General features: G+C 42.6%; 1 protein-coding gene across 1 annotated transcript; it reads right to left on the bottom strand.

Annotated features, from left to right (window-relative positions):
- Positions 1-118,582: 118,582 nt before the first annotated feature.
- On the bottom strand, positions 118,583-243,468 carry LOC126195534 (protein slit-like). Its single transcript, XM_049934195.1, has 7 exons — positions 243,313-243,468; positions 205,863-205,905; positions 199,673-199,884; positions 187,952-188,382; positions 176,382-176,598; positions 153,382-153,708; positions 118,583-119,019 (listed from the first exon to the last, which is right to left on the bottom strand). Exons 1-7 carry the CDS (start codon positions 243,466-243,468, stop codon positions 118,669-118,671), a joined length of 1,737 nt encoding a protein of 578 aa, XP_049790152.1. The 3' UTR covers positions 118,583-118,668.
- Positions 243,469-243,793: the final 325 nt, after the last annotated feature.

Raw genomic sequence — 243,793 nt, forward strand, 5'->3', positions numbered from 1 at the left:
AAAATGTTTCGTATATGGTGCTACAGTCTAAAAATACTACGGCGGAGATCTTTCATCTCTATCTACTGTTGTTGAGGATTCTATGGCAGATAAATAGTTGTGACAAGCAAGATTATGAAGATGACTGCTGCTAGTTACGTTCCCGGTAATTTAGGTTGAGCGGTTAGATTCCTGTCTAGCCGCATACTCGGATATCGCTACATATTCGAAAAAAATGGTGAATTACTTCTGACAAGAAAAAATATGAAGGTCACTGTCGGTTGTTTCACTCACAGCAATTTCATCTCCAGCTATTTCATATTTCGTTTTTTAAACACACAGAAATCACAAAATCATTACCGAGGAAGCACTCTTACAAGTAAGTAATAACGAATATTGCAGAAAATCTTAACTTACACGAAAAACAATGTCTCAGAACGTGTTGCATATATGAAGAGGAAAAAACGTTTTTGCTCCAACCCATGCGCGAACTCGTGTCCTTTTATTTCGCATTCTCGCGCTCTAATCCCTTTTATTTTCCTTATATTTCGTTGTGTTTGGTCTGGGCTGACGTTACAAGACTTCCGTTCAAGTTGATCGTTGATTCCATGACTCAGTTATTTTATTACAGAGGGCACGGAGCCCTCTCACCGAACACTCAGAGCTACCGTGCCGGGTAACCCCTTCGCCCCGCCAAACAACGGGTGGGCAGTGCTAAATTCTTATACTATAGGAGGGAGGAACGTAGGCTGACTTCGTTGCCAAACGCTATTAAGCAACTCATAAATGCATGATAGTTTGGAAGGTTTCCAATATCAGGCTTCACTTGATTGCTTTCCATTGTTACTTTAAAGTTGTAAACACGTTTCGATAAATTACTTACTAAACCACTTGTGGGAAAAAGTAAACAAAGTCACTAGTAACGTCAGTTCACACTCATGTACTATACCTAAGCACAGCCAATGTCTTGATATTTAATTATCTTTAAACTCTTATTTGTATAAAAATAACACGTATTTTGAGAGAATATTGACCGAAAACTTTTTTTATGTAATCATTCACAGTAACAACCTAACCTAACCATAGCTCTAACAATGGAAAATAGTCTATTATGAACTCACTTTCCAACCGGATGCATCCTCTGGTGATTCTTTAGTAACACAATCACTATATCCAATGCTAAAACCGCTAAATATGTTTAAAATAACAAATTATAGCTGTACATAAAACACAGCTCACCGATCGAAAGGGCCACACCGAAATCAAAAAATGGTTCAAATGGCTCTGAGCACTATGGGACTCAACTGCTGTGGTCATAAGTCCCTAGAACTTAGAACTACTTAAACCTAACTAACCTAAGGACAGCACACAACACCCAGCCATCACGAGGCAGAGAAAATCCCTGACCCCGCCGGGAATCGAACCCGGGAACCCGGGCGTGGGAAGCGAGAACGCTACCGCACGACCACGAGATGCGGGCACACCGAAATCCAAAACCTCTCGGTTCTATCGTCATAAAATCGGTGGGAGGACCGTTCGGTAACAGGTCTCAGAAGCTTACTGAATAGGATATTTCGGTAAAGAACCGAAAATGACGTCACTACCGAGACAAACCTACTACACCGATCGGTATGAACGATACAGAATAGGGCCCCTGGCACAGCCTCGGCCTTTGGGGCAGTGGGCGCTTCTGTGTTCTGTGTTCATCCGCATCTCAGTTTGTACTTGGGTCATTTTAACTGCTGCTGCCATGTTGAACAATTTATTATTTCTTTCAAAACGATGATAGTCGAGATCTGTTTAAAAGATTTCGGTTCCTCTGTGTATAGTATTGTTATTACGAGGTTTCTTTCGTTTCTGTAAATATTTTCAGTGTTTAATTCGCGATTGAATATTTAGATACTTCGAAATAATATTGATATGCAAATGATGGGAAGAGTAGCGGTTTGTTCGTCATACCCAATGTCCTGAATCTGCAAACTGTTCTCTTATTCTCTAATTACTTCTCGACTAATCCTTTGTTATGTACTTGCGCAGCCTCCCACGCCCTCGACGCTGCACGATCTTGGGAGACTTCGTAACACGATGTGTCATAACTGCGCAGTGGGTAGAGCGAGCCACGAGCAGCAGGTGTAGCGGAGGCCTGGCTGGCAGGCAGACAGCGCTCTGGCTGGCACGCGCCACGACCCAAGGGTCAGGCTCAACACGCGACGCGCCAGCCTCGTCAGGCGCCACGTAATCGCGGGGTCGGCATTCCTGCCCGCCAGGTGCCAGCCTTCACACACACACACACACACACACACACACAACACGCAGCCTCTGCCGCCGTTGTCCAATTACAGCTCTCCCTCTCCCCCCACCCAGTCTCGGCGCTCGTCAACCCGTGCCTCAGGACGCTGCTGCACCTGCCGCCACACACACACACACACGGCCAGGCCTGCCGCACGCGCGCACAAAAAACCACCGCCGCTCGCAGCCCGCATCCGGACACGAACCTAATTCATCACGGCGACGGCCCATCTACGGAATTACAGCCTCCCTACCGCCTCAGGCCGGTCCGAGTGAAGAAATAATTCCGTGGACATCGCTGCGCCGCGTCAGACATTTCCAGTCAAAAAGAAATGAGCGGAAGCAAAAAAAAAAAAAAGGGGGGGGGGGGTTCAACAGCTATCGGTTAAAAGCGGCGAGCGGCAGAGACGATGCTATCCTGGTCCAATTACGGCGAGGTAATGGCTAGTGGACAGCGCTTTACGCCTTACACACCCTGGTTGCTCGTGGCAGTTAATGCGAGTAAAACAACTTCGGATGATTTGTCGCCAACGTCCTTATACATAATGCAACAGTTAAGGCTACGACATTGACATGTCATATGTAGACTAGTACTGTTACAAGTGATTGCTACAGACATCATTTCTTTTTCAAAGAAAAATGTTACTTGCGAATGTCGTGACATCAAGCTGTTTGTGCTACACACGTTTTGATCGCTTGTAATATTTCTGGCTTAGTCATCCATCATATTAGGCTCCAAGAAGCTGTTCCCAAAGCAGTGGAGATGCAAGAATATATAGATGATGAAATGTGGTGTGAGGTACCTGTTACAGATGTTAGATTCGGTACCTTTCCCGTGCGAAAGACCGCCTGCATAATGCTGCTGCTCTGTGATTGGCTGCTGTGTTCGGAGCAAAGGCGCCAAAACGTTAAAGTATAGTTATTATTATTAGTTAAACTACTCATTGGAATGACTTCACTTTTTAATATAAATATCTCTCAACATCTGACTATCAATCAGTCATTTTAGAATTATTAAAAACAATTTAAATCAAAAGCAAAAGACTGACGAAATTGCAGACGAAACACTTCGGAAGCGTTCGGGTCATGCCTTTTCTGGTATGGCGCGCGAAGTGTTTCGGGCTGTTCGTCACTCTGGATTAGGCAGTCGAGAAGAACAGACATGTTGTCTGTTGTAGGATGTGTTTCCGATTTTTATTTAAGTTCCTGTTCGTTACTCTGGATTAGGCAGTCGAGATGTACAGTCATGTTGTCTGTGGCAGGGTGTGTTTGCCAGTATTTAGTATTAAAAGATTCACTCCGGTAGTCATGAGGACACGTGCCACAAATAGTTTAAAGATACATTTTCGTAAACATTGTGTTTGATCATGTACTTCGCCGTATCAGAAGGTGTTGTATCAAAATCATGTAGTCTTCTCGTGTGGCTATATTAAAATACGCGAGTGGCATCCCAAAGAAGTGATACATTATTTCAGAACACAACGTCGCTAAAAGTCAGTTTCACCCTCAAGATACAGAACCTACGACCTGCGTGTTGTTTTCTGCGCCGGGGACATCAACTTGAATACAGCAGGCGAGTGAACTATAACAGAACCTTCGTATATCACACAGGGCAGTGGAAACAACTAGGCGCCTCAAGTGTACTTCGTGCAGAGAACAAATGTGCTCAGTGACACGTCATCTGCAGTAACTCAGAGGAGGTTAAAGGAGAATGATCGTTATTAACACCAACAATCAATTTATTCTTCCTTTATTGCCGTACGCTAAGAGCGATGAATTCTTAGAACAGGTGATATAAGCGAAATTTTATCCTCTTATTAGTTTCTACATGTACCACGGACAGTCTAATCACCTTTTCGCTGGTACATCAGTGTAAAACTGTTTCGTTTTAAATTGCTAACCCAGAAGCGGAATACGGCGAAAAACCACTACTAGCAATCACAGAAATTCAGTAAATGCTTGCTCTCCTTTCGGGGTAGTCTCTGTCTAAGTAACCAGGATGTCTTCGACAGTTCCTTAATAACATTCGTGACTTATTACTTTTGCTCTAATGCGATTTTAAACGTAACGCATAACAGTACTGCCACCAATTTCCTTCTTGTTCTAAATTCTCCATTATTGAGGCTTACTTTAATTTTAGGAACAAATAAGTTGATCAATAACAGTAATAACAATGACCTGTGTTACTTATTTTGAATCAGATATTAAACCACTTCAGTCGCATGTCTTATTTCAAAAATCAAGTAATAAACCACCTCAGTTGTCAATAATTTTGTTGGTTCAATCATGAGCGGTTCCAGATGATTATAAGCCCACCTTCGGGTGAACAAGAGTGCAATAGGAAAAATGGAGAAACTATAATAAGACATTGCATTCCGCTTAATACTTGTTGGTTATGATAGTGGGGATTCGCTGCCCATCTTTAAATATGAAGTTGATAGGGTCGGGTTAGAATGAAGGATGTCCCACTAAATAACCGACGAAATTGCATAAAGAAGTGAGCAGTCAAAGGACGAAAAAGGAGAAAGAAAATAAGGGAATATCAGGGAACAACTTGAGATAACATACACCATAAGTCGGCGCATACTGGTCACCAGGCGGCGGGAAGAAGGCAAACGCACGTGTATCCGACACGGGTTGTGACGTGGTGGTAGAGGGTAGCTGGGCAACAAAACTACCGATCGTCACACTACAAAGTGAAGTCATGTATAGGGGAACAGCGTCAAAGCTGACTAACCTATCACTAAAAAATAGTGGGTAGAAAACACATACCCGACTAAAAGATGGTTAGATGTAAATCGTCGCCGACCGGAGTGGCCGTGCGCTTCTAGGCGCTACAGTCTGGAGCCGAGCGACCGCTCCGGTCGCAGGTTCGAATCCTGCCTCGGGCATGGATGTGTGTGATGTCCTTAGGTTAGTTAGGTTTAATTAGTTCTAAGTTCTAGGCGACTAATGACCTCAGAAGTTAAGTCGCATAGTGCTCAGAGCCATTTGAACCATTTGTAAATCGTCAAAATGTAAAAAAAAAAAAAAAGTTAAAATTATGTACTTGGACACAAAGAGTGAGAGTGCAAAACCACCTGTTAAAAATGAGAAAGAGATAAAATATGAATTTAAAAAGCCATAAACGAACCAATAGCGGCAAGTTGGATAAAAATAAACTAAATATAGCTGCAAATGAATATTTACAAGGAGAAATTGCACCATAATCACAAAAATCAAAGGTTGCAAAGAAAATAACAGTTCCTTTGAGAGAAAAGTTTGAGAGAAATATTGGTGAGGTTTGACAGCTATTTCAAAACTGTATAATTATTCAACGTTATTTGTTTGTGTAGGATTGTTGAAGAGTTCTTGTTTAAGCTGTGCATAGTTTCTAATGCCTCTCATCAATTAAGGACACGGTCTTTGTGGTGACGATGAAGCACTAATTAGTATTTGTGTCACCAACAGAGTGCAGTTTGACTTTTAAATGACTAGACAAAGTGGACTTATTAGGGTCCTGTTGTTCCTTAAATCCGGTTTTAAGAGTGCGCCCCATTTGCCCGATTAGAGACATTGGCAGTCATAGCAACTTAATTTGATAAACGGCTGAGCCCATATGGCGGTTGTTGGACCTGGTTTCATGGTGCCTATACTGATAGCCAATTCTACTTCATATTTTCTGTTTTTTGTGCTCTCAGTCAACCCTATCTGAAATAGCACCTTTAGAGTGTATTTTATTGTATGAATTATACTAAATGTCTTCATCAGAGGTTGTCAGGGTAATTCCATGGCGAATAACATGAAGTCCTTTACGTTTCATCTGCTGGATAAGGGTGTCCACAGCCGTTAGAACTCCCAATGTACCTAATGTTATAAACTTATTTTTTGTATTCCGTTTGCTAAGTCTACTTAGGCAGCATGGACGCAGTGCAGCCACTGGACGCAATGCAGCCGTCTTTTCGGCAAGTGATTCGATGAACTGTGAATTATACTGTCAGCCGCAGTCTCTTTCCTAAAAATGTGATAGGTAATCTTATTGCTTAGCAAAATGATTTCTAAATCTAAAGGCGGTAACGTAAAATTACTGTGGTGGTCCAACTTAAATTGAATATTAGAACGCATCGTGTTAAGACATTGGCGGAACTGTTAGACTTGTTCTTTAATACCACTGTAGAGAATTAAGCCCATGGCCAGCTCTTCTGTTCGTTTGTTGACGACATTACTGAACTGAAAGTAATTGATGTATAGAAATACATTTAAGAGAGTGAGAAATTCATCAATTACTTGGAAATCTAAATAAGCATGTTGCCTTAAATTGGATTCTATGATCAGAATTACTTTTTTAGTCGCTGTATCTGTACTCATGTTGATAACATCCAACCTAGCTAAGTAAGTGTCATGGGCGATGGTAGTCTGATGAATTCGTCCCTATTTTTCATACAATATTGGAAAATAGTAGTAGCAATGAGCAAGGTGGGTATCACCTCATATTGCGGGCTGCCTACATCAGGGGCAAACCTGTTCTTCACCTTTGAGTGACAGCTTCTTAACCTATTGTTCTGCTAAGAGGATTAAGACCCCTTAATCCATCATTTCTATTGACAGGTTATGAGACCCTGGGAATAATCCTTCCTTTTGATTGACAGGTCTTTAACCTGTTGTCCCCCCTCCTCCCCTCCCCTCCCCTCCCACCACCACCTCTTCCTCCACCCCTCAGAGAAATCCCCTCATGATACAAGCACACTTTTGATATCAATTTGATTTACAAATTAATTAAAGAGATCAATTAGTTAAATCCATCCCCTGGGAAACCTGCAAGCCCTTCCCCTCCCCTCAAAAAAATGGCTCTGAGTACTATGGGACTCAACTGCTGTGGTCATAAGTCCCCTAGAACTTAGAACTACTTAAACCTAACTAACCTAAGGACAGCACACAACACCCAGCCATCACGAGGCAGAGAAAATCCCTGACCCCGCCGGGAATCGAACCCGGGAACCCGGGCGTAGGAAGCGAGAACGCTACCGCACGACCACGAGATGCGGGCTCCCCTCCCCTCCACCTCACGGAAATTTGCGGGAAAAAGACTCAGTTGACTGTCCACTTGGAGGGAAATCGGAAAATCGATTGCAGTGTTTTTCGGAAATGGGTTAAAAAAGTTCTGTTTTCTTAGTTACTTTTTTGTTTCAGAAACGAGTTTAGAGGTAGGATCAAAAAGGAAAATGAGTGCATTATCAGAAGATAAAAATTCTTGTGCTTTTTGAATGCAGTTAGTTTCATATGAAATAACGGACGTATAGCCTATGTTCGCGTATGTGATGACCTTTTTTATTAATGCTACATAAAGTGACTTGATCATTTTTCAAGGAAGTGTGACCTTAGGGTCCCTATGTAGTCCTGATCCCGCCCATTCTGATTTTTGTTCTTTATTTTTTAATTACTCAGTAATGGCCTTATTAAACTTAAGAGTAATATGGTTTTCAGTAGAGGCTTCGCATGTAACTTAGTCTAAATCGACAGCTGTGTAAGCTACAAGCGAGATAGCTGCCGTATGAGCAAATGCTGTGTTGGTGTGTCTCGGATTCACGTGCGGCTGCCACCTTTTCGCCGCATTGTGTCCAGTGTGCGGTATTCATGGTGCAAGTTCGCTTACGGTGTTCCTTGATATTCTCTTAGTTTTTATTCACTTTTTTTCTTCCTTTGATTGCTCACTTCTTTAGGTAATTTTGTTGATTATCTAGCAGTGAATTCCCATTATTATTACAATCAATAAGTATTAGGTGGTATACAGTCTCTTATTATAATTTCTCGATTTCCCTAACGTAGTCATATTCACCTGAAAGAGGGCTTGTTATGTCCCAAAACTAATCATGATGGTACCACTAAAACTAGTGGTTGATAAAAGTGGTTTATTATGTGATTCCACGAGGCTGTGATGCGGATGTCCTGTTTGTTATGACGTTAAGTCAAGCGCCAGCACCGCAGTCGGGAATGAGCAGAGGGCTGTGAAGCCAGTTGTACGCTGACCGACCCCATTCCATGACGACAATGCAACAGCAGCGGCCTTTATGCGAAGAGAACATAAACGCCGCGCCCGACTGGCCGCAGCCCAGTTCTTCAGAAGCTTCAAGACAAAAGACCTGAATAAAAGCGTTAACGGCACTACTTCTCTTGTGTTGTGATTGTTATACTGAAGAACCTTTTTTATTTGTGATGTCGTCCTTTGCTTGCGACACATCTGTGTAATTCTCAAAGTTAATTTTTATCATTCACTTTTTTGTAATGAAACTCATCAATACGATTTGTTTAAATTGTTCTGTACCAATCTGAGAAAGCAGGTTTCCTGGACACCCCATATTCGACGACTAGGTAGGATTCAACACGGTTAACCAAATTTTAATTTTTTTCTAAATTGATGCCCCATCATCTTCCACTACTGTCGTAGCTACAAGATACGGTGTTGTTGCGCAGCACTGTCGGCCCAAGAAATCACTAAAATACCTCACAAGCACAAAATTTATAGGGTGTTTAACACATATCACAGATATCTACTTGTGCGGAAGGCAGATGTCACACGCACTGGGTTGCTCCTAAGAAGGTTTAATTCATCCACAATTACTTATAAAATGGACATGTGATCGATTTTTTTGTAAGGCAATTTTTCGCCGAGAGAGAGTCAGAAAAAATTTTAAAAAACCGGATGATTCATCACGTACTCGTTTAACCTGCGAGACGGCTTCATGGAAATTCCCTGAGATATCCAGTGGGACTTGCTGTAGGAAACCGGCTGTGCATGAAGTAAAAACTTCGTTTTCAAATACCGAGAAAGTATGTACAGTAATCTGTAAGGAAACGTACAGTTTTCTGCAACACACCACCTGCATAGTGATCACGACAGCAAAAATAAAGAAACTGAACTTCAGAAAAGGCGTAAAGATAGTATCCTGTGACTACAATACCAAAGAGTCACCGTTAGAATTCATCAACTCATACAAATACCTGCAGGTAACAATTTGTCGGAATATGAAGTGGAACGATTGTACAGGCTTATCTCTAAATGAAGTAGGTAGCAGATTTCATTGATAGAATTTTATGGTAATTCGATCAGTCTGCAGAGGATACTGTTTACAAAACACTTTTGTAACCCATCCTAGGATTTTACCCAAGTTTATGGGACCCGCACCAAAGAGGAATAACAGGGGATTCTGAAAGTATTCAGAGAATGGCAGAGCGAATGGTCACACGTTTGCTTGATCCATGGGACAGTGTACGGAAATTCTGACGAAACTGAACTGACAGACACCTGAAGATAGACAAAAACCATCCCGCGAAAGCATAACTGCAAAGTTCCAAAAACCAAATCTGGAAATATACTACAGTCCCATAGGTAACGTTCCCGTGGGGATCGCGAAGACATGGTTCGACACATTGCAGTAAGTGTAGAAGTCGTTCTTGATACACTCCGTACATGAAGAGAACAGGAGGAACCCCTAAAATTCGCACAATGGGAAGAACCCTCTTCCATACACTTCACAGCAGTTTGCAAAGCTTGGTTGCAGATTTAGATGTAAATGTAGATGTAGATGCACGTTTAGAAATCCAGGCTAACAGAAAAATGTTGCGATAGTCGTTTTACAAAGTTATTTGTCATTCGTAGTGATAGTTGTGTCACTATTTCTCCAAATGGCGAACGGAGTCTTGTATGTCATACAGGATAGTTCAAATATATATGATACACAGGATTGTTCAAAAAGATTCTTCCAATTTCTGAAGTCAACAGGTTGTACAAGAATGAAGGTACAAAACTCTCCTGTACGTTTCACAAATGTTCTACGGACTTCCCGTGGATATATGACAAATATTCAGATGATAGTCAAATGGTTCAAATGGCTCTGAGCACTATGGGACTTAACAACTGAGGTCATCAGTGCCCTAGAACTTAGAACTACTTAAACCTAACTAACCTAAGGACATCACATACATCCATGCCCGAGGCAGGATTCGAACCTGCGACCGTAGCGGTCACGCGGTTCCTAACTGAAGCGCCTAGAACCGCTCGGCTACACTGGCCAGCGATGATAGTCAAACTTGTCCCGTATCCTTACGAACAATGAAAACGTCCCACACATCAGAGATCATTTGTCTTACCTAAAGATGCTTTTGGGTGTCTTATTGGCGTAAGATGAAGAAACAACGTCAGATTCGAGTAGAAAATGGTTCAATGGCCGTCCGCTTTAGTTTCGGATACGCACCGTATTACAGTTGCGTCCCTGGCGGACAAAATTCCCACCAGCTTAACAATTGGTACAGAGTGGCACGTTGCCACATTAAGTAATGTGTGAGGTGCGGTCTGCGCGACTGGCCGTTGGTACTATGAACAAAGGGTGAGGGAATGCTTTCCGTTCGCGGCATTCGTTCTGGCCAGTCAGTTAAAGAATGATTTGATAATTAAAATACAGTCCTGATCGCAAATTTCTTTTAATTTTTTAAAATTATGATATTAATCAAACAAGAAGAGGCCGTTTCTTTCGAGTGCCCCCCACGTACGGTGTTAAGCTTCAAATGGTTCAAATGGCTCTGAGCACTATGGGACTTAACTTCTGAGGTCATCAGTCCCCTAGAACTTAGAACTACTTAAACCTAACCAACCTAACGACATCACACACATCCATGCCGGAGGCAGAGTACGACCCTGTGACCGTAGCGGTCGCGCGGCTCCAGACTGTAGCACCTAGAACCGCTCGGCCACTCCGGCCGGCCGGTGTTAAGGGAAAAGCAGAAAGCTAAGTAGCAGTTTAATTATTAGACATCATGATTTAATTAAATGTAAACCTTGTACATTATTGAAAATTGCTTTTAATGGCAGAAGATGTTAAGCATCTTAAATAATAAGAGTGAAATGCGGGCCGAGACCTATCTGATGCGATAACATAAAATGCTGTTGTTTCTTTTTTTTCATGAACATCGAGAAAGGTCTGGAGGAAATAAAGATGTAGCCAAATTATATACAAAACTGAAAAGTGTTCAGAACAGCAATAGTGACTATACACACTTTCCAACACGACAAACGGGCTCCTGACGCTAACTGGTCCAACAAGCACCATGTAGGCCACAGTAAACTGATGGAATGAAGCTGACCAAAAAAATAAAAATGACTGGAACAGCTCTCACGTTGCTTTGCGTTGGACATGTTATTTGTTTATTTTTGTGGATTGTGCATACCTTCCCATTGTGAGAGCCCTGACACAGGCAGCGTGAGGCGCACGCTTGAGTCTCAGGACGTGCGCTAGCTGTGTGCTTCACTTATTTTAAGCGTCAACTTCGCTTCGCAATTTTTCTGGATGTAATTGATGTATTGCTATGCAACCAATGGCATTATTTTTGTGATTCTTCATGCTATGGATTGCACACGAAATAGTAGGGGGTGTCCATTTAAAAATGCACAACTTTGTCTTGAAAATAGTATTTGTTTACGTTTTAAAATTTCGCATAGTATTTGGTTTCCGAAGCCCCTGCCGTACGATCATTCTGGTGAAAACCGTTTTTGAATATCTATTGTTGTTCCAGAGATATTTGAGGTGACAGAGTATTTGTGAGTGTAATGTCAGAGCTAAGCGAATTCGCATGTGGGCAAAGTGTCGTTGCTCGTGTGGTGGGTGGTTTCGTAACCAAGGGAGCCAAAATGTTTGGCGTTTTAAGAGACACCGCTTCGAAGGTTTACACCTTAACAGTGAAAGGGGAAGACGTCATTCGTTAAGTCATAGTGCGAACGAATGTGTCTGTTGAGTGATCGTGGAAACTAAGTGTACGTTAGTTGCAAAAGTCACTGCAGAACTGAATGTCTCAATCGCGATCCCTGGCAGCAACGAAACAGCAAGAAGGGAGCTCCATAAGCAAGGAATTGCAGGGCAAGCTGGAATTCCAGAAACACTCATCAGCGATGCAAATGCCCATAGAGTGACGCACGACAAGCGTCCGCACCCTTGGTTTGGGCAGCCATGTCGTGGTATTCTATGAGCCCCATGGTTACTCTGCAAGATCACATTATTGCCAACGATTATATGATCATTTTGGCTGATCGTGTTCATCCGATGGTACAGTGTTTCTTTCCCTGTCGTGATGCTGTTCCAAGACGCCAGAGCCCTTCTTCACAGAGCTCGCACAGTCCAGGACTGGTTTTGCGAGCACGAAGGTAAGTTGTCACACCCCCTTTGGCTTCCATAGTCACCAGAGCTCAGTGTCCTTTGTGGTCTAGCCTGGAGAGAAGTGTGCGCAATCGCTATCGATCTCCTTCATTGTTACGTGAACTCTCCAATATTTTTCAGAAATAATGGTACAGCATTCCCATTAAAACCGCACAGAACGCGTATTTATCCACTCCGAGACGGCGGAAGGCCTTTTTGAACGCCTACGGGTTTCCTATACCATACAGGGCATGATGATGTGTTATGTTTTCATTGTTTACATATCTCTGTCCACCCAATCTATACTGAAATTTTCTATGACACCTGGAGTAGCCACAAGAATGCATTGTTCGTGTTTGGTGTTCTTACAAGATCTAGTATTGTATGCAAGAGGCATGAGATGTTGAGTGATCACTGAAAAGAACACGGAAGCGTTGCGAACTCGTGGGAGACTGAGTTATCAGTACCTGAAACAGTTTGAAACTGGCCTCACTGCTGGTCTCCATTTGGCTGTCTGGGCTAATCGTCAAAATAAAGATCTGCGGGGCAGTCGGATATGATTAAGGTATGATATTAGATAGCATGGGAACATGAGTGCAGACACGCTCGATCACGACTGACTGCCACAAGGGACGATCGCTGTATTGTGCGCCAAGCACGACTTAACCTCTTCACGTCTGGTCCAGCCTTCGGAGAACAAGTAGCGGACTACCTGCCACATTCTGTGCCCTCCTACACTATTGGTCGGAGTGTATCAGCAACCAGTGAAGGAAATTAAAGTCCTATGCGAACTTTACGGGTTGAGAGGATTTGCCATGTCATAGTAGTGATTCCAAAATCGAGTCAAATTTACAAACAGGGCAGTACTAAGCAACCTATCCTTACGTCGGGACACATGTGGACTGAATTCTTGCAGTGATTCGGTTGGGCAGCACAACTGGTCTTTAAAATTCTAGTCGTGACGGAGCTGGACCCATATGCTTTCGACATTAGAATTATATTAATACCTTCAGCTGCTGACGGGCGTAGATATATGTCAACGGGGACAGGTGAAAATGTGTGCCCCGACCGGGACTCGAATCCGGGATCTCCTGTTTACATGGCAGACGCTCTATCCATCTGAGCTACTGAGGGTACATAGGATATTGCGACTTCAGGGACTATCTCGCGCACGCCTCCCGCGAGACCCACATTCTCACCTTGTATGTCCTCACACTACAGTCGTAGTATACCACCCCAACACACTCATTACTCGTGGGAGACATTCTTACCAAGTCCCGTAAGAGTTCGGGGGAAACGTATGCATCCCCACAGAAGAACGTCATGGCTGGTATTGCCAGAACTATATACTTATATGGATATTGTGTCTGTTCTTTCCGAAACCATATGCTTTCCGTCGGTGACACATCTGAGTATATAGCTGGCCATGGCAGTACACCAACAGCCCACACGTGGTTTATAGGCACATGTGACAATGTGGCCAAGCAGTTCCTGTTAAAAAATGTCACACTGGTGTATTGGAGTTCACGCATGATCACACAGGATGTTCTTGACATACTGTTTCGTCGACAGAGTTCCCTCGATCATTAGCGGCCGTGACCTTTAGTCGTATCCGATGGCCCCCGTCATATGACACTGGAAATAACACCACCGTGCTTATCTAAAACACTGGAAGAATGGATCTCATCACAGATAGCCACGAAATTGGCCAACGATGGTCATACAGGTTAGAACAGAACCGCAATTCACTGTCGAGCTCACTCTGAAGTCATTCATCAGCAGCCCATGTTTCCCGGTTACGGCTCCTCTTGAACGCAATTGTTTGTGTTGTCATGCAGATGAGAGACTCTGCTTGAGACGGTAATGCCCTGGGCTGCTTACTGCTAGTCTCCAACCACTGGTGCACGGAGACACAGAATGTTGGAAGGAGGCCACTATTTGTTCCCGGACGGCAGGGACAGGTGTGAAGGAAATAGACTGTGCTTGATGCACTGCACGGAGATCGTCTCTTGGGATGGGCAGACTTGTAAGAAGTCACATTGGCCTCTGACCATATCCTCTGGGTGCTTCACTTTTTTATCACTCAGACATCTTTTGTTAGAAATAAATGTTCACTGACGCTTCTCGGCGACACTAAGCATCTTTTTGTAATGGTTATGCCCCGAGACATGGTTGTGTCTAGGTACTCTGCTACATGCTTAAGCAGTGTGTGTTGCCTGACATGCAGTCATCTCTCCGTGTGAAAGAGTGTGGATTGAGAAAAATTCGGTTCCTGATTCGCTTCTTAAATACCTTTCTCCGTTTCACTTATTCAGTCGTTTTTCTTTTGAAAATCGTTCTAACAGTTTACTGGAAGAGGTAGTATGAAGGACACCTGCTTAGGAGACTTTGCTACTTTAGTGAAATCTCGTCGTCAGAGGACCGATGAATACGAAAAGACGCCTAGCTTTGCTGCGAAACGTCAGCTAACATGTTGTCTATTACGAAACGAGTTCCCGGTGATGAAATCTATCACCCGTTAACTGCAAATGTGTAATATGGATACATCACGTGCAAAAGCGAAATGTCTCAAATACACAGAACTGCCAAAGAAATTGGTACAGGCATGCGTAATCAAATAAAGAGGTATGTAAACAGGAAGAATACAGCGCTGCGGTCGGCAACGCCTATATAAGACAGCAAGTGTCTGCCGCAGTTGTTAGATCAGTTACTGCTGCTACAATGGCAGCTTATCAAGATTTAAGTGGGTGTGAATGTGGTGTTATAGTCGGCGCACTGGCGATGCGACACAGCATCTCCGAGGTAGCGATGAGGTGGGTATTTTCCTGTACGACCATTTCACGACTTCACCGTGAACATCAGAAATCCGGTCAAAATTCAAATGTCCGACATCGTTGCGGCCGGAAAAAGATCCTGCAAGAACGGGACGAACGACGACTGAAGAGAATCGTTCAATATGACAGAAGTGCAACCCTTCCGCAAATTGCAGTACGTTTCAATGCTGGGCTATCAACAAGTGCCAGCGTGCGAATTATTCAACGGAACATCATCGATATGGGCTTTCGGAGCCGGAGGCCCACTCGTGTACCCTTGATGACTGCGCGACACAAAGCCTTACGCCTAGCCTGGGTCGGTCAACACATCTACATCTACATCTATACTCCGCGAGCCACCTTACGGTGTGTGGCGGAGGGTACTTATTGTACCACTATCTGATCCCCCCTTCCCTGTTCCATTCACGAATTGTGCGTGGGAAGAACGACTGCTTGTAAGTCTCCGTATTTGCTCTAAATTCTCGGATCTTTTCGTTGTGATCATTACGCGAGATATATGTGGGCGGTAGTAATATGTTGCCCATCTCTTCCCGGAATGTGCTCTCTCGTAATTTCGATAATAAACCTCTCCGTATTGCGTAACGCCTTTCTTGAAGTGTCCGCCACTGGAGCTTGTTCAGCATCTCCGTAACGCTCTCGCGCTGACTAAATGTCCCCATGACGAATCGCGCTGCTTTTCGCTGGATCATGTCTATCTCTTCTATTAATCCAACCTGGTAAGGGTCCCATACTGATGAGCAATACTCAAGAATCGGACGAACAAGCGTTTTGTAAGCTACTTCTTTCGTCGATGAGTCACATTTTCTTAGAATTCTTCCTATGAATCTCAACCTGGCGCCTGCTTTTCCCACTATTTGTTTTATGTGATCATTCCACTTCAGATCGCTCCGGATAGTAACTCCTAAGTATTTTACGGTCGTTACCGCTTCCAATGATTTACCACCTATGGCATAATCGTACTGGAATGGATTTCTGCCCCTATGTATGCGCATTATATTACATTTATCTACGTTTAGGGAAAGCTGCCAGCTGTCGCACCATTCATTAATCCTCTGCAGGTCTTCCTGGAGTACGTACGAGTCTTCTGATGTTGCTACTTTCTTGTAGACAACCGTGTCATCTGCAAATAGCCTCACGGAGCTACCGATGTTGTCAACTAAGTCATTTATGTATATCGTAAACAATAAAGGTCCTATCACGCTTCCTTGCGGTACTCCCGAAATTACCTCTACATCTGCAGATTTTGAACCGTTAAGAATGACATGTTGTGTTCTTTCTTCTAGGAAATCCTGAATCCAATCACAAACCTGGTCCGATATTCCGTAAGCACGTATTTTTTTCACTAAACGTAAGTGCGGAACCGTATCAAATGCCTTCCTGAAGTCCAGGAATACGGCATCAATCTGCTCGCCAGTGTCTACGGCACTGTGAATTTCTTGGGCAAATAGGGCGAGCTGGGTTTCACATGATCTCTGTTTGCGGAATCCATGTTGGTTATGATGAAGGAGATTTGTATTATCTAAGAACGTCATAATACGAGAACACAAAACATGTTCCATTATTCTACAACAGATTGACGTAAGTGAAATAGGCCTATAATTATTCGCATCTGATTTATGACCCTTCTTGAAAATGGGAACGACCTGTGCTTTCTTCCAGTCGCTAGGTACTTTACGTTCTTCCAGAGATCTACGATAAATTGCTGATAGAAAGGGGGCAAGTTCTTTAGCATAATCACTGTAGAATCTTAAGGGTATCTCGTCTGGTCCGGATGCTTTTCCGCTACTAAGTGATAGCAGTTGTTTTTCAATTCCGATATCGTTTATTTCAATATTTTCCATTTTGGCGTCCGTGCGACGGCTGAAGTCAGGGACCGTGTTACGATTTTCCGCAGTGAAACAGTTTCGGAACACTGAATTCAGTATTTCTGCCTTTCTTCGGTCGTCCTCTGTTTCGGTGCCATCGTGGTCAACGAGTGACTGAATAGGGGATTTAGATCCGCTTACCGATTTTACATATGACCAAAACTTTTTAGGGTTCTTGTTTAGATTGTTTGCCAATGTTTTATGTTCGAATTCGTTGAATGCTTCTCTCATTGCTCTCTTTACGCTCTTTTTCGCTTCGTTCAGCTTTTCCTTATCAGCTATGATTCGACTACTCTTAAACCTATGGTGAAGCTTTCTTTGTTTCCGTAGTACCTTTCGTACATGATTGTTATACCACGGTGGATCTTTCCCCTCGCTTTGGACCTTAGTCGGTACGAACTTATCTAAGGCGTACTGGACGATGTTTCTGAATTTTTTCCATTTTTGTTCCACATCCTCTTCCTCAGAAATGAACGTTTGATGGTGGTCACTCAGATATTCTGCGATTTGTGCCCTATCACTCTTGTTAAGCAAATAGATTTTCCTTCCTTTCTTGGCATTTCTTATTACACTTGTAGTCATTGATGCAACCACTGACTTATGATCACTGATACCCTCTTCTACATTCACGGAGTCGAAAAGTTCCGGTCTATTTGTTGCTATGAGGTCTAAAACGTTAGCTTCACGAGTTGGTTCTCTAACTATCTGCTCGAAGTAATTCTCGGACAAGGCAGTCAGGATAATGTCACAAGAGTCTCTGTCCCTGGCTCCAGTTCTGATTGTGTGACTATCCCATTCTATACCTGGTAGATTGAAGTCTCCCCCTATTACAATAGTATGATCACGAAACTTCTTCACGACGTTCTGCAGGTTCTCTCTGAGGCGCTCAACTACTACGGTTGCTGATGCAGGTGGCCTATAGAAGCATCCGACTATCATATCTGACCCACCTTTGATACTTAACCCAGATTATTTCACATTCGCATTCGCTAATAACTTCACTGGATATTATTGAATTCTTTACTGCTATAAATACTCCTCCACCATTGGCGTTTATCCTATCCTTGCGGTATATATTCCATTCTGTGTCTAGGATTTCGTTACTGTTCACTTCCGGTTTTAACCAACTTTCCGTTCCTAATACTATATGCGCACTATTTCCTTCAATAAGAGATACTAATTCAGGAACCTTGCCCTGGATACTCCTGCAGTTTACCAATATTACGTTAACTTTTCCTGTTTTTGGTCTCTGAGGACGGACGTTCTTTATCAACGATGATAATGTTCTCTCTGGTAAGCCGTCAGGTATTTTATCGTTTCGCCCAAGGGGGGGTCCCTCTAACCTAAAAAACCCCCGTGTGCACGCCACACGTACTCTGCTACCCTAGTACCTGCTTCCGGTGTGTAGTGCACGCCTGACCTGTCTAGGGGGGCCCTACAGTTCTCCACCCAATAACGGAGGTCGATGAATTTGCAACCATTATAGTCGCAGAGTCGTCTGAGCCTCTGGTTTAGACCCTCCACACGGCTCCAAACCAGAGGACCGCGATCGACTCTGGGCACTATGCTGCAGATATTAAGCTCAGCTTGCACTCCGCGTGCGATGCTGGTTGTCTTCACCAAATCAGCCAGCCGCCGGAAGGAACCAAGGATGGCCTCAGAACCCAAGCGGCAGGCGTCATTCGTTCCGACATGTGCTACTATCTGCAGCCGGTCACACCCAGTGCGTTCAATAGCTGCCGGAAGGGCCTCCTCCACATTACGGACGAGACCCCCCGGCAAGCACACCGAGTGCACACTGGCATTCTTCCCCGACCTACCCGCTATTTTCCTGAGGGGCTCCATAACCCGCCTAACGTTGGAGCTCCCTATAACTAATAGGCCCACCCTCTGTGACTGTCGGGACCTTGCCGGAGAATCGGCCACTGGCCCAACAGGCGAGGCATCCTGTGGTGGCTCGGAAACGATGTCATCACCACTAGGAAGCACCCCGTACCTGTTGGAAAGGGGTAAGGCAGCCGCCACGCGGCCAGATCCCACCTTCGCCTTTCGGCCAGGCACGCGCGAGCCCACCACTGTCCGCCATTCACCCTGGAGTGATGGCTGACCGGTAAGATGCTCACTGCCGGAAGACGCAGCGACATCAGGGGTTCCATGTGATTCCAAGGCCACCGAAGTAGGCATAGGTCTCACCACAGTTGCCCCAACGCCACTACGAGCCGACGCCTGCGCCTCGAGCTCGATGAGCCTAACAGACAAAGCCTCCACCTGTCCCCGAAGAGTGGCCAATTCTCCTTGCGTCCGCTCACAACAACCACAGTCCCTACACATGACTATGTTTACCCTACCCTATACGGTGACAAATTCCCAAGATAATCTTCTGATGAGCTACTCTGATAATCAAGAAACACTCACTGAAATACGAGACGCGAAAACTACGCTAGGTTTTCCCAGAAAAACTATTTAAAAGCTAAGCGCAGCAAATAAGTACAAAAACACTGTTATTGAAATAAAAGGTTCTACCTAGTAAGCACTCGAACACGCAAGAAATTACAAAAATAAACTAGTAATTACACAGATAACTGAAAATAAGTCGCTGCTGTTTGTAAAATATGTAAGAAGCAAACGGTGTACTCGCCTTAGTAGTAGCAGGAGCTAGCGATGCGCTCTCGCTGACGGTCTAACTGACACTGACTGAGCTGCTCTAACCAAACATACAAGCCTGCACGATACGAGAGTCGATACAACGGTCGATAGCAATGGCGGTACTGTACACTACACTGTTATTGAAATAAAAGGTTCTACCTAGTAAGCACTCGAACACGCAAGAAATTACAAAAATAAACTAGTAATTACACAGATAACTGAAAATAAGTCGCTGCTGTTTGTAAAATATGTAAGAAGCAAACGGTGTACTCGCCTTAGTAGTAGCAGGAGCTAGCGATGCGCTCTCGCTGACGGTCTAACTGACACTGACTGAGCTGCTCTAACCAAACATACAAGCCTGCACGATACGAGAGTCGATACAACGGTCGATAGCAATGGCGGTACTGTACACTACACTGTTATTGAAATAAAAGGTTCTACCTAGTAAGCACTCGAACACGCAAGAAATTACAAAAATAAACTAGTAATTACACAGATAACTGAAAATAAGTCGCTGCTGTTTGTAAAATATGTAAGAAGCAAACGGTGTACTCGCCTTAGTAGTAGCAGGAGCTAGCGATGCGCTCTCGCTGACGGTCTAACTGACATTGAACTGTTGAAGATGGAACCATGTTGCCTGGTCGGACGAGTCTCGTTTCAAATTGTATCGAGCGGATGGACAACCTCATGACTGCATGGTCCCTGCATGTCAGCAAGGGAATGTTCAAGATGGTGGAGACTCTGTAATGGTGTGGGGCGTGTGCATTTGGAGCGATATGGGACCCCTGATACGTCTAGATACGACTCTGTCAGGTGACACGTTCATGAGCATTCTGTCTGATCACCTGCATCCATTCATATATGAAGATGGTAAATGTTCTTTCGGACATGTCCGACAGAACAGTTACCATCTTCATATAGTTAAGACTAACCGGCCATTGACCATCTTCTTCTGTGCTAGATGTACACACATTGCCCGAACTACTACGGGACTCGGTAAGATTGTTTGCCGCAAGTAATGAGTGTAATGGGCGGGGGCACTACGAATGTAGTGTGTGGACATTAGGTTGGAAATGTGGGTTTCACGGGGACCGTGCAGGGGATAAATCGCTGCAGTCGCACTATCCTCTGTGCCCTCGGTGGCTCAGATGGATAGAGCGTTTGCCATATATGCAGGAGATCCCGGGTTCGAATCCCAGTCGGGGCCCACATTTTCAACTGTCCTCGTTGATGTAGATCAACGCCTGTCGACAGCTTAGGGTCTTAATTTAATAACCATTGCATCCATTCAAGTTCATTGTGCATTCCAACGGACTTAGGCAATTCCAGCAGAACCATGCGACAACCCACACGTCCAGAATTGCTACAGAGCGGCTCCAGTAACACTCTTCTGAATTTAAACGCTTCCGCTGGCCACCTGTTTCCCCAGACATGAATATTATTGAGCATATCTGGGATGTCTTGCAACGTGCTGCTCAGAAGAGAGCTCCGCCCCCTCGTACTATTACGGATTTATGGACAACTCCGCAGGATTCATTGTGTCAGTTCCCTCCAGTACTACTTCAGACATTAGTCGAGTCCATGTCTCGTCGTGTTGCCTCATTTCTGCGTGCTCGCGGGGGCCCTACACGATATGAGGCAAGTGTACCAATGTCTTTTGCTTTTCAGTGTAGATTTGTGCCAGATGCCCACCTGTGTTGGGAAACTTTGGAACACAATTTAGCAAAGAATACTCCTTTCGGTCGTTAAGAAAAAAATGTGGGTAAATATCTTAATGAAGACTGGTGGTATCACCGTGAAATAGCATGTGGGCCAGCGTAGAAAAAATTAAGACAGCAAACGTGTACAAAATAGGCAATGATAGCGTCATTGACAGAATCAATGCAGTCGGGGTATTATTCGGACTGGAAAATACTATGGAACGAAATCGGCCACGCTCTCTTGTAAGGAACCGTCGCAGAGTTTGTTTAAATAGAAAAACCACGGCAATCTTGACTATGGGTATCCGAGACTCGAGAAGAAAAGTCACACTCAACGATTTGAGAATTTCTGAGTAATTTATTTAGATAATTTCTGAGGAATTTATTTACTTTTGAAGGAAACCAACTTCTGAACAATGCAGAATTTTTCGCTGAATCATCTATTGTGCGGCTGATCGAAATTTACTTCTTAACTGACTTTGAACTTAGTTACGGTATTTTCCATTAAAATTATATATTTGTTGTGCCATGGAAGTGACAAATTTCTTTGTAAAATTTTTGAAACCATTATCAGCGATCTTATATTAATATGATAGTTTTAAAAAATTAAAAGAAATTTTCTATCAAGACTGTTTTTTAATGATCAGATCATTCTTTACCTGAATTTTATAAGTGGTAGGTGTGTAACTAATGTCATTTTGTTAATACATATGGTCTCTGTTACTTCACTGTCTCCTACAAGTGGTTTACCTCTATATGCGATATGCTCTATGTACATAGATGATGTGCCGGATAGCATAAGCAGTAATCTGAGGCTGTTTGCTGATGATGCTGTGGTGTACCGGAAGGAGTCATCATTAGTTCACAGTAGGTGGTACAAGATGGGTTATACAAAATTTCTAGCTGCCGTGTTGAATGGCAGCACGTTGTAAGTGTAGAAAAGTGTAAGTTAATGAAGATGAACAGGAAAAAGAACCCCGTAATGTTCGAATTCAGTATCAGTACTTTACTAATTGACGCTGTCATGACGATTAAATATCTAGGCGTAACGTCGCAAAGTGATATTAAATGGAACGAGCACGTTAGGACTGTAGTAGTGAAAGCGAATGGTCAGCATGGGTTTATTGGGAGAATTTTAGGAAAGTATGTTTCATTTTTAAAGGACACAGCATATAGAACACAGTTGTGACCTATTGTTGGGTATTGCTCGAGTGTATGGGATCCGCAACAGGTCGGGTTACAGGAAGACATCGAAGCAATTCAGAGGTGGGTTGCTACACTTATTACCGACAGGTTCGATCAACACGCGGTTATTAAGGAGATGCTTCGCGAGCTGAAACGGAAGTCCCTGGAGGAAAAACGACGTTATTTTCGCGGCATTTGAAGCTGACAGCGAAACGATTATATCGCCGCTAACGTACATTTCAGGTAAGGAGCACGAAAATAAGAGAAATTACGTCTCGTACTGTAGCATATAGACGTTTTTCCCTCGCTCTATTTTCGAGTGGAACGAGAAAGAGAATGAGTAGGAGTGGTAGAAGGTACCTTCCGCCACGCACCATGCTGTGACTTGCGGAGTACGTATGTAGATTTAGATCTCAAAGCTTCAATAAGGAGCCACAGAGCAATAAACGTCAGTGCTGATATGAAGATTTACATTTCCCCCGTGACAGGTACAGGTGGGATCTTTTCATTTTTGTGATAAGTTTCCAATTTATGAGTGTAATATCTGTTTCCTTCCTCCATCAACGAGTAAATGCCTCCCGTCTTCATTTCCGATAAATACCTTCCAGTGCTTGGAAAAATGCACTTACTGAAACGCGGCGACCACCCTGGTGTGGATAATGACTTGGTCTAGAGTAGCATAATACACGCCATTTTGAGATCTTTTTCTAGAATCCCATTCGCTTACTATTATCTTCTTCTTTCTTCTTTTGCTGGTGCCTTGTTCTGCGGTTTCGCAGGGTCGGCATGGCTATGGTCGGATTTGGCAAGGTTAATTTTTGAGGGGTGGCTGTATGACCTTCCTGCCGCCACCCCGTACCCCCTGGGATGGAATTAGTGTACTCCAGATGTCTGCGTCTAGTGTAACCACTGGAACAGTGCGAATGTGTCCAGATGTTGTCCAGATGTTGTCCAGATGTCTGCGAGTCGTGTAACCGAGGCGGAACGTGGGGACCAGCAATGTATTCACCTAACGGAATGTGGAAAACCGCCTAAAAACCACAGCCAGGCTGGCCGGGGTGGTTTCGATTCGGGGCCGGCGCGCCTACCAGAGTCCAAGAAGCAGCGCATTAGCGCTCTCGGCTAACCTGGCGAGTCAGTTCGGGTAATATTATAACTGTGGCTAAGTCATGACTTGAGAGAGACGTAAATGTAATAAATAGTTGGATCTTTTTAACAAAAGCGGGAACAAACTCGGTCAAATTACTAAGTTATGTGTCCATTATGAAAGGTACTGTACTAGCAGCAGCTGGAACTTACAAATAAAAGAAAGAGAACATATACGGTGAACAACTAGACATAACAGATTTTGACAAACAATGGAGTCTGCTGTATAAAGTAAAGCTTCATTTATCTGTCAATAAAACAGACCAGTGTAAAATCTTACGCCGGTTAGCAACGACAAAGTCAAGTTGAAGGACAAACAAACTAGATTGGTGAAATGGACATTCTCCTTTCCAAGAACTGACGTTTTCATACCTTTTTATTCGGAGTTCCTACTGAGTATCTGAATCACGAAAACACATCGACACACACTATATACGTAAATTACGTAAATCAGATCATCGGCTTTACTCTCTACACTCATTAACTCATAAACGAATTATACTTTCATATACACTAAGACTTAACTTGTTGCTTGAGATATATCGAGCCAGTATTGAATTAAAAATAGCTCCTAACACCCGGTTCTGATCAAAGTTTCAGAAAGTTTGTCTTTGTTGTAAGGCAAAGTCCGGAACTGGAAATCCCCTCCAATAATTCAGACCGTAGGACGGAGCTGAGGAAGCCGAGAGTAAAGTAGCTTTCCCCGCATCTCATGTCAACCATCGCTGGCATTCTTCTGAGCTTCTTGCAACAGTTACCTGATTTCTTTCCTTTGGATTCCCGTTTGCAGATATCGAGATGGATGTGGACGAGCTAGCATGGATATCGCAGTGGAATGGATCAGAACGCTGCAAAAGATTGCGTGCACGAAGCATTGCATGGATATAATCACTGACCTAGATGTTTACCTGTCAACGACAATAACAATAAGCCCTACCCGTCAACTCTTGCGTGGACATCTGCTACCACGGACCTGGTCTTCGCCTAGCGCTGAGCTCTGTTTCTTGTGTGCATAGTCTCTTCAGACGTACACGCCGGCTGCGTTCTTTGCTCCGTGTTCGTCTCTACGCGGTGTTCGCGGTGTTCGAACTATCTGCCATCCCGTAAACTTCATCACACGTCGAGTTTCATTCCCTATTCCCGGCTTCAGTTCCCCGGATTTGTAGCTTCCGTCAGCTAGTTTAATAACATTTTGTGCCGACAGCGACGGCACCGTGAACCTGTCACGCCTGAGCAGATGTAGACTTTTCGACTCAGCTTTCTATGTTGAAGCAAGAGTATATGTGGTATGCCCGTCCGGTTGGCCGTGCGGTCTAACGCACGGCTTTCCGGGCAGGACGGAGCGCCTGGTCCCCAGCACGAATCCGCCCGGCGAATTTGTGTCGAGGTCCGGTGAACCGGCCAGTCTGTGGATGGTTTTTAGGCGGTTTTCCATCTGCCTCGGCGAATGCGGGCTGGTTCCCCTTATTCTGCCCCTTACACTATGTCGGCGATTGTTGCACAAACAAGTTCTCCGCGTACGCGTGCACCACCATTACTCTACCACGCAAACATAGGGGTTACACTCGTCTGGTGTGAGACGTTCCCTGGGGGGTCCACCGGGGGATGACCCTTGGTCCGGTGTGGGGCGGCGGAGGGGTGAAGTGGACTGCGGTAGTCGTCGTGGGGTTGTGGACCACTGCGGCTGCAGCGGGGACGGAGCATCTCCGTCGTTTCTAGGTCCCCGGTTAACATACAATACAATACATACAACATATGGTATTATCAATGCCTATATTATAGTGCCGGCCGCCACGCGACAGCAGGTCACACGTTAGACAGCCACGGTCAGCCGTTCTTGGCGCAGGCGCAGTACTGGCGAGCTGTACAGCCCAGGAGCGGCCCATGCACATAGCTGCCTCTGCCGTACCATAGCAACGCCCGCCCTGCGGAACCACGTCAAATACACTCCTGGAAATGGAAAAAAGAACACATTGACACCGGTGTGTCAGACCCACCATACTTGCTCCGGACACTGCGAGAGGGCTGTACAAGCAATGATCACACGCACGGCACAGCGGACACACCAGGAACCGCGGTGTTGGCCGTCGAATGGCGCTAGCTGCGCAGCATTTGTGCACCGCCGCCGTCAGTGTCAGCCAGTTTGCCGTGGCATACGGAGCTCCATCGCAGTCTTTAACACTGGTAGCATGCCGCGACAGCGTGGACGTGAACCGTATGTGCAGTTGACGGACTTTGAGCGAGGGCGTATAGTGGGCATGCGGGAGGCCGGGTGGACGTACCGCCGAATTGCTCAACACGTGGGGCGTGAGGTCTCCACAGTACATCGATGTTGTCGCCAGTGGTCGGCGGAAGGTGCACGTGCCCGTCGACCTGGGACCGGACCGCAGCGACGCACGGATGCACGCCAAGACCGTAGGATCCTACGCAGTGCCGTAGGGGACCGCACCGCCACTTCCCAGCAAATTAGGGACACTGTTGCTCCTGGGGTATCGGCGAGGACCATTCGCAACCGTCTCCATGAAGCTGGGCTACGGTCCCGCACACCGTTAGGCCGTCTTCCGCTCACGCCCCAACATCGTGCAGCCCGCCTCCAGTGGTGTCGCGACAGGCGTGAATGGAGGGACGAATGGAAACGTGTCGTCTTCAGCGATGAGAGTCGCTTCTGCCTTGGTGCCAATGATGGTCGTATGCGTGTTTGGCGCCGTGCAGGTGAGCGCCACAATCAGGACTGCATACGACCGAGGCACACAGGGCCAACACCCGGCATCATGGTGTGGGGAGCGATCTCCTACACTGGCCGTACACCACTGGTGATCGTCGAGGGGACACTGAATAGTGCACGGTACATCCAAACCGTCATCGAACCCATCGTTCTACCATTCCTAGACCGGCAAGGGAACGTGCTGTTCCAACAGGACAATGCACGTCCGCATGTATCCCGTGCCACCCAACGTGCTCTAGAAGGTGTAAGTCAACTACCCTGGCCAGCAAGATCTCCGGATCTGTCCCCCATTGTGCATGTTTGGTACTGGATGAAGCGTCGTCTCACGCGGTCTGCACGTCCAGCACGAACGCTGGTCCAACTGAGGCGCCAGGTGGAAATGGCATGGCAAGCCGTTCCACAGGACTACATCCAGCATCTCTACGATCGTCTCCATGGGAGAATAGCAGCCTGCATTGCTGCGAAAGGTGGATATACACTGTACTAGTGCCGACATTGTGCATGCTCTGTTGCCTGTGTCTATGTGCCTGTGGTTCTGTCAGTGTGATCATGTGATGTATCTGACCCCAGGAATGTGTCAATAAAGTTTCCCCTTCCTGGGACAATGAATTCACGGTGTTCTTATTTCAATTTCCAGGAGTGTAGCTACACGACGGAACAGCGCCAATAACGCAGTGCCATGCCGCAGTAGATTCATCGACAGCGGGCGTATTCCTAAGCTGCCCTGGGCTTGATAAGCATCAGAAGCCCGCCACAGTCGGAGTCTCGCCTTGTACTTCGCTATCGCTGATAGCACGACGCCACAGTATTCAGATCGCCATCAACAGGATTTCATTCCCGCTCTGGAACTGGACTGACCAAGAAATTCTGCTTCACAGCACTCCAGCCTCGATGTCATTCACGGACATAGCCGTCCTAGTGGCTGCTGTAGATCTTTAATAGGCGTATAATATTGTTCCCTTGTTGGGGAGTGAACTTGTTGTCTGCCCACGCCTACTGTTATTTGTGGTTCCCCATTTACGGATACTACACTTTATTATTTCATTCACCCGTAAATTAGGCCAAGTGTTTATTTCCATTTCTGAAACTGTGGAAAGCTGCGCTTTATTATTTCATTCACCCACAAACAAGGCCAAGTGTTTATTTAGATTTCTGAAACTGTGTGAAGCTGCATTTCTAAGCAATAATGATCCTACAAACGTTATTTAGATATAACTCTTGGTCGCAATTTCATTTATGGACTCGTTTCGACGCATCATCATCAGAACACAGCTGTGTTAAAAAGAAGGAAAAGAAATTACAATAGGACATGCCACAGACAATTATATGTACAACGATCAGTCGTTGCATCAGTACTTACAAAGAAATACAAGAAAGAGCCGCACGGTAGTGGTCATATTAAGTACAGAAGACAGCTCACTCATATATGGAGCCTAATGCCGAACTGAACGTGCGTAGAGACCAGTAGTGGTGAGGAAAACAACTACCGTCACCAGAAGACGATCGCAATTGACTCAGTGCATAAACGACCATCTAAGCAAGTAACCGACAGGAGGTCATACACGGAATAACGCTTATGTGCTACTCGATTTTAAACCAAAGAAGAACCGCGCCGGCAGAGCATTTATGAAATTTGTGTAATACACAGAGTAAAAATAAATAATATAATAAAATACGCAAGTTTCACGTGGAATATTAGCTGTCACAATTAGTGAACATAGAGCCATCCGGAATAGACGCGCGGTTTGAGGCACGATGCACGGATTGCGTGGCCCCTCCCGCCGAAGTTCCGAGTCCTCCCTCGGCCATGGGTGTGTGTTTTGTTCTTAACATGTTAGTTTAAGTAGTGTGTAAGTCTAGGGACCGACGACCTCAGCAGTTTGGTCCCTTAGGAATTCACAGACATCTGAACATTTGAGTAAACATAGAGAAGCTATCAGTTAAGATGTACATTGTAAAAACGTGCAAGACGTAAAATACAAAATTAATATTACTAGGGTTCATAAATTATTATAATCTAAGTGCAGAAAGGACGCAGCTTCACACGAATTGCAGTGCAGGTACACAAATAAAACAGTTAATTATAAATGCAATGTAGGCAAAAGCAACATAGGTTATTATTATTATCCACAGATAACAAAGTAAAAGGAAGGATGGGCAAACATCATAAACATATACAGCGTATCATACGTTGTAACATAAAATTACAGAATTGATTGAAAGTAACTTGTTAAAACTGCCATGCATGCTTTAACAAATAGTTACCATGATTCTTTGCTGAACCCGTCTTTCCAGCAGAAAATAGTGTATGCCAGGATCAAGTACAGTCATTATAGTCATGATGATGATGAGGTCCCATACTCCGAGGAGCGTAGGGGACGATGCGGAAGACCCACACCGCTGTACTAGGCAAGGTCCTAGCGGAGGTGGTTTGCCATTGCCTTCCTCCGACCGTAATGGGGATGAATGACGATGATGAAGACGACACAACTATACCCAGTCATCTCGAGGCAGGAAAAATCCCTGACCCCGCCGGGAATCGGACCTGGGACCCCGTGCGCGCGAAGCGAGAACGCTTCCGCAAGACCATGGTGCCACGAAATGATATGCATCCCATTCCGTTCATAAAAACAGCAACTAAAATAAACTTAACCCAGCAGAAATGATTCGGTAGTCGTAAGACTGTCTCAAAGTAAAAGCTAAAAGAAAAATCCGAAGTATCATAGGAACTACAGTGTCTACGCCGATGCACATGCAACGCAACATAAACTATGCCTACCGTCAGTCCGTAAAAGCGTTACACGGCATTATTAATTAACAAACGTAAAACCTTATGTCGTGACAAAATAACACAACGGGTAATGTGGAGTCAAAGTGACGACACAAACGTCAATAAAATATGGGGAAAGAGGGTAGAGGTGGGAAATAAAGCAAGCCATAAGAAAATCTGAAAGTCAGTGTGCGAAACTAATTACAAAGCGTATCCTGATGATATTATGTAAGCACTTCCAAGGGCAATAAAAAGTGACAAGAATAAATTAGAAAAGCATAAGGAAAAAATCAGTATCTGGAATATTAATTTGCAAAAGAATCAAAAGAGATGGACGGTAAAATTTACATTTTAAATACATAGTGAATAAACCAAATTTCAGTTCAAGTAATTAAGAAAATTAACCCGGTAATAAAACCTTGCAACGAGTAGCAACAACTACGCAAGATCACGGTGAAGAGCAAACCAAATGGACTGATGAAACAAACTTTCTTCTTTCCAGTAACTGACGATGTCATAGCTTTTCTTCTGAGGTTCTCTAAAGTAATTGAATCATAAAATACATCGATCAAATCATCTACTTCACTCCGTATATTCATAAACAAATTACGTTTTCATAGACACTGAGATTCCGTTTCTTCTCTGGGGCATATAGTCCAAGAATCAAATTAAAAATGGTTTCCAACCCCTGGTTCCAGAAAGTTAGCCTTCATTGTAAGGCAAATCTCGGAACTAGAAATCCCCTCCTAAATATTTGCAGTGGAGTGTCCCTCTGGCCCGCTACGAGCTCCCTTGGTGTTTGACTGGAAAGTCCCTTATAATGCCATGAGGTTATAATTAGACTTTCCCTATTTAACATGCCATAACACGAAAAGTAACTATCGTACGAGGATGAAACATGGCAGCATTAATGTCAAGGACATGTGGAAGAGAAATAATGCATAATCAGTTCAAGTGAAACACTTTTAATGCACTGCTATGGTACATCACAGCATTTCATACCAGCATCATTGCTGTTACAAAAGGGGCTCAATAAGGCACAGATCAGTGTACATAAGAGTCTGAAAACTCAGGATTGCACTCTGCACAACAGAATGATGCTTGTCCGTAGGTATGCTGACTATCTCTCTTGACATGCTGCGCTTCAGATCAGCACATGTGTGAATGTTCCGCTGGTAAACACTGTCCTTCAGGTAGGCCCACAACCAGAATTCACAGGCAGTAAGATCAGATGATCGTGGTGGCCAAGCATTTGGAAACGATCGGCTGACAATTCGATTGTTTCCAAACGTGTTTCGGAGATGCAGGTGAACTTCACGAGCGATGTGCTGTGTGGCCCCGTCTTAGATGAAATCTGTTGAGTTCAATGAGTCTCTCTCCTGTATGGCCGGTATGACATGCTGGCAAACAGTATCACAGTAACACTGGCCAGTCACAATGCACGTCTTTGGTCCTTGAGTACCAGCCTGTCCAAAAAAGAATAGGCCAATGACGAACGTAGCTGTGAAGCCACATCATTTGGTGACATGTTCACCGTGAGAGGAACTTCATGCACAGTAACTGGTGGTGAATATCCCCACGCTCGGCTATTCTGTGTGTTCACCACCAATAAGAGAAAAATGGGTTTCATCCGTCCATAGGATGGTCCACGGCCAGCCCTGTTCGACTGCAGTCCGGGCGAGAGAGTGGAGAGCGAAATCAACACGTCGTTTTCTGTCCTGTCGTGCAAGCCGCTGTACGATATGCATGTTGTACGGATGCCATTTGAGAATGGTTCAAAGCACCTTCCCTACAGTGGACCACGGGATGTTCAACTGTCTTGACACTGCACACGCACTGCCTGACGATCGGGAATTGAGCGCAGCGTTGTCTCGCATAACAAAAGGATCTCAATAACAAAAGGATCTCATTAGTCATTTATGATGCCACTTCTCCAGCTGATACGAACTTCATCATACTCCGCACAGCAGGTGTAGAAAGAGGACCCTTGCGTAATCCTTTCAGTCAGCGATATTCTCGTAATGTACCTCCAACTTTACTGGTGTTTTTTTTTTTTTTTTTTTTTTTTTTTTTTTTTTTTTTTTTTTTTGTTAATAGAGCTTCACTTGCTCCTTTTGTCCAAGCTCATGTTGATATGTCAACAACTGCACTGGGACTTGTCTGGTGAGCGAGACTATGAATGACGATGACTGTTCACGGCACCTGGTGGCTATAGTTGGAACTGGACGGTGGTGCTGTGATGCATGGAAATCATGCACACCATACTCTAGACATTAATTCTACTAAGTTTGGTACTCGTATGGTAATTGGTTTCCGTGCTATAACGTATTAAATAGGGAAAGTTTAATTATAACCACTCGGGACCACGGCGTTACGAATAGCTCACTGTACATTTAGAGAAATGGGATGAAAAATATTTTAAAACAGCGTTTTAAGCGAAACACTAACAGTTATTTTACTTTTTACGTGGTCCCACAACTTGCTGCGAGGCGAATATGACGATTGCTGGAATGATATGCAAAACATCTCGTGTCGCTACCTGTGCGAACTAAAGAGGGAGAGCGAGGGAATGTACTCGCATAAATACATAAATGAATATGCAGAGGGATGCAGCTGCGGTTCTCACCTTCGCTTTCCACGCAGTCTGAACGGTACTGGAGTTAGGAAACCGGCCCCGGCAGTAACATCGACGCATAACGCGACGTCAGCTCAACTCCCCGGGGCCGCGCGTCTGGGTGCGTATCGTGCCCTGGACGCAGAGGCATGGACAGCAAAGCGCTCGCTTTTCACATGGGATTTCTACCTGCAACGATCGTGGAATCTCTCGAGTTCAGGCAAGCAGTATATGATTTGTGAAGTATCAAGAAATGTTGTTGTTGCTGTTGCTGCTGCTGCTATTGTTGCTCACGTCTTCAGACCGTAAAACTGATTTAATGCAGTCCACTCTGAAACGCCCCCTTAGAAAAATTAATGAATTACTCTGCTGATAAACATGTTATTTGATTTTCAAATAGCTGAGCAAAACTGAACGTACTCAGACATTCACTAAAGTGACACACAATATTTTTAGCGCAACGCAATCTGACTTTCAGTAATCCCTTCAAAAGAATGGTCCTGACTAACAATAACTTATACCTTTCATGAATCACTTACCTCACAAAAATCTTCGTTATTCGAACTACTGCAATACAGCGAGAGCCAATACTGCCAGCTAAATAAAAGATTCAAACTACTGACAGCACTAACTACTGATTGTCATAGTTAGCAAATGAAAGATTTTGATAGAGAACAAACAATGTATTTACCTTAATAGTGTTCAAAACTCATTATATATGTATATACAGGGTGTTACAAAAAGGTACGGCCAAACTTTCAGGAAACATTCCTCACACACAAATAAAGAAAAGATGTTATGTGCACATATGTCCGGAAACGCTTAATTTCCATGTTAGAGCTCATTTTAGTTTCGTCAGTATGTACTGTACTTCCTCGATTCACCGCCAGTTGGCCCAATTGAAGGAAGGTAATGGTGACTTCGGTGCTTGTGTTGACATGCGACTCATTGCTCTACAGTACTAGCAATAAGCACATCAGTACGCAGCATCAATAGGTTAGTGTTCATCACGAACGTGGTTTTGCATTCAGTGCAATGTTTACAAATGTGGAGTTGGCAGATGCCCATTTGATGTATCGATTAACACGGGGCAATAGCCGTGGCGCGGTACGTTTCTATCGAGACAGATTTCCAGAACGAAGGTGTCCCGACAGGAAGACGTTCGAAACAACTGATCGGCGTCTTAGGGAGCACGGAACATTCCAGCCTATGACTCGCGACTGGGGAAGACCTAGAACGACGAGGACACCTGCAATGGACGAGGCAATTCTTCGTGCAGTTGACGATAACCCTAATGTCAGCGTCAGAGAAGTTGCTGCTGTACAAGGTAACGTTGGAGAGTGCTACGGGAGAAGCAGTTTTTTCCGTACCATGTACAGCGTGTGCAGGCACTATCAGCAGCTGATTGGCCTCCACGGGTACACTTCTGAGAATGGTTCATCCAACAATGTGTCAATCCTCATTTCAGTGCAAATGTTCTCTTTACGAATGAGGCTTCATTCCAACGTGATCAAATTGTAAATTTTCACAATCAACATGTGTGGGCGGACGAGAATCCGCACGCAATTGTGCAATCACGTCATCAACACAGATTTTCTGTGAACGTTTGGGCAGGCATTGTTGATGATGCCTTGATTGGACCCCATGTTCTTCCACCTACGCTCAATGGAGCACGTTATCATGATTTCATACGGGGTACTCTACCTGTGCTGCTAGAACATGTACCTTTACAAGTACGACACAACATGTGGTTCATGCACGATGGAGCTCCTGCACATTTCAGTCGAAGTGTTCGTACGCTTCTCAACAACAGATTCGGTGACCGATGGATTGGTAGAGGCGGACCAATTTCATGGCCTCCACGCTCTCCTGACCTCAACCCTCTTGACTTTCATTTGTGGGGGCATTTGAAAGCTCTTGTCTACGCAACTCCGGTACCAAATGTATAGACTCTTCGTGCTCGTATTGTGGACGGCTGTTACACAATACGCCATTCTCCAGGGCTGCATCAGCGCATCAGGGATTCCATGCGACGGAGGGTGGATGCATGTATCCTCGCTAACGGAGGACATTTTGAACATTTCCTGTAACAAAGTGTTTGAAGTCACGCTGGTACGTTCTGTTGCTGTGTGTTTCCATTCCATGATTAATGTGATTTGAAGATATATATATATATATATATATATATATATATATATATATATATATATATATAACTCTACAACAGCAGCCATATATATATATATATATATATATATATATATATACTTACGCAATTATATATATATATATATATATATATATATATATATATATATATATATATATATATATATCAGTTCATGACATCCAGTCTTACAAATTTACTGTCTCTGATGGACACACGTCCAGATCATCCGCTCTCAAAACTCCGCCATCTCACTCCCCACATCCACCACTGCTGGTGGCTCACCTCCAACTGCGCAACGCTACGCGCTGTTAACAGCCAACTGCCCAAGACTACAATAGCAGTATTGCAACAATGCCACCCAGCCACAGACTGCACACAGCACAGCCAGTGATTTTCATACAGAGCGCTACGTGGCGTTACCAATATAAAAACCTAAACAGCCTACTTACAACTCTAGTCTTCTTGTGCAAGCCTCTTCATCTACGCATAACTACAACAGTCTCCATCCGTTTGATCCTGATTACTGTATTCATCCTTTTTTCTCTTTCTGGAATATTACCTCCCCACCCCCACCCCGTCCCCACCGCCAAGCTTCCCTCAGTTATCAGATTTAGGATTCCTTGATGTGTCCTACCAAGGAGAGCTCTTCTCTTAGCTAAGCTGTGCCGTAAATTTCCATCTCCCCAGTTCGATTCAGTTGATCCTCGTTACTTATTCAACCTCCCCTTCCATTCTTCACCATAGTCCAGTAGCACCATATTTCAGTTCCTCATCCTGTCTGGACTGCTTATTGTCCACGTTTCACTTCCGCACAAAGCTGTATTTCAAATAATTACCTCTACGAATGAGTTGGTGGTACTTAAATTTATATTCAGTATTAACAAATTTATTTCTTTCAGAAATTTTTTTCTTACTGTTGCCAGTCTGCACATTATATCCTCTCTACTTTGGAAATGAGAAGCTATTTTGCTGCTAATATAGCAAAATTCATCTATTTCTTTCAAAGTCTCATTTCCTAAATGCTCAGTAGCGCATCATTTAATTCGAAAACTGTCCACAGATTATCGGTTTTAGCTTTAGATAACTAAATATCTCGAAAATGAAGCATAATAGAAAAAAGTGTTGTAGGTGAAAAGTTAATTTTTTTAAAGGGACATGTGTCCTTGCTACAGCTGAAAACATCCCAACCAATCGTCCTGTGTGGGCGAGGTCAGCTTTGTGTTTTCAAAAGGAAACGCCCATTTTATTGCATATTTGGGTTGTACGCCTAAAAAAACGTCCGGTTTATTCATATCATTGTTTCCCGTTTGTCGTGGATGGCATTGCAATCCACTAATATTGTTTGCAATTGAGAACAGACGCATTTGATTCTAAAGTTCATTTACGATGTTCATGCGTTACTTTAGTTGAAGATACAGTTAAAATAATATTATTAGACATTGCAATTTTGTCAACATAGTTCTCTGTTCCCTATGGTTGATTGTGAAGAGTACCCACATCATCGAAATTCCTGATATCGGTGTCCGCCATCTGGCTAATTGATCTCGGTATGGTAGTCCATCCAACCACCTTAACTCTCGCGCTGGCCGCTAAGCGGCTACAACGGGAATACAGACCATAACCATTGTAATAAGGTAAAATATCCTTGAAGTGACTGCTGAACCCGGATACACACATATCGTGCAAACACTCACCACTCGCCTTATCGATCAGTGCACCACCACATGGCAGGTCACCCTGCAGCACCATGGAGTTTAAAAGCACCAACATCGAACGTCTGTGCACCACTTATTTCTGCAGTCTGCTGTGGCGCAGCTGACGTAATGCATGTTGTATCTGTTGCAAAGAATATTGAAATAAATTTAATTTAAGGTGAGACTGCAAGAAAGTTGGACGGTGCTGTTGCGCTTTATGCCGAACTTTAGTAGTGGGACAATGGCGGCATCAGCGCATTTTAGTGCGGGTTCTCCACGTTAGGGGCAGGCATGCAATCACGGGCATCCAGCGGGCATGATCGGCGGCATCCCTTTCCTGCTTGACATCTGAGAAATACCTGTCGAAACACGTGTCCACCTAGACACTGTTGCTGGTGTGATGACGCATAGCCTTTGTACCTGCAGTCCAGCTAGATGTCCACATAGTAGATCACCCTCAGCGAGATGTTTGCATACGAGCTCACACTCGCAGGTGCAGCTAAAAGGTTGTCTGTGTTATACTGACCTCACATGTCTATGTAAATAACAGCCAAGTCTCCCTCTGGATGCGCTATAGAAACCTTTTGCAGTGCTCCCTAGAATAACACACCATGCATACATCCTAGCGATCATAATGAGACAGCCCATCCATTACATATCAGTCCCTTCCCAGAAACCTTATGGTGTTGCAGAAATAGTTAATGGTCGCTTTTGTTGTTGTTGTAGGAGCCTTCGTGATGCCTCAGCTTGTCTGCATGGAAATTCTTGTCCTAAGAGGACCTGTTTACGAAAACAGCCCAGAATAACAACGATTGCATTATTCCTGATGATCCTAATGAGGCATCATGTGTTCCCTTCCTGGAAATCGTGGCGTCCTGCCTTCAAAAAACGTGAAGTTCTCACCACTATGCCTACTCGTGTAAATACCTTTAATCATGAAAGCATCCTTGTTCTTTGGAAAGAGAGCACAGTCTAAGGACAGGCGGCGGAAATCAGAACAATTATGCAAACAGAATTCGAAGCACCATCATACAGAAGAGAAAAATGGCAGGAGTTTTCGTTGTCTTACAGCTACTGGTATGGAGATCTCCTAATGGCACAGTGTCAGACAGCATCCTTGCCAGAGAAAGATGGTCTTCTTCAGCTTCTCTTCGAACACTCGCTTTCTCAGAACTTTCCCTAGATACCTTGCCTCCATCTTGTTCGAACCGGTTTGTAGAGGCTCCTATGCCCCAGCACAAAGCACATCTTGTGAATGAATGGAGTATTCTGTTTGGCTCTTACTGAAAATAGCCGAGAAATTACTGATGCTGCCGGTGTGGGATCACTGTCTGCCACTTCGTTCTGCAGACGAGACTTTCAGCGCAAAACTATTTAGTGCAGATCAATACATTGCACTGACAGTTAAACCCCGCGAGAAGTGGTCTACCGATCGTCAAATACGTCCCATGTACTCACCGTGCCACTGAGCAGCGCCGACAGGGGAAACTGCCGCCATAAGCACGGCACTTGACTGCAGCTGCGGAAGAGCATGTCAGCCAAAGAGAGCCCAACCAGCTGTGGACGACCCCACACCCAAGGAGGACCTGAGTGGAAGGAGTTCGAATACTATCAGTACTCCCAGCACAAACACTCGTCGTACTGAATCTTCTCACATTTCCGCAGAGTATACATCTAACTCACGTGGTCCCAATGTCGACTCAAATCAAACTTGGTATTAGTTCACTATTCACCAGTCTAGCGGGGAACCATGAACCAAATCGTCATAAACTAGAAGCTTTCTCGGACTCTCTGAACTGGTGTACAAACAATAGCCAAGCCCCAGCTCGGAAGGAAAGGCTATTTCTGGCCCCAAACCTGCTTGTTTGCTGCTGTGATTTCTATGGCCATCTCCAGATTCACAAGAATATTGGGAACCAGTGAAACTAAAATTAAATATTAGGATTGTGTCGCAGTCTGACACCGAGCAACGTACTGGAAATGTCTCCTCTTGACGGCCATATTTCTGCAACGAATCTCAATATCTACAGTACACATAATTTTCCATTAAAAAAAAAATCTTTCATTCCCCTTATGGCTATCGGTGTTCTACAGAGTGGTCCATTGGTCGTCACCAGGCCAAATATCTCACGGAATAAGCGTCAAACGAAAAAACTACAAAGAACGAAACTTGTCTAGCTTGAAGGGGGAAACCAGATGGCGCTATGTTTGGCCTCGCTAGATGGCACTACCATAGGTCAAATGGATATCAAAAGCGTTTTTTTAAAATAGGGACCTCCATTTTTATTACATATTCGTGTAGCACGTAAAGAAATATTGTTTTAGTTGGACCACTTCTTTCGCTTTGTGTTAGATGGCGCTGTAATAGTCACAAACATACACTCCTGGAAATGGAAAAAACAACACATTGACACCGGTGTGTCAGACCCACCATACTTGCTCCGGACACTGAGAGAGGGCTGTACAAGCAATGATCACACGCACGGCACAGCGGACACACCAGGAACCGCGGTGTTGGCCGTCGAATGGTGCTAGCTGCGCAGCATTTGTGCACCGCCGCCGTCAGTGTCAGCCAGTTTGCCGTGGCATACGGAGCTCCATCGCAGTCTTTAACACTGGTAGCATGCCGCGACAGCGTGGACGTGAACCGTATGTGCAGTTGACGGACTTTGAGCGAGGGCGTATAGTGGGCATGCGGGAGGCCGGGTGGACGTACCGCCGAATTGCTCAACACGTGGGGCGTGAGGTCTCCACAGTACATCGATGTTGTCGCCAGTGGTCGGCGGAAGGTGCACGTGCCCGTCGACCTGGGACCGGACCGCAGCGACGCACGGATGCACGCCAAGACCGTAGGATCCTACGCAGTGCCGTAGGGGACCACACCGCCACTTCCCAGCAAATTAGGGACACTGTTGCTCCTGGGGTATCGGCGAGGACCATTCGCAACCGTCTCCATGAAGCTGGGCTACGGTCCCGCACACCGTTAGGCCGTCTTCCGCTCACGCCCCAACATCGTGCAGCCCGCCTCCAGTGGTGTCGCGACAGGCGTGAATGGAGGGACGAATGGAGACGTGTCGTCTTCAGCGATGAGAGTCGCTTCTGCCTTGGTGCCAATGATGGTCGTATGCGTGTTTGGCGCCGTGCAGGTGAGCGCCTCAATCAGGACTGCATACGACCGAGGCACACAGGGCCAACACCCGGCATCATGGTGTGGGGAGCGATCTCCTACACTGGCCGTACACCACTGGTGATCGTCGAGGGGACACTGAATAGTGCACGGTACATCCAAACCGTCATCGAACCCATCGTTCTACCATTCCTAGACCGGCAAGGGAACTTGCTGTTCCAACAGGACAATGCACGTCCGCATGTATCCCGTGCCACCCAACGTGCTCTAGAAGGTGTAAGTCAACTACCCTGGCCAGCAAGATCTCCGGATCGGTCCCCCATTGAGCATGTTTGGGACTGGGTGAAGCGTCGTCTCACGCGGTCTGCACGTCCAGCACGAACCCTGGTCCAGCTGAGGCGCCAGGTGGAAATGGCATGGCAAGCCGTTCCACAGGACTACATCCAGCATCTCTACGATCGTCTCCATGGGAGAATAGCAGCCTGCATTGCTGCGAAAGGTGGATATACACTGTACTAGTGCCGACATTGTGCATGCTCTGTTGCCTGTGTCTATGTGCCTGTGGTTCTGTCAGTGTGATCATGTGATGTATCTGACCCCAGGAATGTGTCAATAAAGTTTCCCCTTCCTGGGACAATGAATTCACGGTGTTCTTATTACAATTTCCAGGAGTGTATGGCTCACAATTTTAGACGAACGGTTGGTAACAGGTAGGTTTTTTAAATTAAAATACAGAACGTAGGTAAGTTTGAACATTTTATTTCGGTTGTTCCAATGTGATACATGTACCTTTGTGAACTTATCATTTCTGAAAACGCATGTTGTTACAGAGTGATTACCTGTGAATACCATATTAATGCAATAAATACTCAAAATGATGTCCATCAACCTCAGTGCATTTGGCAATACGTGTAACGACATTCCTCTCAACAGCGAGTAGTTCGCCTTCCGTAATGTTCGCACATGCAATGACAATGCGCTGACGCATGTTGTCAGGCGTTGTCGGTGGATCATGATAGCAAATATCCTTCAACTTTCCCCACGCAAAGAAATCCGGGGGCGTCAGATCCGGTGAACGTGCGGGCAATGGTATGGTGCTTCGACGACCAATCCACCTGTCATGAAATATGCTATTCAATACCGCTTCAACCGCACGCGAGCTATGTGCCGGATATCCATCGTGTTGCAAGTACAACACCATTCTGTCATGCAGTGAAACATCTTGTAGTAACATCGGTAGAACATTACGTAGGAAATCAGCATACATTGTACCATTTAGATTGCCATCGATAAAATGGGGGCCAATTATCCTTCTTCCCATAATGCCGCATCATACATTAACCCGCCAAGTTCGCAGATTTTCCTCTTGTCGCAGCCATCGTGGATTTTCCATTGCCCAGTACTGCATATTATGACGGTTTACTTTACCGCTTTTGGTGAATGACGCTTCGTCGCTAAATAGAACGCGTGCAAAAAATATGTCGTCGTCCCGTATTTTCTCTTGTGCCCAGTGGCAGAACTGTACACGACGTTCAAAGTCGTCGCCATGCAATTCCTGGTGCGTAGAAATATGGTATGGGTGTAATCGTCGTTGATGTAGCATTCTCAACACCGACGTTTTTGAGATTCCCGATTCTCGCGTAATTTGTCTGTTACTGGTGTGCGGATTAGCCGCGACAGCAGCTAAAACACCTACTTGGGCATCATCATTTGTTGCAGGTCGTGGTTGACGTTTCACATGTGGCTGAACACTTCCTGTTTCCTTAAATAACGTAACTATCCGGCGAACGGTCCGGACACTCGGATGATGTCGTCCAGGATACCGAGTAGCATACATAGCACACGTCCGTTGGGCATTTTGATCTCAATAGCTATACATCAACACGATATCGACCTTTTCCGCAATTGGTAAACGGTCCTTTTTAACACGGCTAATGTATCACGAAGCAAATACCGTCCGCACTGGCGGAATGTTACGTGATACCACGTACTTATACGTTTGTGACTATTACAGCGCCATCTATCACAAAGCGAAAGAAGTGGTCCAGCTAAAACATTCATATTTCTTTAGGTTCTATACGAATATGTAATAAAAATGGGGGTTCCTATTTAAAAAAACGCAGTTGATATCCGCTCGACCAATGGCAGCGCCGTCTAGCGGGCCACCCATAGCGCCACCTGATTTCACCCTTCAAGCTAGACAAGTTTCATTCTTCGTAGTTTTTGCGTGTGAAGATTATTTCGTGAGATATCAATGGAGCACCCTGTATACCTCCTTCACGTTAGCACACACAGTAGCGCCAACCAGACACTCATACATATACCACGAAGACTGTTGTACAAAGGCTGGGTTGGTTCCCCTTGGCACAAAGGCGTCACTCTTTCTAGGCTCAAACTTCTTGCTTGCTTGCATTCTTCACCCATCCCCAGACTCTGGGATTTCAAGAAAACATGTATTTTGACATGGTTTTGCCTAATATTACACCATTTACGCGATACTTCTCGATATCACGCTCATAAAAATATAACTTGCGTAGCAGTATCGCTTGCGCCGTATAATTCCGAAGATATAGACTGGGAGTTATTTCTCTAGAAACCCAATACTTTAGCGAGGTGCAGTGTGCTGTAAAGCACTGAGTATCTAGAAACTTATACCACTTGTAAATTTTTTTGCATTAAAACTCGAAAAAAATATAGGAAACGTATTTCCACTCGTGAATACCGATATCAGTGATGTAACAGATTCTAAATCATTCTTATAATTTACAAAGTCAACGTAGGATGTTTGTCACATCCAGGGAAACAGCAAACGTGTCTTCCACCTGTCTTTCAGCTACTAGATGCGCACACGACAATCGATGTTCTCTCAACCAAATAAAGGCGGGAAATGTGCAGAAGCAGTCAATTGGCCAGTTCACATGGGAATGAATAATGGTCCAGCCCAAACACACGTCTGTATTGAATCTTCTCAAATTTCCATGGAGAACACATGCAATCATGAAGGCTGTCCAACACATACTGGGTATTAGTTCGCCATTCAGCCATCTAGAGAGTGACACGGTTAGGTGATCTATATTCCTGTACGCCAACTGGTCTGTCAATTCGCAAGGCTTCTGCTGTTAGCGGGAAACGTGAACCATTTCCAACAAAGGCCACCGACGCTGAGCTCCATGCATCCTTTGATAGAATCGTCCTAGGAAACTGGTTACATATTTAATTTATCACTGTGGAATGGAAATGGAAATCAAGTCCCATGGTTCGTGACAGAGTGAAGGGGTACAATGCGAGAGACCTGCACCGCCATACTAGGAAAGGTCCTAATGGAGGTGGATTGCCGTTGCCTTGCCCCGACCGTAATTGGGATGAATGATGATGATGATGAAGATGGCACAACACCCAGTCATCTCGGGGCAGGTGATAATCCCTGACTCCACCGGGAATTGAACCCGGGACTCCATGCTCAGGAAGGGAGAATGCTTTTGTGAGACCACGAGTGGCGGACTTTTATCACTGTACTTACAATTAAATATTTCAATCGTGATCTCAGTTGGACGACATTTGACAATGAGCGAAGTATCGGAAATACCCCCTACTGATGGCTCTGCCTCTGGAAATAGAAATATCTGTACTATTATTATGAGTTGACGGGGAAGTGGACCGCCAAATTACGCGACCTCACTTCGCCAGATTTTTTTCGTGTTGGGTTATCTGAAAGACAAATAGTATGCAGAATTACCATCTACTTCAAAGGGCATGATGGAACATATCAGAAATGCTTGCACAAACATTCCACCAGGCATGCTTTTAAGTTTTGTACATGCATTCCAACATGACGTAGTAAATGTAAGAAATTAAAGGTCGTTTGTTTCAGTATTTATTGTGAATTACAGTTATGGTGACAGGCAAAGGGATTCACCGAAATCAAGCACCCCAATGATGAGAGGCAAGAGGACTCACCGATATGAAGAATCCTGATGAGAACAGAGAACTATTACATCCACGTTGTTATTCCAGCATTACGCTCGACGTATCTTCTAACCAGTTATTAAAACGGCCGATCTTATTGTACTGTACAATCAAATTTTCAACACTGAATTAAATTTCCAACATAAATATCTACCGTTACAACGTAAGCGTTTACATTTATATCGTAAATTAAGTATAGAATCACATGCGGCGGTTCTTAATTGCAAAAAAACAGGAATACCTGACATTTGTCGATCACAACCGAATCAACCATGAGCGGTGGTTTGAACGTGACCAACCATAGCCCAGACAGATGACCCTTTACTTCCCCTTTACTAATATTAACTTTCCTAATACAACGTTTTTTTTTTTTCAGGATGCGTCGTTTATGAGAGTTTTAGTCGTCTCACAAACACCCTCTTCCCGTATATTACACTTGTTTTGCTTTTGTTGATGTTCATCGTATAACCTCTTTTCAAGGCACTATCCACTCCGTTCAACTGCTCACCCAAGTCCCCTGCTGTCTGTGACGGAATTACAATGCCACCAGAAAACCTCAACGTTTTTGTTTCTTCACGTTGAACTTCCACACCTCTTAAAAGTTTTTTTTGTCTCCTTTCCTGCTTTCTCAGTATCAATATACAGATGAATTTCAGGGAGAGGCTACAACCTTTTATTACTTATTTTTCAACCACTGCTTCGCTTTCATGTCCTTCAGAACTTGTAACTGCTGTCCAGTTTCTGTAGAAGTTGTAAATAACTTTCGTTCCCAATAATTAGCTCTATTCAATGGATTAGAATTTATTTTCTATCGAGATGCGGACAGAGGTAGCCTTCATAGAGGTTGCAAGAAGAGCTGATCAATAGGAGACTAGTACTAAGATTTCATATTTGTAACAGTAACGTAACTAGGGCACTGCTGCTACCAAACTAGGTTGCCCAGTGGTGGGAAATGGTAGATACCAACGACAGAGAACGAACCTACGACTATAAGTAAATCTGTAAGTGATAATTGATTATTTCCATCTTAAGAAGACATTTATATAAACATTGGAAGAACCTTGGTGAAGGTAATGACTGATAGCAATGACCGACAAAAAAGCTGATCGGTAAGACAACGACTGCAAGACGAGGAAGGTTTTCGCTATGGAGATTCCAGCCCTGATAGCAACCCAGTGCAACGCTCAGATATGGCAGCTAGTGCTCCCATCCTCATATCAGTTGGGTAAGCTTATTGCAGATGGGCACACGACATATCATGATTGAAGAATAATAAGAAAATATTATGTAGAACAGCCTTGATTGCGTAAAAAGATTTTTATTCAGAAGTTGTGACACGTCATTACATGACAAAGTTTGTGACATGTTCGTGAGAATATTGTTCGACCCAGAGAAAAAAAAAACAGCCAACACACCGCTATGTGCACCTATTGATGGTCGATATACAAAAATATTTGCACTTAAACCAGTTACAACTGTATTTTGATAGACCTGTAATTAGTCATTACTGTTCGGAGTTCAAATCATTCTCTCTACACTGTGAAGTATTTCAACAAACTAAATGGCATACTATGTTTTCAAATTAATAAACAAAACAGTGCCATAACGACCCTAATCTCTTAAATACAACAACCCTTGCAAAGTCCTATTAAAAATGTTTGGTCGTAAACTATTGTATCTAACTATTTTGCTGGGTGTTCACTGTAGGCGTAAAGAAAAAATCTTGTAGTGAAGAGGTGCTACTGCGTGTGTAGTGCAAGGACTCGACAACTACGGACTTTATATGTGGTGGGTTATGTGCACCAACTACGGGCGCGGAACAATGTCAGTGTTGTCTGAGTTGATGCCAACGTCAGGTTTTCCACTGTTGTTGTATGGTTCATTGTTGTTCTGTTTGTGTTGTTTGAATCTCTAGCAAGCTGTGGGTTGTTCTCTCTCTCTCTCTCTCTCTCTCTCTCTCTATACTGACTGCTTTTATGGTGTTCTATGGTGACGTTTTACGTTCTTTTGTGGAAACGTGATTCCAGAAGTTATACATGTGTGATGGTCGGGCAACTCTTTATAGTTTTTTGGAATTCTTGTTGATATCTATTTCCTGGCCCACATGCGCAATAAAACCAAGGGGTTTTCCCGTTAGCAGCAGTGCCTGTGAAAGTCTTTTATGCCTTATGGACGCTGGTAAAAAATGTTAGTAAATGTATTTACGGTTTTGCCACATAAAATATGAGCAGGAAACTGATGATTTTGTAAGCAGTGATTAAGCGCTGTCTGCACGTCCATTTTATGCCGTTGGTTAGTGCTCTATATAATTTAATTATAAGCACTAGGATAAGAATTTTCTTTGCACCTCAGCAGGATTGCCCCATAATTAAGTTTAAATGTGGTGCACCAGAGTCCTTTGGACTACTACATTTGTTAGTTATCTGGCATAAGGAACCTATGAAAACCTAAGGTCTCTTATGCTGGTGTGCTTTAGAATAAATCTACCTTCAGATGAGCTAAGCTGTCTAAATTGCTCTGTGATGATTGGCGACCAGGGTCCATTAATTGATCTAGATGTTCTAGATGTTAAACAGTGACAGTAATTATCAAAAGTTTAGTGTGGCTTATCACATTATTAAAGTTCAGTCTTTTGATTAATAATAACATCTATGATCAGTTTTGAAATTTCTTTTTTCTTAAAATGAGAATCCATGGATTTTAGAGAGTCTTTAAATGTTTTACGTCTTGAAGGCTATGCAATTTTGTTAATACCTCATAGTCAAATTTTGATCTTTCGTCTAAGGTAGCATTTGGAATCAGTTTTAAAATCATTTATTACACGAGAATTTTTGGGTTTTGGAAAGTATTTAGGGCTATATGTTTTTATTAATATTGCATTTATGTAACTTTGATCACAGCATACCGTCTGAACGTTCTTCACGTCACATTTTTCTATCATTCCGTACTCATCTCAAATAGTGTGGTGACTACCAGATGTAAGAGGTTGTGGCTGGGTCATGGTTCTTAGACCAAAGTGAGTTACAGGTCCACGGTCATTACTGGAGGATATGTGTTGCCCGCTATAGTCTTAAGAACTGATGGCCCATCAGGCTCGACAGAATCTCCACTGCAGCCTGCAGATTAATTGATCCTGTCGTACATAAATATTTCCATAAACGATATTTACTTCAAGCTTGTCAGTCCTCTATCCCCAACCCCTAAAATTTTGGTTCAATGTGATTCCAAAGCCAGTCACTAGACTTAAACGTCGACCAGAAAATATCATTTATTCTTATGTACACTGTCCTCTAGATACAGTACTTTCCCCTACCGTAGTATTTTCAGTCTGGTTAGTACCATTCTGGAATATTTTGTCCTAGAATCATTAAAATCTGGATGGAACAATTTATTTTCCTGTTACCGTTTCTTCTCAGTTATACTCAGTTTTTAACTTTACCACTAACTTGCTTTCACCCTGGACATAACTTCTTTAATAACTCCTTGTTGTCATCTTCTCTGAATTCTCTAATCAATAGTCATCCTCTTGTCCTGTTTCCTCTGTTCATCTATCGTCGATATTTATATCGCTTTTAATATTCACGTCTCTTCAACACAAGGCTGTTCCTCAAAATTCCGTCTAACCACTCTCACACGCGGCGCACTGATTGTACTAACTTGCCTCATACCATTTGAAAATGAACGCGAGATCAAATTGTAAGACTTCTCATTCTCGGCACTACAACGTGCACTAAATACCCACCTCCCAGAGAACGTGATACTGGCAGATGAAGGCATACTTAATGGGCCGTCACACGTTCAATAATGTTGTCAAACTGTCACTATAATGACCGTCGTTGAGCGTGCATTGACGTACTCTCAGTACTAAAACTATTGACGAGCAGCACTGAGGATACCAAAAACACTCTTAGATTATCAGTAAGTACTGACTGTGTGAAGTTGAGAATTGAAGACCTGACAATATTCGACATTCACATGTTAACACAGCTGTTTGAATCAGCCTTATGGCTTTAATTGAGGTGAAAAAAGTCGCGGGATACCACTTAATATCACGCAGGGCCTCCTTTTGCCCGGTGTAGTGTAACAATTCGACATGGCATGGAATCAACAAATCGAAAGTCCCCTGCAGAAATATTAAGCCATTGTGTCTCTATAGCCGTTCATAACTGCGAAAATGTTGAAGCTGCAGGATTTTGCTCACGAACTGACCGCTCGATTATGTCCCATAAGTGTTCGATGGGATTCATGTCACGAGATCTGTGTAGCCAAATAAGTTTTCACATTGTCCAGAATTTTCTTCAAACCAATCGAGAACGATTGTGGCTCGGTGACATGTTTAAAAACATGAAGTCCGTCAATAGCTGCCAATTGCCTCCAGGTAGCCGAAGATAACCATTTCCAGTCAATCATCAGTTCAACTGGGCCAGAGGACTCAGTCCATTCCACCTAAACAGTTTGCACAGTGTTTTGTAGACAACTTGGTCTATTGCTTCGTGGGGTGGGGGCCACGCTTTAATCCTAACATCAGTTTTTACCTACTGAAATCGGGATTCATCTAACCAGGCCACGGTTTTCCAGTTGTCTAGCTTTCAACCCATATGGTTAAGAGCTTACGAGAGGCGCTGCAGGCGACGTCGTGGTCTTAGCGCTCGCGTCAATAGTCTGCTATCATTGTCCATTAACGCCATATTTCGTCACACTCTCCTAAAAGACAGGTTCGTCGTTCGTCCCACATTGATTTCTGCGGTCATTTTACGTAGTGTTGGCTTTCTGTTAGCATTGACAACTCTAAGCAAACGCCGCTGCTCTCGGTCATTAAGTAAAGACCATCCGCCATTGCGTTGTCCGTGGTGACAGGTAGTAGCGAAACAAGAAGCTCGTGGTAAGAGCAAGAGTGGAACAAAATCCAAGTGCACGCCAATCACAACTAAACCACAAAAGCGTGTCTCCACAAGACAACCAGGTACGACAACGACACTAACTTGAACAACCACTACCAGATCTACGGTAACAAAAACGACATAAAGTAACAGTGACCATTTCGTAACCGGGTATCAGCATTTTGGATTATCTAAACGTGTAATACAGTAAAAGAATCATGCTGAATCAGCAATTGCAAAAGCTGGAGATGAGCGATGTGGTCAACGACACCACCCATTTACTTTTTGTCCTGTTATGACTGACCCATACAATGCTACTACTGCGATCAAACCAGAAGGTCTAACGGGCACAAAGTAACAGAGCCGATGCATTATTCCTCAGCTCCACTGTGTGCCGCATATCGGCCATTAGAGAGAGTTCACGCGCATCCTAGCGGCTAGCTGCGAATCAGCAGTCCCCGATTCCAGCGCCATCAAACAGACGGGACGTTTGACATCCGTGGTTTAGTACAGATAAATTTTCCTTCTGAACACTGTGATAGCTGGATTTGGCTTCTTGCTGTATTATTTGCAACGTGTCTTCGAAATTTAAGGTAACTAAATTTTCTGTTTCTTGTGTTAACTCGTACGCTAATTATTTCTGCTCCTGTCCAGGTTTCTTATGACAATAATTCCCGCACCACTCTGTAGTACATCTCTCTTTACGTCTGTTACGAAACCCTACACAAAAAATATAATAAAGTTATTTGGAGGATATTTCAATTTTTCAGACACAGCGTTTTATGGTGAGTAAAATTCTGTATATTTTTAAACGTTACATAACGTGTGGACCGTTAAGCCATACTTCTTTGGTCGTGTACTATCCTCTATCTTGAAACGGAACAAGGTATTCTATCACGGAACAACTGATATTTCAAATGAACTGAGATTCTTTAATGTGTTAACAGTTTTACCTGTCTTGAAAAACTGAATTTTGTGTTCGTTTCAACAGACGGGATAGCTGTGTTCGTTTCAAATAGTCTGAGTTTCAAAACCTATTTAACTTGTAACTGGTTTTTGATAATACTTCTACTTAATTTCATTTCACTTACTGATTATTGATATGCAGTACAGGAATAAAGCCACAGACAGACGACTAATTATAGTACTGAAATGATTTTCTCGATTGTAACGGTTTTAAATTTCAATAGAACATTTATCCCTAGGTACACGATCGTGTTGTACCTTGGAACAGGTTTATCATTTGAAAATCATCAATTTTTTAGAGTAAATTTTGTAAATTCGGAAAATGACTAGGGAATATGAAAATGAGTTCCAGCATTACAAAATGAAATAAAAAAAGTATATTCAGCTTCTGTTACATGGCAAGTTGCAATCCAAAACACTCTCCCCTAGAGTTAAAAGTAGTGACAATAGCGAATGTGAACGGAAGCTTGTTTGAGTTAAAATTTTTATCTAATAAGCAGTGATAAATATACACACATTGTTCATGTGACTTACTGAAAACAAATTTTGTGCATACTAGAACCTCTGAAAATGCTGTGAATCATTATCAAAATGTATAAAAATGGAAACAGAGATATGGGATTGGTATTAAGCACGTCATCGCATCTCTTATCATCTTGTTAACCTGGATGTAAATTCAGTGATTTCAACCCCCCCCCCCTTCCTCACCCACCAATTCAAATAAATAAAATTAGATTGCTTTTAATTAAATTTGCGATCGGCAGTACACACTTAGATACAGTTGATGTGGTGTGAAAACTTAAAAACATGCCTTGCAATTTTTCCTGATAAGTATCTACTGTCATAACGAAATTATTGTGGGTCATATTTCCCGAACGTATTGGAAATATTAACAGGCCACGTTGTATGGTTATTGGCTCCTACTTCCAGTATTTTTCCATTATTTCTTCGATTTTGAGAATGCCTCGGATAATCAGAATCTGAAAATACAGGATGAATCGCTCCAAGTGAGAAATATACTTAAAAGGCTGAACAATTAATGGGTCGATAATGAAGTTTCTGTCGCACTGAATTCATCTGTTGTGGGTTAACCATTTCCTCACGTTCTTTGGTGTTAGGACGAAGGTAACAAGTATTTCGCCCCACTTCAGACTACTATACAATAGCTAGACGTAAAGCTTTAGTTAATACGCCGAAGAAATGAAGTTATGTAATTAATGTTTTCTGCCCGTTGGAATCTGCGTCACACAGAAATGCGGCACACTGCCAGAGAGCCAAACTAAATGCATCCTAATCAAAGTAGTAGAGTGTTCGGTGTATCGCTATGATCACAAGATAAAGTAGCAGACCAAGTAGTGGAAACATGTTGAGACACAATCAGCACCGCGAAAGGCGGTACTGAGTGTTGGAGAAGATTGACGTTCTTGCTGCGGCGCAGTAGGGCAAGTGTGAAGTAGTGAAATATATCGGCAGAGGCAGGGAAAGTGGCGAGGAAGTAACACTGGTATATTTTTTTCTTAAGACGAAAGTTGGAAGTCGTTAAATAAACAGGAGTGCTTAAATAGAAGAAATAAATCTTAAATGATATAGCAACTAAATCATGTATATAACGTGACATCGTTACGGCAATTCTGTAGGAATTGCTAAGATAAAATTATTTGAAAACTATTCCGATGCGATTTCCAGTGTTTAGTTATGAGACCTATAACCTCTAACTCCTGGTTTCCTTCTCGGTTACTCAACATCCACCAGAACTGGGAATGCTAAGGACGAGTACCATTAGAACGTTAGGAGACCTACTATTTCAGTGGCCTCCCTCTTTGCGCGCATTTTTAGCATTATTAACATGCTCCTCATCCACATTGTACGTTTTTGTAGACTTTTTCACATGAGTGTGCGATTACAGTATCGCAAAACCGGTCCAGTTTAACCTTGGAATGAAGGATTATCAGCAGCTAATTCGGTTTCCAGAAGTTTTTTGTAAGATTAAAAAAAATTTTTTTAATAGTTTTAAACAGGACCAACTTCGCTGTGGATTCTCCCATCGTGAAATTATATGTTTCCTGAACCGTTAAATGCAAATTTCTACAACCGAAGTCTTCACCAAATAATCCATAGTCGGTAAAAATGTGTCACAGTGAATATGTAGGGACACCATCAATAACCTTCAACCTCTCAGGTTGATTATTTAGAGATGACAACTAAAACTTTCTGATTGCCCTTGTGCATGATACTTGAGTGTAGTAACAGGCGTGGTGCCCCACCGGCTGGCGCTTCCCCGTGCAGCGAGTGCCGCCTGCGCTTTGCCGCCGTCTGGCCGCGAACCACAAGGCTCGCCCGAGGCACGCATTGTTAGGCGGGCCGGCGTGCAAACCAGGGGCTATCTGCGCGGGCACAGGCGCCGACCTGTGTCAACCGCCGCGCTGGCGATCCGCAGATTGGTTACATAATTCAACGGCCGCAGCCGGGTCCGTGGCCCGCCCCCGCATATCTGAGCAGCCACCAGGCTCCGGGGGCCGACGGGGCCGGCGGACAGGCTCCTTGCCTTGCAGATACCGCCCCCATCCTCCATAATCACTCCAGAATCGCCCAGGGGCAACATTCTCCTGGCCCTGGCCCCCTACATTATCATTCTGATAAGGTAAGTAGCAGAGTCCTCGTACAAGAGACGTCCTGTAACTGTGGCGACAACTCTGATATGCGACACTTTAAATGTAAATGCCCAGAAACGTCAACCAGTTAGAACAGACCTGCTCCTTTGCTTGACAGATGCGGTAGGTAGAACCTGCAGCCCTTTTGATGTCTGGTATTCCTCTGATGAATAAACATTCTCGTGAACTTTGAAGAACCGCGTGCAAGCCGTTATTCACTTCCATTATTAATAACAAACTTTTTCCACCTTTTTATGCGCTGCCAGCAGTAGGTCTGTGGATGGTCAATTTTCTGTCATATTAAAAAGGGACTGAATTAGTCGATGGTAATAACAGACGAAGGAAGAAGACGAGAGGATATTAAACACCGACTAACAACAGCAAGTAAAGCGTTCCTGAAATGGAGAAATTTGTTGTCATCGAGCATATATTTTAATTTTAGGCTTTTCTGAAGATATTTTTACGGAATTGAAACCTTCTGAAATGTGATCCTGGATAAGGATGCTGGATATTAAACAGGTAGCAAGAATAATTAATGAGGATGTACTGAATTTAATCAGGTACAAAAGAAATTCGTTCACAATTTGACTAAAAGCAATAGTCTTTTTTGGCAATGGAGGAAAGTATGGAGGGTTAAAGGTGGGGAGGGAGATCAAAGCTTGAATATATTAAGCAGGTTCAGATGGACGTAAGTTGCAGTACTTATACAGAAATGACTTGTAAATGGTAGACTAGCGTGAAGAGCTTCGTCACACCAGTCTTCAGACATTATCACAATAAAAATAACAGAGCAAGTAATTTCAGCAGAAAACAAAGATTCAGAACGTGTCATACCACATTTATTTTATTAGGGAATTAAGCTATGAATTGATACCAAAAAATCCCTGCCTTAGGTTTATCTGCGTGTCCCAAGACGACAGTGAGATGGATATTACCTAGTAATATTCGCTCTGTACTGGAGTAATTCTCTGCCAGTGTAATTTTTAACGGGAGTCCACTGTCTTAACGAAGACGTCATCTCGTTCGGTGTTCCCAACATAAACATTATGAAGCTTCTATCCACAAAATAAAATAAATAGGAACACACCTCTTATCTGAGCAAGACATCTTCGGCACGAAAGGGATGGCTGGTAGTATATGTGGACATTTGTTCAAGCATCCACCAAGCAAATCTCACCAAGATAGAATATGTTCACTACCCCCACTTCACTAGAATTTAGAGAGTATCTTCGACGGCGATTAACACTCGGTGTGCAGTAAAAGAAGAGCCAGCACTCCATGACGTGTTGTTTATAACTTAGAGTAACCAAGAAAGTTTTGATGAATCGGAAAGTTCTTACAGTAATCTGCAATGTAACGTAATGGCTAATGGTTCTTCTCTCTGTTGCACCTAAGCCTGAATGTTGCTTATTTTTCACCCATCTCTGTGTTATGCACAAGAGGGTTTGCTGGTACAAGGTCGGTGCAGCCTTCCCTGTCCACTGTGACAGCGAGACCGCCGTTATCTGCCTCCCGTACACAAGAGAGACAGAAAAAGGAGAGAGAAAATCACAGCATGCATTGTCCTAAGGATATACATTTTATGGGAAAAATGATACAAGTTTACTGGACATATTTTGGGATGGAAATCAATGATTCAGATATTGTGGGATGGTGGATATCCTTAACAAGAGATAAGAAACGGTTTTCTAATGATAAGGATGGGTTCCATCGCCAATTTGAAATGTCGTAATAACGACATGTATGATGTGCATTACAGTGGATAGGCTATACTTGTGCTACTGATTTCGGTTGTTTCCCAGAAAACTAGGTATTTTTCACGCCAACTGATACAACAGAAACAACACACAGGTCACACTACTGCATTTCACTCTTTAAGGAATTCCAGACATTCCTTAAACTACACCTTACCGACTTAATAACATGAAAATGGGGACTGACGCTGTACGCATAAATGACCTTCAAAGGAAATCGGAAAATGTGCTGGCAATGCACGTAATTTCTAACTACACGCTTGTGTAATGAATTACGAATCGCGGCGGAGTGTGTTCAGAAAGAGAAGGGATTGCGAATGAGGTGGCAAAATAGTTAAGACTTTGCTGTTCTTATAATTGGTGCTGGATTCAATTCTTGTTCAGCCACATCCATTGAAATTTATTTCGTTTTCTTGAATCATTTCATGAGAATGAGAGAATGGCTCATCTGTACGCTGTCACCGCCTGCTCGTCTAAACCGACCGTGGTCTAAATTTTGAACGCAGTTTACCCTACTGCTGTCCATGCTTCGACGTGTAGGCAGCTTCCACATAACGGGTTACCTGCATCGATAATCTCGTGTATCTCACTATGGTCGTCAAGGGACTGCCTTTACAAGTGACTGATTTATAAATTACTGTATTCGTCGCAGCTCCCAAATAAAAATACGTCATTGACAGTTAAGGCTTCATAGAAGGATGTAGACAGCAGTAACGATGGAGTCTCTTGGGCTCATGATAATGCACGATCATCCTTCCTCAAAAAGACGGTGTTAGTGTATCCATTAAATGGCAGCAATTCTAAACTTCCAGATAGACGAAGGGAGGAGTAAATAGGTAGTGCTCAAGCGCAGGGTAATGTTTCTTCCTCATTTCTCTGAAACAGAATGTCATTGTGAAGTTTGACAGGGAGGAGAGCGGTACTGACCTAACTGAAGGTGTGACAGGTGGAAAGGTGTGACAGGTGGAAAGGAATAATGCGTGGATAGATCAGTTGGTAGGGAAATTGCAAGCAAGAGACAAAGGTCTTAGTTTCGAGACCAAGCCAGAGAAATGGTTTTAATCTTCCAGCGAGTTCCAAATCAGCGCACATTCCACTGCAGAGTGGAGGAACATAAGTGGGTTTATTGGAGAAATGTATTAAATTTGCCCGCCGATTTGGCCGTGCGGTTCTAGGCGCTTTAGTCTGGAACCGCGTGACCGCTACGGTCGCAGGTTCGAATCCTGCCTCGGGCATTGGTGTGTGTGATGTCCTTAGGTTGGTTAGCTTTCAGTAGTTCTAAGTTCTAGGGGACTGATGACCACAGATGTTAAGTCCCATAGTGCTCAGAGCCATTTGAACCATTTTTTTATATTAAATTTATAGAAATATTTACAACAGATTCACATTTCGTGTACATTCTTTGACAGAAGACTGTATCCCCTACATAAAGAAGATACAAACACGGCATTTTGACCAAATATCGCAAGATACAATCATCGGACGCGTAGAAGTAGATGAACGAAGTTTTCCATAAAAAGTAATATCCTGGCAATGGCAATGTCTTGCTGACAACAGTTGATCAATAAAAATTCGATTCTACAACTCTGCCAATATTTGACCGTAACGGCACAATATCCGTTCCTACAAGCTAAATATCTAAGGTCGTAGGCATTCCCTCAGCTATTGCAGATTCTCAACAAATTTGTCGGTCTGAGGTGAAAGTTCGTAAGCCAGTGGTCCTGCAGCTTGTGCCACACTGATGGAAATGTAAATAAAAGCCCCTACATTTTGCCAGTGACTTGAAAATTGGGGTATAAATAAATGAGACTGCGTATATGGTCCACATACGAAGCCTGGTTCAGCTTTCAGAGACTCTCGCAGGTGATGATGCCTACGGCATACATACTGTGCAGCGAGGAGAGAATCACCAGGTAGGCGTCTTTCAGGCTGTCAACCACCAGAGCGCTGTTTCTACCGTCAGTTGATGATACTGTTGGATTTAGAACACTCGGCAAGATGGACGCCAGCGCCCTTGCTGGATAACAACATGGTTTGGACGACGTCTGTTCCCACTAGAAAAACTGCTGTGAAAATTCCCCACTCGAACATACAGCATATAATAAAAAGATGTGGCCAATCTGTCAGGAAATGTTCTTCACCCACTAGAGGAAAAAAATTTGCTGTATTGTCAAGAGTTCAGATACGCTGTATTTCCATGTTACAGCTGTGCATCTACAACTCTTCAACTCGCTAATCACAGTGAACGCAGGAGAAGTACTTATCAGCACAGTACGAAACACTTTACTAACTAACATGTTCAAAATACCCCCTACAGCATGGAAGCATGCATCAACCCACCATCGCATTGAATCCTTAATACAATGATGTATCTCTGGAAATTGCGCCTTGTTTTACAGCCTTAAACAACACCTGGCACTAACACTCTGTAGATCTTGTACCAGGGCTCCGTAAGCCAGCCGCTGTGGCCAAGCGGTTCTAGGCGCTTAAGTGGGGAATCGCGCTGCTGCTACGGTCGCAGGTTCGAATCCTGCCTCGGGCATGGGTTTGTGTGTGTGATGTTCTTAGGTTAGCTACGTTTAGGTAGTTCTAAGTTCTAGGGGACTGATGACCTCAGATGTTAAGTCCCATAGTGCTTAGAGCCATTTGAACCAGGCCTCCGTAAATAAGAACTTTCAAATGCCCCACAAATAAAAGCCTAGTGGATTTAGTAACGGAGAGCGTCAAGGCCAAGGACTTGATGAAACACCTATCCATGTGTCACGGTATCTCATTTAGAAGCCTACGGAGATTAATACTGAAATGAGGAGGAGTGCCTTCCGGCACGAAGCACATGTTTTGTCACATTCGTAAAAGACACATGTTCTAGCAGAACGGGAAGAATATGGGAAAACACAATAATTTTCTCCGCAAAGCCAGGGTGGAAGAACATGAGACTCTAACAAAGTCATCAACAGTGCATGCTCAGACTTTGACAAAAAATCTTTGTTGATGACGTGATTGAACAAATTCATAATGATTCTCGACAGACAATACGTGCTTACTGTGAAAGTTTACTTACAATGATCACTCTGAAACGAAGCCTCATACGAGAACTGTACATTTACACGGAGAGAAGTCACACTGCCTAATAAACAATTCACAGAAGTGCACGCGTGCAGGATTATCACCTGCAGAAAGCTCCTGCAAACGCTGTACAGGGTATGGATACAGCAGGTTCTCATGTAACACCCTTCAGACAAACATGTCGTCAGCACTACTCGTTGCAGATAATTCAGGTAATTGTCTTACGCTGATACTAGTGTTGTCGTCAACTATATGAAGACTTTCCATCTCCACTTTTACTATTTATTCGCTTCACAACATTAACCAAGTTATATTTATATTAACGTTCGCACATAAAATACACTGACGAAGAAAAAAGTTAGAAACACCTAAAAGTAACGAATTTAGAGTAATGGAATTTCGGAATACATTTGTCTGGATAACATATTTAAGTGATTAACGTTGCAAGATCAAAGGTTAATGTATGCGCGAGATAAGCGATTGCTAACTGAAATAATTATGCATTAATAACAGGTATAATAGCCCGTATCTTGAATTCTAGCATGCAAACGTGCATGCATTGTGTTGTACAGACGCCGTATGTCGGTTTGTGGAATGGAGTTCCGTGCCTGTTAGACTTCTTCGGTCAATACAGGGACGGTTACTACTGTTTGTGGACTACACTGGAGTTGTCATCCGATGGTCCAAATCGTTCTCAATTGTATACAGATCTTGTGATCGTGTAGGCCATAGCAACATTTCGACACTCTGTAGAGCGAGTTGGGTTGCAACAGCGGTATGTGGACAAGCGTTATCTTGTTGGAATACACTCCTGGAACGGTGTTTCGAATTATCAGACTGACAAACAAATTTGCTGTCAGGGTACATGGGATAACCACAGGAGTGCTCCAGCTGTTATACGAAATCGCACCCCAAACCATAACTCCAGATCTAGGACCAGAGCGTCTAGCACGGAGACAGGTTATTTGCAGGCCTTCAGCTCACGTCTTACTAATTAACACACGGCCATCTCTAGCACCGAGGCAGAATAAGCTTTCATCAGAAAACGCCCTCCAGTGAGCACATCGTTGCAAATGGCATTGGGTTGGGGTCAGTGGAATGCACGCTACAAGGCGTCTGATTCCTAGCTGTCCTTGAAGCAACAGATTTTAAACAGTTCGTTGAGTCACTCTGATGCCAACTGATGGTCAAATTTGCAGCTGCAGATGCAGTACTATGCGCCAGAGCCATACAATGAACACTATGGTCTTCACTCTAGGTAGAGTCGCGTCGCCATCCGGAGCCCAGTCTTCTTGCGACAGTACATTCTTGTGACCATCGCTAATGGTTCAAATGGCTCTCAGCACTATCGGACTTAGCTTCTGAGGTCATCAGTCCCCTATAACTTAGAACTAATTAAACCTAACTAACCTAAGGACATCACACACATATCGATGCCCGAGGCAGGATTCGAACCTGCGACCGTAGCGGTCGCGCAGTTTCAGACTGTAGCGCCTAGAACCGCTCGGCCACCCCGGCCGGCGACCATCGCTGCCTCCAATCATGTCCAGTGGTTACATTCCTGACAAGGCTTTATGAAATATCGCAGCCCTTTTACACAACGTCGTTCATATTCAGGGACATGTTGAAAATGGAGTCTTTGACACCTTAAAGGCATTCTTGACTATCATCAACTCACCACATCTAGTCTCAAAGGTAGTTAATGTTCACGACTGTTACAGCGTGTATCTAAAACAAACCTGATATGCATTCTCATAGTGGCCCTACTGGTGCCACTCTTATGCGGCTGGCGGGTAATTTAATTACACATCGTCTATCAGGTTTAGAAGCACACCTACCAACTTTCTTTTATTTAACACAAGTTCTTCTTGGTGTTGCGCTTTTTTCCATCAGTGTATGCACCTTGCTCATATCAACTGAAGCCACTGAAGTATCTCGAATCTTACACATAGATCAAAAAAATTGTTACAATTTGCTTGTCTCTGAGGGGGAACCCAGCGATACCTGGGAATCTCCGTTCCCTATTTCAGATTACGATTCTACGGCAAAATCTAAATGCGTTTTGTCTGAAGGATTTTCTTCGTTTCGCCATGATTATTGTTGCAATCCGAGGAATAGAAATAGGTATAAAGTCGTAATTCACGACATGCTACTCAAAGGCTCTTGAATATCCAATGGCTTGTGGGACCGCACCTCCATGCTGCGAGTGTAGAACAGACTAGTATTTCATAACTTCTAATTGGAAACCCCATTCGCTACGTTGCATTCCTTCGACATACATCGAACAGGGGACTACTCGATGCAACCGTAGCCGTGACCGTTGCGGTGTAGCCAACTACGACGTTTCATAACAGGCAGTACACTGCGCGTGTCGTGCAGACGTAGAACAGGTAGTGGCTCCAAACATTACAGTACTTGCACAGTGTTTATTGCCTGCACACCTACCTATCGTTTGGAGAACCCTGCTGTTGCCTGGTATACCGAGCGTTTTCCGTAGAAAGGTCGCTCTCTTCGTTCCTTCACAAAGTTGTGAACTTGTTTATGTCTGATGGCAGCGTACAAACTGTCAAAAGGAACTGAAACAAACTCGTTACAGGAGAAATGACATAGCTGTATTAGCAGCAGTGCATCACAACCCATGGATAAGAGACCGGCAATTACACCGCTACTCCGGTATGACTGTAGGTACAGTTGTCACAATACTGCATCGTCCTAAGTGTCATCAAATGGTTCAAATGGCTCTGAGCACTATGGGACTCAACTGCTGTGGTTATCAGTCCCCTAGAACTTAGAACTACTTAAACCTAACTAACCTAAGGACACCACACACATCCATGCCCGAGGCAGGATTCGAACCTGCGACCGTAGCAGTCGCCTAAGTGTCATCCATACCACGTACCACTGTATCAAGAAGTTCATGGCGCCGATTTCCATAACTTGCGACTGTTTTGTGAATGAGCACGTCAACAAATGCGAACGGTCCCCATGTTCTTTGCCATGGTACTATTTTCCAGTGAGTACATTCACAAACCATGGTAGTGTTAACCGGCGGAACATGCATGACTGGAGTGCAGAAAATTCGCATTGGTTATGGCGAGCTGACCATCGACGTCTCTGGTCTGTTAACGTATGGTGTGGCACCTTGGGGAACAAACTCATCTGTTCGTATGTTATCGACGGCACGTGGAATAGACGCAAATATCGAACGTTTTTGAAACACGAAGTGCCAGAACTACTGCAAAATGTTGCGCTGGACGTTCGACAACCCATGTGGTTTCAGCATGACGGTTGCCCAGCGCATTACGTAGGTATTAGACCATGTTCGCACTGGTCAGTGGATCGGCAGAGATGGCACTATTAACTGGCGTGCTAGGTCGCCCTATTTGACGTTGCCAGATTTCTTTCCTAAGTATATTTAAAAGATAAGGTGCACCAGCAAGTGTCAACAGCCCTAGGCCGGGAAGACATGGTCGACCGCATCAGAGTCCGCCTGCTTAGCTGGATGGTAACTTCCTCGCCTCCCATGCAAGCGAGCCCGGGTTCTATTCCCGGCCGGGTTGGCGATTTTCTCCGCTCGGGGCTGGGTGTTGTGTTGTCTTCATCATCAATTCATCCTCATCACCGGTGCACAAGTCACCCAATGTGGCATCGAATGAAATAAGACTTGCACTTGGCGGCCGAACGTTCCGCAATAGGGGCCTCCTGGGCAACGACGCCATACGCTCATTTCCATTTACCCCATCAGAAGCGACTTTGCTGACGTTCCCGCAGATATTCTTCTGTCCTATGTACGATAATTTGGAAAGCGAATCAATAAGTGTACTGAAGTTGGCAGCACTACATTTGAACACTTAACCGTAATAGAAAAACCAGAGTAGCGTTCGCCTCAAGCCACGGCTACAGTGGTGCGTCGAGTAGTCCCCTGTTCAATCTGTCGGAAGAATACAACGTTAGGAATGGGGTTGCCAACTAGATGTTATAAAATACTGACGTGTCCTACCCTCGTAGCATAGAAGTGGGGTCCCATGTGCCATTGAATATTAAAGGGCTATTGACAAGCATGTCGTAAATTTATGTTCCTCCTATTACAGCGCCATCTGTGACGAGACGAAGAAAATGCTTCAGAGAAAACGAATGTATATTTTGCCGTAGAATCGTAATCTGCAATAAAAAACGGGGATTTCCATTGAAGACTTCAAAGCTGCCCCCACCCACCACCCCACCACCCTCGCCCTACTACCACCACTAGCCGCGCAAGGGGTTGGGTGTGCATCGAGTGTAGTATCGTTGGATGTTATCCTCTGAAATAAACAAATTGAATATAAAACTTTTTTGATTAGATGTAGTCTGTTTAATGAACACCCTTATAGAAAGAAACTCAACATAGAATTGTTGATATAAAATTAACTAAGGATTATGTTACATCAAAAACAAAAACAGGAAATAAAACATTGATTCAAATGGCTCTGAGCACTATGGGACTTAACTGCTGTGGTCATCATTCCCATAGAACTTAGAAGTACTTAAACCTAACTAACCTAAGGACATCACACACATCCATGCCCGAGACAGGATTCGAACCTGCGACCGTAGCGGTCGTGCGGTTCCAGGCTGTAGCGCCTAGAACCGCTCGGCCACTCCGGCCGGCAAAACAGGAAATACATCGTGAGTTTAAGCTATAGCTAACCATTTCTTGTCCAGAAACAGTAGTCGTCAATTGTATTTGTCTTTCCTGCCATAAGGTCCTCCACAGTGCATTCGCGCGGCACAGTGGTTTGCGGTAATCCACATTCGCAGAGTTAAATTATCTTTCGGCGCCCTTACGTAGTCTGTTTAGTGCCTTCTAGGTTCAGTTTGCGTCACATCCTGGTGCCAGCTCCTCTTTCGGCTCCATCCAGTGTTGATTTGAGGTCTTCCTCCAAAGGTTTCTTCATAATCTCCGTCAATGTCAGGAGACTTCTCCTTCATTTTAATGCTGTTGAGCCGATTGGAGACCGTACAGGAGGTGACGTTCCGATTCTGTTCATTTAAATTGTTCTTTAAATACAGTTGACTCTCTACAGATGTCCGGAGGGGCTAGGTGCTGGATGTTTTCCACGAATGTGTGCTTCAAACATCTGATGATGATTCTGCTTGTCTCGTCGAAGGCGACATCATCTTGCTTTGCGGGTGCCCATCTATACAATACCGAGCATGCATTCTCACCGGCAGAGTGACAGACGGTAAATGCTGAATTTTTGAAGACCGTGGGCTTGGCTCTCTATTTATAGGTTATTAGCTTGGGAATGATATAATTTCTTACCAGGGTTTTTTTGTTTGGTGTTAAGGCAGTGCTGCTTGTATGTTAGGACCCTATCTGGTGTTGTGCGCATGTATTTTGGGTGGGAGTAATGATCTAATAGTACCCCTTTCCATTCGATTTGTAGTTTTCTGTCGGTCTGCTTGTTGCGAAGGTGGAAGTCACACCCTTTTGTTTTCGTTGGAATTCGCTTCAACTGTTCTTTCGGTAAAGCCCTACTCAGACGCAGCCTTCCTGTAGAGTGTGTTAATTACACAGTCGGACTGATCCTTTTACGCCAGAAGCATCAAAAGCGAAACAACTGAAAAACTTAAGAAACACAAAAGATATCTTCAGGTCCAAAGACAGCCATATCCACATGCAAGGAAGAGCTGTCGCTAAGCTTGTGTCAACAATATTTCTGTGACGACCTATACATAAGGAGAAGCACAGAGATAGTTACCAGAAGAGACCCAGATTTCAAGTCAAGCTGCTTACTGCAGAAAGGTCTCGTCGAAAGTATGGAAGAGCAGCTTTCGTTAAGCCCTACATCCAGGTCCATTTCATTAATACAATGTGAACATTAATATGGCCAACAAACTGCTGGGAATGGAAATGGAGGAAAAAGGTCTTATCAACGTGTGTCCGGAAATGGACAGTGTGCAAGCAACGACGACAAATCTTTGCGGGACACAGTAAAGGGCTGCATCGCATCCATGTCACAACAGGTCTTCAAAAAGACCTCCAACGGATTGCAGCAGTTGTGGTGGTTTTCATGCAGGATACACGTAATCGTACTTTGGCCTACACCATGCAAGCTGCGGACTACACTTGCATACGTATAGTCCGCCACCTCCTTGCGCGCTCTTGTGTCTAAAAGGACTCGTGATCACACAAACGCCAAGAAAAAGGTCTTGAAATGTTGTGTGATATGGCTGATGTCTGTGAGGTACTTGTTTGGGTATATGCGTGCTGCCTCTCGGCCGTATTTATCTATGAGACCCTACACTGACACCATCTTGGCTTACTCCCGACACGAATACAGAACCACTCTGCTGCTTACAGTACGCTGCGTCAATCACACAGCCTCCAACACACAAGGAACACACTGCACATTGTCAGAAGAATTGTCGCTCATCAGCTTCATAAAGCGTGACAACGGCGCATTTCCGGACACATTTTTATAGGAGCTTTTTTCGGACATTTTCAGACAGGAATCCGCCCATGCAAAAAGAAATGAAATTATCGTGTGACATTATTGGCCGGGAGGCGCTATCCGGAAAAGTTCGGCAGCTGAGTGCAAGTCTTATTTCAGTCAACGCTACATCAGGGGACTTGGGTGCCGGTGATAAGGGTGAAAGGATGAAATGAGGATGAGGACAAAACAACACCCAGTCCACGAGCGGAGAAAATCTCCAGCACTGCCGAGAATCGAACCGGGCCCGCTGTTTGGTAGGCAAGCACGTTACCTTTTTAATTTTTTAATTTTCTTTTTTTTCAGATCTCATTTTGTTCCTTTATGTTCGTTGCATCTGCTCGTGGCGTACGTCGTACGACATCCGTTTAAGTTCCTTGTTGATCGATTAACTCAGTTTTTTTATTACAGAGGGCAGCTAACCCTCTGACCGCTCACGCTGAGCTACCGTGCCGGCTCCATTAAGCTAAGCAGTCCGCCCCTGCAGTTTGTCTATTTTATTGATATTCACTCTGTATACCTGAGGCGAACGGAACGGATATGCTAACAGCAGAACTGAACAACTGCACTGTTACCTCTATGTGTAAAGCAAGACACACTGAAACTAAGGCAAAAATTTTCATTTGACACTGAAACGGTACATTTCGTGCCTGGGCATTTCAACAGCGACAGCGGTCTCCGGGCCCAGACGACCACAAGAGGAGATGCGGTGAACCAATGGGCAGAAAGAAATAGTCCAGTTCTCTCACAAGATAATAAATTACCAGCCTCTTTCAAAAATTGCTAGATGGCGCACAGATTCTAAACCAGATCCGATATTTCTGAGCGACCGGATAAAACACCAATGTATCAAGGGCTTATGCCCAAACAATCCGTTCCCAATGTGCTGTAATTGTCCTATCATCTGTGTATATACAGTTATTTGTACCCTCAGGAAGAGTTACTGCTATAGCCAGATCCTATAGCATCCACTTCAAACGCGGGTATAGTTCTCAAAAACCGATTAGCCCAAGTTTCAGAAGTTATTTTATAATGCTGCGGATACTCTTATAGGCATCCCAAGCTCATGCGACAGATTTGCGGAAATCGTTAAAAATGATCACGACTCTCCATCCCCAGAGGTTGCAACACGAACAATATCCAAGGTCTAACAACAACGACAAAGGCTCAAAGGCAAAACGACCTCTCTTTGAGGCCAATCCCCTGAAAGAAACCACTGCAGAGGCGGGTTATCAATTAATCAGCTCAAAATGAGATGCCAAGAGAAAGAATAAGAACTGGACCATATTAATGGAGGAACTCAGTATTACCAAGAGCAGTCACAAAGCATGGAGGTCGCTGAAACGCCTTAACAGTGACCCAACCACTCTAGAACCTATGTCAACGTAACGACAGTACAAATAGCCGCTCAGCTCGTGAAGAATTGTAAGCCAGATCAAATGCTCCCAAGGCACGAAAAGTATGTTAAACAAAAAGGGATCAACGAAACGGCCAATGTACCCTCCTCATTTACCACAGAAGAGCTGAATAATATCATTACCATCTGCTAATGGTCACTGCCAAATATACATTTCAGTACACTTCTATTGCATTGTAATGAAACCAAAACTCATGCTGAAAAATAACCAGTTTTTTGCTTTTTTGGGTCAGCTGTCTTCTGGTTGGTTTGATGCGGCCCACCACGAATTCCTTTCCTGTGCCAACCTCTCCATCTCAGAGTAACGCTTGAGACCTACGTCCTCGATTATTTACTGGATATATTCAAATCTCTGTCTTCCTCTACAGATTTTGCACTCTACGCCTCTCTCTAGTACCATAGTTCCCGAACGTCTTAACAGATGTTGTAGTGTAACGACGTATAGTTTTGTATAAATGATTTTCTTTTGACATATGACCATGTGCAGACTTCGTCACCTACGTCAGTTACAATACACTTCAAAATTATTTAAATTCTTTTTAAATTGTCTCTGAATGGTTTTTGAACGAAACTGTAAAACATCATCATTTGAGTCGTATGCGCAGAATTACGTCACTCAGTCCTATTGGTTTGCGCAAACTTTTTCTCAATTTAGATGTCGTTTTGTTTCTTCTCAGAAATTATATTAATGCAAGTTATCTGATTTAATAAATATTAGAATCACATTGAATAAACTTTCAAGACTCAAACTCGCGATGAACGTTGTCAAAATTAATAATCTTGTCAAATAAATTAGTAATTCATTAACATGTTGTTGTTGTTGTTGTGGTCTTCAGTCCTGAGACTGGTTTGATGCAGCTCTCCATGCTACTCTATCCTGTGCAAGCTTCTTCATCTCCCAGTACCTACTGCAACCTACATCCTTCTGAATCTGCTTAGTGTATTGATCTCTTGGTCTCCCTCTACGATTTTTACCCTCCACGCTGCCCTCCAATGCTAAATTTGTGATCCCTTGATGCCTCAAAACATGTCCTACCAACCGATCCCTTCTTCTAGTCAAGTTGTGCCACAAACTTCTCTTCTCCCCAATCCTATTCAGTACCTCCTCATTAGTTACGTGATCTACCCACCTTATCTTCAGCATTCTTCTGTAGCACCACATTTCGAAAGCTTCTATTCTCTTCTTGTCCAAACATATTCTTCATAAATAAATTCTCGGAACACGTATTTAAACTTTAGTAGCATCCACTAGTTTATCTTCCTACATATAGATGTGAACCTGAGCCTTGACAAGAGAGGACTGAACATTTACAACATGATTAAACTTTCTATGACGTCATTGTGGTAGAAACATTACAAATTCTTATTTTTTCAGTTTTTAGAAGCACGACGCAACAACTCGGTTTCAGGATCTTCTGTTGCTCTTTGGCTGTCGCCCCGCGACGTCTAGTGGCCAGCAATTTTCTCTTTGGTCCCAGCAGTGAAGATGCTGTCTACGTTCGTTGCGCCGCCCTCTCCGTACATGAAACATAAAAAATAAATACAAAACTTTAGACAATTCACAATCATTACAAATATTACAAAATACATAACCAAAACACTAAATTAAACTTATATTCACCTGCAAACTGGGCTGACACTGGTAGATGGGTGACGCTTCAATTTCGCGTCCCAGTACAATGTCCTGTCGTAACATGCCAGGTTTATGGTTACCACCCCTGCATTATGTATTACAGGATCAATACACTTATATTTCCAGCTATAATTAAATTCAATTACTTTTCGATAACAGGAAAAAGGCTTTTAGAAGAATAATAGCAATACCAAACAACAGTAGTTACAATACCCTTTGTACTATAAACAATCAAAATCAGATTTAGGAAATTAATATATGGAAAATATTTAGATGACGAAATAATATATTTCGTTCTCATCATCTTTAAATGGTAGGAATTAAATCTCGTGCCTAATTAACAAGATATAGGTAACTGATCGTTTAGCATTGTTAGAATGCTTATTTCTGCAATTTCAATATTAATGTGATTTTCATGTGTTTATAAAATGTCTTAAACTTCTAGCAAAGTAGGGAATATTATAGAGTATTTGATAATGTTGTTAAATTATTACATATTATAAATTATGTTTTGCATTGTTATAACCAGTAGTATGTTGTAGGAAGTGTATAAATATTCAGCCTCCAGTATTGTTAGGGCAGATGAGTGTTGGACCCACTAGAAGACAGATCTGTGTGTACAGCTGAGATAAATTCTTCGTGCATGATTCAGGTTTGGATTTACAATAGAGCAACTCGTGGGTTGGACATTGTCTAAAACAGCATATTAGAACAGTGCAGTGACGGGTTATTTCGGAGTGTTAAACAGTTTGAGGTAATATCGCAAAAGGCAGAATGATATGTGACTTTATATTGGTACTTCGTTGAGTATTAGTGTTGAACAATGCAATGGACCTCACACATACATTTCTATCAAATTACTGCATCTGGACTATTTAATATCGCCTTGTAGTATGTGCTACCGTTGGTTAGCTGTAGTAATAACGAGGCTTATTATACCGAAGATTGATCCTGAGCTCATAAGGTACATGTTTTGAAGTGAATAAATCTACGTACTTTACTTCAGTTGTGGCCTACATCATTGTAGTGATATCCATTATGGTATCGTGTATTTAGGGAAAAAAGCATATTTTAGCAAGTGTATGCAGTCGTCGAGGACCTCCGAAGGCAAGTTATTCACAGGTATTTAAACCATATTTAACTACTCACTAACCGGTAAGACGTTACATATGGTGCCCCGGGTGAGGAAAACCATGACATTTACTGTCATATTGTGTGTAAAAACATATCGCATACATTGCTCTCTCAAGTAAAGAACTGTTACTGAAATTAACATTTGGAAATATATAGAAGTGCGGATAGTTTTTGGAATTGTTTACTTCAAAATAACAACAAGTTCAAAGTTTGCCAGCGGGAAAGAAGGGACGACGTCGGTTCAGAAGACGCAGCCTTTTGGAAGTTCTACAACCACATACTTTGTAACTTCAGAAATAGCAGGACGTAGTTTGTTTACTACGCGGATGCAGTCAAGTACCGGTACCTGGAAATGGCGGATGTCGTCTGAACGATAAAGAAGGCAGATTGACTGCCTAGAACAGGTATATGCGTAGTGTTACACATTAGGGTTAATTGTTGAGATGTGTTAATACAGAATCATGAATAGCGAAAGGGTAGATGGAATATGTATCATTCAAAGAAATGGAAATACGCCTGTTTTAATGATTTACAGAAATTGATATCTGGAGAACGGAGTGGAGACGATAGTGGTGTAAAATTACCGCATACGGGCGAGACTGCCGTTGTAAAGCCTAGTAATTTTGATATCCATAATATTAAAGTTGAAGAAACTAACGTAAATCCAAATAGTGATGTTGTGACAGAGCAAAAAGGTGTCTCGCAGGAACATTGTGATGTAAGGTTAAGTTTCGAGAACAATGAAATGTTAATGGTGATGGCTAATCTGATCAATAGTAACATTGACAACAAAACAGTGGTCTAGATAGTAATATGAACAGCAGCATGAGTAGTTTGAGAAGCGATTCGTGTACTAAGAATGACATAGGTAGTATAAAGAGGGAAATTGACTGTAAAATCAATGGCAAAATCAGTGGTTTGGCTAGCAACATGAGTGATATGGACAGTAATATGATAATTTCAAAAGTGAAATGTGTGCTACTATTGACAGCAAAATTAGCAAGCTGGAATCAGGTTTTGACCTAAAGTTACAAAAAAGTCAGCAGGACCTTACGAAGGCTTTAAATGCAACCATTGAATATGTTACTAGTAATTTCGAAGCGAAAATAAGTACAGTAGACAACAATTGTATACTAAAATTAATAGTATCGTAGAATACTGTGATGGGAAAGTGGAAGAAGCAGTTGATTCCTGTATTAAGAAAGCTAACAGTAATTGTTCTGATAACAGAAAGGCAGTAGAATCTCAAATTCGAGTTACTGCAGATAATTTTAAAAGAGAGTTGGAAACAGTGTGAAAAAACCTAAAAGGGAAGTGCTTGATCACTATTGACAGTAAAATAGAAAATGAATGACCAAGAGAAAATTTCTTTTGTAAGAGGGTATATGAAATCTGAATCTTACAGTTGGGCAGCTGAGATTTCAGAAAAATGTTCTTTGTGGGAAGAGTTCAAGCAAGCTTTTCGAGACAAATATTGGTCTAAAGATGAGCAACAAATGATATTGGATGACTTCTGGGGTGAAGGCAGATATAATGATAGGAAGGGAACGATTACAGAGTTTTGTGAAAAGTGGATTGGAAAAGTGAAGTATTTGGATCTTAGTAGTGAGTCAGACTGGAAAATAATTTGCCAGGTAAAATAAAAGAATGGCTTATTCCAGCTCCTGGAGATAATATTAGTAAATTCTTGGGTTATGTGGGAAGAATAGAGCAAAGGCTGCAGTGGAAGGAAGTAGGGGTTATGGGAATAGGGATAACCACAATAGAGAACCCCACGCTAACAGGGAGAGAAACTTCAGAGAGGAGAAAGGATACTATAATGATATAAATTCTGGAGAGGGGAGAAATTATAGTAATGACAATGGCCATAGAAGTAATAGGAATTTAAAGAACGTACAGAGAATCGACAGGTATTCCAGAGAAGATAGAGATTATAATAATGATAACGGTTACAGGAGTAGTAGGAATTTCCAAAATGATAGAGGGCAAAATGAGCAAAGAAGAGGTAGCAACTATAGGAGTTTTAGAAAGCAAAATGGGTATAATAACGGTAATGGTTATAGGAATGGTGGAAATTCCTGAAGTGAGGCAGTAACAGATGATCAAGGGAGAGAGAGAAATGACAGCTCAATCGACAGACAACAGGAATAACAGTGGGAGGCACCACAATTTAAAATGACTTCTGCTCCTGTCGGGGTCCGAACTAGGATAAGAGATGCAGCAGGGCCAATATTTAGACAATCAAAACCCTGTGTGAGCAATGAACGTGACTATAGCGCTAGTGAAGATATTAGGGTACCAAAAAAAATGGGTAGATAATGTAGAAATGTTTTCTGAAGAACATGTAAGGTGTCAGGCAAATCCAATACCTTCCATGAAAACCCTGACATGATAAGCAAATCCAGTAGTATGTCACATAGCTCCGAATAAATCGTGACATTAAATTAACCAAAGTAATACGAGTAACAAGTGGGCAAATGGAATACCACAGACTAACACAAGAATGCCTAAATTGCATGTCATACCTTCCCACCGTGAGACAGACGCAGTTCCGAGGGGAGAAACGAGAACAGAAGCCGAGAGCAGAACCGTATTAAGCTAGAAGGCCCTACGGTAAGGCACGGACACCCACGTCACCAGCTAACCGACAGGACCACCCCCAGCTCATGTTAATAGCTAGAGCCCTCCAGAAGAACAGTATAGATCTTACGATAACACTAAAAGGGCCACACCAGCCGCAAGTTTTAGCGTGAGACTTTTTCGCGTCTCTGTTACGTTGCAAACTTTAAAAACACTGCCCCACCACGAAAAGTATAACGTTTCTCATTGGATAGACAGAATTTTTGTAGGCGGAGCTTAAGGTTAACATTGAGACCCTGATTGGTCAGATGAAAACACAGCCAGACAGTTTTTTTTAACCAACTTCGGTAAATCGTAGTAAGGAGAAGCTAGGAAAGAGTTGCTTCCGAGACGGCGAGATGCAGGGAGCTGTGCCGGCCGCAGCCCCCTGACGAACACCGACAAGGTAATGAACGCACGCGATGCCGCATTTTTGAGTGCATAAGGCTTCACTCAGAACTGCAGAAGTCTCATCTGTTACATCCCCTTTTTAAGTAATACTAGTGTCGATCGTCAATTGAAGCTCATGGATTTCACATTTGCTACGTAAGTTAAAATCTGAAACGCGATGATTTTTCTGTTATATAATTATTAAGAAGCCACATCAGCCATTGTAATTTACGACAAGATAGATAAGTAATTATAGATAACTGAGGGTCACATTAGACCATTTTGATAGTTTTCTCTTTTATGAAACTTAAATCTAGGTTATAGATGTGATATGGCATAGGTCATCCTTCGATCCATTGTAGAACTTGGAAACCCACTCAGGGGATATTCGTTCACATTTTTGTTGAACACAGTTGGTTTTTATCAACCTGTATTAAAATATTTCCTTTTATCAATATTGCAATTTATAAACAATGTTTTGTGAGTAGAATAAAATTTCCAATGGTAAACTTAACTGCTTTTTCGACGTTATTTTACCAGCTAACTAAAAATAGGAAAGCCTTGAACCCCTTCCACCAAATTTAGTTAGTATTAAGAATCTTTTACAGGGAGTGCAGTGGAGCTGACACTGAAATCATTAAGTATTTGGTTATATCAGTGCTAGTCTCTCTGAACTCTTCTGAACTCTACATGTCATGTGTGGTCTGGCATCTCCTTACCAGTCAAAGGTCCCAGGTTCAAACTAGTCAATTCCCTAAAAAACACGCTCAGAGCGTCATTGCGCGAAAGTGGTAGGGAGACACGACATAGAACTACAGACACCACGCAGAATGTTAGAAACAGGAACCCACAAATTTAATAGAAACTAACATAGACAGCATGGATAATTCAGGGGTTGATTAGTATGATGATGTAAGTTGTAATAGGTTAGAGTGTGAAAAATCATTAAAGTGTTTGGCCTTATGGTCTGAAAAGTAATACTGGGAACAGTTGGTTAGCTGGGCATTAGAAGGAGATGATAGTGACGACAATGACGGTTTGGATAGTGATACATCAAGTAATAGGGATATTAGTGAAGTAGATGAAATGTCTGAATATGTGTATGATGAGAAAGATAACCTAATAACCAAAGAGTGGATAATGTTTGAAGGAGTGATGAGGAAGATGTGTATTTTGTAGGTGATGTAATCGACGAAGGGGATCATGCAGTATGTCACTTGACTGTAACAGATGATGTTTTTGGTGAACCAGATGATAGTTTTTTGAGGAGAAAATCAATGAGGATTTGTTGTAAGAAGAGGACCCTAAAGATAATAATGATAGTAATTGGCATCCTACAGTTATGGCTAAGTTACAAGGTACACCCATAAAATGCTTGTTGGACAGTGGAAGAGAACTGAATGCAATATTCTTTCTTTCTTTCGCTTACGCCACAGTCCTGCAGCGATCGCAGAGTTGGCGTGGTAAGAACGGATTTGGCAAGTTAGTTTTACGGGTGGCCGGATGCCGTTCCTGCCGCAACCCCACATCCCCAGGGATGGAATCAGTGTACCCCAGCTGTCTGCATCTAGTGTAAATCGTGAAATATTGCAAACGTGTTTCAAACGTCTGCGGTACGTGTAACAGAGGCGGAACGTGGGGACCAGCCTGGTATTCACCTAGCGGGATGTGGAAAACTGCCTAAAAACCACACCCAGGCTGGCTGGCACACTGGCCCTCGTCATTAATCCGCCGGGTGCATTCGATCCGGGGCCAGCGTGCCTACCCGAGTCCAGGAAGCAGCACTCTCGGCTACCATGGCGGGCAACTGAATGCAATATCTCAGGCATTTTTTGAATCAATTAAAGACATTAAGAATGTGGCGGTCATGCATGAATCTGGTATAAGGGTAGTTGGTGCTACTGGTAAAATGACTAAGCCGATTATGCAGGAAATGTTCCTGTCTGTTGAAATTTCTAGTCAATTAAGTGAGTGTAGATTTCTGGTGGAACCAGGTCTCAGCCTGGATATAAGTCTAGGTACAGAATTCTTGTGTAAATGGAATGTGACTATAGATTTTGCTGCCGGTTAATGGGGGTTGGTGAGACAGATATTAATGTAAAGTGTTTTCAGATAGGCCGGGGTTAGTAAAAGACTTTGAATGCAAATTGTCTTTCAACGAATATGAACCTTTCTTTTTCAAACCCTATGCTATCCTATTTGCATAAAAGGAAGCAGTTAGGTGAGAAATTCAGAGTATGTTATGATGGGGAATAATTGAAAGATCTAACAGTAGATGAAACAATGGCTTAGTCTTTGTGAAAGAGAAGAATGGGGATGTGCGAGCGGTTTTAGATGTGAGCTAATTAAATGAGATAGTAGAAAGAGAAAGTTATAGGCTTGCGGACATAGAGGTAGTTCTACAAAAGTTTCATGGTACTAGATATCTGTTTTCATTTGATGTAATGTGTGGGTATTGGAATATTAAATTGGAAAAAGAGTCTAGACCTTGTACAGAATTTTTGCACAAAGGTAAATGTTACCAGTACTGTATTGTGCCATTTGGCTTGAATTCGTCTGTTTGTATTTTTATCAGGGCTCATGATAAGATCTTAGGACAGGGATTAAGTAATAAAGTCACAGTGTATGTGGATGATATATTAATTGGTAATGCAGATTGGTTTGAGCATTGTAAAATCTTCGATAAACTGATGAAAGCAGTGTATAAAGGGGGGATGAAGGTGAAATTAAATAAGTGTGAATTTGTGAAGAAAGAGATAGTATTTGTAGGACATGGGATTGATAAAAATGGGATTAGACCAGAACCAACAAACTTAAGGGCTATAGAAGATTTTTCAGCGCCAAATAATACAAAGGATTTAAAATTGGTGTTTGGATTATTTAGATTTTATATGAGGTATGTGTCAGACCAATCATTTAATCACCCATGTTCAAGCAATTTGTTAAAGAAAAATGTTCCTTGGAACTGGACACAAGTATGTGAGGAAGCATTTAGGAAACTAAAGAGGGAACTAGTGAATAGTAGAGTGTTGTTTCACCCTGATTTCTCTTTGGCGTTCTGCATGAGTACTGATTCAAGTTATAGCGGTTTGGGGGTAGAAATTTTTCAAATAGTCAATACAGAGAAAGGGATCGAGCACAGGACAATAGAGTTTGCAAGTAGGACATTACAATTGCATGAGAAGAACTACCATATTTCTGTGTTTGAGGCCTTGGCCATTATATTTGGGTTTCGGAAATTCAAATGCTACTCGTTAGACCACAAAACGGTGGTGTATGCCGACTACAAAGCTTTGAGATTTTTGCAGCAGTATAGATTAAGACATCAAAGGTTAACCAGGTGGGATTTGTATGTTCACCAGTTAGAATTAGGAATAAAATATATAAAAGGAAAGGATAATGTAGTGGCAGATGCCCTATCAAGAATGCCAACAGGTAAAGAGACAGTAACAATGATGAGAATTCAGAAGGTCGAGTCAAATTGTATTATACTTAAGGGTTGAAAGATGGAAAGGTAGCTACAAATGTCTGTCAATAAAAGAGGAGAGAATAAAATAAAGACCCAAATTTGAGATTAGTAAAGCAATTCTACAATTCTGACAATGAACCGAAGATGAAGGAATATTATACTATTCATAAGGGGGCGTTATTCAGAAGGAAGACTTTAGATAAAGAAGAGTGGAAACTCTGTTTTCCAGAACAGCATGTTGACACTTTAATTGATTTTCTGCACGTAAGCTATGGGCATTATGGAATAAGAAAAATAGTAGCTAAATTGCAGGAAACAGTACATTTCAATAATATGTGTACAAGGGTTCGACAAAGGCTGATCTGTTGTGATAAATGTCAGAGAGTGAAACTGACTACCATACCAGCAAAAGGTTTTAAGCACTCAATGTTAGCAGTAGATCCTCATGGTCTAGCCTGCATTGACCTCCTAGGTCCCCTACCCACTTCAACAAATGATTGTAAGCAGGCATTTGTTGTACTAGATGCAGCTTCAAAATATGTCAAATTGTATCCAATTGAAAGGGCTATTACGAAAACAATAGCGGATAAGTTAGAAAGTGACAACATTCATAAACTAGGTAAATCAAAATCAGACAATGGTACTCCGTTTGTTTCTGAGAGATTAATGCAATTTATAGGGACACATAAGATTAATCATATAAAGATGTCGACTTACTTTCCACAAGGAAATATGAGTGAGAGGGTAGTGAAGGAAATAGACAATGTACAAAGTACTGTAGCAAAAAGCATACAGCATGGGCGAATCATTTACCAGATTTTGGGAAAATAATTATCAATGGGTGTAATAAATCACTAGAGTATACTCCGTGTGAACCAAAGTTCGGTGAACAACTGAATAACATTATAAGGGAAGATGTTGATTTTGCAATTATAATTGTAATGGTTCAGGACGAAAAGATTAAAGAGCCTCGAGACATGATGAAGAAAAGGCAGAGGAAAGAAAGAAAAGACATGACAGGGAAATTAAACTGACCAGTTTTAAAATTAATGACTTGTTTTTAGTAAACATGAAAGAGTAATCTGGTGAAGTAAACACAGAAACAAGGTAATTCTTGCATGTTTATCAATGTCCATTTAAAGCATTGGGAATAGTGCATGACAATGCCTAAGTGCTTGTGTACCCAAGGTAGAATAGATAGTTGGGGGTTGAAGAATATAATAGACTTAAAACTATATGTTACTCCCATACAGCACATTAGGTCAGTCCCAAACCATAGAGAATATTTCAGGAAACTAGGAAACCTGACCTTTGGCGAAAGGGTTACTGAGCAGACTCAGTTAGAGGATAATGGATATGAAGGGGTGCTTCATTCTTTGATGCATACACTATGTGGCGAATTGGTGCCTTCCCTTAGCTGAGTGTTTGTGATACTTCTTTTCTTACGCACTGTTTTAACTTCTATTTCTAGAATTCACGTTTTCTTCTGTCTTAGTATAGTAAATTAAGTAATAAAAAATCAGTGTTATTGTACTATGTCTTTGTGATTGTTGGAGGTTACAACTCCTCTACTATACTGAAATGTATTGAAGTTTATATATGACTGCAACAAGGAGTGTTGGGACTGTGACAAAAGTGACAGTGATTAATATTATGGTAAAGAACCATAACTAGTGAAAAATAGTATATAATTGTTTTATTCGTATATTACAATGTGCTAGGCTGAATTTGTGGCTATTTTAGGTTAAGAATGCACTTTTGGAGCGTGTTATTATCATATTGAATTGTTGTAATTTGCCATTTAATATATCAAAGAATTTGGAGAAGCAGGGGGGTTAGCTCAAGGTTTCTACTGTATTGCAATGATATGGAAACTTCAGTGAGTAAATGGAAAAATATTGGCAGTCACAGAATGTAAAAGCATAAAAAGTATTGACTGTAGGAAGTCGAAGATGATTCTTCTCCTGATTTAAGATGAATATAAAATAAAGTGATTTTGGAAACATATATGTTGGATTGATGACCAAGCAGATGTAGTGTTGCAGTATACTATTGTACAGTGATTAGACGAATAATCGAGTATTAAGGTGAAATGGAATGGTGTAATGATGAGTTGAAGAAGCTATGAGATCTATTATGAAGTTGAATCTACATGAAGTATGATGTTATGAAGATGTTGATTTTAATGAAGTATGAGGTTGAACTATGAGTAAGGAATTTTCGTGAATTATTATGAAGTTTGAGGTTATTGAGGAATTTGATCAAAAAGTAATAAAGCTTATGTTTACAGACCCTGTGTAAGGAAGTATAGTAGGACACAATTAATTGGTCATGCAGAATTGATTGATAGTGAAAAAGAGATAATTTTGAGAAGGCAATTAAGTAATCTTTGGCAAAAGGAAAGCTAAATCTGTTGGTGAGCTTATGGTGAAAATACGAACATGAAATAAGATTTGACTTGAACTGTAAACTAATTGATGAAGCCAGAGTTAAGTAATGGATCAACTTAAGCAGAGTAGGAACCTGATTGAACGAACATCAGCTAAAATTGTTGATAAATAAGTATGTAGTGGCCTTTAACTAGGGATGACAGAATTTGAGGATTTGGTGGGTACAATCGTACTTAAGGAAATTAGTAATAAGTTTGAAGGTGACAGGAATCATTTGTAGATTTATGGTAGCAAGTTTTTGTGAGTGTTAGTTCTGTTTTTTATAGGGGCTTCCACTTTCCTAAAAAGGAGCATGTAATTTTCTTAATGTAATTTTTTATTTTGCAGTGTGAATTATTATTATTATGTATATGTAAGAAATGTCTGTAAATGACTAATGTAGTGATATTCTCGTACTTTAAGATCAAGTATGAAATAAGTTATGAAACAGTGTCTGACTGTATGTATTTATGTTTCCATGGAACACCACATTGAATGAAAGGAGCAGAGGAACTGCAGATAATAGAGGGTGGATAAAGGACCAAATAAATCTAAGGAACTGCAAGAGTTCCCTGTGACTGAGCATCAGTGAACTGAACAGAAGTACAGATGCACACCAAATTGTTGATGTGCTGAAAAATTAATTACTAATTTTATTCAAAAATAGTATGTGTATTCATGTAAAAGTGGAAAGTGTAATTGTTGTGTAATATGTAAACTTAAAAAGCAAATTTGTATAAATAAGGTTTTAGAACTCATGATCAAAGTAGGATTAAGCAGAAAAATATGAAAAAAGTGTATAGAGTTAGTGTCAGTATGATGACCTGCCATTTTTATATCTTTTACGCTAGCAAATCTATCAATTTCGATTTCACATAAATTTATAGATTGGTTAGGGGTGTGTGTAACATTCCAGGCTTACAGTTACCACCCCTGCATTATGTATTACTAGATCAATACTCTTATATCTCCAGCTAGAATTAAATTCAATTACTTTTCGATAATAGGAAAAAGGGTTTTAGAAGAATAATAGTAATACCAAACAACAGTAGTTACAATACCCTTTGTACCATAAACAATCAAAATCAGATTTAGGAAATTAATATATGGAAAATATTTAGATGACGAAATAATATATTTCGTTTTCATCATCTGTAAATGGTAGGAATTAAATCTCGAGTCCAATCAACAAGATATAGATAACTGATCGTTTAGCATTGTTAGACTGTTTATTTCTGCAATTTCAATATTAATGTGATTTTCATGTGTTTATAAAATATCTTAAACTTCTAGCAAAGTAGGGAATATTATAGAGTGTTTGATAATGTTGTTAAACTATTTCATATTATAAATTATGTTTTGCATTATTATAACCAGTAGTACATTGTAGGAAGAGTATAGATACTCGGCCTCGAGTGTTGTTTGGGCACACGAGTGTTGGACTCACTAGAGGTCAGTTGTGTGCATACAGTTGAGATAAGTTCTTGGTACATGATTCAGGTTTGGATTTACAATAAAGCAACTCATGTGTTGGACATTGTCTAAAACAGTATATTAGAACAGTGCAGTGACAGATTATTTCAGAGTGTTAAACAGTTTGATTTAATATCACAAAAGGCAGAATGATATGTGACTTTATATTGGTACTTCGTTGAGTATTAGTGTTGAACAATGCAATGGACCTCACACACGCATTTCTATCAGATTACTACATCTGGACTATTTAATAACGCCAGTTTAGTATGTGCTACCATCAGTTAGTTGTAGTAGTAACAACGAGGCTAATTACACTGAAGACCAATCATGAGCTCGAAAGACATGAGTTTTGAAGTGAATAAATCTACGTACTTACTTTACTTCAGTTGTGGCCTACATCGTTGTAGTGAAATCCATTATGGTATCGTGTATTTATTGAACAAGGGTATTTTAGCTCATATATGCAGTAGCCGAGGGAAACCGAAGGCAAGATATTCACAGGCATTTAAACCATTTGTAACTACTCTCTAACCAGTGGGACGTTACACTGTCTCTTGTCAGTGTTTTCCACATATTACTTTCGTCTTCGATTCTGTCCAGAATCTCCTCTTTCCTTACCTTATCAGCCCACCTAATTTTCAGAATTCGTCTGTAGCATCACGTCTCAAATTCTATGATTCTCTCCTGTTCCGGTTTTCCCACAGTCTATGTTTCCCTAACACACTGTGCTGCATTCCACACGTACATTCTCAGAAATTTCAACCTAATAATAAGGCCTACGTTGATCGTAGACTTCTCTCGGCTAGAATGCCCTTTGCCATTGCTAGTCTGTTTTTTATGTTCTCTTTGCTCTGACAGTTATTTGCTGTTTTGCTGCCTAGATAACATGATTCCTTAACCTCATCTACTTTGTGACCATCAGTCCTGTTATTATGTTTCTCGCTGTTCTCATTTCTGCTAGTTCTATTACTTTCGTCTTTCTTCGATTTACTATCAGTCCATATTCTGTACTCACTAGACTGTTTATTCCATTCAGCAGATCAGTTTCACTCAGGATAGGAAAGTCATTACCGAATCGTATTATTGGTATCCTTTCACATTTGATTTTAATTCCAAACCTGAAACTTTCTTCTATCTCCATCACTGACTGCTTCTTCGATCTGCAGATTAAACAGCAGCGGCGAAAGACTACATACCTTACACTCTTTTTAATCCGAGCACTTTTTTCTCGGTTGTCCACTGTTATTATTTGCTCTTGGTTCTTGTACATAGTGCACATTACCCATCTCTCCCTATATCTTAACCTTATTTTTCTCAAAATTTCGAACATTTGCACCATTTTACGTCCTAGAACGCTTTTTCTAGGTCGATATTTCCTATGAACATGTCTTGATTTTTCTTGTGTCGTACTTCCATTGTCAACTTCAACGTCAGAATTGCTTGCTTGGTGCCTTTACCTTTCTTAAAGCCAAACGAATCGTCAGGTAACAGTTCTCTTTTCCATTCTCTTGTGTCTTATTCTTGTCATCAACTTGGCTGCATGAGCTGTTAAGCTGATTGTGTAATAATTCTCGAGATTTTCAGCTCTTACAGTCTTTGGAATTGTCTGGGTGATATTTTTCCGAAAGTCAGATGGTATGGCACCAGACTGGTATATTCTTCACACCAGCGTGGATAGTTGTTTTATTGCCACTTCCCCCAATGATTTTAGAAATTCTGATGGAATGTAATATATCTCTTCGTCCTTACATAAGTTCTCCAAAGCTCTCTTAAATTCTGATTCTAGTACTGATACTCTGTCTCTTCTGAATGGTCTCCTTTTTTTCTTCTATCAAATCAGACAAACTTCGTTCTCATAGAGGCCTTCAACGTACTCTTTCAACCTATCCACTCTCTCCTCTGCATTTGACAGTGGAATTCTCGTTGTACTCTTAATGTTACCATCCTTGACTTTACTTTCACCGAAGGTTGTTCTGACTTTCCTATATGCTGAGTCAGCCTTTCCGATAATCATTTCTTTCTCAATTTCTTCAAATTTTTCGTGCAGCCGTTTCGTCTTAGCTTCCCTGCACTTCCTATTTGCTTCATTTCTAAGCGACTTGTATTTCTGTATTCCTGAATTTCCCTGAACAGTTTTGTACTTTCTCCTTTCAACGATCAACTGAAGTATTTCTTCTGTTACCCAAGGCTGCTTCACACTTACCTTCTTCGTAGCTACCTTTTCCTTTCCAACTTCTGTGATTGCTCTTTTTATAGATGTCCATTCCTCTTCAACTGTACTGCCTACTGAGCTATTCCTTCTTGCTGTATCTACGGCCTTAGAGAACTTCTGGTGTGTTTAGTCGTTCCATAGCACTTCCGCATCACAATTCTTTGCGTATTGATTCTTCCTGACTAATCTCTCAAACCCCAGCCTACTCTTCATCACTAATACATTGCGATCTGCGGCTATATCTGCTCCTGGGTACGCTTTACAATCCAGTGTCTGATGTGGGAATCTCTGTCTGACCAAGATGTAATCTAGCTGAAATCTTCCCGTATCACCCGGCTTTTTCCAAGAATACCTCCTTCTCTTGTGATTCTTGAACAGAGTATTCGTTATCAGTAGCTGAAATTTATTACAGAACTCAATTAGTCTTCCTCCTCCTTTCTCATCTTCAGCTGGCGACGTCGGCATGTGCGCCGGAAATATCATCGTCGGTGTTGGATTGCTGTCGATTCTGATAAGAAAAACCCTATCACTGATCTGTTCATGGTAGCATACTCTCTGCCCTACATTCCTATTCTTAACGAATGGTACTCCCATTATACCATTTTGTCCTGCTGTTGATATTACCCTATACTCACCTGACCAAAAATCTATGACTTCTTTCTATTCCACTTCACTGGCTCCTACTATATCTAGACTGAGTCTTTGCAGTTCCCTTTTCAGACTTTCTAGTTTCCTTATCACACTGAAGCGTTTGACATTCCACGCCTCGGATAGTATAATGTTATCCTTCCGTTGATTTTTCAATCTTTTTCCCGTGGCCACCTCCCCTTTGGCAGTTCCCTTGCTGAGATCGAATGGGGGCTATTATGGAATCTTTTGCCAATGGCTAGCTCATCATAACACTTTTTCAGTCACGGGCCACATGTCCTGAGGATACACGTTATGTACCATTAGTGCAGTGGTTTCCATTGCCTTCTGCATCCTCATGCCGTTGATCATTGCTGATTCATCCACCGTTAGAGGCAGTTTGCCACTCCAAGAACAAGAGAGTGTCCTGAACCTCTGTCTGCGCTTCTGCCCTCTTTTACAAGGCTGCTGGCAGAATGAGGGTGGCTTCTTACCCCGGAAGTCTTCGGTTGCCACTGCTGATTATGAATCAAAACTTAAGCGATGGCGGATTTCGAATCGGGACTGAGGCCGTTTTGATAATGTCGCTATTCCTAGACCATAGGTTCAATCAGTTTATGCGTTCTTCTTTATATAAATAGAGCAGTGATATTAGTTGCACATCAACAAAAGTTGTGAAGTGCGTCATCATGTCAACATTATCTTCGTTCTATTGTAACAGCAAACCCTGACGACGAAACTATGAATTACAGCTTACTATACATTCTAACTAAAGGTAACCGGAACATTTTATCTAAGAAAGAGTTTCATGTATTGCAGGTACGATCTGTTGCCGTGTGTTTCACATGGTTGATGCGAATATGAAGAAAAATAGAAAATTTTCTCTGACATGTAAATCAAGCGCTTCCAAACACTTGAACATAAAAAATATTTTCGTCTTCTAAGTCTGAGGAATTTTTTCTGAAAGGCTGGCCACACTTGTTTCTTATATTCTGTATTAGCAGTTACCCCCAGGAAATTATGGCTATGTCAAAAATTGTGATTCGTCATTCATGAAATCAGTCGATCCAATATTACGTCTTATTTTATAATCCAATAATCCTTTGCAAAATAGCCCTTCTGACAAATTAATCCCATGACCTTTAACTATTGAAATAGCTATTTACGCGATGGGTAGTTAATTACTGTCTTCATTCACACAGGCGTCCTCATAGTTCAAGAAAATACTACTGATCCTGATTTGAGATTATGCTTGATGTAATGAGAGCCAGCTGAGTAAAAATTGTAAAACTGTCTGTTATATGAGGATGGGAAACAACATGATACTAACCCTCCAGAGTTGGTTGACATCTTCTCCCCATCAGTCTACGCAAGAATCCCAAAATTCTACAAAATTTTTAAAATCATAACACAGTGTTGCCTTTGACTGTTAAGATGGTGGACTAGTCCCTAGCCGTTGAGGGTTGACCTTATGTCAGAAAACGAAATATATCTAATAAAGAAATGTTTCACCAGAAGTGGAATTTCACGAGCTTTGCATATTGGTGGTTCATCCTATCGGCAGGAATCACTGTTTGTCAATGGACACGGCCCTGTTCTCAGTCTGATGGGAAACACTTTCTTCAGTTTTTATAGATGGCATGATGTTGCCAAGCCAGGGAGTAGGTTTCATTGACTGCGGTTATCGTTTATCGCTTCCAGCCACTCGTCATCCTCTCATTCTTCTGTCCTATAATAACGTCATTGAGCCGTGTGACGAGGTCTAACCCAGTACCTTGTAAACTTCTGCACTATTTCTGGGTGTCCAGGGAGGTAGACAAGGATTTCTGGTCAGATGAGTATAGGGTAATATCAACAGTAGCAGAAAATGGTATAACGGGAGCAGGATTCCTTATGAATAGGAAGGTAGGGCAGAGAGTGTGTTACTGTGAGCAATTCAATGACAGAGTTGGCCTTATGAGAATCGACTGCAAACCAACACCGAAATTGATGTTGTTGTTGTTGTTGTGGTCTTCAGTCCTGAGACTGGTTTGATGCAGCTCTCCATGCTACTCTATCCTGTGCAAGCTTCTTCATCTCCCAGTACCTACTGCAACCTACATCCTTCTGAATCTGCTTAGCGTATTCATCTCTTGGTCTCCCCCTACGATTTTTACCCTCCACGATGCCCTCCAATACTAAATTGGTGATCCCTTGATGCCTCAGAACATGTCCTACCAACCGATCCCTTCTTCTGGTCAAGTTGTGCCACAAACTCCTCTTCTCCCCAATCCTATTCAGTACCTCCTCATTAGTTATGTGATCTACCCATCTAATCTTCAGCATTCTTCTGTAGCACCACATTTCGAAAGCTTCTATTCTCTTCTTGTCCAAACTATTTACCGTCCATGTTTCACTTCCATACATGGCTACACTCCATACAAATACTTTCAGAAATGACTTCCTGACACTTAAATCTATACTCGATGTTAACAAATTTCTCTTCTTCAGAAACGCTTTCCTTGCCATTGCCAGTGTACATTTTATATCCTCTCTTCTTCGACCATCATCAGTTATTTTGCTCCCCAAATAGCAAAACTCCTTTACTACTTCAAGTGTCTCATTTCCTAATTTAATACCCTCAACATCACCCGACTTAATTCGACTACATTCCATTATCCTCGTTTTGCTTTTGTTGATGTTCATCTTATATCCTCCCTTCAAGACACCATCCATTCCGTTCAACTGCTCTTCCAAGTCCTTTGCTGTCTCTGACAGAATTACAATGTCATCGGCGAACCTCAAAGTTTTTATTTCTTCTCCATGGATTTTAATACCTACTCCGAATTTTTCTTTTGTTTCCTTTACTGCTTGCTCAATATACAGATTGAATAACATCGGGGAGAGGCTACAACCCTGTCTTACTCCCTTCTCAACTACTGCTTCCCTTTCATGTACCTCGACTCTTATAACTGCCATCTGGTTCTGTTCAAATTGTAAATAGCCTTTCGCTCCCTGTATTTTACCCCTGCCACCTTTAGAATTTGAAAAAGAGTATTCCAGTTAACATTGGCAAAAGCTTTCTCTAAGTCTACAAATGCTAGAAACGTAGGTTTGCCTTTCCTTAATCTTTCTTCTAAGATAAGTCGTAAGGTCAGTATTGCCTCACGTGTTCCAGTATTTCTACGGAATCCAAACTGATCTTCCCCGAGGTCGGCTTCTACTAGTTTTTCCATTCGTCTGTAAAGAATTCGTGTTAGTATTTTGCAGCTGTGGCTTATTAAACTGATTGTTCGGTAATTCTCACATCTGTCAACACCTGCTTTCTTTGGGATTGGAATTATTATATTCTTGAAGTCTGAGGGTATTTCGCCTGTTTCATACATCTTGCTCACCAGATGGTAGAGTTTTGTCAGGACTGGCTCTCCCAAGGCCGTCAGTAGTTCCAATGGAATGTTGTCTACTCCGGGGTCCTTGTTTCGACTCAGGTCTTTCAGTGCTCTGTCAAACTCTTCACGCAGTATCGTATCTCCCATTTCATCTTCATCCTCTTCCATTTCCATAATATTGTCCTCATGTACATCGCCCTTGTATAGACCCTCTATATACTCCTTCCACCTTTCTGCCTTCCCTTCTTTGCTTAGAACTGGATTTCCATCTGAGCTCTTGATATTCATACAAGTGGTTCTCTTCTCTCCAAAGGTCTCTTTAATTTTCCTGTAGGCTGTATCTATCTTACCCCTAGTGAGAGAAGCCTCTACATCCTTACATTTGTCCTGTAGCCATCCCTGCTTAGCCATTTTGCACTTCCTGTCGATCTCATTTTTGAGACGTTTGTATTCCCTTTTGCCTGCTTCATTTACTGCATTTTTATATTTTCTCCTTTCATCAATTAAATTCAATATTTCTTCTGTTACCCAAGGATTTCTACTAGCCCTCGTCTTTTTACCTACTTGATCCTCTGCTGCCTTCACTACTTCATCCCTCAAAGCTACCCATTCTTCTTCTACTGTATTTCTTTCCCCCATTCCTGTCAATTGTTCCCTTATGCTCTCCCTGAAACTCTGTACAACCATTGGTTCTTTCAGTTTATCCAGGTCCCATCTCCTTAAATTCCCACCTTTTTGCAGTTTCTTCAGTTTTAATCTACAGGTCATAACCAATAGATTGTGGTCAGAGTCCACATCTGCCCCTGGAAATGTCTTACAATTTAAAACCTGGTTCCTAAATCTCTGTCTTACCATTATATAATCTATCTGATACCTTTTAGTATCTCCAGGGTTCTTCCATGTATACAACCTTCTATCATGATTCTTAAACCAAGTGTTAGCTATGATTAAGTAGTGCTCTGTGCAAAATTCTACCAGGCGGCTTCCTCTTTCATTTCTTAGCCCCAATCCATATTCACCTACTACGCTTCCTTCTCTCCCTTTTCCTACACTCGAATTCCAGTCACCCATGACTATTAAATTTTCGTCTCCCTTCACTATCTGAATAATTTCTTTTATTTCATCCTACATTTCTTCAATTTCTTCGTCATCTGCAGAGCTAGTTGGCATGTAAACTTGTACTACTGTAGTAGGTGTGGGCTTCGTATCTATCTTGGCCACAATAATGCGTTCACTAAGCTGTTTGTAGTAGCTTACCCGCGTTCCTATTTTCCTATTCATTATTAAACCTACTCCTCCATTACCCCTATTTGACTTTGTGTTTATAACCCTGTGGTCACCTGACCAGAAGTCTTGTTCCTCCTGCCACCGAACTTCACTAATTCCCACTATATCTAACTTTAACCTATCCATTCCCCTTTTCAAATTTTCTAACCTACCTGCCCGATTAAGGGATCTGACATTCCACGCTCCGATCCGTAGAACGCCAGTTTTCTTTCTCCTGATGACGACATCCTCTTGAGAAGTCCCCGCCCGGAGATCCGAATGGGGGACTATTTCACCTCCGGAATATTTTACCCAAGAGTACGCCATCATCATTTAATCATACAGTAAAGCTGCATGCCCTCGGGAAAAATTACGGCCGTAGTTTCCCCTAGCTTTCAGCCGTTCGCAGTACCAGCACAGCAAGGCCGTTTTGGTAATTGTTACAAGGCCAGATCAGTCAATCATCCAGACTGTTGCCCTTGGAACTACTGAAAAGGCTGCTGCCCCTCTTCAGGAACCACACGTTTGTCTGGCCTCTCAACAGATACCCCTCCGTTGTGGTTGTACCTACGGTACGGCTATCTGTATCGCTGAGGCACGCAAGCCTCCCCACCAACGGCAAGGTCCATGGTTCATGGGGGGATGACCGAAATTGATAGTTCAGGTATATATGTCGACGTCGCAAGCTGAAGATGAAGAGAAAGATGAAGTATATGCGAAATTTGAAAGGGTAATACAGTACGTCAAGGGAGACGAAAATCTAATAATTATGGGAGACTTGAATACGGTTGTAGGGGAAGGAGCAGAAGAAAAGGTTAGAGGAGAATATGGGCTTGGGTCAAGGAATGGGAGAGGAGAAAGACTAATTGATTTCTGTAACAAGTTTCAGCTAATCGTAGCGAATACTCTGCTCACGAATCACAAGAGGAGGAGGTATACTTGGAAAAACCCGTGAGATATGGGAAGATATCACTTACGTAGATTACATCATGATCCGACAGAGATTCCGAAATCAGATACTGGACTGTAAGGCATATCCAGGAGCAGATATGGACCCACATCACAATATTGTAGTGATGAAGAGTGGGCTGAAGTTTAATACATTAGTCAGGAAGAATCAATACGCAAAGAAGTGGGATACAGAAATGCTAAGTAATGGCGAGATACGCTTGAAGTTCTCTAAGAAACAGATACAACAGTAAGGAATAGCTGAGTAGAGAGTACAGTTGAAGAGAAATGGACATCTCTAAAAAGGGCCATCACAGAAGTTGGAAAGAGAAACATAGGTACAAAGAAACCATGGGTAACGGAAGAAATACTTCATTTTATCGATAAAAGGAGGATGTACAAAAATGTGTCGGGAAACGCAGGAATACAGAAATACATCTCACTGAGGAATGAAACAAATAGGAATTGCAGGGAAGCTAAGACGAAATGGCAACATGAAAAATGTGAATAAATCTAAAAACTAATCATTATTGGATGGACAGACTCAGCAAACAGGAAAGTCAAAACAACATTCGGTGACATTAAAACCAAGTGTGGTAACATAAAGAGTACAAAGGGAATACAACTGCTAAACTGCAGAGGAGAGAGCGGATAGGTAGAAAGAATGCAGTGAAAGCTTCTATGAGGGGGAAGATTTGTATGATGAGATAAAAGAGGATACAGGAGTCGATTTAGAAGAGATAGTCGAATCAGTATTACAATCAAAGTTTAAAAGAGCTTTGGAAGACTTAAGATCAAATAAGAATGAAAGGATATATAACATTCCCTCAGAATTTCTAAAATCATTGTGGGCAAGTGGCAACAAAAAAATAGCTCTGAGCACTTTGGGACTTAACTGCTGAGGTCATCAGTCCCCTAGAACTTAGAACTACTCAAACTTAACTAACCCAAGGACCTATGCCCGATGCAGGATTCGAACCTGCAGCCGTAGCCGTCGCGCGGTTCCAGACTGTAACGCCTAGAACCCCTTGGCCACAAGTGGCAACAAAACGACTATTCACGTTGATGTGTAAAATGCATTAATCTGGCGACATACTGTCTGACGTTCGGAAAAAACATCATCCACACAATTCCGAAGACTGCATGAGCTAACATGTGCAAGAATTATTGCACAATCAGTTTAACAGCTCATGCATCTAAGTTGCTAACAAGAATGATATACAGAAGAGTGGAAAAGAAAAATGAGGATGTGCTGGATGACAATCAGTTTGGCTTTAGAAAAGGTAAAGCCACGGGGGAGGCAATTCTGTCTTTGTGGTTGATAATGGAAGCAAGACTAAAGAAAAATCAAGACACATCGACCTGGAAAAGCCTTCGACAATGTAAAATGGTGCAAGATGTTCGAAATTCTGAGAAAAATAGGGGTAAGCTATAGGGAGAGACGGATAATATACAGTATGTACAAGAACCAATGACGCACGCAGCAAGGAGGATATCAGAAGTAGACTAACAATGGCAAAATTTGCATTCCTGGCCAAGAAAAGTCTACTAGTATCAAACATAGGCCTTAATACGAGAAAGAAATATCTGAGAACGTTCGTCTGGAGTACAGCCTTGTATGGCAGTGATACATGGACTGTGAGAAAACGTGGAACAAAGGAAAATCGAAGTATTTGAGATGTAGTGCTACAGACGAATGTTGAAAATTAGGTGGACTGATAATTTAAGGAATGAGGAGATTCTCTGCAGAATCAGAGAGGAAAGGAATAGGTGGAAAACACTGATAAGGAGAAGAGAGCAACTGTAGAGGACCAAAAATGTAGAGAAAGACAGAGACCGGAATACTTTCAGCAAACAGCTGAGGACGTAGGTCACAAATGCTACTCTGATGTGAAGAGGTTGGCACAGGTGAGAAATTCGTGGCGGGCTGCATCAAACCAGTCAGAAGACTGATGACCCCCCCCCCCCCTATGCATAGGGATCCGCTGCTACCTGTTTTAATAATGAGCGTTCTTTGACCTTTTTTTTCTTTTTTTTTTTTTTTTTTTTTTTGCAGTCGTTTCGACCGATGGCTCTTGTGCGTGCAGCACCGGATTAGTAATTATTGTCTGCTTGGTGCTCAGTTCTTTGGACATACTTATGTACTTGTTACTCGTTAGTGTGTTTAACTCAAATTCCCTGGCCGAGGATTTGTTCTCAGTTGAGGAGCCCTACAGCAGGTGCATTGCATTGTTTGACACGCTAGATTAACTTTTATATGAAATGTAATGGAGATTAATATTTTTGTTTTAATGCAGTTAAATTTGTCGTTCAGGTTACACAGTTTCTCAGTCACAAGTATAAAGGTTCTTATTGTTTTTCTGAAATATCTTTTTTTTTCAGTCCAGGACAAACTTATGACAGAGATCTTGCAATAGTTTTCAAGCTGTCTTTCGTGGTTATCATGAACTGGAACCACTGTGACCGAAAAGTGGTGATATTTATTTGAGAAAGAGTATTTTTGAAGAAGATCACAGGCATAAAGCCAGAAATATGGGTTCTAGTCCCATTCTGGCAAAAATTTTCACTTTTCGAATTTGAATTAATTTCATTGCCCACATGTGGCCGATTTCAGAATTTATTTCATTGCATCATATAACACCTCTCACCTACTGGAATAATCTGTAAGGCCACGTGCACATACAAAGCAAAGAAACCATTCCAACAGTACTACAAATAAATAAATATATCTTCCAGAAGTTCAGTAATGATACAAGGTCAACAACTGACTATCTTTACCTCCGTATTGTTCCTGCAAGAAACTTACTGTCCAGCTCAGAGCACTGTCTAGCTTAGTCAAGCGAATTTTATTAGTATTATGATGCAATCATTTTCTCAAGTCTCGGAATGTGAAAATAAATGATTAAACCTTTTAAACTGTGGATGACTGCTCATCAGAAAATCGCCATTGTCCGCAAAAATCTTAGCCCAGGCGTAGTAAAACTATTAGGTGGCTAACTATAATACGACTGCGGACATCAGAAAATCACCAATGTTTGGAAAAATCTTATGTGAGACTACGATTGAGGATTCAGCATACATCCGTGTTAGTAACAAGAGCTGAACCCAGTAAGCTACACAGTGGACAGACTGCATTCTATAATATCACGTAAAAAATTAAGAAAAGGTCGCGGGACAGAAACCACTGAACATCTGAATTTAAACAAGGGTAACGCTTTTAAAGATGATACGTGGATGTCCTCTCTCACATAGGTATAATGACAACGGTTTCATCAAACTATTGAATGAAGCTGAAGGTCAAAATAAAATTCTTTTTTATTACTAAGTTCCATGGACTTTATTCCAGACATAGAGGTGGTAATAACAACAGTTATTTAGTGTAAAACGCTAAAAGTGAAATACACAATATACATGATAATACATTGCCACAGATGGGTGCAATTGGAAATGTAATGATACAACTCATTATTTCCATATAAACCTCCAATCACAGTTGAGCTAGTCAACAGCTTAGAGAAAAGATCGTGCAAAGTACACATGAGCACCAGTTCCCTCGTCAGGCTGCACGCAAATGCCGCTCAAGCTTACCATCATTCTAAAACTCAGATGCAGAGAGTGGTTGCACTGGCTGCTGGGAGATACAAGTTGAGGCACAGCATCTATGATCAGCTCTACGATGAAGTCAGATCTTTCCACAGTCCTAAGATAAAAATATCTCTCCTTCCGATGATCCAAAGTGGAGTGCCTATCTCCTCTCCTTCTCCAAATTTTGTTGTTTCTGCCATACCGGATTCTCGTTAGCCAGTCACTGTGGACATTTCAAGTTCTGATCAATGAAAAATTTATGAAAAAAGCAACACTCTCCCATCACCCAAAGAATCAGCTTTGATTAACAAGTAATTTACGTTTCTCTCTTAGAGTGGGGCTAAAAGCATAAACTCTCTCTCATTATGAGGTTGGTTTCATATTTTGGCCAGTGATAGCACCTCCACGTGCACCCTCAAGGGCCTTCATCCGTGCTACAAACATAGTTTTGATAAACCAATACAGGGCTCCCTTAAGAAATTACTGCTGATCTTCTTCGGGCCCAACATATTCTTAATACGAGTGCCTAATATATTCTCATACCCTTTAAGATTTGTATCTTTTTAGGAAGCTTTCTTTAATCCGCTTCTCACAATGGCACTGTACAGGCTGCCGAATGTGGCCTCCCATCCCTCTGCGAACGTGTACACCGTCTGCAACGGCACCTGTCCATTCATTGTGTACCTGTAGGGGGCCACAGCTTTCAGCAAGGAACAGTTTTACGTCTTTCTTGCAATAGCACCCCTGGGGTCCTCATTCTTTCACAGTCGACCAGAGATCCCAGCTTACCCCAAAATATTGCACATATACGTACTGTACAGAAATAACATGAACAAATAGTTTCTGTTACCTCCATAGTCTCACGTGTCCATAACAGTTTGAACTGGTTTCTTGGTTTAATATGAATAGTCAATTAATAATTAGGTTACAGAGAAATTTTGGAGAAACTGTCCTGTAACAACATCAACATAATATTCTATATTACCGAATTACCTGTTCCAGGGTTGCCAGTGGACTCTTTTCATTATTCGTTATGCGTAATACCTATTCTGTTTGTGTATTTAGTTTCCCAGATTTGTTTTGAAAGATATTTTATATGCTTTTATTCCTCTTTTTATTGCTTCCACAATTTCTGCTGACTAAATTTATAATCCACTCCATAGGTGATGTTTCTCTTTCTTTCCTAATTCCTCATTTGCAGTTTTTCTAGTTGCTTTTCTTTCTTCTTCAAAGGTACATGCTAAGGATGTAAAAGACGTCCAGATCTTGCACTCAGAGAAAAAATGCTTTAGGCTTAACATCATAGAAGAGGTAGAGATTTTTAAACACCTGTCCCTGAAGGACGGTCTCAATCTTAACGAACAGTTGCAATTACGGAACAAGAATTTTTTAAAAGATATAGAGCCGCTAATTAAAATTGGTCTGAACGACGATACTCTCCTCAATGTAGACCCTTAAACATCGTTTTCCTTGTTCTTTTTATATTTTCTAGGTACATTTTTGAACTATATTTCTTTTGTAAAATAAGACTCTTACGGTATGTTCTAACATTGATGCACTGGTTCCTGTTGTTACCTGTAATGTTAAACTGTATTCGCAGTGCCTCATTTACTCTTGCCTGTAATTCGATCACTTCCTGCTAGATAGCGCGTATCTGTTTTCGTGTCCAACTCGTGGCTGCCTTGGTCTGTTAGCCGTCTAGTGTGACGGTAGAGGCGATTTGATGCAGTTCTTTCCCCTAAGCGACATCGCGACTGCCATTGCATTTCGATGGGACATTTTATTCCAATTGACAAACATGTTACAGTTTTACGGTTTGATTCTTATTCTTGTGATATTTTCAATTTGACAAGCGCATTTTTTCTCGAACGTTTTTCACCTATGGTGTGATTACATGTAAGTAAACTGTTGTACATTTTATAGAAGTAATCCCCTTAAGTATATTGTATTTTTGAGTCATGTCATATTTTCTAGGTAATCCGATGTAATTTTCATTCTGATGAAGTCCGCCTTAGTGCTGTCGAATTGTTGGTCAATTCCACAACAATTTTATGCAGCCAAGGTAGCTATACATATATTCTGTTATACAGTTGCATCAATAGCAACGCTGCGTGTAAGCTGCACACATCCCGCGCGAACGTATTTTGTGATGTTTCGTAATAATCTTGATTACTACATGTTTACTATTGCTTGCGAACAAGGGAAATGGGACTTTATGAAAGTGTTGTTAGTACATCCAGTGGGAGCTGTGTAACTTCTTTCTTTCCTTAATGGCTTTACGTGCTCTCAGGAGGGCGTACTCTAGAAAATTCCCTTGATTTAGAGGCATGTTTACGAGGTGTCAGCGGGGAGCTCGGCATTCAGCAATCTTCTGCTTATAAATGACCAGCACCAACGGGGGCGACTCCATTTCCTTACATCTCTCTTGAATTTCCGTAGATCACGTACATCCGAACGTAGACTGACTTCCCTGTTTAATAACCACGAATTGCTGACAATATTTTTGATTCTGAGTTACTCTCTGGAGCATATTAAGTGTATTTTTGACCACTTGTGTATAAAATTAGGTTCCTTCCTTGTCAACTGGATAAAACCATAGTCTGCTTTGAGAGGCACTCACTTACTTCCAACGAATATGCCTTTCCTGTTCTCTCATTTCTGCAACTGATTCCCAAAGCGTTGCCTCTAAATCAAGGGAATATTCTAGAGTACGCACTCCTGAGAGCATCTGTTATGATATATGAGAACAACTTCATTATTTAACACAGTGCAACCATACTCCCTATATGTGCTCTTCATTTACATAGAGTACATCTGAAATTACTGATGAGTAGTTCAGTACACGCCTTTGTCCTATAGCGTTGCCTCGTTTGTAATTCCTTTTTCTTAATTTTTGCAGTTACATCTATTTATTTACTGTCTTAGATATTCAGCTTCACCAAATTCTTTCCTGCAAAGCTAACTAATGTATGGTCTCTTTCTCTAATCGTGTTTCTGAACTGCTTCTACAGCCAACAGGAGACCTGTTGTACAATTTTCCGTATTTTCGATGGTGTCTTTCTAGGCCTTCAGAAGTCGTCACTTTTCTCATGAGTCAATTCCAGGTTTTGAATGTTTTCCGGTTTTGGATTTTGTTCTTTCGATTACTGATCACTGGTCTGTCAAATGTTTTCGGAATACAGATTTTCACGAAGCTCAGAAATACTATGTCGTTCCGTTGTAGGCATTTTAGTGATGGGTCCTGTTTTTCGCTGAATTTAGTCACTAGTTTTCTGTGGATTTATCATATTATTTGCTTCAAATATTCATTGCTGTTTCTAATTCCATTTATTCTGCGTTACTTGTGTGTCTTATTACATAGCCTCATTATTTTCTTTCATTTCAATTTCCGACCCTGAATCTCATGCACAGCTACTAAAGAAGGATTGTCATAGTTCGCAGAGTGATAACTGGCATCAAACACGACAAATATAAATTCGTCGCAGTGATATACACACGAATGCGTACAGGGGCGCTCTTATCTCTTAACGGAATTTACTCTAGAATTCATAAAGACAGGTTCTCAATAAAAACATTTAACTTACACTATTAGATAAGAGATTTACTTTTCATATTGTTCTGTCCTACAGAACATTACACTTTTCTTTACACAGTTTAATAATGGAGTATTCCCACTTAATATATGGATCCATGTCTCATATCTCTGTCAAATAGGTCTAAAACTAACTGTAGATCACATGTAGGAAATTGAGTTCGTAATAAATGAGTGATTGCTGAAATTTGTAGGAGGAATTAAGCAAGGAAAGACTCGCAGGAAGAATTCTGGATGTGAAAATATAAAACACATCGTGTACGACGTAGGATCAGCAGTTACGACGAAATGAAAAGGAACTGGCAAGAGACACAACTGAAGGTATGCATCAAATATCTTACGGTTCATGAATAAAAACACAGTAAGATGATTTTCAAATTCTAGAGTCTTAAACAACGGTATACGGTCGTTGTCAAACAGACGCAACGTAGCTGGTAGCACTTCGCTACGCATCATTTAGCAATAATACACTGTTGGGCCAAAGAAACTGAAACTGGTATAGGCATGCGTATTCAAATATAGAGATATATGAACAGGCAGAATACGGCGCCGTGGTCTGCAACACCTATACAGAGTGTTACAAAAAGGTACGGCGAAACTTTCAGGAAACAATCCTCAAACACAAAGAAAGAAATACGCTTACTTTCCATGTTAGAGCTCATTTTATTACTCCTCTTCAAATTACATTAATCATGGAATGGAAACACACAGCAACAGAACGTACCAGCGTGACTTCAAACACTTTGTTACAGGAAATGTTCTAAATTTCCTCCGTTAGCGAGGATACATGCATCCACCCTCCGTCGCATGGATTCCCTGATGCGCTGATGCAGCCCTGGAGAATGGCGTATTGTATCACAGCCGTCCACAATACGAGCACGAAGGGTCTACATGTAGTGCCGGGGTTGCGTAGACAAGAGCTTTCAAATGCCCCCATAAATGAAAGTCAAGAGGGTTCAGGTCAGGAGAGCTTGGAGGCCATGCAATTGGTCCGCCTCTACCAATCCATCAGTCACCGAATCTGTTGTTAAGAAGCGTACGAAGACTTCGACTGAAGTGTGCAGGAGCTCCATCGTGCATGAACCACATGTTGTGTCGTACTTGTAAAGGCACATGTTCTAGCAGCACAGGTAGAGTACCCCGTATGAAATCATGATAACGTGCTCCATTGAGCGTAGGTGGAAGAGCATGGGGCCCAATCAAGACATCACCAACAATGCCTAACCAAACGTTCACAGAAAATATGTGTTGATGACGTGATTGCACAATTGCGTGCGGATTCTCGTCAGCCCATACATGTTGATTGTGAAAATTTACAATTTGATCACGTTGGAATGAAGCCTCATTCGTAAAGAGAACATTTGCACTGAAATGAGGATTGACACATTGTTGGATGAACCATTCGCAGAAGTGTACCCGTGGAGGCCAATCAGCTGCTGATAGTGCCTGCACACGCTGTACATAGTACGGAAACAACTGCTTCTCCCGTAGCACTCTCCATACACTGACGTGGTCAACGTTACCTTGTACAGCAGCAACTTCTCTGACGCTGACATTAGGGTTATCGTCAACTGCACGAAGAATTGCCTCGTCCATTGGAGGTGTCCACGTCGTTCTAGGTCTTCCCCAGTCGCGAGTCATAGGCTGGAATGTTCCGTGCTCCCTAAGAGGCCGATCAATTGTTTCGAACGTCTTCCTGTCGGGACACCTTCGTTCTGGAAATCTGTCTCGATACAAACGTACCGCGCCACGGCTATTGCCCCGTGTTAATCGATACATCAAATGGGCATCTGCCAACTCCGCATTTGTAAACATTGCTGACTGCAAAACCACGTTCGTGATGAACACTAACCTGTTGATGCTACGTACTGATGTGCTTGATGCTAGTACTGTAGAGCAATGAGTCGCATGTCAACATGTCGCATGTAAGTTAACATTACCTTCCTTCAATTGGGCCAACTGGTGGTGAATCAAGGAAGTACAGTACATACTGACGAAACTAAAATGAGCTCTAACATGGAAATTAACCGTTTCCGGACACATGTCCACATAACATATTTTCTTTGTTTGTGTGTGAGGAATGCTTCCTGAAAGTTTGGCCGTACCTTTTTGTAACACCCTGTATAATGTCTGGTGACGCATTTGTTAGATCGGTTACTGCTGATACAATAGCAGGGTATCCAGATTTAATTGAGTTTGGACGTGGTGTTGTAGTCGGCGCACGAGCGATGGGACACGGCATCTCCGACGTAGCGATGAATGGGGACTTTCCTGTACTACCATTTCACAAGGGTATCGTGAGTATCATTAATCCGGTAATACATCAAATCCCCGTCAATGTTGCAGTCGGAAAAACATCCAGAAAAACGACATCAACGACGACTGAAGAGAATCGTTGAACATGACACAAGTCAACCCTTCAGCAAATTGCTGCAGATTTCAATGCTTGGACAACAACAAGTGTTAGCGTGTGAACCATTCAACGAAAAATCATCGACGTGGGCTTTCGGAGCCGAAGCGCCACTCGTCTACCATTGATAACAGCACGACACAAAGCTTTACGCCTCGCCTGGCCCCGTCAAAACAGACTTTGGACTGTTGATGACTAGAAACATGTTGTATGGTCGGACGAGTCTCGTTTCAAATTATATCGAGCGGATGGACGTATCCGGGTATGAAGACAACCTCATGAATACATGCACCCTGAAAGTCAGCAGGGAACTGTTCAAGCTGGTGGAAGCTCTTTATGATGTGGGGCGCATGCAGTGGGAGTGACATGGGACCCCTGATCCTTCTAGATACTAATCTGTCAGGTCGTACTCATACAGATTTATGGACAGCCCTACAGGATGCGTGCCATCACTTCCCTCCAGCACTACTACAGACATTAGTCGAGTCCATGTCACGTCGTGTTGCGGCACTTCTGCGTGGTCGCGGGGGCCCTGCAAGGAATTAGTCAAGTGTAGCATTTCCTTTGCCTCTTTAATGTATTATACCGCTTGACACAGTAGCATCAAATAAGATAAATTAACAAAGTTGCACGTTGTTGTGTCAGTAACTGAAAATTCTGGGAAAGCGGTACTTACTACCCGTATAAGATCCTAAATTTGATCTATCACGAAAGTATGTCATCTATATTTTGAACTAAAACTTTATAATATGGCAGTTTGCACAATATCTTTATGTTGAGATAACAAGATGTTGCTGCCTGTGGTAACCACTCTTTTACTATATATTCTTGGAGATATGAGACAATCGGTTTTCATGAGCCCTCTCTTCTGCCTAGTAAATAATTTTTGGAAATTAATTTTTAACGTAAACCTCCTTCTCCAGCGTTATAAACACTATCTGATCAAAAGTACCCTTACACCCCGTATAATGCGAAATTGACTACTGGATAGAACGAGAGACGGACCTGCCAATAAGATAGGAGTAATGGCAGAATGAGCCTGTCATGAGAGCTCAGTGATTTTGAACATGGACCAGTCATTGGATGTGACCCAAGAAACAAATTCAGCTGGGAGTGTCTCCAGCAGGGTTCAAACCGACATAACGCCGAAGGGTGGGCACCACAGTAATCTGTAGTAGGAAGGATTATGATATTTTTGATCAGATAGCGTAGATTTAGGGATAGCTGACACTGTCGTAAATGGAACCGCTTGCCACTTTACGTGCCTCTGCAACGAGTCGTCAAGCACATTTTCTCTAGTATATACTCCGACAGGAGGAGCCACGCGAAGCATGACAGGACGCCCAATACCGCTTGGCTACCCGGCATGAATTTCGTTTTATCAATGTGGAGCTGGGTTCAGTCTTTCTTACGTCACCCAGTGTCATAGAGAGTAACCTTTCGTTTCCCGTTAGAAACAAAATGATTTTTATAGCGCTATTTTGCGTGTCCATCGGATAGAGCGGTTCCAAATCAATCTATTGCGATATTCGCTTAAGTGGTATATGTTAACAGGGACAGGAAAACAGGAAGAATAAGCAGTAAACCAGCAGCGACTGACAAGGGGACCACGCCTACTCGTCAATCGTCCATATTAATGGTACATTTAGGGTTGACCGGGAAAAAACAGGACAGCAGTGGGAGTACCAGATGGCGAAGCGTTTAGAAAGAAATGGCCAGGTGCAAGTAGGACTCGAGTGCATTCAATCGTAGAATCAATACTCCCGACCATTTTTGCTTGTTACCGTCATTGATACTGGCAAAATATCGGTCCCAGGGATTCCAAGATTTTGTACCGAGTTTTAACTTCAGTAATATAAATGTGACATAAAGCTCGGAGGAGGCAAGCAGTGATTATTATAATAATAATGATTGTTCCTGAGAAAAAGACTGACGGGAAATGGCGGTTTTGGTGTGGATCGGGCGAGGCAAAAGACATTTATGTTACCACAGTCCCCACGCAGCGGTTGGTGCAGCAGAAAGTGTTCAGAATGGTAACCCCTGTGTCGGAAGGAGGTTGATATATGCAACCATTTTTGTAATTTCAGTTTTTGCGTTACTTACATTGCGAATAAACAACATAATGCTCAACAAGAAACTTCCTGGCACATTAAAAGTGTGTGCAACGAGCATCCGAGTAGTCTTCTCGTCTATTTGTAGGGGTTTTCCCCTGTACCGTCTGTAGGGGATCTACATGCTTCAGAAATCATCTTCAGTGACCTCGTCTCATGCTCAGAACACCTCAATGAGCAGGAGGGTCCGCAAATACAGAGCCTAAATAAATAGCGAAATGGGGTTGTACTCCGAGTGGCAGCTGTTGGTAGCATGTTTCGTCGTCAGTAGGGACCAAACCTCGAGTGTGCTTTGATAGGCATCACGAAATTTGTAATAAAGGGCCATATCATTTAGCCACTGTGGCTGTTGAAAAATATGCTCTGTCGAGACGCAATATTACGTCAGGGGAGATAGACTCCGGCAGTCATCGCAACAGTAATGCCAGCATTAGTTGCGTGAGCCGCCAGCACTCACGGTGCGCATCCGAATCAATGGCTAAGCGTCTCAGATGCAACAGGTCATCTTTCAGATAAATCTAGACGCTGACGAGCAGCGAATTTTCCATTCACAGCCACGAACAACTACGAACACTCCATCGTACGTAGGAAATACATTGGACTGCACGCTAGTCCGTGTTCCAGGGCGCCGTTAAGCGACCACATTAATGGGTTGTTGCTGTTGGTAAAGACAGTAATAGTGTTTCGTGTTGGGCAACCATGTCGACAGCAGGTCAGTCAAGAACTCTCTGATGTGAGCTACTGCTGGTAAAATGTGTCCCACGGATACCGATGGTTGCAGGAAGCGTTGTGTCACTTCAACTATCAGGATGGCAATCAGATTGGTCTCGGCAGAAGTCCACGCACGACACTTGAGACAGAGCGCTAGTGCGCTGTTATAGACATGAATTGTGGCTAGAATTGGATACAAAACTGGTGGCAATTTACTCATAACAATAGGCATTCCTGCTGTAAAAACAAATAATTGAATATCTAACAAAAAATAAAGAACATTTATTCCATTTCTTTTGGCAGCATCCAGCAACTGTTGGTTCACTAGTTGGTGGAGCAGCTGGAATTGCAAAAGCACTAACAGACAAAGAGTAAGTGATAAAGAATTGGAAGAACAAAAAAATATAATTTAGCAAAGGAGAAGAAAGGAACTGGCATAAAAAATTTCCCAAATATTATTTACTTCTATCCTAATGCATTAAGTAGTTTTTAAATTGAAAACATTGCTACAAATTGTAATATTAAACACTTTCATGATTTTTTATGATTGATGAATTATCTAATAAACCAATAAATATTGGATGTGGAATAGTTAGTTTGGATAAATTTGATCATGCTGGTACTAGCTGAATAAAAAATCTGTTTGGATTATTTCCTGGTACTATACAAAAGCAAGTATTTATATATTTGGATGAAATGAAAAATTCTGCCACACTCATAGAATTTAAAATTGTAATGAAATAATGTGCAGTCATTTGTGAATATTTCTGCTAATGCTGTTGTCAGATAATTATAAGTTTAATCAAATTTTGAATTTAGTAATTGGGCATTATTGGAAATAAGGTGCAGCCTAAATGCTGCTCCCACAGCTGAAAGATAAATATGAAATACGCTTAAAAAATAAATTTGGAGAAAAAAGAATTCGATTGAAAATACAAGGGTTTTCAGTGAAACATTAAAAAAGAAATAAATTCAAAAACAAAAAAAATTGTCATTAGTTCAACAAACCTCTAAGTGAAGTTTATAATATGTTTGCAGAATCAATAAGCAATTTCAAAATGAATTACATAACATTTTTAAAACATCTAAAACGTTTATTGATTTTAAAGGTAGAAGAATGGTACATGTAACAGATCCTGCAAATGGTTATGATGCAGCTACGAAACAACTCATAGAAATTGAATTAGTCGACCTTGTTAGCAAAGTTGAGTACTCGCATAGTTTAACACAATTCAGTAACTGTGTCACTACAAAGCAAAATTTAAGCAGAGTCATCAATGTAACTATACCACAACAACATATATGATGAAGAAATACAAACAATAAATACAAGTCTTACATTTGTTTTGGTAGATGTAATGGACTAGGAAATATAGTACATCATTGACAAATAATTTAATTTCTTTTATCATTGGAAATGAACAAAATGTACAGATTCAAACATGATTTCAGGCTTAAAAGAATTATCTTCACTGGTAAGAATATACATAAAAGATCTGAAATTTGATGATTTTGATATCACATTAAGTGTTTCTGATAAGCTATACAAAATAAGTATTAGTAATCAATCTGTAATCCTGCACAACAGTGAAATTAAAAGATACAGTTGTACCAGTATATGTACAGTCAATTATGCTAGGTGAAATAATTTAAAATTTAATAAATTATTAATCTCTATAAATAGATAACCTTATTTGACCTCAAAATGCACTTACTGAAAACTGCATTTACTAAAATACATTATCCTCACAGAGTGCCAACTGAAAATTGTAGACAGTGAACTGAAGGTCTTTGCTCAGTGTGCAAGAATAAAGAGACTAAAATTTAAAAAAAAATTAGGTTATGGGATGTAGTCTGAAAACATTCACAACAAAATAATTAATGAATTACATAAACTGATGAGAAAAAATTTAGAAACAGGAATGTAGTTTCATTTGGTATAGCTGACAATTTGGAAGCTGATCTAGAACCAATGGATCCTGGAAACTTGAAATGGACCTCAAAAAAGTTAAGTATGTTAATATTTATTTACTATTATTGGTATATTTCAAATTTTACTTGAGCTATTCCAGTTAAAGATAAAATAGATTAAAGTTTGGCTGATATACTTGAAGGAATATTTAAAGCAAGAACACCAATGTAATGAGAAATTATTGCACAACAAATGTTTTAAATAACTCAGGTAAAAATTTAATATTAACAGTTCCTCGACATTTTCATAAAAAAACTTGTGTTGCAGAAAGATTTAACAGAAAACTCAAAGGAAAGACGTGGAAAAAATTTGACTTACAAGGAAAATACAAATGGATACATATAATTCCCCAATAACACAAAAATTCAACAATAAAGTAGAGCCAATAGAAGTTAATAACAAAAAATATAAACCAACAAAAACTCAAAATAGGAGATAAAATGAGAATCATTAAACTTAAAGAAATACTTAAAAATGGTTACACAAACAACCGCTCAACAAAAATTTTTGAAATCGGGAATGTTATTCATTCTGATGAAGTCACATACAAATGAAGGTATTTAATGAAGAAGAAGTGAAAGGACACCTTTATGAACAAGAACTGCAAAAGACAAAATTTCCTGGTGTCTATCTTGTCAAGACAGTCTTGAGAAACAACAGAAATAAGACATATGATACTGGTAGGGTTTTGATAACTCTAATAATTATTCGATTGATAAAAATTAAATTATTTTATAATTTTTTACATATAAATGAAATTTGTTATTGAAAATTTGAAAGTACTTCGTATATAATACATTCTTAGTTATATTTACTGTTTTATTAAAGAAAACAGAGTATATTTAATATTAAAATAAAAGATAAGGAAAATGCTATCAGCTTAAAAATATTTGATAAATATGAACTTTACTTGATTGCATCAGATGGATTTAGTGAGTTTTGTTTATATGTATAAAGTCTTATGAATGTTATATTAAATTTAATTACAAAAAAGTAATGGTGGAATTCACTTTTTTGATGAAGATTCATTATAACATCAATCATTTCTTCTTGTTTCTAGCCATCCGTAATATTGAAATGATTGTCCCAAAAAATAATGTTCAGTCTTTCTCTCGTTCTCTGACACAAGTTTATTGGCTTGGGATAATAATTAAATCTTAACATTTCTTCAAAATTTGGATGATTACCTCTAGTACTGTTAAATTATTTTTGCAAATTTCTTCTTTGGACTCCAATGAGTTAATAATCACACTTGCAGTTTTCACTGAATAATCTTAAAGGAACCAAATACAGTCTTAATTTCGAGTGGTTGTCCAATGTGCAACATGCAGTAAAATACTTTATGTTTCTCTGTTTTTTTCCTTGGATTATTCCCACAGTATTATCAAATATTCCATTCAAGTTGTGTGTATGATCTTCTCAAATTTTGTTTAAATTTTCTAATAGTGTTATTTGATGTCAGTACATCTCTTTCATATCTTTGAAGATAAAACTTCTTCATAAACCCAATCTCGAAAATCTTCTGCTGATATCATTATAGATTTCATGATCAATGAATATAGACTGGGGTCAATAATAAAATTTGTGTCAGTATACAAGAGTAATGAATCATTACCCTTATAATCCTTACACTTTTTCAAAGATTTTTTTCTAACATTAATTGATATTTTCCTTTCTTGAGTTTGTAAATTCTGGAAGTTAACCATTTCTTTATCATTAAACCAAGGATTATTATTTTCATCAGTAATCATATATGTATGTTTATGAATGTATGTAATTTTGTTTCAGAGTAGTTCTACAATTGACTGATTTTATATAGACTAAATTTCATCAGCCATGTCATTGGATCTGTCAAACAGTTTCTCAAAATAGTAAGACAGACTGTAGAAGTGAATATTGTACACATATTTACTTTTATCTGCTCTGTGTACCCCAAACGAAGTATTAAGCACGTGTTCTATCGACTCATAATCTGTACTTACATATTTTCTGACAGAAAAGTTTTATACTTACAACCAGATGATCTTCATGATTCTTATGCAACACAGCACCTACTTTAAAATAAATTTTCTTGGTGTACTGGCTGTATGTGCAGTAAAAGTAATTTGTTTTTTCTTCCTCTCTACGACATCAGAAGTTATATATTCAGCTGCATTTTTAGTTTTATTTTAATTGTTGTTGTAATTTCTGATATCCTTTATCTTGTAGTTTATATTCACTATATTTTCTAACTTACTGTAAAACGTTTTCTGTTACCCAATCTTGGTATTTAATTTCATTTTTAATTTTATAATTAATGATTATAAGCAGGGTTCACTGATGAAACATCTCATGATAAAAGAGTAACTTGGCAGTTGCCTTCCCAGCACCTGCAAACTCTTAGAGTTCAGCAATATCCTTAGCTTTAAACCATCAATTGTTTTCTTTATCAATTATCACCAATGCTTCTTTGTTATAATAAACAAGTTTGTTGTTATTCTGAAAAATATTTTCAGACTGGATGTGTTTGTTGAATCTATTTACACAGAATCAATTTTATTAAATAGATTTTAACACTTTCCAATGGACAATACTTTAGTTTTTTGACAAAATTAGGTCATATCAACCAGTTTCATTGATAAATGTAGTTCTTTTTCTGTTATATGTTAGGCCTCCCCTGTGAAGGGGTCTGGAAATTTTCTATTGTTTATTTAATTTTCTTCCTGTTTAAGAATACAGTGGTCAGTTTTTCTGTCATCTGATAAATCCCAGTGAGTAATATTTCTCTCTCGAATCTTTTTAATATAAAACTTCAGATCTAATTTTCTATTTCCTTAGCAATGTATCTAAAACTGTTTGATTAGAGACCTTAATTTCTTTTTCATGAAACGAGTATTGCACTGCAAACTACTAAATGAATTAAAAAATACATAGTAGAAGTGCTAATCACTGTAAAAAAATTAAGAATGTAAATACATTGTCTATACAGTATTCAAGGATGCAGCAATGAGGAAGTGGATTGATTAATATATATATATATATATATATATATATATATATATATACACATATATATATTCAGAATAGGGAAAATGGAATTCAGTGTACATGAAGCTAGTGCATAATTCTACCTAACTGTAACAAATTTTTAATCTGTATAAATGGGAGCTTCCATAAATGTATATGTGAAGTAGAGAAAACAAATGATAAATTTTATTCACTCATCACAGGGTGTTACAAAAAGGTATGGCCAAACTTTCAGGAAACATACCTCACACACAAAGAAAGAAAATATGTTATTTGGACATGTGTCCGGAATTGCTTCTAAGAGCTCATTTTATTCCTTCTCTTCAAATCACATTAATCATGGAATGGAAACACACAGCAACAGAATGTACCAGCGTGACTTCAAACACTTTGTTACAGGAAATGTTCAAAATGTCCTCCGTTAGCAAGGATACATGCATCCACCCTCCGTCGCATGGAATCCCTGATGCACTGATGCAGCCCTGGAGAATGGCGTATTGTATCACAGCCGTCCACAATACGAGCACATAGAGTCTCTACATTTGGTACCAGGGTTGCGTAGACATAGTTTGTAAATGCCCCCATAAATGAAATTCAAGAGGGTTGAGGTCAAGAGAGCGTGGAGGCCATGGAATTGGTCTGCCTCTACCAATCCATCGGTCACCGAATCTGTTGTTGAGAAGCGTACAGACACTTTGACTGAAATGTGCAGGAGCTCCATCATGCATGAACCACATGTTATGACGTACCTGTAAAGCCACATGTTCTAGCAGCACAGGTAGAGTATCCCGTATGAAATCATGGTGGTGAAACGAGGAAGTACAGTACATACTGACGAAATTAAATGAGCTCTGTCATGGAAATTAAGTGTTTCCGGACACATGTCCACATAACATATTTTCTTTATTTGTGTTTGAGGAATGTTTCCTGAAAGTTTGGCCACACATTTTTTTAACACCCTGTATACCAGGGATAAGCATTCATATATTAGTAAATGATGTGACAAAGTCATCACAAAAATATGTTCAGTAATAGACACATTCTTTATGTATATGTAAAACTTATTACATCTAAATATTATGACAATCATTTAAAAAGAATTTCAAGTGTAGAGCATTCTATAAAATTGTTATTCATGAAAAATGGTGAGTATAATAATACCACAAAAAATGTATTCGTTTTCAAGAAATTAAAAAATTTTGGTGTTTCTACTAAAACTGTAGGGACAAACTCAAGTAGATGCTAGATTTATCAAAAAGATGTATAGGGTGTCCAGGGATTGGGGATGAATCTTGAAGTGCTATAGAACATACAAAATTTATTTTTGTTACAAGTGCATTTCGTAGCAGAAAATAGATTAAGGAAAGGCAAACCTATATTTCTAGTGTTTGTGGACTTAGAGAAAGCTTTTGAAAATGTTGACAGGAATACTCTCTTTCAAATTCTAAAGGTGGCAGAAGTAACATATTGGGAGCAAAAGGCTATTTACAATTTGTACAGAAACCAGATGGCAGTTGTAAGAGTCGAGGGGCACAAAAGGGAAGCAGTGGTTGGGAAGGGAGTGAGAAAAGGTTTCAGCCTCTCCCCGATGTTATTCAATCTGTATATTGAGCAAGCAGTAAAGGAAACAAAAGAAAAATTCAGAGTAGGTATAAAAACCCATGGAGAAGAAATAAAAACTTTGAGGTTCGCCGATGACATTGAAATTCTGTCAGAGATAGCAAAGGACTTGGAAGAGCAGTTGAACGAATTGTACAGTGGCTTGAAAGGAGGATATAAAATGAACATCAACAAAAGCAAAACGAGGATAATGGAATGTAGCTGGATGATGCTGAGGGAATTAGATTAGGAAATGAGGCACTTAAAGTAGTAAAGGAGTTTTGCTATTTGGGAAGCAAACTAACTGATGATGGTCGAAGTAGAGAGGATATAAAATGTAGACTGACAATGGCAAGGAGAGTGTTTCTGAAGAAGAGAAATTTGTTAACATCGAGTATAGATTTAAGTGTCAGGAAGTCGTTTCTGAAAGTATTTGTATGGGGTGTGGCCATGTATGGAAGTGAAACGTGGACGATAAATAGTTTGGACAAGAAGAGAATAGAAGCTTTCGAAATGTGGTGCTACAGAAGAATGCTGAAGATTAGATGAGTAGATCACATAACTAATGAGGAGGTATTGAATAGAATAGGGGAGAAAGGAGTTTGCGGCACAACTTGACAAGAAGAAGGTCCCGGTTGTTGGGACATATTCTGAGGCATCAAGGGATCACTAATTTAGCATTGGAGTGCAGTGTGGGGGGTAAAAATCGTAGAGGGAGACCAAGAGATGAATACACTAGGCAGATTCAGAAGGATGTAGGTTGCAGTAAGTACTGGGAGATGAAGAAGCTTGCACATGTTAGAGTAGCATGGAGAGCTGCATCAAACTAGTCTCAGGACTGAAGACCACAACAACAACATACAAGTACATTAAGTAATTTCTCCCACTTATGTATGAAAAATTATCGCCTCCATATGACCATACAAGGTCGCATGGCATCAAGCAATGGGTTCATTGAAGCACATCTGTGGGATGCTGTTAATAACCCTTTTAATTTTATCCTTCAATTGGTATGTTTTTTGTGGTTTGTTCTCATACACTTTTGATTTCATAAACCCCCACAAAAAGTCACAAATGTAAGATTGCATGATCTGGCAGGCCATTTCTGGTTTGCTACAAAAACAGGTAATTTTTTTTAGGAAACTTATGTTAATGGAGATAAAGCAATTAGAACTAAAAATTATAGGTATCAACAATTTTGTACAATGCCCACTTAGTAGCTTCCCAGAAACAGTTGATCTGAAAGAATTAAAGAAAGGTTACTTCTCATATTTATTCTTTACATAGGAAAATGAATATAGAATATTATTGAATTAACAGTATGAAACCAAAGAAAGGAAAGTATTTCTCAAATGGCATATCCAAAATGTTAAAGAAAATCATGTGTCCCATATGAGGAATGAGATTAATGAATACTGTAATTCCGATGTAGATATATTAATAAGAGGTTGTTTAGAGCTAAGGAAACAATTCCTGGAGATATTTAATTTTCATCCATTCAGTTATTTAACAATTGCTGGATATTTTACATACATGTACAGATCTAAATTTTTGCCTGATGGTAACACTGTTGTACTGGATAAAGAACAAAAAGAATATAGTAGTAAAAATCCATATCTGGGTTAAATAGTTTAAACAATAATAATATTCAGCATGCTTTTAATGGTGATGACATAGATATAGCTGGAGAAAGTAGATGGTTTTGATAAATAAACCAATATTGTTTATTAATACCATGGCTGTTTTTGGTGTGACTGTTATAAAAAAGAATGGTTTAAAGGTGAGACAATTAACAACAAGAATACAGGAACAATGGGTGATATATATCAAAAACCTTTAATAAGAAGTAGTGTTATACAAAATGCTGGATTTAACTTAGTTTTAACTTAGTGGAAATGTGCTAATATGATTGGCATTGTATAAAAAGCAAGAAATTAAAACACTTACCTGAAGTTGTCCAACAACTGAATCCAAAAGATGCTTTTATGGTGATAGAACAAGACAATAAAATTGAGAGATGAAACAGATGGTGTTAACACAAAAAAAATATTTTGGTTAATGCAGTTTTTATCCATTGTGCAATACACTGCTAATTATTTTCAGCGACATGCTAGGAACATACAGACTGAGATATCATGCTAGGAAATGGTATGAATCTTTAAAATGTAAAGTATTGGCTCCCAGAGGCTTTTATCGTCCTGTTTTGCCAGTATGAATAAAGATCGATAAAAATTAAAACTATTGTTTCCTCTGTGTGTCAAACATGGAAAAAGAAAATATATAAATGTAATCACAATAATTATCAAAGGAGTTCTATGGAACTTGGAAATTCACGAAGTAAGTAAGCTACAGAAGAACGATACAAAATTTTAGATGTTTATGAATTGTGAGATTTTAGAAATAAGAGCAACATGTTTAAAAATTACATAAAAGACTTTATAAAAATAAAATCAGAAACTGGTCCCCAAGAACTTAAAGCCACTGAGAAGAATATCAAAGCAGTTGAAGAAGTAATGGCTATTGACTTAAGTCACAGAAGAAAATCCTCGAAAGCATACTGTTGCTAAGATACGCCCAAATACACTGTGGTGAAAATTTGGACAACGACAAAATATGAGTGAAACTGAGTATGTGACATGTTTGCAACAATGTTATGGGAGACTATTAGATAATCGATCTCAATAATATAGATATAATTTTTTTAATGAGCATATGGCACAGATGAAGTACAATTTCAGGGATTTTATATGGGAAATAATACATTTACATATACTTTTGTAGCAGCAATCACTACATCAAATGCAAGACTCAGAATATCTGACATGTTATATAAGCTAGGAAATGCTGTTGCGTATTTTGGTATGGATAGTGTAGTATATACCGACAATAGTGAAAATACTGTGGGAATATGTTCTATGGTAGGCGAATGGACTGATGAATTAGGGGATAATAAATAGATTAGAAATTGTGCTTTGACTGGACCAAAAAGTTATTATTTTGTGAAAAATGACAAAAGCGCAGAGATGAAAGTAAAGGACTTGATTTTAAACTATAAAAATATTCAAAAGCTGAATGTGGAATCTATGATAAGATTTACTAAAAGACTCCCATTTATCTAATGCACCTAACTGTACAGTCAGAGCAGTAAATTTGGTATATGCCACTGTTGGGAAGTAAGTCTTCCATTGTGTTAGTGTCTTACATTAAAAGACTAGTAATTAAGGTTACGATTTAAACATGGCGTGTATATTACGTTTTCGACTTAGGCGTAGATATCACACTGTAATCCATAAAGAGGACTCTGTACTGATACACATGGTTATCATTCTGTGGGACAATTTTAGGGATGCTGGTAGTAACATGGTAGTTCTGCCCAAAAGTAACCATTACTGCTACAGAAAATAGCGCGATAATATCATGCTCTGGCATACTGATAACATAGGGCATAGGCAGAAAAACAGTCGATTGGCATCCTTCTGTTCCTTCCCAGCATGTGTATTAGTCGAACGTGTGGAGGCTTCCAACACATTAATACTCTCCATTTAATAATTTCATATTATTAACCTTACTTTATATTAAGCACTGAAAGTAACTTTTGTCCGTTTTGAAAATGATGACATTTGCGAATTGCAGCAAGACTCAGCACAACCAGGAGCACCTCCGAAGATGTCCAACGTAGTTTTGGATGATACGTCTGGGATAGAACAGTTCCATGGACCACGGCCATACAACCTGAAAGAATTCTCGGCAGCTGTAACATCCGGACGAGAAAGCTTCATTGTATGAACAGACAAGTAGTTTACTACAGTCATACTCCTGCGCTTTTCTGGAAAATGATATCTGAAGACTGATGGTAAAGGAAGGGTACTCAGTCAACAAGAATACACCTGCAGTAAATCATTCACTCATTGCCAAGGCGTTGACATTGGAAGAAAATAGTTCAAGATCAAGAACAGATAGCACTTCGCTGGGAATCTTTATAGGTTCTTACTTGCCCATCTGAAGCAGATATCCTCACTTATGACGCCATATAACGCCCCCTGACTCTTTCAAAGCGTAGTTTGAACCATACAAAACTATTTCAATTCCAGACATGTCTTCCTCAATTTCGTTACACTGCACCACTTTTAATACATACCTGTCATTCTTGGTTTTCCTGGTTTTCGTAGCAGAATTCCAAGCAACATTTATACATGGTCAAAATCTGTCTGCAAGTCTGAAAATACGACGAAGATAGCTTGTTTTTTTTTCTTTATTCTTTCTGCTGTTGCTTACTGTGGGGTATGATGAATTTCTTCTATCTTACATGTGCCAAATACTAATGCGACGTTTTTGTATTTTTTATGTAGATGGATTGCAATATCACACTGATCGACAGTCATACTATTTATCCATTTGTATTATCTATGGCAATATTGTATTAATCCTCTACTGAACAGTGATAAGCCGTTTACTGCTTAACTGATTTTAATTCCTACACCTTAAGCTGATTTCATTACTTACGAGAGCATCTCATCAATTCCATGTGATTCGTTTTCCTTTTAATGAATCAAACATTGACACACATTACTGTAACATGCATTCTGGCCTTCACCTGATCGTCCCTTATCACACACAGGTTACTTGCTGGAAATGGTGACTCAATGCATCTCTAATACATACATATCATTCAACAGTTCTTTGCTGAAATAGGTTTCCCATCTACTCTTGGAAGGTTAGCAACTTTGATATTTACATACTCTAATATTTCTAATCCTCAGGTGCCCTACACAGACATTTAACATGATCGTTTGTCTTTAAAAATTGTCTGTACGTCCTTCTCATCAACCATGTAACTTTGACACTGCCGTTTAGCCTTGACTTCAGGAAAGGACTATCGTGCTAAGCTATTTAGTTTCACTTCGTCATTGAAAATTTGTGAACTGAATCTATATATACACATCTGCATTCCACATCTTTTCTAATCATGACGTGGCTTTGTGACGTGTCCATTTTAGTTGTGATATTTTTCTGATATTCTATTATCTCTTTTGAGTTTGGAAAAGTGTATTTTGTACTGCATATTTATTTTGATATACACTCCTGGAAATTTAAATAAGAACACCGTGATTCATTGTCCCAGGAAGGGGAAACTTTATTGACACATTCCTGGGGTCAGATACATCACATGATCACACTGACAGAACCACAGGCACATAGACACAGGCAACAGAGCATGCACAATGTTGGCACTAGTACAGTGTATATCCACCTTTCGCAGCAATGCAGGCTGCTATTCTCCCATGGAGACGATCGTAGAGATGCTGGATGTAGTCCTGTGGAACGGCTTGCCATGCCATTTCCACCTGGCGCCTCAGTTGGACCAGCGTTCGTGCTGGACGTGCAGACCGCGTGAGACGACGCTTCATCCAGTCCCAAACATGCTCAATGGGGGACAGATCCGGAGATCTTGCTGGCCAGGGTAGTTGACTTACACCTTCTAGAGCACGTTGGGTGGCACGGGATACATGCGGACGTGCATTGTCCTGTTGGAACAGCAAGTTCCCTTGCCGGTCTAGGAATGGTAGAACGATGGGTTCGATGACGGTTTGGATGTACCGTGCACTATTCAGTGTCCCCTCGACGATCACCAGTGGTGTACGGCCAGTGTAGGAGATCGCTCCCCACACCATGATGCCGGGTGTTGGCCCTGTGTGCCTCGGTCGTATGCAGTCCTGATTGTGTCGCTCACCTGCACGGCGCCAAACAAGCATACGACCATCATTGGCACCAAGGCAGAAGCGACTCTCATCGCTGAAGACGACACGTCTCCATTCGTCCCTCCATTCACGCCTGTCGCGACACCACTGGAGGCGGGCTGCACGATGTTGGGGCGTGAGCGGAAGACGGCCTAACGGTGTGCGGGACCGTAGCCCAGCTTCATGGAGACGGTTGCGAATGGTCCTCGCCGATACCCCAGGAGCAACAGTGTCCCTAATTTGCTGGGAAGTGGCGGTGCGGTCCCCTACGGCACTGCGTCGGATCCTACGGTCTAGGCGTGCATCCGTGCGTCGCTGCGGTCCGGTCCCAGGTCGACGAGCACGTGCACCTTCCGCCGACCACTGGCGACAACATCGATGTACTGTGGAGACCTCACGCCCCACGTGTTGAGCAATTCGGCGGTACGTCCACCCGGCCTCCCGCGTGCCCACTATACGCCCTCGCTCAAAGTCCGTCAACTGCACATACGGTTCACGTCCACGCTGTCGCGGCATGCTACCAGTGTTAAAGACTGCGATGGAGCTCCGTATGCCACGGCAAACTGGCTGACACTGACGGCGGCGGTGCACAAATGCTGCGCAGCTAGCGCCATTCGACGGCCAACACCGCGGTTCCTGGTGTGTCCGCTGTGCCGTGCGTGTGATCATTGCTTGTACAGCCCTCTCGCAGTGTCCGGAGCAAGTATGTTGGGTCTGACACACCGGTGTCAATGTGTTCTTTTTTCCATTTCCAGGAGTGTAGTTTACTCCCACAATAGAGCACTTGAACCAGTCAATACGTACGTAAGTCTGCCAAGTAGCGATTTTGGTCTTCAACATTCTCTCCCATTCCAAAAAGTTTTCTTTTCTTTTCTGTCCTAGCTGTCTGCCTTTTCTAGATCAGTTATGTATCTTGTTTTGCGTTTGACTGTTTTTAGTTTTAGTCTCATGTCTCTGTTGCTCAGCATCGTCTTTTCGTTCTTTCTGTTTTGAATTTTCTGCTTTGTTGTATTTGACTTTCCTAAATCATTCTAGATGTCTTTGAACGAGTTGTTCTGGGTTTTACTTTTCGAAATTTACTACAAAAATTGTTTCTCTACTTTGGGTTTTGTTAGGCTTGATATACGGGAGATAGAGCAATCTTCATTATCGTATTGTATCTATTAGTGACCCACTTTCCACCTACACTGCTTTGAAAGGCAGCGACCGCCACTGGCCATCTGTTTGATGTTTTTCGTTGATAATTGTTCTGATGGTTCTTTCGTCTGTCTTCTGTAGTTTACCTATTGCCGATTTGGTGTTCGAATTAAATAGTGTTTCGTTTGCATACTTGCTTCAACGAGAAACTGTGTTTGAATATGGCGTTCATTCACAAAGGTTTTTCTTCTAGGTTGGCTAGATGTTCCGTTAACCTTGTTCCAATTTATTGGTTCTACTCACTTTTCGGATCCTAATTAGAGTTGCATGTTATGTTTTGACCTTGATATTTACAGTCTTAATTTCGCTGTTACTGTGCAGAGAAAAGGTGGTGGTTCAACCTAGAAGGTTGACATCCCTTCAGTTGTCTCGAACGAAATTTGGAAACCAACTTTTCCTGCTATTTTCTCAAATACTGAAGTTTAGACTCTTTCTGATTATTTGCCATTAGTGTAACATTCTCTGGCAATTGTAGGCAATTAAGTTTATTATTTTAGTTGAACTTTGTGTATTGTACCTATTCCATACATTTCTTAGCTTAATTGTAAATATTCTTGGAAGATTACCTTGTTACTTATGTCCATATATGTATGTGTGTACTTTCTTGTACATAATCATAGATTTTAACCTTCACTGAAGCAATAAAAATGTGAATTGAGAAATAAAATTTTAACACTAGAGTATGCCAGTTGCTCCCATCCTAATCACAGAAAATTCAGTCAAGATATCATTGTGAACTTCTTGTAAATATACCCTCTCTTCCTCATCAGGATTTTCTAAGGGATGTGTAACAAATGATTGATCAAAAAAATATTATGGTGACAGCCATGTTATTACTAACTGGTTTTTATTTAAAACTTTTTCTTGCTTCTAGTAGACTGTCAGGATTAGTACTCCCCCAACTGCACTGCAGAATACGTTTGTATCAGAAAATAATAATGTCCTACATTTTGTTGTATTTATTCTTTTGTACATTTTCTCATTATTTCCTGGTGTATTACAGTTTTATTACCCCACCCCTTCCATAAGATTAAGCGAACATGCACTGCACTTACCAAGGAATTAATTCAGCATCAATAAAGAAATTACCTAATTTAGACCTGAAAGAAAACGTTTTGGCATTTGTAGTGCTCCTCTAAGGCATTTAGGACTGGATACAGCTTGTTTCTTGGCATTTTATTCTGTGGGCACTACTGTTACTAGTTCCATACACGACTACATTTTGCAGTACAATGCAAAGTATGGTACAAAATTCAACACAATATGTCATTAGGTCATGTTAAGATTTATCTCTTATCAGACATATTTTTCAATTACAAACAAATGTTTGTCATAAGGAAATTATACTGTCTTTACAGTTCCAATACAAATAATTTACATTACACTATATCTTAAATGATGCTGCAATTTAATATGAATAGAAACCCTGAAGAGTGATTTCTACATAACAAACATCAGTTGACCCCGAGACAGTGAGTGTTCAATTTCTTCTCAGTGAACAAAGGGACAAGTGGAGATACAAGGGAAGCTTACACATTAAAGCAAATGTGTCTGACTAAGTGTAATACAATTTTTCATGAAATAACTTTATGTTCTCTCATGCATGTAAGTTAATGTTTATATTGGTACAAGAGAGGGCAGCTACAGTAATTCATTTTGGAATTTGTAATTGACAGTCATAATAGTAAGTCTTTTAGATGCCTCCCTTTATCTATCACTGCCACAGAGGTATAGAATCAAAATGAAAGCCAAGGTACAAATTTGAGCTGAATTGGCATGTATAACACAAGAAGTTTTGTGAATTCTTTTATAAGGATTATGAGCAATCTTAACTACATGGAGTATGGAATCAGGAAAAACTATGGATCTGATGTCTTCTTCATACACTACTACTAATATAAACCATGCTGCAAATTTTTAGGCTGGCATGTATATGTCATATTAGCTAACTAATTAGCATATTCTAGTGCTGACCACAGTACAGACGAAATGTTTGACATAAAATTTATAAATGGACTCAAGTATCAGGAAATAATGATGCATATGATCGTCTAGTGTTCCATGAGTCAAAATTTACTTAAAACTGAGTTTTTTTCCTGCACTGGAACTTCCATATGTATAAAAGCAAAGTTCCCATTTTGTTGGAAACTCCAGTTAAACTGTACATTCAGCATCTCACCCTATAGGAGTATTACTATATGACAACCCTTTAACAGCATACAGGTCCATCAAGGATGGTGTGAAGAGCAGTGTTAATTAGTGTTTTAAGAAATTTATTTTAATTACATTATATTCCATTGATTCCCTGTTGCAATGCTACACAGTCATGAAGCTGGTTGCACTAGGATATTACACACACACACACACACACACACATATATATATATATATATATATATATATATATATATATATATATATATATATATATATATATATGTCTATAGGACAATATATATATATATATATATACATACCAGCATCACATTGGTCTGCTTCAAATATAATGTATTTGTACAACACAATAACTGCAAAGCATGTTGGGAGGGGGGGAAAGCAGAAAACAGGGCATATTCCATGGCCTATTTATAAGAGCCATTTACAAGATATGAAAACATCGAGGGCAGAAATGATACTTCCCAAAACACTATCATTTGAGTCAAGCATAATGCACTGTGTCTTCAAAATCTGTTGTGATCAATGCATTCATTTGAGGCTGAAGTTTTCTGGTTTTGGTGTGGACCACATCCAATCCTTTTCAGTTTAAAACTGTAGAGAAAGACATGCTCTGGAAATACAGGTATATTTTGAGACTGAGGAAGAAGACACTTCAAAATAATTTTTGACATCACTCATTTTGGAAAAGATTTTTATTTGTCTTCTGAAGTTTCAAATGACATTTATATACAAAACAAACATATTAACACAGACATGGCTGTGAACATACTGGTTCTGCAAATGTTTGTTGTTTCAATATGCACATCAGTAGGTGGTGTTCATAAAATTAAATACTTCAAACTACTATTTCATTTCAAAGTGTTGTGTGTTTTTAACATTTAAATATAACACCACTAACTTGTTCACTGTTAATTTTAATTGTAACAAGTTCAATAAAGAAAGGTGCCTGGATGTATTAAATTCTTGTATTCCAAGCCAGCCTGGAAAAACTTTTCGATCAAGTCACTTTATTACACTTTCAAGGAACATATAGTTTCAGATTTTCATCCCTAGTAATATTCAATAGTTATAGAAAAAGCTAAATTTAATGGGAATATTTCTGTGTATTGCTTTTCAATTAAGGCAAGGCATGTATAAGAGAGACTGTACAATGCTTGATTTACAAATTTTATATTACACGCCCCAAGAAATTATATTAAAGCGAAGTTGTACAACTACATTTTATATTCTTAGACGTACAGTTACACTGACGAGTGCATAACGTTTCAAAGCTCTCCACTTGTTACACAAGGTCCTAACTGTGATGAATACTCAAACAAAATGACCATGTTAACAAATAAATGTGTAGGTTGCTACCATCAAGATAGGACTGCTACATTAAATGCACTGCATGTGCTATAGATTTCATCATTTATTAGTTTTTCACCTTTATTGGATCTTATGTACCCTCATACTTTACAAAAAATTTTGGTGATCATTTACACAGCAACTAAGTTACCAATCTAAGGACTGATTATATTTTATTAAAACTAAAAGAAATTATGTCCAAATTGTCCAGAAATTGAAATTTACATTTTCTGAACTTAGAATGAAACTCTTACACACAGGTGCTGAGTTGTTACACTGACAATATTAATTAACCATTTGTATTTTGGAACAAATTTTGTGGTAAGATCAGTAAGAAAATACAGTCACCTAAAATGGCAGAAAGATTTGGAAGTAACATTCCATCAACAGCGTGGTCATTAGGTAGAGAAAAAGCTCGTCTAAGACCAGGTAGTGAAGCAAGTCTAAAATGCCCTACTAAAAGACACCATCTCTGCATTATGATTAATCAGTTTAGGTGAATAATGGTAAACCTAAATCTGGGTAGTCCTACAGGGTTTTGATTGTCACTCCTCTGGAAACATATTCTAGTACCTTAACCAGTGTAGTAACCCATTTGAAATTTACTATCTACAGACTCAGGATTTTGTTTAATTTGATGTCAGCAATGCTTCATTTTCCTTAAAATGGAAAGTCAGAGTATGACTGGCCTTAGTGCACACTCTCAGAATAACTGGTTGCTGCAGTTTTGGAACGTTCATACCTTACTTTTTACTAGAAACTGAAAGATATTAGTGCCAATACAGCAATAATAACCATTTTACAGCTATTTATCCAGCAGCTGCCATAGAAAGACAAATATCAAAATATATTAACATGGACATGAGCTAAACGAACTAAAAATGGACAACCAGGACGAAATTACAACCAAAACTCAATATGACTTAATTATTTGTAATAAATAATTGTCCTAGTCCACTTTAAAAATAATCACTCAATCTAGGAGAAAATATAACCAAAAATCATTAAAGCACAGAAAGGACAGTGATCAAACAATATTGAAAAGAAGGAAGGAAATTGTTTTATTTGAAAAACGATGAGAGGCACATATATCCATATGGTGATAAATATGAGGATGTTGTACACAGACTGCTCCATTTCCGACTCAGTAGGTTTTCAAAAACAGTTAAATGAAATGCAAGAAAGAAAACTATGCAGTGCTTCTTGTAAATCTATTAAGAATTTATCACAACCTTTTAATACTAGATAACATCTGTTCCTGGAGCTTTCCATACCCCATGAAGGTTTCCTTTTTGCACTGTCATGTTTACCTCAATAGCTGTTTAACTTGAATATCAGAGAGTTATACATGTATGAAGAAGATGTGAATAGTCGGAATGAAGAAAATATCATTGAAATTACACGTATATATTATTTTTGCACAAAAATGTAGAAAAAATGATAAGTATCGTATCACTGCACCTGATTTTCAGGTGTAATATCATTTGATATACATTATTCTTTTGTATCTCTTTAATGAAGGTATAAAATTACAGCAGATCCTTTAGACATTGTGGCCTGCTAATGGGCCGCTCCTGTTACATGCCTTTAGAGGTGCATGATAACAGCTATTTAAATTTCTATGTGGAAGATATACATTTTATGGACTAGTCTAAAACTCTCCATACTTGCGTATTACACGTACACAACAACATTCATTTTCAAATTCACATACTCACACAAAAGTGCATTGTAGTGACTTTCCATTCATCACAAAATCCTCATCAAACTCTGTAATACAAAATATTTCAAATTCAGGTTTTTGGAAGAATACATCAACATAACTTTTAATTTCGATAAAACATCCTACCTATTTACATATAACCATTTCAGTATAAAGTTCCATAGCAAAAGTTTACTTGCCTCTGATATAATTAGTCGTTTTGTGTACTTTATGCACAATTTCCCTGCTCAGACAGGGTCCATTTACTTATTGGGAAACACTCCAGTTAACGTTCAGTAAACAACACATTTTGCGTTGGAAAGAAAAATACCTCTCGTTGCTCACAAGGAACGCTGCATTTTTTATTTACATGTTATTCTTTAAATTTAATGAAGTTACAACACTCTCACACCTGCTACTGTAAAGCCTTTCCACACACTTTACATGCCACCATGACGCATCTAAATCGTGTATGTTGCCAGAAAGTAACATATCGCTCAGTTACGTCATAAGACATCATATTTTACGGATTTAGTTGGTGGTTCCCAATTAATTCGTCCCTGTACAATAACTAATGCTGATATTCGTCATTTGCAAAGTTTATAGGTCGCTATCTCGCTTTTATTTCTTCCTACTTCAGCAATATTTGGGACACACAATTCACACATGTTACCTAAGTTAGAATATTAAATATCACATCGTATTTATTCTCTTAGAATACTTTACACTGTTTATGTATTTGCATGTAACTTTCAGCAAACATTATTTTATTGGAATCCATTCAACGAGATGTTTCTCAGGGCGCCACTAAGACATTATCGTTTGCTATCAACTTTACAGCAGTTATCCTAAAGATTGAATTTTTAGTGTACTTGCTTACACGAAGAACAGTGTATGTAATAACTTTCTTGCACAGCAAAATGTGTAATGTGGAAGGATAATTAGCACAGCTCGTTCTCAGTGCATACCTTAGTAACAACGAATGTCCATAACAAGCGGTAGCAACTCAGGCATTTTCCAGAAATGAAAACCACGTGAAACGACTTGTACAAAAATACAGATCAAATTCGTAACCTCTTACTTATACGTCAGATCACTTAACAAGAGTCATTAAGTATTACGTGGCTTGTTATTTTGTGTTCTCTTAGCATCTGATCACAGTGAAACAGGTTAAACGTGAAGGATATCCTTGTGCATTATGGACGTAATCATCATTCATATTTGTATGCTCAATAGCTGTCGCAGTCTTCGAAATTTACTGTTACTGAATTGCCTCTGGACGAAGTGCTTGTAATGGTGAATACTTCCACGTAAGGGTGGCACTGTCACAGCTCACCGTACAGCTTAATTCGTCCACACCTCTTATTCAACGTTATTTTTACCCGCATCGTAGATCACTGAACGATTCGGTTCCAGTGTTACACAAAAAGCACGCCAGCGGTTTGCTGCAAATACGAGATCGCGGTGATATCAGATTAGAGGTCAGGTCGACGTTACGTCGCCTGGACGACCGTAGTGTCAGTCGGAGCAGCGACGTCAGTCGGGTGGGAAGCAAGCCTGTCAACTTCGAGGCGATTACTTGCGGAACGAGGAGACGCGGCTCAGCTCGTGCACGACGTCGTAGTGCCCGCCCAGCGGGTGGCACACGTCCCTGTGGAAGTGCCGCCTCGGCGGGGGCGGCGGCAGCTCCCTGCCGGGGGCGGCTGCGGCGGCGGAGGCGGCGGAGGCGGCGGCGGCAGCGGCGGCGGCGGCGCGGTGCGCGGCGGCCACTGCGGCGGCGGGCGCGGGGGCGGGCACGAAGAAGACGCCCGCCCGGGGGCCCGGGGGTGGCGCCCCCGGCTGGCCTGCCCCCGGCCCGAACAGCTCTAGCTACAGCTCCGTCACAGGGATCGGCTTCAGCTGGTGCGCACCGCCCGCCACCGTCGGAGGTTGGTGCAGCCCCCTCACCATGTACTCGTCGTCCGACGAGAAGGTCTTCTGGTACTCGTGCTCCTTGGCCTGGCGCTTCTTCTTGAAGCGGTGCTCCTTGAGCGCGGCGCAGAGGCGGCGCCGGTAGTGGCACGCGAGCCCGACGAGCACGGCGACGAGCGCCAGGCAGCCGCCGCCCACTGCCCCCAGCAGCGCCTGCCTCCGGCTGGCCGGCAGAGCGCAGCCCAGGTCGTCCGCCGTCAGCTGGCGCAGGTGGCGATCCCGCAGGTGCGCGGGCGAGGCGCATGTCACCTGCAAACACCGCAATCATCATGTAAGCTAAGCCCAACTTGCGAGCTGTATGATTTCACATCGAACTGAACGGAGAACTACCATATTGTTCGTCTAAGACCGCAACCTCTTGTATAAAAGGCAGTGTCCTGACTGACTCACTCACTCATCGACTGATCATCGATCAGATCAAACCACTAAGAATAGAAACACGAAATTTTCAAAGGGTGTATGTCTCATACATCTTAGAAGAAAGATTAAGGAAAGGGAAAGCTACGTTTCTAGCATTTGTAGACTTACAGAAAGCTTTTGACAATGTTGATTGGAATACTCTCTTTCAAGTTCTGAAGGTGGCAAGGGTAAAATACAGAGAGCGAAATGCTATCTACAGTTTGTACAGAAAGCAGATGGCAGTTATAAGAGCCGAAGGGTATGAAAGGGAAGCAGTGGTTGGGAGGGGAGTGAAACAGGGTTGTAGCCTATCCCCGATATTATTCAATCTGTATATTGAGCAAGCAGTAAAGGAAACAAAAGAAAAATTCAGAGTAGGTATAAAAACCCATGGAGAAGAAATAAAAACTTTGAGGTTCGCCGATGACATTGTAATTCTGTCAGAGATAGCAAAGGACTTGGAAGAGCAGTTGAACAAATTGTACAGTGTCTTGAAAGGAGGATATAAAATGAACATCAACAAAAGCAAAACGAGGATAATGGAATGTAGTCGAATCAAGTCGTGTGATGCTGAGGGAATTAGATTAGGAAATGAGACACTTAAAGTAGTACAGGAGTTTTGCTATTTGGGGAGCAAAGTAACTGATGATGGTCGGAGTAGAGAGGATATAAAATGTAGACTGGCAATGGCAAGGAAAGCGTTTCTGAAGAAGAAAAATTTGTTAACATCTAGTATAGATTTAAATGTCAGGAAGTAGTTTCTGAATGTATTTGTATGGAGTGTAGCGATGTACGGAAGTGAAACGTGGACGATAAATAGCTTAGACAAGAAGAGAATAGAAGCTTTCGAAATGAGGTGCTACAGAAGTATGCTGAAGATTAGACGGGTAGATCACGTAACTAATGAGGAGGTATTGAATGTAATTGGGGAGAAGAGGAGCTTGTGGCATAACTTGAGTAGAAGAAGGGATCGGTTGGTAGGACATGTTCTGAAACATCGAGGGATCACCAATTTAGCATTGGAGGGCAGCGTGGAGGGTAAAAATCGTTGAGGGAGACCAAGAGATGAATACACTAAGCAGATTCAGAAGAATGTAGGCTGCAGTAGGTACCGGGAGATGAAGAAACTTGCACAGGATAGAGTAGCATGGAGAGCTGCCTCAAACCAGTCTCAGGACTGAAGACCACAACAACAACAACATGTCTCATACTGAAGCCGTTCTTTAAGAAGGAATTTTCCAGCGCCTAGGTGGTGAAAAAGGGGAGGACGGTTTTTTGGAAATATGTCGCTATTAAGGCAGTTTTGAACCTACACCTACAAAAATCCAGTTACGAATGTACTATGTTTCACGTTGTCAATCATTCCCTGTGTTTATTCCTGTCCAACAATGTCTCTGATCCTTAGCAATTGTCGAGCAGTATACGTAGAAGTAATTTCGAGAGTATCGTAACGGATTGTTTAAAATATACAGGGTACAACAAAAAGATGCTAACAAATAAGTTGTAGAGGGTGTCTTGTTGGAAAAATTGGTTCAGGATAGTAACCCACATACAGAAACTTCACCCAGCAACGCAATAGAGAGTCATATTTATGACGGTGAAGCTTGCATCTAGACAAACCCTTCGGTAGCAAATGTGGGTTTATAGGCTTACGCTGCGCTTGGCGTTCGCTACGATGTTGCTATGACAGGCAAGGTCGAATTCTACACCGTATAACGTCCTAAATACTGTCAGTTACATCAAGAGAATACACCCTAGCACAAAGGAATGAAAGAAGAATACAGTTTAAAGTCCCGTCAACAGCGCGGTCATTAGGTACGGGGTACAAGGTCGCATTACGAAAGAACTGGGAAGGAAATAGCCGGTGCTCTTTTTGAAAGGAACGATGCCGGTGTTTGCCTCGGGCGATTAAGGGAAATCACACATGACTGTGGTCCGTCAGCGTAAAAATTCCCTTATTATTGCGTTACCTACCGACGAAGGTAACCGGGCAGTGAGGAAACTGAGGGACTGAAGTAGTAATTATTGAAACGCCCTCCTTTATCCAACCAAGTACACACTGTGACTTCCAGGTCGTGTCACACATGTGGATGGAACTCATTTCAGGGTGAATGAGGAGCTTATAATATTCATAGATGGTTACTTGCCAGAATTTTGAGGTACTCACTGGAGAAACATTGAAGGTTGTGTAGTGACCAAACGGGGGCATATCGAAACAAATGTGTGAACTGACAAGACACTACAGTCTTCTAATACTATACTGAGACCTTACACTTTGCCATGCTCGAAAATAGCGACAAATGACGTTACAGGAACTTAATGATGAATAAAAGTCGAAAACAGACGTGGGCGGTATTTTTTTTTTTTTTTTTTTTTTGCAGGGTTGGGGGGTGGGGGGTTATTACGCCGGACTGTATAGGTCCACATGCCTTCTTTTAGCAGCACATTATACTACGAACATTAATGTGACGTAACGATACCGTGTGCACCCTAAGATGCGAATGTGGCGCGATACTGTTCTCGCATAATAAAATATTTTCTAAATAATCATTTTCACCGATCTCGTCTTTTATTCATCACGACGTTCTGGACATTCGTGTGAGCTACCGAGCACAGTGTGCGCACAAAAGGAGTTTCAGTTGTGAGAATACGTAAATACGAAAAAGTGTCGCAAGCCTAAAGTCAGCTGACGCCTAATGGCCTCAAGTACATTGGCCTTCCTGGTATTGGTTTTTGCTGTTTTATACAGTCCGCAGTCACCGCTGACCGCTTTCAAGAAAACGTGCCGCCTCTCTGCTGCTTTCCTTTCCGTCCTTTTCCTTGTTCCAACGGAAGCGGCGTTCATTCTTTCCTTGAAACGACCGCAATCAGCTTACAAAGGAGAGCACATGAAAATGAATCTCCATTCAGGTGGTAATGCGGGTAATTTAGTCAGCACTCGCAGCCGTGCGCCGGCGCGAGCTGAAGAGTGTCTGTGAATGAGGCGCAGCGCGGCCCGGCGGGCAGTCATTGAAATGCGGCGACGCCTTCGGCCGCCCAGACGCCGCCTGCGTGCGTCGCTTGTCAACGCGGCGCCGCCTCGCCGGTGCTTGACACATCATTTGTACCCCATGGACGAAGCCAAATACTCCAGCAGGACTACGTGGAAGCCCGGTGGGAGCGAAACTTCGAGACACAGTGTGCCGCCCCAGCCCTCCCCCTCTTCCACCTCTCTCAGCATCACTTTTTCGTCCGTGACCTGCAACTACTGCGCTGGAGGTAAGTCGCTACCGCGGTCTGAATAAGCACCGGTAATAACCTATCCGGCAGTGCCAGGTGACCTGCTTGCTCTGGTGCCCGCCGTGACCGCTAGTCGTGGACTCAGAAACAGTTTGGCAGGCGTCCGGACAACAGAAATCCGAGGGAGACGGCTGACCCAGTCATCGAAATATTGTACGTAAAATGGAAACAAAAGCTCGACAGAATACCCGGGATCAGAGCACTGATGATTCAAAAATATTTATATCTGCGCTAATTAATTCAGATTTAGCAATCGTCACCCTCATGAAGATCCTCCCCTTTGTACTCATTATGCCCCTGGCCGGAGACTAGACACAAGAGTTATGTGGTATATGTATACCTTGTGTGTTGCCCATAATCTGGTCTGGAGGGGGGGGGGGGAGGCCTAGCTAAATTAAAGTTCCTGATTCGCTCCTAAATTATCTGTCTCAGCGAAGAGACACTTGTTCTTAATATTTCCTGGTTGGAGATTATTCTACCAATTTACTGGGGTAGGTGGTTCAAAATGGTTCAAATGGCTCTGAGCACTATGGGACGTAACATCTGTGGTCATCAGTCCCCTAGAACTTAGAACTACTTAAACCTAACTAACCTAAGGACATCACACACATCCATGCCCGAGGCAGGATTCGAACCTGCGACCGTAGCAGTCGCGCGGTTCCGGACTGATCGCCTAGAACCGCTAGACCACCGCGGTCGGCGGGGTAGGTGGTATGTAGCAAAACACGCCTTTTAGTTAGGAGAAATCTCGGTGTCTATGAGTCTACGAATATTAAAGAACGCCTAGCGTTTCCGGGAAGCTACAGCGAATATTTTGTCTCTAGCAAAAGTTGTTCCCCATGACGTGTTCTACCACCCCTAGACAATTCGATGCAAAGAGTTTGAAATATCCTGTATAACTGAGAAATTGTGTACTCAGTTTTGGTAGTATTAATATCTTTTTTGAGAACTGAAGCGAAAAGTCTTTCTTTATATGTTAATGTGTGGTGTCTGTTCTTTCGGACACGTCGGAAAAAAACTAACACCACGCGAAATCCGCAGCTGCGATACATAATATGAAAATTGAAGGTGGTAGTTGGAGAAAGGAAAGGAAAGGGCAGAAATTAAGATACGTATCAGCTTCAATGGGACTTCATGCCCAATCACTGACGACGAGTGGAAATGTGTACCGGACCGAGACTCAGACCCGGATCTCTTGTTTACTAGGCTGCTGCGTTAAACATTGCTCCATACAGACACAGTTTTTCCTGCAAAAATACGCGGGCTACCTCAGCACGCTGCCCGGCCGACTCACATGTCAGTAAGAACATTCATATAATAGATTCGCCTACATGTGCAATGAATCCACAACCTTCAGTGCAGATACGCATTTTATGTTCGACCTCCGGCGGGAATCTAAAATTAGCAGACATGGACGGGAGCTGCGGACAGGTGGCGCTAGGTGGGAATGTGAATCGGCCAGAAAGCGTACCGAGATCGTCCGCGCATTTGGGATAAGGGTAGCATTCATCTCACGCTAGGTGAGCAGAACCCTACGTCATAGTGACGTAACACTACGTCATCGTGACGTAAATAACCCATATCGACTACATGAGTGCGTATATCGATCATTGCGGTTGTACCGATAACTTCAAAGCTAAATGTAAATACATGTGTACAAGCGAAGTGACATGAGTTATCTGTTACGCTCATCCCAGTTGAATTAATTATTAAGCTGTAATCCCAACAGTTTGGGATGGTATTATGTGTTTCAGGAACGTAATGAATGTCTGAACGAAGGAACCATAATGAAAGTAAAGTAAAAAAAAAAAAGCTTTTAGTCAATTTTTTTTAAAAATCCGATGAATCTTGCATAAATCTTGTGGGTAGAAACGCGAAATAATTAATTATTAAGCTGCAATACAAAGAATGTGGGATGTAACTGTATGTTTCATGAACATAACGAATATCTGAATGAAGGAATCATAACCATAACGAAAGTTTCTTGTTATTTTTCTAGCCTGAAATGAATGCTACCCCATTAAAAAAAAAAAAAATCCGATGAATCGTGTCTAAATCCTGTGGATAGAAACATGAAATAATTAATTATTAAGCTGCAATCCAAAGAATGTGGGATGTTATTGTGTGTTTCGTGAACATTACGAATATCTGAATGAAGGAATCATAACTATAACGAAAGTGTCTAGGCATTTTTAGTCCGATTAATCGTGCATAAATCATGTGGATAAAAACGTGAAATAGGGAGAAATTAAAGTGTTTCGTATTTTTAGAAAAGCCAGTGAATTGTACATAATTCATGTGGGCAGAAACGTTAAATTGAGAAACTGGAGTTGGAAGTAATTCCGAATGTTGCTGGAAATATTAAACCATCTAGTTCCATTTAATTTTGCCTTCATCTTGTAAATCAACTAAGAACAATGAACAGTGCAAATTCAAGACGCACACAACAGTCGATGTATACAGAATGCACACAACAGTCGATAGGACAGCTCGTGAAACTCATGATGACGCGTGCCTACGTCACGTTGACGTAGGGCTCTCCTCATCTAGCGTGAAATGAATGCTACTCTTGGGATAAACACTGTGTCCCTGTGGCGCAGTGATCAAGACAACTGCCCAGTAAGCAGCGGATCACGGGTTCGAATCCCAGTCCAGCACACACTTTCACTCGTCTCCACTGATTCTGCATGAAGTCCTGATCCAGCTCATGTCATTTTCTTCTTTCCTTTCCTTTCTCCACCTTCAATGTCTTTAATCTTCCATTTTCACAAGTAAAAAGATAGAAACAATCTGTTCCGTAAATCACGGTTATTCAGCACTTTTAAATGGATTTAATATTAAATTTCATCAATGCAATCAGTATGGAGTTTACTATAATGCGAACGAAACAAAGAACAAAGTCGCTAGCATATGGTCAGCGGATAAGTACGAAACTGAAGGGAAGGGCCTGTTTTGTTCAGAAGTACGATGAAATGTTCCTTCGGATATCCTAATGGTTCGGCGACAGCTCGCGATAAACGAGAAATCCGGGTATGAGTCCCGCTCCTGTACTAATTTTCATTATACAGCTGATGGTTGTCCATATTCGCAGCTTCAAATGTATTTCATTTATTTCTTGACGTCCCTTGTCGCCTATTACTTACAAGGGAAATTCCCCATCGCACCCCTTCTCAGATTTATAGGTAAGATGACCCACTGCATAGCACGTCATAAACTGAACACAGATCAAACGTGAAAACAGGATGAAGGTGACTGAACAGTGAAAAAAGCAGAAAAATAGAAACAGTGAACGGCCGAAGTTCAAGATGTGCAACGTGAAGCGAAGATGAGTTGCCGTGTCGTCTTAGTTATGCGGTCACGGTGCTGGACTGCAAAGGGCGAGAAACGTGCTCAGGTCTCCCTTGTACCCCAGATATTTTTTCCAAAAAATTATAAACTGTCCGTCCAGTCATTTACACTTCTGTTCGCTGAATTCAAATTTGTGTCTGTGCTGTGCTGTAACGTCCGTTTGCAACAGCGAGTTGTTATAAAGTACGTACCTCCTATTTGTTCTACACAAGTACCACATGTTACGACTCTTGTGTTTCGTTTTCGAAGTTTTGACTCTTCAGTTCCTTTGTTGTAACACAGTTGACTCCAGTTTATTTGTTGTTTTCATTTCTGTGAGACGTCTACGCCGCGTCTCGCCCGCCCCCACTATTCATCACCTTTACTTGCGACGGTAACACATTCTTAACACATGACTCATATTCTATAAACAGTATATAGTATAGTAGTTACCAAGGCTATAGAAGTGCTGTAACGTCCGTTTGCAACAGCGAGTTATTAGAAAGGGGCCTCCAGAAGTACGTACCTCCTATATGTTCTAGACAAGTACCACATGTTACGACACTTGTGTTTCGTTTTCGAAGTTTTGACTCTTCAGTTCCTTTGTTGTAACATAGTTGACACCAGTTTATTTGTTGTTTTCATTTCTGTGAGACGTCTACGCCGCGTCTCGCCCGCCCCCACTATTCATCACCCTTACTTGCGACGGTAACACATTCTTAACACATGACTCATATTCTATAACCAGTATATAGTATAGTAGTTACCAAGGCTATAGAAGTGCTGTAACGTCCGTTTGCAACAGCGAGTTATTAGAAAGGGGCCTCCAGAAGTACGTACCTCCTATATGTTCTAGACAAGTACCACATGTTACGACACTTGTGTTTCGTTTTCGAAGTTTTGACTCTTCAGTTCCTTTGTTGTAACATAGTTGACACCAGTTTATTTGTTGTTTTCATTTCTGTGAGACGTCTACGCCGCGTCTCGCCCGCCCCCACTATTCATCACCTTTACTTGCGACGGTAACACATTCTTAACACATGACTCATATTCTATAACCAGTATATAGTATAGTAGTTACCAAGGCTATAAAAGTGCTGTAACGTCCGTTTGCAACAGCGAGTTATTAGAAAGGGGCCTCCAGAAGTACGTACCTCCTATTTGTTCTAGACAAGTACCACATGTTACGACACTTGTGTTTCGTTTTCGAAGTTTTGACTCTTCAGTTCCTTTGTTGTAACATAGTTGACACCAGTTTATTTGTTGTTTTCATTTCTGTGAGACGTCTACGCCGCGTCTCGCCCGCCCCCACTATTCATCACCTTTACTTGCGACGGTAACACATTCTTAACACATGACTCATATTCTATAAACAGTATATAGTATAGTAGTTACCAAGGCTATAGAAGTGCTGTAACGTCCGTTTGCAACAGCGAGTTATTAGAAAGGGGCCTCCAGAAGTACGTACCTCCTATATGTTCTAGACAAGTACCACATGTTACGACACTTGTGCTTCGTTTTCGAAGTTTTGACTCTTCAGTTCCTTTGTTGTAACATAGTTGACACCAGTTTATTTGTTGTTTTCATTTCTGTGAGACGTCTACGCCGCGTCTCGCCCGCCCCCACTATTCATCACCCTTACTTGCGACGGTAACACATTCTTAACACATGACTCATATTCTATAACCAGTATATAGTATAGTAGTTACCAAGGCTATAGAAGTGCTGTAACGTCCGTTTGCAACAGCGAGTTATTAGAAAGGGGCCTCCAGAAGTACGTACCTCCTATATCTTCTAGACAAGTACCACATGTTACGACACTTGTGTTTCGTTTTCGAAGTTTTGACTCTTCAGTTCCTTTGTTGTAACATAGTTGACACCAGTTTATTTGTTGTTTTCATTTCTGTGAGACGTCTACGCCGCGTCTCGCCCGCCCCCACTATTCATCACCTTTACTTGCGACGGTAACACATTCTTAACACATGACTCATATTCTATAACCAGTATATAGTATAGTAGTTACCAAGGCTATAGAAGTGCTGTAACGTCCGTTTGCAACAGCGAGTTATTAGAAAGGGGCCTCCAGAAGTACGTACCTCCTATATGTTCTAGACAAGTACCACATGTTACGACACTTGTGTTTCGTTTTCGAAGTTTTGACTCTTCAGTTCCTTTGTTGTAACATAGTTGACACCAGTTTATTTGTTGTTTTCATTTCTGTGAGACGTCTACGCCGCGTCTCCCCCGCCCCCACTATTCATCACCTTTACTTGCGACGGTAACACATTCTTAACACATGACTCATATTCTATAACCAGTATATAGTATAGTAGTTACCAAGGCTATAGAAGTGCTGTAACGTACCTCCTATATGTTCTAGACAAGTACCACATGTTACGACACTTGTGTTTCGTTTTCGAAGTTTTGACCCTTCAGTTCCTTTGTTGTAACATAGTTGACACCAGTTTATTTGTTGTTTTCATTTCTGTGAGACGTCTACGCCGCGTCTCGCCCGCCCTCACTATTCATCACCTTTACTTGCGACGGTAACACATTCTTAACACATGACTCATATTCTATAAACAGTATATAGTATAGTAGTTACCAAGGCTATAGAAGTGCTGTAACGTCCGTTTGCAACAGCGAGTTATTAGAAAGGGGCCTCCAGAAGTACGTACCTCCTATATGTTCTAGACAAGTACCACATGTTACGACACTTGTGTTTCGTTTTCGAAGTTTTGACTCTTCAGTTCCTTTGTTGTAACATAGTTGACACCAGTTTATTTGTTGTTTTCATTTCTGTGAGACGTCTACGCCGCGTCTCGCCCGCCCCCACTATTCATCACCTTTACTTGCGACGGTAACACATTCTTAACACATGACTCATTTTCTATAACCAGTATATAGTATAGTAGTTACCAAGGCTATAGAAGTGCTGTAACGTCCGTTTGCAACAGCGAGTTATTAGAAAGGGGCCTCCAGAAGTACGTACCTCCTATATCTTCTAGACAAGTACCACATGTTACGACACTTGTGTTTCGTTTTCGAAGTTTTGACTCTTCAGTTCCTTTGTTGTAACATAGTTGACACCAGTTTATTTGTTGTTTTCATTTCTGTGAGACGTCTACGCCGCGTCTCGCCCGCCCCCACTATTCATCACCCTTACTTGCGACGGTAACACATTCTTAACACATGACTCATATTCTATAACCAGTATATAGTATAGTAGTTACCAAGGCTATAGAAGTGCTGTAACGTCCGTTTGCAACAGCGAGTTATTAGAAAGGGGCCTCCAGAAGTACGTACCTCCTATTTGTTCTAGACAAGTACCACATGTTACGACACTTGTGTTTCGTTTTCGAAGTTTTGACTCTTCAGTTCCTTTGTTGTAACATAGTTGACACCAGTTTATTTGTTGTTTTCATTTCTGTGAAACGTCTACGCCGCATCTCGCCCGCCCCCGCTATTCATCACCTTCACTTGAGACGGTAATACATTCATAACACATGACTCATATTCTATAACCTGTGTATAGTATAGCAGTTGCCAAGGCTACAGAAGGAGAACAGGTATGTCAATGACCTAACAGAAAGTTCATAATTTTGTGAAAAAAAATGAAGCGCGAGAGAGTTTTAAAAACTGATCTCACGCTTTACTGACCACGCAACCGCGACGCGGAAGTTTTTGCAGTTTGCCCGATTTTGCACAGTTTGAGCATAGACCGTTCACTTTTTCTATATTGCTTCTTTTTTTACAGTTCTTCCCGTTTTCATGTTTGACCTGTGTTCAGATGTTGATGGGATCTCGACTGGGTCATTTTACCACAAGATCTGAGGGGGAATGCGACGGGGAGTTTCCCTTGTTAGAACATTCATGCATGTACGAAGCAACATTACATCGTACTTTCTAACGACACGGGCACTGCCATGTCGTATCGTAGTAAACAGCTTTTGTGTGGGACCTCCATCTTCTAACGTCACAACGATCACCCCATAAGGTTTATATGACGCGTAACCGACACAGAATTCACGGGATCGATAATTAATTCACAACTGAGCAGTTTTCAACATCGTATATGTGATCTGTAAAAGCAAATAATGGAAAGAGACAGTTACGGTTGTCGCCTACGTACTTGGAGTAATGAAAACGCTGTTCAGTAAAAGCGCAGCTGGCGTAGTTACCAAAACATGTGGCATTATTCAATTTTTCTATTTGTGATCTTTTTTACATATCGAAATTGGTTGACATAGTATGGTTCAAATGCCTCTAAGCACTATGGGACTCGACATGTGAGGTCATCAGTCCCCTAAACTTAGAACTACTTAAATCTAACTAACCTAAGGACAGCACACACATCCATGCCCGAGGCAGGATTCGAACCTGCGACCGTAACACCAGCGCGGTTCCGGACTGAGGCGCCTAGAACCGCTCGGCCACAGCGGCCGGCGGTAGACATAGTAGGGTTAATAAAGTAGTCAATAACGAATAACAACAAAGTAGGAAAAGAAACTTCTCAAACGATTTCGATGCGTAAGGAAATACAATTTTAATTCTGGTTGCCATACAATAGCTCTGATACTAACTCCGTTACATATTCTCGCTTTCCTTCAAACAACTACATGGATGGTAACTGTCATGTAAACATTCGAAGCAAATATATTCGCGTCATCAAGATCATGTACAGAATGTTCACGCAACTACATTGTTCCTTCGGAAGATTTGCCGGAGAACAGTCTTGAGTTACGTTTAAAAATATTTGCTTTTCTCGAATTATTTTTAAAGCATACCATACATCCGATAATTTTTCCCGAAAAACTGGTGCTAAAAACTAATAATGAATTATGCTATGAAACATTGCTGCATCCACGCAGTTGTGCAATTTCCGTTGGCTTTCCAATAGCACAGTGAAATTGGGAACTCCAAATGAAGTTCTGTAACGCGTCTCACTGTAAACAAGCATCGCGCATTCGGCTGCCTGTGGTCGCTCGTGATGAATTCGCTGCAGTATTACTTGGAACTGTTTTCATAGAAGGCTTAAAATTCAATTGCTTACTAATACATGTCGTTTGAACATTTTATTCGCCTTCCTTGTTATTATTTATTAATGATTATCTCATTAACCCTCCTGTGCCTACCAGTTATGATACTGAGAAAATATAAATAAAAAAACTGCAGAACCTATTTGAGATTACAACACCGGTTCTCCGTTCCCTAGTCAGATGCCTTAGAGCTACGCCGCATTTACTGAACAGTGCTTACATTACTCCGGATACCTAAGCGGCAGACGCAACAGTTTCCTTCCTGGATGTGCTAGAAAATCCGCGTTTGCGCACCCCATATACGTCGATGAAAAAAGCTGTTTTCAGTTATTTATCGATCCCATTAACTGCGAGCCGTTTATGCGTTATGAATTTTATGCGAAGGTTTTCTCAAAAACGTGAATTTTGACCCAGAATGTCTTACAGTCTCTCATTTTAAGTTGTACAAGTGATCTGTCAAAAATGAGCTGAATCGGCTGGCTGTGTCTAAAGATTTACCCTTGAAAGTGGAATTCATCGCCTACGAAACACAGTATTCCGACTATACATAAATGGAAGTGATGAAAAAAATGAGGGCCAAATGCGCCTATCTAAATATCACAATAAGAGAAGATACAGATTAAGGGAGTCAGTGAGGGTCAAATGTAGCTTTCTAAATAATACGAAAGGAGGGGATCTACAGTTGAAGGAATCCCACAAAGTGGCGGAAGCAGATTCGCGTAAACAGTTTAACAATTCTTAATATGGAAATGAGGAATGCTTGTACAAAGCTGTACGTCTGTATTCGTACAGAACTGTGTGACAATGAAGACTGGACCACGGGAAATTAGGAGAAAGACAAAGCCGAAATATTTTAAATATTCTTTTGGCGATGGACGTTAGGAAATAAGTGGACAGATACACAGTGACATTATCACATATTGGGAAGAGCATGCGTGGGAACACGTCTAAAGAACAGGAATGAATCTTTCACTCTATGGCGGAATATGAGCTGTTTTGATATTTCCTGGATAATTCCTACAGTGTGCAGAAGCGAGCTTTCGCCGACTGAACTATCCCAACACTATTTACGACCCGCCGTCACAGCTTAGCATCTGCCGGTACTTCACTCCTACCTTCCAAAGTTCACAGAAATTCTCCTGCGTACACTGTGGGAGTAGACTCCATGGAGAAAGAGTATTGCGGACCACTCTCTCAATCACAGCCTAGTGGTAATGTTACTTATAATCCGTCTTGATTGCAAATTTTTTTTATTCATATGAGCAGTTTCGGTTCATTCAGAACCATCTTCAGATCTGTTATATCAGTTACAGGAGTAACCCGTCCAAATCCAGCAACTTTCACACAAAAAAAAATTTGCAAAAACAGACGTAATATCTGATGGGATAGCAGCAATCAATGATTGTATAATGTTACTTATAATCCGTCTTGATTGCAAAATTTTTTTTATTCATATGACCGGTTTCGGTTCCTTCATAACGCATGTGACGCAGCATGTGAAAGTCTGTTTTTGCACAGCCTAGTGGATTGTTAACAGAAAGAACCATACGCTTTGAAGAGCGGTTTGTGTTATTCTGTACTTTCCCGGCAGGTCACAACTGTTTCTCGAACGTCAAGTCAGAACCTTACAACTGTCGGGCAATGCTCTTATTGACCGAGCACTCTAGGCATGACTCACGAGCCCCCTCGCCGTCTCCGTCCAAAGCAGTTTTAATTTTCCAGTAAGTTTCGAAATAGCGCACACTACACCGCTGAATGAAAGATTCATTCGAACGCTCGTCCGCCAATGTGAGAAGGAGAGTTACGGTGATAGGAGAGAGGTACTGGTGGATATATACCTGCGAGAGCGAATTCCGGGCAGTGTCTGGATAGCTCAGTGGATACGACCATTAACTAAAAGCTGCAACGTTCCGGGATAGTTTCCAACTCCGGCAAAAAGCCGTAATCTGATGATGATGTTTGGTTTGTGGGGCGCTCAACTGAGCGGTCATCAGCGCCCGTACGAAGTCCCAATTTCACACAGTCCAATTTTATTACACAGTCAAATCTATCCACAATCACAAATGATGTTGATGATGAAATGACGAGGACAACACAAACACCCAGTCCCCGTGCTGAGAAAATCCCCAACCCGGCCGGGAGTCGAACCCGGGACCCCGTGATCGAGAGGTAGCAACGCTAGCCCCCTAGACCACGAGCTGCGGACAAGCCTTAATCTGCAAAGAACTTCCAGTACTAGGGAAGTTAGATACTCAATGTAAGGGTAGGTAGTAGGAACTGTGCAAAATCACTCAGTAACAAGTTAATTGACTTTAGAATGATTATTACAGGAGGAATCAGTCTATGACAGACATGGGATGGGCAAAACCATCAAAAAACCTAAAACGCAAGACATTTCTGTGCCTAATATGTTATAGGAAAACCGATGGCATTCAAAACGCTTTCAGTCGTCTTGGAATACATAAATGCAGGTCCAGTATTATTTTCAAGGAAATCTTGCAATATTCTTCCTCCAAAATAGTGGCAAGTTAATGTAACGATTATAGGAGTGGTTTGCGATCGTGCACCCATGTCTCTGAAGTAGACCGCAAAGCCTCAATAATATTGACATCTTGTAACTGTGGTGGACAGTGGACATTTGACAGTTCATCCTTGTTTATCCTTGAGGTCACAAAACCAATTCTGGACCATGCGAGTTGTGCGAACGGGGACGTTGTCTTACCGGAACAAAGCATCATCACTGGGGACATACATTGTACCATGGCGTGGTCCTGAGCTAAAATGTCAAGTAATCCTAGGTAACAGTCAGACCCTGGAGATTAATCATGGAGCTCATAGAATACAACCACATAGCTGCCCAAATGAGGATCGAACTTGCAGCATATTTCATTCTCGGGACTTAAACTCGGCCAGATGTATGAAACAAGACTGATCTGACTAAATGACTGGCGGTTTGAGGCGCCACGTCACGGATTGCGCGTCCCCTACCGCCGGAGGTTCGAGTCCTCCAAGGGTGTGTGTGTGTGTGTGTGTGTGTGTGTGTGTGTGTGTGTGTGTGTGTTGTTCTTAGTGTGAGCAAGCTGTTTAGGTTTTTATGCTGGTAACGCCACGTAGCGCTCTGTATGAAAATCACTGACCGTGCTGTGTGAAGTCTGTGGATGATTGGCATTGTTGGAATAGACGCTATTGTAGTGTTGGGCAGTGGGATGTGAACAGCGCGTAGCGTTGCGCAGTTGGAGGTTTTCCGCCAGCAATGGAAAATGTGGGGAATGAGATGGCGGAGTTTTCAGAGCGGATGATCTGGACGTGTGTCCATTAGAGAGAGTAAATTTGTAATATATATATATATATATATATATATATATATATATATATATATAATGACATTTGAACACTATTAAGGTAAATACATTGTTTGTTCTCTATCAAAATCTTTCATTTGCTAACTATGCCTGTCAGTATTTAGTGCCTTCAGTAGTTAGAATCTTTTATTTAGCTGGCAGTATTAGCGCTCGCTGTATTGCAGTAGTTCGAGTAACGAAGATTTTTGTGAGGTAAGTGATTCATGAAAGGTATAGGTTATTATTAGTCAGGGCCATTTTTTGTAGGGATTATTGAAAGTCAGATTGCGTTGCGCTAAAAATACTGTGTGTCAGTTTAGTGATGATCAGAATAAGTAAAGAGAGAAATGTCTGAGTACGTTCAGTTTTGCTCAGCTGTTTGAAAATCAAATAACGTAAGGGGTTTATCGGCACAATCATTTATAAATGTTTCTAAGGGGAAGTTTCATTAGCATCAGTTAGTTTAAGTAGTGTGTAAGTCTAGGAACCGTTGACCTCAGCAGTTTGGTCCCTTAGGAATTCACACATATTTGAACATTTTTGCCTCTTGAAACATCAAACAATTCGGCTGCCGTGCTTACTGAAGCATACACCATACGAGCACCAACAACGTGTCCCAAGTTCGAATTCACTCAGCTATGACATAAAGCATTCAAAGGCGCACAGCGCACAGTTTTGTCAACGACTGACACTTGCAATGTACTGAAGACATTGCACAGGTGCTGCTCGTGGTGAAATACAACAACGCAACCTGTAGACTTTGCAAGCATCTGCCGGCCGGGGTGGCCGAGCGGTTCTAAGCGCTACAGACTGGAACCGCGCGACCGCTGCGGTCGCAGGTTCAAATCTTGCCTCGTGCATGGATGTGTGTGATGTCCTTAGGTTAGGTTTAAGTAGTTCTAAGTTCTAGGGGAGTGATGACCTCAGAAGTTAAGTCCCATAGTGCTCAGAGCCATTTTTTTTTCAAGCATCTTTAGTTACGTTCAAACACGTATTTATCGCGTTGTTTCCACGTTTTTGTCCAACCTTTGTACAAAGCAAACTGTTGAGAACATTGGCTGCAGAAAATTTGTAGAGATGGATAGATTATCTTAAGATAAGGAGATGGTGAGCAGCATCAAACCAATCTAATATAATGACGACGGAACACAAATTCGCGACTTGATATTCGCTGCGAAAATGGTCCCCGATTTATAATCTGATAGGTGGTGTCAGTCCCTTTCGTTATGTCTCTCTCTTTCCGCTATTACAGAAATTTTACATGTCTCTTTTTTATTTTTGGTCCCCTGTGTAGGTCTAAACTCAAATAAACATCAGGGCGTTGTTTTCGTTTCACATGAACTCTAATACATTATAATAGCTTATGAGGCAACGATAGTCCACCTGATGTCGAGAGGTTTCTAACCCAAGAGTCACAACTCCTTAGGTGTCTCTTGCACTCGACGAAAAAAAGGAAAGAAAGGGGTTGTGAATTCTCAGGAATATTCGTGACAGGGGAGGCCACAAAGAAACGGCAGCGAAATCCCGCCTTCGCTAGCAAGCAACATTCTATCGGTGCGCTTTACGGGAGACATCCTAAGTTTGGAACGCAGCAAAGTTTGTAACATAAAAAACCAGCAGTTGGTGGTCGAAGAAGAGGGAGGCCACGAGAAGGGAAACCAAGTTGCGTGGCGCAAACTTGGTTCCTATCCGTTCGACGAGCCGCCCCGAATCTTCCCAGCCTGCAAGCTCCCCGAAGCGCGCATGAATGCTGAGCCAAGCCCCCACCCCCCCTCTCTCCAACCCCCGCCCCCACCCCTCTTCTCGCCCTTCTTCAACTCGCGTCTCACCCCACCACGCGGCAAGTAGCGTTTTTCTCACCCTTGCGCGTATCGCTGATCGCGAGGATCTGTTTTGCTAAAGTGAAACCTTAGCCACTGTTCGATACTTTGGCGTCCATAGCAAATGGAATGTTGATCTTAACATGCCTCATCTTGGAATCTCGCTAGGAAATCCTTTTCGCAATTTTCTGCCTGTTTTCTGCTGTTTGTTCTACACAGGACAATTTTTTTCTTATCTTTGCAACTGTTACGAAGAAATCACTGCGTACCCGGAGTAGACAAAAGGAAATAGAGCAGTGTTTCACATGCTACGTTAATTCCTTGCCTATCATGTGCTACAAAAGTCCAGTCAATATTATGTAATACAAGAACAGATAACACAGTGTCTCTTTCAAACTAATACAGTATTGTTCATATTACGGACAAACACGTTATTGCTATAGGGAATCGGATGCACCATGGAACCCAGTTTCAGATATCAATAAGCATCTTTGTACACCATCAATCGCGAAAATTGCCATGTGCTGTGGGAATCGCCAGAATTAATCTAAACTCAGAACATGCATAGAACACTGAACCTGCCACATATATTGACGTTTGCAGAGACATTAGCTAAGCAGTGTCCTCTTTTGTGTATGTAATATGGTCAGTATTATATCATTTAGTTACTTAACACTCGCACTTCCAGTTTCCTAAGACACAACGTATTAAGTTGGCTATTTAAGCGTAGACACCAGGCAGTAGCCAATTTACAGTCCTCTTCTTAAAGTCTGGAATTGTTATAGGTATATTAAAATAGCATTACGGCTCAGACCAACGGTGACGAAGTTGTAAATAATTACTCACGTCTCGCAAGTACAAGAGACGTGGGAAACATCATGAAACTAATTTCTCAAATAGTACCGCAGGGAAGGTTCTCCAATTAAATCTCCATGTACATATATACTCCGCGAACTACCTGTTAGACTTCCTTGAAGATAGAACTCAAGACGTCGCTCTTAACGGAACTAAATTGACAGTTGTAAAGATAATATCCGGAGTACCACAGGGAAGTGTGTTAGGACCGTATACAATATATATATAAATCATCTAGCAGGAAGCGTCGGATGCTCTTCAAGGCTATTTGCAGGTGATGCAATTGTCTATACCAAAGTAGCAACGTCAGAAGATAGTAGGAATGTTCAGAACGACCTTCAGAGAACTGATGAATGGAGCAGGCTCTGGCAGTTAACCCTGAACGTAAATAAATGTAACATATTGCGCATACAAAGGAAAAGAAATCCACTACTGTATAGCTACAGTATTGATGACAAACAGCTAGAGATAGTCTACCGTAAATATCCAGGCGTAACTGTCCAGAGCGACCTTAAGTGGAAAGACCATATAAAACAGATAGTGGGAAAAGCAGACACCAAACTCAGATTCATCGGAAGAATCTTAGGAAATGTAACTCATCCACGAAAGAAGTGGCTTATAAGGAGCTTGTTCGCCCGATTCTGAGTGTTGTTCACCTATCTGGGATCCCTATCAAATAATACTGATAGAGGAGATAGAGAAGATCCAACGAGGAGCTGCGCGTTTCGTCATGGGATCGTTTAGCTGGCGAGAGAGCGTTACGGAGATGCTAAACAAACTCCACTGGATGACCTTACAAGAGAGGCGTTGTGCATCACGGAGAGATTTACTATTGAAATTTCGGGACAGCACTTTTCAGGAGTCGGACAACGTATTACTTTCTCCCACATACATCTCGCATATTGACAACGAGGAGAAAATTCGAGAAATTCTATACTGATAGAAGCTTACCGACAATCACTCTTCCCAAGCGCTATTCGCGAGTGGAACACGGTTGGAGGGATCAGATAGTGGTACCAAAAGTACCCTCCCCCACACACCACTGGGTGGCTTACGGAGTATGATGTAGATGTAGATGAGATCAACACCTCCCCTGTTCCATGAAGAATAATGTGCTGGTTGTGTGGCTGCTGTCGGTAAGACTTCATATGAGCTCATACTTCTCGGCTCCTTCAGCCATCGTCGTTACAGAATACATATGGAGGAGGAGGTGATATGATGCCTGATTATTTTTGCAACGTATGCTTTTTGAATTTTAACTCTGCATGAAGCAGACCTCTTCTCTTCTAGCGGGCCGGCCGCTGTGGCCGAGCGGCTATAGGCGCTTCAGTCCGGAACCGCGCTGCTGCAACGGTAGCAGGTTCGAATCCCGCCGCGGTCATGGATGCGTGTGATGTCCTTATTTTAGTTAGGTTTAAGTAGTTCCACGTCTAGGGGACTGATGACCTCAGATGTTAAGTCCCATAGTGCTTAGAGCCATTTGAACCATTTTCTTCTAGCGCCTGCCACTGGAGTTTGTTGAGCATTTCTGTAATGGTGACTAAACGAAACCGTGACGCAATGTGTTGCTCTTTCAGGGCTCTTCTTTATTTCTTCTACCAATCCAACCTGCGAAGGGGCCAAGGCTTATGAGCAATTCTGAAACATCGGACAACGCCCATTCCGTGAGTTAATTCTTTCATGGATCACATACATTTCTTGAAGATTGTTCAAATGAATCAGCCAGGAGTCTTCTACCACCAGCTTTATGAGATCGTCAGACTTTAGCTCGTTGGGGACAGTTAGTCCAAGGCATTGTGCGTTTGTTATTATTTCCAGTGAGTTATCGCCAAAAGTTTAATCGAACAGTAAACGATCTCTTCGCCTACTTGTGCGTAATACATCACATTTCTTGTGCGTAATACATCACATTTATTCGTGTTTAGGGTCACCCATCTGTATTCGCACCACTCGTCGATGCAGGTTTTCCTGGATTTCGCTACGGTCTTTCTTCTGGCGTTTCAGCCTTTTTGTAGACAAAAATAAATGATGCGAAAACCCCCACTGAGCAACTGACAACATCTACCAGAGCATTTACATACAGTGTCAACAAGAAAGACGCTATAATACCATAAGCAACAACAGCATACACCCGTAAGAACCTTCACATCTGCCGATTTCGTTCCGAAAATATCTGAAGAAACTATTTCAGAGCTAGGCGGAATATAAAGTAAATGTGAGAACGCCCCTCGTTGTCAGAAAGAACAATTCCATCTATGATCGAACTTACACGTCACTTTACGAGGGTCTTATCATGACCTTGCCCACAAAATTATTATAATAAATAAAGAATTAACAAATGTTGTAATACAAACATTTAGTATAATTTGTGCAAGTAGTGCATCATTGCTCGTCAATAGTCGAAGAAAAAAATATTTAAAGAACTCCAAGAGGTATTGCAGAAAGAAATCCTTATTGACTACCAGTTTCGACCAAGCGAACATCATCAGGTAACAATCACCACCTATTTTAACGTTGTTACTGAAGCGTTAGAACTGCACTGAATGACAAAAGTCATGGAATAAAGATATTCATACACACAGACGGTGGCAGTATCACGTACACAACGTACCGTGTGGTCATAATTAAACTTTCCCTATTTAACCCATTATAAGACGAAAACTAATTACCGTACGAGTTCCGAATTTGGTAGCATTAAGGTCCAGAGTATGGGATGCATGATTTCCATGCGTCACAGCGCGACCCTTCAGTTCCAACAATGGCCACTAGGTGCCGTGATCAGTCATCGTAATTCATAGTTTCACACACCTAACATAGTCGAAGGGCACTTGTTGACTAGTCAACATGAGCTTGCACGAAAGGAGCAGGGTATTATTGGTGAAGTTCCGTTATCAAAACGACAGTAATGCTGCAGCTGCTTTACGAGAATATTGCCTGCTGAATGGATTACGGAAGAGTCCTCTTTCTCCACCTAGTGTGAGGAGCATGATGAAGAAGTTAGAATCAACTGAAGAATTGGGCGTGGCTCTGGGAAGAGGCCGACGACCGGTTGCACCACAGAAGATTGATGGAAACACCGTTGCTATGTATGGCAGACAACGCTGCACACAATTCCCGATCGTCAGGTAGGTCGTGTGTTGTGTCACGACAATTGAACATCCAGTGGTCCACTGTATGGAAGGTACTTCAAATCATTCGCAAATGGTATCCGTACAAGATGTATATCATACAGCATCTTGCACCACAGGACGCACAACGATGTGTTGACTTCGTTTTCCACTTTCTCGCAAATATTGAAGTTGACGAGGGCTGACCCTGGACCATCCCATGAACAGACGAAGCTCATTTTTCTCTGTCGGGTGAGGTGAACACGCAAAATTGCCGAGTGTGGGGATCTTCACCTCCACTCACTGTGCATAAAGTTCCTCTGTATGGTGAACAGGCCACCGTATGGTGTGGCTTCACCCCAGCTAGGTTCATCATTGGCCCATTCTTTTTTTAACAAGTTGGCACTCAAGCACCAAAGACGTTCAGTGTGACTGGCCAGCGTTACTGCGATATGCTTCTCCAACATATCAATCCCACCCTACAAGAGAGAAGCACACTGAACTCAACAGTGTTCACGCTAGATGGGGCCCCACCACACATTTCTCGTAAAGTTCACATGCTTCTCCGAAACACATTTGGAAACTATCGGCCGAATGTCCAGAAGGCAATCCTGCGCTTTCAGACTCTTCTGGACACTGATGGGCGCCATACAGAGTCCCTTTTGTAGGATTAATGGTACCAGTACGTAACGGTATGATGTCCGGTAGCAGCACATTAAAAGGGTTTCCATTGAATTGATTCTGCACTATTTCTCTCCACCATGTCCTTGACATTAACGCTACCAAGTTGGTCTTCATACGGTGATTAGTTTTCGTCTTATGATGTGTTAGAAAGGGAAAGTTTAATTATAACCACTTGATATAAAAGGGTGGCTTATGATCTGAGCTGTCATTTGCACTCAGGTGATTCTTGTGAAAAGGTTTCTGACATGATTATGGCTGTACGACGGGAGTTAACAGATTTTCAGCACGGAATGGTTGTAGGGGCTAGACGTATGGGAGATTCCATTTCGGAAATCGTTAGGGAATTCAGTATTCCGAGACCCATAAAGACTGAGAGCAGCGGCGTTTGCGTAAATTTGCCAGTGCTAAGAGACATGAAACACTGAGTGAATGAATGCAGAAATCGCAGAGGGACATACGGCGAACGTATCTGTTAGGACAGTGCGTAGAAATCTGGCGTTAATGCGCTATCGCAGCAGACTACTGACGCGAGTGTCTTTGCTAACAGCACGACATTGCCTCCATAGCCTCCCTTAGGCTTATGGATTGGACCCTAGTTGACTGGAAAACAGTGGCCCGGTCAGATGAGTTCCGATTTCAGTTGGTAAGAGTTGATGATAAGGTTCGAGGGTCGCGCAGACCCGACGCAGCCACGGACCCATGTTGTCAACAAGCCACTGCGTATGCTGGTAGTGGCTCCTTAACTGTAGAGGTTACGTTTACACGGAATGGTCAAGCTGAACCGATCATTGACTGGAAATGGTTATGTTCGGTTACCTGGAGATAATTTGCAGTCATTCGTGGACTTCTTGTTCCCAAACAACGATGGAATTTTTATGATTGATAGTGCGCCCTGTCACCAGACGACAGCTGTTCGCGACTGGTCTGCAGAACATTCTGCATAATTCGAGCAAATGATTTGGCCACCTATCAAACGTTTATGGGACGTAGTCAAGATGTCACACAAAATTCTGCACTGGCAATACCTTCGCAGTTACGGACGGCTATAGAAGTAGCGTGGCTCAGTATTTAGGCAAATGACTTTCAGTAAATTGTCCATGCCACGTCAAACTGATGCAATACGCCGGGCAAAATGAGGTCCGACACAATATTAGGAGGCGTCCCATGACTTTTTTCATCTCAGTATAAATCCCTGGCAGCTTCAGTAACGCAGTTTTTTACGACACATTAAAAACGGTACGACAGAGACTAGTTTGAATAATGTTATGCACTTCTCCTCCAACAGCTGTCATTTATAAGTCGACATCTTCAGCATTACCTAAGTGTCAGACATGTAGACGTCAATATTAAAGAGTAACAAAGTTTTTCCGATGTCCACACGCCATCGCAAATACCCAAGGAATAACAAGAAACACGTCTATCAAGCAAATAAAAACCATCCCCAACTCAGAAGAAGTGGAATACAGCAGTGGTAAGCCTAAAAACGGACGTATACCACAATTTTAGGATAACATGAAGTTTTAAAAGTTGTATTCTAAACGATGCCCTAACATCCCTGTATGTAGATTTAGATCTGTGGCACAGGCTGTTGTGGCCGAGCGGTACTAGGCGCTTTAGTCGGAACCGAGCTGCTGCTACGGTTGCTGGTACGAATCCTGCCTCGGGCATGGATGTGTGTGCTGTCCTTAGGTTAGTTAGGTTTCAGTAGCCCTACGTCTAGGGGACTGATGACCTCAGATGTTAAGTCCCATAGTGCTCAGAGCCATTTGAACCATTTTTTTTAAAAAAAAAAGATCTGTGGCCGATTTCTCTTGGCAGCCACAGGTCACACACAATGTAACAATAGGTGAAGTACATGCGTAATTTAAACAACAAGATTTGTCATATGAAGTATTCCTAACGAACATAAAATCTGTATGTATATATTTCAGGAAAAATAACACGGAAGAAATCCACTAAGACTTCCACAATTGTAGTGAAACATGTTTGAATGTTAAAATAAGGCAATAACTGTGTACTTGCAAGAAGGCGGACCCCCTTTAATTCAAAGTTATTTGTTAAAAGCAAATTCACACAGCTTAAAAATCCAAAATGATAAAACTGCAATCATCCACGAAAATAATAACCTGTATTAAGTGGTAAGATGGACTCAGAACCTGGGACATTAGCTAAATGCGAAGAAGTCCTAAGTAATTTTAGTATATCATTACAAATTAATCAGTTCTGAATTTCAAGAATAATTACTTCCTATCTTTCGACGACATTCCATTGCGTTGCAAGTCAACTACACTACTAGCCATTAAAATTGCTACACCAAGCATAAATGCAGATGATAAACTGGTAGTCATTGGGCAAATATATTATACTTGAACTTACATGTGATTACATTTTCACGCAATTTGGGTGCATAGATCATGAGAAATCAGTACCCAGAACAACCACCTCTGGCCGTAATAACGGCCTTGATAGGCCTGGGCATTGAGTCAAACACAGCCTGGATGGCGTGTACCGGTACAGCTGCCCATGCAGGTTCAACACGATACCACAGCTCATCGAGAGTAGTGACTGGCGTATTGTGACGAGCCAGTTGCTCAGCCACCATTGACCAGACGTTTTCAGTTGGTGAGAGATCTGGAGAATGTGCTGGCCAGGGCAGCAGCCTAACATTTTCTGTATCCAGAATGGCCCGTACAGGACCTGCAACATGGGTTCGTGCATTATCCTGCTGAAATGTAGGATTTCGCCGGATCGAATTAAGGTAGAGCCACGGGCCGTAACACATCGGAAATGTAACATCCACTGTTCAAAGTGCCGTCAATGCGAACAAGAGGTGACCGAGACGAGTAACCAATGGCACCCCATACAATCACGCCGGGTGATACGCCAGCATGGCGATGACGCTTCCAATGTGAGTTCACCACGATGTCGCCAAACACGAATGCGGCCATCATGAAGCTGTAAACAGAACCTGAATTCATCCGAAAAAATGACGTTTTGCCATTCGTGCACTCAGGTTCGTCGTTGAGTACACCATCGTAGGCGCTCCTGTCTGTGATGCAGCGTCAAGGGTAACCGCAGCCATGATGGTCTCCGAGCTGATAGTCCATGCTGCTGCAAACGTCGTCGAACTGTTCGTGCAGATGGTTGTTATCTTGCAAATGTCCCCATCTGTTGACTCAGGGATCGAGATGTGGCTGCACGATCCGTTACAGCCGTGCGGATAAGATGCCTGTAATCTCAACTGCTAGTGATATGAGGCCGTTGGGATCCAGCATACCGGACCGTATTACCCGCCTGAACCCACCGATTCCATATTCTGCTAACAGTCATTGGATCTCGACTAACGCGTGCAGCACTAGCGCGATACGATAAACTGCAATCGCGATAGGCTAGAATCCGACCTTTATCAAAGTCGGAAACGTGATGGTACGCATTTCCGCTCCTTACACGAGGCATCACAACAACGTTTCACCAGGCAACGCCGGTCAACTGCTGTTTGTGTATAAGAAATCGGCTGGAAACTTTCCTCATGTCAGCACGTTGTAGGTGTCGCCACCGGCGCCAACTTTGTGTGAATGCTCTGAAACCTAATCATTTGCATATCGCAGCATCTTCTTCCTGTCGGTTAAATTTCGCCTCTGTAGCACGTCATCTTCGTGGTGTAGCAATTTTAATGGCCATTAGTGTAGAAAGAAAATACTATCGCCACTCGTAGATGAATTTCTCTTGCCTCTCTGCCCTTATAATATTTCGGGAAGTGTTTTGACAGCAGTTCAAACGTAAACTTTTACGGTTACTCGCTCTAGTGAACGTCCACTATCGCAATGTAATCGAAAACGGCGCGAGTAATGAGAACTTCAAGCGATTAAAAGTAACCTTGAATATTTGTGTATCTTACGTATGGAACATCCCAGCTACATCATGTGTGTGCTTCACACGCTACATCAGGGTGGTTGCGACCGGACGTGTTACAGGAATACCACACTTTATGTTTAGGTCTATTTCATCGGCTCCCCAGTGAATGTGCACCCCAATACGTTGCATCAGAGGTTAACTACCTGTCATCTTTTCATAATCGAATAAAGGCGTCACAGAACAAAAACATTCGCGAATGCCTCATCTGTTGTGACATCCACTTCTGGAGTGGGCTGCACTGCGTCTGCGCACATTTAAATCCCCTGTAGCTTTTCTAAGAAGCTGAAATAATTCTCCTGACGCCCTCATAATTCTTCCCCAGTATCAACGTATTTGAGTAGTTTTCCCTCTGTCTAATAGCAAAGCAGATGCTCCCTATTTCTCCTATTTCCGCTTATCACTCGTTTCTTTCTCAGTCAGACACTTACCCTCCTTTCCCTACATCTTAATTAATTGCATTTTAGCACGTCCCGTTTTTCTCCTCTTTCCACTCCTCCTCCCGCATCCATTGCTGCTAGCCCTCATAGCTTGAAAATACCTTCCTGCAGTTGGCATCTATTATTACACTAGTGACCGGATGTAGAATGTGTTAATTTTCTATTTTTCTGCACTATAATAATTATCAAAATTGTACATTATTGTATGTTAACTACAAATTACATCATGCTTATCGTAAATAAATCTAAAGTACGTAGACTGCGTGGTTAGATGTAAGAGCGGGGCTGATGGTTTGAATCTTTGTGTTTTTTTTTTTTTTGTTTTTTTTTTGTACGTACCTATGAGACCAAACAGCTGAAGTCATCGGTCCCTAGGCTTACACACTACTTAATCTAATTTAAACTAACTTACGCTAAGGACACCCAGGGGCGAGGGAGGACTCGAACTTCCGACAGGGGGCAGCCGCGCGAACCGTGGCAAGGCGCCTCAGATCGCGCGGAACTCGAATATTTTCAGGTTAAATAAATCAAGAAATAAAATGAATAAAAAAGATGAACTGTGGAACGAAATTCATAGTGATGAAAGGTTTATCTTATCGATAACTCTTGGAGCTTCTTACGTATAGCTTTTTTAAGGGATTCTCCTTGCAAAGAGTTCTTGGAGCAGGGACATTAACATTCGCTTTATAAATTCAAATTCCTTTTTCTTGCTGCAATCTATTTTATTTGTTTTCATTACACTTTTTGCATTAAGGCATCTTCAGCAAATTTAATCTAGAATAATACACTTCTGTTTTTATCGCATATACTTATAAATTAGAAACCAGTTCATATCACAGTTTTTACGGAAGTACATTACTATTTACAGTTATTCGTTTTTCCAGCAAAAATATGCTTTCCTTTCATCTGGTCATAAGCTACAATTTCCACTGTCAGTTCATTTACACAACATCAGCACCACTCATTTTTTTTTTTTTTTTGTAGTTTTTAAATTTCACAAGGTAACTGCTGTGGAACACGACAATTACTCTGGCACTTTTACTTATGAAAACTGAGAGTAATTTCTGTTGTAACCGTGTTTTCACTTGATGTCTCATTCCTTGCTTGTACAAGTGCCACCAACCTAGTAAATGACATGATGCAAACCTAACGAGTGTTCATAAAATACAACAATACAGAAACAATATAAACTCAGTATCTACAGAACTCAGTACACCTTGTACGAAGCTTCACGTTGACTCTATCGTTACTTCAAAAGCATTCTATGGGAACACAGTATTACTTATGGACAATGGTAATTAATTGATAAAACATAACAACTCATTTTATGAAATAATTCTATCAAATTAAAATCAGACTTAACAAACAGATTCCAGACAAAAAAATGCAAAAAAATGTAGACAGCATACCGGATAACACAGCAAAAACGAAACTGATTCAGAATAATCGCGCAACTCCAGCCCTCCTTTGCCTATCAAAAATCCACAATTCAGGCATCCTGGTGAAACCCATCGTAAATTTCAGAAAACTCACTTAAAACCCAACACTTTAAGCCCGCAAGACATATGTTGAAATTACTGTTTCAAAAAGCAGGAGCTAATAGTCGTTAGGTTTCCATTATGTACTTTGCTAGGTTGGCAACATTTACATATAGAAGTAAGAAAGGAGCCACCAAGACAATACACAGTTAATACAGAATTCACTCACAGTTCTCATGAGGAAAAATTGCATTTAGTGCAAGACGCTACGGTGTTCCACAGCACTTAGCTTACAAAATATGACATCTATGGAACAAAGAAGATCATGGTGTGTAATTTGTTGATCCTTTATAAGTGAAGTGACAGTTCGACATCCAACCTATTAGTAGATGAGGGGGAACGCCTCCTTCTGGTGGAAAAAGCAAAAACAGTAAGTATGACTTTATGTGGGTAAAAATATGAAATGAACTGCTTTATAATCTATTAGTATCACGTACAAAACACTGTATTATTCCGCATTAAATCCACTGAAGATGCCTTAATACAAAGGGTAAGATCCATGTGGAAAAAATGAAATAACTGCAGCAATGAAAAGGCGTTTAAATACCGGGTGATCAAAAAGTCAGTATAAATTTGAAAACAATAAATCACGGAATGATGTAGATAGAGAGGTACAAATTGACACACATGCTAGGTATGACATGGGGTTTTATTAGAACCAAAAAAATACAAAATTTCAAAAAATGTCCGACACATGGCGCTTCATCTGATCAGAATAGCAATAATTAGCATAACAAAGTAAGACAAAACAAAGATGATGTTCTTTACAGGAAATGCTCAACATGACCACCATCATTCCTCAAAAATAGCAGTAGTCGATGAATAATGTTGTCAACAGCACTGTAAAGCATGTTCGGAGTTATGGTGAGGCATTGGCGTCGGATGTTGTCTTTCAGCATCCCTAGAGATGTCGGTCGATCACGATACACTTGCGACTTCAGGTAACCCCAAAGCCAATAATCGCACGGACTGAGGTCTGGGGACCTGGGAGGCTGAGCACACGATCATTACCAACCGACGCGCGCAAGAGATCTTTCACGCGTCTAGCAATATGGGGGTGGAGCGCCATCCTGCATAAACATCGTACATTCCAGGAGGTGTTTATCAGCCAGGCTGGGGATGATGCGATTCTGTAACATATCGGCGTACTTCTCACCCGTCACGGTAGCAGTTACAAAACCAGAATCACGCATTTCCTCGAAGAAAAAAGGCCCGATAACGGTAGATGTGGTTAATCCAACCCACACTGTGACTTTCTCGTCGTGCAATGGAGTTTCCACGACAGTTCTAGGATTTTTGGTAGCCCAAATTCTGCAGTTGTGGGCGTTGACAGACCCTCGGAGCGTGAAATGAACTTCGTCGGTCCACAACACGTTACTCAACCAATCGTCATCTTCCGCCATCTTCCACACCGCATCTGCCCTCCGCTTCACTAAATCGCCAGGTAACAGTTCATGATGCCGATGGATTTTGTACGCATAGCATCGGAGGGTACGCCTCAGTGCCAACCAAACAGTAGTGTATGGAATGCCGGTGCGACGTGCGACTGCACGAGCGCTGACATCCCCGTGCTTAGACGAACACGCTACAGTCTCCATTTCTTCCTGAACTGTCTCAGCAGCATTACGCCTTGTGCTCGTTAGGCCACTACGGGGTCTGTCGTCTAAACAACGCGTGGCTTCGAACTTCGGAATCATTCTCGCCACAGCTGCATTTGTCAACAGACCTTTACCCGTTCGAAACCCCTTCCTATGGCGATAGGATCGTAACGCTGAACTAGCACATTCCCCATTCTGATAATACAGCTTCACTAAAAGCGCCTTTTCAGGTAACGTCAACATGCTGCGACTGCTGGCGCATCTGATTCTCTGTTGCTGCTGCTGCCTGACGGGGATAGATGAGCCCCTGTGGGTCGGTGGAGTCTAAGCCGGAAGGCTATTCCTCCAAACTGACGGAGCGTGTGATGTCGCCTGACTTCATGTTTGATGTCCTGTCAGTCTGCTGGGACGGTGTTCTGGACGTGCTGGCAACTCAGTGGTTGCGAAGCTGGTGGGGCCATCTGGTTGCGTTAAGACGCTGCACCCGGTGGCCCAGGGCTCGAAGGAGCGGATTTTCGGACCGCGCGTTCTTCTCGTAAAAGAGCCGTGCAGCCTGACGAAACCTGTCTCGAACAGTAGGGATGTTGGAGATTCGGTTAAGGTTGTCCGACGGGAAGTCCCGAGGGAGGTGTAATGCGAGACGTAGAATCCGTTTCTCAAGGCGCTGTAGTCGGCCGATGTGGGTCGCTGCAGCATTGCCCCAAACCACAGCGGCGTAGTCGATGAGCGGGCGTATAAGTGTAAGATAGAGCGCAACACCAGTTCTGGCGGGAGCGCAGGTGTCGGATTGAGAAAGGGGTAGAGTTGAGTCATTCTACCCCTGACCTTTTTGACGATGTCGTCGATATGGTATCTCCGTGTGAGCCCTCTATCCAGCGTCACACCCAGGTACTTAGCGGTATTGCCCCAAGGTACGGCGGTTCCCCTGATGGTTGTCTGCGGTAGGTCGGCTGGGATATGCTTCTTGGTGATGAGGAGGGCTTGCGTCTTAGCCCCATTGAAGCAGAGGCGCCACCTCCTGGCCCACTGAGTGTGTCAGCCGCTACCTGCATGCGTCGTTGGAGCAGAGCTACATTCATGCTGCGCGTGTACATCGCCGTATCATCCGCGTAGAGGGCGAGGTGGACCCTGTCCATTCGCGGCATGTCTGCGGTATACAGGATGTACAGTATAGGGCCGAGGACGGAGCCCTGGGGAACTCCAGCCCTGACCCGGCGGCGCGTCAACAGGTCCTCCGTGCGGACATGAAAGCGAGGTAAGATTTTAAGAGACGGACATGCGGCAGGGGCACACCGAGGTCCAGGAGCTTGAAGAGAAGCCCCTCATGCCATACAGAATCGAACGCCCGTGAAACACGCAGGAAGATGGCTCCGAAATATTCCCGCCGTTCGATGGCATCAAGGGCCTCTTCAACGAGTCGAAGCAGTTGGTGTGTTGTTGCGTGTCCAGGGCGAAAACCACATTGTTCGTCCGGTAGGAGACGTTCTTCCCTGATGTGACGCAGGAGGCGGCAGAGATACAGCCTTCCAAAGACTTTGCTGACTGCTGGTAGCAAACTGATGGGCCTGTAGCTACTCGGGAGACGAGGGTCCTTCCCAGGCTTTCGGATGGGGACGACCTCAGCGTGTTTCCACTCCTGAGGATAGCCGCCAGTGCGGAGGATGCTGTTGAAAAGGCGAGCCAGGTGTTCAGCGGCTGTCGGTGGCATCCGTCGCAGCATTTCATTCGTAAGCTGGTCAGGGCCTCCTGCCTTGAGTTTGTTGAGCCGTCGAAGTTGATCGGAGACTTCATCAGCATCCACCTCGTCGATACGTTCGTCACCCGTAGGGGCAGCGAGGAACACCGGGAGACGTTGAGCAACCAGGCGAACATGATCCGGATCCATGGGGTCCATGACAGGCTGGAAATTTTGTTCAAAAACGTCAGCAATGGCGTTTGATTTGTCCACTGGGCTGCTGACGATGTTTCGACCAACTTGTAACGGCGGAATCTTCTGACGCCGGCGCGGAGGAAGAGCTGTGTGGCTTTCCAGGCGGTACCATCGTCAACCCGACGAGTGACCAGGCGGTTGGACCATTCCTGATGGCGGTGGTTCGCAACGGCAACTTTTATGTCCCTCCTCATCCTGTTGAGAGCCCTCTTCGTCGCTGCGTTGCTCGTCAGCTGCCATTCACGAAAGAGGCGGTTTTTGGCAGTTATCGCCTCCATGATATGCGGTGGTAGTTGCCGGGATCGGTCAGATGGGCCAGATCGCGGCCGCGGCGTGGCCCGGAGCACCGCTTGTAGAGTACAGTCGTGGAGGAATCGGGCACAGCCATCAACCCCAACATCGTCTGCGTCGGGTGCGTCACGGAGACCCTCTTCCAACAGCTCCTGATACTGGTTCCAGTTGGTGTGCCTGATTGGGATGCCTCTCTGCGTCACTGGCTGGGCATCGACGTCGATGTCAAATATAACTCAGACGTGGTCCGAAGATAAGGCAGAGCGGGTGCTGGCGGATATAATATAGGACACCCCCTTGGTCACCGCAATGTCGAGCACGTCCGGAGGCCCACCGTTATTGGGAAAGTGGGCGGGTTCGTGAGGTCCGAGGATGACGGCGTTCCACCGCTGTGCCGCTCGGAGAAGTTTGCGTCCGTGGTCGTTGGTGACACGGGAATGCCATTCGGTGTGCTTAGCGTTAAAGTCACCACCAGCAAAGACCTTTCCAGGTAATGCCAGCAAAGCTTCAACGTCCTGTAGGAGTAACTGTCGGCCAGGCGGACGGTAGACAGCAACAAACGTGATGCGCCCATGCGAGGTGTCGACAGCTACAGCAGTGGCCTCCATCGCTTGTAGCTGCGGAAGGGGAACTTGATGGTGCACCAGGGAAGTCCGGACGTAGACTGCAGTGCCACCGCCATGATTTGGTCTGTCGGTCCGGTAACACACGCAGTTGGCAGCCCGGACATGGACACCAGGCTTGAGAAAAGTCTCGGAAACCAGGCAAATGTCGACGGCCTCGTCCTGCAGCAGCTGTCGAAATTCGCCATCTAGGGTGCGGATGCCCTGGGCATTCCACACGCAGACTGTGACGCCTCGTCGACTACAGGCCATGCTGGGAGGCGAGTGGTCCGGTGGAGATTGCCTGAACGGCTGCACTGACAGCGGCAATGAGTTGCCGCGAGAGACCTTTGAGAAGCTCCCAAAGTTCTTGCAAGAGGAGCTTCATTGCGGCCATGCTGGCTGGAATCGGCCGCCTGGGATCGGACAGTTGCAGCTCGTGAGTGTTGAGCCGGGGTCGCCACGACGTCAACCTGTCGTCCCTGTTGGGAGTGGTCGTGTTGGCCCTGGTCTTCACCCTGCTGCTGTGCAGAGCGCCACTCTGATGATCGCGCTGCGGCCCATGGACGGCGGTCCATCTCGGTGTTGGTAGCTGTTGCAACAGTGGTCGGCTTCGGCGCAGGTACGGAGTCCTGCGGTGAGGAGCCAGAGGTAGTAGCAGCAGCAAAACTGACGCCAGGTCGGACTGATGCAGGAGGCTTTATGGAGCAGGTCGGTGACCACGGCTCCGTGGCGCAGCCCGTCGGAAGCTGGAACAGCCGCGGTAGGAGGCCACATGTTCCCCACCACATCCAGCGCATTTGGGCGGTCCATCTGTCCGCTGCCGTGTGCAGTCTCGACTGGGGTGCTCCCCCGCACACTTAACACAGCGTGCCACATGCCCAATCATTTGACAGTTGAAGCATTGCGGTTCGCCCCTCTTCGAGCGCAGCTTTTCCGTAGTGACAGGTGTCACCGTGATCTTCGTGACCTGCCATAGCCCGCGGTTGTGTGGGATATCACAGGTGATCACGAGGACCAGCGGAATCTCCTTTCGGGTGCGGCGAGAGGGTAGGCGGGTTATCGACCGGAGACCAAATCCATAGCCCATATCCTCCAGTTGTCGCCGGACGTGATCCATGTTGTAGTTTCGAGGGAGGCCCCGAAAGACGGAGTGTCTTGTCCGTTGCAGATGGGTAGGTGTAGAACGGCTTCTCGTGTTCCCCGAACGTAGCCGTAACCTTTCTGTAATCTTCTGCTGTTTCTAAGGTGACCTGACAGAGGTTGGCGCCAGCCGGCTTGATAATGGCGTTATCTTGGCCGACAAGGCGAAGTAGCATCCTGTAGAGGCCGTCGTAGTCCTCCTTGTGTTGGACCACAATGGGCGGCGGTTTGGGTTCTCTCTTCTGAGCAGGCATCTCCACACCGTCAGCGAGCTCCTCAAAGGCGGTTTGTCGTCTGAACCGGCGGCGTTGAGGAGAGTTGAGCCCTCCTGGCTGGCCGTTTGACGAGTTGAAACCCTTCGTCATCGACGGCGACGTCGGTCTGTTTCGCCTTTTTGCCCTTAGGAGGGGCGCGGGTGGTTCCTGTGGCAGTAGTCGCGCGCCTTTTCGTTGTCCTGGCGGCGGCGGGAACGTCATTTCTTGCTGTCGACTCGTCGTCCGAACCGGGCAGCGGAACTTGCAGTGCATCCGAGACGTATTCCATTTCCGTATCCATATTCATTGCCACAGTCGTCGTAGTTGGGGGGCCGGATGGGGCCGCCGACAAGGCGGGCTTTGCCGGACGGCGATCCGCCACACCCTTCGCTCCGACATCTCAACACTAACTGCGTGCGTGCGTGTGTGACAACGCCTGATTCTCTCTCTCATTACAGTTCCTTTTATACACGATTGTCATGCGCAGTCACTGACGTTTTGCTGTCCAGCGCCATCAGTCGGACATTTTGTGAACTTTTTTTGTGGTTCTAATAAAACCCCATGTCATTCCAAGCATGTGTGTCAATTTTTACCTCTGTATCTGCATTATTCCGTGGTTTATTAAGTTTTCATATTTATACTGACTTTTTGATCACCCGGTATATCAAACAATACTTAGATACTCACTGTGAATGATGACCATGCAAACGAACTTGTTAGGGACATTAACGTACGACTGTACAAAAGTGGCAGGTAAATGTTTACCTGTGTGTCGCCATGTTTTTTAATTGTTTGTCTACTATGTTACCTGTCTGCATCCTGTGTATTTTTATTCGATTTGCCACCCCTTTGCTTTATGTTTTAACTTTCCCCAATTTTCCGCCGTTATACAATTTAAGTCCCCGTTTTATCGCCTGCTTTTATTGTTTCTTAACTTCTCCTTACATTTTAAAAATGTCTGTAGGCTGCAGTTTAGCGTAATAAGCTGCTGCCAGAACGCCCCCTTCGGTGGAATCGAAATACAATAAAGGAAAAACAATATAAAGGTTTACCTGTGAGGCGTTGCTGGTGGCGAGCACGTCGCGCAGCCAGAGCAGCGAGCAGTGGCAATGCAGCGGGTTGTCGGACAGGTCGAGGCGGCGCAGCTGCGGCCACGCTGCCATGAGCGCCTCGGGCAGCGCGACGAGCGCGTTGTCGCGCAGCACCAGCTCCTGCAGCTTAGGCAGCCCGGCGAGCGCGCCCGCCTCCAGCGCCTGCAGCTTCTTGTTGCTGCTCAGCGTCACCGACTCCAAGTTGAGGTTGGCCGACAGTGCGCCCGCGCACACACGCTCTAGCCGCGGCGCCGCCACCACCTCCAGCCGCCGCAGCTGCGTCAGGCCCTGCGGCATCGACGGGAATATACTGCTTATGCTGACCTATTACGCGTGCAGAAGCTGGTAATTACTTTGGTATGCCGGCCGCGGTGGTCTAGCGGTTCTAGGCGCTCAGTCCGGAGCCGCGCGACTGCCATGGTCGCAGGTTCGAATCCTGCCTCGGGCATGGATGTGTGTGATGTCCTTAGGTTAGTTAGGTTTAAGTAGTTCTAAGTTCTAGGGGACTGATGACCGTAGATGTTAAGTCCCATAGTGCTCAGAGCCATTTGAACCATTTGAACTTTGGTATGAGTGCATTCCAACCATCGTTCAGTCCTTCTCAATTCGGAGAAGCATCAAGAATAACATCTACACTATGCCTGAAGTAGGTATAATTTTTAAACTTCGTCGTTGACTTTTGGACACACTAAAAAGTCTGCAGAGAATCGAAAACTTCTTAAATTAAAGAATATAGTCTTCATTATTTCACTATATGATATATACGTAAATTTGAGACTGAGTTTTAAATTTAGAACAAACATTTTGTCATGAAGCACTTACTAACCCATCAGCCCAAAAAATTTCGTGACTTGATTATCAAAACAAAAAAGATAGAGAAGTTTTAGGATGGTCGATTTATCAATTGAGGTATGTCTCCCCCAACTTCAGTACAATGCACTAAACGTTTACAGAGCCCGGCATATTATGCTGTCAAACCGCTGATCCTTCAAGTCAGTTCTGCGCTTTTTCTATTTGTAGCAGCTTCACAGTGTTCACACCAAGTATTGTCACTCACAACGATTTTTTTTAGAAAAGAACTGTTCGCCTTTCGCATTTAAATCATGTCGCCGAAATTTTCCACGAGTCTTGTTTTTTTTTCGAAAGTCAATGATGCACGACGAGTTTTATCTCTTCTTCGAAAAGTTCCGAAGAACGACTTGAACACTCTAGAGATGTAGCTACGTTGGGGTTTAAGACACAACAGCGCTGACACACTACAGTCGCATGTCCACTTCTTACCACAGCCTGCTCACAATTGATTGATCGAATGCACATCTGTTGTTAACAGTAGCTTCTGCACTTGCGTCCCTTACACGAGAGGAAAAAAATCAGCCTCAAAACTTTTCTGTCGGATGGTGTACAACGAGATAAGTGGTTAACGCTCTAAATTTCCAGATGTCTAGTCTACCAGACAGCGCACTTTCTACCTCGACTAAGACTTGGACACGATGACCTAGCTCCTCACACGAAGTAGAAGAATAGCCTATCCACAGAGACAGCTTCAAAGCTAAAGTTTTGTCACTGGATTTTCTTTGTGCAGACATCTCTAATTCCGTTAAAAAGGGATACCTCAATGGAAGTAAATAGTAACTGTGTCTATATCTCAGTAAAAGTGAGTCATAAGTATTAACGCCACTGAAGAATTTTATCCTTTTACCTTAACCCGCGTGTACGAATATCATTTCTAGAGTCCTTATTTAGCAGTATAAGCTATATGTGTAAAAAGGAGAAGTTTTCCTTGCTATAAAAACTGTATATTCATTCTCTGTTAACCTTATTAGATAATTTAATCAGCGTTCGACAAAATCCACGATTATCCACAATTTGATAAGAATTTGGCCCAAATTCCTAAGACGTAACCATGGGCGAAAAGCCATTTGTAGTGGACAGATTTCTACGTATATTTCTTCCCCTGATGAAATATCATTCACAATAACTCATGAAACGTGCGGTGCGGCATCACTTTGTAAACAGTCATTTCCGTTTATGTGAGTACTGCCTTTAGCTATTTAATATAATTTTCACTGTTCTCACAAGGTGGTGGTGGTGGTGGTGGTGGTGGTGGTGGTGTGGTAGTGGTGGGTGGTAAGTTCCTAAGGGACCAAACTGCTGAGGACATCGGTCCCTAGGCTTACACACGACTTAATCTAACTTAAACTAACTTACGCTAAGTACAACACGTACAAACACGCCGGAGGGAGGACTCGAACCTCCGACGGGGGAAGCCTCGCGAACAGTGACAATGCGCCCCAGACCGCGCTGCTAATCTCAAATCGGTATATTAACGTAATGGTTTGCGGTTTGATGCAAAAAGTAATCTTTATTCATTTTTGTTGATAAATAACTGAAGCGAAACATTGGGTTATTTCTACACGACTTACTAGCCTCTGAATGTCGTGTCATAGGATTTCTTTACTTATTCCAGAAGAACGGCTCGCCTGAGTTAAAATTAATCGAAGATGATAAATCTGAAACACCACGGGCTAAATTTTAAAGTACTCTGTAACAGTGGAAAGTTTTGGTAAAAACTGCAATCACAACTTGGATAACGTACAATAAAACACACAATTATGTGTGGCCCTTGGAATGATGAACGTCGATAAAGTTATGATAACAAAACATGTCGTGCTCCCGCAGATAGTAAACGTGGGACACTGTTTTTTTTCAGTTTTTTATAACACTGAAATCTCGAGTTAATCGCTCATCCTACAGAATCTCCGATTTTAATGGCCTCGTGAAACAGACAGTGCTGATTGTGCGACGCCTATATTAATAAAACAAATATAGCTTTCTAACCCAATAAATCCTTTGTTTGGTTCGACGATAACGCTGAAAGTAATTCCATCAGGGGTGTTGATTCGGTTAAGCCAGCCGTACCAGAATTCAGCGTGTAATAATTGCAGCGTATCTTTTTCAAACTTAATTTGGTAGGCGGGTAATTTGCGAGAGATTGGTTGCAGGTTCCAATAGTTCACATTTCCATCACCCCCTCCTTTCTGTACCCACCCCCTCCCGGCAATGTTCCGAATTACATGGATGTGAAGCCTGCGTTTGTTTGGATACGTCAAGGTGCTTATAAAAAAATCATCGTTGAAATTATCTTCAATTAAGCAAAGTCCAAACGGACTAGAACAAACAATGCATAACGATGACGGGGAGTTCGAAATCGTTGCCACCCGATTAGCTCTCTCTGCACTGACCAGTGGACTGGAATTCCACTCGTATACAAGGACGGTAATCAGCATGTTACCTCCGATGTTCTTCTTATCAAATTAGCTGTAGGACAACACTTACGTGCACTTTACGCTGCTGCTCTTGCATTACGTAATAGTTGTGTCTGTAATAGAGTGCCAAATTCTAAATCGTTCATTTACGTCCTAATGAGACAGAAGTAGGTAATTTCAATGCCGATACTGCGCAAACATGACGTTTTAACCATAGTGGCGGTCAGATCACTCCGACACAAGGAAAGTGGGTGCCCTTTCATGCTGTGCATATGTGAAAATTACTCGTCGGATTGATACTTTTTATTTTTCTTCATATGGGTCTCATGTCTCAACAAACTACATTCACATTTTATTTGACATTGTTAAATCGGAAGACAGGCTATCTGTTGTGTTAAAATATGTGGATAAAAATCCTATGTTAAGATCGTTAAAGCACATTTATTGATTATTAGTTTTAGCTCGTTGACGAGCTATCTTCCGATCTAATACACTGAAAGTACATAAAAGAGGGAACAATAGTATCATAAATTTTACATTTACACTTACATTCTGTGATACATAACAATAAAAATTATTACTTAATTCAGCGTGTATTACGCAATAGGCTTTACACATCGTCATAATGTGTAGAGCTGCATCGCTCTTGCTGCCGGGTACACACTGAAAATTTTTAGTAAATCGTGACAAAAATAAATACATGCCAAGTGCATTTGGCAAGTGGTATAAAGCTACTTCACTGTTCCTGTAGCTAGCGTTTTTATGGATACGGCATATTCTGATCCACACACGATGGTTACAACTACGAATCTCCTTGCGTTTAAACACAAATGTGGAAATGAGATCATTGAAGACGTTTCCAGCTAACGTTATAAATTATTATAGATTTATACTAGTTACCAAATGTACTTAATATGTCTTTATTTTTGTCATGATCTATAAAACTTTTTCAGTGCATTCATGACAATAAGAAACACTGAGCTCAACACATAATGACGATATGTAATGTTTGGTGGCTGATGAACACTGAATTAAGTAATAATTTTTTTGTATGTATCATAGACTGGAAGTTTAAATATACAGGGTGTTTCAAAAATGACCGGTATATTTGAAACGGCAATAAAAACTAAACGAGCAGCGATAGAAATACACCGTTTGTTGCAATATGCTTGGGACAACAGTACATTTTCAGGCAGACAAACTTTCGAAATTACAGTAGTTACAATTTTCAACAACAGATGGCGCTGCGGTCTGGGAAACTCTATAGTACGATATTTCCACATATCCACCATGCGTAGCAATAATATGGCGCAGTCTCTGAATGAAATTACCCGAAACCTTTGACAACGTGTCTGGCGGAATGGCTTCACATGCAGCTGAGATGTACTGCTTCAGCTGTTCAATTGTTTCTGGATTCTGGCGGTACACCTGGTCTTTCAAGTGTCCCCACAGAAAGAAGTCACAGGGGTTCATGTCTGGCGAATAGGGAGGCCAATCCACGCCGCCTCCTGTATGTTTCGGATAGCCCAAAGCAATCACACGATCATCGAAATATTCATTCAGGAAATTAAAGACATCGGCCGTGCGATGTGGCCGGGCACCATCTTGCATAAACCACGAGGTGTTCGCAGTGTCGTCTAAGGCAGTTTGTACCGCCACAAATTCACGAAGAATGTCCAGATAGCGTGATGCAGTAATCGTTTCGGATCTGAAAAATGGGCCAATGATTCCTTTGGAAGAAATGGCGGCCCAGACCAGTACTTTTTGAGGATGCAGGGACGATGGGACTGCAACATGGGGCTTTTCGGTTCCCCATATGCGCCAGTTCTGTTTATTGACGAAGCCGTCCAGGTAAAAATAAGCTTCGTCAGTAAACCAAATGCTGCCCACATGCATATTGCCGTCATCAATCCTGTGCACTATATCGTTAGCGAATGTCTCTCGTGCAGCAATGGTAGCGGCGCTGAGGGGTTGCCGCGTTTGAATTTTGTATGGATAGAGGTGTAAACTCTGGCGCATGAGACGATACGTGGACGTTGGCGTCATTTGGACCGCAGCTGCAACACGGCGAACGGAAACCCGAGGCCGCTGTTGGATCACCTGCTGCACTAGCTGCGCGTTGCCCTCTGTGGTTGCCGTACGCGGTCGCCCTACCTTTCCAGCACGTTCATCCGTCACGTTCCCAGTCCGTTGAAATTTTTCAAACAGATCCTTTATTGTATCGCTTTTCGGTCCTTTGGTTACATTAAACCTCCGTTGAAAACTTCATCTTGTTGCAACAACACTGTGTTCTAGGCGGTGGAATTCCAACACCAGAAAAATCCTCTGTTCTAAGGAATAAACCATGTTGTCTACAGCACACGTGCACGTTGTGAACAGCACACGCTTACAGCAGAAAGACGACCTACAGAAAGGCGCACCCACAGACTGCGTTGTCTTCTATATCTTTCACATCACTTGCAGCGCCATCTGTTGTTGAAAATTGTAACTACTGTAATTTCGAAAGTTTGTGCGCCTGAAAATATACTGTTGTCCCAAGCATATTGCAACAAACGGTGTATTTCTATCGCTGCTCGTTTAGGTTTTATTGCCGTTTCAAATATACCGGTCATTTTTGAAACACCCTGTAAAATGTGTGCTACTACTATTCACCCCTTTTACGAAGATTTCTGTATTTTAGAAGTGAAGATGGCTTGTCAGTGAGTTGAAACTAGTAATAAATATAGGCGTGATAGCAATCTTGACATAAAATTTTAATCCATATATTTTAAAGCGCATTCAGATCTCTTCCATAGCATATTTGTGTGCAAATTTTAACGAAGAAAGTAACGAGTGCACGATGTGTCTCTGCTAAATAAAATAATGTGATGAAACTTGGACCACTCATAGAAAGAACTGCTACACTGTAGTACAGAACGTAACTCTATTACATAATGAGACCAACAGAAAAGGCACTTTTATTCAAAGACAGTAATTACACTGAAGCCGCAACTTTTTATGATGGTACCCTGAACATTACAAAAGGTGGTACATGGTTCTTATAGGGAGTTGACCACCACAAACCGCAATGCATGCTCTACAACGTGATCTCATGCTTGACGCAAAGTTGGTAAGGAGTTCTTATGGTACGGTGTTCCATTCCTGCACCAGCCGCGATTGACAGCTGCTGTACGGTCGTTGGTGGATGAGGACGCGCTGCATCCCACATGTGCTCGATGGGAGTTTAGTCAGGGAAACGGGCAGAGCAGTCCATTCCCTTAACATCCTCACGTTCCAGAAGCTCCTCCACCTGCACAGTTCGATGCGGTCGCACACAGTCATCCATAAGACTAGACAATATGCACCCATAACAGGTGTACGTGGGATGGTGTACAGAGTTACAATAACGTTGACCGGTGAGTGCTCCGAGTGTAAAGATTTGTAGGTCAGTGTGTTCGTGAAACATTATGTCTCCCCACACTATTACACCTGAAATGATCAAGTTCCCTAATGCATTACGTGTTCCCACCTCTCACCATATTTTTTTTTCTCTCGAATAACCCATTTGGAGGGTACGATGAATCAACTTTGGCTACTCTTCATTGTATTAGATTTCTTCAGTTTCCAAATTTCCTTCATCCTTTTAGAGTGTTGTTCCCTTTCTTCTTGAGTCCACTTTCGTCTAGTTATTTTCTTTCTCTCCTGAAATTCTGCCTTTTGAACTGCCTTTCTGAAATGTGTTCTGTTTTCTATTGTGTCTATTGTAACTCCAGCATTTTCAATGTCCTTTTCAGACTCTATGAACCATGCTGGCTTGGATTTGTAGCTATTGAGTAATGTGAATATCCGCTTGGTTAGTATGTTGTTATCCATTCTGAATATATGTCCAAAAAACTGTAGTCTCCTCTTCCTCATTACATCAGTTAGTTTCTCCGTTTTCAGATATACACTCCTGGAAATGGAAAAAAGAACACATTGACACCGGTGTGTCAGACCCACCATACTTGCTCCGGACACTGCGAGAGGGCTGTACAAGCAATGATCACACGCACGGCACAGCGGACACACCAGGAACCGCGGTGTTGGCCGTCGAATGGCGCTAGCTGCGCAGCATTTGTGCACCGCCGCCGTCAGTGTCAGCCAGTTTGCCGTGGCATACGGAGCTCCATCGCAGTCTTTAACACTGGTAGCATGCCGCGACAGCGTGGACGTGAACCGTATGTGCAGTTGACGGACTTTGAGCGAGGGCGTATAGTGGGCATGCGGGAGGCCGGGTGGACGTACCGCCGAATTGCTCAACACGTGGGGCGTGAGGTCTCCACAGTACATCGATGTTGTCGCCAGTGGTCGGCGGAAGGTGCACATGCCCGTCGACCTGGGACCGGACCGCAGCGACGCACGGATGCACGCCAAGACCGTAGGATCCTACGCAGTGCCGTAGGGGACCGCACCGCCACTTCCCAGCAAATTAGGGACACTGTTGCTCCTGGGGTATCGGCGAGGACCATTCGCAACCGTCTCCATGAAGCTGGCCTACGGTCCCGCTCACCGTTAGGCCGTCTTCCGCTCACGCCCCAACATCGTGCAGCCCGCCTCCAGTGGTGTCGCGACAGGCGTGAATGGAGGGACGAATGGAGACGTGTCGTCTTCAGCGATGAGAGTCGCTTCTGCCTTGGTGCCAATGATGGTCGTATGCGTGTTTGGCGCCGTGCAGGTGAGCGCCACAATCAGGACTGCATACGACCGAGGCACACAGGGCCAACACCCGGCATCATGGTGTGGGGAGCGATCTCCTACACTGGCCGTACACCACTGGTGATCGTCGAGGGGACACTGAATAGTGCACCGTACATCCAAACCGTCATCGAACCCATCGTTCTACCATTCCTAGACCGGCAAGGGAACTTGCTGTTCCAACAGGACAATGCACGTCCGCATGTATCCCGTGCCACCCAACGTGCTCTAGAAGGTGTAAGTCAACTACCCTGGCCAGCAAGATCTCCGGATCTGTCCCCCATTGAGCATGTTTGGGACTGGATGAAGCGTCGTCTCACGCGGTCTGCACGTCCAGCACGAACGCTGGTCCAACTGAGGCGCCAGGTGGAAATGGCATGGCAAGCCGTTCCACAGGACTACATCCAGCATCTCTACGATCGTCTCCATGGGAGAATAGCAGCCTGCATTGCTGCGAAAGGTGGATATACACTGTACTAGTGCCGACATTGTGCATGCTCTGTTGCCTGTGTCTATGTGCCTGTGGTTCTGTCAGTGTGATCATGTGATGTATATGACCCCAGGAATGTGTCAATAAAGTTTCCCCTTCCTGGGACAATGAATTCACGGTGTTCTTATTTCAATTTCCAGGAGTGTAGCTCTCTGTTTGGTCTTAACCTGTATTCAGCATTATCGTTTCCTTTAGCTCCCAGTATTTTCCTTAAAATTCTTCTTTCGACCTTCTCTAGTTTCTCAAGATCTCCATTTCTTGTTAGTTTAAGGTTTCTGCCGCATAGAGAGCTTCAGGTCTGGCCACTGTTTGGTAGTGTCTTAATTTCGTGTTCCAGGACAAGGATTTTTTATTATAAACGTTTTTGGTCATATAAACACTCTTTCCATTTTGTGCACTCTAGTTTCTATAGCTATCTTTTCTTTGGCATTGTATGTAATCCACTCTCCTAGGTTTTTAAAGGAATCTGTTTTGTGTATTGTGTTGTTGTCAACTGCAATATTTTGAGGAGCATCACAGATGTTTGTCATAAACTTTGTTTTTTCATAGGATATTTGTAGTCCTACGGCTGCTTGTTTTTGTAGTTCTCTTATTTGTTCTTGGGCATTGTCTAGTGAATCTGTAATCAATGCCATGTCATCTGCGACATATATGAGGGTACGTCCAGAAAAACTATTCAGACTGAATCGGTTCTCATCCGAGTAGAGATCCGACTCCTCGCTGGTCCAGTCGCTATGCTTTTGGCACCATAGCAAACGGTGCATTCCTGCTAAATGAGGTTGCAATTGCACCCGCTGTTTGATGTGGGTCCCTTCTCGCTTATTGCACACTGTAGAGATCATCAGCCGCTGCAGTTGACAGGGCTCGGTGACTGCGCGCGTCGGGGGGGGGGGGGGGGGGCGATGGAGGGGGGGTGGTCTCTTTGCCCGGACCCCGGACCCGTACGATGTGTTCCGTGACGTTCAGTTTTCTCTGCACGACTGAGAGAACTCTGGTAACGTGCTCCAGCACATTCATTCATTTCCACCTAGTAGTAGTTATGTCATGGTGCCTTGCTCTCCGATCCTAAAGTTCTGCTCAGCAGTGTACTTACATCTGGAATACATCAAATGTGTCTACTGACAAGCATCGTCAACCAGAGCTAGCTGTTATACATGCATGAAGCGTTTGAAGCGACCGATCGTGTTAAGCGAGAGATCCGGGTTCGAGTCCCGGTGTCCAAATGCGGCTAATGTAATTGAAACCTACAGTATATGTCCACAGCGAAGACAGTGACCGCCGGTTCATCAGTTCATAATGTGTTATATTCTCAGAGCCAGTCTCAGCAGCAAGAAAAATCGGTAATGTGCTCCATCACAGTAGGATAGCTTCCTCTTGATTTGCTAGTATGGGCCAATCAAATAAAATTATAAATCACCATCACTAGACGCCTCCACCTACCTCCTACTAAGTACAGAGAGAAGTAGCACAGTAGTTACTAAGGAGGTAAGAAAGAGAGGAAATAAAATCTCAGCGTGATGTAGATTTCTCGTATTTTCTGTAAGTCGCTTAAAGGGCCGCATTCCAAGAACAGAAAGGCCGATTGGCTGTCTCCTCTTGCCCAGTCCTAGCTGTGCCTAAAATGACTCTGATGTAGACAGCACATTATACTTTGTCTTTTAATTCCTTCTCCCTCCTATCTTGCACTCTCTACTTCCCTATGTCACAAGTTTTCTGTCTACTTGCATGCCGCCATGATTCCTTCTCTGGTGCCAAGCTCTTCATCTAAGAGCAGCACTCACTCTCAATCCCAATTACTTGTTGTATGTACTCTCACCTCTGTCTTCTCTTACAATTTTCGAGGAACGTGTTCGGACTTCTGCTTATCAGCTTCATCATCTCCCAGGCTGATCTAACTTCCTTACACCTTCGGGTATATATTGCAAAACTTTTTTAGGATATAAGCCTTGTTGTGTTTTGATGTTCCTGCCATTTCTGCTTATATGCGTTGATTTTTCTGTTACTGCAAGTATTTTAAGTTCATTTCTAATATCTTCATATCTTTACCTATATTCAAGGTTACATAATTTAACTGACCGAAATGTCCGTTTTATGTCTTCCTCGTTTGGTATCTATACCTCAGGTCTATAAAGTAGAAATGGAACAGCTGGTGTTATACAGGATTTCATTTCAGTTTCCGTAGTTGTCTTTTTCTTTAACGTTCTCTTCGTTGTTCCATACACGCCGCGAGATTTGCTATTTTATTCTTTATTTATTTATTGTGGTTTCCTCGGAGATCATTACTTTTCTCTTTTCAACAGATATTTTGAAATTATAATTGATACCAATTTGGTTTAATTTAAAAGTATTTGAATGTAATTCTTCTTCTGAAGTGGCTATTATATCTAGCCATCAGTGTACATCAACGTTTTTATATATTGGTCCTTACATAGTTGTATTTCTTTGTTTTTTGTTCTCTCACCCCACTTTTTAATGATTAGATTTATGTATAAAATGAATAAAAGTGGGGAAAGACTGCAGCGTTGTTTAACCTTTTGGTTCCTTATAATTCCAGTCTTTCTCATTTTGGACCCAGTATTTATTAGAAATTTAGTTTCATTTTATAAGTTTTTTATTGCCAGTATCAACTATCCCAGAATTAAAGGCATTCTATTTCCTTGCCGTGCTAACTAGAGCTTAATCTGTCTAACTCCTAGACATAGTCGATGGAAGGTATGTATATCTCATTATTAAAGTACCTTATTTTACTTATCATATTAAAAGTGAATATATTATCCATTTTTGATTACCTAGATCTAAATACAATTTGGTCTTTGGTAAAAATTGTCTCTCCTATTTGTCTTAACGTTTGAGTTAAAAGTTTTGCAAATACTTTATATCCAACTGTTAAAATACCCACCGTCTTATAATTATAACATCCTTTTCCATCCTCTTTCTTAAAAATTGAGTGCATAGCAGCTGCTGACAAGATTTACTATATTCTCTCTTTCTCCCAGCGTAAAGTTAGGAAATGTAAAAATCTTAGTTTATGGAGAATTCCGCCGTATTTTAATAACTCGCAGTTAATGTCGTTTGTCTTTCCGTTTTCTTTGGTTTTAAAGCCACTTCCACTAACGTCCCCTTCACACATATCTCCTTGTTCCACTAGGTTTCGCTCGTACCATATTTTTTATAATGTTATCCCCTGGGTTTTTCTTTGATTGTGTTAACGTTTGATTAATCTTGTGGTTTGTGGGATTAAAGGGACCAGACTGCCACGGTCATCGGTTTGATTAATCTTGTTTTATCTGTTTACACTTTTAATTACTATATAGCCGGTTGGGTCCTGACAGCGAATATCGTTTCCTGGAGTACTTATAAAAGATAGTGACATAGAAATTGGATTGAGACCATGTTTGTAACGTCTTGTGATGAGTGTTCACCAGGAGTTGTAGATGCTGCAGCGTTAAACCGTTGTATGGAGCGGTTCACAGGCGCTAAGCAACACGGTGTCACTAGCTGCCGGCTGCTGGACCGTCCGTTTCAGGCGACTCTCCAGCCAACGGACGGTGTCGCAGCTCAAAGGGAAGCCGAGCCGAAGAGCTACAGGGAGGGGCGGCGCAGACAGACGCCTCGCGCTCCTTAGTGTTCGCGCACCGGCTGTTTTACGGGCCGCTCCGCAGCCACAATAAAACGCTGGCTGGACGACCCACGCTCCCCTCCGCCATAAAGTCCTGCTACCACAGCGAGAGGCTTCGTTCGCCGTGACGTCTGGAGACTCTGGAAGATGGCACAAACGGTCGCTGGGAGGTTGGCTCGCTTTCATGAGGCGAAAAACGTAGTGGTCATTTGTGAGCACCCGTCCCCCTCTCCAGACACACACACACACACACACACACACAACGAAGTGAACCAACCCTGAAGGCTCGAACAGTGCGAGCTCAACTTTTTTATCTTCCTGCGTCTCTTTGAAGACTTCGTGGCCTTGTATCACAACGAGGGTGCACGATTCATAATTCGTGATGCCACAACTATGTCATCACTCCATAGAAATCTGACTAAAATATGCACTGTAATAATGCAGTCGTATTGAGTTCGAGGGTGGAACTGAAATTTACGGTCAAAATATGTTACTGATAAGGTACGCTCATGACATTGTTTCTTCATTGAGAGCGAAGAAGAATTATAGGACGTACTCAATGGAATTAAGTTTACTGAGCACGAAATATGAATTGAGGGTAAAACAAGTAAGAGCAAAGCGATAATGAGTATCAGAAACGAGATTTTGGAATCAAAATAATGTGTGACGGACAAAGAAAGTAGGACGTAAAAAACTAACTAGTACAAGAGAAGAAGGCATTTCTGGACAAAGGGATCCTACTAGTTTATCATAGCTAAACATCTAATTCTGTGACGCAGAGATTCGCACAGGAGGAGAAGTCGTGTCGGGCAACATAAGCAGTCAAAACAAATACAAAAAAGAAAGATCGTGCCTAACTATGGAGCATTCGAAATGACATTAAACCTAACATCTAAAATGAGAACTCATAGAAAGCATCACCATTTTCATAGCTATGAAAATACTTACAAGCTTTATAATGAAATCCGTGATTGCCCTTAATAACTGAGTTCAGCTGAAGTACATTCTTCAGCCTCATTCAATATTTCAATCAGGTGGCACGATTGTCACACTTTCTATTACTGCAGAGGATACACAGCAATCCTTGGCGTACAGTCGCCCATCGTTGGGGGGAGATAGCAAAGAACAGTTTAGCCGCTGTTCCAATAATGAATTTTTCAGTCAGAACAACTAAAACACGAGCTATAATTTTAGATATAGTGTCGTCTATGGAACTACAGCGATCGCTATATCTTCGTTGTAAAAAAAAAAGATAAAAGACTGAATCGCGTTTATTTAATGAAAATGTTGTTATCGCTTTCTGTCGGCAGATCATCAGACATTCTTTTAAGATAAAAATTATTTAAATAATAGTTAATTTTTAGAATAATATGGTTTTAAATCGGAGTAAAGAGTATAAAATAGTTTCTCATAGGCCCTTACAGACTCCTAACCCCACACAGATAATTCTGAAAATTTGTGGTGGTGAATTTTTCATAGCTATGAGAATACTTACAAGCTTTATAATGAAATCCGTGGGCACATGCAACAGATAATACATCGGTTATTCGCCCCACGTATTTCGTTATACATCTTCTACTCTCAGCTATTAAAAACTCAGAATTACAAATTTTCAAGACTATCTGCATGGGGCTAGAAATTTTTATGTGGCTAGGAGAAATTATTTTATATGTCTTGGTCTAATTTAAAGCAGTGTTATATTTCTAATTAATGTATATTTAAATAATTATTCTGTAGTTTTTAGTCCAGAAAAACATCATGTATTAAAAGTTTATTTTTATTTAAATTATTAATATTGTTGAAACTATTGTGACTGGAATCTGACAAGGATTGGAAATAACTCAAAGAACCAGCAGACACAGGCTAATGGGCCAAGGGCCAACCACAGTGGATAACCAGGCGACGACAGGAAGGCCTCAATAAGATGACAATGGACAACAGAGAAGGTATAGCAGAACAACAAAGTTCAAAGGAACAATCCAAGCGTAAAAATCGAAGGTGTAGCGAAATCTAAGAATAAAAGCAACAGAGTATAATGAGAACGATATAAGAAGTCTGTGAAAGCACGATTGAAGGCAGAGTCAAGGTGCAGGTAGCCTTACGTTTAACTACTAGCAATAGTGTCTGGCAGGGTGGAAATGGTCCTGGTGTGCAACGAGGTGAGTGCTACAGAGGCGATACTAGAGCTTCAGGATGTAGCAGTCTCGTGTACCAGCCATCATCAAATGTCATGCATACCATCTGGAACACACTCCGATAATACTTGCACAGCATGCTGGACCTGCATGGAGGCCGAGATGTCAGGCTGTACCAACCCTTTTACCCCAGACCTATCTGGATCAGACACTAAAGTAACTTAATACTGCACTGTCATGGCTACGTTAAAATTTCAAGTCTCTAATTGATCAGGAGGTTAGTTTAAAATCAATTCCAAAGTTATTACGAAACAGGTAGACAAGAATATTACCTAATAAACTTTTAAAAAGCTGTCTTCGGGCATAAAATATCAGCCTAATTTCGACAAAATAAAATAAAAAGTGAAAAAGGAACCTGAGGATGTCTTACATTTAAATGTAAGACTTCGTGATGTCTGAGGAAATACCAAATGGTATGCCACATGTTGGGCACACACCTACGTTGTAAACAGCAGAGATATGGCAGTTATACCCGTTAAGCCACGCCTCCTTTGGTTCACATGGGACACAATTTAATTTAGTAAGGTATAACCATTACATATAAATTAGGAATCACTTTTTGTTTATTTGAAGATGTTCCATCTCACATTGTCATCTCCAAGTACCTGTTAAAATTGTTGGTGGGAATTTCTATTGCTTCTTTCGGTACAGAATCCCAGTAAGTGGGTGCGGAGGAGGAGCTTCGTTTTCTGAAATATTAGATTCCTACGGCTGTGTTCCGCTACCTCTCATCTTTTAAGATTTCTATCCCAATGGGGCCTCCTTATTGAATTCCAACATCTGGTCATGCAAATACCGCCTTCCATGCCACGTCACTCCGCCAATAGCAGTTAAAATTCTGAGAGACGTCACCGGAACAGTAACAAGCTTGACCGCCAGTATAAATGAGAAATCCTATCCTCCACGCAGACAGTTGCTTCCTGACGATGTTCATCATCTTCGAAAGATCGACTCTTTACTCCAGTCTGACGTGGTCTGGATACCGAAAAGATTTTATACACGGATTCCGCCGCGCAAAGCTTCGGTACCAATATGATGGTTTAGTTTGAACGGTGCCACATTGTCAGGGTTTCTGTAATTAGAAAATCTGATCGTGGAAATCACTAATCAGCATATCCTGCTACCTTCAAATTGAATATCTCTCGCGAAATACGTCAGATGAAGCATTCTGATACTTTTTTTTTATTTTTTAAGTTGTATGAAACTGGAACACACTCCGAATAACAGTATTACGGGCGATAAAGCGTGGAACGACTGCCTTTCACATATAGCAGGGCAGAGTTGTACCTTGGTACAGTCTTCAAACTTTTGCCTCTACCTAGTCCCGTAACAGAACATCAACATATTTTCTTATTCCATTTTTAAATGATGAATACACCTTCTTGCCCTTTTTTGAAATTACAAAACTTACTCCGAAAAATTAAGATTTCTACACATAAAAAATCACGTTCCATAGTACAAAAACCTAGGAATAAATATTAGATTGAAATTTAATAGTGCTGCAATCGAGACCATCATGGCAGTACAATATTTAATGATCTACTTGCTAAATTATTACTCTACTACACCAGTGAACACTGAGTCAAATCAAATCAAGCAGAAGTACTATTAGAATCCAGTTACAAGTTAAATACATTTGAAATTGAAGCTACTGGAAACTAATACAAATTTCTTGTTTCAAGACACGTAAAATCGTTAAGACATTATAGAAACTCGATTCATTTGAAAGTGTCACAAGTTTCACCGAAAAAAAACTTTCTTCTGTTTCAAATTGCAAGATGGTGAACGATCGACGAAGTAGGACCTACCTGTTCACAAGCTAAATATATACAGTTCTAAAAAAATAAAGCATTTTACTTGCAATCAAAATTTATGACAGCACAATAAACAACATATCCCAAATATTTTTTATTGTACAGCACTTAAATACGTAGAAGTGAAATGTTTAAAGCATTCCTCCCAAAACGCAAACTCAAAAGCATGATAAAATGGTGGAAACTGCTTATAGCAGTCTCTGGTGAGCTTTCATTCATGTGATTCTACGAGGGCTATTCGGAAAGGAAAGATCGATCGGTCGCAAAAAGGAAACCACTGTGAAATTCAAAAATGTTTTATTTGCAACAGTTAACTACAGCTTCCAGCAACATCTCTAAGTAGTCGAGGCTTCGATTTAGAGATAAGTCGCAGCGTTGTACCAACTTTCCAATACACTCGTCATGGAAGGCAGCCACCTGTGCTTTCCGCCAAAATTCTCTACACTGGTCTACTGCTCGTGGTCTATGCAAAAATATTGTTTTCGTAACCAGCGATTCATGGAAGCGGAGATGAAACTCAGGGGGAGCCAATTACCCGCTGTTTTGTGGGAGATAAAACACCTCCCACCGAAAAAGTTGCAGGAGCAGCTTCGTTGTCCTTGCTGACCGCGGCCGAGAAATGTCATGAAGAACGAAACGCGTGACAGTTATGTTATGTGGGCTGCACAATATCAGGCGAAATTTCTCACCATGCCCTCATACTTGGCTGGAGACACTGCTCTTAATGACAGATTGAGGTGACGCACTGGTTAGCACACAAGATGCACATTCTGGAGGACCTGCGTCCGACCATCCTGACTTAGGCTATCCGTGATTTCCCTAAGTCGCTTCAGGCAAGTGCAGGGATGGTTCCTCTAAAAAAATCACGGCACATTTCCTTCCCCATCCTTTTCTAATTCGAGCTGTGTTCAGTCTCTAATGACCTCGTTGTCAACGGGACGTTGAACACTCATCTCCTTTTCCTCCACTATGGCCCTACACATCTTTACGTGCTGCATGTGCGCTCAGAGCTACAAAGAGCGACGCAACGCTACCGAAGGGCGTACTAGAGATACCGCCCAACACATCGGTGCGAAGCTTTATCGAATATTCACTGTGGTTTCCCTTTCGCACCCGATCGGACCTTACTTTCCGAATAAATGTAAAATCAGACATTAGACTGAAGTATCGAGGAAAAGACGTCTAAGTAGGCTGTTTAGGTTTTTATGTTGGTAACGCCACGTAGCGCTCTGTACGAAAATCACTGACTGTGCTGTGTGCAGTCTGTGGCTGATTTGCATTGTTGGAATATTTGCTACTGTAGTGTTGGGCAGTTGGATGTGAACAGCGCGTAGCGTTGGCAGTTGGATGTGAGCCGGCAGCAGTGGTAGATGTGGGGAGAGAGATGGCAGACTTTTGAGAGCGGACGATCTGGACGTGTGCCCGTCAGAAAAACGAAATTTGTAAGACTGGATGTCATGAACTGATATATATATGATGACTTTTGAACACTATTAAGGTAAATACATAGTTTGTTCTCTATCAAAATTTTTCATTTGCTAACTATGCCTATCAGTAGTTAGTGCCTTCAGTAGCTAGAATCTTTCATTTAGCTGGCAGTATTGGCGCTCGCTGTATTGCAGTAGTTAGTCAGGGACATTCTTTTGAAGGGATTATTGAAAGTCAGACTGCGTTGCGCTAAATATATTGAGTCAGTTTAGTGTTGATCAGTATACGTAAAGAGAGAAATGATTGCGTACTTTCAGTTTTGCTCAACTGTTTGAAAATCAAATAACGTAAGAGGTTTATCAGCACAGTCATTTATAAATTTTTCTAAGGGGATGTTCCAGATGTCGTGTGTTCCTAAGTACACTATACTCAAGGTACAATACTCTTCTCTACCCGATTTCTTCTTTTTTTATATAAAAAATAATGTATAGCCGAAAAAGTAGCATGAATGTACAGCACAATTTCGTATGTCTAGCAGATTTTTGCTAAAACGTACTTAACTGGCAAAAATTTCTGTATCTAAGTTATGCGAAAGAACTAGTGATAACTACGGAACAAACCCACAGTTTGCCACGCTAGCACAAGGACAAATAAGAGTAAATGTGCATACATCGAAGTGCTGAAAATGCCCGAATTTTACTCCAAGCACCAGGAATGAAATACTGCGCGGCCGCGCTCGCTGACCACAGCGCCGCTAAAGTTTCGCTCTATTCGCAAAATCCGCTGCGCGGAAATTATTTTGCAACGGAATCAAAGGGTGCAGCGGATGGGTGTGGAGAGGTGGGAGGGGCTGGGGGCTGGGTGCTCGGTTCGGCCATAAGTTTAAATTAGGACTTAATGAATATAAATGGCGGCGGCTAAGTGCAGGCGCTGCCGGGGGCGCACGGAGAGGTCAGGGCGCGCCCGACGTCACCGCAGCCTGGCTGGCGGTCTGGTGGCTGGCCCAGGAAATATGGAGCCAGCACCGCCGGCGCTCCAGTTCTCCAGCACAGGTCCCGCCTCTAATTACAAAGTACTCCGTTTCGGTAACAACCCACATTCGAAAAATCGATTATTCCGAGTGTTAAATCTTCAGTGTGGCGTCTTACACACGATTATTCCTCAGTTACTCCCCGGTTTCACAAGAAGACTGTGAGAAAAGTGTAAGACCTACCGAAAACACACATATTTTAGCGGACAGAGAATATCTGCAAGTTACACGTGCTAAATACACTGACAGAAAAAATATCGCAACACTAAAAAGAGTAAGTGTAGAGTAATGACATTTTGGGAATACATTTCTCTAAGTAACACATATATATGATTAACACTGCTAAATCGCAGGTTAATGTAACTGCAAGATACTGAAAGGTAGGAGACGAGGCACTGGCAGAAGTAAAGCTGTGAGGACCTGCGTGAGTCGTGTTTGGGTAGCTCAGTTGGTAGAGCACTTGCCCGTGAAAGGCTAAGGTCCCGAGTTCGAGTCTCGGTCCGGCACACAGTTTTAATCTGCCACGAAGTTCCATATCAGCGCACACTCCGCTGCAGGATGAAATTCTCATTCTGGTAAATGCAAGATAAGTCACTACAAATGTGAAATGCTGGTACGTTAACACTTTGCTGACCGGCGACACCACAGTGGTGTCGTGATCATAGTATAGCGCAGTGGCCGGTGACAGCACTTAACTACCTTTTTCATCCTGTTAGTGTTTTGTTTAGTTAAAAATAAGTTACACACGTCAATAAATCGGATAATGCCGACTGGCTATTCAAACTGCAATTCGTAATTGATTATTTTTCCAAAAAGTTTAAAGAAACATTTAATCTAAGTCAAAACATCTCAATTGATGAAGGAATGGTGGCGTGGAGTAGACAATTAAATTTTAAAGTTTACAATCCGTCGAAAATTACGAAATATGGCATACTCATTCGGATGCTGTGTTATACGAGTACGGGATACATTTCCTCATTCGAGACTTATCCCGGCGCTGGACAAACTTTAGCAAAAATAGTGATGACACTATTGACAGCTTCTTATGGAAAGTGGCATCACCTCTACATGGATAATTATTATAACAGCGTAGGACTTGCAGAAAAGTTACTTCAAAAGAAAATTCGAGTTTGTGGAACGATACGGCAAAGTAGAGGATTTCCGGAAGAATTAAAGCGCGCCAAGGTCAGTGTGTTTGAAGCTTGTCATCAACGGAAAGGTGACAAGCGGCCTTCGACAAGCCAAGTAATCCGAATTAGCGCTGCCGTCGCCAAGCGAATAAATTTGTACGAGACGTGGGGACAGCAGAGTGTTAATAACCGATTTAATTGCCAGAATATTGAATTCAAGCAGGCAAAAGTACTTGATTTGTGTTGTACAGTTGCAGGATGTCAGTTTGTGGGATGGAGTTCCATGTCTGTTGCACATGGTTGGTCAATTGGTTCAGATGGTTCAAATGGCTCTGAGCACTATGGGACTTAACATCTGAGGTCATCAGTCCCCTATAACGTAGTACTACTTAAACCTGACCATCCTAAGGACATGACACACATCCATGCCCGAGGCAGGATTCGAACCTGCGAGCGTGGCAGTCGCGCGGTTCTGGACTGAAGCGCCTAGAACCGCTCGGCAACCGCGGCCGGAGGTTGGTCAATTCAGGGACTCTTAATGCTGTTTGTGGCTGACCCTGGAGTTTTCGTCCGATGATGTCCCATATGTGCCGGTTGGAGACAGATCTGGTGATCGAGCAGGCCAAGGCGACCTGTCGACGCTCTGTTGAGTATATTGGGTTACAGCAGTAGAATGATGGCTAATGTTAACCTGTTAAGAAAGAAACCTGGAACGATGGAATTTGCAGTGAGTGTGCGTGGAATAACCACGAGGGCGCTACTTCTGTCATACGAAATCATACCTCAGACAATAACTCGAGGTGTAGGCACAGTGCGTCTAGCATGCAGGCAGGTTGTTGCAGGCCTTCGATTGGCCTCCTTCTAACCAAGACACGGTTATCACAGGCAACGATCCGGAACCAGCTTTCACTGGTAAACACAACGGACCTCCATCGTGCCCTCCAATGAGCTCTCACTTGATCCCACTGAAGTCGCAAATGGCCGTGGTTTGGGGTCAGTGGAATGCTCGCTACAGGGCGTGTTCGGCTCGGAGCTGTCTTTGGAGTAACCAATCTGTAATCGTTCGATGCGTCACTATGATACCAGCTGCTGCTCAAATTACTGCTACAGATGCAGGACGGTGTGCCAGAGCCGTACGCCGGACATGATGGCCTTCCCTCTCGGTAGCGCCCTGTGCCCATCTGGAACCCCGTCTTCTTGCAACCGTACATTCTCGTGATTACCACTGCCAGCAATCATGTCCGGTGGCTAAGTTCCTACTAAGTCTTACAGCGGTACCGCAGAAGGAATAGCGACGAAATCAACGGCGCTACTAATAAATAGCATCCCCAAACTCACTGTCGTAAAAAGAAACAGATTTTGTGCCAAGAGTTTAATCGAAAGTGCAATAAATATTCTGCTTAGATAAATTAAACCCACGGTTCATAGTGAAGTGCGATCCTCAGTGGAGTAGCAGATTCGATTGTAAAACGACGGAACGTATAATACGCCAGACACCGCACAGTGGTCATGCTATTGTCCTACACCAGGAACGTCTTACCATTCAACTCTCACCCTAACGATTGGCGTTGGTTGGTTTATATTACCCCCCCCCCCCCCCTACTACTTTTACACACAGAAACCTTCACGAGCATGAACACAACTCAACAAAGTTTCTTTTTTATAGGGTGAAAGGAACAGCAACACACAGGAAACGAACAATCAACATTGATTTTTATACATACTGCCAGAAAGAAATGCAACACCTCTAGGAAAATTGATTTTATTGATAAGTGAGATGACTGGTTGTTCATCATTGCATGAATCACTTGCACTAAAGCCATTTAGAGTATGAACATATTATAACCTCGTGCCACTGAACACTGTCCCTCAGGATGCTACATGCTTTTTCCGGCAATATTAGACGATTAATTAAAAATGTGTTATATGTCTGTGTTAGATGACGATCAGTTTTATTTAGGAAAGGCAAGGCACCAGAGAGGCAGTTCTGATGTTGCGGTTGATAATGCGAGCAAGACCAATGAAAAATACAGACACGTTCTCAGGAGTTATCGGCCTGGAATAAGCTTTAGACAAAGTCAAATGGTGCAAGATGTTTGAAATTCTGAGAAAAATAGCAGCAACATATAGCGCAAGACTGGTAATATACAACATGTACAAGAATCAAGAAGGAAAAATAAGAGTGGAAGACCAAGAACGCAGTGCTCGGATTAAAAAGGGTGTACGACAGATACGTAGTCTTTGGCTCCTACCGTTCACTCTATACATCGAAGAAGCAATGATGGAAATAAAACAAAGGTTCAGGAGTGGAACTGACATTTAAGATGAAAGAATATCAATGATAAGATTCGCCGTTGACACTGCTATCCTCAGCGAAGTGAAGAAGAGTTACAGGGTCTGCTGAATGGAATAAAAAGTCTTATCAGTACAAAATATGGATTGAAAGTAAATCGAAGGAAGACGAAAGTAATGAGAAGTAGCAGAAATAAGAACTGCGAGAAACCCAACATCAGGATTGGTGAACACGAAGTAGATGAAGTTAAGGGTTTCTGCTGCCTACTGCAAAACAGCCCATGACGGACGGAGCAAGTATGGCATAAAAAAAGACTAGCATAGACAAAACGGGATTTTTGGCCAAGAGAAGTCCACTAGTATCAAACATAGGTCTTAATTTGAGGAAGAAATTTCTGAGAATGTGCGTCTGAAGCACAGCATATACGGTGGTGAAATGTACTCTGTGGGAAAACTAGAAAAGAAAGGAATCGGGGTATTTGAGACATGGTGCTACAGAAGAAGTTTGAAACATTTGTTGGACAGATAGGGTAACGAATGAGGAGGTTCTCGGCAGAATCGGCGAGAGATTGGGTGTTTGTGCTGTCTTTATCATTTCATCATCATCATTCGTGACAGTGGGTAGACTGGACTGAGTAATAAATTGGACTGTGCAAAAAGTAGGAGTTTGTATGGGCCCTGATGATCCCGCAGTTGAGCGCCCCACAAACCAAACATCATCATCAGAATCGGCGAGAAATGAATATGTGGAAAACACTGACAAGAAGAAGGAACAGGATGGAAGGACATCTGTTAAGACAGCAGGGAGTAACTTCCATGGTACTAGAGCGAGCTGTGGAGGGTAAAATATATCCATAAAATAATTGAGTGCGTAGAAAAAGTGCTGCTGCAAGATGAAAGTAGAGGAATTTGTGGCATGCCGCATTAAATCAGTCAGAGGACTGATGACTGTTAAAAAAAAAATGTGGGAGGGATGTGACGTACCTGGAAGGCGTTCTTGTCGATGGAGACGAAGTCGTTCTGGCCGATGCTGAGCTCTTCTAGGCGGTCGAGCTCGGCGAGCTGCTGGGAGGGCACGGTGCGCAGCTGGTTGCCGGCCAGCGAGAGGCGGCGCAGCCCCGACAGGCCGCGGAAGGCGCGTGCGCTCACGTTCTGCACGCCCGCGCCGCTCACGTCCAGCACGGTCAGCCGCGACAGGCCCCTGCCGGCACGCAACCACCAACACTCCCCACAAACTGCACTCACGCTGGCTGCCGCGTTGCTAGTTCGTACTCGGATCAGAATCGCAAAGTGACCGACAGCTATTTATTTAAAGGACAGCTAACATAGCAACAACCGACTGGATAACAAGCCTCATGATGCCTTCTGTTCTGTCGAACGTTATCAAATTGCTTTGATATATCAAAGGGCTAGCAAAAAATTCTGTTTTCAAAATGTGTCACCACATATTCTTAGTTCCTTTTGCTGTAAGTTACTTGAAGACTTCAACACATAATTCTTATTGAATACACATCTACAGGAATATACAACTACAAGAATATACATCTATGTGTATCTTAGTACCATTGTGAAGTTTAAGCACTCCATGCCAATTTAATCCTTTCATCCCAAACTGCTAGTTTTCTGACGGTCAGTTTTACTTTAATATGTAGTTCTCATATTCCTGCATCACGGAATTGCTGTGTACATTTCTCATAATTGTCAGTCTTAGTTCAATCCTTCAATCGTTCACCTTACAGCTGTTTGTTGCTTGAATAGTGTTATTACTGGATGTGCACAATGCTTTCTGTAGCTTGAGAACTTTTATTTTCACAGGTCCATCTTGATCTATTTGAGCAAGATGGACTTGTGAAAATGAAAGTGCTCAAAATAAAATGATTGGGGTCTCCTATACAGAATTTATGTCTTCAATTGATAATTTTCTTTAGCTGCTTTAGGGCGATTTCTGGGTTGATTTTCTTTTATTTAGAAATGTAAAAACTCAAAGCATATAACAAGGCACACTTATAAGGAAACAAATATAGAAATTTCTAGGAAAATGCTAATAATCGTAGCCACATGCCAGGATCTTCAATGAGCAAAGTGGAAACCTGTTTCAGTCTTACAAAATCTAAAGCAAGTAGAACAACTGTGATTTATAACATGCATATAACTTTTTAATGAAATAAAAGGATGTTGGGATGGATCCATTCAAAATGCTAATAAGCCGTTCCATTTCAAAGACTGGCTATTCTGGAATAACTGTAGTATAAGTAGGAACTTGTGACGTGAGTACTGCTAATAATGGAATGGATGGCAGACTAAAAATTATTCTGAGACCTAAAATACCTCTGCAAAAAAAGGTGATAACGTCTTTAAAAAATGAAAATTTGCTGAGAATTAACTCTTCCACAAAAGGGGGAAAATGCTCCATCAATAAGGCAAGTAAAGCAGGATATAAGACGAAACTACAACACGAACCATTGAAAGAAGAAGACCGAGGAGTACACTTCTCACCTCACCAGTTTAAGTTCACAGAAGTCATCATAAAATAAAGTAAATCATTTTTCAAACTTCGAACTTAATTTTCTCAACTGTATATTTACAAATTAGTTCCCTTGGTTGGATGTCTAGTGATGAAGCGTTATATAATTTTCAAAGCGTAACCTATTTATGATTAACATCAACTAGAATTTATGCTAAAGACTGAAAACCGATTACCTTATGAAGATTTAATGGATTAAAAATAGTAAGGAAAGTGATTAAGGAACTCAATTTACTATAAAACAACTTCCGCAGTGGGTGACGTGATGATCCTGGTGATGTTTTACCTGTGTATTATATCTACAAAATTCAATGTGAATAAATGCTAACTGTTTGCTATTTTTTGAATTATCAGGAGAAGCAATTAAATCAAAATTGCTGGGAGGTTATATTTTAATCGTTGTTTAAGACATCTGCAAACTAGTCAGGTATCTAAGTGTCCGTCTTTCTCGTTACCTCTACGAATATTTCTTCCAAGAATAAGTCTCCTCGATTTTAATTTGAAAAACTATTTCAGTAATGCCTAAATAATACCAGCTTTACGCCCACCATCCAAAATACGAGCCTCATTAGGGACAGTGAGAAACGACCAGGGAGACAAAAAAGCGAGTGTGTACCCTGTTGTATGTGAATGCGGAAAAACATATACTAGATAAACGATCTGCACAATAGAAAGTCTACATTCAGAACACGAACGTCACACTCGCTTATTGCGGCCCAACAAGTCTGCAATAGCGGAACAGTGAACTGAAAATGGACATAAAGTGATCTACTAGCAAACGAAAGTCCTACCATCGATAAATTTTGGGGCTGCATTTTCAAAGAAGCAATTGAAACCTATTTGACTGATAATCTAATCAACAGGAACACAGGCTTCCAAGGCATGGGTGCCAATACTAAGCTCCATCAAAGCAGAACATGACATCTGGACGCAATATGCGAAAGAAACGGAAGGCGAAAAGTAACTGAGGCTGTCCCCTCCACCATCGCAGCCGCCCCCCTCCTTCCTCCATCACTGAGCAGGACGCGGTACAGGTGAATCCAGAACTCTAGACCAACAAGTATAAATACCGCCAGCACACCATCAGAAGACGGTAGAACAGATGTTCGTCGAAACGGCGTGGACTTTCCACGATTCGATCCGGCAATACACCTAAAAACTTCTCTAATAGTTTAGAGTAAACTTATTGTACGATAACTGCCCCCTCAAGAGCTAATAACCACACTCTGCTGGAGACAAAACAACTCACCATTTGTATTTTATTTTGTGACAACATTCGACTTTTTAACGTCATTTTAAAAATTTTACCATGTCTTATACTTTTACAATCTTTTCGCCGTACAGCGGCGAATCGAAGACGGTGACAGTCCACCCTCTGCCCGTTTAGGGTGAGGAGAATCAAATAACAATAAAGGAAAAAAATCGTTCTTATGGATACTACAATAACTACTTGAAAAAGGTGTAAAATCGAAGCCGGCCGCGGTGGCCGAGCGGTTCTAGGCGCTTCAGTCCGGAACCGCGCGACTGCTACCGACGCTGGTTCGAATCCTGCCTCGGGCATGGATGTGTGTGATGTCCTTAGGTTAGATAGGTTAAAGTAGTTCTAAGTTCTAGGGGACTGATGACCTCAGCTGTTAAGTCCCATAGTGCTCAGAGCCATTTGAACAATTTTTCTGTAAAATCGAAAATGGTCAATTGCTAACGTATACTTTAGTGAATACGCTGCCATTGAAGGAAAATATACCAAGTGTTCGACCTCGCAACAAATCTGACATTCATAGTTTTCGGATCAAGACTTTTCTTATGCATCTATACGAAGTAGATGGTATGTTCTGAATGAAAACCAACGACAAATAACGAAATTTGTATATTTTTTAACTTTTTATGATGGTCACAGAAGATCCCCTTCACTAGGTGTAAACATTACGGGAAATGCTTTGGTCTTGCTGAGTTTACGCTGAAAATATTTTCAGTACCCTGCTTATACCATCAACGCCTGCTTAAAAAGTTTGTTGTTAATAAAAGTTAAACAATTTTAAGGAAATTTTTCTTTTTATTAACTTTCTTTGATGGTGGGCACTATGTACTACACCCCCCTCCCCTCCGGTGTTACGCGTTACGAAAAATGCGTTGGTCAATAGAGTGACTCTACATAAAGTGTAATTGCCAGGCAATTTAAGACCGCAAGGGAATGGAGTGCCACTCCCCGAAGCGCGCCATAAGACTCATATCGGAGGTGGAGACGCTGCTGCTCCACTGTACAGAAGGCTTGGTTCAAATGGCACTGCGCACTATGCAACTTAACTTCTGAGTCATCAGTCGCCTAGAACTTAGAACTAATAAAACCTAACTAGCCTAACGACGTCTCACACACCCATGCCCGAGGCAGGACTCGAACCTGCGGCCGTAGCGGTCGCTCGGTTCCAGACTGTAGCGCCTAGAACCGCACAGAAGGATCTCTTTAATTATGAGTGGAGCGATTGGGCATAATGCCTGCCGGACGGACCAATAGCAGCCCCGCAGACAGGCAGGCAGGCAAGCCCCAGACGACTGGGTTCGGCCGGTCTGTTTCCAGTGAGCTGAGTGGGCGGGAAGCCGTTATGAGCGGGGTGCGGTACACGGCGTGTGGCCGCCGCCGGAAGATGATCCCTTCCTCCCGCGCCTCGCGGCGGCCTCTTCGATCGCGGCTGGCGCGTCCGGAAAGCCGAGCCCAGACACCGGCAGGCGCAGTCGGCAGGCAACCTGCGCCGCGCCGTCAGCGCCGCCCTGATTTACGTCGCCCTTCCGGCGAGTAATAAAATCTGCCGGCGAGGCGGCAGCGGGGGACAGGTGCGACCGGGCCTCCTTTTTCTCCCCTTATCTGCGCGGCCGGAAATTCAAATCCCGCTCTCTGCTGGCGGCGTCAAGTGCGTGCCGGGAAACGACCTAACGGAGTGCCCGCTGACGGCCGGGAGAAACGCTGACGCACCTAGCGTCGCCTCCTGTTATCGCCCCCTTCATACTCGCATTACTCCCTTTATCCCACTGGAGGCTTCTCCTCCGATCATTCTGTCACCGAGTCGCAGGATAACTGCACCTTTTTATAGCTCCTCCTTTCCGCCAATGCTTCGCCTCCTTCTTCCTCGGTCGTAACTGAAGGTATTGGTCCGTTGGCCACCGTACTCACACACTGTTCACATTCTTATGATTGCCTCCCAGATGTGAGTCGAGCAAATACTTTACGGTGTAAAATACACTGCGGTGGCAAAAGTCATGGGATACCTCTTAATATCGTGCCGGACCTCATCACGCAAGGCGTAGTACAGCAACTCGACTCAACAAGTCGTTGGAAGTCGCCTGCAGAAATACAGAGATATGCTGCCTCTATAACCGTCCGTAACTGCGAAAGCGTTGCCGGTGAAGGATTTTGTGAACGAACTAATTCAAAAATGTTTCAAATGGCTCTGAGCACTATGGGACTTAACTTCTGAGGTCATCAGTCCCCTAGAACTTAGAACTACTCAAACCTAACCAACCTAAGGACATCACACACATCCATGCCCGAGGCAGGATACGAACCTGCGACAGTAGCGGTCGCGCGGTTCCAGACTGTAGCGCCTAGAACCGCTCGGCATGCAAGAACTGACCTCTCGATTATTTCCCTTAAGATTTCAATGGGATTCATGTCGGACCATCTGGGTGATGACGATGATGATGATGATGATGATGATGATGATGATGATGTTTGGTTGTGAGGCGTTCAACTGCGGAGTCATCAGCGCCAAATTTAACACAGTACAATCTTTTACACACTCCAGTCTAGCCACTGTTACGGAGAATAATGATGATGATGAAATGATGAGGATTCGGCCGCTATGGCCGTGCGGTTCTAGGCGCTTCAGTCTGGAAGCACGCGACCGCTACGGTCGCAGGTTCGAATCCTGCCTCGGGCATGGATGGGCGTGATGTCCTTAGGTTAGTTAGGTTTAAGTAGTTCTCAGTTCTGGGGGACTGATGGCCTCAGACAGAGCTCAGGGCCATTTCAACCATTTGAATGGTGAGGACAACACAAACACCCACTCCTCAGCCAGAGAAAGGACCGGTCGGGTGGCCATACCATTCGCTCTAACTCTCCAGTATGTTGTTCAGACAAATAGCCTGGTGATGTGGCACACTGTCTTCCACAAAAATTCCACCGTTGTGTGGGAACGTCAAGTCCGTGAATGGCTGCAAATTGTCTCCAAGTAGACCAATATAGATGCAATTGGACTAGAGGCCCAGTCCAATCCATGTAAACACAGGCCACACCATTATGGAGCCCACAGGAACTTGCACAGTGCTTCGTTGACAACTTGCTCCATAGCCACTTGGGGTCTGCACCGCACTTGAACCCTATCATCAGCTTTTACCAATTGAAGTCCTCTGACCTGGAACGGTTTTCCAGTGATCTAGAGTCCAACTGTTATCGTCACGAGAACAAGACAGGCGCTGCAAGCGATGTCGTGCTGTTAGCAAAGGCATTCGCTTTGGTCATCGGCTGCCATAGCCCATCAACGCAAAATTTCACTACACTGTCCAAACGGATACGTTAGTCGTACGTCCCACATTGATTTCTGCGGTTATTTACGCAGCGTTGCTTGTCTGTTAACAGTGAAGACTCTATGCAAACGACGCTGCTTTCGGTCGTTAATCGAAGGCGGTCGACCACTGCTTTATCCGTGGTAAGAGGTACCACCTGAAATTTGGTATTCCCGGCACACTCTCGGCACTATAGATCTCGGAGTATTGAATTCCCTAACGATTTTTGAAACGAAATGCCCCATACCTCTAGCTTCAACTATTTTCCCACTTTCAAATCTGTTCATTCGCGTCGCGTGGCCCTTATCGCGTCGGAAAACTTTTCACATGAATCACCTGAGTACAACTGAAAATCCCGCCATTGTAATGCCCTTTTATACCTTGTGTATGCGATACTACGTGCATACTGCTATCCTGTGACATTTGTCACCGCGCCTGCGTGTTCGTCTTGTCGTTAATGTGTACGTCTAAGCCCGTTTCTGGTATCTCAGTGAAGGAGGTTTGCTCCAGGCTGGCTAGTGTCACTGTTCACTCTGCCTCTACACCAAAGTCTTTGTCATGTAGGTTGATTCTTTCGAATAACAAGTCAGCAACCAGCCACTATTTACTCACGTAAATACCTCTCTAAGCAGTTTCGAAGCAATAGGTTCACCTTCAGAAGGCTGTTTACACAAGATTCACCACAAGAAGGAAAATCCAGCCAGAAAATTATCTCAACTTCAACAAATGTGCATCTTGTGAACAGCCATCTGAGGATGAAACCGTCTGCTCGAAACTTGTTACGGCTCTGTACGTAGACAAATATCATTATCAATAGTGGTTGGTTGATGTCTTCTCCTCTGAAACACTCACTCTACATTCCGTACACAGCCACGGACTCAAAATCTCCGTTTTCCACGAAACAGTACAAAGTCTCTGATGTCTGTGATTCTAAGTCAGTGACAAAGGACTAATGGGAACTCGAGGTCTCAGCCTAGGTGACAATAATCTATTCCCGACAATTCGTGGCTCCCTGATTTCAGCTGTACTTCTGCTGCACAGAGTCAGCCGAAAAACTGTATGACCTCACAGTATACTCCTTCTGAAAGGAATACCTGCTCTTCTTGTCACAATATTGTCCTGTAACCGACTTGTCAAGTCTGATTCCGCTGTATTTGCACCACAACGAATTGTCTCCGTCATCTTTGGATATGAAGCTCTCATGTCCATGCCAATGATGGACTGCTGTGAAACTTTTCTGGGCACATGCGTTTCGATCTCCAGATGAAAGGTCCCATTACGGTTAAAATAACTTTACAGCCTACATAACTCATTCTTTCCCTCCTCCTTTGGTCTCCTGGACTTACCCAGTAACTTCACAGTATCGGCATGTTAGTGAGAACGTTTCGAAATGTTTGTGAATCGTGTGACTGAGGAGGGACGTGGTACCAGACTGGTGTCGGATGTGGGACCACGGCTGAAAGTCCCATCCCGGCTGGCTGGCACTCCCCGCCCCCATCGTTATGCAGCAGGAATTTGGAACATATACTGTCTTCAAACATTATGAATTACCTCGAAGAGAACAGTCTATTAACGCACGGTCAACACAGATTTAGAAAACGTTGTTCTTGTTAAGCACATATAAATCTTTACACACATGAAAAGTTGAGTGCTATTGACAAGGAATTTCAAATTGATTCCGCATTTCTAGATTTCCAAAAGGCTTTTGATACCGTACTACACAAGCGGCATGAAGTGAAATTGCGTACTTATGGAATATCGACTGAGTTATGTGACTGGATTCGTGATTTCCTGTCAGAGAGGTCCAAGTGCGTAGTACCTGACGGAAGGTCATCGAGTAAAATAGAAGTGATTTCTGGCGATCCCTTAGATACTGTTATAGCTCCTCTACCGTTCCTTATCTACATAAACTATTTAGGAAACAATCTGAGAAGCCATCGTAGGTTGATTGCAGGGGACACTGTCGTTTATCGTCCAATAAACTCATCAGAAGATGAAAACAAATTGCAAAACGATTTCGAAAAGATATCTGAATGGTGCGAAAATCAGCAATTGATCCTAAATAATAAAAAATGTGAGGTCATCCGCATGAGTGCTGAAGAAATCCGTTGAACTTCGATTACACGATAAATCAATCAAATCCAAAGGCCGTAAATGCAACTAAACACCCAGTAATTACAACTACGAACAATTTCAATTGCAAACGAACACATAGAAAATGTTTTGGGGAAGGCAAACCGAAGACTGCGTTTTATTGGCAGAACACAGAAAACGTGACAGATCTACTAAAGAGACTGCCAACACTACGCTTGTCCATCCTCTTTTGAAGTACTGCTGCGTGGTCTGGGATCCTTACCAAACAGGACTAACGGAGTACATCGAGAAAGTGCAAAGGATGACAGCACGTTTTGTATTATCGCGAACAAGGGGAGAGAGTGTCACTGATATGATACAGGATTTGGGGTGAACATCACTAAAACAAAGGCGTTTTTCGTTGCGGCGAAATCTTCTCACGAAATTTCAATCACCAGCTTTCTCTTCCGAATGCGAAGATACTTTGCTGACGCCGACCTACATAGGGAGAACGATCATCATAACAAAATAAGGGAAATCAGAGCTCGCAAGGAAAAATTTAGGTGTTCGTTTTTTCCGCACACTGTTCGAGAGTTGAATAATAGAGAACTAACGTGTGGTGGTTCAATGAACCCTCTGCCAGGCACTTTAAGGTGATTTGCAGAGTATCCATGTAGATGCAGATGTAGATGTTAATCAATGAGTGGATTAGATCCGTGACCGGAAGCAGCATGCTAACGCGCCCGGGTATCCGATCGGGTAATGTACCTGGTCTTTCACTAATCCAGCCTCAATACAATGCGGACTTAATGGCATATGATTTACCATGATGTTTCCCTGCACACATTTCAAACAATCTTCTGAAAGTCCTGGCAGGAAGCATGACAGACAATGAGCATTGGAAACGGCCAAGTGAAACATCTGCAGTCTCTAGCTGAAGCTGATTGGCAAAAACGTCTCAGTATGAAAATAATTTCGTGGAAACGTTTGAAAGTCACTAAACTGAGTATCCGCTGGCAGCTTTCGTGAAGTGCAGAATCGTGTGGCTTTGACAGCGGAGGCGGTGTTTTCATAGCGTATTCCGTGAAACTGTGACAAGGTGATGCTTCGACAATTACCATCTAGCCTACATCTTACAGTACGGAAAACTGCGAGAATTTGTAAGTGCGTACTAGTGTGTGGCGTGGTTTCATTTCAGTCCTTTACCGATATTCTTGATGAGTGTTATCGTTTATCGAGGATGCTCACATTCAGTAAAAGAGACCTCGAATAGGGTTGCGCAAACAATTAACTAGTTGGACGGTAGTGTTTAGCGAACAAAATAGATTTGGTGAGGTTAAACTGCAGCCAGGAAATTGTATTTGTTTCCATGGAAATTTGAGTGTGGTGTTTATCTGAGGGTACTTCTGTACTGCAAATACACTTCTTGGATTTGCCTGTAGATAAGATGTGGGAAATTCTGTAGTATTTTACCGATACGAGTGTTCGATATTATGAGGTGATGATCTTTACTGTCGGCACTACTGCAAAATGCGACTGGTGGCACTCGCATGGCGGCATCAAATTTTATCATCGTCATGATCTGGCTTTGGATCTCATAGCAGCTAGTGTTGTATTCCAGGTAGTGCTCAGCTGAAATCCCACATCTTTGTTAATGTGATTGTCTGTCGTACAGATATGTATAGTCTCTTTGTTAATACAATCCCAGAATGATGACCCGAGGGGAAGAATTTCATCTGTCTCATAAGACGCGCGATGCCCCATGTTCTGACAGTGCTCAAGTCGGATCACGCTTGTAAGTCGCTGGTTTTCAACAACGTTCTTACGACCTCAGGAAGCCGGTTTCAGTGAGTGGCTCCTCATCTCCATTTACTTCCTTACATTGAACTCACTTTAATCGGAATCCATTAGGTATCTGTTTACCAGAATAAAGTTCTGAAACTTTCTGGCATATTAAAACTGTGTGCCGACCCGGGCCTCGAACTCGGGAACTTTGCCTTTCGCGGGCAAGTGCTCTACCATCTGAGCTACCCAAGCACGATTCACGCCCCGTCCTCAGCTTCACTTCTGCCAGTACCTCGTGTCCTACCTTCCAAACATTACAGAAGCTCTCCTGCGAACCTTGCAGAACTAGCACTCCTAAAAGAAGGGATATTGCGGAGACATGGCTTAGCCAAAGCCTGGGGGATTTTCCAGAATGAGATTTTCGCTCTGCAGCGAAGTGTGTGCTGATATGAAATTTCCTGACAGATTAAAACTGTGTGCCGGATCGAGACTCGAACTCGGGACCTTTCCCTTTCCAGGGCAAGCGCTCTACCATCTGAGCTACCCAAGCACGACTCACGCCCCGTCCTCACAACTTCACTTCTGCCATTACCTCGCCTCCTACCTTCCAAACTTTACAGAGGCTCTGCTGTGAACCTTGCAGTCCAATGTCGGTGTTGATGGGCCAAAGTGAGGCATAATGCTTTGTGTTGTGCAGTCATCAGACGTACAAGAGTAGGCCCTCCGCTTCGAAAGCCCATGCCTATGATGTTCGCACGCTCAAGTTGCTTGATGGCCGAGCATTGAAATCTGCAGCAATCTGCGGAAAGGTTGCACTTCTGTCGCCTTGAACGATTTTCTTCAGTCGTCGTTGATCCCATTCTTGCAGGATCTTTTTCCGGCCGTAGCGATGTCGGGGATTTGATGTTTTAACGGATTCATTCACGGTACACTAGTGAAATGGTCGTACGGAAAAAAACCCACTTCATTGCTACCTCAGAGATGCTGCGACCCATCGCTCGTGCGCCGACTATAACACATCGTTCAGACTCCCTTAAATGTTGATAACCTGTCATTTTAACAGCAGTAACAACTGCGCCAGACACTTGTTGTCTTATATAGGGGTTGGCGACCGCACCACCGTATTCTGCCTGTTTACATACCTCTGTTTTTGAATAAGCATGCCTGTACGAGTTTCTTTGGCGCTTCAGTGTGTATTCATTTTAAGTTCTCTGTGTCTGCAGATAACAAACTGTGCCAGAAAAACAGCTACAACGAAAAACAGAGAAAGCAATAGCTCGTAGTTACAAGGTATTTATTAAAAAAATATTTTGTCTGATTTTAGATTTGAGGATACTTTTCTTACGTACTGAAATTGCTTTATGTACAAATAGAAGAGAGCAATCTGCTTGTTATTTAATACAAAGAAAGTAAAACATCGGATGATGAAAGTGCAACTGCAGCGAAACATGTCTGGGTAGAAAGAAAGAAAATTGTATTTGCTCAAGACGGAACACACCCAACTCACTTTGAACTTTGTAGCTGGAATGGTATTTTTGTTTCGTTCTGACCGTTCGAGCCGGGATAGTTTGGTCGGCAGTAGCGCTACAGGGTGCCACGGCAGTCGTGTGCTTACTTGAAGGCGTCGTCGTGCAGCTGGGGGAAGACGTTGGCGCCGACGCGCAGCTCGGCGAGGCTGGCGAGCGGCTGGAGCGCGGGCGTGGGCAGCGCGCGCAGCTGGTTGTCGTCCAGGTAGAGCACGCGCAGCGCGCCCAGGCCGGCGAAGGCGCGCGCGTCCACGCGCTGCAGCCGATTCTCGCCCAGGTCCAGCTCCTCCAGCAGTGGCAGCGACGCGAACTGCGCCGCCGCCAGCTCCTCCAGGTAGTTGCGGCGCAGCGACAGCGCCGTCAGCGCGGCCAGCCCCTGCCACGTGCGCGCTGTCACGTTCGACAGCTTGTTGTGGTCCAGCCGCAGCTCGGCCAGCTTGCGCTGCGCCTCGAAGCTGCCCGCCGGGATGCTCAGCAGGTGGTTGTGCGACAGGTCCACGTAGTGCAGCTCCCCGTAGAACTGCCAACACGCATACCCCACACGCTGCTTAATGGCCCACAATCACTCCCGAATGAAGCACTTCATATCAACTTATTTATTAGACACAGTCGTCATCAGATTTGAGTTGTTAATTTTTATTTTTAGGTGACCGATTTCGATCTTCTACGAGATCATCATCAAATATACATTTCTCGATGACAGTAAGAATCGCTGGCGAGGGGCAGGTAATCTGGGCAGAGTTCTATCCCCCTGATGATGCTCTCTTGGAAGATCGAAATCGCTCTCCTAAAAATAAAACTTAACAACTCATAAGCCATCACGACTTGTATTTGTTAAATAAGTTATAATATTAATAGACATCCGTTTTTCCTGGAACAATATTCCAAAAGGTTTTGGACTTCATATCAAATCGAGAGTTTTATGTGACCCTTGGCCCACAAGTGTGTCGCCTGAGGTTTCTCATGTACCTTTACCAACATTTGTTAAGGCTGAAAACCAAACAAAAGCTGCTATTTTCCCTGTAATGTTTAAATGCAGCGAAAACAAGATTCACTCGAAAATACAAAACAGATTTTTGTCCGAATTTTCATAGCCAAACTAAGTATGGGATATGAACAAACAGTGACGCCTACTCTTACAAAAAAGTATTATTACTTCCAAATAATTAGAATAACTAAGAAAAACTGAATTTGTGATAAAATTACACAACGGATTTTTATCCGACTTTTCGTAACGAAATGAAGAGTGTAAAATAGACAAATAGGCTATGAAACTGATCAGCGTGAGGTCTAATTTTGTAAAAAAAATTGGAGAATAAAAAATCTTAAGAAAAATGTGGTTAAATGTTTTGTGAAATCATATGTCTTAGTTACGAAATGAAACAGATGAGACGGACGTTTGATGCTCCTGTGACTGATGCTCGATACCTTGTACAGCAAACAAGGTGCTAATTTAGAATTTAAAGTTCAATGTTTAACATAGAATTTTTAACAATAGTATCTCAAGTCATAAAATATTTTACCGCTTAACATCACATAATCCACCAGACAAATACTTTCTTATACTCTTTAAAATTCAACACTGAACTTCAAATTCTCAGTAGGCGTGCCACTTGCCGTGCGTGATTTTGAGCTTAAAGGAGCGTCAAATTTTTAATCGGTTTTGTTTCTTACTTTTACACATATCATTCCACAATTCATTTGAGCATTTTTTTCAATACTTTCATTATCGTCTAGTCATCTTTCTTTATTCGAACCAGTTTTCGGGTATTTGGAGCATCGTCAGCAAATAATGGACCAGTGTCCACAATAGATATTAGTGTTTAGGGTACCAAAAGGTAGAAACACAGATACTATCACACACGCTCAGAATCTTTGCTCATGACATGAAAAACGTCGACTCAAGCGCCGATGATTCTTGTTATGCACCAAACACGTTAAATAACAGTGTTAAATTATACTTTACTATACGGATACGATAACAAACAAGACTAAAGCTACAGCTTGTATGTATATTACACTTAGGTTATAAGGAAAAACAAAGTAAGAAATAATGGCAATTGTATTGGAGTACAAGTTTGTGCAAAAGACTGTGATCATTCGGACTGAGAACAGGGAGTGTGCTATAGGTTAGTTGGATTATGCGAAAATTAACACTGGAGATGAACTAAGCTGATCATTTAGTATTACATTCATACAGTTTGTATATTTTAGTATTCTGTGTTTTCGTTATGTATTGTGTTCCGTACTATCCGTTTTAAATTGTATTTTGACACCGTAATTTATCATGTTTCTCGATCAGACGTTTCTCATCCAAAACCATGCCATGGACAAACATTCTATATCTGTTGATAATATTTTTGTTTCTAATGTTTAGATTCATACCAGTGAGCTCAATACTAAAGTCCAGAGATTTCTCAAAAGCGTCTCTGCATAGAAAATCGTGACGTGTTTGGAGGGTCCGCAATATTGGCGAGGGGCATTCAGAGTTATTACAGCTTGTGCTTGTGACTTTTGACTGATTCTTTCAATGAACCGCAAACCAAACCTAGACAGCGTCACGTAGTATCGATAAACACTAATTTCATTTCTCCTTTGTAGTAGAATGATTTGACAGCTTTCGCCGACCTGTCACGGCAGCTGTGATGTATTGCGTCATGGTTTGGCTTCATAGAATAGTCTTTCCTCTTTAGTGTTGAGCTCATTGTTTTGTTAACATCAGACTCACTTTTGGACGCCAGTCAGATATTTCCTGAGTAGTGCAATAAGCCGACAACCGATACAAAATAAATAATAAAGAATAAAAATGCAACTAAGAAACCTATAAGTAATATTTTCTACTGTGCAAGACTGCATACTACACATGGATATTTCGTTCGACGTTTAAGCTACCGGAGACTCACATTGTTTACTGTTAATGAAACCCTACTACACTATCACTACAAATAGCGAAAACTGACACAAGAAACTATCTATGATATCAGAGGCAAAAATATCTCAGTACTTATGAGTACACAGTATCCGAGATAACTGGGAATGTATGGTCACGCTCCAGCAATGACTGTGGTAAGTAATATAGTCCGAGTTAGCGCAAATACACAATTGCCTGGGAAAAAGAAAGTGAAGCATCCATAAGAGGTAAAAGGAAATAAAGAAAAATTTCGGGTTGAGAGGGTACGTTATGTTATTTCAATGATTACAATATTGAGTCAAATTTACAAAGAACTTGACAGTATGAGCCCACTTATCAATATGCAACTGTATCCGGTGTGGCCGAGCGGTTGTAGACGCTTCAGTCTGGTACCGCGCCACCGCTACGGTCGCAGGTTCGAATCCTGCCTCGGGCATTGATGTGTGTGTTGTCCTTACGTTAGTTAGGTTTTTGTAGTTCTAAGTTCTAGGGGACTGATGACCTCAGATGTTAAGTCTCGTAGTGTTTAAAGCCATTTTTGCAACTGTATCCCATTTGCCCAGGACACATGCACGGATTCCGTTGGGGACGGTGTCCAAAGCGCCTCTGTCATCTTCCGAAGCAAAGTGACCCAGAGCATTCGAAACTGCTTCTTGATATCCTGAATACTTCCACTTGAACGGAGTTAACGTCCATTCTGGTCCCACACGTGTCCTATCGGGGACATACCTGGCGATCTTGCTGAACACAGAAGTACAACATTCCGCAGACAGTTCATAGAGGCAGGTGTCATGCATAGACAAGCACTGGCCTTTTGAAAAATGGCACCAAGATTCGATCGCACGTGAAGAAATATTTGAGGAAGCAGTACCTATCGTGATGTGACGTCGTGCCGTGAGATTTCCATAAATGACGGCCACTCGTGGTCAGAAGTCGTACGAAATGGCTCACCACACGACGACACCAGAAGTAACACCGCTGTGCCTCTCCAAAACATTGAAGAACGGGACACGTCGCTAGGTCGTTGCCATAGTCGCCGACGATGGTCAAGAAACCCTGATTCATCGCTGAGCACAGTTCGATGCCTTTCATCGTCAGTACATATTTCCTGGTCACGAAACCACACTAAAAGCAACCGTCTTTATTGTGGTATTAATGGCAGCTTACTCATCGGACGGTAATTCCCTTCTCCAGCTGCTGGTAGTGTCCGAGCAATTGTGCGGGACGAAACAGAATATTGCAGGGAGTCAGTGACTTATTCTCGGACTGCAAGCGATGTGCCTGGTGCTCAATATAGCAGTCCTCTTTTTTAATGGTCTTACGTAGTTGCCGGCCGCGGTGGCCGTGCGGTTCTAGGCGCTGCAGTCCGGAAACGCGGGACTGCTACGATCGCAGGTTCGAATCCTGCCTCGGGCATGGATGTGTGTGATGTCCTTAGGTTAGTTAGGTTTAAGTAGTTCTAAGTTCTAGGAGTCTGATGACCTAAGATGTTAAGTCCCATAGTGCTCAGAGCCATTTGAACCATCTTACGTGGTCGATCGGAACGTTAACGTTGAGGATGCCTGCTCTAACGTTCCCATACAGTCCAACATCGAGCCAGTGACACATGCGAATGATCCAAAACGGTGGATATTACACGATTTGATCTGTTGGCTAAATGGAGACCAACAATAAGGCCTTTTCAAAATCTGACAGTTCCTGATAACGCTGCCTCATTCGAGCGCGTGCCATCTTAGTCTCCCTCACAGTAATCATTCAACATCAATTCATGCCCCGTACTTACCACTTCAGGTCATCCAACTACATCAAACATGAACAACATTAATGGATTCTGGTGGCTGTTCTACATATCACGGAGAGTTTCTGCTGTAATCAACTATATAACCGCCGACACTGTGTACATGTATGAAGTTACAATGACATCCAGTCATCTCTTCTGGGTGCTTCACTGTTTTTGACAGAAAGTATATATATATATATATATATATATATATATATATATATATATATATATATATATATATATATATATAGTGTATGGCAAGCGTCACATTCACTTATTCATTTGGAATGAATGAAAACTGAGAAACTTACGGCTTCACTACCCATTCTTAGGATGAAACTTGTTTTTCCCTGATTTTTTTTCCTTGTCTTTACTCATTTTCGATTCCATGCTACCAAGACGTCTTCCTTCCATGCGTGCATCAGCCCCACGACCTTTCGTTTCAATAAAGCGGGACGGTGTTACAGCAAAATCTCTTCAAGAGAAGACATTAAAAATGGTGTGAACGTAACAGACAGTACTGTTATTGTCGCGTTAGTGTCGGTAAAAGTGAAACGTGCAGCTAAAAGTGATTCGAATTGATAAAATTACATGGCATACAAAGGCGTGGCTTAAATGCATACCTTCACGAGTGTGCAGTTCCCCGTGTTGCCTATCGCTATCGCTGAAGGCGTGAACTTTGGATTACAGGAAATCCATAGCGCAAAAATGTATACCCACGAAGAAAATTACTGTTGATTATATATTAATTGCCTTTTTCAGAACTATTACACATCATGAATCCTGTTTACATAGCAAAAATATTTCGCAGATTTTAGATAAAGCAAGACTGGATAGTCCAGAATTGCAGTCTGTGTAATGCTTCCCTGTACAAAATTTGACAGAAAAATTAGACGGATTAATTAGTCAAAGTCAAAACAACAACTAGTGACTAATTGGTTCCGAATATTATTATTAATTAATTAGTCGAATCATTTGCTAATCATTTGTGTCAACTTGCAACTGACACTGTTAAAATTAATGAGCAGTGGAAATCCCAAATCTCTCATTTGTCACGGGAAACCAAAAGCAATGTACATCTCTTTCTACATTAACTAAGAACGAGTACTGCTACCAAAGAATCACAGTGCTCAGTTTATCGCTACGTAAAACAACGAGGCAGATTATAAAATAAACAATTTATTAAGAATGTTCTATGCATCATTCCAAAGACTGATTACTTGTATGTGTCAAGAAGCAACTTTTTGTTTAAAGTGCCATTAATACGAAGGCACTACGTTTTATTTGTGATAATACAAGTTCAGAAATACAGCAGTAATGTTTGAAATAGTGAACTGTACTAAAAAAAATTATTTCTCATATCTTCTTAAGTTCTTGCAAGAGAATAAAAAATTAGACCCGAGGAGAATTTCTCTAAATATTGAATTTGTTTCTCACAGAACACCAATCTTGGTATCAGACGTTGTAAACTTTACCATATAACCCGGTTGTGATGTTAAGGAACAAATGGCAACATCATCAACAGATCTTTCTGTTTGCACCTAATAAAAACGGCTAGTCTTTCAGAAGAAATACGGATATGGTCTTCCTATTTTGAATAAATTGACGTTTTTCAATTATTCTGTTTCAGAATAAGAATTTTCGGTATCTACGCAAGGTGGGTGACTATGGAACACTTTCATCATACTGAATTTGCAGATATTACCCGCCTACATTACCAACAATGTTTTAGCAGCATCTTTAAAGTCAAGGAAGTCAGTTGTATGCACTAGCACTGCTTGGAATGGCTTCATGCCTTTAACTGACTCAAAAATTTAGTGTAAATCTTGCAGAACAAATGCCTTGTTTAGCTCTCTTCGTTTCTTGGTAACTGCAAAATTTCTGTCGCAGTTTTAAAAGCTGTGCCCATTCATCAAAAACTTGTGTGTTACCTCTTCAAACCATCCCAGGTTTATCACAAACATCATCAAAACCAGAATGGACGCGACTTTTACACCTGGCACGTGGAAGTCCAGAGGTGATCACTACTTGGCAAAAAGTCCATGTGGCAGCTACGAATATCTGAAACATTTTCTCCGAGAATTGGCCCTTGTAACATTTCTAGGGACATGCAACACAATATCGAGACCACAATAGAACTGAAAAAACTTTTTGTGAAAAAATTGCACTTGGGATGTTTGACATTTCCACTCTTTAAAGATTTTTTTTTAAGAAAACAGTTGAGGTTGGTCTCATGACAATACGTCATCTGTCATCGTAACTGTAAAAAAGTACGGGCTGTTGTATGTGCACGTATGTAAACCATTCACCCTCATAAAATCGTATAGCTCTTTTGATACCAAAACCTTTGCAGATCGAATTTTCTCATTTTGAGGAGACAGAAGGGGCGACCGTTTTTACTTGCTAAAAACATTCAAAAACCACTATTGCATATATAGTGCTTTATTTAAAACAACCGGTTTCGACAGACTGTGTTCATCTTATGTTGGACCTCACGCCAAGTTGTCATGTGGATAAATAATAGCATATTACGAGAGGTTTGTTATAACTAAAATTTTTAAAAACAGAAAACATCTTTTTCAAACGGCTATGACCTTATATGTACAACTCACAGATGACTGTTACGTCACAAAAATACAATACAACCTTACACTCCGTTTAAAGTAGATTTTCAATGTTTAGAGTATGTCCAAGTTATACAAACTGATGAGCTCCTGTGCAGTGTGTTTTGGTGACGTGGTCTAGGGGTAGCGTCTTTGATTCATAATCAAAACGTCTTCGGTCCCGGGTTCGATCCCCGCCACTGCCTAAATTTTGATAAATAATCGGCATTGGCGGCCGAAGACTTCCGGCATAAGAAGTCAGCCTCATTCTGCCAACGGCCTTGTCAAAGAGGGCGGAGGAGCAGATAGAGGTTCAGGGCACTCTCTTGTCCTAGGGGTGGGAAATTGCCCCTAAAGGCGGAAGAATCAGCAATGATCAACGACATGAGGATGCAGAAGGCAATGGAAACCACTGCATTAAAGACACGTAACGTGTATCCACAGGACATGTGGCCTATAATTGAAGAAGTGTCATGATGATCTCTCCATTGGCAAAAGATTCCGGAATAGTCCCCCATTCGGATCTTCGGGAGGGGACTGCCAAGGGGGAGGTTACCATGAGAAAAAGATTGAATAATCAACGAACGGATAACGTTCTACGAGTCGGGGCGTGGAATGTCAGAAGCTTGAACGTGGTAGGGAAACTAGAAAATCTGAAAAGGGAAATGCAAAGGCTCAATCTAGATATAGTAGGGGTCAGTGAAGTGAAGTGGAAGGAAGACAAGGATTTCTGGTCAGATGCGTATCGGGTAATATCAACAGCAGCAGAAAATGGTATAACAGGTGTAGGATTCGTTATGAATAGGAAGGTAGGGCAGAGGGTGTGTTACTGTGAACAGTTCAGTGACCGGGTTGTTCTAATCAGAATCGACAGCAGACCAACACCGACAACGATAGTTCAGGCATACATGCCGACGTCGCAAGCTGAAGATGAACAGATAGAGAAAGTGTATGAGGATATTGAAAGGGTAATGCAGTATGTAAAGGGGGACGAAAATCTAATAGTCATGGGCGACTGGAATGCAGTTGTGGGGGAAGGAGTAGAAGAAAAGGTTACAGGAGAATATGGGCTTGGGACAAAGAATGAAAGAGGAGAAAGACTAATTGAGTTCTGTAACAAGTTTCAGCTAGTAATAGCTAATACCCTGTTCAAGAATCACAAGAGGAGGAGGCATACTTGGAAAAGGCCGGGAGATACGGGAAGATTTCAATTAGATTACATCATGGTCAGACAGAGAATCCGAAATCAGATACTGGATTGTAAGGCGTACCCAGGAGCAGATATAGACTCAGATCACAATATAGTAGTGATGAAGAGTAGGCTGAAGTTCAAGACATTAGTCAGGCAGAATCAATACGCAAAGAAGTGGGATACGGAAGTACTAAGGAATGACGAGATACGTTTGAAGTTCTCTAACGCTATAGATACAGCAATAAGGAATAGCGCAGTAGGCAGTACAGTTGAAGAGGAATGGACATCTCTAACAAGGGCCATCACAGAAGTTGGGAAGGAAAACATAGGTACAAAGAAGGTAGCTGCGAAGAAACCATGGGTAACAGAAGAAATACTTCAGTTGATTGATGAAAGGAGGAATTACAAACATGTTCCGTGAAAATCAGGAATACAGAAATACAAGTCGCTGAGGAATGAAATAAATAGGAAGTGCAGGAAAGCTAAGACGAAATGGCTGCAGGAAAAATGTGAAGACATTGAAAAAGATATGATTGTCGGAAGGACAGACTCAGCATACAGGAAAGTCAAAACAACCTTTTGTGACATTAAAAGCAACGGTGGTAACATTAAGAGTGCAACGAGAATTCCACTGTTAAATGCAGAGGAGAGAGCAGATAGGTGGACAAAATACATTGAAAGCCTCTATGAGGGTGAAGATTTGTCTGATGTGATAGAAGAAGAAACAGGAGTCGATTTAGAAGAGATAGGGGACCCAGCATTAGAATCGGAATTTAAAAGAGCTTTGGAGGACTTACGGTCAAATAAGGCAGAAGGGGTAGATAATATTCCATCAGAATTTCTAAAATCATTGGGGGAAGTGGCAACAAAAGGACTATTCACGTTGGTGTGTAGAATATATGAGTCTGGCGATATACCATCTGACTTTCGGAAAAGCATCATCCACACAATTCCGAAGACTGCAAGAGGTGACAAGTGCGAGAATTATCGCACAATCAGCTTAACAGCTCATGCATCGAAGCTGCTTACAAGAATAATATACAGAAGAATGGAAATGAAAATTGAGAATGCGCTAGGTGACGATCAGTTTGGCTTTAGGAAAAGTAAAGGGACGAGAGAGGCAATTCTGACGTTACGGCTAATAATGGAAGCAAGGCTAAAGAAAAATCAAGACACTTTCATAGGATTTGTCGACCTGGAAAAAGCGTTCGACAATATAAAATGATGCAAGCTGTTCGAGATTCTGAAAAAGATAGGGGTAAGCTATAGGGAGAGACGGGTCATATACAATATGTACAACAACCAAGAGGGAATAATAAGAGTGGACGATCAAGAACGAAGTGCTCGTATTGAGAAGGGTGTAAGACAAGGCTGTAGCCTTTCGCCCCTACTCTTCAATCTGTACATCGAGGAAGCAATGATGGAAATAAAAGAAAGGTTCAGGAGTGGAATTAAAATACAAGGTGAAAGGATATCAATGATACGATTCGCTGATGACATTGCTATCCTGAGTGAAAGTGAAGAAGAATTAAATGGTCTGCTGAACGGAATAAACAGTCTAATGAGTACACAGTATGGTTTGAGAGTAAATCGGAGAAAGACGAAGGTAATGAGAAGTAGTAGAAATGAGAACAGTGAGAAACTTAACATCAGGATTGATGGTCACGAAGTCAATGAAGTTAAGGAATTCTGCTACCTAGGCAGTAAAATAACCAATGACGGACGGAGCAAGGAGGACATCAAAAGCAGACTCGCTATGACAAAAAGGCATTTCTGGCCAAGAGAAGTCTACTAATATCAAATACCGGCCTTAATTTGAGGAAGAAATTTCTGAGGATGTACGTCTGGAGTACAGCATTGTATGGTAGTGAAACATGGACTGTGGGAAAACCGGAAGAGAAGAGAATCGAAGCATTTGAGATGTGGTGCTATAGACGAATGTTGAAAATTAGGTTGACTGATAAGGTGAGGAATGAGGAGGTTCTACGCAGAATCGGAGAGGAAAGGAATATGTGGAAAACACTGATAAGGAGAAGGGACAGGATGATAGGACATCTGGTAAGACATGAGGGAATGACTTCCATGGTACTAGAGGGAGCTGTAGAGAGCAAAAACTGTAGAGGAAGACAGAGATTGGAATACGTCAAGCAAATAATTGAGGACGTAGGTTGCAAGTGCTACTCTGAGATGAAGAGTGAATTCGTGGCGGGCCGCATCAAACCAGTCAGTAGACTGACGACAAAAAAAAAAAAAATAATAATAATAATAATAATAATACAAAAGGAGAGGATCTACAGTTGAAGGAATCCCACAAAGTAGCGGAAGCAGATTCGCGTAAACAGTTTAACAATTCTTAATATGGAAATGAGGAATGCTTGTACAAAGCTGTACGTCTGTATTCGTACAGAACTGTGTGACAATGAAGACTGGACCACGGGAAATTAGGAGAAAGACAAAGCCGAAATATTTTAAATATTCTTTTGGCGATGGACGTTAGGAAATAAGTGGACAGATACACAGTGACATTATCACATATTGGGAAGAGCATGCGTGGGAACACGTCTAAAGAACAAGAATGAATATTTCACTCTATGGCGGAATATGAGCTGTTTTGATATTTCCAGGATAATTCCTACAGTGTGCAGAAGCGAACATTCGCCGACTGAACTATCCCAACAATATTTACGAACCGTCGTCACAGCTTAGCATCTGCCAGTACTTCACTCCTACCTTCCAAAGTTCACAGAAATTCTCCTGCGTACACTGTGGAAGTAGACTCCATGGAGAAAGAGTATTGCGGACCACTCTCTCAATCACAGCCTAGTGGTAATGTTACTTATAATCCGTCTTGATTGTAATTTTTTTTATTCATATGACCGGTTTTGGTCAAACCAGTAGTCTGATGACAAAAAAAAAAAAAACAATCAACTGACAGCGGTATATATAGACATGGCCATATATATATAGACATGGCCATTTGCAAAAGGTGCTTCATGTTTTTAAACATTTTAGTTATGACAAACCTTTTCTCTATAATGTGCTGTTTTCTATACACATGTCTACTAGGTCCCACTTAAAATGTGCACGTTTCATAACAAAAAGATTTTTTAAGACCTGAAGATGACAACAAAACCTATCGAAACCAGTTGTCTTAAATAAAGAAAATTTTATGCGGTCTTGGTTCTTGAATGTTTTTACCTTGCAGTTAGTTGCGCTCGTCAAAATTTGCGCCAAATGTTGCTATCTTCATTCATGTTGAAGATACAGTCCTGTGAAATCGGACGAATCAGTTATTTCAGGATAGGAAGTATGGGCGCTCACCTGGAAGGCGGCGTGCACCGTCTTGATGCGGTTGTGCTTGAGCACGAGCCGCTGGATGGCGGGGTTGAGCGTGATGGGGATGACGTCCAGGTTGGTCTCGATGCAGGTGACGACGAGCGTCTTGTCGTCGCAGCTGCAGCCCACGGGGCAGAAGTCGGGCGAGCGCGCCGCCCCCGCCGCCCCCAGGCACGCGAGCAGCGCCAGCAGCGCCGCCGCGGCCGCCGCCAGCGCAGACACGCAGCCTCCGCCTCCGACGCCGCCACCGCTTCCGCTCCCGCGACCGCCACGCCGCGCACACATCTGCAACAGCGGGAGCATACCGCTCAGCAAGTGGATGTGCCGGTTCGGCCGCCAACGCACCTGTTTAAATCTAGAGAAAATAGGAGTAATTCGCTGAATTACAGACCCGTATCACTAGCGTCGATTTCAGTGGGACAGTGGAACATACACTGCTCTCGAACATTATGAATCATCTCGAAGAAAACGATTAATTGGCACATAGCCAACACTGATTCGTGAATCATTATTCCCGTTGAACACAGGTAGCTGTTTATTCTCACGAAGTAATGAGTGCTATCGACAGGCGACGTCAAATTAATTCCATATTTTCAGATTTCCAGAAGGCTTTTGACACCGTTCCTGACAAGCGACTTCTAATTAAGTTGAGTGCTATAGCCCACCTTCTTAGCTAGGTTGTAACGTGGTTGCCCCCTGTGCAGCGGGCGCGGGTTCGATTCCCAGCCGGGTTGGAGATTTTCTCCGCTCGTGGACTGAGTGTTGTCTTATCATCATTTCATCCTCATCACCGGCACGCAAGTCGCCCAATGTGGCGTCGATTGAAATAAGACTTGCATTTGCCGGCCGAACTTGCCCGGATAGGGGCTCCCGGCCAACAATACCAAACGCTCATCTCTATTTTTCTTTGCTTGCTATGGAATATCGTCTCAGTTGTGTGACTGGATTCGTGGTATCCTGTCAGAAAAGTCACAGTTCGTAACAGTTGACGGAAACTCGGCGAGTAAAATAGAAGTAATACCCGGCGTTCTCGAACGAAGTGTTATAGCCCTCTGTTGTTCCTGATCTACATAATTGGATTAGGAGACAATCTGAGCACCCCTCTTAGATTATTTGCAAATGATTCTGTCATTTACCGTCATCAGAAGATGAAAACGAATTGAAAAATGATTTAGACAAGATACCAGTATGGTGCAAAAAGTGTCAATTGACTTTTAAATGCTGGCTGCGGTGGCCAAGCGGTTCTAGGCGCTTCATTCCGGAAGCGCGCGACTGCTACGGTCGCAGGTTCGTATCCTGCCTCGGGCATGGATGTGTGTGATGTCCTTAGGTTAGTCAGGTTTAAGTAGTTCTAAGTTCAAGGGGACGCATGACCTCAGATGTTAAGTCCCATAGTGCTCAGAGCCATTTTAACCATTTGACTCTAAATAGGAAGAACCTTAAAGTCACCCATGCGATGCAGTTAACTGTTATGTAGACAATCATCTGTGATGGAGATGTAGATAAGCGTCATGAATTCTAATATTCATTAGTTATACCAGTTCCTACTTACTACAGTGCGAACCCGAATTCCATTGACCAATTTTCTGAGGCTTTTCACGGATATTTAATGAGTATTTTGTGTAAATAATCTCCAGTGGCTTTTTGCAAAGCAGCAGCATTTCGTTTGATTCCTTATCCCCTTGTGTGTTTGTATTCGTACTGCGCTGGAAATACACTGACGAGCCGAAACATTATGACCAGCGCTCTTCGTGAGACTGGACGCCGCCTGGTGGGGTTGCGGTCACGTGACGGGCTAAGCAAAGTACATTAGCAAAGCAGGTACCGTACGTGGACTCATTCTAGCAACGATGCGGACCATAAATGCGCACACTGACAACGTAGGTGGCTTCGAAAAAGTGCAGATTGTCACGGGCTAGCGCCTAGCAACGACCATCTCAGAAATGGGGAAGCTGGTCGGCTGTTTGCGTGCTTCCTACAGTACATCCTAGTAAGATTAGATTTTGATAAAAACATAGTGTCCGAAAAACGAATCTACTCTTTCCTTGATCGCAGTCCATCATCTGTTATTGCCCATTTATCTATGTTAAACAATGCAATGGACATAGTCCCGGTGCCTTTTAGAGCAGAAATATTCGAAGTCCCTTATCGCTTACATATGCGTTCAAGTGTACATAGCACCTACAAAAAGAAGCACTAACTTAAGCGACACAACATTAATTCTCGTCTTATCAATAGTCAATACTGGAACCAGGGAACCACTAAACAGGATTTTATCAAGGTCTAGGATGTACAAAGAGGCCACAGATATTGAAAGCACAAAAACAACTCTGTCAGAAAAGAATAAGCCTGAAATTACGCGAAGTGGGAGCCTTAATGCTAAATAAAGCTAACAGCACCTAATCTTCTGCAATACAAGTTCTCTGACACAAGTCGGCGAGAATCTGCGATCTCCGTCAGCGGTCTGACGACGTCACGACACTATCGCTGCGCAGATACGTATATTTATACGTATGCTTAGCTTGTTTAAATTTGAAATTACTATCTGAGACTTTACAGCCTCTAATTATGTCTCCAGCATTACGGGACGAAACGTTAGGATGTCTTAAAGCACGGGTAAATGGTCGCAAAACAAAAATCACTAAGGTTGTTAGAAGAGACTCTAGTCTGTAAAGTGGAACAAGTAATGAAGCAAATAATACGCAGTCTGTGGTGGTTTATCTCCATATTAATAAGCAGTGAAAGGGATGTGCAACCCCCCATTGTGACATGAAGATGCAAGTTGTGGTAAAGGCAGGGAGCCACAGAGCTATAATCGAAATGGGTTCCTTGTAGTGGTACGCCGACATGTTTCGTTTTGCAAACAGTGATAAACAGGAAAGTCTTGATCACGTCCTTTATTTGCCTCAGACAGGCTGAGTCTCAGTACTCTGCAATTTAAGCACAAAAACGAACAATGACAGCATCCAACAGCTCAATACAATCACTTGACGAAAAATTTTGAATACATTAGCTGAAATAAAATTGAGTGTTAATCGATAAACCGGCTAGTAGCGGGTCCTCGTTGTACATACAGCTCACATATTCAAAAAACTGTAGTTAAAACTGTGCATAGAAGAAGGCGCATGGAAACTATATTAAGAACTCGTTCCCATTAAACTATCTGTAAATAAGGCCACATAGGCACAACTTAAACTGGAATAAATATGGAAATCCCCGAAAGGAATAACAGCTATGGCCATGTTCAAAAACATATAGCTTTTCCAGGAGGACTAATGAAAAATCTGTAAAAAACCTAAATGGATGTGAATCTAATTACCGAACCCATCCGTCCACTGCTCAGTAGCTTTCCTCACTTTATAACTTTCTAACACTTAAAAGCTCTAAAGGCAGCGCAGGGTCGTCTGGTTCCACGGCCAGTGGCTGATGTAATCTAGTTGTCCTGAAGAGAACAGCTGAAAATACGGTCGAAACGTCGGTTGCGTGCCGGCCGGAGTGGCCTAGCGGTTCTAGGCGCTACAATCTGGAACCGCGCGACCGCTACGGTCGCAGGTTCGACTCCTGCCTCGGGCATGATGTGTGTGATGTCCTTAGGTTAGTTAAGTTTAAGTAGTTCTAAGATGGCTCTGAGCACTATGGGACTTAACATCTATGGTCATCAGTCCCCTAGAACTTAGAACTACTTAAACCTAACTAACCTAAGGACATCACACAACACCCAGCCATCACGAGGCAGAGAAAATCCCTGACCCCGCCGGGAATCGAACCCGGGAACCCGGGCGTGGGAAGCGAGAACGCTACCGCACGACCACGAGAGGCGGGCTACGTAGTTCTAAGTTCTAATGGACTGATGACCTCAGAAGTTAAGTCCCATAGTGCTCAGAGCCATTTGAATCGTCGGTTGCGTACTTCTGTTTTTGAATAATAATACAGCTTAACACCGAAAACGATTTTATTCAAATTTTAAAGGCAATGTTTGCCTTTATATCCCTTCACAGTTTCAATAAAAATGTCAAGCAGCTTTACTAAGGTGCAAAATGTTCCAACGTTTCGACCATTACTGCAAGTGGTCATCATCAAGATGACTGATGATAGTTACCTACAATATTATTAACATCAATGCAAAGTATGTATCGTAAGGCAGTCACACTCGAAAACTTCTATCAAAGCGCTTTCGTTGGTTCCTACCAATGAACAGCTGCAATATAATGTTTCTTTAGGCAAGTGCATTAGTTTCTCGTGCTTCACTTACACTTTTCCATTTCTAATGAAGCTTTAAAAGGAACACTCACACACAGCACACGCACGCACACAATCACATACCCACAGTGTCTCGCGCGTCACAAGACAGCTAAACTTGAGCACAGCCTTAGTGTCGCCCGTATTTAACTTGCGAGTTATCGCCCGCAGAGAGGAAGGCCAAAGTTTGAGAAGCAACGCTCCCAAACAAAAGTTTCCGAGGAGTGTCGCGGTGCGAGGTGGTTTCCGCGCTGGCCTCGGTTCGCCTCTTCGCTCCTCGCAAATTGCGCCGCTAGACTGCGCGCGGGGGCGCTGCGCGCTGAGTTAGAAACCTTAAAGAGGCGACGATTCCTGCCCGGCGCGAGAAGAGCAACTGGGTCGGCTGGGGCGTCGCGACCGCACACACATTTCCAGTGGGAAGCGCAAAATGAATTAGCAGCAGCCGTAAACAGCGGTCTCTCAGCTCTGTGTGTGTGTGTGTGTGTGTGTGTGTGTGTGTGTGTGTGTGTGTGTGTTGTCGGAATATACGCGCTAAAGTGAGACACGAATTGTTGCGCAGTGGCGTCGTGACCGCAGCAGCAGAAACGTGGAACAACGGCTGCGAGGTCCCACCACGCAGAAGATCCCCGTCGCTGCGTGCACAAAGCAGGGACGCCTGTCGCACGTGTCGCCCTACGGGGAAAAGGAACAGGAAGAACGAAATGAAAGGGCCGACACCGGGGTCCAAAGGGAATGGAGACGGAAACAGTGAGAGATAGGGAACGGACGGAACAGGATAGAACGAGGAAAGGACAGAGAGAGGGCGTAGGGGGGGACTCCGCAGATGGCGGTTCGTCGGTATTGATGGCTCGGACGAGGGCGAAACGGAAGAAAGAAACACGCACGACATTGTGCATAATTAACGCATCGGACGGCGAAGACGCCTAGGGGCTTGCGTGAGAGCGCGGCTGGTTGGCGAGGAGAGGAAAAGAGAAGGAGGGAGGAAGAGGGGTGGCGAGGGGCAGCAGCGGCAGGGGCTATTCCATCCGAGACTAATTTCGGAAGATCAAACAGCGCGTCGGACGCGTGAATGCGATCCGGACCCGCAGTTTTAATGCGTTCCAACGGCGGCCAAGCATCAAAAAGAGGAGGCAGCAGCGAGATTTTTCCCTCTCTGCCGCCTCACATCAAGCCTGTCTGTGTGTGTGTGTGTGTGTGTGTGTGTGTGTGTAAAATAGGGGCAATGAAGAACGTGAGAGATGTTCCGTGAAGAGAGCAGTCCATCTAAGAGACGTACTGATGTTCCGCCACTTACAGTCACGAAATGGCGTACTCTCTATTTTCCCTTTCGGCGTTGGCGACGTCATTTCTGTGGTAAAAGCACACGGAGTACAGAAATTAACATGCTTACGGAAATAGTTGTGTAACTGGAATGAATTTCGCTTTCCCTTTAACATGCACTTACGCCAATATTCTGCAAAGTACGTTGCAGTACGGTGGAGATACTTCGCAGCTCTATCACTTACTAGCTTTTCCCTGTTTCATTCGCGAAAGTGTGTGGAGGAAATAACCTCGCTAAGCCTCGTACTGCTCTGATTTTACCACCATGATCATTTCGCGATATACTTGAAAGGAAATAAAATATTGCTTGGCGCTTCTTGAAACGTACGTTCTTGGAATTTCAAGAGTAAATCTCACCGTATAATGTTTGCCACTGAGCTGAACAAGCTTACCCGTGATACTGTCGTACTGCCTAGATGAACAATTACCGAAACGTCTTCTTTGAATGAAACGTGCGTCCTCTATTACTCCTACGTGGACTGTTCTAGGTAAACATTGAGTTACTCGAATAAAAATTTGGTAAGCTATCTGCTTCACAGGTGATTAAGCTAACACTTTACCAGTATTTTTCTATTGGATAATTGTTGTTTGCTCTCCATAAATCACCGATACGTACCAGAAGATATCAGGTCGCCGATGCTGCCGCCACAACATGGATACTGAAAACATATAACGAAAGCGTGATACCGAATGCAAATAACTCGTGATCTGCACTATCAGTCTAACACTTCCTTTCTTCCAAAGAATCTCATTTATTTTTCAAGTTGACCGACTGCGTACACGCAGTCCCATCGACAGACGATGCTGAAAACTCAAGTACATCAGTCGAAAATGAAGTATTACTGCTGCAGGAATCCTTCAATAGATCTTGTTACCATTTCCAAAGCTGCAACATCGGAATTATGACGGATTCTCACGATAGATTTACCTTATTTTCGATTGATATACTCCCGTTTTACGTAACACCTGACGATGGTACAGGCTGTAGCCAAATCGCTACGATGAGAATCGTACATATTATAAAAATGAATGTGTGTGTGTGTGTGTGTGTGTGTGTGTGTGTTCCACATCTACTAAATCACTGGACCGATCTCAACCAAACTTGGTAGGTTCAAATGGTTCAAATGGTTCTGAGCACTATGCGACTTAACTTCTGAGGTCATCAGTCGCCTAGAACTTAGAACTAATTAAACCTAACTAACCTAAGGACATCACACACATCCATGCCCGAGGCAGGATTCGAACCTGCGACCGTAGCGGTCACGCGGTTCCAGACTGAAGCGCCTTTAACCGCACGGCCACACCGGCCGGCCCAAACTTGGTAGACATATCGCTTTCTGTCAGGTAACAATCCTTGTGCAGGTAAGATCCACCTATCTACCATAGTTAGAAGATATGGCGTCATAAAAACTAAGATGCGTGAGAAACGGCCGCATTGTGGGGTGACACTGAAATTTATTACTTATGTGCTGCTACTTCTATTCATAACATCTTTTGCAGACAATATCCACATATGTCACTGAATGTACCTATGGAATTTTATCACTGTATGGTACATAGATCGTATCAAACACTGAGGTGCGTGAAAAACTGCCACGTCATCCGTGACGTTTAAATATATTACTTCTTTGTTATTAAATTGGTTCACAACACATTGCGCAGACAGTAACCACATATGCCGCTGAATGTACCTACACAAATATATCACTGTACGGTATATGCTTCAAGAGATAAGACGTCTTAAACACTGAGGCGCGTGAAAAAAATGCAGCATCATGCACGAAGTTTCAATACATTTAATCCTTACTCCTAAGTCACTACTACAATCTAGTCAACTTAGTGTTACCCCTTACAAGCTTGACAGTGCTTTCGACTGCTTTAAACTGCGAAGCGGAAACAGCTGTAGGAGAAAACAGTTGCAGAGTATGGAGTAATGAAGAGGTGTCGGCATAGAGAAGTTTACAAAATCACAGTGTAGACATGTGAGGCACCAATGGTTATAAACTTGTACATTACGCAAATTTCTTTGTGTGATTGTTTCATAATTTCAGTTGTTTTCACGAATACATGGAAATGAATTTTTTTTTACACTGCGAACACAGTTCATTCTCTTCGTTTCTAGTAGAAAAATTGGCAAAATAAAGAGCCTAGCAATGCCAGGTAGTCAGTTAGTAACATAATAAAATCGATACAAAGCACTATGGCGAGTCCATTAAACAGAGAGCAAAACAATACGGCTTCGTGTCTATCGAAACCACGTACACTCTTATCTTAGAACTGTGACTGTTTCTTGTGATTGACTGCCAATCGTGCAATATAACAATAATTTATCTGTCGCTATTTGTGTGCAGTACTTTATATTTATTAAGGTTGAATGTCAACTACGAGTCTGTTGACCAAGAGTCACTCCCACGACATATCACATTCCGCTATGTTTTTATGATGGGTCTTCCCTCTAAGTTATAGCACCATCCACTAACTGTCCTCAAGGAGACTACGACGTTATCGTTCTATAGTCACCAAATATAATTGTCATTGCGCCAGCACCTAGGTTAATATAATCATTGCGCTTGCACCTGCGCAGAACTTCGGAAAAACGTAAAGTAGAAAACTAAGGCCGTATGTAGGGCGAACTCCCATGCAAGTAGTTTTGTTTCGTTGGGTACGTTATACAAGCACACACTAGACTGTTGAACTTCAACTTCTTTCTCGAATATCGTCTGTTGCTTAGTGAGAGTCGAAAAATTATACTGTTATGACGAATTGCCATCCCTTTACGAAAATTAATTGAATGAAGATGGGTTGTAGTTAACCACGGATGTGCTATGTGGTTATAGTAATCGAAAATTTGTTTATTTAAATATTTATTCCCAGCGACAGTTTTGCTTAACCTTCGAGAAAGTTAGAGAAAATGCACAAAATTCGCTACGAAGCGGGAAGACAATGAGAAATAAATACTATGTCAGAAAAACAAATGTGTGTGTGTGTGAATTCCTAAGAGACCAAACTGCTGAGGTCATCGGTACCTCGCTACTTAAACTAACTTATGCTAAGAACAACACACACACCCATGCCCAAGGGAGGACTCGAACCTCTGGCGGGGGTGGGGTGGGGGGTTGGGGGTCTTGCAATCCGTGACATGGCGTCACTAACCGCGAGAAAAAAAAGGAACTTCGTATGGTCTCGACACGAAAAAAGGCACAGTATTCGACATTCCACTTGCCAGACATGAAATTGCACGTGCTCTCGAACATCACACAATTTTCGGTGTATTTCAATAAATCCCCATCTACACATAATCTCGTTAAAACTATAAAACTGTGTTACAGATTCAGACACCCATCAGGTACGGGACCTCCGTGAACATTATCGGGTGCAGGGTATCGCAGGAGGAATGATCAATATCTAGGGACATGACAGGAACGATCATTCGAAGCAAATAAGTCTAGTAAATATGCGTTCCAAAATGCATACCTTAACAGCTGTCAGCACTTACTCATTTTTCATCTCATATACTGCAATCTCTTTGCTATCCATATTTTTAGAGGTGGTAGTATGGATCAAAACAAGGAAAAAATATCCAGGAAACATGGGCACCAAGGTGGATATCTTAAGAGCCATCAGCACTTGTTCATCTTCGCTCCTGTGAAACACGTCTTTTCACTGAACAAGTGCTCATAGCTTTTAAGGTATGCATTTTAAAGGTCATGTTTACTAGACTTTTATGCTTCATATGATCGTTCCTGTCACATCCCTAAATACTGACCATCCCTCCTGCACGTTCAACTACTGAATATAGAATATAGCTGCCCGCATCTCGTGGTCGTGCGGTAGCGTTCTCGCTTCCCACGCCCGGGTTCCCGGGTTCTATTCCCGGCGGGGTCAGGGATTTTCTCTGCCTCGTGATGGCTGGATGTTGTGTGCTGTCCTTAGGTTAGTTAGGTTTAAGTAGTTCTAAGTTCTAGGGGACTTATGACCACAGCAGTTGAGTCCCATAGTGCTCAGAGCCATTTGAACCATTTGCACCATTAGAATATAGCTGAAGCATTATTCTCAAATACTACACAGAATCTCCTGTAGTTGATAAAAAAAAGTTCTTCAAAAAAACGGGAACTAGGTAAGTAAACACAACAATATGGGTTGCCTGAGCCGTGCTGCGACTCGCGTTGCTACTGCTGTAGGTTTCCGTCCTCTGTTGGAGGCCACACTGCACCGTTCAATGACAAAAGCAAATCAGCAGATACAGCTGAGTAAAGCAAACCGGAAGATGCAGAAGATATATATACCTCATGAGGTTAGGTCAAAATGATTTTAGGAATATTTTGGCTTCAATTGCATCTACTTTCAATATGCAATTTACTGCTCTCTTTATGTAATGCCATACATTTTTCTACGTAGGGGTACGTTGTAAAACTCGAAGATTCAAATGGCTCCAAGCACTATGGGACTTAACAACTGCCGGCCGAAGTGGCCGTGCGGTTAAAGGCGCTGCAGTCTGGAACCGCAAGACCGCTACGGTCGCAGGTTCGAATCCTGCCTCGGGCATGGATGTTTGTGATGTCCTTAGGTTAGTTAGGTTTAACTAGTTCTAAGTTCTAGGGGACTAATGACCTCAGCAGTTGAGTCCCATAGTGCTCAGAGCCATTTGAACCATTTTTGAACTTAACAACTGAGGTCATCAGTCCCTAAACTTAGAACTACTTAAACCTTACTAACCTAAGGACATCACACACATCCATTCCCGAGGCAGGTTTCGAACCTGCGACCGTAGCAGCAGCGTGGTTCTGGACTGAAGCGCCTAGAACCGCTATGTCACAGCGGCCGGCTGTAAAACTCGAAGAAATTTGTTGAAAGTAATTATAGAGTGATTTAAATTACCTGGTATCAGATCTAAAGTTGCTACTATGTCGCGGCAATTACTGTATGCAAGAAGCATCCACAAGCGGCACGTAATTGCTTTAGAGTCCGCCCCCGGTAGCTGAGTGGTCAGCGTGACAAACTGTCAATCCTAAGGGTCCGGGTTCGATTCCCGGCTGTGTCGGAGATTTTCTCCGCTCAGGGACTGGGTGCTGTGTTGTCCTAATCCTCATCATTTCATCCCCATCGACGCGCAGGTCGCCGAAGTGGCGTCAAATCGAAAGACTTGCACCAGGCGAACGGTCTACCCGACGGGAGGCCCTAGCCACACGACATTTCATTTCATTTCATTGCTTTAGAGTATACTCCTCTTAGAAAAGTCATTTAAAAATTCTGAAAATGACGTATCATACAGATTTCTGTGTTATCTCTAAGCATGTCCATAGTGTTTGTTAATTTTAAGCAGGACCGGAGCTATGTTACTTTTTTCAAAGGATGGAATTTTCTCGCATGGGAAGCAGTTTCGAATTTATCAAATCATATCCCGAAAATCAATGAACTAATTCAAATATTGTTTTTCCATGTCGATTACAAAAATAGCTCGCCCGGCAACGGATCTTCCCAAAGTTACGGGTCGCATTGCGTTTGACGTGTATTAGTTTCGTAAATCTGGCATTTCTTTTTGTCAATGTTCAAGTCGTAATAAATATCAAGTTACAAGTGTCTACCTCCTACAAAAGCCATGCAGAAATTCTGAAATGACATATGGAAGAGATCTCTATTGTTTCTCAGGATTAACTGAAGCGCTGGATTCCGTTTCCAACTGCAGCCTTACCAATTAACCTAGGCATCTGGCTAGACTACAGGTCAGTTTGTCAGCGTAATTATACTCCAAAAATTGATACAGACGCAAAAGAAATATTGTGTTCTGTTGTTTTTCTGTACGCGGACATCTGAAGTTACTCGTCATGTCATCGTTACGATACGGGACAAAACCGTCATCATGCGGTATTGATAGGTTCAGTGGACTTGTGTCTCCTCTATGGCCCTTCGATTACTTTCATCGCACATCGCAACACACGCGAAACTAACTGCAGCGGTTCACTGGCAAGAGACAGGCACAACATTTTCCGCAGCGTAACTCTTCAGTAAGTCGTAGCTAACAAGGGAACCTCCCCATCGCACCCCCCTCAGATTTAGTTATAAGTTGGCACAGTGGATAGGCCTTGAAAAACTGAACACAGATTAATCGAGAAAACAGGAAGAAGTTGTGTGGAACTATGAAAAAATAACCAAAATATACCAACTGAGTAGTCCATACGTATGATAGGCAACATCAAGGCTCACACGAGCTCAGGAGCGCCGTGGTTCTGTGGTTAGCGTGAGCAGCTGTGGAACGGGAGGTCCTTGGATCAAACCTACCCTCGGGTGAAAAGTTTAACTTTTTATTTTCAGTTTATGTAACAAAACGCTTATATTTTCATCAATTTTTGGGAGTGATTATCACATCCACAAGAAAATCTAAATCGGGCAAGGTAGAAGAATCTTTTTACCCATTCGCCAAGTGTACGAGTTAGGTAGGTAGACAACATATTCCTGTCATGTGACAAACATGCCGTCACCAGTGTCGTATAGAATATATCAGACGCGTTTTCCTGTGGAGGAATCGGTTGACCTATAACCTTGCGATCAAATGTTTTCGGTTCCCATTGGAGAGGCACGTCCTTTCGTCTACTAATCGCACGGTTTTGCGGTACGGTCGCAAAACACAGACACTAAACTTATTACAGTGAACAGAGACGTCAATGAACGAACGGACAGATCATAACTTTGCGAAAATAAAGATACTAAATTTTTCGTCGAGGGAAGACTTGAACCTAGGACCTCTCATTTCGCAGCTACTCACGCTAACTACGGGACCACGGCGCTCCTTCAGTCCTATAGTCATTGATGTTGCATATCTTCGCACGGACTACTCACTTTGTATATTTTACTAATTTTTTTCATAGTTCCACACAACTTCTTCCTGTTTTCTCGATTGATCTGTGCTTAGTTTTTCAAGGCCTATCCACTGTGCAAACTTATAACTAAATCTGAGGGGGGTGCGATGGGGAGGTTCCCTTGTAAGTGTAACGCCCTAGGCAGATGGTTTCGATGCCAGCAATAAACTGACCGAGTGTTGCGCCACGGCGGTCACCGCACGACGCCGTCCATCTGCCAGTCAGTCCCCGACGATTATCGGAAGCAGGGGCACTTCAGCATGCATTACAAGTGATTTCTGCAGTCGTGACACCAGAAAAAACTGCTTTCGCAGTTATAAGTAGTGGCCGTGCAGCCTGACTTGGCATGCCTCGAAGCAGAGTGTCATCGAGTGGTCGTCAACTGTCACACGGTCAGCCTTTGCCGAGGATTCAGCGCCACTCTGCCGCCATCCTGACAGGACCATCAGCTAATGGAGTCCAGCTGCTGTCTGATGGGGCCTTCCTAACAACTGAGCCACTGGTGCAGTCGACAGCGCCACGTGTCGCCAGCTAGCCACCACTTCGGCGTTTGCTCGGTGGACGCCTGCGCCCCACACTTGCTACTGGCCGGCGGGACTTGGATTCCGCGGTTAGCGGTCAGTGCCAGCTCGCCACATCACCCCTGACGCAGCACCGAGCGAGGTGGCGCAGTGGTTAGCACACTGGACTCGCATTCGGGAGGATGACGGTTCAATCCCGTCTCCGGACATCCTGATTTAGGTTTTCCGTGTTTTTCCTAAATCGCTTCAGGCAAATGCCTGGATGGTTCCTTTGAAAGGGCACGGCCGATTTCCTTCCCCATCCTCACCTCACCCGAGCTTGCGCTCCGTCTCTAATGACTTCGTTGTCGACGGGACGTTAAACACTTATCTCCTCCTCCTCCTTCCTCCTGACGCAGCTCGGTCGCATGACACAGCGGCCGGTGTCTTTCTACGTCGGCCAACCTTTCAGCACCGGCACATGAGGGACTGAGCTTGTCACAAAATTATTTACGTTATTCTGCTGTTATGTTGTCTTCCTTGCCTTTCGGGATTTTTTCCGCAGTTGCAGATATATAAGTTGTATAGGTGAATTACCTTCTGTTGTAAGTGCAATGAAAGAGTTATTAAGCCGGACACTTTTCGATTTATTGTAAAGCTTCTTTAGTGATCACTGTAGCGGTACGATTTTTTTTCTCTTACAATTTTGTTTGGTAGGATAATGAGCAATTCGCATGCTCTAGTTATTTCTATAAACAGTTTTGATTCTTATCGTTCCTTAAGGTGTTTTCGTTGTTTACTTCATTCTTCTTCTTCTTCCATGTGTACGCGCTGGGTTTTCAGCACACATAATTTTCACTGCACTAAATATATCCACGTTTCTGTGTTGAGAATCACTGTCATCTAGCCATTTCGTGTGTTTGGTTTTGCTATCGCAGGATGCGTTCGTCTTTCGTTTGTTTTGGTAGTGGTGGGAGCGCCTGTGAGTGTATTTTCCGATTAGAATGTGACTGTGAGTGTGTGTGTGTGTGTGTGTGTGTGTGTGTGTGTGTGTGTGTGTTTGGGAGGGTGTACATTTTCTGTCAGGTGGCTTCTGTCGAATGGCTTCTGACGGAGCCCGATCCGCCACCTTCCACCAGAGCATATCCACACCATCTGCTCCACAGCGGCAGCTTCCCACTGACGTATTGTGAGTGGAAGAGTCGAGCCCGTCAGGTGTCAAGTGGAAACTAATTTAAATAAAATGGTATAAAAATTTCACCAACATTCCATTCCACCGCCCCCCCCCTCCCCCGACCACCATCCTTCCTGTCTGTAGAAAGCTACGTCAGCGAATCGCAGGCACTCGTACCCGCGCTCTTAAACACACACACACACACACACACACCACACGAACATACGCGTGTAGGCATGCACGTTGTAGTTATTGTTAGCAGCCAGACACGGGCCAGACGTGGAATCCCCAACATGCGCCACACACGCCACGGGATGACTGGTAGCAAAAACGCGTTTCGATACAATCATTTTCGTTATCCCGTGAGCCGCGAGAATTGTTTATTCATCGGAGGTTGCTAAGCCGCATTGCGCTTATTTACTTGGCATGCGCCGGAACGGCAGGGATTTGTGCAATTGCGCGGGACCGCAGCGCGCTCGGCCCGCAACAAACCGCCGACAATAACCGCGCCGAGGCAGCGCCAGCACAGCAGCTCTCATAAAAGGGGTGGGCGCGCCATCTGCCGAATTACGGGCACCACCCTACCCCCATCGCTCCCCTCCCCACCCCTCACCGCGCGCCAGTTCGATTCATTTCCTGCCCCCGGTGAGCGTAATGCTAGGGTTGCGAGGCACGGAAAAATAATTCGGTTTGGCATTGAAATTTCCTGGGCGCCCCGTGAGGGTAGCTCGCAAACCACGCCCCTCCTGTGGGGAATCCCCGCGGAGAGCACCGTAGGTGGCGACACTTCGAACTGCACCCCATTTTTCACCCCACACTTCTACCACAAACCCTCCTAAACATCTTCGAGATCGAAGGAGCGCAGACGTAACGGATAAAAGTGAGGTAACTTTACTTGCCACGTCTGCATTCAGGATTCAGGCCTTTTCCCAAAGTTGCCCTTGCTGTTTATCAACTATTGGTAAAATACTTCGTCTCAGAAGCAAGAATGTTTTCGATGAGGAAAATGTTGTGATTGATGGACGACGTTATACGAGGGGCTTTCAACAAGTAATGCGACACTTCTTGTCTGAAAGCAGGCGGGTTTAATTCATGATTCCAAGTTTCAAGGCTACTTATATGGCCATCAACTACTGCAATTTCACGTAAGTATAGGGACTGAAAGGAGAATATTTCTCGGCGTCTCACAAAAAATTCCGCATTTTTTCTACCGAAATTGTTCAAGAAAACAATGAGTTGCGTTACTTATCGAACGCCCATCGTGTATATAGGTAACGTTGGTTGTTTACTTTTATTTTTGTGAGACCGCTGTCAGCTACATGCCCATGTTCAGCGGTAGCGTAATGTATTTTTGTGTCCTCATAGAATGCTGGTACATGTTTTTGTACATTTTACTTTCATTTTTTGTAGCTTGTTTTCAGCACGTAGTTTTAGTGCCATGGACGAGGCAGCGTGCTTCAAATGGTTCAAATGGCTCTGAGCACTATGGAACTCAACTGCTGAGGTCATTAGTCCCCTAGAACTTAGAACTAGTTAAACCTAACTAACCTAAGGACATCACAAACATCCATGCCCGAGGCAGGATTCGAACCTGCGACCGTAGCGGTCTTGCGGTTCCAGACTGCAGCGCCTTTAACCGCACGGCCACTTCGGCCGGCTAGCGTGCTTCACAATAACGGTACCGGCCAGACCAAAATAAAAATAAACAAGCAGCCGTATATATAAGATTGCAGCACGCCACAAATATAAAACATACCATGCGATAATTTCAGGAGGCAACAGTTTCAACGAAGGACAATCACACATCATATAGGGCGTTTGGAAATTCCCATTGCAAACTTCTAGGACTTAAAGAGGGGATTGAGTACATAATATTTTGAATAGGGACTCATGTCTAAAAACGTACCGTTTCCGTGTTACAGCTATTTAAACGTTTTCAAGGTAGATATGAAACAGAGTAATCATGGTGGGGGAGATTACGTCGGATCGTCTGATATCATTTGGCGTCTATCCTAGCTCTCTGACCTGGTTCGAGCCTCTTTCAGATGTCTGTAAGTGTTAGCGCAGCATGATTGAGTACACGTTTGCAGAATACACCGACATGGTCCGTCTGAATGAAGAAACTCGCGGTAATGGAAGAGCTGCTTGTCTCCTTTATCAAGATCGTTCTCCACAACGTCCGACTCCATCACACACACTTTCCGCCACAATTGCCCAACGGCTTCGAGAAAGAGTACCTTCACCGTCAGCAGGCGCAATGCATCACGTTCAAGACAACCTGTCAACGAGTCAATCAAATGGTTTAAATGGTTCTAAGCACTTTGGGACTTAACATCTGAGGTCATCAGTCCCCTAGACTTAGAACTACTTAAAAGTAACTAACCTAAGCACATCAAACACATCCATGCCCGGGGCAGGATTCGAACCTGCGACCGTAGCAGCAGCGCGGTTCCGGACTGAAGCGCCTAGAACCGCTCGGCCACAGCCGAGTCAATCACTGGAATTGTAAAACAAGTAATATACTGGGTCACGCCTACTCAATTACGTGTAGAAGTGATCGCGTTATCAACATGTTTCCAAATGGTTATAGGACAGAAGCGGTAAGTTTATGGACTCGGGTTCCAGTTCAAACTATTATTTAATCACTACCACTTATTACTCCTAGAAGTTTGTTACATGAATTTCCGAACGCCCTGTATATCAGAAAGAGAGCAAAATCCGACAGTGACCGAGAGAGCGGAGCGCTGATAACATGCTCGTTCATAAAGCGCACAAATGACGCCACTGGTGGGGAATGACACGACAGTCGGTCGGTCGGTTCCGTTTGGTCTATTTGGGCCAGAATGCAACACTTGTTGTTGTTGTTGTTGTTGTTGTGGTCTTCAGTCCTGAGACTGGTTTGATGCAGCTCTCCATGCAACTCTATCCTGTGCAAGCTTCTTCATCTCCCAGTACTCACTGCAACCTACATCCTTCTGAATCTGCTTAGTGTATTCATCTCTTGGTCTCCCTCTACGATTTTTACCCTCCACGCTGCCCTCCAATGCTAAATTTGTGATCCCTTGATGCCTCAAAACATGTCCTACCAACCGGTCCCTTCTTTTTGTCAAGTTGTGCCACAAACTCCTCCTCTCCCCAATTCTATTCAATACCTCCTCATTAGTTATGTGATCTACCCACCTAATCTTCAGCATTCTTCTGTAGCACCACATTTCGAAAGCTTCTATTCTCTTCTTGTCCAAACTATTTATCGTCCATGTTTCACTTCCATACACGGCTACACTCCATACAAATACTTTCAGAAACGACTTCCTGACACTTAAATCTATACTCGATGTTAACAAATTTCTCTTCTTCAGAAACGCTTTCCTTCTCATTGCCAGTCTACATTTTATATCCTCTCTACTTCGACCATCATCAGTTATTTTACTCCCTAAATAGCAAAACTCCTTTACTACTTTAAGTGTCTCATTTCCTAATGTAATTCCCTCAGCATCACCATATTTAATTTGACTACATTCCATTATCCTCGTTTTGCTTTTGTTGATGTTCATCTTATATCCTCCTTTCAAGACACTGTCCATTCCGTTCAACTGCTCTTCCAAGTCCTTTGCTGTTTCTGACAGAATTACAATGTCATCGGCGAACCTCAAAGTTTTTATTTCTTCTCCATGAATTTTAATACCTACTCCGAATTTTTCTTTTATTTCGTTTACTACTTGCTCAATATACAGATTGAATAACATCGGGGAGAGGCTACAACCCTGTCTCACTCCCTTCCCAACCACTGCTTCCCTTTCATGCCCCTCCACTCTTATAACTGCCATCTGGTTTCTGTACAAATTGCAAATAGCCTTTCGTTCCCTGTATTTTACCCTTTCCACCTTCAGAATTTGAAAGAGAGTATTCCAGTTAACATTGTCAAAAGCTTTCTCTAAGTCTACAAATGCTAGAAACGTAGGTTTGCCTTTTCTTAACCTTTCTTCTAAGATAAGGTTAGTATTGCCTCACGTGTTCCAACATTTCTACGGAATCCAAACTGATCTTCCCCGAGGTCCGCTTCTACCAGTTTTTCCATTCGTCTGTAAAGAATCCGCGTTAGTATTTTGCAGCTGTGACTTATTAAACTGATAGTTCGGTAATTTTCACATCTGTCAACACCTGCTTTCTTTGGGATTGGAATTATTATATTCTTCTTGAAGTCTGAGGGTATTTCGCCTGTCTCATACATCTTGCTCACCAGATGGTAGAGTTTTGTCAGGACTGGCTCTCCCAAGGCCGTCAGTAGTTCCAATGGAATGTTGTCTACTCCCGGGGCCTTGTTTCGACTCAGGTCTTTCAGTGCTCTGTCAAACTCTTCACGCAGTATCTTATCTCCCATTTCGTCTTCATCTACATCCTCTTTCATTTCCATAATATTGTCCTCAAGTACATCGCCCTTGTATAAACCCTCTGTATACTCTTTCCACCTTTCTGCCTTCCCTTCTTTGCTTAGTATTGGGTTTCCATCTGAGCTCTTGATATTCATACAAGTGGTTCTCTTCTCTCCAAAGGTCTCTTTAATTTTCCCGTAGGCAGTATCTATCTTACCCCTCGTGAGATAAGCCTCTACATCTTTACATTTGTCTTCTAGCCATCCCCGCTTAGCCATTTTGCACTCCCTGTCGATCTCATTTTTGAGACGTTTGTATTCCTTTTTGCCTGCTTCATTTACTGCATTTTTATATTTTCTCCTTTCATCAATTAAATTCAATATTTCTTCTGTTACCCAAGGATTTCTATTAGCCCTCGTCTTGATCGTCTGCTGCCTTCACTACTTCATCCCTCAGAGCTACCCATTCTTCTTCTACTGTATTTCTTTCCCCCATTCCTGTCAATTGTTCCCTTATGCTCTCCCTGAAACTCTCTACAACCTCTGGTTTAGTCAGTTTATCCAGGTCCCATCTCCTTAAATTAGCACCTTTTTGTAGTTTCTTCAGTTTTAATCTACAGTTCATAACCAATGCAACACTTGGCGCTCCTTTATCAGACAGGAAGCGGTGCCTTCTTTACAGCGTCATTCCTAGCAGTACGATTGTGCTAAATCTTTTTTCATTGAATGTAGATGGCCCCTCACATACTGAACAGCCAAAACATCACGACTACTGCCCAACGTCACGTTGGATGCTGCTTGGAATCGTTGCAGGCTCGTGACGCGGGCACAAAAGTACGTAAGCGGAACACTCAGGGACGGGGTCTCATCGTAGCCAAGATATGGGCAGCAAATGCGGAAATCCAATGAGATGAGCGACTTCGACAAAGGGCACATTATTATTACGGAGAGCCTGTGAACGAGTATCTCAAAAACGACAAATCTGCTCGAATGTTCACGAGCTGCTATCGTGATCATCTGCGGAAAGATGCAGAAGGACAGTGAAACTACAACTAGGCGTTAAATGGTTGGACGTACATGACTCTTCACAGAACTTCGCGTTCGGAGGCTTTTCTGCTCGGTAAAGTGCAATACATGGTGATCTGTGGCATCTCTACGCAATGCTGAATGCACACCGTTCATCGCACACTGTTGAACATGGAGCCCTGCAGCAGATCACCCCTACGTGCTAACACGTTGACGCAACGACATCGTCAATTACGATTTCAGTCGGCAAGGGACCGTCTATCAATGGAAACGTGTCGGCTCTTCGCATTTCTGTTACGCTAGGTCGATGGTCGCCTTATCAATCGCCGTCATCTAGGTGAACGGCGGCTTGAAAGGTACAGCGCCCCACGAACGCAGGCTGGTGGGAACTGCCCGTGTCTAGGGTCAAGAACCGTGCTACAGTAGTTTGAGTAGTATTATAGTGAACTCACGTTGATGTCTCAGCGACCAAATTCGTTTGATGTAAATCCTGTGGTACCCATCTGTGTCGCTATCGAGCACCATCATCGCGCACGCAAATCAGCGGTTCGTTATTTATGCGAATTTCATTACTGTGGGTAGACATCTAATACCACAGACCTCCACAAAAAATCCAACAAACCGTCGAATCTCTGATACGTAGAATCAGTGATGTATTTCGTTCCTAAGACGGAGAAACAAGTTACTAAGAAGGCGATCATAATGTTTTGGCTCATCAATGCATCTGTTGGCTTGCGAATACATTTTGAAATCTACAAGCATATTGTAAGTAGGCTGTTTAGGTTTTTTTGTTGGTAACGCCACGTAGCGCCCTGTATGAAAATCACTGACTGTGCTGTGTGCAGTCTGTGGCTGGTTGGCATTGCTGAAATATTTGCTATTGCAGTGCTGGGCAGTTGGACGTGAACAGCGCGTAGCGTTACGCAGTTGGAGGTGAGCCGCCAGCAGTGGTGGATGTGGGGAGAGAGATGGCAGAATTTTGAGAGCGGACGATCTGGACGTGTGTCCGCCAGAAAAAGGAAATTTGTAAGACTGGATGTCATGAACTGATATATATATTATGACTTTTGAACATTATTAAGTTAAATACATTGTTTGTTCTCTATCAAAATCTTTCATTTGCTGACTATGCCTATTAGTAGTTAGTTCCTTCCGTAGTTAGAATCTTTTATTTATCTGGCAGTATTGGCGCTCGCTGTATTGCAGTAGTTCGAGTAATGAAGATTTTTGTGAGGTAAGTGATTCATGAAACGTATAGGTTATTGTTAGTCACGGCCATTCTTTTGTAGGGATTATTGAAAGCCAGATTGCATTTCGCTAGAAATATTGTGTGTCAGTTTATTGATGATCAGAATAAGTACAGAGAGAAATGTCTGAGCACGTTCAATTTTGCTCAGCTGTTTGAAAGTCAAATAACGTAAGAGGTTCACCAGCACAATCATTCTTAATTTTTCTAAGGAGATGTTACAATATGACATAGCTGCTGCGATCGTGGACTTAAAAACGTGCGTATATATAGAAATTCGTCGTAGCTTGAGACTTCACAGCAGTTTAAAGACAAAAAGCTCTGAAATCAGTGATAATTTTAAACAGTTCAGTTTTTTATAAGGAGATTCAGGCAGATGCCCATTTCAGACCTAGACGTATATCTCTTCTGCAAAATTTACGACGTTCTCACGAAGACGTAGGATTCTTTTTGTACTGCGTCATATACAACAAACATCTGAGATTGGAATTAACTCACAGGACAGGAAGAAGAGTGCAATATTGCAGTGCCTGTGTTTTTCCGAGTTACAACTCGAGGTTCCTTCGGGCATGCATGTATTACCCGAAGCTCCACATCTTACACCCATTCTTCTAAAAATTTTCGAACAACTTGCACCATTTGACATTGTCTAACTCCGTTTGGGGCCTCAGATCCTATAAACGTATTTTGATTACTCTTTAGTCTTGCTGCCATTATCGCCAAAACTTCAGAATTACCTGTCTGATGCCTTTACCTTTCCTAAAGCCAAGCTGGAAGTCTGCTAACACATCCTCAATATTTTTTTCCCATTCCTCTGTATATCATACTAGTCAACAACTAGGATGCAAGAGTTGCCGGACAGTAATAAGTAACAAAGCCTTGCATGAAGCTGAATGCTGCCGCAAATGGCGCAATGAGCAGCACAATGAGGTTGGCGGGCATCAACAGCGAGCTGTGTAAAGACGGCACGCTCATCGATTAGATGTCAGTAGCTGGCGACCCGTCGCAATCAATCTGTGTGGAGGCAATCAATCTGCCGGCCCGGACGGCAGCTGAAGAGCCCCGGGACCGCGCGGCCCCCGCCAGCTGCAGCGCCAGCGGGTCCCCTGGAGGCGCGGCCGCCCATTTCATTAGCGCCGCCTCTCGGCAGCGCAGGCCGGCCAACTGTCAGGGCGGGCGCTCCAGATACGCCGGCCCTCCAGGATCCCGGCTGTCGAGGGGCACCTCGTTTACGTCTCGCTGCTCGGCGTGGCGCGGCGCCCTCTAGGGGGCACAAACGAAGTGCCACAACCTTTAACGCGGCGTCTCTCCAGCCGAGGGCGCTGTGGACTTCCACGTCGCTGGTTGTCTGAGGACCGGAGCAGCCGGCAAAGCGCCGACCTCCCGATACCCGCCGCGACGCCCGCTACTTTTTTGCTTCGGGTTCTTTGTCTATATTTTTACATCCGGTATTTACGACACATCTTTAAAATGAAGTGTTGTTTGTGTATTGGTGTCGACACGTTTACATCTAATAAAATGGAACACTTCCAGCCATCCTTTCGATGTTGTCTATTATGTAGCTGCAAGATGTTCAAATGTGTGTAAATTAATAAGGGACCAAACTGCTTACATTAACTTAAACTAACATGCTAAGCCGGCCGGTGTGGTCGAGCGCTTCTAGGCGCTTCAGTATGGAACCGCGCGACCGCTCCGGTCGCAGGTTCGAATCCTGCCGCGGGCATGGATGTGTGTGATGTCCTTACGTTAGTTAGGTTTAAGTAGTTCTAAGTTCTGTGGGACTGATGACCTCAGATGATAAGTCCCATAGTGCTCAGAACCATTTGAACCATTAACATGCTAAGAACAACACACGCACCCACGCCCGAGGGAGGACTCGAACCTCCCGTGGGAAAGCCAGCGCAATCCGTGACATGGCGCTTCAAACCACGCGGCTACTCAGCGCGCTATGTACATTATGTGATAAAAAGTATCCGGACACACCCAAAAACACACTCTTTCATTTTAGGTGCATTATGTTGCCTCCTACTGGCAGCTACTCCATATCAGCGACCTTAGTAGTCATTAGACATCGTGAGAGAGCAGAATAGGGTGCTCCGCGGAATCCATGGACTTGGAACGTGGTCAGGTGATTGGGTGTCACTTTTCTCATCCGTCTGTACGCGAGATTTCCACACTCCTACTCATCCCTAGGTCCACTGTTTCCGATGTAATAGTGAAGTGCAAACGTGAAGAGACACGTACAGCATAAAAGCGTACAGGCCGACTTCGTCTGTTGACTGACAGACTTCCGACAGTTCAAGAGGACCGTAATGTGTAATAGGCAGATATCTGTCCACACCATCACACAGGAATTCCTAACTGCATCACGATCCACTGCAAGTAGTACGATAGTTTCGCGGGAGCTGGGAAAGCTTGGGTTTCATGATCGAGCGGCTGTTCATAAGCCACACATTACGCCGGTAAATGCCAGACGACGTTTCGATTGGTGTAAGGAGTATAAGCATTGGACTATTGAACACTGGAAAAACATTGTGTAGAGTGACCAATCACGGTACACAATGTGGCGATCCGATGGCATGGTGTTGGTATGGTGAATGCGAGGTGAACGTCATCTGCCAGCGTGTGTAGTGCCAACAGTAACATCTCTTCTCTATTCCATTCTCTTCCTTCCTTCTTTCTAAATATATTTCGTTTTCTTTATTAATATCTCACTTGTTTTTCTATAGTTATAAGTTTTTGTAATGCTGCACAAAAAAGATATCAAATCGATGTAAACAAATAGAGCCCGCCTCCACGTGGCGGGACACGGGCAACGGTGAGAATGGGGATGGGAGACGGTGTGGTGTTACTTTCAGTCACTCCGGACCCCGGACCCAGTCACAGCTGCTAAGTGGCAACATACGACCCATCACAAGAAATTAGACGGTGGGTCATAAAAAATAAGCAGCTAGTGAAAAAAAGGGTCCTTATCATCATCATTTCATGCCCATCGACACGTAAGTCGCCGAAGTGGCGTCAACTCGAAAGACTTGCACCAGGCTAACGGTGTACCCGACGGGTGATACTAACCACACGGCATTTCCATTTCCACTGTTGTGACTGCGACTGGCACTTCCATGGTATTGAGGAATTTGCACAGACCGGCATCTGTGTTCGTGGTCACATGCAACGTCGCCACGTGCAGGCCTGGCTAGTATTTGCATTCATGTTCAAGGATGCATTTCTCGCGGTGCTCCATATTTTTGTCCATTCGATGTTGGCAGAGGTCAGCATTCGATGGGGAAAGATGGTCAATCGAATTTCGTGAAAACATCTCGTTGCGATAATGCGCCGAACACGCCCCCCCCCCCCCCCCCCGCAACTCGCTCATCGTATCCCTGACACTCTCTCCCTGATTTCCCGGTAATACAAAGAAAGCTTCTCTTGTTTCAATTTTTCGACGCCCTCCGTTAGTCCTACGTGTTAAGGACCTTACAACGAGCGGCAATACTTGAGAAAAGGACGAGCGAGTGCACTTGTTGCATTTATAATGCCCAACAAAACACTGTTTTTTGTCCCCTTCTCCACAACGTTTTGTATCTTCTTAACTCTCTCAGTTTTACTAAAAGCTCCAGTGACTAACTACACCCCTCTTTAGCTTTTCTCTGATACCTCTATTAGTCCTAAGTAATAAGAGCCCAAACTGACGAACAATGGTCAAGAAGACATCGAACGAGGATTTTGCAAGCCACGTCACTGGTAGATGAAGTATATTTACTTAGCCGTCTTGCAGTGACTCTCGGTATGGCACCTGCTTTTCCAACAGCTAATTTTTTTCTTCGTTACCCTTTTACTTCTGACGGATACACCTAGCTACTGTTTCCAGTAATACAACGGTCATGTGTGTTTCCTTCTATCTATGCGCATTTATTTACGTCAAGGTTCCTACAGCAATGACTACATAGCACCCTCTTGAGGTAGTCTCGAGGCTACTTCTCCATTTCGCACTGTCAGCAAAATCAACGTCAGTCCTGTACGAAATTAGTGTTGCTGCACTATGAGGAAAGCCCAGATGTCCGTGCTGGGCTAAGTTCTGGTCGAAATAATATACACTGTCTGGAGGATATGTATATTGTTTATGTAACTTAGACGATCGTTAATAAACCGTAGTGCTGTGTCTGCTTTGTTATGGATGAAGCCTAGAGGGAAGAATGACATCGGTTGGGACAGTACATTCATGTTCAGAAAAAAACCGAACACCTTGAACGCCTAGGGTTAGCACATTCACATTCCCAGGACATGTACTGAGCCGTGGTCAGCTCGCGCTGATGCCGTTTTTCTTTATTGATATTTGGTCACCATCGAGTGTCGTCTTTAATTATTTTGAATGATTGTTTGGGCCTTCAGCCGTCAATTTATTTCACGTTTTCTTAACATGGTTTTCTGTTGTACTGTGTAAATGCTTGTCTTTAAAGGTTCCCTTTTATTATGTTGAAATATTATTGGGCTTTTCTTTCCTTAATATGGCTTTTAGCCGAAATTTGTAAATGCTTGCCTTTTTAGAATTTTCTTTGCTGATCTGAAATATTATTTGGGCCTTTAGCCGAGAAGATATTTTAATTTTACTTAAGTAAGGCCTTCAGCCGTTTCTCTAAATCCTTGTGTTTTAAAAGGAATTATTTAAACTTTATTATTGAGAAGTTACTTGGGCCCTCAGTCGTGAATTCATCCTTGTTGTGTTAAAGAGAAATCTGTGCGTTGGTTTTCGAGGAATAAAGTTGTGTGTTCAGAAAAAGTGTGTGAAATCTTATGGGACTTAACTGCTAAGGTCATCAGTCCCTAAGCTTACACACTACTTAACCTAAATTATCCTAAGGACAGACACACACACACCCATGCCCGAGGGAGGACTCGAACCTCCGCCGGGACCAGCCGCACAGTCCATGACTGCAGCGCCTGAGACCGCTCGGCTAAGCACGCGCGGCAATGTTGTGTGTTCTTGTGTAACTAACAGTAACTGATCTTGGCCCCTTTCCACAACCTCATCCGCTCTGTCCTGCGAAACCAGATTTCATGTATCCAGAATGAGATTTTCACTCTGCAGCTGAGTGTGCGCTGATATGAAACTTCCTGGCAGATTAAAAATGTGTGCCGGACCGAGACTCGAACTCGGGACCTTTGCCTTTCGTGGGCAATTGAGCTACCCAAGCACGACTCACGCCCCGTCATGTACATTAGTAAGTTCTGCAGAAATGATTATCGTTTGAACCATGTCGGCCGTGGCTTCATGGTAAACATCGATATCGCGGCGATAAAGCGCCTAACGGTAAAATGTGCCTGGGACTCTCTTTGTCTCTATAAACCGAAGATAATGGATCAGTGTGACTTGAGCAGATGTGCATGATGCCTCGCATACGTATTCACGAACCGTACAGTCAAACCAGTGAGTTTGAAAGAGGGCGCATTATTGGCATGGGAGAATGTGATGCCTCCATCCGGAAATTGCTGCTCGTGTGGCATGACGTGTTTCGGTAGTGCAACGGGGCTGTGCAGAATTGTGCACGGAAGGCCGTAGAACACGACGAGATGGGTCAGTTCGCACCACCCAGACCGCCCCCGCCCCCCCCCCCCTCCCCCGAGAAATGTTCAGATGTGTGTGAATTCCTAAGGGATCAAACTGCTGAGGTCATCGGTCCCTAGACTTACACACTACTTAAACTAACTTATGCTAAGAACAATATATGACGATAGTTTCTGTTCCCGAAAGAACAGTTACCGTGGATGACCATGCAGCTTTGCTAGAAATGAAATGATAATTAAATGGACACCCTAGCTGCAAGCAGGCGTTGATATACTTCATTGGGGAGGATTCGAACCTCCGGTGGGAGGGCCGCGCAGTCCGTGACATGGCCCCCAGAGAACATCAACACCTCATGCGAGTGGCAATGCAGGACAGATCTGCGTCCTCCTTGGCTCTGGCCCAACAATGGAATAGTGTAAAACATCGTATACTATCAAGGCTGAGAGTCCGTCGCCATTTCTTACATGTGCGTCGCCCATTTCTCCGCCTACCTTCGACGGACGTGCAGAAATATACTAGATGGCAATGGCATACGGAACGACGCCACTGGGGATAGTGATGACATCAGATAGTGTTTCCGGACGAATCCAGGTTCTGTTTGTTTTAAAATGATAGCCACATTTTGGTTCGTCGCAGACAGTGGGAGCGACAATACACTGACTGCATTCGCACACGACTAACAGCGACAGCTCAAGCCTTATAGTGTGAGGTACTACTGGGCACAACCACATATCACGGATGGTGCACTACGACGACTGTGACCTACGTAAATGACATCCTGCGACCCGTAGGCATATCCTTTCTGCACAACACCCCAGGCGCCATTTTTAGCAAGTTAATGCGCGACCCTACGTAAATGACATCCTGCGACCCGTAGGCATATCCTTTCTGCACAACACCCCAGGCGCCATTTTTAGCAAGTTAATGCGCGACCACAAGGATTTTTTTTGTGGTTTTAGGGCGCACAACTACAGTGGTCATTAGCGCCCAGACTAAATTATGAATGCACTGCGAAGCACAATGTTTAAACAGCAACTAAAAAGGACAACACTATAAAAGGCACATTAACAGGCAAGGTATTAAAAGAAAACAGCATAATCAAATGTCCTTAGACAGGTTTGTCAAGTGGATAAAAAGAAGAACTCGAGCAGCTGCTCCTGGGTCATCCGCTAAAATGTCATCCAGAGTATATGGCAGTCCAAGATCAATGCGCAGTGTATTAAAATTCGGACAGGACGTTAAAATGTGGCGTACCGTCAGCTATTGCCCACATGGGCAGAACGGCGCCAGTCCAGCCGTCAGCAGATGGCGATGGCTGAACCGGCAGTGTCCAATCCGTAACAGGGCCAAAACGATCTCCCGCCGAGAAGGGCGTGAAGAGGTCGTCCAAGCCGTGGGGAGAGGTTTCAAGGCCCTAAGCTTGTTGTCAGTAAGTGTAGACGAATCGGCATGCCACAGCGATAAAATGCGCTGACAAATGACCCTGCTAAAATCAGATGAAGGCACACAACAAGAATCTGTCCGAGGCTGGAGGACCGCAGCCTTGGCACCCCAAGTTGCTGCACTCCCACGTAAGACAGTCAAGAAGTCGCCCAGATTAAAATCCATCCGGCGGAGAGATCCTTGTCAACTCTTCCCATCACACCGTCACTTGACCGCACCCCATGAATCACTGCGGAGTGGTTTAATCTTTAGTCCAGATCATTCATGCAACACAAGTAGCTCAGGAACTCCTCATCTTTATATGCCCAATATTAGTGATACTGTTTGTCAAACAGCAAGATGATAGCAGGTCACCTCAGGATCGTCACTTCTTTAGGGTTACTCTTAAATATACCGGACGAGTGTTAGTAGGACTCGCGTTTTGAGGGATCCGTACAAACTTGATCGTTTATACAAATATAAGTTTTTATTAGTGACTTTGCGAGTATCAGAATATGTGGCAGAAATGGCTCTACTTTTTGACTGCACTGACATAAAAACACAAATTTTGTACATCGTCAAGGGACAGCAGCCCTTAATATTTGACGCAAATTTCTACATCATACCTCTTCCTGAGAAAAAAGGAGTCGTAAGAGACGTAAAGACAGACGGATAACCTACAAGGGTTCCATGTTTAACGACTGAGGTACCGAACCCTAAAAGCGAGTGGAAAATTTTTCTTTAAAGAAAAGTGTGACAACGTGTTATGTGCTGCTGCAAAAAGATCTTGTTGAAAAGTCCACACTTGTATTTATGTTTACCCGTTTAGCAAAACGGTGCCGGAATTGTCAGCATTGCCAAATACGGCTTTTAAACGTTTCCTCTCGAAGTGGTATTGCTCTACAATACGTCTTCACTCGGTTAGTAACGTTCCATGAGTATATGTGCCTATGATTTCGGTGGTTTCACATAGAGAGATGCTTCTATATAAAAAAAAAGAGACCCGAGAGCGCGAAAAGAAGAATCATAACGAAAGCGAAAAACTATTTCGTTTCGCAAAAGTATTATTCCGATTTTCGACAAAACTACTGCACCAATTTTCTAGTTATTAATATTAAATTGAAAATACGAAATGATTCACATGCAGAATTCCTTTATTACTAGCATACATTAATGAAACTGCGGTTGGCTTTCTGAGAAGGAAACGCAAAGTCTCCAATGAATCTGCGTGGATCTCGGGATGACAGAATTTCACGCTGATGTTAACATCTCAGCCCACTACTCCGGTAAGAGGCGCATCGAAAGCGGAGCCATCGCATCTGTCACAGAATATTAATTCCCCGGAGTAACGCGACTTCACCTCTCAGCAGCGGGAACAGCTGTCCGAAATATAGTAGGGAACGGTAAATGAAATTTTTCGGACGGACACGACAACGGTTTCACTTAAAACTTCAGCGCTTGTTACGCCAGCGAGGTGAGGCAGAAGAGGTAGTTAGTCGGTCGAGATTAATTCTCCCTAAGCCTCCGTGGAAGACAGACTTATCATATCAAAACCGTCCTGCCTGCTGCTCGCCTTAATGCCTGCTAAACCGATTAACAGCAAGGTTTCAGGAAATTACTATGGAAATTGCGTCATTTAGGCACACCTTGATCCCGGGACGCGATTTCAGGAATTTGCGCAACGGCAGAGGCGGCGCTTTCTCGCTCGCCGGCTGCGACCGCGGCAAAGAGCGGAGGCGGAAAGCCGGGGGCGTGTAACGGGAGCCGGCCCGGCCCGAAACCGCGACAGGGCACAGCAGTACGGCGGCTCGCTTTGCCGGAATCGCTTTCCCAGCGAACTAGCGCCACGGGCACGTAGCTTCTACGCAGCGCCACTGCAGTTCTAGAGCTAGAGTGTGACCAAATGTGGCGCTGCATTTGATTGCAGGCTTTGTCGGCTGATTTCAGCAATGAAGGACCTCATCAAAGCAAGACTTCATTGCCAAAATACGGTGCTATTGCCGACGTTCGTATTTGAGAACATATGAAGCAACACAAATTTTCCTCACAGTCGTTATGCAGCATACAAGTGCCCGCATCTCGTGGTCGTGCGGTAGCGTTCTCACTTCCCACGCCCGGGTTCCCGGGTTCGATTCCCGGCGGGGTCAGGGATTTTCTCTGCCTCGTGATGGCTGGGTGTTGTGTGCTGTCCTTAGGTTAGTTAGGTTTAAGTAGTTCTAAGTTCTAGGGGACTGATGACCAGAGATGTAAGTCCCATAGTGCTCAGAGCCAGTTGAACACCTTTATGCAAGAACAATAATTAGATTCAAGTCACCACGATTCGCGATGGTGCACTTACCTTTACAAAAGGCGGGACATTGTTCTTAATAGGATGACGACAAGGTATGCTCTCAAAATGCTTCCACACTGGCCATAAGTGTGATTGTGAGTTCTTGTGATCCGGTGTTCCATTCCCCCAATAGCGCGGCTGACAACCGCTACCTGATCGTTGGTGCATGCGTACGAGCTGCAGTACGGCTATTCAACGCATCCCACATGTGCACGGTGGGATTTAAGTCAGGGTAAAAGGCAGCCAGCCCATTCGCCGAATATCCTCTCGTTCCAACAGCTCATCCGCCTGCGTTGTTCGATGCGGTCCCGCATTGCCAGCCCTGAAAGGATGCACATGGGTAAGGAGTACAGCGTCAGAATAACGTTTACCGGTGACTGTGCCGTGCTCAAAGATTTGGAGCTCTGTACGCCGATGCAACATTATGCCTCCCCTCACCACCCAAACGATCATATGCTACAACGAACGTGGGTGCACTACACGTGGCCACCCCATGCCGTGTGAAGGTGTGTCCGGCAGAAAGTGAGCAACAAGAGGCTTTGATCCACTCTGAGCAACGCCTGCAAAGCCTTAGGTAAACGGAGATGCCGAGGTACAGCTGCCGGCTGTTGTTCAGCAACCACATGACAACAAGTCGCACACGATGACCTATCACGTCAATGTCACTCGACCAGCCCACAACTTCGTGCACCGCCGATTCTATCATGTGATCAGATACAATGGTCTTGCATCTCCCCTTTATTGTCCGCCTGATTAGCTCGGTCGTAACGTGCTCACATCCCTTGCAAGCGGGTCTGGGTTCGAATCCCGGCCTGGTTGGAGATTTTCTCCGCTCGTGGAATGGGTGCTATTCTGTCCTCATCCTCATTTCACCATCATAGCCGGCCGCTGTGACCGAGCGGTTCTAGGCACTTCAGTCCTGAAACGCGCTGCTGCTACGGTCGCAGGTTCGAATCCTGCCTCAGACATGGATGTGTGTGTTGTCCTTACGTTAGTTAGGTTTAATTAGTTCTAAGTCTAGGGGACTGATGACATCAGATATTAAGTCCCATAGTGCTCAGAGCCATTTGAACCATTTTTTCTCCCTCATCACCGGTGCGCGAGTCGTCCAATGTTGCGTCGAATGAAATAAGACTTGCATCTGGTGGCCGAACTTCCCCAAATTGGGGCCTCCCGGCCAACGATGCCATACGCTCGTTTCCATTTCCCCTTTTTTCGACGTTAGTGGTGCAGAAAACAAAAACTTGGCTCTGAGGCATGAGTATATAGTTATTTGTATTTTCAACATGCAAATCAAACAAACAAAAATCTGTGTAACAACAAAATAGTCTGTTTCGCTTGGGGATTTTTCACAGCACTCTTTATTAACTTCAATAGACGGTGGAAAGTCCCCTTGCTTTGACGCAGGCTACCGTCGTGCCATATCATTAATGTGATCACCAAGTCAGCGCTCTTCGAAATAGTCCCTGACTCCGTGGCGATACTGCGTCGAGTCGTGCACAGCACGTGGCAGTTGTTGATGTCCGATAACAACTCGTTTCACTCGATCTCATACATGTTCGATTTAATTCATGTCCAGGGAACAGGCAGGCCACTCCGTTCAGGTGATCCTAATATGCCGAAGGTAAGTGTTCACAAGAGCAGCATAATGAGCACGCAAATTATCATCTATCAGTATGACATTATCACCAAAATGTTATGATACGGTCTGACTATAGGTGGCAGAATCTCGTCCCTGTACCGTAGAGCTGCGAAATTGTCATAAACAACCACGAGGGGTGTTCGGGGGTCCCACGTAATGCTACCTCCATGAACATCACTCCGTCACCACCTTGTTGCAGATGTGGGACATGGTGCCGGAGGAGTTCGATGTTACGGTGTTGCCCCCAAATACGTCAAATGGTTCAAATGGCTCTGAGCACTATGCGACTTAACTTCTGAAGTCATCAATCGCTTAGAACTTAGAACTAATTAAACCTAACTAACCTAAGGACATCACACACATCAATGCCCGAGGCAGGATTCGAACCTGCCACCGGAGCGGTCGCTCGGCTCTAGACTGTAGCGCCTAGAACCGCACGGCCACTCCGGCCGGCCCAAATACGTTCTCTGCGATTACCAGGCCACAAGCAGATTCAAATTTCGTCTACAGACAACATCCGACGCCAATCCTAGGGCGCCATTTTTGCATGATTTCTTGTCCGTCTGTAACTGAATAAATGATGTAGTGCCCACCATCGTCATCGGTAATAGAGTTACTCATAATTCAATCGTCTCCTAACAGTTTGCTGCTGTAGCCTCATTGAATGACAAAGCAGCACTCAGCCCACGGCCACTTCGATTATAAGCTCATAGACATCGAGCATCGTGTGCACCTATCGCAGATGAACAGCCTCTGCCGTGTCAGACCTCAACACTATCTGATAGTTGCAACTAATTCCCTGCCTGCATCTTATCACTTTGAGACTGATGCATACGTCGAGCAATTTCGCTGGTTGACAAGCCTTCGGCGCGTAATGTGACAACGCGGGCCCAATCATTAGTCACAGTAGTCCTTCGTGGCATGATGGAGGTTCACTCTATTGTTCCACAGACGTCTTTAATTCGTCTCTAATGGTGCTTTGTTTTCAACTCGTGATGACTGGGTGTTGTGTGATGTCCTTAGGTTAGTTACGTTTAAGTAGTTCTAAGTTCTAGCGGACTGATGACCATAGATGTTAAGTCCCATAGTTCTCAGAGCCATTTGAACCATTCTTTGTTTTCAACTGAAATGCTGCAATCCATTCAAGGGCCGCATTCTACTGTGACATCTTGAAACAACATCAGGGGTGATCTTACGGTAGGTACAAGAACAGTATAAATATCAACATACCTGCACGGTATTTCAGGGTGATACCAAACTTTTGCTGACGTGTGTCGTTATGCTTTGTGCATAATAATAAATGTAAATATCGTTACACTTTTTTCCATGCTTTATTCATTTAAAATTACCATATATGGTATCCAGCACGATACTACGCCATTCCACTCCATTTGTTTTCCATAGTCCTCCATTTCTCCATTTTACTGCACTGTTTTGCAGGAACTAAAATGGAAATTTTATCTTCCACTGCAATAATTATAACGACGTCCCCGATGAAATTTGCGCCTAGCGTCAGTTGCGATCCCTGTTCGTAGTTTCAACAACGTAAGTTGTCTCAACTTCCTATGTTCGCACAAACGTATTTAAAAACATGATTTTGACTGCATACAAAACGTGCAATTGTCGTGATACATTACTCTTTAAGCAAAAGTTTGTAATGGTCGCCTAGTCGTAGATATTCCTAATTGCTATAATCGCACTATTTCACTCCAATTTACGGAGCTTGTTAGCACTTGATGTTAGGTTGGCGCCATTAAAATGCATTGTAGTAATCGCTGCTGCTTGCTGGATCGCTGCTGTGTCTCGATGCTGATGCTGGCTCTAAATCTGGTTGTCTAGGGTAAAAACATGAGGTCCCGTGTTTTTTATGTGCTGTTGATGATAAAGAACGAGCGAAACCAACAAATATGTAAACATCAAATATTTATTACTCTGGTGGGCATCTTAATTCCACTGTTCACCAAAGACCATGACACAACACAAAGTAGTACTTCCTTTACATGTTCTTTGCATTGTTTATCCACCTCAAACAATAACACACAAACACACTTTACGAAAGTGACGTTCCGACTGTCTCCCCGACCCTTCTTGCTGCTTGTATTTATAACATTGTCAAAGAACTACTAAAAAGAGATATAGTTTATAAGTCATATGTACATCTGTTATCATAATTTGTGCAGATAAGTTATTAATTTGCATCGAGTGACATAATTTAACATGTTATTAAAATGACAGACAGATTTGCTGACTTGACAGAATAATCCTTTGTTACAAAAAGGCCGTTTTTTAGAAGTTTGTCAATTGACTTCTCTAATTTGCATAAATAATTAAGTAACATGAATTATCAAGAATTACATTGGTTTTCGTCTAAAATAGGATTGATTACGTGAATACTGAGTGAACAAATAGGTTTCACTGGGTCATTTTTATTTAAGGAGATCCAAAATACATAAGTTGGCCACCATTTTTCGTACTTCATATTAATTATTTAAGATAAACTTAGTGTTTTTACATGATGACATTTGCTGTATCAGTGATCAAGTGATATTAACTTTTGTGTGGGTCAGTTATTCAGTATAATTTAGTGGGTTGACTGTTTATGGAGACATGTTGTGCAATCATTGTTAACATACACGATAACTTTTCTATAATCATAAATACTCGTTAAACTGGTTAAATTTGGAGGGTATCGCATACTTCATTAAAGTGAAGCCTTTAATATGTTCCGTTACAAGTTCCACTACACAGTGCCATGTGATGCGAAACGCGTATTTCAAAATTCTGTACAGAGACAAGATAATCAGCGGAAGGTAGCAACAAACATCTTATTTAGAGGTATATGAGTGCAATTTAGTTGCACTTCTAACCACTTTTCAATAATTCACTGGTCTACATAAATCAAGTCACATCGCGAATCTGAGAGCTTTATCTTCTTGTGGCCATCTGTGACTTCGTCGCAATTGTTCCCATTGCCGCGGTGAAATATGTTTAGTGGCCTAAAATGCGTTTGCCCATATGGAAAAATGTCAATTGATAGAAGACTCGAAATGCACTGCGGATCAAAAACGTATTCTGCAAATACAAGCTGAATCAATACTTTCCCTTCAGGAACAAGCATTTACACCGGGAGAGTAACAATAATCGCCGGAATCACTTTGTCGTGTCGTAATGCAGTGCGTTAAATAATTCCATGTTAGCAATATTTACCATGGAAAAAAGGAGTTTTCATTTCATTGTTGTTTATGCAACTCTTTACGAGTGGCATGTTACAAAGAGGAGAACATAAAATTAGTCACGTCCATCTGTGCACGAAGTTTACTGATCATCGACACAAAAATTCTGCAGTTTCGGCCTGCAGTACCATGCATCCCTAAATCTAATTAACGTGTTCACATGCGAGGCAATTTATCATACCGCTGAGCTATATTAAGCCACAATTCTTTTTTAGCTCTTGATTTAGCGCGACGTAATTGCTAATGCTTGGTTGTGTAATAACATAGCACAGGCTACGGTGGAACAACTTTAAATACGACATTGCTTTCCATATATTTCATGGAGTACGTCGACAGTATTAAAGTTATTCGGAACTATAAATCAGCTTTAAATGGCCAGATATTTCACATTTCGCAACTGCGTCACGTGGATCCTTTTTATTTCATTTCTGAAAATAATGGCGAAAATACTGCGCAGCTTAGAATACTACGCATTTTTCGAAAGAAATTGCACGAATGTACATATAGATGTGGAAAAGATATAAAACAGATGCCAAATATTTTGCAGTTACTTCTGATCGCACAGAGGATAGAATTTTTTTTTCTTTTTTTTTTTAGCGTACGGATAGTAACACACCTCACAGGAAATTCTTTTCTTTGACAATGCTTCTACACAAATTTAAGACGCACAAAAATTTCATAATTCTAAGTTAATTAAATTTACAGTATTTAGAAAGCATAGAAAGCCACAGATATTCATCCAACTGCACCATGTATTCAGCTGAGTCTTTGTTTCCACTGGAATCGCCTCCGTATGGCAGCGAAATAATGATTTTGGGCACGCACGTATGATATGTAGAACACTGTGCCGTTCTGCAACACCGTCACAGCTGAGCGATGTTGTGAATTCGCATTTGCATATTTTTAACGCATTTTCCACTATTTGTGTTTATACTGCTGAGAGCAAATGACATTTTGTGTTGCACTTCGAAACCTGGTGCTCCTGACGAAATGTAGGACACCTCAAGTTTCTCTGGAGTTGCATTTTACTGCCACATTTCTGATCGTCTGTCTGTTGTTCTCACTCTTTGCCCCCAAACATTTTACACGTTGTACAGGCGGACGACGGGAGCGATGTTTTCATTAAGAGTAGGAATGTCCTCATGTACAGGGAATAAGGATCATCAGCTTTTATAAGTTTCCCCTTGGAAGCAGATTCTCGCCGCAAAAATGGGGGAGCTGTGGCTGAGAACAGACAGCCAGAAAACTGATGTGTTTTTCATTGCTCGTGTGATGCCCCGCGTAGGCTCGTTGGTCTGCGTGTCGCCGAGTCTGGTGTATCGGCTGTTGATTCTAACTGCACCACAATATTCTGCCAAAGGGTACAGCAGTCAAACAGCAGATATCCTTAGAGTTGGAACTGATGAACCTCATGTCGTATTACAAAGTTTTGCAAGATGCTTTTTCTTGTCTTCATCCTAGCGGCAGGTTTCAGCAAATGCTCTTTAAAGCTGAGCGTCCTTTCAACAGAGCACGTAAAATTATAAAATACTTTTGTCGTGAGAATAATGTGATGCAGCTCGGGTATGTCGCATTGAATAAATACGTAAATGATACAGATCGTCAGAATATGGCACTAAAGTTTACTTTCTTAGCTTTCTATTTTTACTACTTCTACTTGGGGTTTTGTTGGTGTAGGTTATTCCCCAGTCCCTCTAGTTCATGCCAATCGTCTAAGTACTATGAACATGTTATTCTGCCTGCTAACATTTGGTCTCATCGTATGTGATGACGACTCGTCGAAATAACGAATCTCGATTTTGTGTCACTGAAATTTTCCGTAGTTGCAGCCATGGATAGCTTTTGCTCATTTCATTTCGAGAAAATATCTGCTATCTATGCAGATCTACGTGACTGATGGGTTTAACATTGTCCTTTGCATATCCACCATTCCTCCGGCAATAATTCTTAGAGACAGATTCGTGCCTGCACGTGTTGCACTTGCTAGATGTAGTCCGTTGTTTGCACGTCGACCGAACGCGCTGGAGCTCCAATAGTTTATCCTCCGCTACGAAAGCTTTTGCACCAGTCGAGGTAACATTTTCTGTCGTTTGCTTTCTGCCATTACGGTTGCACATGCTCTGCAAGCGATTCCATCGTCGTTGTTACCAATTTACAGCAAAACGTACGGGTTTGTTCACCGTTCTGTGCCACTATGACATAAGCTTTCATAGTCACCACTTGAGACTAACAATAACGGACATATCTTCTTCATCTTAGTGATTTACATACTTCGGTTCACAGACTCATTTCTAAAACATGTTGCCGTTCGAATTTCAATTCGAGTTAACATTATCAACATCTAAAGCTCAGTGTACTACATTCATCAAACAAAATTAGTTCCGTAGCATAATTTAAAGCCTTGTTGAGTGCTATTTTCAGTCTAGAATTGTGTACAAAATATTTAATGTTGTTAGTATGCCTTCCTAAGTGGCCAGTAATATTACGTTAATCATTTTAAGGTTTTTTACATTAATCATTTAGGTTTTTTTAGGTTATGTCTGTCTTTGTGAATCTGATTAAATGCAATTACGCCTCACTTTAGTCTATTGAGGCATCTTCAGAAACTTCAAATACACATTTTCACTTTTCACTGACGTGTTGTATCTCTGTACTTATCCACTAGAAAGAGTTTTGGACCTGGATATTTTTCTGTTCCATGGATATGCTTTGTTACTTACTGTGCGTAACAAATACGTACTGTGTATTTATTACTTACGTCAAAGAATACATGCATATTTAGCAAGGAAGTGTCACGATCGAAACTCGAATTGGTGTATCTTGAAAGTGCTTGCTTAGGAGGCAAAAATATGTAAATATTTCAAGCTTCTGAAGTTAACTAATACATTAAGGCGAAATTTATGTCGCACAATGAGATTGCATTTATACAATTCCGCGTAGGTAAGCACAGCCTAAAACCATTAACAGACTGCCGAAAACCACTATGTGTACTTTCTGGAGAATGGCAGCATACAGACATACAATGAAAATGCTTCACATGGCCAGGCAGAACGTAACTCAGATATAACAAAGACATTTGCAAAAGGCAGCTGTTCATTATACAACAACTTCATATATATCTTTAATACAGTCCCATACAGCTTATAAAAATTTCAGCAAGACGCCGCGAGCTCCTACATGACAAAATATTTCTGGACACTAGTTCCGTTCTAAATAAACATCACTTTGTCAGCGTATTAAATGTTAGTATAGCTACACAGTATATACCTTCAGTGATTCAAATATGGTTTAAAATCTTTTCCTTCGTCGGTCCAGTCTATTGTCCTAAGGTTCAAATTGTTCAAATGGCTCTGAGCACTATGGGACGTAACTTCTAAGGTCATCAGTCCCTTAGAACTTAGAACTACTTAAACCTAACTAACCTAAGGACATTACACACGTCCATGCCCGAAGCAGGATTCGAACCTGCGACCGTAGCGGTCGCGCGGTTCCAAACTGTAGCGCCTAGAACCGCTCGGCCACCAAGGCCGGCTATTGTCCTAAGAAAATTTATTACAAGATACTTTGATAATTCAGTAATTCGTTCCGTAATGTAAATATATAGCTATCTTATTTACTCTTATGTGCAGATATATCCATTCAATTAAACTTAGTTCGCTACTGTATCTAAACATTAAGTGATGATCGCAGGCTCGTCCCTGTCTGATGGCTGGTACTAGTAAGTGTTTGACAGAGCAGTAAATCTGAAGACGTCGGTTTTTGCGATGAAAGTAAGCCGAAATAAAGCTCTTTGGTCTTTATTGCAAGGGGCAGCTTCTCCTGACAGAGCCCGGAACTCTGCGAAGCACTCGGTGGTGCGATGTTTCCGCGACATGAAGCAGGCACCATTAGCGTCCCACGTCGGAGGAACACGACAAGTGCATTTCGCCGCCTCCATTACAGAAGAGCTGCAGAGCCGACCGGGAGCCGGCAGAGATGAGGAGATCGTATCCCGCGAGCAGCGCACAGATTATGGCTTCCAACAGACGAACACTTACTCGAGATTTAGAACATCGTTCCGTGTTCCGAGCAACGACCCACCAACCGTTAATTCGGTGACAGCAGAGAGCGTAAACGTGTACATTTCTTGTCGACCGTACATCTTCCACCAACACAACGACGTGATGACTACGAGCCAATAGCAAAGTAGGACATGTAGTTCGTTCGCATGGAACTGGCATATTGAACTGCCACGTCACGAGTCTTCAAAAGGAGAATTTGATCGTGACTGAAACATGTGCAGCTGTAGCTGTTATGTATATGACACGATCAGACGAGAAACAGCAATCTTATATGTTTCTCAACATCGACACGAAGTACAAATGAACATAGCTAACACGAGAATAACGAGATCTCGTTTAGGGACGTCTGTTAATGTGGGGAAGCTGTGATCACACAAAACCGATAAAACCATGACTGTTATTGCATTTGCTTGTTTTAAAAATATTATCAAAGGATTTGTTGTGAGCCGTTACGTAATTTTTGTATACTTTTGTATCTATTTTAGTTGTAAATTTTAACTTTACCATTTAATGTAACATACCTCACGCAATAATCATACGATTGGTTGTCAGTGATGGAATGCCGTATGTGATGAGCGACGCTTCCAGTATATGAAGGGGTCGGAGAGATATAGTCATAAGCCACATCGAACGAATTTTGAGATACAGCAAGTTTAAAGTTTCACGGAGGTCTGAAAATGTTTAATACAAAATAGAAACCTTATTTCTACTGCAAACACCTGCTTAATACTTGCGAAGCATGTTGTTAAATAGTCAACTCTCTGCATGGTATAAAATATTCATTTTAGGATGATTCTAATTAAGATATAGTCAATGGTGGCTTGTGACTATATCTCTCAAAAATTATTTAAAACAGAAAGTATGAATTTGTAACGATTTATTTTAACTACTCTTACACAGCAAGCAGAATATATAATTTTTACACATTAATACGAGGGCGGTTCAGAAAGTAACCTCCGATTGGTCACAGTGCGGGTTGTGGGGGGAGTAGCGACGCCATCTGTGCGTTCACGCACTCAACAGATCAGTCGGCATCAAGCCGTGGTCGAGTGAACGTCGTACCTGCGCTAGTTTAGTTTTTGTGGCAGTTTGAAATGTGTGCTGCAATAGAAAACCCCGCCAAATGTGAAGTGCGTGCTGTCATAAGGTTTTTTACAGCCAAAGGATATTCTGCAGCAGCTATTCATCGTGAGCTTTGTGCCGTGTACGGACCAAGAGTTATGAGTGAAGGAGTTGTCCATGAATGGGTACGTTTATTTAAAAGTGGACGAGAAAACGTTCATGATGAGGAGAGGAATGGTAGACCATCATTGGTGACTGACGAACTCGTTCAGACAGTTGATGCAAAAGTTCGTGAAAATCGACGTTTCTCAATGTCGGAGTTGTCTACTGGTTTTCCACAGATTTCTAAGACTCTCTTGTACGAGATAGTGACAGCAAGATTGGGTTACCGTAAGTTCTGTGCACGATGGGTGCCCAAAATTCTTACCGACCACCACAAAACTCAAAGACTGGCCTCTGCATTAGACTTTCTGTCACGTTATGAGGACGAAGGAGAACCATTGTTAAACAGAATCGTGACCGGTGACGAAACCTGGATTAAGTACGTGAACCGTGAGATAAAAGAACAATCAAAGATGTGGGCACATTCAAATTCGCCTACCAAACCAAGAAAAGCCTCGCAAGATTTTTCTGCCAGAAAACTGATGGCAACGGTGTTTTGGGATGCCAAAGGGGTGTTGTTGGTTGAATTCATGGAACGTGGTACGACCATTAATCAAGACGTGTACTGTGAAACAATAAAAAAGTTACGGCGGGCTATACAGAACAAACGCCGTGGTATGCTGACTTCCGGTATCGTTTTTTTGCACGATAACGCCCGTCCTCACTCTGCTCGCAGAACAACGGCCCTTCTTGAGTCCTTCAAGTGGGACGTTATCAACCATCCACCCTACAGCCCAGACCTGGCGCCAAGTGATTATCACCTCTTCATGCATTTGAAGAAATGGCTCGGGTCACAGCGGTTTGATGACGACGAAGAGCTCAAAGATGCGGTCACAGGCTGGCTCCAGGCACAAGCGGGTGATTTTTATGCAGAAGGAATTTCAAAGCTTGTGAAGAGATACGATAAGTGCCTCAATCGCTATGGAGACTATGTAGAAAAATAGTGCAAAGATGTAGTTGTAAAATGTATATATTAAAATATTTTTATTTAACTTGGTGTATTTTTTTAAATCAACTGGAGGTTACTTTCTGAACGGCCCTCGTATATACGTATCAGGTACCTGAGATGCATAAATTACTTTTTCATTGATACAGTTACATCAATAAGTTCCTCTACCTCATCATTGTACACGTTATTTCCAGTATATGACCGAAAGAAATCTTGATTTGCTGCAGGTATATATGGCATAAGAGACAGTACATCATCAATTTTTTTCTGGTTAATTGGTAGTGGTTTCCTATACTTTACTGGCAGCTGATATGGATTTGGTTCAACTAGTCTTCCTTTCTTTTTGACACGAATATCCACTGACATGAAAGCTCCTATGTCTGAATAAGAGTGTTTTACACTTATCTTGAAGGAATCTTGAGACTCAAACTTAAATTGAGTAGCTTCACTGAAATGGTGGGGATCGCCAGACGTGGATTCTGTACGTTCTGAGATCAATGTCTTCAGGCTTTCCAAACTTCTGAAGTCTTCTCTTTCCATTTTAGTTACAATGAAATGTTTTGGACTCACAGATTTTATTACTTCTGCCCATTCATCTGGAGTGTACACCATTGGACGTCTGTTTCTTGCATACCGTTCAATGCGACCAAAATCACGATCGCAAGGCAGCATGGTGTGACCTACCACAGGGAAGTAATGCTGGACATAATCAAATCTTTTGGTAGCAACAAGAGACCTTTCCAAAGCAATAATAGTTCACTTCTTTGCCTGACCCTTGCAGTTGTCTGTGATTATATGGAGATGTTTTGTCTGAGGATTAGATATCTCCAAGTACTTCAATAAGCAGCTCCCAACCTCATCTGAACCCCATCCTCCATCTTTCTCGCTCCACAGAAACATATAACCCTTATTTGATCCACAGTCATGGATACCATAGTTGTATGTCCATATTTTCCTCTTGTAAAATGCTGGACCAACTGTTAGTTTAGGTGTGGGGAACGTTTGCTGCATGTCCATTTCTAATCACATGATGCTCTTTCGAATTTTCTTTAGCCAGAGCAGTTAAAGACGCAATCATATTTTGTCCTCTGTCAGCCTTTTTGAGATGTAGTTCATATTGTGGTTTCTTTTCTGTGACTTCTTCTGTACATAATTGTGGGTTATTTATTGCAATTAGAAGTACATCAAATTTTGAACAGGTGTCACTTTTTGGTAGTTTGAAGCCTATGTTATATTCAGATACGAAAATTTCTCTGAATTTACTTTCAGATATTGCAGTAACCTGCTTTTCCTTGCAGTATTCTGAGTATTTATCTCGAAATAAGGAAGGAATTGTGAGATCACAATCCAAATACACTTTATTGGGGTTCTGTTGCCTACTGTAATGACTGTTATATTTCGGTATGGCGTTAAGAAATTCTCTAACACTTTGTACAGCTTCGTCTTGAAATTTATGTGGGTACTTTCCATGTTTTCCTGAAAGAAAAAAAAGATGAGCTTATATCCTCTTTCTAATAGAAATATTTGTATAGTACTCAGTTTGAGTACATCCCTGACTTATAGCACGGAGTAACATACAAACCTCTTCCATCTTCTTTTGGCACTGCAAATCCCTCCTTCATTTGATGTTGCAAATTTCTCACTCTTCGTGCATGTATCTGTAAGCTATGAACCCTAAGGAAAGCTTCCTTGCAGATCATGACTTCTATTCCGCATACCCTCACATTACAAGAAAATGTAACATCGCTGGATTATATTTTCTTGGAAGCCTTTTTTGGATAGCTTTGAAAGAAATTATGACAAATATAACAAAATGAAATAAATATACAAAATATTAAAACATTTGTATTTAAATAGTGAACAAACCTCCGCTTTTTCGGTTCGATTTTCATACAGCTCATCAGGTAAGTATTTTGGGCATTAAAGTTTCCTATGCCCCAAAATGAATGAAAAATGTTTTCTTCCTCTCCAAGCAGTTTTTGAAGCATTAATTTAAACAAGTACAGGGTCCTCCTATAGTAGCAGCCTGAACAGTCTTGTGATTTTTTAAAGACTTATACTGCTGACCATCATTTCGTCGACGTTTTGCTTTATTTTTCTTCCACTGATCAATATTTCGCTCTGTTTTCCGTGAAGGCTTTGGTTTTTAGGGTGATTCTTCATTTCTTCTGCTTATTTCAAGCTATATTATGAAGAGCAAAATAGTCTAAGAATTTGCGTGAGATATAGTCATAAGCCACATAAAACATTAAATTTAGCTAAAATCACATTAATGAGAAAATATTTTTTACACATCTTTTGCCTTTGAAACTACATTATTGCACCTTTAAGCAGTAATATAAATGAGCCCATCAAGTTTCATCATTAACACACAGGATGGCTGTTAAATGCATTGGCAATGTTGAGAGAATCAAAGTCACAAGCCACAGGAAGTTAATTGCCAGAAGTAAACCGTTTTATATACTTACCGAAATATCATCGGAGCTGGAGCTGCTGGTCGATGGATGCCAAGATTCATCACTGTCAGGATCCAAAGGGTAAAGCTCTTCACTTTCACTACTGTCTGTGTCAAATATGCGTTGAAGACCCGAAGACGCTTCAGATGTTCCTGACCCACCTGCCATTTTGCCGTGGCTTGTGACTATGTATCTTCTGAAACTACCACCAGATGGCACAGCATAGAACCGCACTCCATCACAGCCTGCCATCTGTTGCACTAACATGGAACTTTTTCAACACATTGTGAAGAAGACATTGTTAAGAATGTCGCAACATGAAAAACTCAATTTCGTGAAAGTTGTGGCTTATGACTATATCTCTCCGAGCCCTTCATATATTCTCGAGTAATGCTGCCTTTTTCAGTGTTTGATGTCCGTGTTCTGACGGATCTTCCTCCGTTCACCGCCACCACCATATTTATAACATTACGTCCTGTTACTTTTGCAACTT

This window comes from Schistocerca nitens, chromosome 1 (genome assembly GCF_023898315.1).
Source record: "Schistocerca nitens isolate TAMUIC-IGC-003100 chromosome 1, iqSchNite1.1, whole genome shotgun sequence".
NCBI classification, from domain to species: domain Eukaryota; kingdom Metazoa; phylum Arthropoda; class Insecta; order Orthoptera; family Acrididae; genus Schistocerca; species Schistocerca nitens.

Coding starts and splice junctions, on each gene's coding strand:
- LOC126195534 (XM_049934195.1), bottom strand. CDS start 243,468: ATGGCAGGTGGGTCAGGAACATCTGAAGCGTCTTCGGGTCTTCAACGC. Junction 199,885..205,862: donor CGGCGACCTGATATCTTCTG/GTACGTATCGGT, acceptor CGGCGGCCGCGG/CGGCGCTGCTGGCGCTGCTC. Junction 176,599..187,951: donor CTGCACGACGACGCCTTCAA/GTAAGCACACGA, acceptor GCGTGCCGGCAG/GGGCCTGTCGCGGCTGACCG.